The following is a 288,358-nucleotide window of genomic DNA, read 5'->3' as shown; positions in this document are numbered from 1 at the left end:
CCAGCCGCAGAACAGTTCGTTGAAGAAATGGAAGCGATCCATCGCCAGCTCCAACTTAATTTAAACAGGGCGAAGGAGGAATATAAGAGGCAGGCAGACAAAACCAGAAGGGAAGGAGAAAGCATTAGGGTGGGGGATCAGGTGTGGTTGTCCACCCAAGGGTTACCATTTAAAGGAGGTTGTAAGAAGTTAAGACCCAAAAGACTGGGCCCATTTGAAGTCACGCAACAGGTCAACCCAGTGGCTTTCAGACTCCGGTTACCTAACCACATGAAGTTGCACCCAGTGTTCCACAGATCATTGCTGTCACCGTATATAGGGGACAGAGAGGGGAGGGTCAATAGGGGACCAGCTATGGAGGAAAAAGAACACAGCTACCATGTAGCGGAGATTCTCGATTCCAGGTGGAGGGGAGAGCAAGTAGAGTATTTGGTAATGTGGGAAGGGGAGCCGGAGTCGGAAAACACCTGGGTCAGGGCAGAGGATGTAGATGACGAGGTTTTGATTGAAACTTTTCATCAGAGATTCCCTCGGAAACCCCAGCCAGTGGCGAGGTTCCGGAGGGAATACTTCGCCACCACCGACGAAGAAGAAGAGTTGGAGGGGTTCGCTGATTCCGAGGTGGAGGAGGATTCAGCGAGTCGGAACGAAGACCGATGGAGGGAAATGTTCGAGACGTCGGAAGATGAGGAGGATTCTTTTAGGGGTTTCAGCTCCTCACCGCCCAGAGGAGAGAGAAGGGGCGGGGGAGAGGGGGGCCCTGGAGGGGAGGTGGATGTCAGGGAACTGACATCGGAGGAAAGGGAAGTGGTAGGGCTCCCAGAGACTGGGAGAGAGTCAACAGCTAAAGCAGGGACCAGTAGGGGGAGCGCGGGGTCTCTGGAGGAGGATCTCAGTAATGCTGAGAGAAACGCAGCAGCCCAGGCAGGAAGCAGAAGGGGAGAGAAAGGGGTGAGAGACACTTCGAGCGAAAATAGCGGGGAGGTGTCAGAAGCAACTGCAGGGAGACCTATGCTTCGCCGGAAGCTGTCACGTCGTGAGTCCAGGAGACGCGTTTCCGTTAAGGAACTTCTTTGCTGGAAGCGCTTCCGCAGACAGCCACTGTCGGACTCTACAAGTGACTAGAGCAGACATGTCTGAGGAGCTCTGTCACACACAGAGGTTTGTGGGGTCGCACAAACTCTGAAGGGGCACTATTTTAAGCACAAGCAGCTAATCATCCCCTGACACCTTTGTACAAGCATCTCAGGTTGCAGCCATCGGTACATCTTGCAGCAGTGAATTCAGTGGTGCCTCGCAAGACGAAACTAATTCGTTCCGCGAATTTTTTCGTCTAGCGAATTTTTCGTCTTGCGAAGCACGGTTTCCCATAGGAATGCATTGAAAATCAATTAATGTGTTCTTATGGTCAAAAAAAGTCCAAACAAAGTCAAATTTGGTACAACAAGAGTTTATTAAGTGCTCTTTAAAGTCACACATACTGTAAAGAGCATTTCAAAATTCAAACCCAGAATTTTTTTAAAAAAACAGCAGAGTGGCCCAATGGTCACAGAAAATCATAAAAATGCAGGAAAAAACCCACAAGCTTCCAGATTCTTGCAAACCCCTCCCCAACTGTTCCCCCAGCCACCCAGCACACAGAAATTCAAATCCAGATTTTTTTAAAAAAACAACAGAGTAGCCCAATGGTCACAGAAAATCATAAAAATGCAGAAAAAAACACAAGCTTCCAGCTTCTTGCAAACCCGTCCCCAACTGTTCCCCCAGCCACCCAGCACATAGAAATTCAAATCCAGAATTTTTTTAAAAAAACAGCAGAGTGTCCCAATGGTCACAGAAAATCAGAAAAATGCAGAAAAAAACACACAAGCTTCCAGATTCTTGCAAACCCCTTCCCAACACCAAGTCCTTTAATTCCAAGCACCCCAACCCAAAATCCAACCCCCCCCCAAAAAAGCTTAACTTACCGAATGGCTGCAAAAGAAGTTTTGGAAAAGCTTCAAAAATCACCAAAGTCTTTGAAAACCTCAAAAAAGGCTACTATGTACACTGCGTTCTATGAGTTGCTCCTCGAAGTCAAGTCGCAACTGTATTAACGGTGTTAAGAAAAAAGAAACAAACTTGCAAGATGTTTTCGTCTTGCGAAGCAAGCCCATAGGGAAATTCGTCTTGCGAAGCAGCTCAAAAACGGAAAACCCTTTCATCTAGCGAGTTTTCCGTCTTGCGAGGCATTCGTCTTGCGGGGCACCACTGTATTTCCTCTGACAAAATGGAATCATCCCAGTGTCAATCTCTAGGCAGAGCAGCCTACAATTTTTGTATTATGATGGAGGGAGGAAACTTTCTCCCACCCATTTCCCCCCACCATTACATTAAAAAAAACCTTCAGCACAACTGTCTCCACTTCCTCTTACTTTGTACTCCATACTTTGAAGTCATTGGCAACATGTATTTAGCTACAGATGTTACTGGATTTTCCATGAATGACTTTTGGCTTTGTATATTACTTTTGCAATGCAAGCAATTGTATATGTCTCCTTTTGGACGCGGGTGGCGGTGTGGTGTAAACCACTGAGCCTTGGGCTTGCCAATCAGAAGGTCCCTGCTCCTGCCAACCTAGCAGTTTGAAAGCACGTCAAAGTGCAAGTAGATAAATAGGTACCGCTCCGGCAGGAAGGTAAATGGTGTTTCCGTGCGCTGCTCTGGTTTTGCCACAAGCGTCTTAGTCATGCTGGCCACATGAGCTAGGAAACCCTGTCCCTCGGCCAGTAAAGCGAGATGAGCGCCGCAACCCCAGAGTCGTTCGTGACTGGACTTAACTCTCAGGGGTCCTTTACCTTTTACCTTTTTGGGATTAGCGTGTGTGTGAATTGGACAGATCTTCTGTGCTAGAGCTTCAGTGCTGTTTGCCTTCCTTTTCTTGTAGTACATTTTACTGGATGTGATGGAACCTGTCTCAAAGCCCCAACTACTGTGCCAGCCTATTTCCATTCAGCTTTCCCAATTATACTAGGAAAGCCACTTTATGGAAAAACCATAAAAACTCCAGCGGGATAATAAAACAATATTTTTATCATAATCATAAAGGAGTGTGCAAGCTTTCAAATTCAGAAGTATGCCGCATCTGAAAACTGGAGCTCCATCTAGCGATTCTCCATGAATTTGGCTACCCCCTTTTTAAGAAAAGCATCAAACCCCAGTCGCCATCACCACATCCTGTTTCAATGAACTGCAGAAGTAATTATGTGCTGTAAAGTTGGGTTGAATATCCCTCGCCCCACTTTTGTGGGATCATTCATTCTGCATAGGAGAGTGTGGGTTCTATCTAACACAGCGTGAGCAATATTCTGCTCACTCAATGGGGCTTTCCCTTCCACTCCTCTTGACATCCCTCCCCCAAAAGCTGCTACAGAAGCTCCCCAAACTCTCTTGATCAGATTTTGAGGGTGTCTAAGGGGAAAAGTAGGAACGTGGGTGGCGATGTGGGTTAAATCACAGAGCCTAGGACTTGCCGATCAGAAGGTCGGCGGTTCGAATCCCCGCGACGGGATGAGCTCCCATTGCTCGGTCCCTGCTCCTACCCACCTAGCAGTTCGAAAGCACGTCAAAGTGCAAGTAGATAAATAGGTACCACTCTGGCAGGAAGGTAAACGGCGTTTCCATGCACTGCTCTGGTTCGCCAGAAGCGGCTTAGTTATGCCAGCCACATGACCCGGAAGCTGTACGCCGGCTCCCTCAGCCAATAAAGCGAGATGTGAGAGTGCTGCATCCCCAGAGTCGGCCACGACTGGACCTAATGGTCAGGGGTCCCTTTACCTAAGGGGGAAAGTGGGGAAAGTTATGTTGCACGAGTGGAATTGCAGTGTTGGATGTGCAAGAATTTTCAGTAATTGTTAGTGGTGGGGTGAATTCTAAGATTTTGGTGTGTGAGAGTAAAGGTCTTATCTTTATATGGGGCTGAGGTTTGGTTTGGCTTTACAACAACAACAACAACAAAATAAACCTTGCCAGTGGCTTGGCTACCCCCAGAAGCCTGTCTGCACTGAGAACCAGAGGGTGTCGTGATGTGACTGTCCCAAGAAAAAAGGTACTTGGAGCTGCAGCAAAGTAGAAAAGCAAAGAAGCCCATCAGCCAGTTCTCATTTACAGATAAGACTCCTTCCACCAAAGTTTCTGTACAATTCACCCCTCTCCCATAATAATAATAATAATAATAATAATAAAAAAAAAAAAAAATGTTAGGGATGTTCTATCCTAAAACTTACAAAATCTGCTGTGCTAAGTGCTTTGGCCAAACACTAATGCAATATATGAAGTGCTCTATTTGTCCCAAATATATAGACCTTTTCATCATGTGGCCTTGTTTTCAATGGTTCCAAGAGAGGAAGAATTCTCTCTATCCCGTCTCCGACTGCATACGCAGTCTGCAGTCAAAGCTCATTTGTACCACAGAGTTACAATTCCCAACATTCCCTAAAGAATTCTGGTCTTGGTAGTTTGTTGAGGGAGAAAACGTGCTACTAATATGCTTTAAAGATATCATATGCATACACCCATAATCTCCAATAACATGCATAGTTTTACAAAATTCTGTTGTTTCCCCCTCTTCCAATACTATCACTTTCCTAAAGTTGCTAATTTTTTCTTGTAGGGATGATATAACCATTTGATCACCTGGGTAGCTCTTTCCTGCATGTACAAAGACACCAAACCAGGCAAAAATGGGTTACAAGACCATTTCTAGGCATGTCTACTTGGGATCAAGTCCCTCCCATTCAGTGGGACTTACTTTCTGGTAGATATTTTTCGAATTGCATTGTTAGTGTTTATTCTCCCAGTGAGCAGTGGGAGACCAACAGAAGACTGCATTGTGTATACCAGAGGTCAGCAAACTTTTTCAGCAGGGGGCCAGTCCATTGTCCTTCAGACCTTGTGGAGGGCCAGACTATATTTTTTTGGGGGTGGGGAAATTGAACGAATTCCTATGCCCACAAATAACCCAGAAATGCATTCTAAATAAAAGCACACATTCTACTCATGTAAAAACACACTAATTCCCGGACCGCCCGCGGGCCGGATTGAGAGGGCGATTGGGCCGCATCCGGCCCCCGGCCTTAGGTTGCCTACCCATGGTGTATACAATCCAGATGATACTAGTAGTATGATAAATATTTCTAAAAAGATGGACCACCACACTATTTGTCCTCAGTCCAAGCTGTAGATCAAGAAAGAGTAGAAAATAATAAATCATTCGGAAATAAAGAATGATCAGTTAATCCATTGCTATACCCTATGTCACCATCAACTCTCAGTTTACTAAAATATTGCAGAAGCCTTTACTTCTGAGGTCCAGGAAAGAATTGATTCTTTTTATGCTGTCTCCCAGAGACTGATTTATTCTTGAAGCTTGTGTATGGAAACTTCTGCATGAATAGGCTTTTTGTTCCTGTTATGATCATTTATGGCTTGTGTGTGTGTATTGACCTTTCATATGAGTTCCACTTTTTTCTTGTTCAACTTTAATGGTAACAGAAGCCATCATCACAACCTCTAGCACAAAATATCTCATTCATGTTTATATTACAAAAGTGATGACTCCTCAGCTAAATGTGTACATTAAAATGTGTACATTGGTCAAAAGTGCGTATCAAAAGGTGTTTATTAGGATAAATTCATACTGAAACATTCACAGTTTTCTATGAGGATTTTAAAGGAAAAAACCACAAATTTCTGACGAAATGTTGAGAACTGAATTTAAGATGGGAGAGGGATAAGAAAATGAGAGGATGGAAATAGACAAATTTGTGCATCTCCATGCATGATACGTTCCCCCAGACTGAGACCTGAAAAGGACCGAATAGAAATAGATCACAAATAAGGAATTATAGCCTAGTGCTACTAGAGGAATTTAGGCAATCTCATAATAATATATGTCGTAAAAAGGGGGGAAGGGTGAGACTATATTGTTGAATATGTCTAATGATCACGCACGAGAAGGAAGGCTGCTCCAAAAAGCTTTTATAATGTTAAGGAAATATGCAGTAATCCAATTCTTAGTAGCTTATATTCTGTTTATTGTGTATCCTAATTATAATGCCATATTTCTGATGAAACTGGATATTTCAAAGAGAACAGTTTAAATGCATCAGCACAACCCACCCTGCCTTGTGTTTGTACTGCTGGACCACACAGGCAGCAAATCCTTAATTTTAGAATTAGCCTGACAAGCTGATTCCTGCATTGCCAAAACCCATGCCTGTAGTCTGAAGAACAGAGGTGCTGTGGGTGTTTTCAGGACCATCTTCACACAACAACCCTCATGCGAACTGAGAAAGCCTACTGACCCCTACAAGAGAATTGGTAAAGCGAATACACATTGAGGCCGTCTGGTCATGCTCCTGCCTGCATCTCACAGCTACAGATAAAACCTAAATGGCAAATATGTGCATACATTGCAACGTGCCTAGGCTTCATGATATTAAAGTCCTCACTACTCAAAATGGGGGGAGGGAGAGAAGTAAAGATCTATCACACTGATGCTCCATTTAGATCACATGACAACCTTCTGACTGGAAACCTGGCAAGCCTCAAAAAAACACCAAGGATTGAAAACCCACAATAGATGTGAAATCAAGGTGTAGGAAGCTACCTTATATACCTTATACAGATTCGGACTATTAGCCCATCCAGTTCATTACTGACTACACTGACTGCTAGTTGCATTTTCAGACCCAGAGACCTCCCTCCTAAATAAATTCACTTTTGACTATTGATTACAGAAGGTGAGTGGTTGCATAGGCTCTGGTTTGACTAGCTCCCTGCACCCTTGCAGGCAGCGCTGACCCTGGGCACTAGCATAGGTCAGCTAAAGGTGAACACCTGGGTAGGCGAAAAGCCGGGAACAGACTATGTTCACCACCCAGATGGCCCCCTGGACTCAGGCACAGGCACAACCCCCTCTCGGGGGTTGACCAAACCATTGAGTCCCTGGGTTCCTTTTACGGAATGCCCTTCACATAGGGATGGCAAGACCGTTCTCCCATCCCTATCACCTTGAACCAGTGCCTATCTGTAACCTTCCAAGTTGTGACGAATTGCTATGTGGCAGGTGAGACCCAAATGGCAACAGCCAATCAGCCAAGTGGGGAAAATTCCTGCCGTGCCCCTGTCCCAACGACACACGACAGCATAGCAAGGTCAAGCGCAAAGCCCTAAAAGTAGGGAGAGGTGGGTGGGTGTTCCAATGCACACGCCAAAAGAGGAAGCTCTGGGTCATGTGCATGGGTTTATATAGGTCCCTTGATCTGTTTAGACTGTGCCCCATTGGCCAGATTGAACCCAACATCGAGGGACCTACCAATCGGGTGTGGTGGCTAACCAATCCAACCCACCCACAACACAGGAGGTCAGTTTCCAGGTCTCACCGTGACACGTGCCCTCTTTTAGGGAGGACACAATCTGCTCTCTGAAGTTTCAGAAAGGAAACAATGTAAGAAATGGAAAATTAAAACTGGGAGCATGGTGATCACCTTATTTCATTAAAGGTCACCCATTTCTGCATAAATGCTTGCAATGGTCCAGAGTCAGTTTGCTAACAGCAGATCTGGGCTCTAACCCTAAACTCATTTACTCAGGGATAAATCCCATTGAGCTAAGTGGGACTTAGGCCCGACTATTTAAGATTGTGCTGTTAGTCCTTCCCCTTACAAGCTATGCCTCATCCCATGAATGACATTCACAGAGGCATGACAAAGACAAGCACATATGCCCCTTTTGAAGAAATATAAGAAGGGAACTAATTCCTGCAAGCAATTCAGAGGCATTCCTTCGGGGGGAAAGGAACGGTGCCATCTATTCAAACCACAAAATCATTAGCCTTCCCTGTTTGTCATGAGTTTCTGAATTATGTTTTCAATAGGCCTCTCACTGTCTCCCCTACACATTCATTAAGTCAACTAAGCACTCGCCTTTCTTTTCAGAATGAGAGGAATCACCAAACGGCTGAATTGAAGAAGTTATACATGCCTGACAGCACAGCTTTTTATGCTTACAAAGAATGTACATATCGCATGGAATGAAAATAAACATTGTTTTTCTAAGCATTGGAAAAACAAGCCCAGAACTCGAGCCTTTGAGAATAAATTAGCAGGCTTTTAGTCTCAGAACTGGTTTCCAGCATGGGAGACACAATTTTGGTCTGTTCCTATTCACTTTGCAAGGGACTCTGTGCATGTAGGTCTTGTATCTCCCCCTCCTCCTTTTAAATAAAAAACAGCTAGCTCTATGAATCCGGTACCCACATCCTCAAACAGTTCCCCTAAACCACAGATCAACACGTAGGTATGTGTGGGAAATCCTCCCTTCTGCTGGAGAAATTTCAGTAGTTTCATTTATTTTCTCTCTCCATCTGTTTTAATATGATCACTTATATTCCACCTTTTGGCCTTCAGTGGGATCCTTAAGGGAGCCAACATCCACACGCAATACAATTATGGCATAAAACTGGGGGGGGGGGAGAGAACACCCAAGCAACGTTTTAGCTAAATCAAACACATTTTGCTTTTTCATTGTTAAAAAAGGGCTTAACCATTTGCCTTATAGACATAAGAGAGGGGCCCATCAAAACCCTTTCCGTTTCCCTCTATCTCGACTAGAGGAGATGTCAAGTGACTGGGAAATGGTAATTCTGATGAGAAGTAGGCAGTTTCATTTATGGAGGGACGGGACACTATTTTGCCCAATGAACCCCTCAAACCTCAATCTCAACACTTTATTCTAAACCCCAAAGATCAGAGATTTAGTAATCTTTAAGTCCTTGATGCAGAGACACATTTCACTTGAGCTGAGAATCATGGACACATAAATCTTCATTTAGCCTGACACTTTTTATAGTGAGATTCTCAGAAGTGTTTACTGGGAGTGAATGAGAGGAGAAGAACATAGCCACATTCTTTGACCATTATCATTACACTTTTCCAAACCTTTATAAACTGAGGGGATGGTATAGAGATGATCAAAATGGAATGAAGGGAATGAAATAGAATTGTTCTCTAAATAGAAATGACTCTCGTTTTCCCCGTATTCCCATTCCAGTTTTCTTCCTTCCTTTGTAAATATATCATTTGTCTCACTATTAATTCTTAGCGATGAAATGAGATTTCTCATGAAGACATTCATTGGGCATAGTAAAAAATTTATGGGGTGTACATGCTTAGGAACAATGCCTTTTGTAGTAGTACAACAGCTACTCAGAGAGGTTCAAAGAACTAATACCCAGGGAGAAGGAATGGCTTTTGAGCTCACCTGCCTTTAAGCATTTGCTTCCAAAATTTAGAAAAGATGCCTGTTTCCCCTTAAAAAAAATTTAATTTTTGCCTCATGAAGATGTTTAACATTCAAAAAATAGATGTTACGGAGAAGATGAAGGAATACTCCCCTCATTCCCTCCCTCTGTTGAGAAGACATAGAGGCTGAAATGAGGATCATTAAAGAAAAGCAGTTTAGGTGGGCAGGATGAATTTGAGAAAAAACTGGGATGCAAAAGGAATGGGCAGCTTCACCTCCCACCATTTTCACTGTTCAAAGGGCAGCCTTCAGTGACTGATCTTAAGGTGTTGTTTTTTAAGATAATACAGTGGTGCCTCGCAAGACGAAAAGAATTCGTTCTGCGAGTCTTTTCGTCTTGCGATGTTTTTCGTCTTGCGAAGCACGGTCCGTGGCAACTGCGCCTCTTCAAGCGGCTTTAAAAAAAAAAGCGCAAGACATTTTCGTCTTGCGAAGCAAGCCCATAGGAAAATTTGTCTAGCGAAGCAACGCAAAAACGCAAAACCCTTTCGTCTAGCGAGTTTTTCGCCTTGCGAGGCATTCGTCTTGCGGGGCACCACTGTAATAATAATAAAGCCCCAATAAATTAGTAAACCCCTTTTGTTCATCCTGTATAAAGACTAGCTTGGCCTGAAGGCTTGCTAATTGTGCATCACATTGCATATTATTTTAATCACTCCTTTAGCATTGCTGTTACAACTGATTTCCAATATTTTGCTGTGAGTTCTTTTCCCCTGGTCTGGGTATTTGGCTCTCAGTTAACTCTTAATCTTGTTCCATTGCATATAACCTCTCCGAAGCGTACACAATGTCAAAACATTGCTGGGCAGCCAATATTCTGAGCTCTAATTAAAAAGAACTTTGTGGAAGAAAAAGTAAAAAATGAGTTTCTGGATGCCCAAGTGCATTCCCCTTGATGCTTCATGTCAGGTCTTTTCAAATTATTGCGGTGTGCTTTTTGGAAAAGGAACCAGTGCTAATTGTGTTTATAGCTCTCATTTTGGTCCTAACCATGGGAAATTAACGTGCTCAAATACACTATAAAAAGTTATACTAATATTATGGTGCAATTGACAGCCAGCTCTGTATTTCAGTACCATCAAAATGGTACTTCAAAAGAAAACTTGTGCATTGTAACAAAAACACCAATTATAATTTATTTAGCTCATTAAGAGTTCAAAGGGCTTCACATACTTTATCTTGTTGGCATCTTTGCCAGAGTCTTTTTGTCTCTGAAAGACTGGCTTGCCTAAGTTGACAGCAAATAGAACTATAATACAGTGGTACCTCAGGTTACATACGCTTCAGGTTACAGACTCCGCTAACCCAGAAATAGTGCTTCAGGATGAGAACAGAAATTGTGCTCCGGCAGCGCGGCAGCAGCAGGAGGCCCCATTAGCTAAAGTGGTACTTCAGGTTAAGAACAGTTTCAGGTTAAGAACAGACCTCCAGAACGAATTAAGTACTTAACCCGAGGTACCACTGTATAAATGGCCCATCTAATACTGTACTTGAAAGGCACACAGCCTAACCACCAAAGCTCACCTCAACGGCACCCTCCACTTACCTGAGACATTGTCTGTGGCTTTTTTGGACATATCTCCAACTCTCTCATAGGTCTGTACCATGTTGAAATGCATGGGTTCAGTCTTTGTCATCTTCAGTGAAAATGGGTTTCAGATAGCACAGCTAAGAACTAGCTGAGCTGCAAACCAGTCAAGGCAGACAATATGGTGCTAGCGTGATAATGATCTGACTTGGTGCAAGAAAATTCATTAGAGCCTTCGCCATCAAGTCATCAATGGTCTTGAATTGGTAAGGACAGGAGCAAACCCAGCAAATTTTGCTACGCAGTTCACCAACTGCCGTGTGCATACAAATGAACGCAACGCACAAAAATACATTACATTACTGAAAATTATTTCCAAAAATGTGTACATAAGTCAAAAGTGCGTGTAAAAATGTGTTTATTAGGAGAAATTTGCTACAAAGCACTGATGAATTTCCATGAGGATTTTTTTAAAAAAGTAACAATAATCACAAATTGCTGCAAAATTTGTAGAACTGAATTTAAGATAGGAAGAATCAGAACCCAGGAGAGCCAAAATGGACAGCTCCTCCCATACCTACCACGTGAGAATCTGTCACCAGAATAAGGGGGTTGTCTAATAGTAATATATTAAATATATATCGGATCAGTCTCATGACCCCTCTCCTCCAAACAAGAACCTGCTCAAGTGGAGAAGGCCTTGAGCGCCATTCCCCAAGCTGGTGCCCTCAGGATATTCTTGGACTCCCAGCTCAAGGTCAGGGGTGGTGGAATTCGGAATCCAAAAATATTTGGAGGACACCAGGTTGAGGAAGGCTTGCTTAGAAGAACACGAAAAATTAATGGATAATAATAATAATAATTTATTATTTATACCCCACCCATCCGGCTGGGCCTCCCCAGCCACTCTGGGCGGCTTCCATGGAAACCAAAAATACAGTAAAATATCACACGTTAAAAACTTCCCTGAACAGGGCTGCCTTCAGATGTCTTCTGAATGTCAGGTAGTTGTTTATCGCCTTGACATCTGCTGGAAGGGTGTTCCACAGGGCGGGCGCCACTACCGAGAAGGCCCTCTGCCTGGTTCCCTGTAGCTTTGCTTCTCGCAATGAGGGAACCGCCAGAAGGCCCTCGGCGCTGGACCTCAGCGTCCGGGCAGAATGATGGGGGTGGAGACGCTCCTTCAGGTATACTGGACCGAGGCCGTTTAGGGCTTTAAAGGTCAGCACCAACACTTTGAATTGTGCTTGGAAACGTACTGGGAGCCAATGTAGGTCTTTCAAGACCGGTGTAATGTGGTCTCAGCGGCCGCTCCCAGTCACCAGTCTAGCTGCCGCATTCTGGATTAGTTGTAGTTTCTGAGTCACCTTCAAAGGTAGCCCCACGTAGAGTGCATTGCAGTAGTCCAAGCGGGAGATAACCAGAGTGGGGTCCATTTGTTGCTCCATTTAGAACATCCCATTGAAATATTCCCACAGTCCTTACTCCTCCTAATGAATAGCGTTAGAAGGTTTGCTTATATGTCCACAAAAGGGAGATCTTTCATTAGATCTCATTATTGTTGCTACGTATACTTTAGTGTATACAGTGACGCAGATGGGAATAGTGGAGGGAGGCAATAATATCCAGCCCTGTAAAAGGCCTTTTCAAGTTGTAGAATGTAAAGCCCCTGCCAAAATCCATAAACCATGGCTGTTTCTTCTGGACTAAAACAGCCCTGTTTATACAAGGTGCGATTAGAGAGTGGTACCATACACCGCAGTATAAACAGCTTCATAAATACCGGCTGTATTATTAGGATTAAACAAAGTAGACCATATGCAAATCAGTGCATACTTTGATTCTGGGGAAGCGCACATCTGAGATAAAGGACCAAAATTGGTTGAAGAAAGAAAGAAAGAAAGAAAGAAAGAAAGAAAGAAAGAAAGAAAGAAAGAAAGAATCAGTTCTGGGGAAAGGTGCAGAAGGGAAGTGGATGATATTTTTCTGAGGGCCAGAAAGAAGACAGCTGTTCATCGCTGCCCAGTGTGCATTTGGGGTGAGGGGTAAAGATTTAAGCACACCATGTTTTTCTCCCTGGATAGGTTAATATAAAAATCCCTCTCATCAGTGCCATGTTTCAATTAATATTACAGCAACTAACTAAACATAACCTAAGTGCTTTATGGTGTTTGTAGAAGACTGAAAAATGACTTCTTCGCTGGCACTGTAGTACTTTATAGCCCTTTGTTTATTGCCTCTGGAGATGACTGAACACTGCACAATCCAGTTGATGGCTACTTTCCCACATAAACAGGATTCAGCGAGGGCTAGCAATAGATATTGCGAAACCCAGTATGTTGCCGAAATCACTTAGATCTTAAAGGGAAGATTAATGGCTCTAACTTAGTCATGTTCATCAATTTCAGTGGATCTACTCTGAGCAAAATTTCATTAAAAGCAAAGATTTCTATGGAGTCTGTGCCAAATCCAGATGGAAAGCACAACAACATGGCTGAATCCAAATTGTGTGCAAATCTCTGACTGGATTTCTATGTAAGGAACATGTCTCCTTCCTTTTGCAGCCCCTGCTCTGGAGGATGAGGGTACCCTCTAATACATTGGTGGAATACAAGAGGAAGGGGAATACACAAAAATCCCCTTATCCCCTCTTCTGCCAGTGGAATCCCCACTAGAGCCAATCCAAATCCAAAGTGTAGGACCAACACATTATGTATATAGTTCTATCCTAAGTGTTTTGCTTGCATTATCTCAGGAATATTTGCAACACAAGTCAAGCATTGGCCCAATACACCTGAGAACTAATTTCTCCATGTTTGCGACTGGTATGCTTGAAAACACACACACACACACGCACACACACACACACCCCTTGCATGTAGAAAAATAGTAGACGGATTCTTTTATAGGAAGATTGTCATTTCATTTTCAATCCAGAATGTGAGTCAAGAACAGAACTCAAAATCTCTGTTTCCTTTAATCACATGCCAGGTAGATTCAGAATCCCTTTAGATGTGGCAGACCAGGGACCATGAGGGAGCCACGCTTGTTTGCTTCCTAATTGTGCAGCAAAATGAGTAAGACAAAGATTCACACATCTTCCCACCCCTGGGGGAAATGGCGAGCCTTTCCTAGAAAGACTAAAGGTAAAGGTAAAGGGACCCCTGACCATTAGGTCCAGTCGCGGACGACTCTGGGGTTGCGGCGCTCATCTCGCTTTATTGGCCAAGGGAGCCGGTGTACAGCTTCTGGGTCACATGACCAACATGACTATGCTGCTTCTGGCGAACCAGAGCAGTGCACGGAAATGCCGTTTACCTTCCCGCCGGAGCGGTACCTATTTATCTACTTGCACTTGACGTGCTTGCGAACTGCTAGGTTGGCAGGAGCTGGGACTGTGCAATGGGAGCTCAACCCGTCGCGGGGATTCAAACCCCCAACCTTCTGATCAGCAAGCCCTAGGCTCTGTGGTTTAAACCACAGCACCACCCACGTCCCAAGGTTAGAAAGATTAGCTAAGTGATATTAGTTGGGGAGGGGTGTACTCTGCTTGCCTTGATTCAGATTAGGACTGAATCAAGTAGAGAAGAAACAGAATAAGCACAACATATTGTTGTTTTTGTCTTATTGCTACCCCCTGGGTCACCAACACCCTTGCCTGGTGCTCATCCAGGATGCTTCCAAGCTGTCACTACTTTTAGGCAGCATTCAGTCACATACCAGCAAGTTCAGATTGAACAATTACAGGTGATTGGAAGGACTTGAGCAGCAAAGCCATTTCCTCAGAAGATCCGACTTTTTGAGACAAGGCAAGTGGCAGGAAAATGTGCTGCAAAGTGGGAGGGTGCCTGCTTTGATGCAATGTCATCTAACTTCCCCACAAGCAAATAAGAAGAAATGCACAATAAACAGTAAGCATGGTCTAATCTCCCTCCAAATAAGTCTGAATGAATGCTCAGTAAGCAAGCAAGTGTTCCCCTTTCCCTGTATTCCAGGTTTCAGGGAGGGTGAGGAAGGATAAACAGAGGAGGAAGAATAAAAAATTCCTTCCAGTAGCACCTTAAAGACCAACTAAGTTAGTTCTTGGTATGAGCTTTCGTGTGCATGCACACTTCTTCAGATACACTGAAACAGAAGTTGCCAGATCCTTCTATATAGTGAGAAGGTGGGGAGGGGTATTACTCAGAAGGGTGGTGGGAATGGGTGATTGGCAGATATCCGAGTAATACCCCTCCCCACCTTCTCACTATATAGAAGGATCTGGCAACTTCTGTTTCAGTGTATCTGAAGAAGTGTGCATGCACACGAAAGCTCATACCAAGAACTAACTTAGTTGGTCTTTAAGGTGCTACTGGAAGGAATTTTTTTTATTTTGACTATGGCAGACCAACACGGCTACCTATCTGTAAGAGGAGGAAGAGTGAGAAATAGAAATAGGAAAGAAGGAGCCCAGCCTCTGGCTTGGCCTTCCTGTTCCTCTCCTGCCATCAATGAAGCAGCATCAGCAGCCAATGGTGGGGTACCAGCCAGCCAAGAAGAGAAAACTTCTCCAGCTTGGATTTAAATCTGAGCCGGAGAAGAACTGGGAATTATGTGATGCTCATTTCACTTGTAAGGCAAACATAATAAATTTCTGCAGATTGTAATCCAAGGCAAGGAATTATGAAGCTCAGCCATATCCCTAGAGTTCATCTCCTGCCGTTAAAACCTTGGCCAGTTGATTTCTCTGGATCAAGGATAACATCAGGCCAGGAGAAGCTGGCTTTCTTGTTTTACTGTTTTGATCAGATGACAGCCCTTGGTAGTTGTTGAAAACACCCCAATGGCTGCCTTTTGCTTACGTTACTCTATAAATCACCACATATACTGATGAGAACAGCATCAATTTAAACAGGAAATTCACAAATTAAGTTTTGCTTAGGGTGGGTTGTCTTTTTAAAAAATAAATGAATGGGTGGGGCAGAGACGACTCTCACATGGATCCAAGAGACTTGTCTGCAACCCGTATTGTTGAAGAGCATGCAGCAGAAGGCTTTGCATTTCTCATGCAAGCAATAAATCTTTCCCTTTCTTGAAATCTATGTTTTCTCTAATGTTGAAAGGTGTAGTCAAGAAAAAAAAACCTGTATTCTGCAACCTTCCCTTGCTTAGCCGGAGGAATTATATCCTGATCTCTTTCCTGATGCAAAATGTTAACCTTTGCCAAGTACATTATATAGTAATTAAAGGCAGGCCTAGATCCTTTATCAATCAAGATTTCAAAAGATATTATAGAGGACAGATGCTATTTCAAGCTAAGATGAAAGCTTTGCATTATCGTGGTCACAATTTATGCGCTCTAAGGTTCTATAAGCACAGTTAAACACAAGGAGGCTTTTTTAAAAAAGAAAAAGAAAAAGTGGAGTTGTTTGAAAAAGGAGAACTTGTTCCCTGCTTGCAATTAGTAGGTGAAAAGCCAGCAAAAGAATTTCACCAGTGCATGCCTCTTTGAAAAGGGACCTTACATGTGCACTTGATAGGTCCAGAAGTGAATTGAAGCGTCCCTCAGAGAGGATGAAGAGTAGCTGCCATTGAAAAATGATCATTATTTCTCTAGGGACTGAATTGCTCTTAAAACTTACTTAAAAACTGAATGACAAATAGGAAGCAGCAGTCAGAAATCCAGATTTAAAAGAAGAAAAACAAGCAACTCAGACTGCATGACCTTTTAATTTAAACCAAAAATAAACGAAGGACAAAAGAATACTCTTCAGCTACAAAACAAACTTTGGTTTTTTTGGGGAAAAAATAGAAACCAGTTGGTTACAATGTTCTGAAAGAAAGTGGTAATCCTTGCATTTCTAGCTATTTAATTAATAAAATACCATGGAAAGTGACTCTAGAAAAGGAACTTTCATTTAATTACTGGCTTTTCAGAAGAGTTGACAATGTTATGTAGCCCAGTTTTTATAACTGCTTCTTAAACATGGCATTTGCCTTCATCCTAATGACCTCCAGACCGGGGGGCAATTTCTGCAGGGAGGCCATAGTGATGTTTTTAAAATCCCTTATATAATTGAAAGTTTCATTGGCTCGTTTGTTGTAAAATAATGGTCATGGACACAACAAAAGAACTTTATTTCTTACTGTGCAGCCCTATGCATGTCTACTAAGGTGTAAACTCCATTGAGTTTAATGGGACTTACTCCCAGGTAAGGGAGCACACAATGACTGTTATCTGCTAAGGCAATCAAAGCCACTACAGTTACAAGATCTGAAAGAGTGTTGTGTAAGAAGAGAAGTTTGTTTGATTTCTGGTTTAGAGAAAATGAGCTACAGAACACGTGAGAGCTATGAAGCACTTTGGGTTTTCTCTATGCTCTGGAAACTTCCAGACGGGATTGATTGTTGCAACATGTTCCACAAAGGGCTGCCCACGAAGAGGATCCAGACCTTACAATTCCCATCATCCCTGACCATTGGTCCTGCTAGCTAGGGATGATGGGAGTTGTAGTTCAGCAACAACTAAAGGCCCAAGTTTGGAAAACTCTGCTCTATAGCATCGTCCCTGAACTCTCACTGCTCAGTGTAGCGGGAACATTGAGAGCAGGGAAAACCAGTGTGACCTTGCTCTGCCCCCGAATGTGTTTTCAGCCAAAATTATTTCCAACCATTTGAAAATGGTTTGAATCAGTTGTGGCACACATATCTCATGCCTGGAAAGATGCCTTTCGTTATACAGCCAGCATAGTGGATAGATGTGACTGAAAGGATGTTTTGTTTTTGTTTTTTTTTAAAAAACCAATTTTTAAATTTATTTTTATCATTGTATGAAAACACTTGTGTAATGTTACATGGTAACATTACAATTATTCCTAGTGGATTTTAGCAGCGCCAGAATAAGTGCTACCATGGACTCGGGCAATGTGCTAGCAAGTGAAACGTCTCATGTCTGCAGCGAAAGCAGATGCTCATACACACTGTGATGCTCATCTGGGAAAAGGGACGGAGGTGGCGCTGTGGTCTAAACCACTGAGCCGCTTGAAGGTTGACGGTTCGAATCCCTGCGACGGGGTGAGCTCCCGTTGTTCTGTCCCGGCTCCTGCCAACCTAGCAGTCTGAAAGCCCACCCAAAGTGCAAGTAGATAAATAGGTACCACTCCGGTGGGAAGGTAAACGGCATTTCCATGTGCTCTGGTTTCCATCAAGGGTGTTCTGTTGCGCCAGAAGCAGTTTAGTCCTGCTGGCCACATGACCTGGAAAGATATCTGTGGACAAACGCCAGCTCTCTCGGCCTGAAAGCAAGATGAGCGCCGCAACCCCAGAGTCACCTTTGACTGGACTTAAGTGTCCAGGGGTCCTTTACCTTTTTTTAAAAAAACCCTACTTTATCTGGGTCTCATATGTATCTGCTGATGTGGCTGCGAAAACACTCTTTGCATGAAACACATAGCATATATTGGTCAATATATTTGACACCACCCTCACTTTTCCCGTTGTTGTAATTTTGTTTCCCACTTCTGTTTTATATTTAAACAAGGGTGTTATGACACCTTGATGTATTTACCATGGCATAATGCCACAATAAGGGACGCGGGTGGCGCTGTGGGTAAAAGCCTCAGCGCCTAGGGCTTGCCGATCGAAAGGTCGGCGGTTCGAATCCCCGCGGCGGGGTGCGCTCCCGTTGCTCGGTCCCAGCGCCTGCCAACCTAGCAGTTCGAAAGCACCCCCGGGTGCAAGTAGATAAATAGGTACCGCTTACCAGCGGGAAGGTAAACGGCGTTCCGTTTGCTGCGCTGGCTCGCCAGATGCAGCTTTGTCACGCTGGCCACGTGACCCGGAAGTGTCTCCGGACAGCACTGGCCCCCGGCCTATAGATGTGAGATGGGCGCACAAACCCCAGAGTCTGTCAAGACTGGCCCGCTCGGGCAGGGGTACCTTTACCTTTACCTTTAATGCCACAATAGGCATCTTAGTTTTTAATGAATCACATTACTCTTTGGTCTTTTGTTATTAACAGACTGACACAGCTACACCTCTGTAATTTGTTCTGTTCTTAATGGTTGATGTTCATATTCCTCTGTCCTTTGTAAAAAAAAACAAAAAACAACTTATTGATATCATGACTTTGCCAGGAATATCTCTCCAGGAATGTGTTCAGCTACACCAGTGCTTGAAATGGTGGCAAGGCTTTTTTTGCTGAGGGAAACAAAGAAGAAAACCGTTCTCCCAACTCATCCAACAATCATTTTTTAAATTCACCTGCAGTCTTGGGGAGACATTTTCCCCTGGGACACCCATAAGCTTATGAAATTTGCCTGAACTGGAACAGTGCTAGCTCTGCTGCACACCAGAATGATTAAAAGCTATACCTAAAATGTAGTAGCTTTATATCAATACTCTATATTTCACACCATGTTTGTAAACCACACAGAGACAATTATTGTCTTATGTGCTCTGGGGAATATCTGTTTCATGGCTATAGTCAAGGCTGGCCTTATTTATGGTTTTGTACCACTGCTGTTGCTGCTTCTTGTTGCTGTTGCCAGTGGTGTAGCGTGGGTTGTCAGCACCCGGGGCAAGGCAAGTAATTTGCGCCCCCTAACCCGTGGATTTGCGCCCCCTAACCCTAACCCGCAGATGTTGTGCCCGGTGCGGCCGGCCCCCCCTGCACCTCCCACGCTACGCCACTGGCTGTTGCTAAAATCATTTTTATCCAACTTCGTTTGTAGATCTTTCCTGACCATGTTCCTGTTGCCTACATTAGCAGAACAGCTTTCTGCAGGATCCACACAGGAACAGCCACAGTGAAGCTCAAGTAACATAACAATTGGCCCACATTGAATTGCTATCGAAAGGCAAAGAACAGCTCTTTCAGGCTGTGGCTTTCCATGAATAGAAGCCCTGTCCAATGTCTGTCTTCTGGATCATGGTCTTAGGCTCTGTTCCAACCATTTACTCATCAAGCCACACTCTTTCAAATGGGACCATGTGCTATCAGTGACAACTCCTGCCCTGTTTGTCATCCATGCAGCTTTCAAATGTTTAAAAACATTTCAGATGTTTAAAGCCCACATGTTCTCATTCGTAGAGCAAAGCTGTCTAAACGCCTGGTGCCATAAGCCTTAGATTACAAGACCTTTCAAGGAGCTATTCTATCCATCTAGCATCTTCCCTCGCAGATCAGCGCAGACAGCCCAGACCGCAGTGGGCCACATACTTTCAAAAGATGCTTGCGGAGCAAATAGCTCCAGACGACTCACTGTGGTACCCATTAACATAATGTTCAAGGTCCACATCAGTCAGCGGGTCTTGCTTGACAGCTCCCCCTTGTGAGGTTCAGAAGTGCCATTATCCTCATTTTCCACCAAGGCGAGTCATAAGTGGTTTCGCTAAAGGTCATACAAGAAGATTGCTAGCAAAGAAGGTAATTGGAAATTTGTTCTCCATACCCCCAGGCTGAAAATGTAGCTATTAGTCTCTTCCTCCACCTGTCAGTTTGTTCTACCAAAGGTATGGGTGAAACCGATGCCTTTGTTTCCATAGATATTTATGCCTTTCCATGTACTGGCAACGAATATTTGGGACATCTACAAAGCAATATCATACATTGTCTATATGGGTGTAAGGCCCAGTGAGCTCAATTTATTCCCAAGTAAATTCAGGTGGTGCTGTGGGTTAAAACACAGAGCCTAGGACTTGCTAATCAGAAGGTCGGCGGTTTGAATCCCTGCGACGGGGTGAGCTCCCCGTTGCTCGGTCCCTGCTCCTGCCAACCTAGCAGTTCAAAAGCACATCAAAAATGCAAGTAGATAAATAGGTACCGCTCCGTCGGGAAGGTAAATGGCATTTCCGTGCACTGCTCTGGTTCGCCAGAAGTGGCTTAGTCATGCTGGCCACATGACCCAGAAGCTGTACGCCGGCTCCCTCGGCCAATAAAGCGAGATGAGCGCCACAACCCCAGAATCAGCCACAACTGGATCTAATGGTCAGGGGTCCCCTTACCTTTTCAAATGTGTGTGAGACTTCCACTTTAGTTGCAAAAATGGAGCTGAATTGCTTTTGAACATCGCTGCATACCACCCAGAGCTGGCTTAGTTGTGATTCAGGCCTGCCATTTAAACATACAAGTCTCTACACAGTATAATACAGAGCTAGCAGTGAAAATCTAGGCATGAGTTCAGTGAGACTAATTTCTTGTAATGGTATATAGGGTTGCAGCCTTAGCATTGTATCCAAATAAGTTCTACCCAGTGTAGACCCATTGAAATGAATGGACCTAAGGATGTCGTGTCCAGGGAATCTAGCCTGAGTATGGCTAACATGGACTACAACCCATAGTCTTTGCTTAAAATCACATTTACATAATAGTAATAAGACCTGTAATAATTCATTTGCTTTTTGCTTTCTTTGTACTCTTCATTGTTGTAATTTTGGAAATGGCCTCGAAATTGACGACAAACAGTGTAGTGTATAGAGGAGTACAATAAATAAAATGAACTGTTACAATAGTTTCAGGGATGAACAGCTGCTAAAGCAAGCTGTGCATCATCTTACAAGTTCAGTAACTGCAGATCCAATGTGAATTTTCTTAAGGCTGCTGCCTGTTTGTGCCACATCTGCCACACTGACTATGGCATTTTCACATCAGGGATGGAAAATTAGGGATATTTGCGGCATCCTTAATGTAGCGTTCTTTAAACATCTCATTACTGCACTTAAGAATTAGTACCTTCAGTACTTTCACATTACATTCAATGTACACTGTGCCAAATGCTATGCAAGTTTTGCTATATGCTAAATATTATGGCTTCTGGTTCATTAACATGTTTTCTGTGAATTTAAAAGCTAGAGAAGGAAATTACGGCCTCCATCTCTAGAGACAATGGAGCCAACAAAGAACTACAAAGATTAATTCTAGCCAGAAGTCTTTCACCTTCACAAGAATATGCATCAAGTTCAGTGAGTTGAGTGACAACATGCTTAATGTATTGTAACGAGAGGCTAATTTTTCAAAAATTATATTTGGAGCATGAGGTCAAAGCAGCAGAGCTATGTCAATGAAAATGCCACAATGGTGACATCACATCCAGAATACTAAAGATCACCACCTACTGACATCCCTAAGGCAGAGACTGAAGAGTAAACTTCACAGATTTAGTACCAAGTTCATGTTACAGAATGCAACCATATGTCGGAAATTCAGAATATTGTCAATGGAGAACCAATATATACAGAGCACTAGAGCTTCATCTGACAGACAAGATGCAAATAATTATACACACTTTGCTAACAAATAACCTCTTGGAAGGCAAAATAGATTCCCCTCTGAATCTATAAAGAACACTTAAACAGGCATATTTCCCCCCTCTTAAGTCTTACAAGAATGTATTTCTTAGAAACAGAGTGAGAAAGAAAAATGTAATTGACTTTAATTGCTCTAAGCTTAGCATGAAGCTTATTGTTTACCTGAAAAAGCAAAGATAATTATTTGTGGCCAAAAAACTGCTGACAGTAAATTAAATGCATGCATATTCCAAGTACCTAAGGGGACAAAGAATTACTCTATTCTCTCTCTCTCTCTCACGCACACACACAAATACTTGACCTAGGGATTACATTCAAAAATTGGGGTCAAATGTGCACCAGCTGAGTTAATTTATAAAGGCCTTGTTTGTCAGAAGGTAGAGTAAGAAATCCAAGAAACCAATAAAAAGGAAAGAAACTCATCTTGGAAAAATCCCAGAGTGGTTACAATAGCTTCAGGTGTAAACAACAGCTGCTAAAGCAAGATAGAACACCACTTCTTTGACCTACGAACGCAACTTAAATGGGAAATGGAATAAACACATTTTAGATCATTTCGGGCTCACTTAAAAACTCTAGTGTGAAATTTCTTAATGAAACCGAAATGTAATGGGTTTTACATGCCATTACTGCAGTTGCCAAAGATGTTCTCTGACAGCTGTTTTTGCTGCTGCTTGTGAACAGTCAATCAAGACACATGTACAAGGGGCGGGGGGGGAGAGATGATGAGAATTTCCAAATGGACATGTTACTGCGGAAATAAATTTCTGTTACAGCATCAACAAGTAACCCAATGTGCTATCCTCAAAACGCCTATATTTTGCAGTGCAAGCCTGAAACTTAGAACTCTTCATGGGCAGTTGCTACAGTCATCCTATGTGAGCTTTGAGCTCAAATTGGCCCTTTGTGTAAATACGCTTTGCATTCATCTTGTGATGAGGCTGCTCAACACCTCAATGCAAACTGTAGGAGGCCCCATGCCTCAATGCAGAGGAGAACTGAGATGTTGACCTTTCTTCCCACATGACACACGGAAACAGCTACTGATCATTTGAGTTCAGCAAAGAGTGCTTAGGGTGAGTTGCAAGGACACATGTATATAGAAACATTTGCTGTGACTGGAGAGAACCACTTCATTGATTCACAAGACCCAGGAGGCTTATCTGACCTAAATAGCCCTTTAAATCAGGCTTCCTCAAACTCAGCCCTCCAGGTGTTTTTGGCCTACAACTCTTGTGATCCCTAGCTAGCAGGACCAGTGGTCAGGGATGATGGGAGCTGTAGTCTCAAAACATCTGGAGGGCCAAGGTTGAGGAAGCCTGCTTTAAATGTTCAGGGTGATGAAGATGAAAATTGAGGACAGCACAGAATAGGGCAACACCTGCAATGGGCAGAGAGGCAGCTAAAAGTTCACTGGAAAAATGCACTCGTGGGTGTTCTATGTTTATGATAATATTTTATTTTCTTGCTAATTGTGCTGTTTTGAATGTGCATATTATATTTGGCTTCCTTCAGTAATTAATTTTTTTAAAAAAAACTTTGCAATGTTAAATGTGCGTTCTGCAGTTGACCTCATTTACTTTGTTTTTAATTTGAGTTTATTAAAAGATTTTCTTGGTTAACAAAGGTACATAAGTTTATCTCCTTTGTAATGTTTTATTTTGAAATCTTTAATCTTTTAGTTCCCTGATATTTATGCTGCTTTGAATGTATAATTTATATTTGACTTTTGTCTGCCATGTCTTATTCTGGATTGTTTTATCTGATGGTTTAATGTGGGTTGCAAACTGCTTTCAGATCCCCCCCTTAATAATATAAATCAGTATCAAAATGAATCATAATGAATTCATTTCCCACCTTTCTTCCTGCGCAGAACTCAATGTGGTGTGCAAATGGATCCATGATGCATAAGTATTGAAGTACTGACCAAGCCCAATTGACAAAGAGGAGGTAAAATATCTAGATATTGTAACTGATTTTACTACAGAGTAATTAGTCATGGAACTGTTCTGGACTTAGACCAAACTGGTGCCCAACAACTGCATAGTTGAAGAAGAATTGCTAAACCAAATGGTCAACTGTCTCCACGGTGCCATAACATTCAACCACCTGGGCTGTGAGACCTGGAAGTCCTGCTCCCTGCCTTGCAGGCCTTTTCCCACCTGACCTTGACTGTCTCCAGCTACAAAAACTGAGGCCGCTGAAGAGGCCAGAGGCCAGAGGCCAAGCTTGTATCCCACCCCCAGGAGGGGTCTCCTTGAGTTCACTGCTGTGTGGGTTTTTTACTACCACGTTGCAAACAACAGGAAGTCTTGGGCCTCAGTTCCATCTCTACTTCCTCCAATCTTCAGCCCACCTCAGTTTAATTTGAACCACACAACCCCTGGTGATCTGAGACATTTGGTGAACCGTTTCATTTGGAAGACTTTGAATCCTGCCATCTCATCAGCAAAATAAGTTATATTTCTTATGCACTCATCATCATTAGCCATATGGATAATTATTGTAAGCCTTTACAATTTGGGGGATATTCTGAGAAAATGGGAGATGAAGGCCAATGAGGTTTGGTGAGGCTTTGTGGGAGGCAGATGTGACCGACAGAGTCTAGCAATGAAGCCGAGCTCTCCTCCTTATTAAACGGCACTATGGTATGTCCTCAATCACGATGCAACAAATTGATTTCCAAATGCCGTTACAATGATTCTTTGGAAATGCATGCTCCAAACTGCGGTGTTCCACGCTTGCCAGTTAATCAGAACGAGACCCTTTGATCCCGATGTTCCTTCTCTTAAACGCAGCAAATAACGAACCTGTCATATGAGCCCGTAGCCTGATCGGTAAAGCCGCAAGACCATTCCATATGTTTCTGGCATACCCCAGAGATAGTTATGATGAATGGCTTTTTTACAGCATTATTGAAGCCAGACTTCATTTTGTCAAATCCACAGCAGACATCGTAGATTTTCTTTTGTGTGAGCAGTATCAATTAAACTCCTTATGTTCCTCATCAGCTATAATTTTATCAAAACTCATTGTATTTTTCCAAGTTACTCTGCAGTTGGTGCCCACAAATCCTACTGCAGACGGTAAGTGAGAGAAGAGACTGCCTCATTCCAAGACTTTCCAAGGTCCTTGTGTACTTCTTAATTTGAACCACCAAGTTAAATGTATAAAAAAATGACTGTGAAGCTCTTTGACACTCAAGCTGTAGCTTGAAACAGAGGAGAGTTAGTTTGTACTTAAACAGTTTCAGTTGTCTGTTTTCAATGTTGGAACTAGGCAACACCATGGAGTTAGGAGGCTTATCTCATACTGCCAGACACATGGTGCAACATCATCATGTATAACATCTCTTTGTAAGAACCAAATTGCAAGTTGCGTTGACTGCACAACAGGTAAATAGGCTCCCTCGCCCGTTAATTAATTTCTGGCATTGCAGAGCCTTATCTGGAAGGGAGGGGGACTTATTTACATCAGTGGGAATCTCCCCCCTGTAAGGTTCCTAACCAAGTAAGAGATGGTGATTTATGGTCCAATCACAGCAGGGGGAGTGAAAGGCAATATTCTGCTCTGTGCAGCCTTCACAGGAAGAACCGCCACCCTCTGTGCTGGCAATTAATTAAAGAAAAGGAGAATGCACAGTTGCATGCTATATACTAAGCAAGCGTCTAGTGTGACCCCTTCATTTCCTTGCCTATCACAGCGAGTAAGCAGGGAAGTGGAGCGGCACTGGGAAAATTCTGAGCATGGTGACACTGAGTCGTAGTCAACCAAGTCAGAGCAGCAGGCCCAATGAAATCAATGGACTTGGCTACCTGGGATCTACTCTGAGTATGACTTGGCTGGATACAACCCAATGGTAGGGCTCAACTCAGCCATCTCTTGAAATCAACCATTAGCACTTGGCTTGGACCTGGAGGCAAAGCACACTGGGTAGTGGATGGGGCACCCAGGAGATCCATGTACAGATGTGGAAGCTATGGTCAATCCCAGCTTCTGGGCCGTATGATTGTAGAGGTTGAAATACACATTTGTTGCATGTGCAACGTTATTCTTAGAATTATTCCCCATTGTTGCCAGGGGCCAGAATTAGAATTATTCCCCATCGTTGCCAGGGGCCAGAAAGTTGCTTGGGTGAAGCCAGCTTCAGCCAGCAGGCCACCAGCTCACAATTAGCAGACAATTAAGGAAGGACTCAGGTAGAAGGTGGAGTTTTTCTACAACCAGCTTTGCACAGCAGTGGCGTAGCGTGGGGGTGCAGGGGGGGGCGGCCGCACCGGGCGCAACATCTGGGGGTTAGGGTTAGGGTGCGCTAATCCACGGGTTAGGGGGCGCAAATCCACAGGTTAGGGGGCACAAATTACTTGCCTTGCCCCAGGTGCTGACAACCCACGCTACGCCACTGTTGCACAGTTCACGACGACTGAGGTGTGCAGCTTTACACCTTCTGTTGCTCTGGTGTGATGCAGATTGATTAAAAATTGTGGAGACAAAACTCAAATTCTAACAATTGTGCTATATAATGAGGGGCACATTTTCTGGCCTTAAAACCTGTTTTAAAAAAGGTAAAGTACCCCTGACAGTTATGTCCAGTCGCGAATGACTCTGGGGTTGCAGCACTCATCTCGCTTTACTGGCTGATGGAGCTGATGTTTGTCTGCAGACAGTTTTTCCGGGTCATGTGGCCAGCATGACTAAGCCGCTTCTGGCAAACCAGAGCAGTGCATGGAAACGCGGTTGACCTTCCTGCTGGAGCGGTACCTATTTATCTACTTGCACTTAGAAGTGCTTTCGAACTGCTAGCTTGGCAGGAGCAGGGACCAAGCAATGGGAGCTCACCCCGTCGTGGGGATTCGAACCGCCGACCTTCCGATTGGCAATCCCTGGGCTCTGTGGTTTACAAACCCCGTCTAAATAAGTTGTGTCATTGGGTGGAGGTGGAGAGATCTTGTTGACTGCCTAATCCTCAATGTATCACACCAGACTAGTGCACAGCCGTTCGGAAAAGCTACTGAAGATTGAAGATCGTACCCTAAGTGACTGTAGCATAACCTCAAAAAGTTACGAGGGTTTGGGGAGTGGAAATTGGTCATAACTTTGCAAAGCTCTCTCCCAGACCTTCTCCGGATTCGTATCTGCGAGGTTCTACTGTAATTCCCATTGTTCTCCCCGCTATGAAAACTGAGAAAAGGCAAATAAAACCCTCACACCTGCATTGTTGAATTGAGCTGTCTTTTGTGAGAAACCAGGGGGAGGACAGACGGCAGCTGTAAAGCTGGAAGCCTCCCCTTCAATTACACAATAAATTAAAGGAAACGCCAGAAAGGGGAGGCAGACAGCACTATTCAAGAGGCACACTTGAGACAAGACAATTCACGAATAAAGATGTTCGGTTCACATCTAAAGCAGGGGGGAACTTAACACCTAGGGAAAAGGAAGGAAGTCTTCAGATTCATTCCACCCACTATTACTTATTCCTTCAAAATTGCAGGTTTTGTGTTAAAAGGATTTTCTTTAAAACACACACACACAGAGAGAGAGAAAGAGAGCAGTCTTAGCTGATCTCAGACAGGGTGGGGCAAGAATTGCAGCAGCTGAATACGTGATTACAGAAGCACCAGGCAAACTATCCCACAAGCCATTGTAATCTCCCAGACAGTTATTTGATCCTGGAAATATAACTACTATCCAAGACACCCTAAATTAATTCTGCCCACATTCTCATAGCATTCCTTAGGTATTCTTAATATCTAGGATCATTTGGCTAAAACAAGATGTAGATTTGTGTGTGTGTGTGTGTGTGTGTGTGAACGGATGTTTGAAATTCAAGAAAGCAGATTAAGTCTGTCTTGATTCAAAGCTGTCAAGAAGGGCAAAAAGCAAGAATGGCGGTGGCTAGGAAGGTGCGGTTCAATGAGGAAAGATCAGAATGCATCCTGAAGCCCCTGGCGGATGGAAAGAAGAGTGGGCATACACACATTTCCTTTGGCCTCCTCATTAATTTTCAGTTCAAACCTCAAAACTGCCATTCTTCCTCTATTCCAGCCTTTCTCAATTCCCAGCTGTTTTGCCACCATCCCTGAGGGTCATCTAGTCCAATCCCCTGCAATGCAGGTATAATAATAATATTATAATAATTTATTATTTATCGCCCGCCCATCTGGCTGGGTTTCCCCAACCACTCTGGACAGCTCCATCCCTTTCGGTGTGAGACAAGGTCTAAGAGCTACCTTTGAGACAGGACACTGAGAGAGGACACTGCCTTTTCTTTTCTGTTCCTTTTTCAGTTTCTGTTTTTATTTGGATTAGTTTCTTTTGTCTTATTGTATCAAGAAGAAGCTTTCATAAAATCATATCTATCTATCATCTATCTATCTATCTATCTATCTATCATCTATATCTATCTATCTATCTATCTATCTATCTATCTATCTATCTATCTATCTATCTATCTATCATCTATCAATCATCTATCTATCTATCATCTATCTATCATCTATCTATCATCTATCATCTATCTATCTATCTATCTATCTATCTATCATCTATCAATCATCTATCTATCATCTATCTATCATCTATCATCTATCTATCTATCTATCATCTATCTATCTATATCATGTATCTATCATTATCTATCTATCTATCATCTATCTATCCCAGAGTAGGTTTAAGAAGGATGGTTATGTTGGCTATCTACCGACACTGGAATTTCAGCTGTAAGACCAAGCAACACTCATTCACTCTGGTGAGTATTTATACATTTTTGAACTTACTGTGCCTTGTTGCATGACTAAGGTTTCGGCGTACACAGACCCTAAATTCACAACATATTCTCACTCTACCTAACCCCCCTCTTTTGTCAGATTCCTTGCCCCCAGCCAACGCACAGAGTATCTGTTTCCTATTTCTTGACACCAGAGTCCTTCTCACCATCTGACACACATCATAAGGTTTATGCATGCGCATTAGACGGAGTCACACTTCTCACATCACAGGTCTGATGATCACACTGTGTGGCATGTCATCCCGAACATGCAGCTGAATCAGCAACGCTTCCGCTAAAGGAAGCTTATCAAAGGATTTCATTCTTCAAACACAGGATGATGATGCCGTGCATCACGAAAACTAATCTTTACAATGTTATGAGGAGTAATTTTCCTTATAATCCTTGTCAAGACAGAAGAATACAATGAGGTGTTAAGGGATATAAACAGGGCGATTTGGAGCATTTAGAGCAATACACAATATGATTTGAAGTTCTGCCTTGTTTTAGAGGTGAAAAACCTTGGAGTCAATTCTTTGGGAAGGTTTTGAGGACACAGCAAATCATCACCAAACACTGTATCTTCTCTAACTGTGAGTTTCTGATCAACCCATTGACCCCTTTCTTTACTTGACTAGAGAGTGGTCGAAGGGAGGAATATGTTTCACAGTGTTTCTGTGCCTTGAAGTAAAGCGATGTAATATAATGTGAAAATAACATTGGGGGAAAGTTTCATACACCATAAAAACTGCTCACAAAGACCCAATTCAAATGCTAACAAAATAAGGATTTTATTTGTAAGAAGCAACCCAGTGTGCTTTGGCCTGCTGTTATTAAAGACCTCCTTCAAGGGTAAAAATGAAAGAAAGAAAAAATCAGCCTGCAGAGACCCCTGTTAACTGCATCTCACATTAACGGCAAATGGAGCTGATCTGCTTCTTCCAGGCTAACAGGTATAGCAGAGCATATTTATCATTTGGGCTCTTCGCTGCTCCAAATTTTGCAATATAGTTTCTTGGCACAGAAAAAAAAGTAACATTATAAAATAAGGTGGTTCTTTGCTGTGGAACAACAGCTTCTTCTTAAACTGGCAAGATGGTGTGTTAAAGGAAACTGAAAGCAGAGAATATAAAAAGAACTGTATTATATAACATACATGAAGCTACTAACAGCTACAGTTCTGAGCAGTAAGTTGTTGCAATACTTATTTCTTAGCACATCAGGAAAGAGGTAGCCAAAAGGTTGATCTGAGATGTGATACTGGGTGGAATTAAATTGCTTGGAGTTACCTAGGCTCACCATGCCATTCGAACTGGGCTCTCAAGCACATTTGCAGCAGCAACATGGCAACACAGTACCCATCACAACCATAACACAGCAAAGCTCTATGCCTGGCAGAGGGATGGGCAATGGGGTGCTCACAGGTGTTGCTGAATGGCAATTGCCACAATCCTCCTGACCATTAGCCAGACTGGCTGGCACTGATGGGAGCTGGAGTTAAATAATCCCTTATTGGCCACCCCTGGTTTAGCAGATGAGAACACCATCAGTGAGAACATGAAGGTGTGATGATGTACAGGTAAAGAATTGCAGCCTGCTCAGCATCATGCTCAAATGGGGCCCATGGTAGGAACCAAGCGGGAAAATGAATAGTTCAGTAAGTTGCCACTTTGGACCACTGGCTGCAATATTCTCATGTGTTGCAAAGAGGTTTCTGTTTTGAAAAATCGAACACAAGGAATGTTACATACAGTAATTTATGGGCAGTTGCCACAACGAAGCAGAACAAGTGAAAAAGAATTGAAAACCCCATCTATATCCAACAGTGTTGTTAAGCCTTACTTTTCCCCCCAACATGAGTGCAACACAATGAAGCATGACCAATTCATGTTGTTTACAAAAAAATAAAATAAAAAATACAGTACTGTATTAGGAAAATAGGAAAGAAAGAAATAAATATCCCCAATGGGAAGCTTTGTAATCCCCAGTCATAGCCCAGCGCATCCCATTTATTCAATTCAGAAGCCAAAATAAATAAATCAAGAGTCAGATTGTCAATTGTTATAAATCTGCAACAGCTTTATCCCAAGTTGTGTCACTATTTTTAAAGCTATTCTTTATATTTAATGTTGTTCTAGTTATTCATGGTTCTACTATAATTGCTGCAAAACATTTTATGCTTTTCTGTTGCTGGCATATGTTTCAGTTTTCAGTAAAAGTCCCCCATTGAAAATATCAAGTTCTGGCTTAAATGAGAATAGTTTCTTTTATACAGTGGAAGCAGCAGGCGACCCTTGTGCTCTTTGTTAAACCAAACAAGTTACTTCTTATCAAAGTCTCCATGCAAATTGCTGACCAGCTTGCTCCGTCTTGTCTTCTCAGACTAGGCTATTGCAAAAGGCTGTCAAGGGACATGGAAGTGGATATTCCCAGGTGCTTAACACCTAAATCATGGGTCAGCAACCTTTTTCAGCAGGGGGCTGGTCCACCAACCCTCAGACCATGTGGTTGGCCAGACTATATTGGGGGGGGGGAGGATGAACGAATTCCTATGCCCCACAAATAACCCAGAGATGCATTTTAAATACCCTATTTTTTGCACCATAACACTCACTTTTTTCCTCCTAGAAAGTAAGGGGAAATGTCTGTGCGTGTTATGGAGCGAATGCCTATGGGTGGCGGGGAGGATCTGTTGCAGTCGTGAGCAGAGGATCCATGGTTCCCCTTCCTTCCTTCCTCCGTGGTTACAAAGCATGGATCCACATGGATCCTCAGGATTTTTGCATTGGGCTACTCCAAACTCACTGTCAGATCACATGTCTGTGGCCACAGCATGAACCACAAAAATCATATATCCACTATTTCGTTTAGAATATTTTTTTCTTGTTTTCCTCCTCTAAAAACTACGTGCGTGTTATGGTCGGGTGCGTGTTATAGAGCAAAAAATATGGTAAAAGCACACATCCTACTCATGTAAAAACACCAGGCAGGCCCCACAAATAACCCAGAGGTGCATTTTAAATAAAAGGACACATTCTACTTATGTAAAAATACGCTGATTCCTGGACTGTCCGCAGGCCCGATTGAGAAGGCGAATGGGCTGCATCCGGCCCCCAGGCCTTAGGTTGCCTACCCCTGACCTAACTGCTGCTTCATTGCTGGCAGAATGCATGGGAAATACAGCTCAATTCCATTTCCCAGTGGCAAAGAGAGCCCTCATCTTTCCAGTTTGGGAAAGTGGTGGCTGGTGGCACGGCTAAGTGGCTAGAGAGTGGGCAGCTGTCAGGTATAGGGCTAATGCAGCAATTAGCCATTCTAAACTGGGCACAAACTTGGTTGCATGTGTTTCTGGGCCCAGGCAGGGGAGGGGGTTGGATGGGAACAACCACCAAAAACAAAACAAAAAAAATCTAGAGGTGTGTGACACTATTCCAGGGCATACCCCGAAGGCACTGTTACGATATAGAAGCAATGCGGCTGCGAGCTGCAGCTAGCTGGAAAGCAAAACATGATGGGAATGTTGGGACTCTTCCGTGGGAAACAGAGGGACAGTCTATTCACAGTGCGAAGCACCGGAATTAGCTCAGAGTGTAATATGAGCTGTACAGGAAGTACAGGAGGAGTTTCTCTCTCGGCTGCTGGAGTTTGAAGAGAGCAGACGTGTTTTCTGTAATGCTGCAAAGACAGAAATAAAGGCATGTAAATACATTTCTGTCTATCTCTTTCCCCTGCCTGGAGGGGGGACAGGAAAGAGTGGCGTGTCCTTCTCACGCTGAGAAGGATCGCCGATCGCGACCTAGCCTGTATCCTGCCGGGAAATGCAGACAGGGAGGTCAACCGGAGATCAAGCCGGGTGCCTGGAGAGTGGCCAGTTTCTCCTGATAAAGGCTTGATTCCCAACAGGCACAGGCTGTAGCAATCCTAACTATATTCGATTCCTTCCTGTTAGTAGGCTCTAAAGATTTTTCCAGCTTTTTTCGAATTTTACAATTCCGAAAATATTGAGGGTTCCCCCCCCCCGGCCTTGTATTTGATCTCAGTCTGTTCTGTTGCATATTAGTGAGTAGGTTTTTGCAGCTACAAATGTCTTTTACAGAAGACATACCTTTGATATTTAAAAAGGGTTATAAGCATGAGTAACCCATTCTACCACAACAGTCAATGGCTGAATTATAGGTTTGACTAAGTAAAACTTCATGAAGTTCAGAAGAGGTTGGGTGGACAGTTGTTTTGTGATGGTTGGTTCTTGCCATCTTAAAATGCTAAAGAAAAATTGCTAACAGCTTTGAAACATGTTGAATTGTCTTTTTCAATGATAAGCCTACCATCAGGACATAAACAGAAAGTGAAGTTGCTATTCTACTATTCATAAGCTACATGTGTGGCTCTTAATGCTATGAAGAATGAAGGAGACAACATTCTGCTACTCTGTCTACTAACATATTTTACGTCACAACATATTTTATCTTACAAAAGTAGTAGACCTTTGTCTACTTCTTTGGTTTTATAGGTTGGGGGGAACCCCTAAACCCTAGAAATTAATAAATGGTAGGGTTTTCATTATTTAGGATATGAAGGGAATATACCGTATTTTTCGCCCCATAGGACGCACCGGCCCATAGGACGCACCAAGTTTTTTTGGGGGGAAATAAGGGGGGGGATTATTTTTCCCCCAGGCGCTTGCGGGGCGGCAGCAGGGAGAAGTGCTCTTTTCCCCACCGCCAGCCTTCAGACCAGGTCCTGAGCTTGCGGGGCTGGCGGCGGGGAGAAGCACGTGTCTCCCCGCCGTCAGCCTCCAAACCACATCGGGAGACAGCGGGATGGCAGCGTTCCACCTCCCCGCTGTCCCCCGACCTTGTGGGGCTGGCGCTGGGGCTCTCCTGAAGCCTGGAGAGTGAGAGGGGTCGGTGCGCACCGACCCCTCTCACTCTCCAGGCTTCAGCGAAAGCCTGCATTCGCCCCATAGGACGCACACACATTTCCCCTTCATTTTTGGAGGGGAAAAAGTGCATCCTCTAGGGCGAAAAATACGGTCCAAAGTTTTGCAATTGTTTTGCAGCATTTTGCAGTGAAAACCCCACATTTTGAAGTCCCCATCAAACCAAGGAATTGCTCAATAATTGCAGGAGCATAATGTGTGATGAGTGAATGTTTTCAACAATCTGGGGAATGTGTGAGCTTTAAAAGCTTTAAGATTAAAACACCATTTATAAATTGTAATATGTGGTAAAACAGAATCTTTGGCTAAGGCTGGCCATCCTTCGTCAAATGTCTCAAATAGACCGTTTGATGACATCCATTAAGGAGTGGTTTAAATTTTAAAGGCAGCAAAATTTAAATATTGTCATCTTTACAGAGCTAAGAGGAACTCAATCTATGTATTTCCTGAATGCCTTCAGGAGATGTTTTAGTGACAGTGTGGAAACTGGGATCAAGAAAGTTCTTCATGGAAGGTCACCTGTAGGATTTGAATTATGTCAAGAGAAATGGAGAAGGGGATACTACCAAGAATGTGAATTTATCAAATAGATTTTCGTCTTGCTTAGCGGTTATGCAACCAGTGTGATATATGCATTGAAAAACAAAGTTGAGGAAGAGTAAGTCTCGTGTGGCCCCACCCAACATCGAATAAGGCATTTACCCACTTTGGAGTACGTGACAAAATGTGGAAGTATCGATACAAAAACTTTGCACAGCAACAGAAAACTCTGGCATTAACTTGGAACCACAGCTTTAAGTATTCCTTAATGTGCTTCCTACAAAACGATTGCCAGACTTTGAGTTGCAATTACTCAGTTTGTGGCGCACGGCAAAACAAGAGCTTTCACTGCAAAATACTGCAAAACTGTTGCCAGACTTTGGCACTGGCTTGGAGGAGATTCCAAATTTTGGGGTCCAAAGTTAACGTTAAGTACGGACCCATGTTTGATGTCCACACCTCTCTTTCTGCCTCCAACTGACCACAGAGGGGCTTATGAAGAATTATGTTGCCCTGAGGGGAGGGCAACCCTTTCAGAAAAAAGGATTTCCACTCCAGGTGTCTTTTTGTTTCTGTTTTATTGTTACTGATGTGCATTGCTACAAAAACAACTTTGTGAGGTTTACCTGAAAAGAAGCACACCTTTGGTGGCATAGGGAGGGGGGTGTGGTTCGTCCCAAGTGTCATCTCTGAGGGGGGTGAACGCAGGGCCTGGCTGGCAGTGCGCCAGAGCCACACATCTCTCCTGGGGAGCAACGTGGGGTTTGTGGACTCCGTGGAGGTTCTGCGCAGTTGCTCTGCCCCGGCTTGCCCCACCCCTGGGTGCAGGGCATTTGTGCCGCCCCGGGCACCCGAGCAGATAGCTACGCCACTGCATACCTTTACATGAATACAGATAGAAGCAGCCAAAACAGTGGAATAAATGCATGAGTCACTCTATCCAATCATCGATTCAGTGGAACAAATTGGCTCCACACAGCTGTTCGCTCATTCATACACCTCCAAATGCATCATCAAGAAGCATCTCCCAGGCCCCATTATGCCAACTTCTAGCTGCTTGTATTACACAGAGCTGCCGAAAGCGCAAAGGAACTCTGCATGGATTGCCTTACTGCAGGCTGCTGCAAGGCTTCAGAGCAGCATGTGAGAAGTCAATGTGTGCCAATATCAGCACACGTTTTCTGTGTGAATTTTGGCATGCATTGTGAGCAAAATCTGTGGCACCAGAGACCCTTGTGAGAATCAGCTCCCTCTCTAATTGGTATTAGCTTCTCAAGTGCCCAGTCGTTGTAGGTCAAAGTGCACTAGGCATGCTAGTTACGATGATAAAAGGAAGCTACAAGAAATGCAGGCTGTCACGTGGGATGCTGGGAAATGTAGTCCTCACAAAGGCATGTAATAATATAGTCACTTTGACAGTTTTAGCACAATACAGTGGTGCCTCGCAAGACGAAAAGAATCCGTTCTGTGATTCTCTTCATCTAGCGGTTTTTTCGTCCTGCGAAGCAAGCCCATTGACAGATTAGCGGATTGGGCTATTAGCACTATTAGCGGCTTTTAGCGGCTTATCTGCTGATCGGATCAGCTGATAAGCGGCTTAGCGGCTTAGAAAAAGGGGGGGAGGGGAAAAACCAGCAGGAACTCGCAAGACATTTTCGTCTTGCGAAGCAAGCCCATAGGAAATTCGTTTTGCGAAGCACCTCCAAAACGGAAAACTCTTTCGTCTAGCGAGTTTTCCGTCTTGCGAGGCATTCGTCTTGCGGGGCACCACTGTACGCAGAAATTTGCAGCCGATTCCTTGGATGTAGTCAGAGTTTGTTGACACTAAGAAGAGGGAATCAGGCTTTCATCAAAATGCTGATAGAAACATTAATGGTGTTTCTGGTCCTGTTCCAAATAATTCAAAATTTGGTTTGGATGCCCCAGATGTTGGCAGTACGTTTTTACATCTACAATATCCTCTTTTCAAAATAAAAAAATAAAAAATCCCCTTTCAAAATATCCATGCCTGCAGCAACATGCTAAATAGCCATTTACAAGAGAGCTTACAAATTCAAACGATATATTGGAGGCACTTTGTTCAATTCTGTAAATATCTCCTTGATGGCTGGTTTAGGGTTCTTTACTCAGGTGACAGAAGCACCAAGATTCCTTTCTCCAATCTAAGAATCCCCTAAATGAAACCCCATTTGCCCAGCCTTCCGACTTCAAGACTGCAGAAGCTGGCAGACCAGTATTTTTATTCCCATTTGAACTGACCTTCATACAGATGGATATTTCATGTCCGGTTAGGTACAGACCTTATTGCAATACGTAGAGCATAACTTGCGATCCTCTGCTGCCCTTGCATAAAGGTAAACGTAAAGGGACCCCTGACCCAGCCGTGGCTGACTCTGGGGTTGCAGTGCTCATCTCGCTTTATTGGCCGAGGGAGCTGGTGTACAGCTTCCGGGTCATGCGGCCAGCATGACTAAGCTGCTTCTGGCGAACCAGAGCAGTGCATGGAAATAGCGTTTACCTTCCCGCCAGAGCGGTACCTATTTATCTACTTGAACTTTGATGTCCTTTCGAACTGCTAGGTTGGCAGGAGCAGGGACCGAGCAACGGGAGCTCACCCTGTCGCGGGGATTCGAACCGCGACCTTCTGATCGGCAAGTCCTAGGATCTGTGGTTTAACCCACAGTGCCACCCGCGTCCATAATACAATGCCTTAAAAGGGCTAGCATATTATAGGACTACAGCAGTGCAGGGGTGATACTTCCAGAAAACTCCTATGAAGGCAATCCTATGATTCTTTTGGCATATATTGGGTTTATCCACAATTGAGACTCAGCATGCTGTTCCTCCCCCTGCCCTGTTCATGGACGTTTGGTTGCCAGGAATGATGTCATGCTCTTCATCTCATATCTCACAATAACACTTTCCGAGAGTAAACCTTAATCTCTTAAATCCAGCATACAGTGGCTGTCCAAACAGAATAGGTCTCTCTCTCCTTCTCTCCTTTAATAAAAACCAGGTGATAAATTAGGTGTTTCTGATAAATGAGGGGCCCTGTAGTTCTGAAGACCCAAGCCAATGAGGGAGAAAGATATATTTAAACCAGACATAATCGGTTTCGAATGAAATAAACTCTCTGTCAGAAGGACACCCCTAACTCTGACTGCGCGCTGCCAATATTTTATCTATAGAGCAGGCATAGGCAAACTCGGCCCTCCAGATGTTTTGGAACTACAACTCCCATCATCCCTCGCTAACAGGACCAGTGGTCAGGGATGATGGGAATTGTAGTCTCAAAACATCTGGAGGACCGAGTTTGCCTATGGCTGCTATAGAGCTTAGGAGGTGGGGGATTGATAACTTTACTGCCATATGAAAAGGAATCCTGGGTAATATATTTTCCCTTCTCTATCTTGACAGCTATGGGGGGGGGGGTTGCTGGCATTTTTGCCACCATTGAAGGTAGCTGTATATTGTAGCAAAGGAAAGTTGCTGTCCCTGCTTAGCCCTTGCTCCTTGCTGGTCCTTGTCCTTTCTCTCTCAAGAAGCCAGGAAGCGCATGTCAATAAATGGTGCCAGAAGTAAGCGGTACAGATCCAGGACTTCGAGAAGACATTCACGTAAGAGTGTGGGAAGAGCCAGAGGTGGCCAAGGCCTGGTAGAAAGCAGGTCATTGGGGTTACCTTGGTCCAGTCACTGCCTCTCAGCCTAACCCACCTCAGAAGGTTGCAGTTGTGATGTTGAAATGAGGAGGAGAACCATATTATAGGCCACCTTGAGCTCCTTGGGGGGTGGGAATGGGATATGAAAGAGGGAAAGAAAGAAAGAAAGAAAGAAAGAAAGAAAGAAAGAAAGAAAGAACCCCCAAAGCATCTCCAAAAACTAAAATAAAAACTGCCTCAAAATAGGAACTAAACAATTTAACCCCTGTTTTGCAAACAATAGTCATTAATATCTAAGGCAACACAATGACCAAATACAATGACCCACTGCTTCTTTCAGAGACATGCATAGTCTTCAAAGACTTTCAGAGACTTATAAGACTTATGTTTATTTGGTTTTATGTTTTCAAGAGAATCCATTAAGAGTGCATTTTTAGTGACTTTCAGAGATTCATAAGTTTTCTGTTTATGTGATTTCATATATTCCATATTATATAAAGGGTGTATATTGATATCGTATTGCCTTGGATATTACTTACTCAAAATAGGAAATGTCACTGCTAAACAGAGATAGTTGTACTATTTGGAGATATTTGTTTCTAATATTATTTGGTGTTAAAATGCTTAGTGTTATAAGTGTTTCCTTCCAATATAAGCAGTGACTGCACTGGGATTTATTTATTTTTGTCAGGATCAGAGTTAGGGGCAAATAATTAAACTCTTCCCTTATTTGAAAGGCAATTGTAATCAACAGATTACGCTCGTAGGACTGCAAGAAGTTTTGTAAGGAGGACTGTGTGAAATATTGCAGAGAAAAGCATGAAGAGAATTATTAGTGAAGGACTATTAAAAGTAACGCGGGTGGCACTGTGGGTAAAACCACAGTGCCTAGGACTTGCTGATCGCATGGTCGGCGGTTCGAATCCCCGCGGCGGGGTGAGCTCCCGTCTTTCAGTCACAGCTACTGCCCACCTAGCAGTTCGAAAGCACCCTTAAGTGCAAGTAGATAAATAGGTACCGCTTTATAGCGGGAAGGTAAACGGCATTCTGTGAGCTGCTCTGCTATGTCACACTGGCCACGTGACCCGGAAGTGTCTGCGGACGGCACCGGCTCCCGGCCTCTAGAGTGAGATGAGCGCACAACCCTAGAGTCTGACAAGACTGGCCCGTACGGGCAGGGGTACCTTTACCTTTATTTTATTAAAAGTAATAGTGAAAATAATGAAGTGCAGATTAAGTGATAAAGACTGAAAAATCTTCAGATGTGGTTGATGGAAGTCCAAAACATTGTATAAGATAAGAAAATATATTGTATGTTTTTTGGAAACTTTATGTAAAAATTAATAATAATAATATATTTTTTAAAATAATAATAATTAAACTCTTCCCTGCCTGCTGCAATCCCCAACCCCCTCGGGACCCACCGCTGCTTCTATTGACATAAAAAAGAAGCATATTAATGCAAAAACACATGTACTGCTAAGTTAAATCTGGCCCACAGGAAGCTATATCATACCTATTTAGGCCACTGGACTATTTAGTTCAATGTACTTTACATTATAGGCTCTACGCTGGAGGTGACCCTCTCCATCTAGCCCTCACTGGGCCTGCTCTGGGCTGTGGTCAAAGTGTTTTTGCCTGGCTACAGGTTAGGCTGAGAGGCAGTGACTGGAGCAAGGTGGACAATCTTGGTCTACTGGACCAAGTGACTGGACAATCTTGGTCCCCTATTGAAAGTTCCAGCACCAAGAGGAGAAGAGGAAAAAACACAACAAGAAAACAATATTCACACATTTAACATCAATAGCATTACATTCTATGAATAGACTTTGAATTTAAATAATGTTTGCTATTATAACCCAAGCTGCCAATATCCAGAAATAGGAAAAGGAAATAAGAAAAGGAAAAGGAAATAATGTACTTGATATGTGGAATATAGTTAATAGGAGGAAGGTATTTAATGAACTGCTTTGTTAATTTATAGGTTTATAATCTGTGGTTCAAGAATATCATGTTCATTTGTTCTCTTGAAAGTGCAAAAGGATTATAACTAACCCTCTTCTGTCTAAACAAAAAAATTCCTTCCAGTAGCACCTTAAAGACCAACTAAGTTAGTTCTTGGTGTGAGCTTTCGTGTGCAAGCACACTTCTTCAGTGTGCTTGCACACGAAAGCTCATACCAAGGAATTTTTTTGTTTTGACTATGGCAGACCAACACGGCTACCTATCTGTAACCTCTTCTGTCTGTTGTTCCAAAGTTCTTTAAACATTGCCCAATGTTTGGAAGTGCCTTTTAAAACCTCACACATCTGCATGGGAGTCCTGTCTGCCATTCGTCCTACAGCTCTCTATCCAGACAATGTCTGCTGCCAAATGAGTTTGAGCTGCAACTATCATGTCATATTGCTTTCTCCTTATTCATCTTTCCCTTACCAACCCAACTAGTTTCCAAAGGCAGGTTACAAAAGTAACGGAAAGCCAAGTACCATTTAAAACCAATAACCACATTTCCATCACCTCGAAACCCCACTCAAAAACCTCCCAGCGAGACAGAAATGACACATGCCAGATCTATGGCCAGATTGAACCTTCCAGTCAACTTCTGAAAATCCTCCTGGAAAAGAAGAGTTCGGATGCACAACTCAGTCCCAGCAAGCAACTGCAGAGTAAATGGGTCCAGAAGGCAGCAGGTGGAGAAGAGCCATTGGAAATGTGCACAAGCTGAAGAGAAAGCAGATTTGTGGGAGAGATTCTTGGTGGATGGGTTAGTACAAAGTGCATCTGAGTGTTCCTATTGTCACCTAGGAGATGTTGGACAATATGTATTCCTTTTTAGATCTCCACATTTCCACAACTGTGTTTTGGTTTGTTTCCAAAGTCCTCATGAAAAATTATCATTATATCAGTACGTTTAGCTCACACATTTTGCCTAATATACCCAATTCCATTAAGAAAAAATGAGAACATTGTTAGGATCTAGCTAATGTGCAAAATATCTGTGCAGATAAACCCATCTTCGCAAAAGAAATCTGTTATTGTGGGCAATGTTCCTAAATATGTGATGTCACTTTTACTAAGATGGAAATATCTGCAGAATAGGAATGTCTGGAACGTTCCTTATTAATCAAAGCTATTATGACTTTGGAAGATAGCATAAGATGTGATCTAGTATCTTTACTATAGCCAGGAAGAACTTTACAGGCTGATCTTCCCAAGAACTGGAAAACAGCTCTAGGGCTTTTATTTCCATCAAATTAAGTTTTCCATACTTTCATGTTCCTTTCTTCACAAATGTGAAAGAGATTGAAAAGTGTTTCTTACTCACAGGGCCCAAGTTAGGGTTGGAATTGGAAAGGGTTCCATTTCAATCAGGTACAAGATCATGGAAACAGCACCATAGACCAGCATTTGAAAACAGCATATTTGAAGATGATGTAATCAAGTTCAGTGTGATGTCTATATTCAGTGATCTTAGGCGATTTATGTTAGGAATTCAGGAGCACGATAGACTGATTATATTCAGATGGTTTGCTTTAAGTTCTGTAAAAGCTGTTCCAAAATTAAGTATCCCAAGTCAAGATTGGTTTATGATGAGCGTAGGCTCTTACATATTTCAAAAGCTATGATTTTCTCACTTTTTGACTTTATGATATTTTTACAGTCCTGTTTGCAGAAGACTCCATGGATAATATATCTAGTTTGTAGAACTCTAACCCCACATCTTGACTGCAACATCCAGCAATGGTTTGCATGTGCTATCAGGCCATCACAGATTTTAACATAACTTCAAAATGCAAAGCTTTTTACTGAATTCAGTTCATACATTCAGCTGCTTATAATCAAGTGTACAATGATGAAGTAATGAAAAACCACGTAATGTGTATGCATTGGTGAATGAATGTGAATCTTGCCAGTAATGCAAATGCTAACTAAAAAAATATTGCCCCAAACAGTCCCTTATGAACTTCCTACTCAAAAATAAAAAAAGTATTAAATTAATATAAAAGACATAACACATTATCCATATCTCAGAGGTGTGTGTTTTTTTATTACAGTGGTACCTCGGGTTACATACACTTCAGGTTACATACGCTTCAGGTTACACACTCCACTAAGCCAGAAATAGTGCTTCAGGTTAAGAACTTTGCTTCAGGATAAGAATAGAAATCGAGCTCCGGCGGTGCATTGGCCCCATTAGCTAAAGTGGTGCTTCAGCTTAAGAACAGTTTCAGGTTAAGTACGGACCTCCGGAACGAATTAAGTATTTAACCCGAGGTACCACTGTATTAGCCTCATAATTTCAATTGGCAATAGAAACTGCTAAATCATACAATTCAAGGCAATGTGTGGTGTGTGTGTGTTTTTCACATAGGGAGATGTGGGAGATAATTGTTTTGCTTTGAATTTTAATGCAACCCTATCTATTTGCAATTCCCAAAACAATATGCAGGACAAAATGCAGCTGTCCTTCAAATTGTGCAGCTTTCAGACTCTTGTGGCGCAACTCTCCAACACAAAAAATATACAAAGATGCGTCCATTAGTGGAGTGTCTACAAAATGTGCATATAATACTGAAGAAAACATATGGAATGTAGGTGTATATTAGGAGATGTGTGCACTAAAATATTGACAATTTTTAATTTGTCCTTTTTTTAAAGTGCTAGTTGATACAGAAATATGGTAAGCTGAATGTAAGGTTAGAAAAAAGAAAACTGAGAGAAACCGGAATTGATATCTACCCCTAGTTTCACATATTCATCCCTGCTTTAGTTTTCAGAATAAAAAAATTCCTTCCAGATACCTGAAGAAGTGTGCATGCACACGAAAGCTCATACCAAGAACTAACTTAGTTGGTCTTTAAGGTGCTACTGGAAGGAATTTTTTTATTTTGACTATGGCAGACCAACACGGCTACCTATCTGTAACTTAGTTTTCAGAGAATAAGTCAATCTATAGGCCAGTGGCGTAGCGTGGGGGGTGCCAGGGGTGCCGGCCGCACCGGGCGCAACATCTGGGGGGGCGCGCTCGCTGCCTCCGGAGTCGCCAAAGAGCCTCCGGCGCAGGCTGTAGCAGAGCCCCATGTCTCGTGGAACTGGTGAGCTGTGCGTGCGCCCGGGCTGAAGGCGTCCGGCAGGCAGCGGCTCTCAGCCCCGCGCGTCAGGGCTGCGGAGGACGCACCAGGCAGCCCCTCCTCACAGCCCCGCCTCCGTTGCTGCTGCTGCAGCTGCTGGGCCGTTGCATTTTCCTCGCCTCTCTGCCCCCCTCCTCCTCCGGGCAAGCGGCGTGGTTTGGGCGGCAGTGCCAGCGGCAACTCACCTCAGATCGGCAGGTTAGGGGTTGGGGGGGGCGCAAATTACTTGCCTTGCCCCAGGTGCTGACAACTCACGCTACGCCGCTGCTATAGGCGGTAGCTATATGGTGCTTTGTTGGGTCTAAATAAATGCATAAAGATCCCCCAGGCCAGATGCCTGCTGGAATAGCTTGCCATTCCCTCTTCAAAGCAGTGGCCTCAGATTTACCTGGCGAACAGGTAAATGGGGCCTGGACTGTCAGAGTCCCGGCTTGAGCTGCAGCACCAGGCGTCTGAGTGACTCTCTGTCCAGAATTGGCTGTTTATGTGAAATAATTGAGAAGCGTACTTATGACCTCTATTTCACAGTGTAAATCTGTTGTTCATTTGTACTAAGTAAGTACTCTTTTTTATCATCATAAATTTCTCTTTGCATTAAGCATCCTTCTTTTCACGTCTTTTGGAGAGGAGCCCAGAAGGTATGTTCCATATTTGGTTTTGGCACTTTGGTCATCTTCCCCAGTGACTCAAAAAGAATAACACTAACAGACCAAGGGTCTGGCAGATGGTTATACTTTCTGGACAAATTATTTATTTGAACTTTAAAACACTCAGTTCTTATTGCTTTTTTTAAAAAAACCACCACCACCCAACCCTATATTTTAAGACTTCATTAATCAACAAGAAGCAACCAGTCTACAACTAGAATAATTAATTGATTAATATGCTCATTTCAAGCAAGACTGTTCATGGTGGGAATGGCAAGAAGATGCAACTATAGCCAAATGTCTGCCATATGTATTAGGGTTTGTATGCCTTCCCTGAAAGTAGGACTGGCCATTGGAGATGGGAGATAAAGCTCTCAAAGCAAAATGGGCATGAGCTCCTTGTATGGGTTTTCCCTCCCCCTTTTCAAAGACTCATGGGACAGCTTTTCCCCATCAGCCTATCACACTGACAAGATACTGGGCAAAAACCTGCCCAGTATTTTGCTATGGGCCCTAGCGCTGCTGGGTAAAGGCACCCCACACTTATTGGGCAAGGAATGAGGCTTACGAGGGCAAAATTCCACTAATTTTTGGGTGGATTGAAGCAGTCATTAGGAGATCTCCTCTTGCAACTTAAATGATGGAAGTTTATCAGATTTACCAGTTTACAAATAAAAAGCAGCAAGTGTCTTTATGCAAAGAGGTATGATTGATGAAACTTCAAGCCACAGTCTAAATAAGCTTGAACTGGGCATCTCATATATGCCCAACATTTCCTTTATGCCTTAGAGAGTCTGAACAAGTTGAAGGAAGTGATATAAAGGTGGTACATGACCCCAGTCAAGCTTGCAAAAATATACCATTTGCATGATAATAAATGTTGGAAATGTAAGGAGACTGAAGGAACATTCTTTCATCTCTGGTGGACTTGTCCAAGAGTGAAGGCCTTCTGGGAAATTATCTATAATGGGTTAAAAAAGGTATTTAAGTATACCTTCCCCAAGAAACCAGAGGCCTTCCTTCTGGGCATTGTTGGCCAGAAGGTGTTAAAGAAGGACAGAACCTTTTTTATGTACGCAACAACAGCAGCAAGAATACTCATTGCAAAACATTGGAAGACACAAGATTTGCCCACACTGGAAGAATGGCAGACGCAACTGATAGACTACATGGAGCTGGCCGAAATGACTGGCAGAATCCGAGACTTGGGAGAAGAGACAATGGAAGAGGACTGGAAAAAGTTTAAGGACTATTTACAAAAACAGTATAAGTTGTATGAATGCTAAGAAATTGCACGATATAAAATAACATGGCATCAGCAATTTAGTTGAAAGATATATGAGAGTAAGTGACGTTTAAGAAAAAGATGAAATTTGAAGTAATATTATGTTTAAATTAAGTAGTTAAGTATTTGACAAAAATATCTAAAGTTTGAAACATAATATTGGAGAAGTACAAAATAAGAACTGAAACAAGGTAATAAATTGTTGTTTATAATTTTATTACTGAGAACGCAGGAAAGGGAGATGTGAGGAAGTCCAGGTAGTTATGGGGGGGGAAAATGTGGTAGGAATGGTTTTGATCTTTCTTTATTCTATGTTTACTTATGTTTTTTCTTGTTTGTTACTTTTTGGTGAAGGTACTGTATATGTTTGGTGATTTTCTTTTGTTTAAAACTTGCAACAAAAATATTATTACATGAACAAGTTGAAGGAAAGCCTTGAATGGCCAGAGTGTCTAAAGTTCAAATCCTGATAGCCTTAGTTACACAAATGGGCCTCAGCTACTCTAGATTACAGATGCAAAACATTCTAAACAAGATGAATGATTGCAAAACACATCAGGTGGTCTTCATTTGAAGGCATTTAGTGGAAGTCTTGAGGAATTGGAGTCAACAATGGAACGAACTGAGGAATATCATCAAAAAGAACACCTGTGCTTTATCTCAATGAGCCACAGAGGGCAAAGTGGGTTGTCAAAGGCCAGGTAAGTTTGACAGAAACATACTGCATCTGGTTATTGCCTTGCAATGTTCCAGCTTATAAACACGTTCCTGTTTTTAAAGACAAGTACTGTTTAAAGTTCTTGTCTCTTAATGAAGTAGACGTTGTTTTTCTTGGTATCTGCCGAGATACAATTCCACATTTCCTAAGCGCTGCTCCCACTTCTACGGCTTCAATATTTTAATGTGACTTTATTATTTTCATAAGCATGAGCCTCGCTGTGTGTCTGGCTATATTTTATAAGCCATTAGCGTGCCAGCTGGCTGAGGGAACCAGATAAACGATACTTGCCTTAAACCGCATAAATGTGTGTCTTCCATCTTTTTGCCCCAATCCTTCTCCTTTCCCATTTAGTGTGGGGTGAAGTTTCAAAAGGGTTAAACTGAGCTTTCAGTCCAGCAATTTCCAGCTAGGCTTCTTGCCTCTTCTTTGGAAGAATTACAACCCTTTTGCCACATCTAATGGCCATTCTATGGGAAAGTCATGAAAACCTCATTGTAAATAAATAAAATGGCTTAAGTATGCTAGAGAGAGGTTTCTTATAAGCAAACAGTTCCAGTCTTCTGGTTCTCTCTAAGAAACCTCTTCCTGCCCTTTTTAGCTGCCAGCATGCGGCGTTCCTAAAGAGAAAATGATGACCAATAAACACTTTCTTGCCAGGAATCACTGGAGGGCACAATTGTCTTCCCTTGTTCCAAGGAAAGCTCACAAAGCGAGGGATCTACCACACACACTGTGCCAAAGTAACGCCCTTCGTCATTTGGGAAGGATATCCCTCAGACAGAAAATATAAAAGCAGTTGAAACGAGATTTCATGGACCTCAATTCCCACAGCCTATTCTGGGCAACAAGCTTGATTACCCTTATAAAACATTCTGCACTAAATAGCTAAGACACTTTTTGTTTTGTTTTAAAACCCAACACTTTTTACTTCTATGTGATTTAGAAAGAAGAAATAAGTTTTTTCAAGAGATGTTTGGATGAAGCTGGACAGCTTTTCAATCAATTTTCCACCATAGCAAGGAAGGCCATTGTTGCCTTCTCCTTTGTTGCTGTCCATAGTTCTCTCATTGATGCACTTACTGCGTCAATTTTCTGAGATGAAAAGAAAGAGAAACGTTTGAATTGAAACCGATGTAGCAGAACAAGGGGCACGATAAAAATTACAAATTAATTTATGAGAGACAGCTACATAAAAACCGTTAAAGTCACATTAGATTGTATTCTTAATTCAAATACAGATATTCCTTTCCTGATCAAAAATGACACCACCTGAAAGCAACATTGATTGATGGGGAAGTGAAAGCTTTCAAAGATCTCTCATCTCTCCTATCTATCTATCTATCTATCTATCTATCTATCTATCTATCTCTATCTATCACTAAGAACACAGCACAAGAACCTGAGCAGATCCCTCCTGGGTCAGGCCAATGGCCCATTTTAGGCAGCATCCTGCTTTCACAGTGGCCAGAACAAACACAAACCCCTGTGTTGCAAAATGTGACAATCTACAAAAATGCAAACGCAACATGCTGGCTAATAACTGTTAGTAAATATATAATCAGTATGGTGTCATTCAAAATATACAAATAAGCCACTTCAAAATAATATATATATCATACAACACATCTCACAAAATATACAAGTACCTGCAATTTGTTATATGTATCAGAGTCAAACAAAGGTTGAAACAACCAATGAATAGCGAGGAACGCCAAACAGTTTCTCAAAGGAAGACATCTCTCCGAAGTCTCAAAGGAAGACGTTTCAAAAGGACAGTGTATCCGGAATAGTTCAACTGTTTCAGAATAAAGTCTTCATCAGCAAATAATTATCTTCTTTTTTAATATATTTTTATTAAGTTTTCCATATTTTATTACATTTCAGTATCAAAAAATAACTTAAGACATTGCTTAAATAAAGCATCAACCTCCTTCCTTCCCTCTAACAGACTTCCATATCTCATTACCAATTTCTCCATATTCCTAAATTCACTTTTTTACCTTAAATCAATCTTTTAACAATCACCTACAGTACTTATAAGTAAATCAGCTCCTTAATTTCCCATTACCAAACATTTCAACTTAAACCTACAAACGGATTCAACTGTTTGCAATTTTCTTTCATACAGAGTATAAATTTGCCCCAGTCCTTTTGGAACAAATCATCACAGCGATTCTGAATCTTCCCCGTCAGCTTCGCCAGCTCCACGTATTCGGCCATCTTTACTTTACTTCATCAGCAAATAATTATCAATGAAATATACATACTAGTGAAGATCATAGTAGTGGATCAGTGCACTTCAATAGGAGTATGCATCAATAGGAGTATAGCATCTAGATCAAGGGAAGTAATAGTGCCACTGTATTCTGCTCTGGTCAGACCTCACCTGGAGTACTGTGTCCAGTTCTGGGCACCACAATTCAAAAAGGACACTGACAAACTGGAACGTGTCCAGAGGAGGGCAACCAAAATGGTCAAAGGCCTGGAAACGATGCCTTATGAGGAATGGCTAAGGGAGCTGGGCATGTTTAGCCTGGAGAAGAGGAGGTTAAGGGGTGATATGATAGCCATGTTCAAATATATAAAAGGATGTCACATAGAGGAGGGAGAAAGGTTGTTTTCTGCTGCTCCAGATAAGCGGACACGGAGCAATGGATCCAAACTACAAGAAAGAAGATTCCACCTAAACATTAGGAAGAACTTCCTGACAGTAGGAGCTGTTCGACAGTGGAATTTGCTGCCAAGGAGTGTGGTGGAGTCTCCTACTTTGGAGGTCTTTAAGCAGAGGCTTGACAACCATATGTCAGGAGTGCTCTGATGGTGTTTCCTGCTTGGCAGGGGGTTGGACTCGATGGCCCTTGTGGTCTCTTCCAACTCTATGATTCTATGATTCTATGATTCTATGATTCTATGATTCTATGATTCACTTCTTTTGAGACTTGTGTGAGACGTGGTATATATATTATTTTGAAGTGGCTTACTCATATATTTTGAATGACATCATACCGATTATATATTTACTAACAGTTATTAGCCAGCGTGTTGTGTTCACATTGGCCAAGCAGTTACCTGAGGGAAGCTCCTGAACAGGACCCTGGCACAAGAAGCTTCTGGCCACCTGCTATTCCCAACATCCAACTGTGGAGGGAGAATATGCCAGGCAGTCAGGGGCAGCCTTATCCCCCATGATCTCGTCTAATCCTCTTTGCTTCCACAAGGCTGGTGGTCCACAATACATGTTAGGTTTGCTCACCTCCCAAGAGGGTGGGGGGGGGGACGGGCACAAGGGACCTGCAAGTGTAGCGGCTTTGCTAAAAAGATACTTGGTTTATTGAAAGAATAACATCCTCAATAGAGAGGGATTTGCAAGAGTTGCAGAACTCCAGAACTATGAAACTTACAGCAGGCAGTGAGGAATTAGCTGACTAGAATTCTGCACGCAGGGAAGCAGGATACTTCACCAGCAAGTTTCACATGGTTATTAGTAGGGTTGCCATATTTCAAACAATGAAAATCTGGACAGAAAAGGGACAAATTTGCTGGGGGTTTTGAGCTATGTTTATGGAAATATGGGCTGCTATACATCTGGATTTTCCCAGACATTTAATACTGATTTCCGCCCAGACACTGCTGCTAAATGAAGTTTTCCAGATATGTCCGGGAAATTCCAGACATATGGCAACCCTATTAGATGCCCTTCAATTACATAATAGTTCCCAGTTAGTGACCCTCAGGAGGCAACAGAATTAAAACCCCTTTGCTTTTGCAACACTTGGCAACCATTTCTTGACTATGTGGAAACAGAAGGCCATGAAAAATCACCACCTCACTCTCATTTGAGCTTATGGGGTGATTTATTCAACTGAGCCAAGATAGACATTTGGGACACTCATAACTTTTATTCTCGTAGGCAGTTGTATCGACCAACGTCTTGTGATATTCTTTGTTGCTTGTTTTGTTCAGTGGACCTGAAGATGAATAAAAATATTTATACTTTTAAAAAATCAAAACTTGGTTCCTACTACTATTACTTCACTTTAAAACTTGAATGAATTAGTAGCTAGCACCTAACTTATTAAATGAAAAGTAGGAAACAAAGCTGAGTTTCAAAAAGGGTGTTATAGAAATATAGTGAGCATCACAGGAAAATACACTGGAAAAAAGTAAAGAAGAAGCTATTATACTTTCATCACAATCCTCATAATTGCAGCATAAACCCATTCTCCACCCTCTTCCAATAAATCTGCTCCACTGAGCAACAGGCTATAATTGTAATAGTTTAACAAAGACACTATCAGATGTTGCTTCCTGAACTATATTTGCTTTGAACCAATGTCTTCAGGCAGAGGTGAGCCACCCACCTTCCACCCAGTGAAAGTTTACCTGGATGAAAGAGAGAGAGAGAGAGGAAGAGAAGGATATTTCCAAGGCTATTTATCTGAGCAGGCATCTATATTTATCAGACACCTATACTTAAGGCAAACAGAGAGGTCTTCAAAATCACATGAAGTAATCAAACAGTGACAGATCTTATTTGCACTGCTGAACTTGCTGACAACTTAATTGTTCTTCTCCCTATGATATTTCAGTCACGGGTCTCAAGAAAACCCTGTAAAAGCAAGCAAGTCAGACAGGTGCGTGTCTGTTCATATGTGTGTTCTCCTGCATTTAGAAAGCAGTGTGTGCCTGTTTGATGATTTCTCTGGTTTGGATCAAGACAAATCCTTTACATATCTCTGGTGTGGGGTATAAGGTAAACGGAGCCAATTGCAGAATACTTACGGGGTTTCTGCGCCTTTGACAGTTATATGCATATGGGTCAGTTTGGATTCTGTCTGGCCAATCTTTTCATATAATGGAGTGAGCACATGCCCCTTAAAGTAATCCCAGACTTATAAGGGTCCAGTTAATACTGTTCCTTCCTCTCAAGCAACTCTGATGTGCAGGTAAGCAGCTTAAAGGCTGACAAAGGTCCGTACAGTTAAAGCTATGGTTTTCCCAGTAGTGATGTATGGAACTGAGAGCTGGACCATAAAGAAGGCTGATCACCGAAGAATTTATGCTTTTGAATTATGGTGCTGGAGGAGACTCTTGAGAGTCCCATGGACTGCAAGAAGATCCAACCTCTCCATTCTGAAGGAAATCAGCCCTGAGTGCTCACTGGAAGGACAGATCCTGAAGCTGAGGCTCCATTACTTTGGCCACCTCATGAGAAGAGAAGACTCTCTGGAAAAGACCCTGATGTTGGGAAAGATGGAGAAGGGCATGACAGAGGACGAAATGGCTGGACAGTGTTCTCGAAGCTACTAACATGAGTTTGACCAAACTGCGGGAGGCAGTGGAAGACAGGAGTCTGGCGTGCTCTGGTCCATGGGGTCACAAAGAGTTGGACACGACTAAACAGCTAAACAACAATGTTAGAATAATTACAAAGGACTAAAATACCAATTATTTTAACCGCCTTCCTCAGTCCAAATTGGAGAGTCATATTTAAGTATTCTGGACAGAAAGCCTTGAAGCCGTGAAGAAAGAAATTAACAGAGGATGCAAAGCTGCGCATACAATCCGGATTTAACATAACCTGTTCTAAGTTGCTTCCAAAGCTACCCACTTTCCTTATCATAGGAAGAGACAACACATTCAGTAAATTCAAAATGGTTTACTAACAAACTCTTCAAAGGTCAGATTACTGTGCTTTTCAATACAGCAGCAAGAAAAGACAGACAGTACAACTTAGTTTCAAAATTGGTAAGAGTTTCTAAATTATTTGTATAGAAACACAAAGATGGTTTGCTAAAGCCACATGGTCTAAGCCTGGAGCAGCCAGCTTAGGTTCCCTTATTAGTAGGTGCTAATGCTGTCAACCCCTCCATCAGCAATTCAGGTTGTATATATGTATAACTAAACCATATACTATAAAGACACCACAGTCTCTGCTGAACCTTATCCCTAAGAAAACTCAAACAGCTGTGTATTGTTGCATACCACCCCAATCTCTGAGCGGGGCAGCACAGGCAGGGCTGCCTTACTGATTGGGATTGCCAGTGGTGCTGCCAGGTACCAGGGGGAGGAGAGGCAAGGGAGCAGGGAATTCAGCATGGTGAAAACGATGGCAGGAGCAGTGGGTTGGCTTTGCTGCTGTGCTTGCACTGCGCTGGCTTCCCTGCTGCCTTGCACCTCTCCCTCTCAATAACCAGCAGTAGCAGGCAGTCTCAAGCAGCCAGCTCAGCAACACAGCTGGAGCGGAACCTCTGCTAGCTGCCTCTCTCTCTCTCTCTCTCTCTCTCTCTCTCTCTCTCTCTCTCCATGTGTGTGTTTCTACATTTGTTTTCCTAGTGAAAGGAACTAATTCAGGAACTAGAGCTAATAAAGGAACTAGAGCTAATTCCACTTCACAGCGTAGCTCTGACTCCCTCCCAACCCCACTTTGCTTGTCAGTTTGTGAATTCAATCTTCAGTAAATCGGAGGAGCACAGAAGGTGACAGGCACAGAGGCCGGGACAGATAACAAGTCGGGAGGATCTGAGGATTAACCAATTGCTCCCTGATGTCAGGATGGGAATCCGTGGAAATAATCATTTTGGCATCCGCCAGGAAAGGCCAAAGGTCAGGGTTTAGTGCCGTCACAGTTTCTTGACATCATCTAAACAGGTGCCTAATGAGGCGTGGTAGGTCTTTTTTAGACTGCTTTTAGGGGTTGGGAAGAAGCTATGTCCTGAAGATGCTATGGGAGACAGTAAGGCTGTTTGGGAAGTAGTGATATATTATAAATGGAAGGTCTGCCTAAAGGCACCAGGATTTGCTCTGTTGTTGTTGCTTTATGGGAAATCTATCTGCAGGTTATGCATGGGAAATGGGGGAAAAACCAAAACCCTTGAAACCATGCACCTTGGTATCGTTGGCCAATTGACATACCCTGTGGTTTAAATGTGATCCTTCTGACTGCAGCCAGAATACGGAAGCTCAATCCAGATAAGACAGAGGAACTTTTAATTGATAGTTCCCAGGACCAGAGAGGTTGCCTGCTCTTGAGGGTTTACACTGCCTCTTAAGGAGCAGGTACAGACCTTACGTAGACCAGTACAGTAGAGACATCTTTTATTGCAGCTGGGGCAGATGAAGGCATCAGGTTGTGCTCCTATGGATGTGCACCATGGCTTACCTTGCCTTGGCTGATTCACTGCTGTGGAGCCCCCTCTGTGGGCCAGATCATGGGATCATGTGCAATTTCTGGTGTCTGCGTCTGTGCATACACGATTTCCAGCATCTGCATCTGTGCAGACACGATTTCTGGTACCACGAAAGCGAGTCCTCGTGCTGTGCTGCACTGGTTTCGCGCAGCGCCTGGGGACTCGCTGAGCAGGTGACTCGATTCAGGGGCAGTTCATGGGTCGGTAAAATTACCCTCATGGGCAGCTTGTGGCCCATGGGCCTTAGGTTGCCGACCCCTGCACCATGGTGTTTTTATTTCTGTGTTCCTCCCCGTGGTCATTCCTCCTCTGGTCACTGCTATGGATTCACAAACTGCATGTCTCCAGGCACTGCGGTCGCCTGCAAGTGATTCCCACATAGCACGGTTGTTGTTGCCAGCCTTCATGTCATGCTTGCAGACATCTTTACAATGCCGAGTTGGCCTCCCCGTAGAGCATGCCCTTGGGGGCCCTGCCATCTTCCATTCTGTGGGCACGGCCAAGCCAGTGTAGATGTCTTTGAGACAGGAGTGCACACTCAATAATCCTACCCAATTTGGAGAAAATTGCAGCTCTGTGGTATTTTGCAAGGCCACATGTTTCACTAGAGCAGCGGTTCTCAACCTGCAGGTCCCCAAATGTTGTTGGACTACAACTCCCATCTTCCCTGAGCTCTGGCCTTGCTAGCTAGGGGTGATGGGAGTTGTAGTTCAACAACATCTGGAGACCCACAGGTTGAGAAAGGCTGCACTAGAGGGACAGAGCTGTGACAGTCCATGATAAACTAAAGATGGGGGGGGAGAGAGGAGCAGGCTCACCCACTTCCTTGGAAGTAACTAACACATAGATCAATATGCCTTACTGCTGATAAATAGGTGTCAGGGAACTGACATCAGAGGCACGGGAGAAGGAGAGGGTCTCTGATTCTGCAGGAGAAGGTCCCAGCGCTAGGGGGAGACTCAGCTGGGAAGAAGGGGAAGGGAATAAGTGTAACACCAGGGATCCAGGAGAGCAACGGGACGAGGAGGTGCAGGGGCTCCAGGACTCTTCGCTGGAAGTTAGTGAGGAGAGCCCAGGCACCTCGCTACCCACGCCCACCCTGCGCAGGAGACTCCCGCGCAGTGAGAGGCGGAGACGCTTGGGCATCAAACAGCTCTTATGCTGGCAGCGCTTTAAGAAACGCCCACAGACAGATTCTACGAGTGACTAAGGGCAGCCACGCTGAGATGGGCTGTGCAGTCCAAAGGGTTTAACCAGGCAATCTAATGCCCAAACGGGGCAGGATTATGCACGAGTAACTCCCAACCACTACAATAGGCATTGTCTATTGTCCTATTCCATGTGCAGAGAAGAAAAGCAGGTTTTGCGGTTTCCAGTAGATACTTGGGTTGGTATTTTCTTATGTCTAATATTTTCTGATAGTTCCAACAACCCCTGACCTTTGGCTATATAATCACCTGGGTGACAGGAGCCCCCGTCCTGTCAATTTCAAGCAGAAACCCTGAGCTACAGATCTGTGCATCGAAGAACATAATTCATGCCCAGACACACCATATGCTCAGATGGAGGCTGTGATCTAACACAGTGACAGTTGGATCTAATCTTTATTAGTTTTACCTTTGCAAAGGTTAAATGCATGAATGAAACCCGCATGAACAGACTTAACTCTGATGCTACAGGATGATCGGAACAGGGTGGCAAGGAGAATTTTAAAGCAGCGCAGAGCGGTGCCTCCCGTGACCTGGGTTTTGATGTGATTCAACACAGAAGCACATGTGGCCTTTCAAGGTCTCTGTGGTGTTTTCATAAGGGGCTCCTGTTGAAGATACTCACAAATTACTGTAATACGGAGCAGTTGGCAAAAGGGCCCAGCAATGATATCTAATAAAGAGGGAATGTAATGTAGGCCAGGATGCTCCTCAACTAGTACAAACCATCTGTTTCTACAAGATATCTGCATTGCAGAGTTGGAAAACAGTGGGGGGGGGGAGAAGGAGTTTGATGAGACAAATATTTTCAGATCTAATAAATCTACAATCATTAACAAATCTGTTAATACTGACACCTTGGAAAGTCACAGAAAGTTTATGACATGGGTTTGGACCACTTTTTCCCATCAGTTTCTAATTGTCTTATTCTGATGTTCAAACCAGATGAAAGTCAGAACGAGTTTGTCTAAAGTGGGGCTCCCAAAGAGAAACACATGGGGAAAATATTTCAAGCTAAGTTTCCCTTTGATTGGCAGAGTTAAGTGTTTGGCCATTCCATTCCGCAAAGTTAAAAAAAAGGCACCAGTCGGGATTGGTTGAAGCTGGAAGAGCAGCAAGATATTTGCTTCCTGAAGAACAAAACACCCCAAACCAGGGTGCCTGACCCCCAAAGGGAGCGTGGGAAACCCAGAGAAGGAATCCAAGACATGGGGACCAGGGGGAGAAAAACTACAGCTGTAGGGTGCCTTTGCAATTCTGCACGCTTTGCTAGAGGGACATGGGTGTGATAGCCAGCGGTGACCTAATTATGGAAGATAGGGAGATGAGTAGATGCTGGTTGAATGTGCAGGAGGATGTGGTGTTGATCAGTGGCAGATTTATGGGCTGTGGAGCCTTGCCTGCACCAATTTTGAGGTGCTCTATTCATTAACCTTGGGACACGGGTGGCACTGTGGTCTAAACCACAGAGCCTAGGACTTGCCGATCAGAAGGTCGGCGGTTTGAATCCCCGCGACGGGGTGAGCTCCCGTTGCTCAATCCCTGCTCCTGCCAACCTAGCAGTTCAAAAGCACGAAGTGCAAGTAGATAAATAGGTACCATTCCAGCGGAAAGGTAAACGCTGTTTCCGTGCGCTGCTCTGGTTCGCCAGAAGTGGCTTAGCCATGCTGGCCACATAACCCGGAAGCTGTACGCAGGCTCCCTCGGCCAGTAAAGCGAGATGAGCGCCGCAACCCCAGAGTTGGCTACAACTGGACCTAATGGTCAGGGCTCCCTTTACCTTTTAAGGCATGAAAATAAGCAGGAGATGTTATTGCATAACAAACCAGAAAAGGAAGTTGAGTGAAGTCTCCCGGGGGGGGGGGCTGGGGAACTGTATTTCTTTTTCTGTTTCAGACAATGTTTTTGTGATGAACACAAAACTGCAAAACTTAATGAAAATTATTTTTAAAAAGAAAATAAAGACATTTGCACCCACTGTATTAATGCCGCAGGGGACTTTTTTATGTGTTCTTATGACCAACAAGTGGTGGAAGGAGCGAGCCGCATTCCGCTGAGTGAGCCTGTCCCTAGCTATAGTACTGGCTTTAGCCCTCTCACTGGTCAGAGCTGAATGGGCATAAGGATTAGGGAAGGGAGGCTGGGGAAGATGAAACAGGTTTGAAAAGGCAACAAACCAGCTTAGTTAAGATCACTTTTCAAAACTATTGGGATTTTTTTAATAGAGTAAATGAAGGGATTTCCCTCTGCTGAAATTCATCATTTACAACTTTAAAAAGGGACACAGGTAATTTTCACCTGCGATCTCTGCTGTGGTTGATTTCAAATACTGCACACATATATCTTAATCAGGTATTTGTCCCAAAAAGCATTAGCAGAGGCACTAAATTTTAAACTGAAAGGAAACCAAAGGAAAATAGAAGATCGATGAAGACTGAATCCTAATAAAACAGGGACAGTAAATTGTAGAAAGATGGCGGACCTTGAGAAAGTCCCCACCCCAAAACGAGTTTAGCTAAGCAAAATTTAAACTGAATACTCAGAAAAATATCAAGATGGAGATGTTAAAGAGAATCAAGAAAATTAACCAGAAAAGCCAAGAGAAAATGAAGGTGAATGAAGGGATGTGAAGCGGGCGGAATCAAGTTTTATTTACCTTTCAAACTAATTAGTCTTTGGATGAAAAGAAGGAGCACATGGATATGAAGCCTGCTTAAAGCAGAGAGAAAATGAGTAGGGAAAATAGAAGGCATTGCTTTTAAAAGGCATCTAGAGAAGTCATTTTATGAAGAGAAAGTTGGGGGTTTTGTTGCTGAAGCTAGAAATGTGCATGTGGGGGGGGGAGCAAAGAAGACAGGGAGAGGACAACACTGCTCCTTCTAATTTGATGTCGGCTCAGGTTGCCTTGGAAGGAGAGAAAGACAGGTAAGTTAAAAACTTGCTGAAAAGGCGAAGAAAGCATTTTGAGGATGAACCTGCTGGTGATGATTGGAGTGACTGTTCAGGGACATGGCAAGTCCAGGATCTCATGGGAAAGTGCTTTCTCTGAAGGAAGTTCCTGAGAGAGTGGAGTGGCTAAAGTGGTATATTAGGAACTGGGAGATTTGAGTTCGAATCCTCACTAAGCCATGAAACTCTCCACCTCTCAGCCTAACCTACCTCCCAGGGTTGATGTGAGGATCAAATGAGGAAGCAGACTAGAACATCAGCTCCACTAAGCCTTTCCAGCAGAACCTGCAAGATTACGAAAAGATATGGGAAATGGAGCTCAAAAGGTTAACTATGGAACAGGCCAGGCAAAATGATCCCTGATGCATAACATGGCGCTCTGGTGATAATAAACAAGGTTTTGCGAATTTATTTTATTTTTGCTAAGCATCTTCTTGGAACAGCTATTTAGCACGTAGCTCAGACAACACAAAGCGTTGACTTTATATAAACAAAAATATGCAAACTTTTCACTTTGAAGTGACCATCACAGTGAAAGGAAGTTACTATCAAGTACTCTTGTATTTTCAAAGGCGATGTCAGGCTCAGGTACCTCACAAGTAAACCCTAAACGCTACATAGAATCATAGAGTTGGAAGAGACCACAAGGGCCATCGAGTCCAACCCCCTGCCAAGCAGGAAACACCATCAGAGCACTCCTGACATATGGTTGTCAAGCCTCTGCTTAAAGACCTCCAAAGATGGAGACTCCACAATGACATCACAATGACAGCAGCAATATACTTGTATACATTATGCCTGAAGGACATCTAAGTGAGCATCCCTTGCTTGGCTTAGAAGAAAATTTATGTTGTGTTCCTTCTGCAACTCTTTGTGCTAAGACTCTTTCAGGTTGCGGTGACGGAGTTGTCAGAAGAGGCCATATTCTGTGTCGCCACAATGAGGCTCACCTGTAGGTAGAAGAACACTTCTTTTCTTCCAGCTCTTCTTTCCTACAGGCTTCCCACAGTTCACTGTACCTGAGGGGAGAGTCGCCTGCATTTGGACTGTGCTGCTTTAGGTGAGTTCACATTCCACCACTCAGTGGTCTTTTTTTCAAGACAATTTTTTTGTACTGGTGTCTCCTTTTTCTCATTTTCTTTTCTGCTGGTCTTTTCACAGGTCTCCCCAAAGAGCTCTCAACCCGCAAATGAGGCCAGCGCTTCCAGCAGAGTCCCAGAAGTCATGGTGGTAAGAAAAGCAATTTTTTTATAAATAAATAAAAACTCGTTTTCTGTAGGATTGGTGGAAGGTGACTGGGGGCAAACTAGTGACCCTAGATGGCAGACCAAAGAAGGGGGACCCGCAAGACACAAAGTCACCCTCAGATAGACAAGTGAAAGGGTGAACAATCTTCCTTCTTTCCACACTAAATCTGAATCTCATCTCTCTGTTGTGCCCCTGTAGATCAATGGCTCACCCAGCTTCAAACAATAATGGCGGTCAAAATGGTATTGTATGATTGAAGGACATCTAAGTGAGTATTCCTTGCTTGGCTAGGGAGAAAATCTCTATTGTGTTCCGTCTGCAACTCTTTGTGCTAAGACTCTTTCAGGTTGCGGTGACGGAGTTGTCAGAAGAGGCCATATTCTGTGTCACCACAATGAGGCTCACCTGCAGGTAGAAGAACACTTCTTCTTTTCTTCCAGCTCTTCTTTCCTACAGGCTTCCCACAGTTCACTGTACCTGAGGGGAGAGTCACCTGCATTTGGACTGTGCTGCTTTAGGTAAGTTCACATCCCACCACTCTGTGGTCTTTTTTCAAGATAATATTTTTTGTATTGGTCTCTACTTTTTCTCATTTTCTTTTCTGCTGGTCTTTTCACAGGTTACTCCAAAGAGCTCTTCTGAACATCTTATGGGTTGTTGTTTTTCCTGAGAGAACATTTGCAGAATGTTCTCTCAGGTTTTGCATTTTACCTTGTTGCATTGCTCAAAAAAAAAAAAAAAGCAAAAGACACTGGTGGTCAGCGCTCCTGGTTCCCAGGACGGGGTTCAAGTCCCTGTGGTGTCCATGCTAACTTCCAATGCAACAATCATGCCCCTCTTTCCCCCCCTATAGCCCTCACTTCCCAATGTATTAGCATGGGAGGGTTTTTGGATAGTAATTTCAGTGAATAAGCTTGGTTCTGAACTCCGCCAAGGCATCTAAGGACCAATTCAAGCAACATTTGCACTGTGCCTGCTGCTCTAATGATGCTTCCCTGATTCATCACCGGCTAGATCATGTGGGTGCTTCCTATCCGAGCATCCCAGGTATGTATGCATGTATGTATGTATGTACCGTATTCTTCGCCCCATTAGATGCACCGCCCCATAGGACGCACCTAGTTTTATGGGGGGGAAATAAAGAAAAAAAATTAAATTTCCCCCCCAGGCGCAGGGGAAGCCTGAGCTTCCCCCGACCCCAGCCCCCAGAACAGCCTGCTATCCGCAAGTCTAGGGAGACGCGCCCCAGGCTTCCGAATGCAGGCAGCTCTGCGCGACCCTATGGAGCCCAGCACTTGCTGCTGCTGTCATGCACGCATGCCATCAATCAGTCAGATTGTTTGTAGCCAATGACGTTAGGATACAAAACACCAACTGGGTTGGGCATAGGGGCAATCCTTTGTCGTGGATGGAGAGGAGGTTGTAGTCTCTCCCTGCCCCTCCAAATGCTGGGGTATCCCATTAGAGGGATCCGGGGGGGGTGGTCATGTCTGAGCGCCCAGGTGGGGCAAGGGCCAAAGGCACTCCCCCACATGGTGGTCCCTGCGGGGGTCACCCTATTGGATGCAAGTCTTCAGAACCTCCGCCTGGATTGACCTACGCATCACTTTCGGTGGGTGGGCTGGAAGTATTTAGATTGCCCCATGACCAAGCCAAACCTCTTTCATCTGTATTCAATGAAGTTGTGGTCTGTTTTGATCCAAACCCGTCTTAGTGGTCTTTTATTTATCTTTAATTTATCTTTATTTAATTCTTTATCTTTATTATTTAATTCTTTATCTTTATTTAATTGGTGAGCTATGAGGTGAAGGGGAGGGTCAGATGCCTTGTCAATCAAAGAATGCCTTGTCAACCAATCAGAGGCAGCTTTGTCAATCCCAGCATAAGGTATAAAACTGCCAGGCCATTGGCCTGCGCTCAGGCCGCCCAATTTCTCTCTCTCTTTTCCCTCTTGAGTTGGCTTTTCTTCTTCTCTCTCCCCCCCACCTATTCTCATGTTTTTTTGTTTTCTTTAGTTCCTTTACCACTCTTTTCTTCTTTCACTCTCTTCCAGATTGTGCAAAGTTTCCTCTTTCCTTCCAGCTCCTTTTGTCTCATGCTTTTACACTTGTCAGCCCAAAAGGAGGAGGAGGGTTTCTATATGGTAAATGCTTCAAAGTAGGGACTTCATCTGTGGTATGTCACAAATGGGACCTGCAACCAAACGTTGCAGTGCGTTCTGCTGCTTCTGTTTAGAGTTCCAGCCAGCTCTTCCCTCCAAGTGCATTAAACACAAACACACACACACAGAGGGACGCCCCATTCCATAATGATAATTTTATTCTTTATACCCCACACAACGGTCTGGATTGCCCCAGCCACTCTGGGCGTCATCCAACATGTATAAAAACAGAATAAAACACTAGACGTTTTAAACAAAACCCTTCACTGTACAGGATTGCCTTCAGACGGCTCGGGAGTCAGGTTGGGGACTGGGGAGCATGGCACCTGGACCTGCAAGTGAGTTAAACCATATCTATCGTACGGTGTACGCTCAGGTTGCGAATGTGATCCATGCGGGAAGCACGTTCAAAACCTGCAGCGCCCGCAACCCACAGCGCCATGTCTGCGAACATGCGGGTTGCAATTCGGCACTTCTGCGCATGCGCAAAGTGCGATTTAGTGCTTCTGTAACTCGTTCCAGTACTTCCGGGTTCGGCATGGTGCTCAACCCGAAATTGTGCAACCTGAAGCGTCTGTAACCCGAGGTATGACTGTATCTATTTTCACTGTGAATTATCAAAACTTCCTCAAATCATGTAAATTAACAAATCCCCTTGGCCGTTGACACTGGGGTCGAAAATATAGCCTGTGAGTTTTTCACTGTGGGCAGGAGAGAGAGAAAGAGAGAGAGAGAGGTGCTGCTGCTGCTACAGCAGCAACAACAACGAAGTCCTGTGTATCCATGTGAGTACAGTGGTGCCTCGCAAGACGAAAAGAATCCGTTCTGTGATTCTCTTCGTCTAGCAGTTTTTTCGTCTTGCGAAGCAAGCCCATTGATGGATTAACGGATTAACGGATTAGCGCTATTAGCGGCTTTTAGCAGGTTTTAGCGGCTTTTAGCGGCTTTTAGCGGCTTATCTGCTGATCGGATTAGCTGATAAGCGGCTTAGCGGCTTAGAAAAGGGGGGAGGAAAAAAAACCAGCAGGCACTCGCAAGTCATTGTCGTCTTGCAAAGCAAGCCCATAGGAAATTCATTTTGCGAAGCACCTCCAAAACGGAAAACTCTTTCGTCTAGTGAGTTTTCCGTCTTGCGAGGCATTCGTCTTGCGGGGCACCACTGTACATGAAGGCAAGAGGCCAGCAGGAACACATTGAGTAGCCGTGGAGAAATCCCAAGCCCTGGGTTCCTGGGAGAGAGGCCATGACAAGTCTCAGGATGCTGGCTTAGTGAAGTGGCAATTTCTCCTCCTCATTTTCAGGGCTATAGAAAGAGAAAGTATTAACAAGATCCAGCAGCAGGGAAGGTGTTGATCCTTTCTCTAAGCAGGTGGAGTCAGGTTTCCCCTCTTTCCTGTGACCCTTGGAGATACTGCTATATCACTCCCTCAAACGAAAAGTTCTTGAAGTAGGCATTAGCCATACCCAAGCTTCACGCACACTTGTATAAATTGGAAGGAGCATTACTGAAGTCAGTGTGGAATGTTAACTCTAATCTTGCTGATAAACCTGAGCGAAACCGGTTTGGAGATCAACTCTTTCAGTCAGTTTTGCAAGAGCAGCCAAAACGGTTTCAACAAGGTTACTTACATAGCAGAATAGTGCTCCTCCTAATGTACCCTGTAGTGTTACAATACCAATTTTTACTTCATGTGCTTGACACCACATATTTTAGCTGGGTCCAGGCAATTCTAACTCCAGCTGACATGCTTTCAGAGCACACCGTCAACCTTTTCCTTGCTTTAAAGGTGTGGTCAGCATGTGCAGTCGCTCTGGTGCTTGAGAGCCAATATATCGCTCCCCTGAAACTGCAGCAAAACTCCAGTTTGAAATGTGTCAGTTGTTAGACCTAAGTTCTTTGGGAATCACTGTGAGCTTAGGCCTAATGTGAAATAGGGTGAAAGGCCAATCCTAAAAGTACTCCACAAAATGGTAAAATCAACTGAGTCTTAATGTTATTGATTTATTTAAAAGGGAGTGTGTGTCAGCCCTGCAGGGACAGGGAGAAATTCAGTTCAGTTGGCTTAATTCCTACTTACCCAAACAATGTTCAAACCATGTGAGTCACACTGAATTTTTTGATGTAGTTGTCTGTCCCACCCTAAATATGTACAATGATGCATATTTTAAGGGAAAGTATGCATAAAGAGAAATATATTGGTGAAAACAAGCAGAAAAATTCATTGCGTTTTGGAAAATCGCTTGCAAAAACGTGTCTGTCACTAGAGAAATGCTGATGGTTTTTTGTGAGGACTTCAAAATATTTTTGACTGAGGTAACCAAGTGCCATACATAGATTTGTAGAGTCGGAAGAGACCCAAGGGTCATCTAGTCTAACCCCATGCAATGCAGGACTCTCAACTAAAGCATCCATGACAGATGGCCATCCAGTGTCCACCACCTCTCATGGGAGTCCGTTCCGCTGTCAAACAGCTCTTACTGTCAGAAAGTTCTTCCTGATATTTAGTTCAAATCTCCTTTCTTGTAACGTGAAGCTATTGGTTCGAGTCCTACCCTCCAGAGCAGGAGAAAACATGTTTGTTCCCTCTTCCATGTGACTGCTCTTGAGATATTTGAAATTGGCTATCCTATCTCCTCTCAGTCTCCTCTTTTCTCGGCTAAACAGATCCAGCTCCCTCAACCATTCCTCATAAGGCTTGGTTTCCAGACCCTTTATAATTTGGGTCGCCTTCCTCTACGCACATTTGAGCTTTGTGACCTTGGGCATGATTTTAATGACTCAAATTGCACACTCAAAATTTGTTCAGCCGCGTGAAATTAATCATGCCAGCTGAACCCCAAAAGTGAAAGATCTAAGCATGCCTAATAACCAGATAAGCTTTAGGAGGTGAAACAGGCTTCTGTAGGGAAGACAGCTTCTGTTGCCAGGATACATTCACTAATTGTGCATGCATGAAATCTGAAAACTGATGATCTTGGGTTTCATTTGAAAGACACTCCACTAGTTCGCATGGAGGCCCTGTTAAAAACAGGTGAGTAGAATCTGAGGAAATCCCAGAAGCCATAGGAAACATTTCGGAATAACAGTTGTGGGACAGCTCTCTTCTCTCAGTCAACACCACTTCTGTGGTTCATGGTGATTGCTTATATAGCAGCATCTGCTTTACAGCATGCAATGCACAAAATAGACAATTGTTTGCCACATTGAGCTTCCAGTCTCAACAACTGCTCACATATACCCACTACAAATGCCTCCCTCTCCCTTCTTGCATTCTGGCACCTCCATTCTCCATTTTGGGGTTTTATTTTTCTTAAAAAAAATTACTTGAAATTTGAACCCCCCCCCAAAAAAAAGTACACAAAATATTTTTGGTTTGTAGAGTTTATTTTCAACTCGGAACAGGGTTTCCTTGGCAAACAACTGATTTCTCTTTGGTGGTAACTTCCTTCTGAAGTGAATGTCTTGTTCAAGTATTCGGCTGCAGGCATACACCTCTATGACAGCAAATCCGAAGGAAAATTTCTTCCCATTTGTAGGCAGCTGGTTACCATATTCCACTGAAAACAATCCTTCAAGCAACATGAATGGTGTAGTTTGCCTGAAAACCTTATACAGTCTTTCTTTCTTTCTTTCTTTCTTTCTTTCTTTCTTTCTTTCTTTCTGCAATAAAAATACTCTCCATGTAGTTTAATGTCTGTGGCCTGTAAAATAATCTTTCCGAAACTTCTTTGAAAGCAGAACCTGCTGATCCAAAACATGCTTTTATTGAGAGGATGGAATTCCTTCAACAATCCGCAGAATGCTCAGCCTTCAGGCAAATATGCTGTGGGTGAGTGTTTCGTTTCACATTTCTGACAAAAAGAGACAGCGCTTTCTACCAATAATCTGAACCAGAGAGGAGGGAGAGACGCTTGCGTTTCCAAAGTGCTCCTGATTTGGGAATGGGGTGGGGGGTTGATTTTCCTTTTCCCTGTATCCTAGGATTCTCACTAAGATTGAAACTGGCTTGGGGACTCAAGTATTGATGGCTCTTCCAGGATGTGAGGTGCAGGTGGAAGTGAGGGAAACAGAGACTTGGCAAAAGAGTTGCATTCCCAATGGACTTCCATGTAGGATTTCATGCAGGTTGGCATTAAATGCTGTTGACCTTCTGCCTTTTGCTGTTCTCCAGATGAAATTAGCTGTGAGGACTGCACCAGGCATTTGGGTTGACGTATTTCCACTTCTTCTTTTTACAGGGGTGGCTAACCGGGCAAATATTTGTGTTGCAGCACAAGGCTAATGGTCATGATGCCGGGCTGAAGAGAGATCAGGGGAGGGGAGACTGGGACATTTCTTTTTATATATATAAATGCAACAACAGCAGCAACAACAACAACAGTAATGTGAGGTATCAATTCTCATGGATCCCGGAAGCAATGGATGGATTGGAGCCTAAAGGACAAAGCCTTCCGAGCCTGGCAGTCGGGAAAGAGCCAGTTGGGGATGACGTCTTTAGGATCTGGATGCAAATGTTAATGGAATCGCTGGCCCAGTAATCATGGACTCTGTGAAAGGATCCTTGCATTCAGAACTGCATGGCAGCGAGTACACCATCCAGTTGCATTTGAGTAACAATGGATGGCAAGGTGCAATGCTGAAACGTCCCACCCCCATCTCATGCCTGCCTTTCTTCTGTCACTGCTTGCTTGGGGAAGGGTTTCTTTTCCCCGTTAGGTTAATAATAATAATAATAATAATAATAATAATAATAATAATAATTTATTTATACCCCTCCGATCTGGCTGAGTTTCCCCAACCACTCTGGGCGTCTTCCAATCAAGTGTTAAAAACAATACAGCATTAAATATTAAAAACTTCCCTAAACAGGGCTGCCTTCAGATGTCTTTTAAAGAGAAGATAGCTGCTTATTTCCTTCACATCTGAAGGGAGGGTATTCCACAGGGTGGGCGCCACTACCGAGAAGGCCCTCTGCCTGGTTCCCTGTAACCTCACTTCTCGTAATTAGGGAACTGCCAGAAGGCCCTCGGTGCTGGATCTCAGTGTCCGGGCTGAATGATGGAGGTGGAGACGCTCCTTCAGGTATACAGGACCAAGGCTGTTTAGGGCTTTAAAGGTCAGCCCCAACACTTTGAATTGTGTTTGGAAACGTACTGGGAGCCAATGCAGATCTCTCAGAACTGGTGTTATGTGGTCCCGGTGGCCACTCCCAGTCACCAGTCTAGAGGCCGCATTCTGGATTAATTGCAGTTTCCGGGTCACCTTCAAAGGTAGCCCCACGTAGAGCGCGTTGCAGTAGTCCAACTCATCTTTTCAGTGTAACTTCTCATAAGAAGTTTCTCCTGTTCCAGAATCAAGTCCAAAACACACTGGTTTTACAGGATTTTCTCTGTTTGTATGAGTTCATCTAGTTCTGCAGAAAGGCTCATCATTAAGGAAGGCCCGGAACAACAGATATTTCACTAATTGTCTTTAATGCTTGACCCCTTTAAACCTTTTCTGACAGAATGAAATATTTCAGCTTAATTGGCTTCCCTGGTGCCAGATCGCAATTTGAGTCCTGCCCCCGCCATATTTATTAGAAGCGTTTCTCTCCCCCCTCCCCCTCCCTGATTCTCTGTTTGCCACACTTTGTAGTGATCTGCATTTATTAGCAGCCTGGCATTCATCTGTCAAAACTTTGCTTGACATGGATGTAATAGAAAGGGGAAAGCTTCACCAGTTGGATTTCTGCCTGTCAAGGCACAAGAGCAGAGCTGGTTTTAAAAAAGCACTTCTCTCCCCAGTGTTTGATTTCATTCATCTGGAGTTTCCCTCCACTTGTGCTCAAGATGTCTCCCAGCTCAATTCATTGCGCTGAGGTCTGGTGTGTACCCAGGGATGGCCTGAGGTGTTTTGGAACCTGAGATGAAACATTCCCTCTGCCCCCCCCCCATGGAGGTGCAAACTCTGCAAGGTATCCTCTCTGAATCCCCCCTCCTGCCTGAAAGCAGGATTTTTCATTGGCTCTCCCACACAAATTGGATATTACATGATGTCCTTGAGCAATACATGCAATATCCATTTGTGCACATGGTTCCAAACCCAGTAAGAGATGTATACTATTGAAGCCTCCCGTGTGCACATCATTCTAAATGGATCAGGGTTTTATAAGCCCCCGTGCAACTTGAAATCCCCGTAGGTGACCTTGAGCAAGTGTCTCCATCTCTTAATCTCACCTAGCCAGCCTATTAGGTGCATAAACTGAAAATGAATTGAAAAGCACCACGGTCACAAAATATGGATTCAGAAATATCCAGGGCTAAATGGATCACCGCATGGAAATGGATGACAAATGTCCAATAAACAAGATTTGGTACCACACAAATCCTGTTGTGGATGTTAAATATGCACCAGGATTTAAGCAGAAGCTTGTTATGAAGGTGAACAACATCTGGCTCCGTGGGCAAAATTGCAGCTGACAGAGGAATGGTCGAGAGGAGATTGAAATTAAACTTTGACCTATTGACAGAGTCACGTCCCTTAGTTTTGCTGCTGTAGGAATAATTTGCATTTTGAACACCTCTATGAAGCTGTCTGTCCTGATGGCAAAATATTTACACATAAAGTGAAGAGTCCTTCGGAATTTACTGTTTGCTAGAGTACAATCAATATGTACGTTTCAGAGTTCACTGCCATCTTGGATGCAAGACTAGAATCCATATTAACACTAAAGTAAAAAACAAACAAACACACCACTCATTAACCACTTAGCAGTGTGCTAATTATTACTTTTCACAGGTAGCAGTTTATTTTTATTTATTTTTTGCAAGCAGACCTTTTGGTACTATCTTAAAGGGGGAGATGATTATGAGGTTGAAAAACACTGCAACAGAATAAAATAATATGGGCCCCTGTTTTTAAAACATCTAACTGTACCCTCTAATCTGAATATCCTTGACTAATCCTCTCAAATCTACACTGAATTTGTTCTGTGGTATTGAACTGTTTGCAGCAACCTGATCATTCCTACACATGACTATCTATATCTATCTATCTATCTATCTATCTATCTATCTATCTATCTATATTATTCAGGACTTTCTGTTACAAAATTATACATACATAAATCATAAAACATGACACGGCTGACAAAAATAGGCCACTATGGGGTAATATTATTCCATTTTAAATAATTTTAAATGATTTCATTTTAAATCCATAATTACATTATTTTTATAGATCCAGACATTGAGAGAAAATGTCCAAATGGCTTTTTAAACTGACCTTGAAACGTCAATTTCTTTAACAGTTTCTAGAATAACCATACAAAATAGCCAAAAAAGAGAGAGAGGTCTGTCTTAGGGGTGGGGGTGGTGTAACTGGCCAAATTTATACATTTTATTTCTAAGTGGGTTTTAAATAAAAGTAGTATGAAGGATTGAGGAATCTCTTCCAACTGTGTGGGTCAGATTCATAGGAATATAGTTGCGGACCATTTTATGAGACATAAAACTGGGACTTAATTCAGAGTAAAGTTGGGAGGTGACTGGCGAGGGAATCAGAGCTACTCTCCCGTCACCATTAATCCCGTTTCAACATTCTGATTCATTTTAAGATACCATAAAAACTGAGGTGAGTCCATTTGAGTCCAACCTAAAAATCATTTCATGGTGTGTGAAAGTAAAGTTATAGGCCATAATCTTAAGGGGTACGAACTCCATATGTGCGGAATAGAGATTTGGGGAGAAATGTAATTCGTTTCTCATATAAAGGCAAACCTACCTAAGTATTACTTTCTGAAATGGTACACTAATCAAAACAGAGCTGTCCCTTGAAACCTACGCTCCCCTGAATTATTATGCAATGCAGTTTACCAGGCAAATAATGGATACCCAAATGTACGTATTATTGAAAACAGCATTAGAAAAAAGCTTTATAGTAGGGGAAATTACTCTGCAAAAATGTGTGTGTTGGGAAAAATTGCACACAAATATGTATATTTTAGGGGAAATCTGCAGTAAAATGCTGATGAATTTTCGTAAGGATTTATATATATATATAATTACAAACTGAAGAATTGAGGACTGGAAAACTGAGAAACTGGGACAAACCAAAATTAAACCATTTGCCCATCCCTGGTGTGAAGTTCAGCTTCTGAGGCCTCCCTCTCTGAAATGTGTCACCTAACATTGCCTGGAAAGCAGTTCCTAAAACATGGGAGAAACTTCAGAAGCTGGTGTATAGTGTAAAGAGTTACAAGAAGGAGGAACATCCCTGTATGTATCTGAGGACCTCGCAGGATTACAACTCTGGTAACGGACAGACTCTGGTAGCATCTAGATCAAGGGAAGTAATAGTGCCACTGTATTCTGCTCTGGTCAGACCTCACCTGGAGTACTGTGTCCAGTTCTGGGCACCACAGTTCAAGAAGGACACTGACAAACTGGAACGTGTCCAGAGGAGGGCAACCAAAATGGTCAAAGGCCTGGAAACAATGCCTTATGAGGAACGGCTAAGGGAGCTGGGCATGTTTAGCCTGGAGAAGAGGAGGTTAAGGGGTGATATGATAGCCATGTTCAAATATATAAAAGGATGTCACATAGAGGAGGGAGAAAGGTTGTTTTCTGCTGCTCCAGAGAAGCAGACACAGAGCAATGGATCCAAACTACAAGAAAGAAGATTCCACCTAAACATTAGGAAGAACTTCCTGACAGTAAGAGCTGTTCGACAGTGGAATTTGCTGCCAAGGAGTGTGGTGGAGTCTCCTACTTTGGAGGTCTTTAAGCAGAGACTTGACAACCATATGTCAGGAGTGCTCTGATGGTGTTTCCTGCTTGGCAGGGGGTTGGACTCGATGGCCCTTGTGGTCTATTCCAACTCTATGATTCTATGATTTGTAGCATCCAGTTCCCTGTGTTTGCTGAGTGTTCACAAGTCCCATTAGGGATCCAATTCCCGTTAAGGTTTGTGCACTGCAGACATGATACTACCAATATCAAAATATAGGATGGGGGACACCTGGCTTACTAGCAGGACATATGAAAAGGACCTATGGGTCTTGGGGGACAACAAGCTTAATATGAGTCAACAGTGTGATGCAGCAGCAAAAAAGGCTAATGCTAGTCTAGGCTGTATCAACAGAAGTATAGTGTCCACATCAAGGGAAGTAATAGTCCCACTCTGTTCTGCCTTGGTCAGACCACACCTGGAATACTGTGTCCAATTCTGGGCACCACAATTTAAGAAGGATGTTGAAGGCATCTCCTTCTACCGGTCAACAATAGAAAGTGTCCTTTCATACTGCATCATGGTGTGGTACGCTGGTTTGACATCAACTGATAGGAAGTGCCTACAGAGGGTGGTGAATACAGCACAAGATATTATGGGCTGTCCCGTGAATCCGCTGGATGAAATAGCGGAAGAACATTGCCTTAGAAGAGTGAGGAAAATTCTCAGGGATGATTCACACCCTGGATGGCACTTTCTTGATCTCCTGCCCTCAGGCAGAAGATATAGAAGCATGATTAGTCGCACCAACAGGGCAAAGAACAGCTTCTGTCTGTGGGCTGATAGGCTGCTGAATGAAAAGATAACAAGAGGGCAACTGACTTTTGGGTTTGGTGGGTGTGCATCAGTAAACAAGGGGAATTAAGACTAAGAGAGCTGAGTGGGGGGTACTTGTGTAATCTCACAAGTTGTACAAGTGACAATAAAGTATTTCAATTTCCAAACAAGCTGGAATGTGTGCGGAGGAGGGCAGCGAAGATGATCAAGGTTATGGAAACCAAGCCTTGTGAGGAATGGTTGAAGGAGCTGAGTATGTTTAGCCTGAAAAAGAGGAGACTGAGGGAAGAGATGAGAGCCATCATGAAATATCTCAAGGGCTATCACATGGAAGATGGAGCAAGCTTGTTTTCTCCTCTGGAGGGTGGGACTCAGACCAATGGCTTCAAGGAGATTTCAACTAAACATCAAGAAAAACTTTCTGATGGTAAGAGTTGTTTGACAGTGGAAGGGTTTCCCTCCTTCATTGGAGATGGTTGGAAGGCCATCTGTCATGGATGCTTTAGAGGAGATTCCTGTATTGTGGGGGTTTGGACTAGATGACCCTTGCGTACCCTTTCAACTCTATGATTCTATGAATATCCAGATCAAAATCTGTCTGTTTGGTATTTTAATTTTTTTAAGAACCAACACAAAATGTTTCTAGTTGGATACAGTCCACACAGCAGCAGCATAGCAAGAAAAGTGGTTAGTACTAGCAGAGGCCAAGGTGTGTGGATATGAAATACCACCCAATTGAAGACTTGTCTGGACCTTTTTCCAATATTATGACTTGTCTATGATTTTCTTGGCTTGCCTAGGCAAAACTATTAACCAGCAACCCACAGCAGTAATAAAAGGCACCAGGAGCACTTTTTCTGCTTCTTACATCACTCCGGCAGCTAAAGAAACAAACATTCTCTACCCTTGTAAAGGCCTGCATACATTAGAATGCAACTTTCTTTAAAATCTCCAAATGCTTATTTTATTTGAACTTTTGTCTGAGGGAGAACCTGAGTGAAAATTATTTATCTAGTTACTCAAGGCAACGTTATCTAATGCGCCACCAAGCTGCAAGAGAACTTGGCTTCAACTTGAAAGCAGCCTCACAAATGAGTTCATGAAAGTTATTGCCTTCCAAAACTTTTTACTAGCCCTCCTCAACTCTTGGCCTATGATGCTCCTTTGCCTTTCCATAGGGCCCGAAATAAGAAAAGTGCCAGGTTGTATAAATTTAGCTACTCTAGCCGCTTGGAGATTTAAATCAGGCCACCGAGCGAAGAAGTGATCTGCTTTAAATGAGAAAAAAATGTGAGCTTTTGAGGGGAAAGAAAGAGCAGGATAATAAAGAGAAAGTCTCCACCAATCTTGGGTTAATGTATAAAAATATAAAATATATTATATTTTTCACTGCACAATATAGTTTTAAACACTCTGCATGTTATATAAAGACATTAAAACTATAGTATTGCACTAGATCCTTCCTTCCCCTTAAGGTCTCTATGGGCAATGTTCTATATTAACATTGAGAGCATAAGGGTTTGCTATTTAAAAAATGAAATAGGGTAAAGCCTAGCCAATGGATGAAGAACGCTCCCAAACAATTCACAATAAGGAGGTAAAGGAACCAGCCTTATTACACATGAAAGGAAAAGACCAGCTTCATTGCAACACCTTGGAAATCTTTCCTAAGCTGCGCAACTTTTGTTTTTTAACTACTTTCAAATAAACCCAGAAATGAACAGATTTCACACCTTGGCTAAACTATACCAGCTTATTGCAGAGGAATATTAGCCACACAAGGTAAAAATTAATAATAAAAGTGTAATAGAAAAAATTAAAAAGCCATATGGTATCGATTTTCTTCTACAAGTGTGATTCCTTTGTCCTCAAATGATTTACACCTGTATTTACACTTGCAATATCATTCACCAGGTGATGTTTTTGGAATAATTTGCTTTTTAAAAAGGTCTCTTGATTCCAGTTAAATCGTCGATGGCAAGGTGAGATGAAGTGGCCAATGAAATATTTTCAAATCTGCTATGTATATATTTACATTAAATACATGCTATAACTTTGCCTTGCCAGAGAACTGGAATAACATATACAAGGCTCAACAGACCATTCACACTTCTCATGCGTAATGCTGTAACAGGGAAGGTTATGTCATTCCTAAACATTCTTTTTTCTGATCTTGTGCTCTAAACAACAAAAGAAAAGGAAACAATTTCTGGATCTGGTAACACTAAACTTACCTATATATTATCTTAAAAATTTCCTATTGATGGATCCAGGTCAACGACCACATTGTTGCTCATTTTCTTCTTGAAATGAGATTCAGAAACAGCATTCTAGACGATTGCTTGCATGTGTGAATGAGTTACACCAGAGGAAACACCAGAGAGAGAAACTTCCTTTTGCCTCAAAAATGTTTTGTGTGTGTGCAATGGAGACACTGAAGCTGTGAATTACAAAATGTTGAATAAGCGAGATGTATGTGCGTGTATTGGGCTGTGATATCCAATGTGGGTCCCTTTGGATGAAGCTGGGACTACAACTCCCCTCAGCCTTGACCAATGGGCCATGCTAGCGAGGTGGGATGGGACTGATGGGACTGATGGGCACTGGAGTCTGGAGTCTGAAACATTTGGAGGTCACTGATTGGTTCAAAATTGGGAAAGGCGTATGACAAAATTGGGAAAGGCGTGTCTTCCTGCTTATTTAACTTATATGCAGAATTCATCATGCGAAAGGCTGGACTGGATGAATCCCAAACCAGAATGAGATTGCCGGAAGAAATATCAACAACCTCAGATATGCAGATGACACAACCATGATGACAGAAAGTGAAGAGGAATTAAAGAACCTTTTAATGAAGGTGAAAGAGGAGTGCACAAAATATGGTCTGAAGCTCAATATCAAAAGAAGAAGAAGATCATGGCCACTGGGCCCATCACCTCCTGGCAAATAGAAGGGGAAGAAATGGAGGCTGTTAAGTTGTGGGTTGACATAGCAGCCGGCACAGCGATTTCTTCAAGTAGCTCTTTTATTCTGGTAAGCTGGAAATAAACTGACTCCGAACAGCTCAGCCGGCCTGTATTTATAGTCAGCCGGCTGTCAACATTGTAACCATAACAGCTCAGAGTTCCCGCCTAAAATAACGGACGCGGACCTGAGTGAAAACTATCTACAGACCTGAGTGAAAACTATATACAGTATCCCCCTGTTGGCCCAGGGTGAAACTACACTACATAACAGAGGCAGTGAGAGATTTTACTTTCTTGGGTTCCATGATCACTGCAGATGGTGACAGCAGTCACAAAATTAAAAGACGCCTGCTTCTTGGGAGAAAAGCAAGGGCAAACCTAGACAGCATCTTAAAAAGCAGAGACATCACCTTGCCAACAAAGGTCCATATAGTTAAAGCTATGGTTTTCCCAGTCGTGATGTATGGAAGTGAGAGCTGGACCATAAAGAAGGCTGATAGCCGAAGAATTGATGCTTTTGAATTATGGTGCTGGAGGAGACTCTTGAGAGTCCCGTGGACTGCAAGAAAATCCAACCTATCCATTCTTAGGGAAATCAACCCTGAGTACTCACTGGAAGGACAGATCCTGAAGCTGAAGCTCCAATACTTTGGCCACCTCATGAGAAGAGAAGACTCCCTGGTAAAGACCCTGATGCTGGGAAAGATGGAGGGCAGAAGGAGAAGGGGACAGCAGAGGACGAGATGGTTGGTCAGTGTGCTCGAAGCTACCTGCATGCGTTTGACCAACTGGAGGAGGCAGTGGAAGACAGGAGTGCCTGGCGTGCTCTGGTCCATGGGGTCACGAAGAGTCGGACATGCCTAAATGACTAAACAACAACAACATGTTGTATCCCCCTGGAACTTCTAGATTTTTTGATAACAGTTTGAGGCAGATCACAGCTCAAACTAACAGTAATTCCACATTCCACCACTACCTTTGAAATCAAAGGAGGAGAATCATATATAACAAAAGAAGCCATTTATTACTCACAGGATCTGCTATGTTTTAAAGGGCGTTACTAGAGGAAGAATTTAAAAGAAGTGTTCAATATATGTGGAAACATATACGGTAATTTGTATATTTCAAGAGATGTGGATTTCTCCACCACACTCCCCAAACAAAATTGATTTGTTTGTTTTGTAAAAAACAACAACCCATTATTATTTTTTTCACAAAATTCCTGCAAATATTTTGTTTGTACATGATCCCCTTGTGCCCACATATCAAATTTTGATTTAGGAAGATTTCTATGTGAATAACCTTTGCAAGTGATATTAAAAACCTTCATGATTTTCCCCAGAGTTATTTGTTGTGTGTTGTCATTGCCAGGATGGCCAATATTGTTTTTGCTTTGGTTTAACATAATTAAAGAAACTTGCAGAACACTTTTGTGGTTGCGACGTACGGTAGAAATTATTGTATGACATAATTAGCATGTTTGGGGCATTTATTATAGCCATTTATTTTTTCAGTTGCATTGAAATTGTTCAAATTCCTGTGTTCATTCTGTTTCCCTTGAGGTCCTTTCCCAAGATCTACAGTCCTTAGGCCTGACCTTCATTGCCGACCGAATAACAAGCAAATGGCTTTTTAAAAGACCTTCTTCCTCAATATCCTTTGCTTTGTCTAACTCCTTCAGTGGCCTCCAGTGCCCCTTGAAATGTTTGATCCTGTTAAAACCAGCTGTCTCTCTCTCTCTCTCTCTCTATATATATATATATATATATATAATTTCATGCACATTTTGATTGTGTGTTGTTCTTTTTTAAAAAATCCTATTTTGTAAAAAATAAATAAATTACTAAATTGATATGAGAATCAAAGTCCTGCTAATATCTAAAATGCTGAACATTTGTACTAAAAATATTGATTTGCTGCGGAGCCAAAAGCATATAGCGAAGGTATAAAGAATTTGTAATAGCCCCATTATCACAGGTTCCTTCCATCTTTCTCAGAGATTCCACCCACCCTCCATTCAACTGAATCTTGCACAGAATACCAAACGCAACACTTGCCTTGCCCCGGGCACTGGCAACCCACACTAGGCCACTGCTATAAAGCAGCGGCTATATTGCTAAATTAGAGTGTCCATCATGTTGGGGTCATTAATTAACTTGATTATGCACCACCATGTTAATAGGGGGTCTAAATGACCCAATGCTCATTTAATGAAATCTTTTTTTAAAAGAAAACCACCCTGGCGAAAAACCCCAACACCCCATATTGCAATCATGGTTTAAAATGCCCCTGTACAACCAAACCTTTAAGGAGCCTATATGAGCTATAGTGCAGCACAACTTAGGGGGAACAGGTGCAAACCCCTTTAAGATCAGTTAGGAGCAGGAGCCCACATGGTTTAATTTTCTAATGGGAATTATGACGATGCAAATCATTAACATCCATATTTTCCATACGCGTATCCCTTTATCCAAAAAAACAAATGCAAAACACAAAGCATCTGTACAATTATTAACCAGAAGGAATGTAGGTACATATACAGAGCAACAGACGATAACTACTGCTAATTTTTTCCAGAGCTGGGAGTCAATGCTTTAATGAATTTGCTTTAATGAATGGCATGCCAATTACATGGCTTTCCCATAGACTTTGCTCCCAAGATGAGTAGAATGCATGAGAAACAAGGAAAGTCTGTCGTTTTTTGGTATCCATGAAAGCTTTCTTCCATGTGAGGAAGTAGCTAATTTGTCATTTCACACCCAAAAAGGCGTGAAAAGTGAAAAGGGTGGGGGGGCAGCAGAAAGGAGGAAAACTGGTAAGAAGGCACTTCAGTGTAGGGGCAAGCCTTGAGATGATGAGATGCGACTCTTGTTTGATCTCAATTTGGGCGTTATAAACCAGCTCCACTGATGCCAAACGACTACATGGCCACAGAGCTCTCCTGGAGGAAAAACTGAATTCTGTCAGGAAAACGGAATCTACCAAACAACAGAAAAGTTAAAAACAAACTAGGAATATTTTACAAAATTACAAAGCTGCCCAACTCTAACTTGTGCGTTATTTACACATGGACGTTGTTTTCATTTCATTTCAATAAAAAATATAAAGCATTAATTTCCCCAATGCACCCCTGTCTCTAAAATGCACAGGACCTTTACAAAAAGAATACACAGCTAAGGACAAAGGCTGCTTCTGCCAGGTTGGGCTGGCAAATGGCATTTTCCTTGGTGGATATATTTGGGCTGCCATTTGCATCAAAGAAGCAAATGCAAACCAACAAAGGAGTCTAAAGTAGCAGAGGTGATGTGATGGGTAAAAACGTCTTAAGAGACAGACAGGAGAGATGCTGGCAAAAATCCCATTACCAACTAATAGGATTTGTGTGCATAGCTCCCATTCGCTTCTTAAGGAATTTTACTCTCGAGCATGTTCGCTGGCAGGTCCAATTTGAGTCAACAGGTCACCTCAGCAGATGGCCTTCAAACTGGTTGCTCCTTACACTCTAGGGAATGAAGCTCTACATGTCTTCTGAAAAAGCGAGGATTACATTTGTTTGCATGTGCTATGACCCGTCCTGTCCACCCAGACAAAAAATACCAAAGTGGACCTATGTGCCCTCAGACCCCGTGTGGTAAAGGTCCTGGGAGGGACATTCCTTGAGGGATGACCAAGAAGCTGCAACTTACCAGGCTACAATTTTAGGCCTAGGAAGGAACAGAAAGGGCCCAATTTTGTCAGCTGTGTGGATGAACCCCTCATATGCTGCTGCCAATGGAGTCTGGTGTCCATTTCTATGTGTCAATGCCTCCACGGACAGGGTCAATGTGCCGGATCCTGCCCTGGGAAGGGTTGGTGTGCTCAGCCCAAGAGGTCTGATCTAAGCCAAAGGAGTTATGGTGAAGGGTGAGGCCTATCTGGGATGGATCTTTTCAACAGACCCTGACACTTTAACCAGCCTGCTGTGAAATGGCGTGGTGAAACCTAGCAGCTGTTCAATCAGCCCATTGTCCATGTTTTTAAACAGAAAACAACAGAGCAGCCATTCGGTACGTCACATAAATTAACTCTCCGGAGCCTGAGATGCAAAGGAAGTCATCTCAGTTGAAACCAGGGGACATCGGAACAGCACACAAGTCCTGAAGAAGTCTCTCCCGCATTGCTAGTGTATTCTTCTATGGGAGGGGGGGTCTCATATACATTAACGACTAGGCATGGACTGGTCTCTCTGAGAGAAGCAACAACGAAAGGGAGGGCCCAGAAAACTAACAAAATTGTTCTCATTTGCAAAAAAAGTCATTTCTTTAAATAAAATATGCAGACTATGTGGACGCGGGCGCAGTGTGTGGGGTGGCCGGCTGGTGATGCCTGCGGTTCCTTTTCTTCTTGATCTCCTGGATATGTTTCCACTTGGGTCCTCCTTTGTTCCGCTGGCGCTTCTTTTCCCGGTGCCACATCTGCTCACAGTACTCATCCAGGCTGAAACTGGGGCTGCTGAGAAGCTGGATGTAATCCTTGTACCGCAGCCGGGACTCCGCTAGCAGATCCCTCCCTCGCCCTTCTTCATCCTCCGTCTTCTGGGAGCTTTCCATCTGCCCATTCTCGATGACATTTAAGCTCAACTTCACAACGGTTCGCACGAAGGTGTGCTCCTGAGCATTGCAGTAGTAAGCCCCCGTGTCCTTTTTCTGCAAGCTGCGAATCAACAGCCCATATTCCGTCTTGATGATCCTTTCATCCGGTTTCAGCTGTGGGTGGAAAGAGACAAATACTGTTGTCAGGCTTACGAAAACAAAAAGGAAGTTTTCTGTAAGTTGAAGTGAATGCCAAAGGTGGAGAAGGAACAGCTGACAAAGAGATCTGGTCACAGAACAGGGAGCCAATGAGGTCTAAGTTCAGTTTTCCTCGCTCATCTTCAGTTTTAACCACCACACACCTTATCTAAACTAGTTCACCTTGTGGTTGGCATCTTGTTTAAAGCAGGTTGCTGTGCCTAAAAGTTCAGCTTTCGTACCCTAGAGATTTTTGGCCCAGGTGGACACTGTGCTGGCATTCTTGAACACCCTTCTAAAGCCTACCCCATACAGAAAACATTTTCTTCATTTGGCTGCTAAGGTACCAAATACACCTTGGACAATATAACTGTCTTCTTTTGCACCAAAAGGGGGGGAAAGATAAATTTGACTACTGCCTATACCAGGGGTCTGCAACCTGCGGCTCCGGAGCCGCATGTGGCTCTTTTACATCTTTGCTGCGGCTCCGGGTCGGATACTAGCGAGGGGAGGAGGCGCATTGTGCGCCCCAACACTCCTCACTGTGGCGGGCGCTGTACTGGCTGTGACGTCGCATGGGGGCGGTGCGTGCGTTAGTCATGCACTGTCCCGACGTCACCTTCCCGCCCGCTGTCAGATCGTGGCTCCGGAGATATATTTGTTTTAAATGTCGCAATGGTTTTGCGGCTCCCAGTTGTTGTTTTTTCTTCGGAAACGGGTCCAAGTGGCTCTTTTTGTCTTAAAGGTTGCAGACCCCTGGCCTATACAGAGGTGAGAAAATGGAGGAACAGAAAGCAATGGACACTGCAAGGAAACGGGAAGTGTAATATCTCAAATAGTCCACTGTGCCTGCATCTGGGACAAGAATGTGTGTTTTGTTGGTGTTTGTGCTGCAAACAGGATTCATAGGGGTTAATAGAGACCAGGTTCATGAACAGATTAAAGGTAAAGGGTAAAGGGATCCCTGACCATTAGGTCCAGTCATGGCCGACTGGGGTTGTGGTGCTCATCTCGCTTTATTAGCCGAGGGAGCCAGTGTACAGCTTCCGGGTCATGACTAAGCTGCTTCTGGCGAACCAGAGCAGTGCACAGAAATGCCGTTTACCTTCCCGCCGGAGCGGTACCTATTTATCTACTTGCACTTTGACGTGCTTTCAAACTGCTAGGTTGGCAGAAGCAGGGACCGAGCAACGGGAGCTCACCCCGTTGTGGGGATTCGAACCGTCGACCTTCTGATCGGCAAGTCCTAGACTCTGTGGTTTACTTTGGTTTACTTTGCTTCAAACTGCTTGGTGGCATTCAGAAGCGATGGCTGTGTTTTTGGTTTTGGTTTTGGTTTTTTTTAAAATGTAGTTTTCCAAAATCATGCTATGAATTCATATTGAACCCTTGTCCTTTCAAATTCCAATTGGTGTCCGGGTGTGTGTGTGTGGTATTTTTCGTATTAACAATTTCATATGTTTCAGTCACTGAGGTATTAAACAGTTGTCTTCAAGTCTGCTAATAACGCAGAATACACAGTATTAAAAATAACGGGAAAACCACAACCATCTTGTAATCGACATAAGTGCAGTAAACATTTCCTGATGTGAAAGCCAGCATTTGATTTCCTGACATTTTAACATTTAAGTAATAATTATAGTGGTTACACGACAAAAATGTCAGAATTTGTTACTGAAAAGGTAGGCAATTGTCAGTGAATGAAGACAAGGATGAAACAATATAATCTTGCCAAATCGGAAATGCTTAACTTGAGCAGGTCGATTCAAGCTGGTGGTCCTGATCCGGAGCAGGAAGATTGGAACAGTTTTTTGCATCTGGGAAGCAGCTTCAACCCACTGCAATGTAAACTGCTTGAGATGAGATCCTATAAAAAGCAATAGGATGTATGCAATTCCTACAATGGTTTTCACAAATCATACACAGGCAGAGCAAACCAAACCCTTGATGTGCTCTGCCAGAAGAAGTTTGGATCAACTGGAACTGCCTCTCCCCAAATGGACAGAAGCTACTGCTGGGACTATCGCTGCTGGTGGTAGCCTCAGAAACAGTGTGCTTCATGTGCAGAGAGGGGCAGATCCTGTGAAGGCCCATTGTCCTGTGACACCACAGCAGCCACAACCTCGGCTCCTTTGCTGTGCTAGCCTGGCAGCTGACAGAGAAGAGGAATTTTCCTTGCCCTCCCCACACTTCTACCCTGGTCAGTGAGAGTAGCAGGGCGGTTGCTGCAGCCAAGGCGGACCACTCAGTTCAACCCTGCCAGCACTCTCAGCCACAGAGGGTTGAATGGCAACTTACTCACACACTCCAGAGCAACTACCCTATTCCAAATTTAATAATGGAAAGCATAATGCTGGTAGTCAACAAAAGAGGTTTAAAGACTGTCTCAAGGCAAATCTAAAAAAATGTAGTATAAACACTGACAACTGGTAAACACTGACCTGGGAGTGCTCCAGTTGGAGAACAGCCTTTACCAAAGGTGTCATGGACTTTGAAGACACTCAAACTCAGGATGAAAGGGAGAAACGCGCTAAGAGGAAGGCACGCTTGGCAAATCCACACCATGATCAACTCCCGCCCGGAAACCAATGTCCCCAATGTGGAAGGACGTGTGGATCCAGAATTGGCCTCCACAGTCACTTACGGATTCATTGTTGAAACCGTGTTTATGGAAGACAATCTTACTCAGCTACAAGTGATCACCAAAGAAAAAGTAGACGACTCACACTTTATATAGTGCTTTTCTTAAATGCTCAAAAAGATTCCCCATGGATGATCTCTGTAAGGTTGCTCAGCACAGTCCCTCCCAAATTGCAAACAGAGGGCTAAGGAAGATTGGCTTGGTGACCAAGGGAACGTCTGAACCGGGGATTTCTGTCCTGGCTCACGGCTCACAAAGATGCTCCTTTGGAAGTCTCAGTGTGTCAAGGGGAAAAAGTGGCCTGCAGAAGGCAGTGCAGCGTTCTTCTACTGCCACACTGAGGCCCACGGGGCGAAAAGCAGGGAGGGAAGAAAGTTCAGCCTGATTCTGTAGCATGCAGCAGCAGGGACCCTTCAGAAATCTCAGCACCATGCTTGTTGTACAAGGGGACTATTCAGAGACACAGGGCTGTTGTGAAAGCTTTACTCTTTTGAAAAAAATTGAGGGCGCATGGGGAAAAGAGAGAGAGAAAGAGAAGGGAAGCTGGAAAACTGCCCGAAGCGCACATGTGCCTTTCTAGCAAACTTCAGAAGGAATACAGTCGGGAGGCATGAAGATGGCTAAATTAAATTTATTCACACTGGGCAGACTGTACACTGTTTCTTTATGTGAAAAATATGTGGACAATTCCCCCTCTCCCTCCACAATATGCATACCTACACAGCCTGGCTTGCTACCATGCAAACTGAATCATGGCTTGAGAGAGATCTGTGCAGCTGTCTGGATGCCACCCTCCCAAACCATTGACTGCATCACAGACCACTAGACAGCTGCTGGAAAAGGATGTGTGCATGATCCAGTAACCAAGCATGGAGCTGGCGGCCAGGGAGGGCTTCCGGCTTCAGTTTTGTCCTGCCCCTCACTTGCAATGTGGCTTTGGGCAATGAGATCCAGACAGGGTCGGATCCAGACCTTTAGAGGCTCTAAGCACTTAAATGATTTTGGTGCCCCCATAAATATCTACTTCAAAATAGAAACAATAATAAACTGTAAAATAAAATTGGCTTTTTGGAAACAAAACCTACAGTAAGATGGAAATGAATGTTTATTTTCGTATACAAGATGAAGGTGATGGACTATATGGAATTGGCAGAAATGACTGGCAGAATCCGAGACCAGGGAGAAGAAATGGTGGAAGAAGACTGGAAGAAATTTAAAGACTATCTACAGAAATACTGTAAAATTAATAAATGTTAAAATGATGTTGGACTGAAAATAAGTGGTTTTGGTAGTAAGGTAGTAAGAATATGTAAATATAGATAGTTATTTGGATTAAAAGATACAGTTATAATAGGTTAAGATTATAGTGTAAAGATAAATGAAAGAGGGTAAGGATTTGCTGCAAGGACTTTGTAAACGGGAATACAAATGGGAGGTGTGAGGAGGTCAAGGAAATAAGCAAATGAACTTAAAGATATTGAAAAATGGATTATTTCTTTTTAAGATATTGTTCTTTCTTTTTTCTCTTTTTCTTTTTCTTTTTTCAACTATCGGCTTCTTAGGTTTCTTTCTTCGTGTTAGTTGTCGTTCTCTTTTCTTTTTTTTCTTTTTTGTATGTGTAATGGTTGGTTTATTTATGTTTTGTATGTTTTGTGTAAAATCTCAATAAATATTTTATAAAAAAATGAATGTTTATTTTCGTATACTTCCACTTTATTTATATATTTTTTAAAAATCTCCCACTTTTTCTAATTGCAGAATCTTTGATCAGATCCTCAAAACTAATCTTGCGCCACACATCTGCTTGCTCCTATACATAGCAGAGATAAGACGCCCAGACTGCCTTGCTGCCAAGTTGTTCTGTTGGGATTTTTAATATTCTTCACCTGAGAAAATGGAAGCTCAGCTGAGCAATTTGAGTCCATTAATGTTAAAAATATACAAAAGAAAATGTCTTCATTTGGAAAGGCACTCAATATTGTCTTCTACAATTATTTTGTAAAGTTCAGCATCACTGAATCCTATTTTTCACATTTTTTGTGGCACTGAACGTATGATGCACATATGAGTGGAAGTGCTGAAGCTTAGCTGAGAAATCAGTGTTCAAGTCTTCTGGGGAAGCATCAATCAGTGTCAGCAGGACTCGAACCCATATCGCAGCTTGTGGATACAGACTGTGAGGCCCCCTTGTGTCGTGATGAAATGAACTTAGTCACTGCCCACCACCACATGAGAAAACAACAACTCTGTCCTAATAAACGTAACAGAATCACACTATTATATACATGGCAATCAACTGTCATTCACTTTTTACATGATGCCTTAGAATTGGTAATAAACAAAATGAAACTCTAGGGTGATTCCTTTATCAGTTATCCCAAACAACATAGCATGTGGCATCCGAATAAATGATGTGTAAGTTCGTGCTTAATTTCATTGTAAATTGACATCAGTTGCCTCCAAAATCTTTGCTGTTAATATTTTGCTCCCCGCCAGAAAACAAAGAAACGTTATCTCCAAAATTCTTGCCAAGGCCTTTAAAAAACCTCCACATTTGTAGAAATGTCCTCCCAAAATCTGTCAACTGAGCGCTGCTACATTCACTCTCAGTGGACGCCTGAATGATCCCATGAGCCTCAGGTGGACCATGGGGAAATTTACCAGTTACCAAATTCTAATTTTGTTAACCCTTTATCTCTATAACTACATCATCATCATCATTATTATTATTATTGAGGCGCAGCGCGTCTTCCCGCTGTCCCCGGACCTGGTCTGAAGGCGGGCGGCGGGGAGAAGAGCGCTTCTCCGCACTGCCTGCACCGCAAGCTCCGGGGACAGTGGGGAGGTGCAGCGCATCTTCCCACTGTCCCCGGACCTGGTCTGAAGGCGGGCTGCGGGGAGAAGAGCGCTTCTCCCCGCTGCTGGCCCCACAAGCGCCTGGGGGGAAAATAATTCCCCCCCCTTTATTTCCCCCCCAAAAAACTTGGTGCGTCCTATGGGCCGGTGCGTCCTATGGGGCAAAAAATACGGTAAATTTTCTGTGGTCCCCCCCCAATCCTTTGATGCCCTAAGCCAGGGGTCAGCACCCTTTTCCAGCCAAGGGCTGGTCCACTGTCCCTCAGACCACGTGGTGGGCTCTACTATATATATATATATATTTGGGGGGGGGATGAACGAATTCCTATGCTCCACAAATAACCCAGAGATGCATTTTAGATAAAAGCACATATTCTCCTCATGTCCCAGACTGTCCGTGGGCTGGATTGAGAAGGCGATTGGGCCGCATCCAGCCCACAGGCCTTAGGTTGCCTGCCCATGCCCTAAGCACTTAAAATTTAAGTGCTTATTTTACTTAATGGTTAAGCCAGCCCTGTATCCAGAGCCCCCAGATTATTAGCCAGTGGCCACACAAGAGAGTTGGGGGAGAGTTATGTAGCTGCATAGTTCTCTCCAGCTGAAGTCCATGGGTCTTGAGAATGCTTGGCTTTGCCTGGATTGTACCCAAACTGTGTGGAAAGGGAAGTTTTTGAAGAGGACGTACCTCTTCAAATAAAGTAGAGAGCATTATTGATCTGTCAAATATTGTGGCTCCTATCTGTATCTTCTTCCACTAAGCTTAAGCCAAGTAATGCAATTCAATGTTAAGAAGGAAACATCTTAAGGGATATTTTTGTGCGCAATTTCTTCTTGTGGGATAGCTCATCTAATTTAGTGATCTGTTGCTTATTATCCTTTCTTCTCTTTCCTTGGTTAAATTCCTCTCCCTGGTTTCTCATTTATCCATTTTGTAGGATTGTAAATCAGTAGCGTTCTGGGCTGAACATGACCAGGGAGCAATTGAATTTGTATATGCATCCCAGAAATGAAATTAAGACATTATAGCTAAGGAACCCTTAGTCTGGAAAAGGAGGCTTACAAAACTCTGCAGTAGCACTGGTAAAGTGAATGCTACCTTTTGTGTGTGCTTTTCCCCTAAGGAAGAATCATGACACATTGATGCATCATCTAATAACAAAGGAAGAATGTTAACTCCATCCAAATAGACATTTATGCTGCTCTATCTGATTAAAACTCATACAGGTAAGTGGCCAAGATTTATTTAATTGAGTGACAGCCCTAAAGGAAACTAATGAATCAATAATGATTGCACTGTTGCCTCAGCTAATATTTACAAGCATTTCAGTGAAAAGAGGAATAGAAAGAGATTAGCATTTGATCTAGTGGGTTGGAAGAATCCAAGGGACAGCCTGAGTGAGATAAACACAGGACCAAGAAATCTGGACTTGACAATCATTTGATGTATGAAGGTAGCATGGATGATAACATTAAGGCAAGTGGGAAATAATTAACAGAAGAGGGTCCTGCTGGATGAGACCAAGGCCACTGAGTCTAGCACCCTTCTTCCAATCAGCCAGAAGTTTTTGGGAAGTCATCAAGGAATGAACATGATAGAGCATTCTTGGGCGTTAAGAGATCTGGTGAACATGGAATGTCTATTAAGCTCCTATTGTTATTGGCTGTTGATAGGCCGACCCTGCATGAACTTGTTTCATCTTACAAAGCCAGCTTTTGGCAATGAATTCCACAGGTCAAATATATGTTACTAGGGGCTGTGACCCTATTCACTCTGCTTCTCAACCGCCCTATCATTCCTCACACATTAACCCCCTACAGCACCCCCCCTACTATTCAACTACTATATTTATATGCGATAACTCCCCATCTCATTTTTTGCTTACGATGGATAAAACAGTCTTGGTTACACCCTGTTTTGGAGGCCTTTTCACAGACTGCAGAGGCAAATCCAGGTTTATCTACAAGCATAGACTTAAGAGAGAACTGCAACTGATGAAACACATGTGATGCAGTCCCATTTTAGAATAAAAAGAAGACTACTGTGTTAAATGGTCCTGAATTGTGGTTGCCCTATCATCTATCTCTATCTATCTATCTATCTATCTATCTATCTATCATCTATCTATCTATCTATCTATCATCTATCTATCTATCTATCATCATCATCTATCTATCTACCATCTATCTATCTATCTATCTATCTATCTATCTATCTATCTATCATCTATCTATCTATCTATCTATCTATCTATCTATCTCTATCTATCTATCTATCTATCTATCTATCTATCTATCTATCTATCATCTATCTTCTGACAGAATGAAATGATGACTGATTTGGGCAACGCTTCACTGCTATCTTCCTCTCCCGCCTTTATTTCTTTCGTATCCTGCTTGCCCAGAGGTTCAGCCCTCATTCTGCCTTTCCTCTTTATTTTACACCCTCTCAGGACTCTGGAGTTTCATAAACACCTGACATTTCATTACTTGCTACTAGATCTTTAACCTTTCACACAGATGCTTAATTTGTACCAGTTTCTGGGAGGCAGATAAAAAATGGTCCCTTAAATTCAGAGAACGGACAAAAAAGGTAGATACAAAGACAATTGCATCACATTATTGGTTTTGTTTTGCTTGGATGGCTTTCATTCCCTTTGTATATCAGTTCCAGTGTTACTGATATAATTGAGCTGTTTAAAGACTATATAGGGCACTCTTCATTTTATAGAGATTTAGTTTTCAGTCTTATATGCACTTACCTGGGAGTAAGCACCGTTGAATTCAGTGAGGCATATGACTAGGCATGTATAGGATTTCACTGCTTGCCATATTGAACTAACTGGATCCAAAGCTGGTGGAACTTACAGCCATGTTTGGTGGAACGTGGCTGAAAAAGCCCACTTCATGTATATACATAGTTTCATATACATATTGGGTGCAATCAAGTCATGAAGAAGGGCCAATCCAAACAATCATTTTTACCTAAAGATGCTTCCCAGGCAGCCCCAGGGACAAATTCCCGCAGAGAACCTTTTCCCTGAAATGAGGGCTCCAAGATACAGGTGCGACTTTTGGGTGGAGATTCCTGAAACGGCCCCTTTCCAGCTCCCATGATCATGAGCCCCACACCAAGAAATGAGAGCTCAAACAGTATTGCTGGAACAAGACATTCTCTGAACTGAGACATCCTTGGGGACCATCGCAGAGAGAGCAGGAAACCATAGGGGCCCAGCCACTGCACTGTTGGAACTGTCTTAGGCCAGTTTTCTGTCTCCAATAATGGAAATAATAGAGAATCATAGAACTATATAATTGTAGAGTTGGAAGGGACCCCAAGGGTCATCTAGTCCAAAATAATAATAATATATACAGGGCAGTAAGCCAACAATGCTGCTCTGTTACATGTTTCTAGTCCCTAGTATTTAGTTGTAAACTGCACCTACGCTTGCATGCTCTCTTTAATAATTGCAGCTGCAGACTGTAGACCTACAATCGATGCACCTTTTTTTGGGGGGGGGATCTTATTTACTGGCCACCACTATTCCTTGAGGGAATATGTTTTCTAATTCCTAATTTGTCTTCCCTGAACCTTGCAACTGCCAATCATTTTTTGAGATTGGAATGCATAAATTAAGTATGCCTTATGTCCAGCTCTCACTTCCATACATCACTACTGGTTTTCCCAGTAGTGATGTATGGAAGTGAGAGCTGGACCATAAAGAAGGCTGATCGCCGGAGAATTGATGCTTTTGAATTATGGTGCTGGAGGAGACTCTTGAGAGTCCCGTGGACTGCAAGAAGATCAAACCTCTCCATTCTGAAGGAAATCAGCCCTGAGTGCTCACTGGAAGGACAGATCCTGAAGCTGAGGCTCCAAGACTTTGGCCACCTCATGAGAAGAGAAGACTCCCTGGAAAAGACCCTGATGTTGGGAAAGATGGAGGGCACAAGGAGAAGGGGACGACAGAGGACGAGATGGTTGGATAGTGTCTTCGAAGCTACAAACATGAGTCTGACCAAACTGCGGGAGGCAGTGGAAGACAGAAGTGCCTGGCGTGCTCTGGTCCATGGGGTCACGAAGAGTCGGACACGACTAAACGACTAAACAACAATGTTAGAATAATTACAAAGGACTAAAATACCATTTATTTTAACTGCCTTCCTCAGTCCAAATTGGAGAGTCATATTTAAGTGTTCTGGACAGAAAGCCTTGAAGCAGTGAAGAAAGAAATTAACAGAGGATGCAAAACTGTGCATACAATCCGGCTAGGTCAATGCCACTTGCCCTTTGTGGATGGCGTGCTTTGAAAGCTCCCATCATTACAAACCGCAGCAGCTCTTCCACTGTTAAAATATTGCACCTGTCTGTGAGGAGAGAGTGGCTTCAAAGGCTGCTTTCCTTCATTAATCAACAAAAGCGCTGGAGGTAAAATAAAGGCTACAAGCAGGTTAAATGCAATGTGGAAACAAAAAGCAAGCATGCATTTTTGCTGGGGCAAACGGAGAATTCTTTTTGGAAAACATTTTTGCTTTCATCTCTAAGGCCATTCTGAAACTCACCCTATCTTTTGAGGTCAAAAGTAGGTAGTTGCGTGCTAATAACATTAATATGCATCATTTCGAAATCACTCAGACTTTTTCAAGCCCCTCATCCAACAATCTCAGGAATGCTTGTCATTATCACCAGCACTTCTTAATATAACCAATCAAATTTAACAATGCAGTGTGAAAGTTTTTCAAGTTACGCCGAACAGTTTTTGAGTTACACAAGGGGGGGGGGAATGAAAAGGGAGAAAAATAATATTTATGTCATTTGGTTCTCTTGTTTCTGTACCAAACACATTTCTAAAATTAATCTCTAACCTTCCTGATAGACAAACACATTTTTTATTTTCTTCTACTGTCTGCCGCAAAACGGACCTGTGAGTTCAATTAGCTTGCTGGTGGAGATGGAATAGAATAACTGTTGAGTTTTTGGGGTTTTTTTGTATGTTCAAAGGGAAATACAATGCCTTCTAATTAAGGGAGACTTTTCCATAAAAGCTCTGGGGTTGCCCTTGAAGACTGTCTGGAGGCTGCAGCTAGTGCACAATGTGGCTGCTAGGCTGGCAGGTTGGGCAACCCGATCGGATCATGTGCCATTGGTCCGAAAGAACGGCATTGGCTGCCAGGGAGCTGCTGAGCCTAATTCAAGGTAAAACATGCAAAACTCTAAAAGTACCTAAAAGAATGCCTTTCCCAGCATCAACCATCTTGGACTCTATGATCAACAGGTGAGGCCTTGGTGACCACCACCAGTTGGCACTGATTCATGACAAGGCCTTTTCAGTGGTAGTTGCCCATTTGAAAACAGTCCTGTTTATCGGGGCATTTGGTGGCTGGAGGACACTGTTCCTGGCGACCGTGAAATTATGGTATGAAAGAATGTTTATGACTGTAACTCTTTCTAGAATATTTTAACTGATTTTATAATACTTTAATAAAAAAAGTGGATGTGTTTGACAGTTTGGGCTCCTTCGAGGGGAAGGGCAGGATATAAACTCAATTAATTAGGCCAACAAGGACTATCCATTACTACCCTGAAATAATCTGTTGATAGGCCTCAACACTGTGTCCTTGCTCATAGAAATTCTTGCACACATTGAGGTGTTTTCCCAAAGGACCCGTGGCACCAGTTGTAGACTACCATGATTTCATGTGACTACGATTCTTGCTGCTCCAATTCCCGTGTTTCCACATGGAGGTTGCACTGGCAGAGTAACTCCCAATGTATTGGAAATGTTCTCTAGTTAGCTTGCTATTGTGAACAACGCTGTCACCAGATGCGTACAGGCCGCTCATAACTCTTGTAGTGCAAATTCCAGATGCTGTTTCAATCCTTGGAAACTAGGAATGTTGGCCACACCATTCACTGCAACTAGGAAACAGCCAAGAAGGCAGAATACTGGCCTAGAGGAATTGCCAGTCACATCTAATGCAACCATTTTGTTCATGTTACAGATAGGTAGCCATGTTGGTCTGCCATAGTCAAAATAAAAAAATTCCTTCCAGTAGCACCTTTAAGACCAACTAAGTTAGTTCTAGGTATGAGCTTTCGTATCTGAAGAAGTGTGCATGCACACAAAAGCTCATACCTAGAACTAACTTAGTTGGTCTTAAAGGTGCTACTGGAAGGAATTTTTTTATTTTGTTCATGTGATCCATGACTATTTCCACAAAATGTTCTAATTGAGTTTCCTGCTCAAGGCAGAAACGGTAACTAACAAAATCCAGGAGGCCATTACCAAGTGAAAAATAGCAGATTACTGATGGAGCAGGTGAGAATAAAACTTGTTCTGACCCAGTTCCATCTGGCCAACTGTAAACGTAGAGGAATGGAAGGAGTAACAGGAACTCGCAGTTGTCATTTCAAGAATACGGCTTGTCGCATATCCTGGAAATGCACACGGCTATTTGGCAAAGCAAGAATCCCATGGGATTCTGCGTTGGGGCCAATCAAATGCAAGGGGAGCTCAGATTTTATATATTCACAAGAGGCCCTTTTGAAGAAACGAATAAAAAAAATCAGAGCTTCTTTTTTTTGGCCTGCCACTCATCATGTGTGCAGAATAACTTAATGAGGAATAAATAAACAGAAGAGCATAAGATGCATTATAGCATTATAGCTTCATCATCATCATCATCATCATCATTTTATTTGTATGCTGCCTTTCCATAGTTAAAACAATGCTCAAGGTGGCTCACAACATGACAAGATTTACATAATTACCAACATAACAAAAGTCATAAACAATAAATAAGGTAAAGGTAAAGGGACCTTTGGGTAAAAATTGAAATTGTGTAAAATGTATAAAGTCTGTAATAAATGTTGGAAGTGTCAGGAGAGAGAAGGAACATTTTACCATATGTGGTGGGAATGTAAGAAGGTGAAAAGTTTCTGGGAGATGATTTATAATGAGTTAAAGAAAATGTTGAAATATACATTTGTTAAAAAACCAGAAGCTTTTCTATTGGGAATATTGGGTAATGAAATTAGTAAAAAAGATGTGAAATTAGTTTTGTATGCAGTGACAGCAGCCAGAATTTTGCTGGCACAGAAATGGAAACAGGAAGAAATGCCCACGAGAGAAGAATGGAGAATGAAATTGATGGAATACGCAGAAATGGATAGACTGACGGGGAGAATTAGGAATCAAAGAGACCAGAGATTCACCAAGGACTGGAAGAAATTTACAGAGTATATCAAAAATGTTTGTGATGAACAATTAACATTTGTTGGTTTTCAAGAAGCTTTGTAAAATATATTGATAGAAATATTGCTTAAAAAACATGATATGATTAAGATTGTTAGAGTGCAATATAAAATTGAGAAATGTGAGATGAAGAGATAATACGGACAATTGTCAGACATGCTGATGGAAGTCTAAAAGAATGATTAAGTGAGAATTGGATGTTTAATCTTGTACAAATTTATGTTGGAAAATTAATAAAAAATAATTAAAAAAAAGGTAAAGGGAATCCTGACCATTAGGTCCAGTCGTGGCTGACTCTGGGGTTGCGGCACTCATCTCGCTTTACTGGCCGAGGGAGCCGGCGTACAGCTTCCTGGTCATGTGGCCAGTATGACTAAGCCACTTCTGGCGAATAAGAGCAGTGTACGGAAACGCCATTTACCTTCCCGCCGGAGCGGTACCTATTTATCTACTTGCACTTTGACGTGCTTTCGAACTGCTGGGTTGGCAGGAACAGGGACCGAGCAACGGGAGCTCACCCCATTGTGGGGATTTGAACTGCCAACCTTCTGATCGGCAAGTCCTAGGCTCTGTGGTTTAACCCACAGCTCCACCCACGTCCCATAAACAATAAATAAAACACATTAAAAAGTACACAACAAAAGGAAAAAAAAACCAATCTCCACATAAATCATAATATCTAAAACTAAGAATACAGCACTCTCTCACCTCTCCCACAACCTACATAGTTCCTGTGATAAGTCAGTGACTAACTTTCAAACCACAGGAACAAACACGCCCTTCATTTAACAACACTAGAATGAGAGTGCCAAGCAACTGACTCGTGACCCTTTTAAAAAAATCTTCAGACTGCAGGGAGCTGGACTCCCACTGGCGACAGAATGACCTGGTGACAGCTCCGGGACCAGCGGAGATCCTGTTCGCTCCCCACACCCTGTTCTGACTGGAAGTGGGATTCCAAAGCATGACCTCAAAGGTGAAGACCAGGGAGGCATCCTGCTGGGCCAAATGCCTGCTAACCAAATCTGGAGTTTGCCCTCTCCTTCCCCTCAGGAAACAGTATTGCATGTCACTGTGAACAACACATAACCCTTCTGTTTCTGGAGTGACATTTACAAGATCCGCTGAAACATCACAGCAGCTATTACAGCACTTCACTTGGTAGTATCCCGGGCACAATGTGCAAAATAGGTGGCATCATCATCCGGAAATATGGTAGCTTTTAAGATGATATATTTTAAAAAAAGAAGCATGGTTACAAAAGGAGAGGGAAGTGTGTGAGAGGGAGAAAGGGATGAAGAAAGACTGAAAGCAAGAAAAGTTGTTCAAATAAATGGGAAGAAACTGTGACTTTACGAAGAGTAAGGCTGAGTTCACACCATACATTTAAAGCACATTTACAGCACATGAGTTCCCTAAAGAATCTCAGGGCTTATCCACATCTATGTTTGCCCCTCCGTTGGCTCCCAGGAAACCTGTGCTCAGTCGGAACAAATGGCAATTGGGTTTTCCACAGACTGAGCTCTAAAGGGCAGGTTTTCTAGGGGGAAACCTTTTTTCTGGTTTTGCAGAAAGGCAAAACCCCTCAGACCTGTGCCTAGGAAGCATGGAAGAAGCAGAAAACTGTTTGGATCCCTGCTTTCTAGGCATGAGACAAGCGGAAGTGTGGAAAAGTCCTAATTGTGGGTGCTCTTCAGCATTTCCCCAGCACTTAAAATTGCAGTACAGTGGTACCTTGGTTTGCATACGTCTTGGTTTGCATACATTTTGGATTACAAACACGTCAAACCTGGAAGTGTGTGTCCTGGTTTGCAAACTTTTTTTGAATTACAACCCATTTTTTATTTTTTTATTTTTTTGGATTACAAACAAATTTTTTGGGGAGGCCCCATTGGCGAAAGCGCACCTTGGATTACAACCTGTTTTGGTTTACAAATGGACCTCCGTAACAGATTATGGTTGTAAACCAAGGTACTACTGTACTTTTAACCTTGGGGTAATGTATTTCTGGGGACGCGGGTGGCGTGGTGCTATAAACCACTGAGCCTTGGGCTTGCCGATTGGAAAGTCGGCGGTTCCAGTCCCCGTGATAGGGTGAGCTCCCATTGCTCGGTCCCTGCTCCTGCCATCCTAGCAGTTTGAAAGCATGCCAAAAAGTGCAAGTAGATAAATAGGTACCACTGCTGCAGGAAGGTAAATTGTGTTTCTGTGCACCGCTCTGGTTTCGGTGTTCCGTTGCACCAGAAGCGGCTTAGTCATGCTGGCCACATGACCCGGAAATGCCAGCTCCCGTGGCCTGTAAAGCGAGATGAGCGCCGCAACCCCAGAGTCGTTCGCGACTGGACTTAACTGTCAGGGGTCCTTTACCTTTTTAATGCATTTCTACAACTATAGGGATTAAGAGTGCTCAGCCAAACATTGTGAAAATGCCACAGTCTCCTGCTGGACAGCCCATTGCATCACAATTTACCAGCAATATGCTTTTATTTTATTTTTAAATTCTGATTTCAGGCATTGTTGTGTCCCCTATGACACACTGTAGTGCAGAAACTACCCATCAGTGCTTATTAAGTTCTAAAGACGGCTAGGCTCTTAGGAAGCAAAGTCCAGACCCAACTTTACTCCTTTTAAATTCCTTGATGGTTGTGCCATAACTCCACAGCAGAACACAGGTGGCAGGGGCTAAATCCCAGTTTGGATCACAGGCATCAGCATTTAAAAAGATCTCAGAAAGCAGCATTAGGAAGTACTCCTACTTGAGAATTTGGAGAGGTGTGGGTAGCCAGGACAGTGGGCCAGATGTATAATTAGTCTGGCTGGTAATGATTGTAATAAAGATTTGGTTGATTGATTGTTTGAATTAGTCGAGCTCAGTCTAAGACAGCTCCAGATGTGCAAACGATGCCTACTTCTCTACCCATTTGCTGTACAATACCAATTATTAGAGTGCTTAGTAAAGGTAAAGGTACCCCTGCCCGAACGGGCCAGTCTTGACAGACTCTGGGGTTTGTGCGCCCATCTCACATCTATTGGCCGGGGGCCAGCGCTGTCCGAAGACACTTCCGGGTCACGTGGCCAGCGTGACAACGCTGCTCTGGCGAGCCAGAGCCGCACACGGAACGCCGTTTACCTTCCCGCTGGTAAGCGGTACCTATTTATCTACTTGCCCCCGGGGGTGCTTTCGAACTGCTAGGTGGGCAGGCGCTGGGACCGAGCAGCGGGAGCGCACCCCGCCGCGGGGATTCGAACCGCCAACCTTTCGATCGGCAAGCCCTAGGCGCTGAGGCTTTAGCCCACAGCGCCACCCGCGTCCCTATTAGAGTGCTTAGCCAACAGAATTAAAAAACGGGGAGGAGCAAAGGATCCGTCTCTGCTGTACTTTCCATCCCATTCCATACATGGCAATAGAGTTTATTTTATGGAATTATGTTTATAAATTATTAAATGCATACAGACACACACACACACACACACACCTAGGAGCACACAAATGCACACTGGTAATTCAGGATCTAAAGGTCTGAATACAGGTTCCATCATGATCCATCATAACTTCTAAGATCACCCAAGAACATCATCTGCACATTATGATTTTTTTGCAATGTACCACAGAGGAACACAGTAAAATACTCTTGATGGTTTCCCCTCAACTGTAAAACAAAACAAAACAAAACCCTCTGCTGAACGCTTTGCCCTGAAGATCCCCCAAAGTCTGCCTCTGCATGTTTTCCAAAAGCACCATGAGAATTTTTGATCTTTTGATAGGTTTACAGTAGGCAAGGACATGATTGTATGAATACTGAATACATGCTTTATGTTATGAGATGGGCTTAGCGATGTTAAATTCTTGAGAATAATCTTTTGGAGAATATTCTCGAGACTATTCTCCAAAAGATTATTCTCGAGAATTTAACATCACTAAATGTTATGCTCATCGCGTAAAAAGTAAGCCAGGTTCCAGCTGCTCAGAGTTTCAGAGGCTCCCCAGAGACCAGCAGTGAAAGCCGCAGGGGATCAAAAGCCTTTCTTTCAGCTTCTGTTGTTTATCTATGCTCATCTCTTGAGAGGTTAATTGTCTGTGCTTCTCCCCCTCCCAACCCCTGGGGAAAAGGAGTTTCCAGAGGAGATGTATGCACAGATAAACAATGAATGGAGAAAGGTGGCCAGCATCTCTGTGACTGTTTTCAGTCATCTCTGCATGATTTGTTTGAACATGACTTATACGTGGTTCCTGTGATGAGCCCAGCATTTAGCCTGGATGGAAGAATTGCAGTGCGTGCGAACATTACAGTGAATATCCAAAACTCCATGCGTAATGTTAAAAGGAAGGCTGCTAATTGCACAGGGATTGTCTTCTTGGTCTTGATATTCCATTGTGGTATTATTGGAGCATTCCCAAGTATGTGAGCTGTGGCAAGGGAGACCATATTTGTTCGTTCTATTAACCCCTGCCTTTGACCATGGAATTAGAAGTTCTCCAGAGGGAAAATACGTTCTTAATGATGATAACTTACCTCTTCCTCGTGATCTTCTCCAGAGCGTTGAATGAACCACCTGATGGAAGCTTGCTGGGACTTTGGAATACATTCTAGGAACGTCGAATTAAATTCGATGCCAAAAATCACCTTTTCATCAGTGGTTTCATGACTAATGCCTGGAACGCAAACATGGTACAGAAGATTAACCCTGCCCTGATTTCTTAAAGTGAAGGGAAAACATAGCTGATGCAGAACAGATGGTAGAGCAGCGCATGGACTGTGAAGGGAAAGAAAAGGCACCTCAGGTTTAGCACAACACACGATGGTTCAACCTGGTGCATAACAGTGTATAACAGTGCTATTTAAGACTGAATTGGTCACTTCCTTTCAATTAAACCACTGATGGAATCAGACTCTGATCTATAGCCTTTCTTAGAGGAATTCTTCTCTATTTAATGAGACTGGGAACGGTGAGGAGGATACAGTGACCTTGCTGGCAGGCAGCTAGCTCCAGGAAGAGGGTTGACAGAAGGACTGCTACAGACTTCCTTAGAGGCAAAGTTGCCAGGGACATCATCTGGAACCTGAACTCTAAATTTGCCCCACCACTGAAAAGTAAGCATTTGGGGCACCCATCCCAGAACTAAGTTCCTTCCCTGGGAGAAATCTTAGACTTTCTGAAGCAGCTCACAAATAATAAATGTACTTCTTAACAAACATAACTAGAAAGATAACTAATAAATAAATGCAAACTTTTTTCAGCTTAAGTCATTCAAGGTTACCTGGAGGAGGAACAGTGGTACCTCAGGTTACAGATGCTTTAGGTTACAGACGCTTCAGGTTACAGACTCTGCTATCCCCGAAATAGCACCCTGGGTTAAGAACTTTGCTTCAGGATGAGAACAGAAATTGTGCGATGGTGGCGCAGCAGCAATGAGAGGCCCCATTAGCTAAAGTGGTACCTCAGGTTAAGAACAGTTTCAGGTTAAGAATGGACCTCCAGAACGAATTAAGTTCTTAACCCAAGGTACCACTGTAAATCTATAAACACAGACCAGGAGTGTCTGGCAGAACTCTCCGAAGTGATGTATGATTCAACAACAAGCCTTAGACGGAAGAGGGACTCAGGGCCAGAATCTGTGGGGGGGTTTCTGCTCCGGGTGTGAATGCACACAGTCAGGACACTGGAGAGTGATTGGAACCAGCCTTGAGTGCCACCTGATCCGAATCACAGGATATAGCAATGGATACGCTAAACTTTTGGGATATCTCCCTGCTACCATTGTGGTGGAAGAAGCCCACCCTGGGCACAAGGCTTGACATGCCTTGTCTTCACCTTCCACCCTGTTCTTCCTTCAAGAACTCCCCATGGTCACATGGTGTTGCAAGATTTTGAGTTTGTACAGGAGGATGTTAACAGAGCCAGATGTTCTGCTGCAGACTTCTATTAACAGTCAGGGGCAAAGTTGCCAGAAGCATTTCTCTGTTAGGGATATTTCAGGCTGAGTAAGGCTAGGGAACAGTTGCCTTCTTCATCCTGATTCCATCCCTCCAACCACAGGGAGCAGGCAAACTAAGCGAGGGTGGGAGAAAATGACATGTCTTTCTAGCCCTCCATCAATGCTCTGCTTGCATAAATTCGTAAATAAACACAAATACTGCAAATTGCCATCAGCTTCCTGCGGCATCCTTCCAAATGAAACCAAGCTTGCTTAAATACTTTTTGCCTGGAACTTCTCCCCATTTGGGAAGATGGGGAGGGAGTAAAAACCTGCTTCCTAAATGTCTCCCACTGAGGCAACTTAAAGAGCCATACCTGCAGCTTCCATCTAAGCCAAGTCTCTGGGCAAAGGCCAAGATGAAAAGAACAGGCCCACATACAACCATGAACAAAACCTGTACCATGCAGGTCAGAAGACGTTAAATGTGGCTCTTATATGAGGAATTCCATTCCCACAGTCCATAACTGCACGGTGCTTTATTTTGTGTCAACTCCTATCAGTCTACAGGACAAAGTCAATTGGCTCATTCCAGAAAGAGAACTTATTGTTTCCTTGGGTCACTGCTTACACTCTCAAAGTAGCAGCACAGAAAGCTGCAGCCCTCATTCACCCTGTCTGTACTCGGGTCCATTTGATGGCCCTTAATTTTAGTTTACAACAGAGCTCTGACTGAAATAACTGAGGAGCAATTGAAAACAGTTGCGCTTCCTGGATCAAATAATAAACCAAATGTGTGTTCGGGCAGGGGACCCTATTGTTTTGTTTAAGAAAGGAAAACAAAATACCCTGTTGAACATTTAAAACGTTACGTTACGTTGTCACAGAAATTTCATCTTAACCACAAGACAGCAGTACCAGTTGCCAGGGGAGTAAGCCAGACCACTTGGCAAGCCCATCAGTGTCCATAGTGGTGGGAGACAGTAGGCTATTGTTAAGAAGAGGATTGTTTAATTAGCAAGGAAGAATTAGAAGAAGGCCTGGATAGCTTGATGGCTGGAACTAAGATGCTAGATCTTTGCTCTGTGGAAATAAGCCAAGGGAATGGGAAAAAGTGTGGTTCCTCAGTTTTCCTTGTGGGATTTCTGCTTATTTGGCTCACTTGCCTAAGCCGACCTCCTGCGTTGCTCTTGGAAAGCTGTAGCGTTCCTCTCACGTTCAGTTATAGAACTTACATAGACACCAATTAACTCTTCCATGGTCGTCATCTCCAGAACTATTCCTTTCTTTGTGTTTCTTGAAGGGTTGCAGAGAGTCCAACTAGCTCATTGTTAGTTCAGGTATACAGCAAGAACCAGCCAATCAGACCTGCTATTCTTTTTTTTTGGGGGGGGGGTTAGCATATTTGCCCCAAGTTGCTTCCCAGACTTCCACAGACTTCCCTGTTAACTATTTCTACTCCTGGTGAAGGCATAAGAAAGGAATACAGGTGACTCTCAACCTACACAGCATAGAGCCAAAATCGTCTCTAGTCAGAACGAATTGGCTTCAATGGCAGGTGGGATTGCAAAAGTCTTTCTTTCCCAGAACACCTGCCCTCTCAATTTTTGTGTGTGCACAAATTAAAAGTGTGCATAGTGCAAGTTACTTGTAATGAGTTCTCTGCCTGCAAGGGTTTTCTCTGCTTTTTCTGTATTTCCGTTTTGCCTCCAGGTTGCATCACTTCACATGATGCAGCACATCTATGGACCCCGGTTTTGCCAACAGCAAGCTCACTATAGTCCTAGACTAACTCTCAAGAGGCTTGCTCGGTCTATTAGCACGGAGGGCACTGCTTACAGATCTGCTTGTGCATGCCATCGATCAAGGAATGTAAGCCAGATGTTGTTTCCAATGCTCTAATTCAGCCCTTGAATTTAAGAAGTAAATGCCTTTTGGTCTACACAGAGTCACCACAGCCTGGCTACACTTCTGGTATCTGAGCATCATCTGCTCAGTAACCAGGCCTTGCTAGAGCTGAGCACATCATTTCATTAGGCCCCTCACCTATCTTTGTGGAGACAAAGATGCAGATACTTACTATCTTCCGTATCACCGCACTGGGTAGCTGGGTCTCCATATTTGACGTCTTGCCTCCTTGCACGCCTGGAAAAATAAAGGTTGCCATGACTTTGTGAAATTATGCCTGCTGTTCTTCGGATGTGGGATGGAGCTTAAGGGAAGTTGCTCACTTGCAGAAAGTAACATCAGATTACATATATGAATAAGGCATCACTGATATTATAGTCACAGTCAACTTTCCTTTTCTTTCTGGTGTTCAGGCTGCGAGTGCTGCTTCTTCCATAGCCAAATAAGCACCATGCACCCATAAGAATCAGGCAGGAAGCAACAGGCCTTGGGGTACTCCGAGCTTGGCAGAAATGCAAAAGTGGCTGGATGGGGGGAAGCCTATGGAAGAAGGAAACCTGGAAAACATTCCAGTGAGAACTGGGTGTGCTCCTGAATCCTGACCCACTTTTGTGGGGTGGGGTGAGGAATACCCAGAAATCTGGGGCAGAGGAAAGAGAAAATGGAATGGAATGGAGCTCCTGGAATCCCAAAGAGCAGCATCCCACACAGCAAAAGCTTATTTCAGGTCCCAGATGTGTTGCCCGATGCCAGGTTGAACACAATACCTTTTAATGGCTGTGCACTGAGCAGCCCAGGACCTCCGGACACACGTCCCAGGCTTGCACCCCAGGGAAGTCACTTTGGTGCTGCTAACACAGCAATGAACAAGGCAGGAGGCAGCAGTTAAGCATTTCTAGTCTCTGCAGCCACATCAGGCGCTGTGATTCTCCAGATGCTTGACTTCACCCCTGGAGGCACACTCCACTGTATCTTGAGACAGGTGCCAACAACCCTGGGACCTTAATTCCAAGGAAGTCAAGCCCAATATATGTACTGCTGTCCCTGAAATGTTTCCACAGTTCAGAGGTTAGGTAACACGTAACAGTATTCAAAGATTCCTCCTGCTGACATCATGGAAAAATCTGTGTGTGTGTGTGTGTGGGGGGGGTATTTAACTAAGTTTTACCCAGAGTGCAGCTGTTGAAATCAATGAACGTGACTAAAGGTAAAGGGACCCCTGACCATTAGGTCCAACCGTGATTGACTCTGGGGTTGAGGCGCTCATCTCGCTTTATTGGCTGAGGGAGCCGGCGTACAGCTTCTGGGTCATGTGGCCAGCATGACTAAGCCACTTCTGGCGAACCAGAGCAGTGCACAGAAACGCCGTTTACCTTCCTGCTGGAGCGGTACCTATTTATCTACTTACACTTTGACGTACTTTCGAACTGCTAGGTTGGCAGGAGCAGGGACCAAGCAATGGGAGCTCACCCCGTTGCGGGGATTCGAACCACCGACCTTCTGATCGGCAAGTCCTAGGCTCTGTGGTTTAACCCACAGTGCCACGTGACTGAGGTCTATTAATTGCAATTGGTCTACTCTGAGTGAAGCTTAGTTAACCCTACCCAGATTACCTGTCATGAACTAGCAGAACAGATGGTACCAGAGGATCCATGGGGAAGCTCTGGTGTCCTCTATCGCTAATGCCAGCCTTGAACTCATCCCATAGATTCCAGGGCTTCCCAGCAGTATGGGAAGGAGTAGCTCTACATTAAATCATGGGGATCACGTAAGAAGCTGCTCTTAGATGCTCAGTCAAAGCAGGAACGATATCACTCACCTTTTAGATGTTGGTGTGTATCTGGAGCATGAATTTCCATCCCAAGCACAATAGGGGTCTCTGGCAAGGCAACAGTCTGCACAAGCCTTGCCATATGTGTGACATCTGTGTAGCGAGAGCTGAGCCAATCCATCTCTGGAACCAATGTACAATTGTTGCTGAAAATCAGGCGAGGCAAATGAATTAGAAGCGTTCTTCAAGAAACCTCTTTTTCTTTTGGCCTTGATTTCCTCCTTAGCAATTTTTCATTTAAAAAATTCTATTTTTATACAATCCTTACAAATTTATACAGCAAATGCAATTTATGTTCTGGTAATCAGTGAACAAACTCTGTTTGTCCAAGTAATCTCTCTGCGCAGTTAATCTCCAAGTTTTTAGAGCAGGGTCTATTTAGTTGGCTTTCCTCAGCCAGTCTGATATAGACGGCAATCATTGCTTCTCCAAGTAAGTTGCAAGAACAATCTGAGCTGAAATCAACCCAAGTAGACATAACATTGCCAGTCTTTTTACACTGGCTCTCAAGTCCACATCAAAGATCCAGTGCAGGTAGCATACTGAAAATGGTATAAAAGTTCTAAAACACATACTAGTATTGAATTCCATAATTCCATTCACAGAGAGATGTGAGCTATGAAGCTGACTACAATACTAGCTTAAAACCAGAGCTGTGTCAAAAAATCCCTTCCTTAAAAACAAAACAAAACCCTTTCAATTAATAAGTGAAATTGCATCTGAAAATTATCAGACTGGAGCAAAAAAATTTCATGGGTGGAATGCGGGGTTTTGTTGCGGTTACTTTACTTTTGAGATAGCTAAGGGGCATTTGTGAGTACTGTTTCATTCATGCTCCAAATCATTTCTCTGGTGGTCTTCATTCTGCCGCCTTCCTGGGTCTGCAAGCTTTGTGAAAACCCATGACGTCCTTCGCTACGCTCAGAGATGCCTAACACCTGCCTGACAGCTGTTTGTTGTCATTTTTTAAAAAAGGGAAGGCCTTTTACTTTGAAAGGAATCACTGCATGAAAGCTACATGTGTGGAAAGTTTTTTTGTTTTAATAATAATAATAATAATAATAACAATAATAATAATAATAATAATAATATATTATTTATACCCCGCCCATCTGGCTGGGTTTCCCCAGCCACTGTGGGCGGCTCCCAACAGATTAAAAACAGAATAAAACATCACACATTAAAAACTTCACTAAACAGGGCTGCCGTCAGATGTCTTCTAAAAGTCAGATAGTTGTTTATTTCCTTGACATCTAACAGAAGGGCGTTCCACAGGGTGGGCACCACCACCGAGAAGACCCTCTGCCTGGTTCCCTGTAACCTCGCTTCTCGCAGGGAGGGAACCACCAGAAGGCCCTCAGAGCTGGACCTCAGTTTCCGGGCTGAACGATGGGGGTGGAGATGCTCCTTCAGGTATACAGGGCCGAGGGTGTTTAGGGAACATTAAGGGAAGGAACAAGGACTCTTTTTAAAAGCAAAACCCGTGAGCTCACACCAGTCTCTGGCAATTGGTGGCTAGTCTCCTCCTCAGCTTCTCTCCCTTCAATTTAAGCCCAGGGGAAGATGGCATGTGGCAACTCGTCGCATGGGACCTTTTTCAGATCAGGAAGTGTGGGCATCAGCCTTATTTACTTTGCGGCAATAGAATAAGATCAACTCTACACCCACCCAAATTCTGAATGTGCCCTGCAAATGAGGCAGAAAATTTGAAAGTTATTTACTGGGGAAGAAAACACTTGGGAAATTGGAACACAGGTTTGGTACAATCTAATTAAAATACATCTTTGCCTGAGAAACCTATAGAAATGGGATTTTTTTTTCATGAGCTCTATCAATATGGACTGGAGTAAGTTACCTAAATCAGAGGAAGGTCATTGTAGTTCCATTGAGGCTGTAATCCTGACCGCTCACTTATTAAGGAGAAAGCCTCAATGAACACAATGAGACTTACTTCCAAGTAGAGTTGCACAGGATTGTAAAATCACTGACTAATTTCAGTGGTACTTCAGTGCAACTCATGCGTTTGGGAAATAAAAGAACAGAACAAACATTACTTCACCCCTCCCCCCTTTTATATTTTTTTCTTTTTCATAGATACAGGAATGTATTTCAGAACTAATTATAAATTACCTGCTTTGGAGACATCTCCATAGTCAAGATGGGTGAGGGATGCTGGAAAAGAAATGGGGGAAAACCAATGAAAATCCTTCTTCTGCTTAGATTGAAGACTATCAAACATTTGTCGCTCCACCAGCAGGAGGCCAGTAGCCAAAACCCTTTGCAATTTTACTTAAGTGTTTGAAATAGTACTTCCCTAGAAACCAAAATATTCTGAGACTTCCAGCCTAGGATGAATTCACCTGTGACAGGAATGGAAACTCATTTGTCTTCCCCGAGAAGAAAACAGGGAGTATTTCTGGAAGTGTGCCCATTTTCCAGGTGTGTTAGTCACCCACTAGACTTTGGGACTCAGCGGGGATTTGGAGGTGTGTTTCCGTGTCTTAAGTCCAACACTCCAAGCATCACACCTTCCGAGCTCTAACATGTTGTTTAGTCGTTTAGTCGTGTCCAACTCTCTGTGACCCCATGGACCAGAGCACGCCAGGCACTCCTGTCTTCCACTGCCTCCCGCAGTTTGGTCAGACTCATGTTTGTAGCTTCGAGAACACCATCCAACCATCTCGTCCTCGGTCGTCCCCTTCTCCTTGTGCCCTCCATCTTTCCCAACATCAGGGGCTTTTCCAGGGAGTCTTCTCTTCTCATGAGGTGGCCAAAGTATTGGAGTCTCAGCTTCAGGATCTGTCCTTCCAGTGAGCACTCAGGGCTGATTTCCTTCAGAATGGAGAGGTTTGATCTTCTTGCAGTCCATGGGACTCTCAAGAGTCTCCTCCAGCACCACAATTCAAAAGCATCAATTCTTCGGTGATCAGCCTTCTTTATGGTCCAGCTCTCACTTCCGTACATCACTACTGGGGAAACCATAGCTTTAACTCTAACATAGCCATTGCAATGGATCAACTGCAGCTGTGAAGGCCAACCCTCCTGGAAAATGTGCTCAAAGAGAAGTATCTGAGCAAGGCTCCCTTGAACACTACGCGATTCATACTATACACAGCCCTCAGGTTCCTTCTGATCCGCTGAGGGAAAGCAGACAGGAATATAGTGCTGGAAAGACAGGAAAGAATGCACACATTCCACAGCCTCTTCTTCTCCTGTCCGGGAGTGCCAAAAATGTCAAACGCCCCTGTGGCACCCATCTCACAGATTTTCCACACATAAAGAGGGTGGGCATCCATACAGGGTGTTTCGGAACGTACGGATTCACTTGGCTCCTCTGTAAGTCACAGAGGTCATGGGCTGATTCGGGCCTCACACAGTCACTACAAGCGTGGGCCCCTAATGTATTTGCCGTTTTTATGGTTTTCATTTGTCATATTTTATGGTATTTGTAAACTGCTTAGATTTTTCCTCTTAAAATGTTAAGCAGTATATAAGTTAAATAAACAAATACATGGGAAAAAATGATGTAAAACACTAGAATATTCTGCCCATTATGCTGGATCTGCAACCATCCCCTGATGCAGCCACTCTTCAGGGCTTGTGAGTGCTGCCTTGTGTTGAATGGGGCCAGGGAAGGGAGTAACTATTCCCTCAGGGCAAACCATATAGATGACTGCAGATGAGGCTGAAGGCAAGAAAGCATCCACCACCTGCAAAGTTGTCACAAGGGCTGGCTCTTGGAAACCCCAACATCCAATGACATCATTCTGGTGTGGCTTCTTAAACATGTAAATAAACTACAGTCCCTTCTCTCTTTCTATTTTTTTTCCCCGCATGAAAAAAAGAAGAAGTGCATTTATAACATGGAGGAACATCTGCTGAGCTAATAGCCCTGTTTGGTATTAAATCTGATATGGCGCCTTTCCCTTTGACGTGATCTCGCAAGTATGCAGCAAATTGGTACATGCTCAGAAATTCCTGATTACTTGGCAGCCTGTTGAGCACTCTTGGCCTCCATGGCAGCAAAAAGATGACATTTAAAACAAGAAGTATTCCACCTCTGTAATCAAGGTACCAAATGCACAGGGAGAGATTTACCTGGAGAAAATATTGTATTCCACAGACATGTAAGGCAAGGGCATCAAGGATGATTTCAAAGGCACCAGACCATTGCAGGAAAGCCAAAGGTTGGACCTAAAGCCGACTCCCTAAGAATCATGGCAAATGAAGAACATCTAATTCCATCATAGTTATGGGCCAAGAGCAAAAACTGCTATTTGAGGTGTGTGCCTTTTCCTTCCTCACCTAGCCTACCCCAGGCTGCAAAAAAACAAGAAATTTTGCTAATCTGATGTTGAAATCAATGCAGATGTTTTGCCCAAGCAGGAACCTCCAAATTCACCTCATATTTCACTTCACTTTCTGTGGCAATTCTGCTCTAAGCATTTAAGTTTCTTTTCACCATAATTCCTTAGTTTAAAAAAGCACACAGAATTCTTAATTAAACTTCAGCAGATCCTAGAATTTTCTCCAGGTGACTGGAGATGTGAGTGACTTATTCTTGAGGAACAAAAAATGAAGATTTTATGCCGTCCCAAAATGATTCTTTTTGAAGAATGAAATCCATTGAGCTTTATTTTCCTTCAGTTGCCCTTCTGAAAGAGCTCAGTTGGCGGAGCATGAGATTCTTAATCTCAGGGTTGTGGGTCCAAGCCCCACCTTAGGCAAAAGATTCCTGCATTGCAGGGGGCTGGACTAAATGACCTTTGTGGTCTCTTCCAACCCTGCAATTCTGTGATTTTGTGAATTGTGTTCCAATGGATGAGGCTTGTAATCTTACCTTGAATATCTGCAGCTCTTCCAGAACCACTTCCTCCATGTCTCGCTTCTCCTTGGTTATACTCAGAACTTTCAGTACTGTTCCGACATCTGCAAGAAAGGGACACAGTCGAAAATCAGTGGCCATTTTTGGATTTTACATTAAGATTTTCCATCTTCTTTAGATATGGCACCTAACTGAGCGCAGACCTCCTCATTGGATTCTCTCTCTCATTTTTTTAAGCAGACACACATTATGTATCTGAAGAAGTGTGCATGCACACGAAAGCTCATACCAAGAACTAACTTAGTTGGTCTTTAAGGTACTACTGGAAGGAATTTTTTTATTTTGACTATGGCAGACCAACACGGCTACCTATCTGTAACACATAATGGTGCCTTTGCTCCATGAATCTCCCCAGTGCTTTTTTTCTAAAAAAAAAAAAAATGTTTAGGGTTACTCTCATTTTCCTACTCATATTGAAATACTGTCCCTCAATGAGGCCAGACTTAGATTCACAAAATGTTTAGGGGTATGCGTCCCCCTGTGTCCCCCCCCCCCGAGAAAAACACCGAAACTCCCTTTCTTTTCACTATACGACTCTCTGCCACTGGCTAGGAAACAAGGAAAGTACATCTTCCTAAATGCCAAGGATGGAGACAAAGAACTTGATAAGGGATTGCCATTTCCTGCAGGAGCCCCATGCCAATGGTCATGTTGAATTGACCACCCTTAAATAGTCACAAGCTCTTGTAGCACATTCAATGTGGAAAAAACTGTTTCTGGAATCCATGATAATTTCACCACGCAGCATCTATATAAGGTCCATGTTCGAATAAATTTATCCAAGTCAAATTCATGGCATCATGAAGTCATTGGTTTAGCATTTGGAAACTAATTCTACAATGGCTTTGTTTTCCCAAATTTGAAATGAGGACCGTGAACTATGACCTTAAACTACAAGAGTGTTGTAGCGTTGAGCACAAACAGAAAAGCAGTTGATTTAGTTCAGGTGTCACCAGATCTCATGTCTTGGAACTATTTAGTAGCTCTGAGCATGCACAAAGTATCTTTCCTGAGCACTGAGTAACCACAGCCTCGCGCTCTGCATTGTGAAGCATTAAGCAAACAAACAGCAAAACCAATGCCATTGCAATCAATTGTCCTGCGTTATTTCCAAAAGAAAAGGAAAAAATCCCTTCTCATTTTGTTCTACTCCAAGGCTACACATGGGACATGCATATGGCAGTGATTAAACAAACAAAAGATCCTGGAATTGAGTGACTGGAAAACAAGGCTGGAAAAAGTCTTAGTGAGCTGAATCATTTATTGCAACATGTTTAAAATACTGCAGAATTTTCTCTATTGACTAAACTAACTTTCCCCACAATCTTACTTATGGTAGGTAAACAGAAAAAGAGACTAACTATGCAATCCAATACACAGAAATAAGCAAGCAGTGAAGTCTGTCTTTAGCATGACTTTGTAAAAGGCAGGTTTTAAATTTGTAAAATAAAATAAAAATGTCATGCTTCCCTTAGGAAGCTCAATTTTCAACAATTTAGATACTGCAGGCAGTACTCTTCTGTCTGCTGAAATTCTGGACTGCCATCTACTGACTACATTTTGTGCTATAACCTACAAGAAAACTGTTTCAATGAAGAGCAACACTGAATAATGATAGTTTTTTCACACGTTGGCCTGGTGCAGACATAATGCTTTCAACCATCATTAGCACTAACCATGGTTGGTTGCCTTAACCCTGATTAAGGCCCCAAAGGTACTATGGTACATTGGTTTAACTTCCTGAGCAAAGTCCTGCCCCTGAAAAATATATATCAGGATATAGCAACATGACCTGTTTTATCATTTTGCAAGCAGAGAGACCAGGAAAGGGGGGAAACTGACTTAACCACAATTTGCATAATGCAGATATAAAAATTAACCATGCGTAATGCAAACAATGGTTTGCAAACCCACTTTCAGGCCTTGATGTCACATCCTGGTTGGTGGCCAGGCCTTAACCATGGCTAAAGAAAACAAAAGCATGGTTCATATTTTGACCACAGAGAGTTGCTGCTATGCAGTGAGGAAACAAGCAGAAATGTGGAAGTACAGTGATACCTCGGATTAAGAACTTAATTCATTCCGGAGGTCTGTTCTTAACCTGAAGCACCACTTTAGCTAATGGGGCCTCCTGCTGCCGCAGTGCCGCCACTGCACGATTTCTGTTCTCACCCTGAAGCAAAGTTCTTAACCTGAAGCACTATTTCTGGGTTAGCGGAGGCTGTAACCTGAAGCGGATGTAACCCGAGGTACCACTGTACTCAGCAGGCTTCAAATGGAGGGAGCAGCCTTGCACTTATCTGCAGATAGGCACCTGTTCCAAATGCCTTGGCATTTCTGCAGGGGCAGAGGAAGGGGGGGTGCGGTGGGTGCAGGCCGCCCTGGGTGCCACCACTGAGAGGGTGACAACATGCCAGGCAGCACTCACTGCAGGGCCTGCAGCGCGCCCGAACCATGCATCTCTCCTGGGCGTGTGCAGGCTCTGCGCTGACCAAACGGTCTGCTCGCTGCCTCCCCCCCCAGCTGTAGGGCGGCTAAGCGGGAGGAGGCAGGAAGACTCCAGAGGCCCTGCAGTGCGCCCTGCCCCTATGGGCACCTGAGCGGCTTCCTCCGCCACTCCACGGTTAAGGGAGCTGGGCATGTGTAGCCTGGAGAAGAGGAGGTTAAGGGGTGATATGATAGCCATGTTCAAATATATAAAAGCTAGTAGCTACATGCAGAGTGTGTCTCTTGTGGTACCCTACATTACACAAATGTTGGGCAGTACATGTGCAGGCCCATGGCCACGTGTCCAGACACAGGCTGTGTCAACCAGTCTGCAAAAGCAGAACAAAAACAAAACAAAAGCCTGAAATAAAAGCTATCAAATTTGTAAATATCAGTCCGTGTCTGAAGTCCTGTTCAAATATATAAAAGGATGTCACATAGAGGAGGGAGAAAGGTTGTTTTCTGCTGCTCCAGAGAAGCGGACACGGAGCAATGGATCCAAACTACAAGAAAGAAGATTCCACCTAAACATTAGGAAGAACTTCCTGACAGTAAGAGCTGTTCGACAGTGGAATTTGCTGCCAAGGAGTGTGGTGGAGTCTCCTACTTTGGAGGTCTTTAAGCAGAGGCTTGACAACCATATGTCAGGAGTGCTCTGATGGTGTTTCCTGCTTGGCAGGGGGTTGGACTCAATGGCCCTTGTGGTCACTTCCAACCCTATGATTCTATGATTCTATGATTCCATTTCTGCCTGTCACCAGAAGGAGCTGATTTAGCCTCAGTGTAAACACTCTAGAATATTTCCAGGGAGACAACTGGATCTGCAGTGAGGGTTTATGCATGACAACCATATCTCCTACTCCAAACCTGCTTCGGGTATTTTTCAGTTGCAGCCATCTTCATTATAAGACCAGTGCCGGATTTACGTATGAGCTAAACAAGCTATAGCTTAGGGCCCCGCTCTCTTGGGGGGGGGCCCAAAAAAAATTAAAGCAAAAAACCACTGGATGTATATTTCCAAAATATAAGATAAAAAACAAATAAAATAAAACCTACATACAGCAACAGTGCTTTGTGTTGTGTAAAGGTAAAGGTAAAGGGACCCCTGACCGTTAGGTCCAGTTGTGGATGACTCTGGGGTTGAAGTTCATCTCGCTGTGCTGGCTGAAGGAGCCGGTGTACAGCTTTCTGGTCATGTGGTCAGCATGACTAAGCCACTTCTGACGAACCAGAGCAGCGCACGGAAATGCCATTTACCTTCTCGCCAGAGAGGTACCTGCTTATCTACTTGCACTTTGACGTGCTTTCAAACTGCTAGGTTGGCAGGAGCTGGGACCCAGCAATGTTGCAGGGATTCGAACCACCGACCTTCTGATCGGCAAGCCCTAGGCTCTGTGGTTTAGACCACTGGGCCACCCGTATCCCTTGTGTTGTGTAGGTCCATAAATTACCATATAGCATATATTCAACACTAAAAACAGTGACAATTTGTTGTTGATCCAGGACAGCTGGACATATAAAGGGCCCCATTACTTTCAGTAGCTTAGGGCCTCATCAAACCCGAATCTGGCCCTGTGTGAGACAGTGTACAGCCAATGGACTGGGTCCACAATCTGATGAAGGCACATACTCTGCCCCGAAGAGCAAATGTTCTTGCTCCAGGGTTAAGAAAGGAGGGCAAAGTCTTTCGCAATGCCAAGGCAATCCCCAGACAATGATCCATATACGCAACATTGTTCCATGTGTGTGGAATAAATGCAAAGGGCATTTTGTAGGAAGAAGGAAGTCTCTATGGGAAACAGAGGAGCCACCTCACCTGTCCCTAAGAACATGACATCATACTGGCCATCTTCAGCCATGACACGATCCACCACAATCTGCGTCAATCTGTAGTCCACATTGATTTGAGAAAACACCGGTGCTCCGGTTACTGGGTAGACTGATTTGTACATCACCGGGTGGCGCTTTATGAAGCTAATGACATCGTCAGGAAAATCTCTGGTGGACTTGATGGATGGGTCATATGTTTTGCTGGGGCACTGCACAATGAAGACACAAGAGAAAAGCTATGAGGTTCTTCTTCTTTGCCTGCCTGTAGACTTTGAAATTTCTCTTTGCCTGGTCGCCCATTGTGTGTAAAAAAATCACCTTTAGGCAAGCAGGGAGGGGAGGAAAAACGGAAAAAGATGGACAGAGTAGAAAAGAAAGGATTAGGAAAAAAAGACAGAGAGTTGGAACAATGCGAATGATCCACTAAGATCCCACCCACCCCCTTGAATTTTTGCTAGCATTTCAAGAATGTTACTTTGGTACTGAAGGTAGAAATTTTTAAGACTTGAGTGTTAAAACACAACCCATGTAAAAAAGGCAATCCCATGACTATCTATTTAGACGTAAGTCCCACTGAGTTCAGCAGGGATTGCTCAAAGCTGAACGTATATAGGTTGCATTTGGTCAAGACAGATGTTCAACATACTTATGAACTGTATTTTCCCCCCAATAGTTAATAGACACTGCCCCCTTGAGGCTACTCAGGAAAAGTAGTAATGTTCTGAGGAAGTGGAAACCAGTCTGCGAAAGCTTCTGCTGCAATAAATCTGTTAGTCTTTAAGGTGCCAGAAGACAGTTGCCTTTGCAGCAACAAAAGAGCAACATATTAAAACAATATTAAAACATATGCAGACACGTTGCAATAAGTCTTGTTTGTTATCCAGGCTCCCAAGTGACATAAAATTGGTTTACAGTAGAAGAAGTCTAGCAGAAATTGTGACAATATGTACAATAAAATATAATACTAAAGTGGGCGGGGGGGGGGGCTGTAGCCAGCATGTGAAAAAAACGATGAATTAATTTACTTATATTTCTTTTGGCCACAGACCATCCTAATAATAATAATGTAGCACTGTTGCAAATTATATTAAAAAGCAGTTGCTTAGAGAAAACAGCAGAGAGAAAACGAGCGCAACACAGCTATAATCAAATTTACAGTCGAACACATGAAAATTGGAAAAGGCATTGAAGGGACGGGCAGCGGCTATGAGCTACTTTTCCATGACGCTTCCTGGTCTCCATTACCAAGAAGATTGCTATTTTTTGCAGGCATTACACAGGTTTATCTTACCAATAACCAGCACTGGTTATACCTGCAAAGGTGGACTATCTACTCACTTTTAAATGGTGTTATATATGTGCAGGGTGTGTGTGTGTTAAGTTGTGGGTGAACATATCAGATGACACAGTGATTCTTCAAACAGCTCTTGTTTATTCAGAGGTTCAGTCAGCCTGCTTATACAGAGCTCCAGTACAACGTTACTGTAGCAACTTTCTAAAACTATCCAATCACTGAACGTCACTTCATTTGCATAACTATCTACAGTATCCCCCTGCTTGCCCAGGGTGAGAACTTCAGTACATAACAGGGGGCATTCAACTTTTCCGTTTAGATTAAAAATAAAATTAAAATCTAGAGGTTGAACACTGTGAGAACAGGATGGATGCTGGACTAGATGGCTTGTGGGCCTGATCCACCAGGTGCTCTTTTTGCGTTATTATGTGATTTTATACAGAGACTATCAAGGGGAGGGAAGAATGCATTCTAGGATTGCCAGATAAAGCACTGACAGTCCTGCAACACAAGAAGTCCATATTGGGTAGAGGGCTTGACAACAGTCACTTGCGCTCCAGAAAAAATAAATTAAAACTGGATGATGTCACCTATGTTCATGGTCCCATTTCAAAGATGTTCAAGTAAGGTTGAAAGACTGTCTCATGCCCCGTGTGCTAGTGGGATAAAGGGGCAGCAGGGATTTTGTCTGGGGTTTCCTGAGTAAATATATTTTTATTTTTAATATTGTTCACAATCCAAAAGTGTAGCAGCAGGGGAATGGAGGAAACGAAGAATATTACTGTACGGAATTCCCTGATGATTGGCTCCCCAAAGAGAAGGAGTAGAAAATGCGAAAGAACCCAACAGGGAATAAGGATGTATGCAACCATAAGCAGAAACAAGAAAACGCACAGAGGGGGCTTGGAAGTGACTTGAGAGCTTTAGACATTAGAACACCTGACTGATGAGGTTTTAATGACATAAGGACTGACATCACCCGGAACCAGGAAAAAGGACGTTGGATAAACTTAGAATGAGAAATGTTCTCTGTAAGTAAACTATATTCATGGAATTAGTGTAATACTAAGGAAATATTAAGAGATGTTGGAAAGGAAGTAATTGGCTTTTGCAGAAAGGTTAAATATGGTTAAAATTTTAGAATTTTTAGAGATCTGAGGATAAGATAAAATCAATGAAATTAATGCAAAAAAGGAGTGGCTGAGGTGAAATAAGAATTTGCAAGAACGGTTTGATTATAAATGAAAATATGAAGTAATATTATATGAGGATATATAAATAAGGGTAAGATAAGAGGGTACGAATTTGCTGAATAAATTTTTAAATGGAATACAAAGAGGGAGGTGAGAGGAAGTCATGAAAATAAGTAAGAGAATGGTAGAAATTGAAAGGAGGGATTTTTATCTGTATTTTTTTTCTTCTTTTTTTTTTTGGTTCCTGCTTTTATGTGAAATTTTTGACTTTGGGGTTTTTCTGGTGTTTATTTCTTTACCGTTTGTTGTTATGTTTTCTTTTTTGTTGATGTTTTTTGTAACCTTTTTTCTCGCAAAAACTTAATAAAATATTATTCTAAAAAAAAATAATGTAGCAGCAGAGCATTACCTCATATCACAAAGAAAGCGAATAAGCAATAAATAATAAGAAAAGGAAATGGCAGGGTTCCCCTGAATATAAGTACATTTTATGCTATAGAATGCTTGGGCTGACATGATACCACGAAAGGAGGGCTTGATTTACGGTATGAAATTAGCTGAGTGTTTTGCTATGCAGCTTTGGGGAACAGAGGAGAGAGCTCTCCAACATCCCACAATATGCATACCACAACCAGAGCTTCTCCTCCATCCGGCTGATGAGTACTATCTCTTTAAATAATCACTACAGCAAAACGATGGGCCATAATGCTGAAAGTATTTCTCTGTGGTCTCAGTGGAGCTGCGTGTTTCCAGAATCTGAGCTGTAATCTTTTCATACTAACAAGATAATTCCCAAATTTCCTGCCAGGTGGAGCTACAACATAAACTGTGAAAGAGGAGCTGGTCCTATCTAGCAAACAGACCATTTTATAATGTGTTTAAGATGCTTCTTTTAAGTTTGCAGGCTCGCTCTGTGACACAGACCTTTTAAACAGAGAGAAAGAGGTAATTGTCTCTCAGCACATTCTTCCAATACCAAATATGCCATTTGGCAGATTGCTCCAACTTAAATTTTGTTAGGGCTTTGGACGAACTTCAGCACTTAAGATCTGGCGCTGCTCAGAGAGCGTTATGCATGCTGGATACGAAGCCAGGAACTGGACCGAATCTTCCCAGTTATTTGTGTTCGTTTTTAATACCCAGATGACAGCGAGAGTTGCCTGGAGGCACTTAGGTAATTCGATGGCACGATGCCACTTCTCTAAGTACAAGCAGGGATTCAGTGCTTGATGGGTCAGAAAACGATCTCCGATAGGATCGGGAAATGGAATAAATTTCATCAGCGGCAGCTAGTATCTGTCAGATAACATTTACAGTCACCTCATCTTTGAATTCCAACAACTATCCATTTCATTGGGGGAGAAATGGGATCATCTTAATAGATGGTCCTGGTTGCGGGCAGACCCTCAAACTGCCCCCCCCCCAGCGTGGGTGGAGCTGTCGCCCTCACGCCGGGGTGGCACCACAATCACCCAGGGCTGTTGCCCAATTATGTCAAAGGGTGATAGTGGGGGAAAGTATAAAAGCAGCCGCGTGACGTGTGCCAGGCTCCTGCTTCGCGCTGCTGAACACCCGCCCACCCTCCCTTTAATTTAGATCCTTTGGCCTTGCTTTGGACTTTGACTGGTTTCCCGGCTTGAGTCAGGGGCTGCATAGGAATTTTTTCCATTTGGCAAATTGGCACGGCCACTTGGTTTTTGCCTACCTCTTAGCAATCGTCACAACTTTGTAAGGTTTGGCGGTTAGGCATTGGCTTATTGTGAATGGGGGAGGGGTTCCCCCGAAGCAATTTCCCTTTGGGTGGTTTACCCTTACAGACTTCCTGCAAAGGGGGCAGGAGTCAGATATAGTCTTGCCAATGCCTAAGCCAATACTGCTCTCATTCCTGTAATCAATAAAGTTGTGGCCAAAGTTTTGCCCAAAAACTTTAAACAAAGTATCCGTGTCTGTGCATTTATTTATCCTAATGGGGGGTCGGCTTGAGGGTCTTGCCACACAACAAAGATGAACTAGGAGCCTGGGCTGGCTTGGACAATGTTCTCATCAGGTATTTGGGATGGGCACAAGCATGTGACTTCTCCCTCTGCCCACTGGGCACATTTCCTCCACATGTGAGATGTCCAGCTATGGGTGAAAAGTTTGCACAGAGCAGATGGGCATCAATTGAAATTCACAACGGTCCAAATTGCACAACTGAATCTATTTGCGCTTTCGGTCTACATGGGTTGAGCTTTTTAATATATAAGCTTATATACATGTTACACCCATACATTGAGAGGAGAACAGTCCTGCCCAATATGTAGGGTAAGAAGGTGCACTTTCGTGGGGCACAACTTTTCTCCAACAGGAAAAACACCCAAAGTAGTCCATAATGAAAGGTCTTTGGAGAGCCAGGATTTGAACCCAAACTCTAATTCTAAACAACAACAACAATTTTATTGTTTATACCTTGGCCCTCTGGCTGGGTTGCCCCAGCCACAGTGGGCAGCTTCCAACACATATAAAAACATAATAAAACATTAAAAGCTTCCCAATACAGGGCTGCCTTCAGATGTCTTCTAAAAGTTGTGTAGTTCTTTACCTCTCTGACTTCTGAAGGGAGGGCGTTCCACAGGGCAGGTGCCACTACCAAGAAGGCCCTCTGCCTGGTTCCCTGTAACTTGGCTTCTCTCAGCGAGGGAACCACCAGAAGGCCCTCGGCGCTGGATCTCAGTGTCCAGGCTGAATGATGGGGGTGGAGACACTCCTTCAGATATACAAGTATACAGCTATACTTCAAAATAAGCCTCACTTGCAGAAATGAAATGGATTTTCAAATTAGTTTTAGAACAGAAATGTGAGACTCCCAAGCTGAAACCCAACATTCAGTTATCTTATAGGGCAGGCATCCCCAAACTCGGCCTGCCAGCTGTTTTTGGGACCACAACTCCCATCATCCCTAGCTAACAGGACCAGTGGTCAGGGATGATGGGAAATGTAGTCCCAAAACAGCTGGAGGGCCGAGTTTGGCCATCACTGGCTTAGGCAATGCCTCCAAAGAGACCGTCAGCACAATCGACAAAAATACAGACTGATGAGTATAGTGCACACCACTACAAACTGGTTTTGAACTTCCTAGTTGAAAGCATAATTACACATGGGTTCCACCCATAGCCCACCCTGATCATATTTTTGTTTCATGGCGCTTTCCATGGAGAAAGACCATTTTATTTTTATTTTCCAGAGTACTAGCTTCAGCTGAGGTTACTAGCGAAACAGCATGCCTGTTCCCCTCCCTTTGAACTTGGTAAAGTTTTGGAATTGACCCTGCAATGTAAACACACTCAAGTATGAAAAGTGGAGCTATTAAGTCAAAATAGAATCGTTTGTAAACAGACTCATGCTTCTCCCTTCTCGATTCAGAGAAGCGAAAACGGGACAGATTTGAATATTTTTAACACTTAACTAACCCCTAAACAAGGGACACAGGTGGCGCTGTGGGTTAAACCACAGAGCCTAGGACTTGCCGATCAGAAGGTTGGCGGTTTGAATCCCCGCGGCGGGGTGAGCTCCCGTTGCTCGGTCCCTACTCCTGCCCACCTAGCAGTTCGAAAGCACGTCAAAGTGCAAGTAGATAAATAGGTACCGCTCTGGCAGGAAGGTAAACGGCGTTTCCGTGCGCTGCTCTGGTTTGCCAGAAGCGGCTTAGTCATGCTGTACACCGGCTCCCTCGGCCAATAAAGCGAGATGAGCGCTGCAACCCCAGAGTCGGCCATGACTGGACCTAATGGTCAGGGGTCCCTTTACCTTTTTAACCCCAAAACAAAACTCACTACCTGAAATGTCCCTTCCCACCATTGCATATTACTGCCCAAAAACTCTTCAGTCTCCTTAAAGTAAATCAAAACAAAAAAACTTTTAGAACATTTAATACAGTAATTAATATTACAATGGATATAATTGCAATATTAATTGATATAATTGAGATTTCTGCATTGCAGGGGGTTGGACTAGATGACCCAGGGGGCCCCTTCCCACTCTAAATTATATTATTCTATGAACATAAGTGTGGGATATTTACAATGCAGTCAAACCCACAACTGATGCTTTGCTAAAAAGGCACATGATGAGAGCTGAAGCTGCCAGAGTTTTTCAGTGAGAGACACTCCCGCTGTGCCCTGACAGGTGAAGGGCATAACTATAGATACTCTCTTGCCTGCTTGGGCACATCCTCTCCCTTTCTTCTCTTCCTCTTCATCTCATCACCAAGACAGAAATGTGAAGGACATCTGCATGTCTGAGCTCCAATGCTCAGACACCATTTTATGCTAGTCTTAAGTATGTCTTTGTAACTGAATTACCATTTTAAGTCTGCCTGAACAAAGCTACTGTATCTCTTCAACAAGTTTTCTGGGTGAGTAAATGCTATTTTTACCCTTTACAGGACTGTTTGTGTGATCATTGTCTTAAGGGGGGGGGGGAGGGAATACCAGGAAAATCCAGTCTACCTGAAACTATCATAGAATCATAGAATCATAGAGTTGGAATAGACCACAAGGGCCATCGAGTCCAACCCCCTGCCAAGCAGGAATGAAAAGGGATGCACTCTGCTGAAGTTGCAAACATGAGGAAGGAAGGAAGGATAATATCTAATACAGTGGTACCTCGGGTTAAGAACTTAATTCGTTCTGGCAGAAATGACTGGCAGAATCCGAGACCAGGGAAAAGAGACAGCGGAAGAAGACTGGAAGAAATTTAAGAATTATCTTAAGAAACATTGTAAAATCAATGTGTGTTAGAATGAGGTGGCTTTAAAAATTAAATGGAGTACAGTTGTAAAGATTAAGTTAAAAGAAAAGAGAGGTTGACAATTAGACAAAATTAAGGATAAGGATTTGCTGAACTAAATATTTGAAATGAGAATGCAGAAAGGGGAGGTATGAGGAGGTCGGTGAAATAAGTTTTAAGAAAATAAGGTTTTGAAATTATACTTGTTTTTTTGTTTCTGTTTGTGTGTATTGTTTTGTCTGATATAATTTGTAAAATTTCAATAAATATATATATTTTTTTAAAAAAAGAACTTAATTCGTTCTGGAGGTTCGTTCTTAACCTGAAACTGTTCTTAACCTGAGGTACCACTTTAGCTGATGGGGCCTCCCTCTGCCACCGCGCCGCCGCCACCCCCCGATTTCTGTTCTCTTTCCTGAAGCAAAGTTCTTAACCCAAGGTACTATTTCTGGGTTAGCGGAGTCTGTAATCTGAAGTGTCTGTAACCTGAAGCATCAGTAACCCTAGGTACCACTGCAAATATGTCCTCTCCTAGCATCTATCCACATCCCTACAGTAAGAAGGGTCTCCTGGATCAAGCCAATGGCCTGTCTCATCCATCATCCCTGGGATAGTTTTATTGTTGCATATTGTTTCTAAATTTATTGCTGTACATTGTTTTAATTGTCTGTTTTAAACATATTTGCACATCAGTTTCTAATGCTGTGAGTGTCATCTATTTCAGAGGCTTCTACTCTGCAGCCTCTTGTAGTTGTTTTAACTGCGAGTCTTTTAGTTCTTACGTTCTTACAGTTGTTTTAACTGCATGTTTTCATTTGTTTTTAGTTCTTATCTGTTTTAATTATCAGTTTTTATCCATCCATTATCCGTGCTTAATCTTGTATTTTAGTCAGATGTTTTATCCTATGCTTGTTTCTTTGTCCTTATTTGCTCCAATATTTATCAGTTTAAAATAAATAAATCCTAACTGCTATTTTATTTATATGTTGTTGTTGTTTTATCCTGGTCTGTGACCGTAATAAAGTTCATTCATTCATCCATCATCCTATTCTCATAATGGCCAACCAGGTGACCCATTGGGAAAATGGCAAGCAGGACTCGAGCTAGCCAGACCCAAACCACTAGGGATTTCAAGAAACAGGTATTCAGAGACAGGTTGTCTGGTATAGCATATAACAAAATGGATGCAAACCTAGCATCTTCAGCAACATTCATTACCTGTAGGGGCAACTGGGTGAAAGTATGGAAGGGAAAAGTTTACTGGCATTGTGTGTCTTGGGTTGGGCAACCCCTTTAGATGTTACTGGGCTCCCACTGCCAGCAGCCCCAGGCAGTATTGCCAGGGATTAGGGGCAACCACTTCTTGAACTACACATTTAACTTCTGGAGACTTGTGAGACAGAGATGAAACTTGAAGACCTGCCGCATGCATGTGTGGACCCCCTCAACATTTCTCCAAAGCAGATACCAGAAAATAGAGGCTGCCACTGGTAAATATGGACTGTATGAGAGGTCTTTGGACCAGGATCAGGAAAATGTAACTGCTGGGAACAATTGTGCTGTTATAGTTGGCAAGGCTGTTCCTTTCAACAGCCATCTCTTGACAGTCACACAGTTTATCCAGAGCAAAGGAATGAAATGTGGAGTATCTTTCTTCTCCACCCAAGGAACTGCTGACTTTCCAGTCGCTAAGTACCAGCTGTTGAAACCAATTCTGTCCACCCAGAGTGACTGAATGGCCCTTACTGATGTCTTTGGGTGGTGCAGAAGTAGGTGGCCAGAACGCAAGTGAACAAGGCTGCCTTTCAGCAGACTCTGAGTTCATGTCCTGCCAAATGTCAGGGGCAAATGCAGGAGTCTCCTCCCAGTCCCTCGTGGGCTTTAGTGTGCATCCCAAATGCCAAATGTTGACCTCAGAAGAGAACAGGGAAGCTTGCCCAGTACTATGAACATCAACTATGATGAACCGCAGGAAGGAGAAGGGGCAGAGGAACACAAGAAGAGCCCTGCTGATAAACGCAAGATATATCTAGTCCAGTATTTAGCTTCCAACAGAGGCCAGTCAGATGCCACCTCGAAGTCCTCAAGCAGGATGTGAAAGCAAATCCCTTCCCTTCCTGTCTGCTTCCCATCAGCAGATATTCAGAGGAATAAGGTCTCTGAAGCTGGTAGTTTCATTTTAGTGCATACCCACAGACAGACATATCTTCCAAAAAGCCATATAACCTCTTTACAAGCTGCATTCTCTTGGGAGAGCAAAATTCTTAACTATGGTTCTAGATTCAGGTAGGTAGCTGTGTTGGTCTGACACAGTCAAAATATATTTTTTAAAAATTAAAAAATTGTCCGGTAGCACCTTAAAGGTAAAGGTGAAGGGGGCCCTGACCATTAGGTCCAGTCGTGACCGACTCTGGGGTTGCGGTGCTCATCTTGCTTTATTGGCCGAGGGAGCCGGTGTACAGCTTCCGGGTCATGTGGCCAGCATGACTAAGCCGCTTCTGGCGAACCAGAGCGGCGCATGGAAACACCGTTTACCTTCCCGCCGGAGCGGTACCTATTTATCTACTTGCACTTTGACATGCTTTCGAACTGCTAGGTTGGCAGGAGCAGGGACCGAGCAATGGGAGCTCACCCTGTCGTGGGGATTTGAACTGCCGACCTTCTGATTGGCAAGTCCTAGGCTCTGTGGTTTAACCCACAGCACCACCCGCATCCCAGTAGCAGCTTAGAGACCAACTAAGTTTGATCTGGGTAGAAGCTTTCGTGTGCATGCACACTTCTTCAGATACGCTGAAATGTAGGACCATGGAAGGCACCACATTGAGCCGCATGACTAGAATCCTTAACTATGGGTTTGTGAAGAAGTCTTTTCTCTCACCTGTCCATCCATTTGGTTGGATCAGGGCTGGCATGATGCTTGAGAGAGGGCAACAGCAGCTGCGCTGTGGCAACAAACAACATGGCTGTCTGTCACTAGAAAGAGCAGAGGCTGCAGAGAGGCCTTCTGGGAAGTTGAGATGATGGGAAGTTGAGATGATGGCAGCTGAAGCCACATCAGCTGATACTTCTCTCGAGAGAGCTGGGATGTAGGTGATCTGGCACTGAAATATGTGTGGGATGTAAACACAGGAGCAGTCAATGTCAACATTCCTAGAGTGTAGATGTTAGAACATGGGGAGGGATGTCTGTCCAGCAAGCAGGTAAACTTCCTGGGGATGGACTTCCTCCGCATGTGACCAGAGGTAGGTGTGGCCTCACCTGTGCAGGTAATGACAAAAGCACAGGGCAGGCAGCCATCTCTCTCTCTCTGCCATTTTTCTTTCGATGAGGAAACATCTAAAGATGCTCTCTTTGCTCTCAGCCAAGAGAGGAGATAAGGACTATCTTGCTACAAGATAGATTCTAAATGTATGTAACCTTTTTAAGCTGTCTACCTTCTGGGATCATATTGTGAACAGAACGTGAGTAAACTCTTTTATACTTTTATAAAGACTGTGTCGTGTCTTGTATTTTAAGAGGGAACAAAAGGGGAAATTACCAGAGTAATTATTATAGAGGTTCTAGCGAACCTGTGCACACGTTACCGTTGTGAACTTAAAGGGGAATGTTTATAAACTCTGCTGATATTTTGGGGACTTGTTAGCACAAGTTGGATAAGGATATAATTAGTTAATATATCCTCTCCTGCACCCCAGAACATTCCCACAATATGCACAATATTGAAATGCTTTTTTAAAACGTGTGTGTGTGTGTAATGACAAAATTTGGCTTATTCTGCCTCTGAGCAGCTTCTGCCCTTCACAAACCACTGGCTGGTTGGGCTTGACAAATGGCATCAGGAGTTGTTGCCTTGATGGAAGTCTCTGAGGTCACACCTGGTGCTATTGTGGTATCCCACACCACAGGCAAATATTTTACCATCCTGGCATTCCAAACTCCACCCACAGTTTCACCACTGCTGAAAAGACATTAGGGATGTGGGTTGGTCACCACTAATTGCTTCGAATCAACCTCTAATTATGCATTGGCATAAAACCAGATGTGCTCTGAACACAAGCCATTTCCAACCACCAGAGATCACCAGCTGGACATCTGAAATATGTCCCTTGACGATCTTAAGCTAGTTGGGGTTTGGACTTGCCCATAGATTGAACTGAAGAAGCTTCCACCTGAAACCATTTTGTCTTGACAGAGAATGAAGCTTTTCTGTGATTTGAACCTAGAAAAATACATGCAAGCTCTCAAAATGTGACCTTCACAGGTGCTCCTTCTCAAATTCTTTTTTGTTTTTCATAAAGGCACAAATGCTATTAGTTACAAGCTGAAAGTGAATCCTGGCAAAGCAGGAATCGATAGATATGGAAGTTTCAAGGAACAGTATATAGTCCAGATATTACAAGTCAGGTGAAGACTTACGCAGGTATCTAAGGGACAAGTCCATTCAGTTGTTATAGTCCTCACATGGAGATGGTCCAAAGTCATTATCATGGGATGGCAACTCCATGTGAAGGCCCTAAAGTTTGACCATTATTTACCATGTGGTTCAATAAAATTTTGAGGCAAGGGTCAGAAGGCATGAAACTGTTCTTTAAAATGAGTGTACCAGACAGATTTCTGTTTCCTGTATTACATTTATTTCCCACCACTTTTCCAAGGCAGGCTTCTTCCAAGCCTAGATTCCTCAGCATCCAAGCATTGACCAGAGCTTCATAGCTCCAGCAAAGCATTTGCCTTGTGTGTCTACAGACACACAACCAATCATCCCCAGAATCTGTGGCAACGTGAACAACAATTGTTGTCATTTAAGGAACCCTCAAAGGGTTTTGCAGGAGAAAAACCAATCTCTATAAGACTGAAAACTGACAGAGAGAAGCTTCTCCACTGATCACTGCACTTAAACCCATCTCTTATCTCAATGTCTTTCCTTGCAATTACCCATAAATTCATTTGCTAAGGAAGAGAGACACCAAATTTACTTGTTCGTTCTAGGTAAAATTTCAGTGGGAACTTGAATGTCATGTTGTTGTTGTTGTTGTTGTTGTTGTTGTTGTTGTTGTTGTTGTTGTTTTAAAAAAATCTGATTTTTAATTCTGAGTGCCTCACCTTTCATCTTGAAGTGTTGCCTACTCTTTTGGAGAGCATGATGGCATTCCCTGATCATCTTGGCTTCTAAGTTGTATTTTGTGTTGTGTATTATGTAGTTTGTGTTTTTTATTGTATTTTGCGTTTTTATATTCTAATTTTATGTTGTGAACCATCCTGAGAGCTACGGATAATGGGCAGTATAGAAGAAGAAGAAGAAGAAGAAGAAGAAGAAGAAGAAGAAGAAGAAGAAGACGAGGAGGAGGAGGAGGAGGAGGAGGAGGAGGAGGAGGAGGAGGAGGAGCAGGAAAAAGAAGAAGAAGGAACCAATGATGAAAAAGCCAACATCAGGGATGCAGATAAGGGTGAGGGGCCCATGGTTCCATTTGCACTGTCAGGTGAGTCTGGGGTGTCTGAGGAGGGATAACATTAACCTGTAAAAGCTATCTGTGGCCTGTTGCACTTCAGATTTTCATGGGGAGAGGTCCATGTTTGACTGCATGCTCACCAAAACCAAACTTCCCTGCACAAAGAAAAATAGTGCGTTGTCAATAAGGCCCAGGTGAAGTGCTCCCCCGGATACCCTTGCTTTTTTAGTGCAAGCTTCTACTACAGTGATGCAGTCCAGGGAAGGTTCTTGATTCTGCTGAATGTATATATTTGCTGTGTCGAAAAAACAGGGCGGGTGCAACCGAGAGAATCAGAGGAATGTAAGAAAATCAAACTTGCACTAACTCTGCTGATTTTTAGTCACAAGAGGGATGGTAATACTCATATGGAAAACAGTCAGGAAGCAAACTGGTCAAGGACCAAACTCGCCCCCCCCCATCGCTGCCCCCGACAAAAAGAAATATTTTCATAAAAGAGGGTTGGCCTCTCCTGGCTGATGCCTGATCCTGAGCTGAGCCAAACTGTTAGTTCAGGTGGCAAGTGGAATCAGCTAGAACTCTGTTTGACGTTTGCTCTGCACCCTCTGCTACGGTTTGCCGTATCATTTTCCCTCCAACGCATTTGGGCTGTTGACAGTAAGAAAAACTAGGAAAGAGAATTTGGAGAATTACAGGGACGGAGAGAAGAAAAGAAGGTTGTTAAATGACCTCCCGTTGGCATCACTTGTTAAATAACTAGCAAGCATGAAATGCTACAAGATTTACAATGTTCGGAAAACCTGCTATGTAATCAGCAATGATTCATATTGTAGAAAAATAGAAACAGAGAATGAATTTGGGCTGGGCAAAGAGGAGGCTTGTTTAAGAAAAACACACAAACAGGGAAACATTTTTCTCAACTGAGACAAGCCGATTACACTGAGAAGATCAGGGGAACATCTAAGTGGAGACACAGACAAGATATTAACTGAGACCGGATCAAGAGCAACAACAAAATTAGTCAAAAAGGAGAAACCAACAACTTACAGAGAACTGGAAGTGCAAATGGTCTAAAAAAATTATAGCAGCCGCAAAAGCAGCTGGAATGGAGAAAAGTGGGAGGTCTCTTTCTCCTCTATCTCACCTTCTGACACATCAAAGGGTATAAAAAGAAAGCTGAGTCAGAGAGACAGAGACGGTGCTAAATTATCCGTCAGGGAGACATGCAAAAAATGAATCAGAAGCCTTGTGCAGATGGTCATGTTTATGGAGTGTAGAGATGGATATTGGCAGGGAGGGAGTGGGGGACATATCAGGGCTGGACCTCCTGGGTTCTCCCCTCCACATGTTCTAGGGCTCATGTGCAAATTGGCTGATACAGAATCGATGCACATTTTGCATAGAATAGGAAGCTGTGCACATGGGGTATTAAGCATGTGGTGCTAGGTGGCATGATCCACAGGCGGCAGGTCCATGCATGCTCAGGTGCAAGGAACACTGTAGAGACTACAGTCAGAAGTCACTATAGGCTGGGCAGAGAAAATTCCCCAGTCTTTTGATTGATTCTTTTACCCTACACATATCTGTATGCAATTTTTGCGTAATGTACACATAGAGAGTGATTTTTTGCATGTTCTTTTCACCTGTATATAAATGCTAATGCCCACTTTACATTTTATGTGCATTTTTGTGCACGCTACTTGGCTGAGAATGGCACCACACCATTTGGAGAAGGGCGAATCCTGAAGGATGCTTGTGTTTCGATTTGTGTGCTCTTTCGGAAAGTGTGACTGTGATAGGTTTGCCTTTAAATGTGAACTGAACTGGCTTCTCCTCCATCCGTAATTGTAACTTGGAAATCCAGAGTGAGGGGACTGAGAGTCAGTTGGTGGGAAGGGAAGTGGCTCCTAAATTCCGCACCCTGATCTGCATTAACGAAACATTTTTATTTTTATTTTTTGGATTCAGGCAGAACACAGCATCCCTTGGTTATTTGCGAGACTAAATTTTGGATGTGAATATTGTTGTCCACTGATGTAAACAATGATCATGAACCATTCTTATGGCTGGTTTGATCAGCTTCACTAACTCTTGAATGTACGTAAGCAAAGAGAAGAGAAAAAGACATGAGCATCATGTTCCCCTGTTAACCATGCAACATTTGCATCCAGGAGACTCTCTCCCAATCAGTGAATTTAGAATGGATTTGGGGTGTCTGTGTGTGTAGTGGTTAGAGTATTGGACTCGGACTTGGGAGACAAGGGTTCAAATATCCCCCCAGCCATAAAGCTCAGTGGGCAGAACTTTGACCAGGCACTGCCTCCTCTCAGAGTGACCGACCTCACAGGGTTGCTGTGGGGATTAAATGAAGGGGGGGAACCATGTGACCATGTTGAGCATCCTGGAGAAGAAGGTGGAATAGAAATGGAACAAGGTAAAGGTACCCCTGACCGTTAAGTCCAGTCACGGACGACTCTGGGGTTGTGGCGCTCATCTCACCTTACTGGCTGAGGGAGCCGACGTTTGTCCACAGACAGCGTCTGGGTCATGTGGCCAGCATGACTAAGCTGCTTCTGGCGAACCAGAGCAGCGCATGGAAACACCGTTTACCTTCCCATCAGAGCGGTACCTATTTATCTACTTGCACTTTGATGTACTTTTGAGCTGCTAGGTTGGCAGGAGCTGGGACCAAACAACGGGAGCTCACCCCGACGCGGGGATTCGAACCATTGACCTTCCCATCGGCAAGCCCTAGGCTCTGTGGTTTAGACCACAGCGCCACCCGCGTCCCAATGCAACAAATGAATGACAATGTCTACATCCTTACTAGATATGTCACACACACACACACACACACACACACACACACAAATAAATCAAAAGGAGGCCATCATAAAAGCAGGAACTTCTGACTGATTGCACCTGAGTAGTCAGACACCTTGGCGGCCTGCCATCTTCTTCCCCTGCCTGATGAGAAGCCTGAACTGACCCAAGACAGGGACTCCACATTCCCCCAAAGGAGGACAAAATGTCCCAGCACACCTGTGACATTAATCATGTCCACTCCTGCCAAGGTGAAAGGGTTGTGAGTCACACCATCTTCCCACCCGGCAGGCTGGGACACGCATTCCCTTGGGTGTCCTAGATAGGTGTGTGATGCTCCACCAAGGAAGTGGGGCAATCCTTTGCTCCCATCAGCTCCCTCTTCTCCTGCTCCAGAGAAGTCTAGGGACCTTGCAGCCGGCTGGTGGGGAGAAGCAGTGATGAGAAGTGCATTGGGTTTTGTTTTGTTTGTGCACAAAGCACTGATCCTTTATACATACAGGCATCCACGCATCCCTTTCAAGGGTGAACAAAATGATGTGTTTTGTTTTGTTTTTTCATTTCCAAGGTAAGCTTTGGAACTAAGTCACAATGTGTTTAATGAGCCTTTGTCCAAAGTAACGGTGAACGGCCTGAGCCTTTGAAATAGCTGTCAACTGTACACAAATGCAGAGCTTTTAACAACTCAATATCTAGAGGTTTTCCTTGCACTAAGCATAACTCTTTTCTTCCCATTACTGACATATTCATTACCATATCTTTAAAAAAGCCAGCCACTATTTACTTACGATGTTCTGAAACAATTTATACCAAAAGGGGTCAAATTTGATGGCAACATCTAAAGAAAATATCATAAATAGAGACAGTAAAAACAAAACAGAACCGCAAGATTTAAGACACATACGCTCATAATTTAATGTTTGACAAAGCAAAGCATTATTCCAGGGCATGAGGTGCTGATGGTTCAGAGACAATCCCCGCCGACTCACGGAAATGCAGCCAAAGATTAGAAAAGCAGAGTTTGAGAGACAATCAGGAAATAAGCAGTTTGGCAACAGCTGTCTCAGAAAAACGGAAGGCGGGCATATTCAAAAGAAAAAGAGGAAAAAAAGATAGCAACAGAAACTGTCAACATGAGGAAAGGGATGAATGGAGAATTGAAAGCATCCTGGAAGGAAAATATATCTGTTGGAAGCCACCCAGAGTGGCATGGTATAATAATAATAATAATAATAATAATAATAATAATAATAATAATACGTTATTTGTCCAGGCATATAAAATAAGCCAAATTGGAAAACACGACACCTACCGTCCCAGGCCTGGGATATGGAATCCTCCCATCGTATTGCACCCAGCGGTGGTCCACACTCTCTTTGTGGGCATAATGTCCATTGAAAACAGCTCGGATATCGGCCATGCTGTACACACAAACAGCAGAGCCCTTGAATACAGAGCTGCAAAAACAGAAGCAAGTTGTGAGTGCAGCGTATTCAGCTCAGAACCTGAAAACGACCGGTGATTTCAAGATCAATTTACGTATCAAACTTTCAAAGTGAATAATTGCTTCTTCTTTTTTGCTTGATAACAATAAATCCCCCCATAAGTATACCAGGCACTTTTTGGTGGGTGAAAATTACATGCTCCGTCATTTGCATATAATAGGAAATGAACCAGTTCAAACTGGTCAAATTCAATATACTCAACGATATTTACAAGGTTTCGAAAAATCACCACTGCTTTCAAAGACAACCTAGATACACATGTGAAAGACTTTCCTGTTTGCTTTTACTGAAAAGGGAGGCAGAATCTTGAAGAACAAACTAAGTTTTCTTCCATCCTCCCCAAACCTCTGCAACATGCAGTACATTTGTGGCAGGAAGAACATAAGGTTCCTTGATAGATAAATTGACATGGCAAGGCTTCCCAGAGGGTAGGAAACTACAAATCATTAACTGAAAAGTATTACAGTGGTGCCTCGCAAGACGAAAAGAATCCGTTCTGTGATTCTCTTCGTCTAGTGGTTTTTTCGTTTTGCGAAGCAAGCCCATTAACGGATTAGCAGATTAGCGATATTAGCGCTGTTAGTGGCTTTTAGTGGCTTTTAGCGGCTTATCTGCTGATCAGATCAGCTGATAAGCGGCTTAGTGGCTTAGAAAAGGGGGGGAAGGGGGGAAAAACAGCAGGAACTCGCAAGACATTGTCGTCTTGCGAAGCAAGCCCATAGGAGATTTGTTTTGCGAAGCACCTCCAAAACGGAAAACCCTTTCGTTTAGTGGGTTTTCCGTCTTGCGAGGCATTCGTCTTGCGGGGCACCACTGTATAGTGCAGAATCCACTGACTGTCTCTAGATTATCATGTATAGTGGACTTCATAATTAGAATTATAAAATTGAAACAAGGCTCAGGAACTAGCAGGTCCTGGGCTAAATCTACCTGTTTCCATTCCCTATTGCCACTTCTAAAGAGAAAAGAGGGGCAGGGATGAAATGCCTGTGGAAAACCTCCATTTCGCACCAAGTCTTTTGTCAAAGTCCCTCACAAATAGTTGCTGATCAGCGGTTTGAAATAATAATCTACCAAACACAGTTCCCATTGAAGTTGGAATCCATCTTATACGAGTTTATGAGAGGGTGGGCTCTGATGAAGGCCTGACATACTGGCTTGTAACCCTTGCAGAGTTTTGTTTAAACCTTGAAGAACAGAAGGGATTCCATGCTAAATGGAACGCTGGGCTTGGATGTCGGCCATATGTTATGTTTGTATCTTGCCTTCCCCGCAAGAGCTCAAAAGTGCATTTTCGCCTCAAAGCATGACGGTGAGATCTGTCAGGCAAAGAGAACGTGCTTTGGCCAAGCCTAATAGCTGGATCTTAGACTTGAACCTTGATCTCCCACATCTGAGCCCAGCGCTTCATCTGCCACACCAACTGGATCTCACTGGGGGGCACTGAGAAAACCACAATTTCCCTGCCTGCGCTTACCTCCTAAGGTGGTTGTAAAAAGGCAAAATAATATTTACTGTAATCCAATCTGAGGCCTAGTATTGCATTATAAACCAGCCGTAGACGCTCCATTTTAGTTTGTGCACAGGTTTGGTCTCCAGAAGTAAAGCATACCTGGTGGTAGTGAAGACACCATAAACCATAGGATTTCTTTCATCTCTCGTAGAAAGTAAGAACACGTCTTCTGCAATGGAGAATATGTTGCTTTTAAAGTTAAGTATGTAGGTATTTTCTTACTTATATGCATTTTTCAAATTTTCAAACTTTTGTCTAACCCCTGAAAATAAAGCAATGGCTCTCACTTTTTAGTTTCTTTTGCTGTTTAGGCATATAATTTACTATTTCCCAGACCCTAATTATTAGTATGCCTCACTAATACACTCCAAACCCATAACTGCAAATACTGTACATGTGGTAAGCCTCTGTGCCTGCCCCTCACTGCATACAGAATATAACATGTGGCAAGATGTTGCACATGGATGCGCAATTCTGCAATCTCCTCTTGTCAAAAAGGACAGTATGGGAGCAAGTAGCTACATGCAGAGTGTGTCTCTTGTGGTACCCTACATTACACAAATGTTGGGCAGTACATGTGCGGGCCCATGGCCACGTGTCCAGACACAGACTGTGTCAACAAGTCTGCAAAAGCAGAACAAAAACAAAACAAAAGCCTGAAATAAAAGCTATCAAATTTGTAAATATCAGTCCGTGTCTGAAGTCCTGTTCAAATATATAAAAGGATGTCACACAGAGGAGGGAGAAAGGTTGTTTTCTGCTGCTCCAGAGAAGCGGACACGGAGCAATGGATCCAAACTACAAGAAAGAAGATTCCACCTAAACATTAGGAAGAACTTCCTGACAGTAAAAGCTGTTTGACAGTGGAATTTGCTGCCAAGGAGTGTGGTGGAGTCTCCTTCTTTGGAGGTCTTTAAGCAGAGGCTTGACAACCATATGTCAGGAGTGCTCTGATGGTGTTTCCTGCTTGGCAGGGGGTTGGACTCGATGGCCCTTGTGGTCTATTCCAACTCTATGATTGTATGATTGTATGATTCTATGATTCTATGATTCCTGAAAGGGCTCCATGCTTATGCTTGTACTGGCACAGCCACCCAGCTTAAGCCGTTTAAGCCACTGTTACTCTGTGTGATGGAATGTTGTGATTCAGAGTTATTTTAAACTCCAGCTCATTCTCTCCACTTTGGGACTGAAAAGCTTGTAGACACAGAGTGGCCAGGTAGACATGAGGACCTGATGCAGGAACATCTATAGTGGTACCTCAGTTTAAGAGCAGCCCTGTTTAAGAACGATTTGGTTTACAAATTCCACAAAACCAGAAGTAGTGTCCCGGTTTGCGAACTTTACTTTGGTCTAAGAAAGGAATGGGACGCGGGTGGCGCTGTGGGTTAAACCACAGAGCCTAGGACTTGCCAATCAGAAGGTTCGAATCCTCGCAACGGGGTGAGCTCCCGTTGCTCAGTCTCTGCTCCTGCCAACCTAGCAGTTTGAAAGCATGTCAAAGGGCAAGTAGATAAATAGGTACCACTCTGGCGGGAAGGTAAACAGCGTTTCCATGCACTGCTCTGGTTCGCCAGAAGCGGCTTAGTCCTGCTGGCCACATGACCCGGAAACTGTACGCCGGCTCCCTCGGCCAATAAAGCAAGATGAGTGCCGCAACTCCTAATGGTCAGGGGTCCCTTTACCTTTTAAGAAAGGAATCCGAACGGTGGAAGGGCACTGGCAGGGGCGAACAAAGGCATTGTGACATCTGGGGCGGGGTCCCGTTACGTAGCGTGCATGTGCGGCGCTGCTACATCCGACGCATGCGCCATACGTAGCAACGCCACACATGCGCTGTACACAGTCGTTTGCCAGTGGTGGCGCTCCAGTGCCGTTCAGTGCTGGCACCCTCTGCTCACAGCTGCAGCTGCGAACAGAGGATCCTCTACATACTGCTGTAGCGGCGATGGAGGGATCCCACTGCCGTCCGTATGGCGCTCAAGCAACACTGGCAGCAAACCGCTATGTACAGTGCATGTGCAGTGTCGTTATGTACAACACATGCGCTGTACATAGTGGTTTGCCGCCGGCACCGGGATCCTTTGGTCGTGGCTGCAGCTGCGAACGGAGGATCCTGCCGTGGCGGGGCGAGCTCCCGCGGGGTGCCTTCTTGTCACCCCCCCCCCCAGACATGGCACCCGGGGCGCAATCCCCCCCTGTTGCGACGCCACTGGGCACTGGTGGCCATTTAAGAATGGTTTCGGTTTAAGAACGGACTTCCAGAATGGATTAAGTTCGCAAACCGAGGTACCACTGTATTTTCCTTCCTTCTTTTGCTCTGAGCCATACCCGTGAGACGCATAAACATGATACATCCTCCATTGAAGGCCCAGCTGTGCTTCACTAAAGTGGTTTCCAAAGTTTACACTTTCAGGCATGGGGTAGATGTTGGAATGCTCCCCTGCAGCACTCCCCTCCCTTCAGATAGAAAGCTAGCATATAAGGGGAAAGAGTTCTAGCCTAGCCTTTCCCTTTGCATCCTATTATTCTGTGTGCAAGGTTTTCGTTTATTAAAATGCAAATGTATTAACCCATGTGAGCCCCCACCTGCCATCTAGATTGCCACAGAACACGAGGTGACCAGCTCGGTTTCTAAGCACAAGTCATAAACAAATATATTCTCTGGGTTTGTCGTGTGCTGCTTGCTTTTCCTGTACAAAGCAATACAGACGCCAAGGCTCCGTTTACCTGTCCAGGCATGGTTGCCACCACTGGGCTATTACTCACATGCTGTTGCAATTAGTAGGAGTAAAAGTGTTTGCTCACCCACAGGATTCTTGTTTGCAGAGCTTTGTATAACATGTTATGCAGGTATCCCAAAGGACTGCTCTTACTTGGCTGTCATGAGGAACCACATGGGTGGAAATCTTTGCATTTAGTAAGATTGGTGTGCAAAGAGCAGCAGAAGAGGCAGCCACTACAGGACCTGGAGGCATGTCTAAAGGGAGGCCAGAACTTTGGCTTGGTACTCTCTAGAGATATTGGGTCCTCCCTTAAAGAGGGCACGTATTGTGGTGAGACCTGGACAACCAACAGCCTGTGTTGTGGGTGGGTACGACTGGTCAGCCACAACACCCGATTGGTAGGTCCCTCGAAGCTGGGTGCAATCTGGCCAATGGGACGCAGTCCAAACGGTTTGAGGAACCTATTTATGCCCATGCATGTGACCCAGAGCTTCCTCTTTCAGTTCGTGCATTCGGAACACCCGCCCACCTCTCCCTACTTTTAGGGCTTGTGCATGACCTTGCTATGCCGTTGTGTGTCATCTATTATTGGGACAGGGGCACGGCAGGAATTTCCCCCACTTGGCTGATTGGCTGTTGCTGTTTGGGTTTCGCCTGCCGCATAGCAAATCGTCACAACTTGTAAGGTTGCAGATAGGCTCTGGTTCAGGTGATAGGGATGGGAGAACGCTCTCGCCATCCCTATGTGAAGGGTATTCCGTTAAAGGAATCCAGGGACTCGATGGTTTAGTCAACCCCTGAGAGGGTGCATGAGTCCAGGGGGACATTTGGGTGGCAGAGACAGCCTGTTCCCGGCTTTCCACTTATCCAGGGGTTCACCCTTGACTGACCTATGCTGGAACCCTGGGTCAGTGCTACTTGCATGGCAGAGAGCTAGTCGAACCAGAGCCTATGCAACCAGTCACTTTCTGTAATCAATAAAGTTGTGGCCTAAATTCTGCCCCAAACCAAAATTTGAGTCGTGTGTGAATTTATTTAGGGGGGAGGTTTCTGGGTCTGAACATGCAAATTTTATGACAACAAAACCTGCTTACAGGGATCGCCTTGAATACTGTGCCACAAAAGTCCCCTAAACATCAGGGGGCTGTTAGTTGACCTCTACAGAGAAAGATTACACTGTACACATTTTTGTTCCATATTGTGTGTCTACCTCACAGCTGAGCCCATTTGGGGGGCAATTTGGGAAGTGAGGGTTTAAAGAAATTTCCCATGCCCCCAGTAGCAGCTACTTTCAAATGAAGAAAATGGGTTTATAGAGTCTTTATCTTCTGTGATTAAAGAAGGGATGGGGGAGAGAGACAACCACTAAAGCTGAAATTCACTTACGTAGCTCGTCAAAATGTGTAGCTGCTCCCTCTGGACCTGGGATCGAGCAAACGAACCTGGCTTTCAGGAACGTGGTCCACTTGTTTATCAGACTGCGTTGGCCCCCCATGTCGTTCTGATGGAAAAGAAACAATGTAATTTAATTTCTGCTGGAAAGAAAGGAAGACTTTTACCTAAACAGCTTTAAAAAGTGTAACATGCCTGTTTTTCAGAAAGAAAACTTTTTCAGGGGAGGGGGGAATTATGAAAATGAAGAGATAATATAGCATTTTCTACACTTGATGGGAGCAGAATACTTAGCCAGTGGCGTAGCGTGGGGGGTGCAGGGGGGGCCGGCCGCACCGGGCGCAACATCTGGGGGTTAGGGTTCGGGGGCGCAAATCCACGGGTTAGAGGGCACAAATTACTTGCCTTGCCCCGGGTGCTGACAACCCACACTACGCCACTGTACTTAGCTGCAGGAGATTTTAACAAGCTGAGCAGCCATTTGTGGACGAGTGGGATCACTGTCATCCAGCACAAGCACCTCACCTTTCTCTGGGCCTGACATAGACAGGTGAACTTCTTTTTCCATATGTAGGCTCCAGTCTAACACAGGCAGACTCAACTCCTACAACTAACATGTCTCATGAAATCCTGGTAGCACCTATGCAATGAATCCTTGGATGGTTTTTGAGTAGAGCCTGGGTGGCCATCTGTCATGGATGCTTGAGCCGAGATTCCTGCACTGCAGGGGGTTGGACTAGATGACCCCCAGGGTTGCTTCCAACTCTATGAGTCTATGAATAGCAGCACCAGAAAAGAATATCTGAGGGGCAGGGGGCGAGAAGGGGCAAACAATATATCTGATTGAAGGAGAGCTTTGTATCAACAGGATCAACTGGATCTCAGGCATTCCTGGTGATAGTACCTCTCTTTGGAATGACCTTCTCAGAGAAGGGAACCTGGCTGATAGCCTTGAAACTTTTTATATATCGGAGTCCAACAATTTATTGGAGTCCAACAATACCTGGAGGACCACAGGTAAGCACACCAGCTCCAGACAATTGCTAAACAACTGCACGTTGTACGAACAAGAGTTGTCTGGGATATGATTTTCATAGCTTCATTTTTCATCTCAGTTCCGTTCTTTAATTCTTCCCCTTTCCAATCAATGGTGTCTATGCCCTGGACACAGCTGATGGAAAACAGAAGGTTCTCAATCAAGTGACATCAAACTGGGAGGGGTGGCTAACACCCCAAAGGACAGGCTCACACTTCAAAACGACCTTGACAGATTAGAGAACTGGGCCAAAACAAACAAGATGAATTTTAACAGGGAGAAATGTAAAGTATTGCACTTGGGCAAAAAAAATGAGAGGCACAAATACAAGATGGGTGACACCTGGCTTGAGAGCAGTACACGTGAAAAGGATCTAGGAGTCTTGGTTGACCACAAACTTGACATGAGCCAACAGTGTGACGCGGCAGCTAAAAAAGCCAATGCAATTCTGGGCTGCATCAATAGGAGTATAGCATCTAGATCAAGGGAAGTAATAATGCCACTGTATTCTGCTCTGGTCAGACCTCACCTGGAGTACTGTGTCCAGTTCTGGGCACCACAGTTCAAGAAGGACATTGACAAACTGGAACGTGTACAGAGGAGGGCAACCAAAATGGTCAAAGGCCTGGAAACGATACCTTATGAGGAACGGCTAAGGGAGCTGGGCATGTTTAGCCTGGAGAAGAGGAGGTTAAGGGGTGATATGACAGCCATGTTCAAATATATAAAAGGATGTCATATAGAGGAGGGAGAAAGGTTGTTTTCTGCTGCTCCAGAGAAGCGGACACGGAGCAATGGATCCAAACTACAAGAAAGAAGTTTTCACCTAAACATTAGGAAGAACTTCCTGACAGTAAGAGCTGTTCGACAGTGGAATTTGCTGCCAAGGAGTGTGGTGGAGTCTCCTACTTTGGAGGTCTTTAAGCAGAGGCTTGACAACCATATGTCAGGAGTGCTCTGATGGTGTTTCCTGCCTGGCAGGGGGTTGGACTTGATGGCCCTTGTGGTCTATTCCAATTCTATGATTCTATGATTCTATGAATGCAGGGAACAGCATTGGGCTAATGAATTGATAATCTGCCTTTGTGCACCTTCTACAAAAAGTACATTTGGGCACAATGAATTCAGACTATAGGGTGCCACAGGGCTCTTAGCTGTCTTTACAATAAACCTCATTATATTGCTAGATAAAGCTCTTAAGGGTTTTCATTTCACTATGAATAACAACTTAATTATCGCCTTTGCTTAGTAGTCTCTTAAACTGTAAGGAGATCCCAGCGCTCCGTCTGCAAGTGACTCCTTCCAAGGAACAAGAAAGTACCTATCAAAAGTCTGCTATTCACTTGTGCCTGGGTGTCAGAAGCACGTACAGGAAGGCTGCCAAATGTGAGGGAGATATTTAACCCTGGTCAATTACAGTAAAACTATAGTCACATGGAAAATCTGAACTGACTTTTTCGGGAGGGGAAGGAAAAGGTACTAAGAAATTCAGGGCAATTATATGCTAGGGAGACAATGTAACTATCTTGTAGACCATCATGAACAGTTCACCACTTCTCTGATCACGATCATATTTGGCAAGAAGAACTGGAATAATGGCACAGAGCTGCCTAAGAAAAGCACACCGCTTTCAGAAACATCTTATTTTAACGTTTTAACAGTCAGACACAAGCTGAAGCAAGTATTGCATCCATCAGCACCTTCATTGAAATTCAGAATCACATGGTTGGAAAGAGAAGCACATGTGGCTGGAATTCCTTGTTTCTTTATATCTGGTTATCATAAATTGGGGTGAGGGCTTTTTCCAGCCTTTGGCCACATTCGATTCCCCCCATGGGCAAAACGTGTGGCACTGGTGGGCCAGAGGGGGAAAGGGGGGAGGAGACAAAAGGGGGCAGAACAATGGATGGCATGACTCTGACTTTCATAGAGAAGGCTAGATACCAGCCATGTGAAAGCAAGATACAGGTTAAGAACAAGGTTCAGGCTTGGCAAAAGCACTTGAGGAGGCCCCAATAGGGGTTGTGGCCTGTGAATCCAAAGAGAGGACTGGACAGAGAAATCTTTATGCATTTTCTTTTTTCATGAAACCAGCAAAACTTCCTCAAACAGGAGTTTTCTGTATGTGGGAATATGGGGGAATATGTGCACTATACATTTAAAGCAGCGTCACACCACTTTAAACAGTCATGGCTTCCCCCAAAGAGTCCTGGGAACTGAGAGCTGTGAGGAGACCCCTATTCCCCCTTCACAGAGTTCCCTAGGAAAAGGGAAGGGCTGTTAAACCATTAGTTCATCTGCCCTCTGGACAAGAGAATGTCTCCCTTGGCGAAAGAGGAGCAATAGACATTTCCTCTCCTCCTGTGTGCCCCACAGCAATATGTGCATTGTACAGGGATACATCACACACCTGCCAGTGGGAGATATGTGTCTCTCTCCCACTTGAGTATGAGCTACAAACGTAGGTAGAGGAAAAGCCAACGTATTTTGCTTCATCTTCATTGAGGCTCATGCAGTCCACACCAGCCAGGTACCATAAGTAAGCTGTACTGCACAGAACACAGCGTGCAGACTTTGCAAATCACAACCACGGAAGAGAACAGATGCCAAGGGGGAAATTAAGAGAACATCTGCAGCTTGCCATTCCCAAATCTTACTGTAAGTCAAAATGACACACATCAAGAAAGAACAGCTGAATGCATAGGAAGTTTTCTGGACATCAATCAAGCTGGAGGACATTGAGAAATGCAAATGCATTGCAGTTTAAAAGTAATAATTACAGAAAGCAGCTGTGTAAGTCAAACCAGACAACATGTGGAATTTGAAGAAGTTGCTTATTAATTAGTGCCTGCAGCAAGTTATGCAAAAGCATCTATCAAAGGAAATTCCTGGCAAGAACAGCAGGAAATAAACGAAAATCAAAAAGAAAGAAGCTCTTGAGTTCTCCTTGCATACGTAAGGAGAGAGTTGATCTTACTGGCAAAAAGAAATACACACACACACACACACACATATATACACACACACACAGCTACAGTAGGTTGCATTAGAGAAAATTCTCTGGTCACATTTAATAAATTCCCTGAGCTATTCTATCCTGAAATGGACGAAGATGTTCTAATTTTCTTAGCTCCATAAGCTTATTTACTTTAAATGCACCATTACACTTGTGGTTTCCCAGTAACAGTACTTTGCCTCAGTAAATCCATCATTGCTCACAATGCTTGCTTGTAGAAAACCAAGTCCCTGCCACAAGGTTCAAGTGTGAATTGTGCATTGTGAACAGGATGAGCTGTTTAAATAGTTGCTGTTATTACAGTATTGACCAGCAGCAAGAGACCATTTTGTGCAGATATAAACACAATATTTAAAGAGAGTCACTGACCACAATAAGCTGTGACATGGGAATCTATTTACCCAGAGTTCATTATGGGATTGACTACTCCACCAGGACAAATTGCAGATTCTTTTGGACATTTCCTAAAAACTTAGCAGCCTAGGATAAGATGAACCTGGCCAACATCCAGAGACATAAAAATTGAGAGAACTGCTGTGCTCTTCCTAATTATTGTTAGACTGCCATCCTTTCGTTGAACCAGAAGAGTGTGCAATTCTAACCGTATTACCAACACGGGAAAAAGCATCATTACTCTAATGTTACTGTAAACATGTACTTTAATGCGGAGTGGTATTAATATGTTTCTGTATGGACACGTGACAGGGAATACCAGGATACTGCCTCAATTTTGACAATTTTGCGGTCATGGGGGGCGGGCAGGGCCAGCCCACCCATAAAGTGGACTGAAGCAACCACCTCAGGCAGCAGAATCCCACAGGGGATGCACAGAGAGATCTTGTGAAAGTTCAGTGAGATCTTATGCAATCTTGTTAGAAGCTGCTGCCATGTGACCGTGGTAAGCGAGGCTTTGACAGCAGGGCTGGCCCCTTCCCAACTTTGCCTCAGGTGGTGAAACAAGACAGGCCACCCCTAGAGGGAGGTAATTTTTGGGTGGAGCAACTGAAGTCTAGGTACTTGGTCTCCATCCTCCTTCTTGACCCCTCCACTCCTCAGAAGTCCCTGCTTCCTTATTTGCTGGGCTCCCAGTTCAACAGTGCTGTTGCACAGCTCCAGGTCGATCCAAAATTAGACCATGCTCATCCATTTCTTTATTATGGGTGAGGGGCAGGTACCACTGACACCTGGGTGGGTGATCTAGGTGAGACTGACCTAACTCTGGAATGCCTGACTGGATCCTCAGTGCAGAACAAGGCAAGACTGGAGGGTCAGGCAGGGTGTGTCACCATGGACCTCAGGACTTCCACCTCCTTCAAAAGAAAACCTGTTGACCCCAGGGTGGGCTTAGAAGGTCTGCATTCGGTGTTGGGTGTGAGAGAGAACTAGAAATGCTGTTGGAGTACTCACCACCACATGGGAGCCAATGAGAGCCAACAATTCTCGACCCAGGAGCAATGTCCATGGGGCTGCCTCAATGGGAGACCCAGTCTAACACATTGAGTGGGGCATACTCTTGATGTAGCCTTTGCCATGAATGATGTGAGGGGTGGCCTGAAGACAAGAGGGTACAGTGCCCCCCTTCATCATGGTCTGGACTGGTGGGAGTCATTCCCATTTGGTGGGTGTTAAGACCATTTGTAGGCTTCTTTTTGCTCTTCATTTCATTGGACTTCATCAAGGAGCCTGGTGGATTCAGTCTTATATTCTGGTAAAATGCCTCCCTTCTCTTACTTTCTCCATTTTACTATCACTCACAGAAATTGTACTAGAGACAATTCTAAATTGCGTGCTTGGACCTCCTAATTTGAAATCACTCCAAAAATAATTCAGGGGAGGAAAACTTCCGGATATGATGTGAAAATATTTTCGAACTCAGGAGTCAGGTTTTCCGCAGCTAACCCCATAATTCGGCACATCTGATGTGAGAAAATTACAGCTCTAAAAAAGTAATGGGAAGTCGGCAAGGCTGGCCAGCAATGGGAGCTAAAATAATCTCTCACACATAGTTCAAACAAAAGCTGTTTCCAGAGCTGATGTGGTTCACTCATTCAACATTCCTTTCCCTCCACTTGCTGTTTCCACTGCTGTAAAAGGATGATGATTGCAAGCAAAAATTATGTGATATGTATTTGTTTTTATACAATTTTATTTCAATTTATATTTTTTTAATGTGCAGATGGTACAATTCCTTGAAGTTTGAACCAGTTTTGCCTTCTGGTTTAACCATCAACACCTTGCTCTAACAGGTCTCTAGTATGAGGATTTAAGAAGGCAGTAAATTACAGAACTGGTTCAATAAACGTGTGTCCTTATTTCTCTGGAATCACCCTTCTCCCTTATGACCCATCATGGCCCACCCATATGTCAACAAAGAGGATAAATTAGGTTCCAAATTGCATAACATTTGCATAGAGGAATACTGAAAGTATAGATGTGAATTTAAGGGGGGGGGGTAATTTCTATGAGTTCTATCCAACCCTTTCCTGCCCCACATCACCCCACAGATCTACTCCAGCAGATTCGTGGGGAGGAGAGCTTCTGGCATCCCTGAGCAGGCTCAGGCAGGCTCAGAATACATCTGAAGGACTCAGTAATTGAGATCCGTTGCTGAAGCCCAGTAACTGCAGATTTTGGCACCATCCCTCTGTGCCATCAACGGAGTCCTCAGAAACATTACTGCATATAATCCATACAGGTAAATTCATCTGCTGCAGTTGCTTGTGTTTAATCCTCCTTGAATGTGTACCTCCAGCAACGTGGCTGCTGCTGGATCCACAGTTGCTCTCAAGCTGGTCCAGATAAGTGCAATAGGGTCTGCCAACATGCCACACCCAACCCCTCGCAACTATGGGATGGCAGCAACTGCCAAGACAGCAACAGCCATGCAGGTAAAAGGACCAAACCAAGTATTTTAAAGGTGTCTTAGGCAAGGATAGGCCCATCCATCAGTTCTGGTTTCTTTCTGTTTCTCATTTTTCCAATCTTCAGTTCCCCTCATTTCTACATCGATAGTTTATTGTTTCTTTTTAAAAGTCCTCATCAAAATTCGGCAGCAGCTTAGGGCAATTTTCTCCTAATTGCCACATTTCCCCCCCATGCAATTTTGCCTAAAATACACAATTTTGCTAAGTAGCCCCCCACCCAACATAATACATTCTGTATGTTAGTTCCAATAATATATGCTCCCGTCCCTAACTTTAGGCTTCGTCTACCCATATGGCAGTATATGCTGGTGGCAGGATGGCCCTCCTAGAAGGCAAGGGGAGGCAACCACCTCAGATGGCAGGGTCTACAAAGGCAGTAGACCCCAAGGTAGATCTTTATCCCTTGTTCCTGATGTTGATCTTTGCTCTTCCTTCCCTCCCCACCCAGGAAGAAAGCGAAATTTTGTGGTTCACCTAGGGTGCCAAAATTTCTTGGGCTGCCCCTGACTGCCGGAACTGTATGTGGAGTGTCGCTTTTTTAGACTATATGTGGCGGTATGACTTTTGAAAGCTGCCTCACATCTGTGCAGGTAAAAACCAAGCATACTGTGAAGGAAAGTTCTAGCCGAGCCAACTGCCTCTTGTGCCAGATTCCTGTTTTCAGTGGAGCACTTTAAAAAATGTCATTTGTCTCCTGCATTCTGAAGAGGAACAGTTCATTCAGTACCTCTGAAGTCTACCGCCATCTCTTTTATTTTATCATTTCTTTGTATATTATCATTTCTTTATATATACCGACTTCTTCTCCAAGGATCTCAAAGCATACATGGTTGTCTCCGTCCTCATTTAACCCCCCACAACAGCCCTGTGAGGTTGGGCTGTGCTGAGAGACTGTGACTGGCCCAAGGTCACGCAAGGAGCATCATGGCTGTGTGAGGATTTGAACCCTGGTCTCCCAGGCCATGGACGTGGGTGGCACTGTGGGTTAAACCACAGAGCCCAGTACTTGCCGATCAGAAGGTCAGTGGTTCGAATCCCCATGATGGGGTGAGCTCCCGTTGCTCGGTACCAGCTCCTGCCAACCTAGCAGTTCGAAAGCACGTCCAAGTGCAAGTAGATAAATAGGTACCATTGCAGCGGGAAGGTAAATGGTGTTTCCGTGTGCTGCTCTGGTTCGCCAGAAGCAGCTTAGTCATGCTGGCCACATGACCCGGAAGCTGTCTGCGGACAAATGTCAGCTCCCTCAGCCAGTAAAGCGAGATGAGCGCCGCAACCCCAGAGTCGGTCACGACTGGACCTAATGGTCAGGGGTCCCTTTACCTTTACCTTATTCCCAGGCCACAGTTCAACATTCTAACCACTATGCCATACTAATGTTTCTGGGGCATATATAGAACAGGTATTAGGATTACAAGCATGCTGGTGAACGGAAATGACTGGCAGAATCCGAGACCAGGGAGAAGAGTCAGTGGAAGAAGATTGGGGGAAATTTAAAATCTATTTGCAGAAATATTGTAAAATTTCTGAATGCTGATGACATTGAAATGCATTGCTGGGGTTCTAGCAACAAGGTAAAATGTAAGATTAGACCAATAATAGATAAATTAATGGGATATGAACTTGCTGAACCAATTCTTAAAAGGGATACAAGAACGGGAGATGTGAGGAAGTCAGGAAAATATGTGAATTTAAGATGTAAAATTAAGAAAGATGGAATTTTTGTGTTTTTCTTATATGTGCTTTTTCTTTTTTTATTTTAAGCATTTAACGTATGTGTCAGGGCTGCTACCCAGTCCCAGCTCACATAGGACCACGCTAGCCAGCGTTCGCGTTATAAGAGTCTTTATTGGGTTACAGGTTCCATTTCCAAACTGCAATGTGCAGCCCTACGTCTTCTACGTTAGACCGGCGAAGACCCGTCTGAGTCTCCGCCTCTAGCACACCAGCTTAATACCCTAGCCTTGCTCCACCTCTTGCGCCTTTCCTTCCGTCTCTGGGTCCTTCTGCCCCCCGGGGTCTCCTCCTTCCTACTCTCTTCTGACGCTGACCCCCCGGACCCTTCCGCCTCCTTGCGGCGGGCTTTGGGACCTGGCTCACTCTCCGGGCTGCTTACTGCGCCAGCTTCCGCTGCATTTGAACTTGGCGCGCCCGCCCAACCCTCTACCTTCCTCTTAACCGTTTCCTCGCTCCCTGATGTGGGCGTGACTACTCCTGACTCATGCCCTCCCTCCTGCTGAAAGCCTCCGGAACCTGATGCCTGGTCCCCTTTCTCCCCGCTGCTCCCAGCTGGGCACGTTGGTCCCGATTTCCAGCTGCTGCTCTCTGATTCCTCTCTGGCCCCTTCTTCCTGGGGTGTCCCCCTTCTTTCCCCCCTTGCTCTGACCGCTGGCGCTCCCTTCTGGGAATCCTCGGACTCACTGGACAGGCTCGGGGATCTCGGGTCGTCATCCCCACTCATCCTTCCTTCATATTCCTCCCCCTCGCTCTCTGTTTCCTCCCTTTTCTGCGTCTCTGCTCCTGAACCCCTGACAGTATGTATTTTTGTATTTTGTAACTTGTATTTTTGTGTTTAATGTTTGTACTTTTGTATTTTGTAGTATGTAACCTGTGACTTTGTATCCTTTTTGTCTTTGTACTTTTTCTACACTTTTCATTGTTAAAACCTAATAAAAAAAATTATAAAAATAAAATAAAATACAAGCATGCTGGTGAAAATAGCCCACTTTCAGCAAGGCTCCTGTTCCCGACTGACATTTCCCCCCGTGAGTGCATTTATGGCCTGGAGATTTAAGCCTGCAAGTCCATTTCCCCTTTTAGGACCCATGGGACTCGACAGCGCTTCCCTACGCCTGGATTGCATCCAGAGGGATAGGAACTGACTCCTCATCCATGAGCGTTAGAAACAAGCCTGCCACAAGATTTACCAGATATTGCTGTGCACAGATTCTGCCCAGAGACTCTGCCCTCCAGAAATCCATGATGGGAAAAGCAGAGCAAAGCATCCAAGCCAAGCTCTTAACATCTGGCAAATCAGCGCAAAATGTTTCCTGCTTTGGCTGTTTATGGGACAGTCGACACGGAAATGAGATCACTCCAATGTCCACCTGCTTTTTTACATTATTTTTTAAAAATGCCATCTTTTGAAGTTCTAAAATGATAGAAAGCACTAATTTACAAGTCTGAAAGTCCTTGTGACAATGTCTGCAAAAGACTGTGGGAAAGTCCAGTTTGAGAAAGGTGCTTATTTGGCAAACCCACACAAACGTTCTCTCGCACGGGGCATTCCGGTTCTGGATCACCGAGCAGAGAGCAAAAATAACTAAAAATTATGCTCCCGTCTGCATATTCAGCAACATGTCTGGGCAAAAAGTCCAGGAAGCAGAATGGCTTAAATGCTGGGAGGAATGACCAGATGCGTAAGGGGATTAAGGTTTCTAGAACCTGGAAATTACTGTGGGGGCAACGTGTGTAAATCAGCAATTACTACTGCCTGCCTAGAATTGAGAACTTGTGATTTTACAAATACCTAGTTGGAGCCTGATGGGATTCTGGCACATTGAGAAAGAGACTGCTGGGTATGGGATCAAAGGGGTGGGGGGAAATGTGTGTGTCCATAGTGTGTTGGTATTTTTAATAGTGCAATCATAAATAAAATTGTATATATTTTTTCCTCTTTGTATCCTCCCCCCATTCCCAGCACCTACAAAAGAATAGAAAAGAAGATTTTGGAGCAGTGGTGTTGAAAATTAATAGATTGCTACCATTATGTTATCCCAGTAGTGATGTATGGAAGTGAGAGCTGGACCATAAAGAAGGTTGATCGCCGAAGAATTGATGCTTTTGAATTATGGTGCTGGAGGAGACTCTTGAGAGTCCCATGGACTGCAAGAAGATCAAACCTATCCATTCTGAAGGAAATCAGCCCTGAGTGCTCACTGGAAGGACAGATCGTGAAGCTGAGGCTTCAATACTTTGGCCACCTCGTGAGAAGAGAAAACTCTGTTTGATGTTGGGAAAGATGGAGGGCACAAGGAGAAGGGGACGACAGAGGACGAGATGGTTGGACAGTGTTCTCGAAGCTACCAGCATGAGTTTGACCAAACTGCGGGCAGGAGTGGAAGACAGGAGTGCCTGGCGTGCTCTGGTCCAGGGGGTCACGAAGAGCCGGACATGACTAAACGACTAAACAACAACAGCAACCATTATGTTTAATGATATTGAAGGGAAAATGTGGCTAGCAAAGTGGGCCAGGTTAAATCACAAACAGACCCCCAGCTAGAAGGTACCAGTATAATAGCCTAAGGAAGGCAAAGCAAAATGTTCTCATGTGTGTGTTCTAATCATCAAGGCCAGGACTGTTAGAAATGCAGTGATGGGCTGCAATGTTACGATCATGGTCTGTGAAGTGCACCCCAGTGGAGAGGGGATTAGGTTTGGGTCTTTGTGTTTTTAACTAAGCTCCAATTAAGGGGGGAAATGGGGTGCACCTACTTGCTTAGCTACCTGCTCCCAAACAGTACTAAAGTCTAACCGAGAATGCATGTGATCCTTTTCCTTGCAAAGCCTCACAGCGAAGTTCTGAGAACCAATCACCAAGCAGCACTTTAAATCCTGCTATTCTGAAATGATGCTTTATTTGAATAATTGCATGGTGCACGACAATACTGGAATGTCTTTGATTGACACCAACAAGGGTATCAATATACCCTTAGCAATATCAATATCTCGTAGGATGTGACTTTGCCACGAATGCTATGGGATCATGTTTTATGTCAGGATTATCTGAGAAGACAGTTGATGTGAAGTATAATTGTTCAATTGACACATAAATGGAAAATGCCTAAATATGTATTACTTGGGTTACAGATGCTTCAGGTAACAAACTCTGCTAACCAGGAAGTGGTTGCTTCAGATTAAGAACTTTGCCCCAGGATAAGAACGGAAATCATGCACCAGCGGCGCAGTGGCAGCAGGAGGCCCCATTAGCGAAAGCCCGCCTCAGGTTAAGAACTGTTTCAGGTTAAGAACGGACCTCTGGAATGAATTAAGTTCTTAACCCGAGGTACCACTGTACTGCTAACTCTGGAGAAATTCCACTGCAGTATTCTAAGGGTTTCTGAGCTCTAGCTGCGGTGATAATTAACTGCCGTTGTTTTCTGCTAGCTAACACATGAATGTTTAACCTTAGATCACAAGAGAGGTATTGAATTGCAAATTCGCCATTTTGAAGGGAATTGCCTTGTTTTCTTTGTTCCCAGGCTCTGTAAAATTAAGGATGTGTAAATAGCTGTCCAGATAAACAGCCCCAGGCAGGGTGCAAGCTGGAATGCAAGGCTGCGGGGAGAGACAGACCTCTGCTTCCAGGTCTGTTGAAATTATTTCATATTTTGTAAGATGCTGAGTCTATGCCTTGGACTGGCACGTGTCTTATGGAATTGTTTGGATGTATCAATTGATGTTTTCATTTTGTTTTGAAGACAGTTCTGCAAGTAAAGTTTTAATTAAACGCATGGGCCTTAATAATGTTTCATTTCCAAAAAGGAGTAAGTTTTCATGCATCCAACTGTACTTCAAACTTCACAATATTAATACAATGGTACCTCTGGTTACGTACTTAATTCGTTCTGGAGGTCCGTTCTTTTTTTTTTAAAAAAAAAGATATTTATTAAAATTTTCAAGAGATTACAAAATGAAAAAATAAAAAATAAAAATAAAAAATAAAAACAGTTAAAAACAACTCAATCTTTCCATTACTTATTTTTCATTAGCTTGTTTCCCGGACCTCCTCACGCCTCCCTTTTTGGTATTCCAGTTCAGTTTGTTAGTTCAGCAAATCCTTCCCCTCTTTATTTATCCTAATCTTTAATCTTAAAATATTGTGACATTAATTTTTTTACCTATTAGTAATCCATTTTTCAAATTCCCTTATAGTATTACAGCTAAAAACCACTTAATTTCTATCCAACATCATTCTAGCATTCATTAATTTTGCAATATTTCTGTAAATAGTCTTTAAACTTTATTGGAGGTCCGTTCTTAACCTGAAACTGTTCTTAACCTGAAGCACCACTTTAGCTAATGGGGCCTACTGCTACTGCCACGCCGCCACCACACGATTTCTGTTCTGATCCTGAAGCAAAGTTCTTAAACTGAGGTATTATTTCTGGGTTAGCGGAATCTGTAACCTGAAGCGTATGTAACCTGAGGTACCACTGTATCTGCAATAGTCATTTCTGCAGGCAAAGCGATAGACCCAATCTATTTGGAATTTAGTAAAGCCCTGCTTGGCAACTGGTTTTAAATAGGGTCCCTCATGTGTAGAATGACTAAAAGAGTGAACAGAGCTGGCTCTCCACTGACATTTCCATGTGATCCAAGAAGAGCAACAGAGAAGTAGGCTGAGCTCTTCCCCTATGAATCAAAGTTGGTCCCTCCCATTGGCCTGTGCCTCGGATTAAACATGAGTGTGAGTAGATAAGAGAGAGGTTTTACCAGACCCTTGGTCACTGTTCCTGACTGGTAAAATCAGTCTCTCCATTTGCCTCAGCGTGAGTGAAGTGAACAGGGACAGGGTGAGAACAGAGAAGAACATGGAAGCACCTGCCAGGATCAGAGCTTGGCTGAGAGCCAGGAAGGGGTGGAGTCTCCACCTCCTTGATAAGCAGCTGTCAGTCTGAAGCAACAGCTCCTCTTCCAAACTCCATCCTTCCTGGCCTGGGGAAATGGGCAGAAAGTGGCAAGAAACAGGGGAAGCTTGGACTTAGATGACCCTCAGGGTCCCCGTCAACTCTACGGTTCTGTGATTCTACGATTCCATGAGTCACCTACCCTTATTTAAATGTGCAAACACCGTTCACAGGTTATGGCACCAGCTCTCTATTTGCCAGTTAAACTTGTTTTGTATTTTCTACGCCTAATCCTACCGGGAGGGGGAAACACAAAACAAAGCCAAGGCTTTGGCTGCACTTCATTTGATATTAGTGGGAACATTCTAGTTTCCCCCCAAGCAGACGAAGAAATGCCAGCTACTGCAGATAAGCAGCTGATAACGTCTTTAAGAAAAGAAAAGCAAAATATCAGAAATGCCACTTGTCATGACAAATTATGCATTTCAGTCCGACCGTGGACGTTGAAAGAACTTCCTCGCAATTTATAACACTATCCCCTAGGTGATATGCAGAATGAAAAATGATGCAACCAAAATCAGGGGGGCGGGAGCGGTTTGATGGCTCTTTTTTTAAAAGCAAAGAAAGAAGCATGAGTCAAAATAATACAAATTAAAAAACAATTTTCTCAAAATTGGAAATGGTGAAAGAAACCCACGCAATACTACAGGACATCTGAATCCTCTAATCACCGGGTAAGATGAAAACGTTGACAGATGTTTGACCCAGAGAGACAGCATCCGTAAAGCCCTGATGTCAACTTGGTTACGCCGTTTAACCCTTTCCCCTCAATGGTTGTGCTCAGCTCTGTCCATTCTCAGACCAGGGAGCTGCCTCCCACCCACACAACTGCAAATGATCCCCCAATCTGTTCATCTAGAGGAGCCAGTGTGGTGTAGTGGTTAAGAGCGGTAGACTCGTAATCTGGTGAACCGGGTTCGATTCCCCGCTCCTCCACATGCAGCTGCTGGGTGACCTTGGGCTAGTCACACTTCTCTGAAGTCTCTCAGCCTCACTCACCTCACAGAGTGTTTGTTGTGGGGGAGGAAGGGAAAGGAGAATGTTAGCCACTTTGAGACTCCTTCGGGTAGTGATAAAGCGGGATATCAAATCCAAACTCTTCTTCTTCTTCTAGAGAGATTCGAGGCAGGCAGGCCTCACTCTCAAGCTAAGAGTGACAGGGTCTAAAGGAGCAGAGCGATTGCAACTGTACAGTGTGTGACACACACCAGAAATAAATTCATTCCAACCATCCCTAGGTATGGTTTTTAAAAATCCAGAAAACATCCAGAAAGGTCCCCTTCTTAATTTTTTGAGGGGGGGGGGGCAACAAAGAGTCTTGTAATAAAGCTGCCTTATGCAGAGTCAAACCCAGTGTTTTTTTTTCTGGGGGGGGACCCCTAAACATTTTGTGAATCTAAGTTTGGCCTCATTGAGGGGCAATATTTCAATATGAGTAGGAAAATGAGAGCACCTCTAAACATTTCTTTAAGAAAAAAAGCACTGGTCAAACCTATCCTGGTCTGCCTATCCTAGTATTATCTACTCTGACTGGCAATAGTTTTCTAGACGTCCATGCAGAGATCTCTCCCATCCTCTGCTACTTGGTCCTTTAAGGTTGCCTGGGAGGGAACCTTGGCCCATCGGCAATACTCAGCCCTGGAGATCTGGCTCTTTCCACAGCACTTTAAAAGCAAACAGGCTGCTCAGCAACACACACTCCTTAGCCAACACTCTGTCCTTTGCCCTGGTTCTCACAAAGGTTGCAGACCTGGGTCTCAGCTGCGCCACTTCAGAAAGCAGGCAAAGGACCACGCAACTGAATGCTCAGCCACGCAGACCATATCGCTCCACATAAGAAACTGGATGTCAGAGAGAAGGGGTCCAGTTGTGGCTTCTTATGGGCAGGGATTTTTTTTCATTTTTATTTGATAGAGAAGCAGTTCATTGTGTGACCCCCCATCCTTTTCTCTCTACTCTTTTGCAGGCCTTTTCAGGACTCACACTGTATGTAATTGTATCCAGAACCCCTTTCAGGTGTTCATTCTAGGGCAGATACGTTGGGGGAGGGGGTGTCTTAGTGATGTTGGTGGTGATGGAGGTTCTGCGGCCATCCAGGACCACAACTGTCCCTTGGGAGAGTTGGACAGAAATCATGCACTATAAAGACCCCAGGGCCTGCCGTTCCTTGAGTCAGATCAGAAGCCTAACCAGACCAGTGCTGGACTGTGCCTCAGGGGTAGATGAAAATCCTTTGGCCTTTCTCTCTGGCTCTTGGGATGCTCCCCAGGCTACACCTTCTTCTTCTTGGTTCTGATCAACACCCACCTCAAGTGCCCTTGCCTGACTAGATTGTATCCTTAAACAACGGCAATGCCTCCTGGTGGCTTGAATGGAGAGACCATGTGTTTGTCAGAGGGCAGAAACTCCTAACCTTTCCATGGCAGGAATGTAGCCTCCTAACTGTACAAACTGTAAGAATCACATCCATTGCCAAACTCTGATTTCCTATAGCATGCCCACCACTTGCAGGTGCCCCCTCCCAAGGTTTTCCACAGACGGATGTTTCCCCCTGGGATGAAAAATGTTTCCCACTCTGGAGAGTCTATAGTCAATCTCTTCCCCATATCTTGAGCTTCTTTAGCTGAACTAGATGTCCTACAAATGCAAAGCATACACTTTGTAGCTGAGCTATAGTCTCAGCAGTCAGATCCTGGCACGGATTTGAATATGTTATTAAAATCCGTGTGACAAATTCTGCACAATCCTTATCTTGCTTTATCTTCATAAAACTACCACTAAGGTACCCACCCCCTTTTTTTCTGGCAGAGATCCTGTATCTTTAAAAGGTCACAAAGACAGACATGGAATTGGCGAAGCGTTTCCCATCACTGCTCTTTCATAGAAGGAAGGAGGTGCCAGTTAAACTTTCACCTGCCGCAGGGAGAAAAATTCCATCCGATGAAAGTGCTGACCTTAAGTTGAGCTGTTCGGACAGTATCTGGGCTGGTTTGGACACAAAGAAAACCCCTCATTTTGGATTATGAGACTGAGCCTTTGCCAGCCTTGTGCCAGTACAATTTCCCTCCCTCTCTAACACCCCCACGAGGAGGCTGGGTGCTTTTGTTTTGACTTCAGGTGAACCACAACTTATTGTGTTGTTCAAAACTTGACAAATGGTGGTTAACGATGGTTAATTGAACCTCACCACAGTTTATGAACAGTGGCCTTATGTTTTGGATGACATAATAAACTATGGTTAATTATCAGTGGGAGTTTCTGGTGTCCTCTTGGTCACCCTGGGGCACTAGAGGAGGGAGTGCAGGAGCTCAAGGCTTGCTGTGAGTGGACTTGGCTGGTAACAATCCTGGAAGCTCTTTCCAGAGAAGAGCAAAGGAAGTTATAGGACTGTTATGCTGTCACCTTTCTCCTTGCTTTATTTATCTATGTTTGGCCTGTGTTTCCTTTAGCAACATGTTTATTCCAAGGAGTTGAGAGGGGAAGGAGCAAGACAATGATGAAAGAACAACTCTTTATTTGCCACGGCAACCAGTGTGGAACACTGCTCTGGCAAGGTACTGTGAAACACATTCACAAAGGACATCCAACTGATGACTTCCTTGGTCTGCAAGCAAGCTGTCTCCTTTTTAAAAAATGTTTTAATTAGTGGTCAAAAGGGTATTTCATTGATGACTGCTGAGATTTCTACCTGGGACGCTTATTGATTGACTACTGTTGTCATTGACTGTTGACTATAAACTGATTTTACAGTGCTTGGTCATATTTGCGTTTTGCAGTTCTTTTGTTCCGGGATACCTGTTGTGCATGAAAGCTCATACCTTGGCTTGGGTCCCTTTGGGCAGAGCATGCAATGTATAAATATTGGCTGGGATTCAAAGCGCTATTTTAGGCACACCCAAAAGCTTGAACATACCCAGGTTTTTAAACAGCTGACCCTCCCCGCAATGCTATCTCCTTCGGAAATTCCCTCCAGTTTCAAAACTGGTTTCTCATGTGATGGTGGCAGTGGTTTGCTGCTTGAGAAACACAAGCCCAGAGCCCTGTTCTTGGGATTCTAGCCATAATAAATAACATGGATGGAACCAGAAAGTGTGAGAGTACCACAAACCTGCAGGCCAGGTTGTTTCAGGCAAGGAAAATATAAGAGCAGCCCCGCACAGCCCTTTGAATTCTGGGAAATAATATACTGGAGCAGAAGGTGATGAATGGGTGAAAGAACACAGACCAAATGCTATGGGGGGAGAGCAATAGCGAATACATACTGGAAAACTAAAAAAAACAGGAGTGGATTAGTTTGTTTGGGTTAGCGGTGATTTGTGAATGTAGAATGAGAGTCTCACTATTCAGAGGCAGGTAATTAAACTGGCTACTATTTAACTTCATTATCAACTGTGAAAATATAAGAATTCCAAACTCACAGCTGGCTTATCAAACCAACAGTGCAGGACCAGTTGAGAGAATGTGAGACTCCATTAGTAATCCATATTATTGTAGGTAGCCTAGACAGTACTTTGAGGAAAGTTATTTCCTCCCTTGGGCAATTAATATTTATCGAGGAAACAAAACTAGAGAGTGAGTTTTGCATATATTCTCATTGCTCACCTTACAGACTCGGCCAACTCGGGAAAGGATGGTTTTGTCAGAGGTGCTGCTATCCTGAGAAACTTCTCGGAAAAAGAAATAGATTTTGTCATCGTCTGGATTATATGTGTCCGGGATAGGGAAGAGTCCAATAAACTTTGCTCCTAAAAGACACCCAAAATACCAAACATTGTAACTGCATTGATCTGTGTTTTCTAACTCCTATGAGATGACACAAGACACTGAGGCGGGTGCAGAAGGAAGACTTCCTACCCTGAACCACAATGGGGCCTCCAGATCTTGATGGACCATCAGCCAGCATCAGCTGGCACTGATGGAGCAGTTGGAATCCATCCAACGTCTGGAAGGCCACAGTTTTCTCCATCCCTGGGAGGTGGGATTGTGTGCTCTTCACCTCTTCTTTCTCTGAAGTCAAGTGTGGTGAACCTCTGGCCCTTTGGACATTGCTGAATTAAAAGTCTCATCACCCCTGGCCATTGGCCAAGACTGCTGGAGCTGACGGAATCTGTAGTTCAGCAACAGCAGCAGAACCTAAAGTTTCCCCACACTTGTCCTAGGTGAATTGCTCATTGAACAATCAGAATTCGTCTTACACTTCTGATTCTAATGCAATGTCAGCCATGACACAAAAGAATGGAAGTCAAAGGTAACATTGTCATACTGTTAACCACCAGGACCATTCAGTCATCCTGGCTTGCTACCATAGGAAACCACTCATTCATCTACAAGCATTTTGTCATTTAGGCCAGATTCACTCCTGTTTGCATGAACTGGACCAGCATGCATGCATACTATGTCAATATTATTTGTCATCCAGAGCATGGTGTGGACATGACTTTTGGTGTGCATTTAAACTCACTGCCAATGTGTCTGTGTGAATGGGGCCCTCACACATTCTTGGCTTCTTTTCCATGGCATCAAGCTCCCTCCTTTTAAAAGCTTTTGAGCAAGAGTCCTAAGACCACGCTTAAATACAGTTTTTTAAATGAATCAGTGTTGGCAATGGACATCACTTTTAAAGAAAGTGCTAATGTAAGCTCCACTACATCTCTGTACAAATCAGGAGGAGGAGGCAAAGCCAAGGCAGAGACTGACTCATGCAGAGGCACAACAGGCAGCCAGCCACCTGTAACATCAATTCTGCTGCAATCTGCAATAGGAGAAACACATTACTCAGTATCACTCCCAGCAGAAAGTGGTCTGGAGGAGTAAGATTAGAGCAGGGAGCCTGCAATGTTATACACACTTACATGGGAGTAAGTAAGTTTCATGGAACTCAGTAGGACTTGAGTCTAAGTATACAGGCTTGCATAGGTAAAAGGTAAAGGTACCCCTGCCTGTACGGGCCAGTCGTATCCGACTCTAGGGTTGTGCGCCCATCTTACTTAAGGGGCCAGCGCTGTCCGGAGACACTTCCGGGTCACGTGGCCAGCATGTTACGAAGCTGCTCTGGTGAGCCAAGACCAGCGCAGCACACGGAAACGCCGTTTACCTTCCCGCTATAAAGCGGTACCTATTTATCTACTTGCACTTAGGGGTGCTTTCGAACTGCTAGGTGGGCAGGAGCTGGGACCAAACGACGGGAGCTCACCCCGCCGCGGGGATTCGAACCGCTGACCATGCGATCGGCAAGCCCTAGGCGCTGAGGTTTTACCCACAGCACCACCTGCGTCCTGTGCATAGACCAATAAGGCAGGTTGCTCTGAGAGTGGAGACTCTGAGCTCTCAGAATTTCTTGGTGTTTTCATTATCCTGCACAGGGACACTTTATAGGTCGCAAGCATCAATTACTGTGAAGAAGCTTGCATAGTCTTCCATTTTAGTTCCACCGCAGCCCCATAGCAGAGTTTTGGAACACAAAAATTATGTCTTGTACCAGACATGACTCTTAATCTCAGGGTTGTGAGTTTGAGCACACTTCGCTCCCACACAGCCATCTGTCTGATGACTATGACATCTTTTCAAGTCCCAGGAGGATATGAGGCAGAGCTCAGGCAAGGGAGGTAGGCCTGGCTGTTCTCTCTCCCTCCCCCCAACCCAGAAATGCAATAATACAATAATATAAATACAGCAGGTGAAGCATCCACCATTGCATTTTTATTGCTTTGTCTTCCTGGAATTCCAACTTTTCTTTGTTTGTATGCGCTTTTATACAACTGTTTTACTGGGTTTGTGCGGCATTTTTGTTTTACTGATGAAGTTTATTGCTTTTATGTTGTTCAGAGATTTTAAAATAGTAAGCCGCTTATAAACACCTTTAAATAAATAAAATAACAGGGCCTCAGCATCTTTTAAAAGCCTGGGAAAGGACTGGTCCTTCTGAGACCTGCCACTATAAGCAAGAAGTTCTTGCCCTAAGAAATTCCCCTCTGCTGATTCAGATCATTGCTCAGCAAGGTCCGCTCTGGGAGAAGTCTCTGACCTATTGCCTGTTACTTAGGATCCTTTTAATTGGAAATGCTGGTTAACTGAACTTAGGAGTTTTTGTTCTCTACCACTAAGCTGTGGACTTTTCCTTGCAGTGAAGTGAACTATTCAGCAGAGAGAACAAAATATAGTTGAAAAAGGGGGAAATCTGTCTCATTCCTATATAAGCAATTTAATACTAATTGCACAATTACTTAAGCGTGCACCATTTTTCATGGAAGGCCAAAACAAGAATGGGTGGTTTAATCTGTAGTGTGTGTGTATATTTATGTGTCTGTGTTTTCTTTAATTGTAATACTATCATCAGCCAATTTCTTGACACCAGAACACCCAGAAAATACAAACTTTACGTCAATTTTAATAGTGGTCTTTTTGTTGGAGTGAAACATGATTACATTGAGAAAGCAATTTTGGGAATCTCTTGAACTTTAGCAGAATAACACAAATTCTAAAAGCATTCGACTTAAGACATTATGTCAGATTTCAGACACACTAACAGACACAGAACAGAAGAGAACAGAACAGGCCAGTGTGCTTAGAGACTGAGACCTGGGTTCAAATTTAAAATCCTTTAAAAAAGAAAAAGTAATTCGACTCAGCTGTGAAGTTCAATGGGTAAGATCCTTGGATGAGATCCTATTCCTTTGTCTAACCTACCTCACTGGGTTGTTATGAGGGATAAAATACGATTCCCACTGCCACCACATACACGTGAAACTCGGAAAATTAGAATATCATGGGAAAATTCATTTATTTCAGTAATTCAACTTAAGTAGACCATCCTCAATCATCTCTTTGAAGAAAGGAAGCCTGAACTACAATATACTAATGAAACACTCATTTTTTTCTGTGAAAAGTCTTCATGGCACCATACGAATGTTTTGGCATTCAGGCCAGGAGTGGTGCCCTCTGCCCGATGTTGGACTCCAACTCCAATCAGCCCCATCCAGTAGGGACAATGGTCAGGCATAAAGGAGCTCTAACAATGTCCAGCAGGTTCTCTAAGCTGATGTGTTCCTTTCAAATGCAATTGGAGCCAATTAATATGGTTCCCTTTGCAGTGTGTTTCCCCAAAGGCTGGCTCCTACATCTGTGCAATACATGGATGTCTGCCTCAGCTCAATGGGGTGACCCAGAGGGATGTGGCCCATAAGAATCCCACAACCAGGAAGTCCAACAAGATCGAGAATTCTATCAGAGCCAAGGCCAGGCTTCTCATGCAGCTTTCCTGTGCCAAAACCACAAGCAACAAGCTGCAAAGGAACACTGGATGAAAGCACCTGCTCTGGCCCTAAATGTCCGTGTTCAAAAATACTAAATGGTGAAGCCAGGGAACATCTCCGCATTCCCAACGGCCAACGAGAAATACGTATCGCACGATGTAACAGTTCCCCTGCTAGTGCTTCCCCTCCGAAGGGACTTCTGAAGTGACGTCCCCCTCTCCATGGTCTTGGTGTGACCCAAGAGGCAGTGAAGGGGAGCAGCTTTGCAATCGCATCTGTGTCACAACTATATCTGCTTTAGACTGTGCGCCTGCCGCATTAAAGGTAAAAAGGTAAAGGACCAGGTAAAGGTAAAGGTTAAGTCCAGTCAAAGGTGACTATGGGGTTACAGCACTCAACTCGCTGGCATTTGTCCACAGACAAATGCTTTCCGGGTCATGTGGCCAGCATGGCTAAACCGTTTCTGGTGCAACGGGACATTGTGACAAAAACCAGAGTGCACAGAAACACCATTTACCTTCCTGCCTCAGTGGTATCTACTTATCTACTTGCACTGGCATGCTTTCGAAGTGCTAGATTGGCAAGAGCTAGGACAGAGCGATGGGAGCTCATTCCGTTACAGGGATTCGAACCGCTGACCTTTTGATCAGCAAGCCCAAGAGGGTCACTCCAGCACCACCGTGAAAGAGAGGGAGGCTGGGGAGGGGACATTGTTTCAGCTGCTCCATCTAGTTGTTGCTATGATGCTTCCCTGTGTCCTCAAAGGTTGTCCTTAACCTCTTCCCTGATTCTTTCTTCATTCCAGGGCAGACATGCAGATAGTCTCGCCTTCAGTTCTCTTTTCTGCTACCTTTCTCCAAAAGCTCCAAAGCTGCTTCCAATTCCCATTTCTCTTCACTTGCTTTCATAGAGCCATTTCTCAGGCAAGTACCGTATTTTTCGCCCCATAGGACGCATTGGCCCATAGGACGCATCAAGTTTTTTGGGGGGGAAATAAAGGGGGAAATTTTTATTTCCCCCCCAGGCGCTTGTGGGGCCGGCAGCGGGGAGAAGCGCTCTTCTCCCCACCGCCCGCCCTCAGATCAGGTCCAGGGACAGCGGTGAGACGCGCTGTGCCTCCCAGCTGTCCCCGGAGCTTGCGGTGCTGGCGGCGGGGTCTCCCCGCCGTCAGCCTCCAAACCACATCGGGAGACAGCGGGATGGCGGCGTTCTGCCTCCCTCTGTCCCCCGACCTTGTGGGGCTGGCGCTGGGGCTCTCCTGAAGCCTGGAGAGTGAGAGGGGTCGGTGCGCACCGACCCCTCTCGCTCTCCAGGCTTCAGCGAAAGCCTGCATTCGCCCCATAAGACGCACCCACATTTCCCCTTCATTTTTGGAGGGGGAAAAGTGCGTCCTCTAGGGCGAAAAATACGGTATTACTGTGACCTTTCAGGGAGGCCATTCCTACCATCCCCTTCTGACTACTTAGGCCAGCAGCACAGCCACCATGGGTCTGCTACGGCAGGGGGCTTCTGCACTCAGAGCCACTTCCATTGATTTCTATCAGATTTGTGCAAGAAAAGAGCTCAGTGACAAAAAGATGGGACACCTCCAGGGGTGGCTTCATATCTTGCCATTAAGGAGGGTATAGGATACAGGATCAGTGCACAGAAATACAATGAAGGTTGCCAGGGAGTGAGAATTCAAAAAGCAGAGCATTGTCTTGCTGAAGGCTGCAAGGCATACAATGGCACTTCTGTGCATTGCTGGGAAGTCACCATGTTCTTTTGGTCAGGAGATCTTTGCTTTGCAAGTCATCCATCACAACCGCACAGTAACCCTGAATTATGGGAAGCCAGGTCCTCCATGGAAGAGACAATTAATGGCCAAAAGAAACACATTTAAATATCCGGTTGACGGACTGTGTATAAAATGTGTCTTTAAATCTGTGTCTGTGGTTTGGGGTATTGCTCGAGAGTGTGTGTATATGTGTGTGTGTGCATGTGGTGATTTTTAAAAGCGTTCACTAGTGTTTAAAAATTATCTTATTAGGAAAGGAAAAGCAGTACTTCCATTTAGGAAGCTCTCTTAATGTTCCCCTTAGTGGTATTTAAACTGCTTTTTGCAGGCATGAAATGTACCTTTATGGTCCAAAAGAGAGATGCTCCTATCTAAGGAGATTGGATTTCAACCTCAGTGTTTCAGAGAGATACAGATAACTGGTTTTGATCTAAAATTAACTGTTTAAAAGACATACATGAAGGCTGCATTCCTAAATTGGGTGGGTGGTGCCAGTAAAAAGTGAAGCCAGATCAACCACTTTACCCAAAGCCCTGCTGGGAAGGGAGAAGGGAGCAATATTCTTGCTCTCCTCCATTGCATACAGTAATGAAAAAAATGCTACTGCTGCTACTACTTCACAGATCTTGCGAAGAACCTCATTGTCATTTTTGCAGAAGCCTTATACACGCAAGGCAAATAAATATCACTCTTGCTGAAGACTTCAGGATTAACATTTTTTTAAAAAAAAAATGCAAATTGAAATTGCAAGACCCCACCCCAAACAACAACACAAGCTTCCATTTCGCTCATTGTGAGGCATGATAATTGAGGCCGGTAGTGTTTGCTCTTGCACAGTTTCTGTTTTCGTTTGCTTGTTTTCATCTCAATTAGATGTGCGTGTATAAAACATCTGCATGCATACCCAGAATGGAAAATTGAGGAGGAATGGTTGGGTGTAAGAACAGAGAAGTACAGCCGCACTGCTGGTGTGGAGCTCGCATCTGGAAGCCTGTGTGATTGTACCTGCAGCCAGGTTTATTTGGAAAACTCCAGATTAGGACACACATGTCTAACTTTGATGCACATTCTGTTTTCCTCGGGTGCCTGCCTGCCTAGGCAAAACTGGAACACAGGAAATGGCCTTATTTGGGGGCAGATCATCGCTCCATATTGCTCAGCAATTGTGTAACCAGTGACTAACAACAGTTCTCCAGGGTTGCAGGAAGGGAATATTCCCAGCCCTAACTGGAGATGCCAGGGCTACTCTGCCAATGAGCATTAAATCTGCCTTAGATCAAGGATCCCTAATGAAGTGCGGGCTCTGCATTCCAAGCTGCTCTCCTAGGCCCGGGTTTCATGGCTTCTTGATATTTCTGCAGAGCTAGAGCTGTGGGTTAAACCACAGAGCCTAGGACTTGCCGATCGGAAAGTCGGCGGTTCGAATCCCCACAATGACGGGGTGAGCTCCCGTTGCTCGGTCCCTGCTCCTGCCAACCTAGCAGTTTAAAAGTACATCAAAGTGCAAGTAGATAAATAGGTACCACTTCGGCGGGAAGGTAAACGGTGTTTCTGTGTGCTGCTCTGGTTTGCCGGAAGCGGCTTAGTCATGCTGGCCACATGACCCAGAAGCTGTACGCTGGCTCCCTCGGCCAATAAAGCGAGATGAGTGTCGCAACCCCAGAGTCATCTGCGACTGGACCTAATGGTCAGGGGTCCCTTTACCTTTACCTTTAGAGATGTAAATTTCAATGGTAATTTGTTGGCTGCAGTGGCACAAACAGTTACGCATATAAACATATCTTTTCCATACATGGAACTGCCCTGTACAGAAGTTCCAGGTGTTCATCAGAGCACCTGCAGAGGGTTGGGTTGAGGCCTTGAACCCAACAGAAGGAAATACGTCAGGATGTCTGCGTCTGCAGTTGTACTATAGATGACAACTAGGCTGTGCAGTAAAACAGGTTTCTGGGCTCAAAAACAGAGACTGTGCGTTCCCTAGTGACACATGCTTAGTTCTCTTACCACTGAGCCAGTAATGTTCTGAAATATCAGTCCGGATGTAATGGTGGTCTTGTGACGAACCCAGAGAACGTGTTAAAGCAGTGTCTTTGCCAAGGAAATCAGAGGCCGTTCCAGAATACAGATATTCATCTACAAATGGAAAACAAACAGAAACACATTATTTAGGATTAAGGTATGCAGACAGTGGTTGCTCTTATTTTGTAGACAATCTCAAAAGAGGCATGTAGGCCTGTGATCTCAGAACCACTGCAAATGTTGTTGTTTTTTCTCCTCCCCGGAGCCAAAAACTTTACTTTCATTTTTAAGAAACCAACCTGCCCAAATTGCTCAGTTACTCCAGCATTCCAGTGGGCAGCCAAATGCTCACAGTTGGGAGAGTAGAGGGAATGGCCTCCCACTGTAGGTCCCTTTGAATCTGAAATTCAGAGGAGCAAGTGGGAGCTGCAACAAAATGTAGCAGTGTGCCATTCCGTCAGCCATGCCCCTTCTCCATTCCAGTCTGCTTTGCGCCCCACAGCTCCCCAAAACCCAGCCACATTCTGCACTCTGTGGCAGCTAGGCACACTCGGATCACACTATTGGGATGTTTCGGGAGTTTCTCCCACTTAATAGACTTTTTTAAAAAAAGATTTACATGCTTCTGCGAATCTCAGGGCTCCACTTAACCTGTGGGTGCTTTGTTCACGTGTGTGGTGCTGTTTTGTTCCAGCCTTTCTAAACCTGTGGGTCCCCAGATGTTGTTGAGCTACAACTGACATCACCCATAGCTAGCAAGGCCAGAGCTCAGGGAAGATGGGAGTTGTAGTCCAACAACATCTGGGGGAAATCAAGGGCAAATCAGACATTGAGGGAACGATGCCATTTCCGTATCCAGAGGTTCTGTTCAGACAGCATTCCGAATCCATCTACAAATTCACTTGCATCAGCTGATACTGAAAACCGGAGCAGCACTTTAAAGCTGAAGACTTGTAAGCTGTTTAATTATTGCATGAAATGACAGGAAGACCGACAGCCCTCCATCTAAGAGCTGTGAGCTTGTTACACTATCCAAAACATGATTTGCATGCAATAATCCTACCAAGCAAATCCCCTGTCTCTGCTTATTTTTCTATAACCATTTGACCCCATTGTTTTCAAATTATTCCAACACCGTTTGTCATCTGTGGACACCTGAGCTTACCAACATCCGTACGCACCGTCTATAATGGCTGAACAAACAACTTCAAAACACTTTAAAAAAGAAATCTTGTGTGAAAATGTCCAAATCCTTGATTTAGGGCCAAACCAGATGTGACTGTAAACATGTGGCTGACATACAAAGCACTAGCTGTGCATTTTATCTCCCCGCCCCCATGCAACATTTAGCAAAACTTATCCGGTCCTGTACTCTTCTCTGCAACTGGCAGCTAATGATATGGAGAGGGGAGGAAGAATGCAGAATGTCAGAGCCCAAGGCAAACTCTTCCAGATAGTATAGAAAGAAGAGGGGGGAAGATCCCCAGAGGCTGTTTTCAGCATCAGTCATGGTTTTAGTATTACATCTAATGGTGTCTATAGAAATTTGATAAAACAAAGTATGCTTTATGTGTATACAGTCTGCTTATTATTATTATTATAAACAAACAGAAGAGTGTGTGTTTTTAATTTCCCCATTTTCAGATGACACAAGTCCTTTGTGCAGTGATCACAACACATTCTGAAAGGTAGGAGTCGTAATGAAGAATGAATGGTGTAATTAATGTCTGCTAACTGACAGACATGCTCAGTGACTGATAAAAGGGTTAAAAGAAACAGCGCATCTTGCTTTAACCTCTGGTGACAAGGACCTTTCAGCACTTGGCTTGTTCTTTGATCTCCTGCATGCCTGTTAGCTCCTATGAAGAGCATGGAGATCGTGGATTGTTAGAAGACAGGGAACACGGAACAGTGAAATAACAGTGGCACACGTAAGAAGCGATGTGCTTGCGTGCATCAGTTAAGTTGTTTGGGTGCACTTTGTCAAGCGGGTTTCCAAAAAAAGGATAATGTTCATTTAAGTCATTTCCAGATTTATTTCCATTTTGCATCATTACAGTGTCCCCTTTCAAACGTTGGCTCACACATCAGCTTTTCTCCGTGTGATTCTTCCAAAGGATTCCCAGGTGCCATTGCTGCCAAACTTCCCCTAAAGGGCATCTGAAGTGAATGCAGGAGTTCGGTCTCAGATAAAACAGCTCAGAGCACTCCAAGGAAAGCCCAAAGAGATTCATTAAAAGAGAAAAGTTTCTTTCTTTCTTTCTTTCTTTCTTTCTTTCTTTCTTTCTTTCTTTCTTTCTTTCTTTCTCTCTCTCTCTCTCTCTGTGTGTGTGTGTGTATGTGTGTGTAGGGAGCAGGAAGCAGGAAGAAGACCCTCTCTAGCTTCAGATTTCACAGAGAAACATATACAATCAACAACAGTTGGAAGCCATTTCTACAGTCCAGCTGTCACATCCACCACGTTCATCGGGGAAAAACTGAAGGTACCATTAATAGCTGTATAGAAGATGGAATTTGAGGAGGTGCAGTTTGTCATAGACTTGTAGAGCTGGGACTCCAATCCCGTGCAATGCTGGAATCTCAGCTAAAGCATCCCTGACAGATGGCCTTCCAACCTCTGCTTATAAACCTCCAAGGAAGAAGAGTCCACAAGCTCCCAAGGGAGTCTGTTCCACTGTCAAACAACTCTTACTGTCAGAAAGTTCTTCCTGATGTTTGCTGGAATCTCCTTTCTTGTAACTTGAAGCCATTGGTCTGAGTCCTACCCTCCATAGCAACAAGCTTGCTCCCTCTTCCACGTGACAGCCCTTGAGATATTTGAAGATGCCTATCATATCTCCTCTCAGTCTCCTCCAGGGCTGTCTTCAGCAGATGCAGTGCTGGGGTGCAAATATCCACCCAGCGCCCCCAAATTACCACAGTTAGTGGGGGTGGGGTGGGCAAGCTGTGCACTGCCAGCCATATAGTTGGCAGAGCGCAGCTTCCATCCTAAGCCTCTGCAGGGATCGCTCTCCTCCCATTGGAGGCTTGGGAAGTAAGCTGCATGCCCGCCAGTCATATGGTTGGTGGGGCACAGCTGGTGGGCATGCAGGGAAAGGGGAGGCCACCGGCAAAAATGCGCAGCTCCCCCACTCGCTGAGGCACCCCTGAAGGGCTGACACCCTGGCGCAATGCACCACTAAGTCCTATGGGAAAGACGGCTCTGGTCTCCTCTCATCCAGGCTAAACACTCCCAATCATTCCCAATCATAAGGCTTGGTTTCCAGACCCTTGGTCATCTTGGTTGCCCTCCTTTGCACATGTTCCAGCTTGTCAACATTCTTGTGGTGCCCAGAACAGGTGTGGTCTGACCAAGGCAGAATATTACTTCCCTTGATTGGGACACTACATTTCTGTTGATACAGCCACTGTTCCTTGGGATTCCATCTTCTTTCATGAAGTCTCTAAGAAGGGGACACATTGCTGACTGTCTCCCTGTGTTCTCCATCCTTCAAATCTTCAGAAAGGGGAGGGATCCACCCCCTTCCCCTTTGCATCTGGCCCCTGCAAGCTGTGCCCATGCGTGTGCCTCAGAAGAACGGGCATGATGAATGAAGACAGCAAACACAGGAACCAGCTCATTCACCCTGGGCCCTGCCTCCAAACAATGTATTTGCCAAGGAGCCTGTCTTGTTCTTGCCACTCCTGCGGTAAGCTTTCCCACATAGAAAGAGCTGGAGATTAAAGGATGCCTTTGCTCTTTGGCACTGCCACATTGGAGTCTGCTTTAAGTTGCTCCAAGTCTAAGTGGTGGCAGAAAGCTGCTGTACCAATTCCATCTAATGTACGAGAGTCTGCCTTTCCAAATGTTTGTGGCGATGTGGAGAAAGCAGAGCAAACCACACCATGAGCCACTGCACAATAATAAAACAGTTGCCATGCAGGGAGCTTTTGATTTCAGCTGGCCTGGCCTAGGATATGATGATTCTGTACCCAAATCCTGGCACAAAATGAGCACTGTTTTCCACCCTTTGCTGGTGGTACAGAAGCAGTGGATTTTCAATGACTCCTGAGCTTGAACTGAAAGCTGTCAGTTTCCCTGGCCAACCCCAAAGTGCTCAGACCACCTGCCAATCAAGGGAGAAGGAGCAGATGTTACACCACAATTCTCATCTGACCTGAAGGGGGCTAAAGCCTTACCATGGCTGTGCTCAGAAGGTGGACAGAAGATCATACAGGATTTCTGGATCTCAATTATCCAGTAACAAAAAAAGACCACAGTACCAGGAATTCCAATGAGGAAGAATGCTGTTGCTCTCAAGTTCTGCCTGCGGTCTTCCCATAGGCATCTGGTAGGGTCCTATGCGAACCGGATGCTAGGGATGATGCGCCGTTGACCTGATTCAACAGGGCTCTTATGTTCTCATGCCTATTTTTAATTGACTGATCAATGGACAAGTTGCATATCTCTGAGCCTTGATGCTCCCCTGCTCTAAAATGAAACTTTATGTTTAAGAGTGCTGGCGCAACTTGTTCATTAAGACTGTTTATCATTATTGTAATTATTATTATCTCTTGGCTGCCTTTGGGAAAATGGTTTCTCTCTCAACTGCAGTGATTCTCACCTGTAAAATATCTGCATTAATGGTTGCCTTTGACCAGGTTGTTGTGCATTCCTCCTGCCTATTTTTCACATTTTGTTTGAATCCCTTCCCTGCTGTAACTCAGATGTAGATTTGTACTGATATAGGAAGGGGATCCCAGGGTATGGCTCATGGGGTGCCTGACATAGTTGGTTCAGTTCCCTAAACTGCCAGTTTCCATCTGGCTCCACCTCCCTTCTCTTAAATCTTGCCTTGGTTGGTAAGGTAAAGGTAAAGGTACCCCTGCCCGTATGGGCCAGTCGTGTCCGACTCTAGGGTTGCGTGCTCATCTCGCTCTAGAGGCCGTGAGCCGGCGCTGTCTGAAGACACTTCCGGGTCACGTGGCCAGCGTAACGAAGCTGCTGCTAGTGAGCCAGCACCAGTGCAGCACACGGAAACGCCTTTTACCTTCCCGCTATAAAGCGGTACCTATTTATCTACTTGCACTTAGGGGTGCTTTCGAACTGCTAGGTGGGTAGGAGCTGGGACCGAACGACGGGAGCTCACCCCGCCGTGGGGATTCGAACCGCCGACCATACGATCAGCAAGTCCTAGGCACTGAGGTTTTACCCACAGCGCCACCCGCATCCCTTTTAAGGTGTCCTTAGAAACCCACCTCCCTGGAGTCTCTGGCTGCAGGGTTTGCAATTTGAGCCCTGGACACTTGGACACATCCTAAAAGTGGACTCTGTTCGTAGAACAGATTCATTGTTAGATATATTATGCTTCCACCAACTTAGCTATTGATGCATCCTCTCCTTATGACATTTCAAAGGTGCAGCAATGTTTCTTAGAACATTGCTTAATTCTGTCATAAATCATTGCCTTTGTATCAAAGAAAAGGGAGACTAGGGGAATTTTCCAAGCTGTCTTTAAAGAATGCTTTAGGGTCATTTAAAAGAGGTAAAACACTCCAAGACAGACAAGTCCTATTGTTGCTGTTTTTTAATAATGGAAGTCTGGGACCTCAGCAGGGTCAGGCAATAGGAATCATCAATCTCGTTATCCAAGAATAAAGGGTGAACATTAGTCATATTCTTTTTATAAATACACTGTGACCAATCCTTCAAAGAAACTTCTCTTTTGGCACAAGTAAGAATGCCAGGGTGGATCTCTCTTATCTTCTGTAAGGCATACAACTTGATGGACAAGTAATGAAAATGTGGAGGTGCTCAGAAACAATAACTGTGACAAAGATAGCCAAAGTACATGCAGAAACAGAGGAATTAGTCTTACAATGCATGACAGCGAGTATCTGACTCTACTCAAAGCTACGATTCAAAGGCCGGAAGAAGACTGGGCGGTATTGTACATTCATGTCAGGTCTTACAGTGCAAGTTTAATAACATCTACTCAGAAGTAGGTCCTATTCATTTCAGTGACTTCATTACTTCCAGGTAAGTGGGGCTAGGTGAGCAGCTATTTTTGGAAACAGGGTTGTGTTGAAATTTCTCAGAAAAACGATTTTCTGACCAAATCCTTCATTTCACAATATGAGCTAACAAGGCTTTCTTTCTACATTGAGGGAGCCAAAATACCTCAGAGGAAGAAAATATCAGGCCCCCCCCCAATCTATTTGACAAATTCCCACCCACCCTAATTGTGCCACCTACAAATAGAGTAGAGAATTTGGGGGAGTTGTTTTCACTCAGCTCTAGTAAGAAACAGGTCTTTCTGCAAGTGAATGTGTGTCCCTTAGGGCTTGTCCACACTTTACTTTTGCTCGCTTCCAGGCACAGGTCCATGCTTTGAAGTTCCGAGTAATTTTTATTTTCTTTCTTTCTTTTTTGGAGCTTTTCTCATGAAAACCCTCTCTTTAAAGCTGGAGTGCGACAAATGGCAACTCTGGTTTTCCTTGGATTGCTGGTTGCTCCAGTTCAGCTTTGAAGAGCGGGTTTTCATGGAGACTGCTCTGGAGGGGGAAATGAGCACTCAGAAATGGAGTTTTACAGCATGGAGAAGCCCAGAGAGAAATGCATACACAAATACGACATAAATGAAGGAGCTTGGAAAACCTGGCTGTGTTGATTATGATAGGCATGTACTTAAACTACATTCAGATACACGGGACAGGGGGTGGCACTATGGTCTACACCACTGAGCCTCTTGGGCTTGCCAGTTGGAAGGTCAGCGGTTCGAATCCCCAAGATGGGGTGAGCTCATATTGCTCTGTCTCAGCTTCTGCCAACCTAGCAGTTCGAAAGCACACTAGTCTGCAAACAATAACATCCTCAAGGTCCCAGGCCTCAGAGAGGTTAGGCTGGCCTCAACTAGAGCCAGGGCCTTCTCGGCTGCGGCTCCAACCTGGTGGAATGCTCTGTCACAAGAGACTAGGGCCCTGCGGGACCTGACATCTTTCCGCAGGGCCTGCAAGACAGAGTTGTTCCGCCAGGCCTTTGGTCAGGGCGCAGCCTGACTCCCTCCTCTGGCAACCTGCACAGAATTTTGCTTAATTGGTTGCCATATTTGATTTAATTAATTTTTATAATGAAATATTTTTAGATTTTGTGATCATTTGACTGATTATTTGATTGTTGTTAGCCGCCCTGAGCCCGGCTTCGGCTGGGGAGGGCGGGATATAAATAAAATTTATTATTATTATTATTATTATTATTAGTGCAAGTAGATAAATAGGTACCACTATGGCAGGAAGGTAAACAGCATTTCCATGCACTCTGGCTTCTGTAACAGTGTCCTGTTGCACCAGAAGCGTTTTAGTCATACTGGCCACATGACCCAGAAAAACTGTGTGAAGACAAAAACCAGCTCCCTCAGCCTGAAGCAAGATAAGCACCACACCCCATTGACTGGACTTAACCGTCCAGGGGTCCTTTACCTGTTACCTTTTACCTTTACCTTTTTTTTTTTACTTCAAATAAATTGGATAAGTATTCCATATGAAGCTGCATAGTATTGCTCTAGCTCAGAGATGACTGGAAGCAGCTCATAATAACCATAGAAGAGTGTGGGACATCCAGGCTAATACAGTGGTGCCTCACAAGACGAAAAGAATCCGTTCTGTGATTCTCTTCGTCTAGCGTTTTTTTCGTCTTGCGAAGCAAGCCCATTGACGGATTAGCGGATTAGCGCTATTAGCGGCTTTTAGTGGCTTATCGGCTTATCAGATCAGCTGATAAGCGGCTTAGCAGCTTAGAAAAAGGGGGGGAAGAAAAAAAAACCGCAGGAACTCGCAAGACATTTTCGTCTTGCGAAGCAAGCCCATAGGAGATTCGTTTTGCAAAGCACCTCCAAAACGGAAAACTCTTTCGTCTAGCGAGTTTTTAGTCTTGAGAGGCATTCGTCTTGCAGGGCACCACTGTATAACCAACATGCTTAACTCTAATTAATGTGTAAGGGGTTAAGACCATAGAGTAAGCTGTCCTGCCAGGCTAGGTCACCCTCCTTACCCTGGGAGGAAGGGCTACCAAGCTCTTGGTTCTCCCAGTCCACCATGTGAACCCTACTAGCAAGGAGGTCTAAACTGGAGTGCATGGCTTAAGTAAGCCATTTTTATATTTCTATACAAATAATTTAAAAACTCTCGCTACTTTGGAACGTACGTTTTACTGCCCGTCTTTTCTGAATGCTGTGTGAAAAAGCACATGTATCTGAGCTTTGAAGAGTTTGTAAGAGGTTTTAACTTACCAAACATGTGGCCCCTTTCTATACTAAGGGAAGCAGGAAGCAACTTATATTTCAAAGCTCTAACAGTCTATATTCCTGCATTGTATTTTGCTGCATATTTTGTGATTTCAAATCTCGTGCCAGTGGCTTATCTAGTCCATGACTCCCGTCCCTCCTGCAGTTTCTAGCAACTGGTATTCAGAGGTATACTTCTTCATGTAGGTATTTTGGCATTTATTTATAGACAGCTTTCAAGTGTTTGTCTCATATGTGGCTTTCAAGTGCATGCATCGTAATCCTTACGACAACCTTGCAAAGGAACGTTGCCATTATTAGCCTAATGCTGGAGACAGGAGAGGGAGAAAGTGGACTGGGCCTTAGTTTGCCATATAGCAGGTTCATTACAGGAAAGGGATCTGCATCAGGGACTTCCTGGTTCATAAGAGCCACTCAGCCAATATGCAACACCAGCTTTTAAGCTGAATGTTCTTCTTATAATATGATAAGCGGGAAATTATTGCTTCTGCTAAACTCTTACCTGCCATGACAGATGCAAACGGCTGCTGAGGATCAAAAGGACATTTCAGTCTGCCAGACTCCAAGTTGTGAGCATCAAATCTGAATGCCACATCCTGCGTATAAAGGATATGTTCATTAGTCCAGGAGCGGTCTGATTTCTAACGTAAAAGCCCATATAGGAAAAGGCAGCAAACTGAATTATACGGCTCAGATTTTCTTTGCCACTTTCTATAGCTGCCTAATATTGCCCTTCCATGTGCTGATTTATGTTCTTGTCTCTGAAAAGCAAAGCATTAAACTGATGATGCCGTATATCTTACAAGTCAGCCTAGTTTGGGCAAGGGGAGAGCTGTGTCAAGCTACGTAGCACTGGGATGCTCAGCGATAGCTCTGCTCGTTCACAGTACAAGGTTTACACCCTGCTCAATGGAGCCACAGCCCGGTCACAACATCTATGTGTACTGACATGTTTATCTTCCTAAAGGCAAAGGCAGGCATAGCGTAACAGGACAACTCACAAAAAAGTTTCCCCACAACTTTGTAGCTGAACTGACAGGCTGGTCTTGTACTTTCCACTCCCTTCAACTCAACTGCCTGACTACTACTCTTGCCTCTGCAGTGAGGGAAAGTGAAGGAGGCATCCCACCAGTCACAGAAGTGAAAGGACCGCCCATTCCTCCATTTGCATCCTCTCACTTTGTGCTGGGATCCAAGGAAGGGAAGGATGGAAGGTCACCACCTCTTCCTGGGCCCATGCAAAAAACCCAGGACATTCTCTACAGCTGTCTCTGGCTGGAGAAGGTGGTAGCTGCTGCAGGAGAAGGAAAGGCAGAGTCTCTGGAGAATGGAGGTGTTGGTGCTTAGGGAGAAGACTTGACACCTGAACTCAGAGTTCATATCTGCCGGTTCAGTTGTGAATTGAGGCTGCTCCTTTTCTTCACGACTCTCTTCACCTGAACGGTGCCAAGAGGCTGCTTTGAAAGACTAACATGCTATAATGAAAGACTAACAGGATAATGAACTCTTCAAACCTTTTACATGCAAGAAAGCCTGATTAAAAATGTGTGGGATGACTGGTGAATGATAACATAACCTTGCAAGGCCGAAACCTGAAGGGTTTTGGGTGTCCTGGAGGGCAAGGCAGTTGGTGGCAATAGCAACATGAAACTGCCATGTTCCAAAGAAGTATACCCGTTAAGATCAGCTGCAGGGAAGGAACAGCCAGGGATAGCTGCACTCTTCCTACCCACTTTGTAAGCTCCCCGGGGGCCTCTGGCTAAAAATCTAGTCTGATTCAGCAGGGTAGGTCTCACATCTGTAAGTTTTACAATAGCCAAAGGCACGGCCATCTTGCTTCCATGAAATGAGACTTGGCATCGACTGCAATGGCAGAAGGCCTAGATTTTTTTAATCTCTTTGTGCTGCACTCTGTGACCCTTCTGGAGAGAGCCTTGCATAGTTTAAAACCAGGTTGTAAGCCACCTGATCACCAGCCAGACATTTATCTTTCTACAGAATGGCCCAGGACGGCAGGTAGCTGGCAGGTCTCAAAGGCTGACCAGCAGGCATGAAAAGCTCATTAGAAGAAGGAAGAACATCTTGAGATTTTTGCTTCCACAACAGGAGATTAGAGTCTCCATTCGCAACAAATCGCAAGTGTGTTGTTTGATAATTACAAAGATTAGTATAATGGTCATCTGGCCCTTTGAAGCTACAGAATTAGATAGAAAGAACTTGGCACCACAGCACAGCTTGGCTTTTGTATAGAGGAAGCCTACACTCAGCTTTGAGGCTCTTGCAAGATAAATTCCTTCTCTCCCACTTTCCCCCCTTTTGTTTTTGTCTCGATGGGGTGCTGACTATGTGTCTCAGAGTCATTCCCACCATCAGAGGCAGCCTTCATTTATCTATCTATCTATTTATTTACACATTAAAAGCTTTCAGAATCTGCCCTTCAGCTAAAGGTCCCGAGGCGGAGGACCGTAAACATTCAAAATTAAGCATTAGCAACATGATGCGAAAGCAGAAACAAAATACAACACCGTTTCATTAAATGTGCAATCAATCTCTAAACAAAAACCACACAGTGGCGGAGAACTCTCAGTCCCCATGGAGGCATGATACGCCTTGCCATTCCTTTACTTAATATTATTATTGCTCAATTTCTGTAGCATCCGTGTATAACGTACTTTGGAATGCTCATTCTATGTATCCTCTAAGCTCTGGGCCACATTCAGCTAAAGAGTTGTGCCAGTGGTGGCTAGTGCAATGAGCCCCCAAAGTGCAGCAAGACTCTCTCTCCCCAATGGAACAATCGACACAAGACTGGCTTCCACTCTAAGGATGGAGAGAGGTCCAGAGAGAAACATGTTTTAGCAGGGACTTGGACTGGAGTTGCCAACATCCAAATCCAGCTCTCTAGCCTGCCCATTTAAATGGGCCTAGTGTGCTTCCTTTCTCTGGCTACCATTCCCTGCTGGGGAAGGTCACACAAGCCATCTGGGTTCAATGGGCCCGTTGTACCATTAATCACCCAGAAAAGCCAGCCTGTGCAGAATGATATTAATCACCTTGTTTGAGCGCAGAGGTTTGCTAACGTGCAATATGCACACATCAAAAATGTGAGAACATGAGTTCTTACACGACTGGCAAAAACTTAACATTGCCCTATTGTTTGTATAAAGGGCTGTCAGATCATTTTTTATATGGCCATAGACTGTATTTTCAAGGGAATGATGGATGCGAGGGAAAGTTAGAGCCATTCCTTGTCATGCACCATTTGGGAGTGGATTAAATTACCTCTTTGTGTGTTCCAAGCTCTATGTAGCCACAGACCGGGTGGAAAGCTCCCGTACCGCAGACATAAACATGGGTCCTGTTGTAAGGCTGTAGGACTCTGATGAAGTTGGCACATTCTGTCTATTGTGGAAAGAAGGGCAGAAATTATTCATCATCATTAGCTATGCAATATTCCATTCCATTCCATTGCCAGGCCACTATACTGCATGATGCTGAGGAAGGTTTGAAACAACTTGGAGAAATGTCTGGCAGAAAGCCGGCAAACAGGGTTTATTGTTTTAAAACTAAACATTGCATAACACCCAGCTTTCACACCAAACCATAGTTAAGGAAGCTGAACTGTGGCTTGGCGTCTGAATTGACAAACCATGATTTGTGATTGGGGAGTATACCAGAATCACAAATCATCGTCTGAAGTGGGTTTGCAAACCGTAGTTTGAGCTAAATATAGTCTGGTGGGACATGCAAACCAATAAATCACTGCACTACTTGATGGAAGCAATGGATTTGCAGAGATGGAGCAGGAAGAGAAAGCCAACGAACAGCTCAGAACAATTGTTTGAGCACTGCACATCTAAAGGCTCAAATCATGGAACCATGGATTGGGTTCTAAATTTGTAGTGCCCATGCTGGCTCCAGGTTTCAGGGAAAATAGATGATGCCTTGTTCCAAGTCAGACCATTAGCTCAGCATTGTCTATGCCAGGCTTAGGCAAACTCAGCCCTCCAGATGTTTTGGGACTACAATTTCCATCATCCCTGACCACTGGTCCTGTTAGCTAGGGATGATGGGAGTTGTAGTCCCAAAACATCTGGAGGGCCGAGTTTGCTTATGCCTGGTCTATACTGACAGCATTTCAGACAAAGGATATTCCCAGCCCTACCTAGAAATAATGGGGATGGAGGTTGAGACCTCTTCCCCTGGGGCAGCAGCCCTTCCCTTGGGCAATGCGTGGTTTATTTATAACCTGGTCCATCTCCTTTGATCTCAGGACAGGGAACATAATTCCCATAAAGCATACTTAATGATCTATAATGTCATCATTATATACAAGAAATGTCCTCAGTGGGTCCCCCTCCCTGAGTGGTTCCATCTCCTCCTCGCTGAGGTCTCCACTGGCCATTTAGGGGTCCTCTCTCTCTCTCTCTTCCCAGTCCTCAAAACCACCCAGAAGCAAGTGGAAACTGCTGGTCTGGAGCCTTGCTCTTGTCACAGTTTGCAAGTAAGCAGGCAGAGATGTCAAGGAGGCTCTGGGGATCAACGGTGTGCCCCCCAAAAGAAGGGGTCCTCAGCAGCTGCCCAACAAAGCCTCCCATTGCCCAATGGTTTGGTATGATGTCCAAACTAAGCTACTGGAGAAGAAAATGGTCTGGTTTGGACAGGTGGGGAGAAATGGAGAAATTAAGAACAGTTGTGCCCAGAGGATTGTGGGGCTTTAGCTCAGCACAGTGTGTGTTTGGCATTCAGGAGATCCATTGTTCAATTCTCATCTTCTTTATTGAAGCAACTCAGGCAAGAGCACGTTTATCTGTCTGTGACTTCTGACTGTTAGAGACCACAGCACTGGGCTTGAGGGACCAATGGTCTTCTCTTGCATAGGCCAGCAGCATGGGTTGGTTAAAAAATAATAATATTCTGCCATCAACTAATTACTGTAATATTAATGCACAAGTCTGCTTCTGTTAATATGCTGTGCTCAAGCTGTTCTCTGCACGTTCCTAGCAGAAACTGGCTTTTTCAACAGGCGTAAATGAAAATGGAGTAAATCCACATAATTTACAACTCTCACGGACTTCAAAGGGCTTATGCTGAATGATGGAAACCTACAAGCTCTATTCTGTAATGAATACTCCCCCTTCAATAAGGAGCATTGCCACAGTTCCACTTCAGTCAACGTTGTCCTTGAAGCGCCTTTATTATGCGTTGTTGTGATGGATCAGAGCATCTATTATGAAATACGCATTCAAAAAAGAGAATGGAAGGAAACCCTGCCTTACCAAGGCTTGACTCTTGTGCATCAATCACTCTATATCAGTTGGCCTCACTTTCTTAACATCCCATCACACTTGAACATGACTAAGGAACTAGAGCTGAGCTGAGGTTTGGGGTCCCGTCCCCCCTGCCTTTATCAAAAAATAATAATTGAAGGAGGCACTGGGGTAAAAGGGAGGATGAAAAAAAGAAACCATTTTGGAGTGAGGTATATATATCTATATAGATCCCAGAGGGTGATAAACAATTGGTGACCTTTTACTTGATTCCTTTTTTAGAATTATCATCTATGCCAGGCATAGGCAAACTCCAGCCCTCCAGATGTTCGGGACTACAATTCCCATCATCCCTGACCACTGGTCCTGTTAGCTAGGGATGATGGGAACTGTAGTCCCAAACATCTGGAGAGCCAGAGTTTGCCTATGCCTGATCTATGCTGCCACTTTCACCAACGGAAATACAACTGGTGACCCACTGGGTCACTCATCTTCTCAATGTGTCTCTGTTTGAAGGTCATGGCGTCAGAATGTAGGATTGTCCCACAGAGAGTGTTGGCATTAAAGAAGGTGACTCCACCACCTTTCTCTTCCAAACAATGCCTCACATTGCATTCAGTGGGGTTTACTCCAAGGTAACTGGGGATAAGACTGCAGCAGAAACCAACAAACAGATTTTAAACAGTGCCCACACAACTGAAGGCAGTTTCGATCTGCATGTACTGTACTTACCTGTGCATCTTTCCCAGCTAGTTTGCATAAATCCACCTTGTCCTTTGTTGCTGGCCAATATATCTGAAATCAATTTAGAACAGGTCTTTTAGTATCAGAAGATTTCACAATTTATATAGGTAAGGGTTTTGGTGTTGTTGTTGTTTTGCATATCTGCATTCCTGTTCTTCCTTCAAGGAACTCAAAGAAAGGTTGGGGCAAAAAAATCATTTCCAGAACTCCCTCCTTGCAGGCACAGATCTCCATGCAGAAAGGCACTCACATTAAGCTGAGCAGATACTCTTTCCCCCACTTTGCAACTGGCCTTGTAACTCATGCAAAGCAGCATGCAGGATGTGACCCATTATTCTTGTTCTTCTCAGGGTTGTGTCCCACAAGGTGCTCACAACTGCAGCTGACTTCAGGACCCTCTTTTTACTTGACTATCAGGATTTATCGTGCTTCAAGCTGTATATGTTTCAGGAACCCTCAGTGAACATGAACAGGGTTCTTCATTTTTATCCTCACAATCCCCACCCCACCCCCAACGCAGGTGAAACAAAATCTCTTGTTCGAGGCAGCACAGTGAATCTGTTCTTGAAATCTAATTCCAGTAATTTTCCATAAGCCATATTTGGAGGAGAATACAGATTACACTGACCTCACCTCTCTAGCTCACTACTGGGGTGATGTTAATGATGTAAAAGCTCTTATTAAGATTTTTTTTACAATGCTCAGATCAGAAATGAGCCTTTCCAAATGTCAAAACATACAAGACCATTCTTTAGCTTGATTCTTTAAAAGGATTTAATAGCAATGCAGTGATAACTGATTATTCAGTAGGATAATGTCCATTGGTATTAGCTAATGTCCAGTATCATGGGAATCATCCATTAGCATTCTCCCAGGATGACCATTTGGAAGAACATCTAAACTGACTACTTAGAGAAACCCAATCCATGTCAAATAGACAATTAATCTACATTTTTTACAGCAATCTCACATATTGGAATCTTCTAACTGCTTTAAACCATCAACTGAAACTAGAAGCACATTAACAGTGTAATCAGAAATGGGATTCAGAGGAGGAGAAAGGCATCAAATCTACAATCACATACCGTATTTTTCGCTCTATAAGATGCACCTTTTTCCTCCTAAAAAGTGAGGGGAAATGTGTGTGTGTGTTATGGAGCGAATGCAAGCTGCACGGCTATTGCTGAAGCCAGCAGAGCAAGAGGGAGAGCTGCGCAGCACCTCTTGTTGTGATGCCTTCACAGTGATGCACGATGAGGGACGGAAGGGAGCTCTTACGGAGCCCCTTCCGTCCCTCATCCTGTTTCGCTGGGAAGCCAGCAGACCAAGAGGCGCTGCACAGCTCTCCCTCTTGCTCTGCTGGGTTCAGCAGAGCAGTGCAGCGCCTCTTCAGTGAAGCAGGAGGAGGAAAGGAAGGGGCTCTGTAAGGGCTCCCTTCCTTTCCTCCTCTCGCTTCGCTGAAGAGTGTCGCTTCGTCTCACCTGCCTCCTCCGATCCCCCCAGCAGGGACAACGCTGCTAAGCGGCCAGCAGATCCAGCTTCCCCAAAGAGCCGGATGGACCAGAGACTCCTTAGCCTGATCCTCCCTCCTTCCTCTTCAACAATATTAGATTCCTCCTCTAAAAACTAGGTGTGTCTTATGGTCGGGTGCATCTTATACAGCGAAAAATACAGTATATTTGAAAGAGGTCTCCATGTGTGTTCGGAGTGGGGAAGTCTCATAACTTCTTATTGCTCTAGCTTCAGGGTTCTGTTGTAAAGCGGCCAAGAATCATGCCTCTTAGGAGAGCTGCAGGGTTTGGATCCCAAAGATCCTAAACTGCTCCCACCCTGCCCCCAAATGCCCCATTTCAGGATTTTCTGCTTGCTACCAGTGATGGAAAAACCAGCAGCAGTAGCTTTCTGGTCTGCCTTGGGCAAAGCTGGACAGAACCCCCATAACTGTTGGTGCTTTTTTCTGCCAGCAGAGATCACTGGAGAGACAAGTATATGCAATGCCAATCTCCTCCACCCATCACCATTGGGTTTTAAGATTGCACTATGTTGTATAAGGCCAAATCCTGCAGTCACTTAGATGCAAATCCAATTAAAGTCAAAGGGCCCTATAGCTGAGTAGACATTTATAGGCTTCCGGTGTTAATGAGTGAGATTTGATTATTCTTTTAAATTCTGTGTAGGGAGCCAGGGAAAGTACCTCACGAGCATTTGACACCGTAACATTGTTTTGTACTTTTCTAAACTACTAGGTGGGACGTGGGTGGTGCTGTGGTCTAAACCACAGAGCCTAGGACTTGCCGATCAGAAGGTTCGAATCCCCGTGATGGGGTGAGCTCCCGTTGCTCGGTCCCTGCTCCTGCCAACCTAGCAGTTTGAAAGAACGTCAAAGTGCAAGGAGATAAATAGGTACCGCTCCGGCGGGAAGGTAAACGGCATTTCTGTGCGCTGCTCTGGTTTTGCCAGAAGTGGCTTAGTCATGCTGGCCACATGACCCGGAAAAACTGTCTGCGGACAAAGGTCGGCTCCCTCGGCCAGTAAAGCGAGATGAGTACCGCAACACCAGAGTCATCCACAACTGGACTTAATGGTCAGGGGTCCCTTTACCTTTACCTTTTTGAACTACTAGGACTTTATATAATCCCTAGTAAATTGTTTGCATGAAGAAAATTTTAGAGATTGTTCTGAAAAACGCTTCCTTGCCAGCAGCACAGCTCCGAAGAAGTTACACAATATTCTTGTTTAAAGCACAATTTCCTGTCCCCAAACAAACGTTTCTGACCCACAATGCTCCAAAGAGCAATACTTTGTGATATATCCTCTCTCTGTTTCAGGTGGGAGGCCAAAGCAGTTGATGCACGAGAGAGTTCTGGGGAAATGTCTTCTCCATTTATCTCTGTGGCCAGATGTGGCTGAGGCTGCCGGAACACACAGAGCCTGAGCATTGGCAGCTGGTCAAAAGTTTGTTGCTCCTTGATAGCACACTCATTACAGCAGACGTCATGGGCGGATCCCGCAAACAGTTCCACAGCAATAATCAGAACGCCTCCTATCCTTGCTTAGCCTCCTGAGCAGTGCGGTGTCTCATGCAACTATCTCAAGATAAATATTTCAAATGCTCTTAGATTATTATTATTATTATTTTCACATGATACTTAGGAAATATCCTAACCATGCTCCACCATGTCATTGTGGTAATGTCATTAACTTTGGGGAGCAATTTTGTGGGTAAGCTAGAAGTTACACAACCCACGATACGGATAGGGGGAAACCACCTCAGGCACGGACGATATTTGTCCTTTTTAAATTGCTCTTAAAAGCACAACATTTCAATATTGTACAATAAATGATGTTGGTTTAGACACCGGGTTGGTCAACACTTTTCCGGGCAAACCCTCTAATTGCCTCTATGTGCATGCCTCTTTCCAATAGAAACAGAAGACTCTGTATAATTCAGATTTATTTGCAGGGACTTAAACAATAAAAATACGTTTATTTGTTCAGCAGACCTAATTCCCACTTCAGATCATGGGATCCATCTTAAATATCATATGGCAGCGTTTCCAAGTCATTTAACACTCGTATCATTTGCAGGAAGGCATTTAATATTCCAATTTACTGCTTTGGTCCCCAGAGGCTACCTGTAACGGAACGTATTTGTCAGATGACTCTGAATTCCGAGGCACACAAAGGACACGCTTGAAGCCCACACAGCTCCCCGTGTGTGCGGAGGAAAGCCTGGAGCAAAGCCGGGTGGCACCCAGCCAAGGCAAACCGCGGTCAGTCTAAACACAGCGCAGCACAAACACCACATTCTGACACTTATTTGCTACTGGGGAGTACCTTTCAAGCGCTGAAGTCTTTCAAGTGAGTTTGATATACACCAAGCCCAGCAGGAATGGTACATGTATCGTGACCAGGGGTGCGACTACAAAGAGCAATTAAAGAGGAAGGCGGACAGGCAGAGATTCCTTCGAGACCGTCATTCCAAAAGCCAGACCTATAAATCTGCCCTGGGGGACTTAAATAGGTAGGGTGGCTGCCAAAAGACCGGGGCACCCACAGATCCCACGGGGATCGCTAGGGAGGCAAAGGAGCTCAGAATAGCAGTTTACCTTTTATAGTAATTAAAATATGCTGCTCCGTAGCGATAGCCCATAATGATAAGCCTGGGAGAGAAGCTTATCAGAAACAGGCAGACTCTTCTGCAAAACCGTAAACAGAACCTGCAATTTATCCCTGCGCGTCACTAACCACAGCCCAAGGAGGACCAGGGCTTGCCAAAGCTGATCGGAGGATATGCTCCTATGTTTGTTTACTTGCTCGAAAAAGCGGCAAGCGTTTGTGCAGAAGGAGAAGCCGCAGGAATGAAATTAGTGTTCCTCTTCGGCAGCTTTGACATGTAATGCGGAGCATCGTTCTTACAGCATTTACTGTGTGCCAAATGTTTTGCTATAGGGGCTGTGGTTCAAATCTCACCTCTGCCATGAGCTAGAGGTTCAGCGGGTGCAGGGCTGCTTCTGAGAACATCGGCTACGCACCTCCTTTTGTGATCCAAAATATTATGCCATGCCACCAATTCCCAGCCCTACAAACACTGCACTTTGTGAAGTGGATTGAGGATTGAGGAACTATGAGCAGGATGACCTCCTGTACTGCTAGATGCTATCAGGCAGTGATGGTCAAACTTGGCCCTCCAGCTGTTTTGGGACTACAATTCCCATCATCCCTGACCACTAGTCCTGTTAGCTAGGTATGATGGGAGTTGTAGTCCCAAAACAGCTGGAGGGCCAAGTTTGGCCATCACTGCTATAGGGCAAGAGAGGCCCTCAGATATTGTAGGATTCCATCTCCCATCACCCCTGGCAAGATCTGGAGGGCCACAAAGGATGGGATAAGCTTCAGAACTGCTACTTAGGACCAGTAGCCATGATGGGTGGACCCACACCATACCCAAATGTAGAGCACATGGCTTTACCCAAAGAATCCTGGGCATTGTAGTTTGCTAAGGGTGCTGGGGATTGTGGCCCTGCTACACTTCCCAGGATTTTTTCAGGGAAGTCATATGTGCAATGAATATGTGGTGTGGATCTGCCCAATAACTGCTATGTTATTTAGTTCCAGCCTTAACTAGAGATGCTGACTTCTCTGTCTCTGCTGAGGCACAATATAGAGAAAATAATGCTGATTTACCTTACAGGATCATTGTGAAAATACGGAGAAAGTTTGTACTCTCACTTCACTCACTCTAAAAGTGCAATGCTAAGGAAGAACAAAGAGGCACATAAGCAAACTGCACTGGCTTGGATGGTCAACAGCTTCAGCCATGGGAAAACTAGGCTGCCTGTAGATTAATTTATTGGAAGTCCAGCCTTAGTGGGTGATTTAAATGTTCTTTCCCACCTCCCATCAAATAACTTAACATCCATTGTCTGGGATAGCCATCAATACATGAACCAATATGCTTTTGAATTATTATGCTTGTGGAAGGAGTAGAAATCGATGATAGAGGGACAAAAAAATATATATTTTAATTACATCAAAATATAATTATAGTCTCAGTTACTGCAATGTAATATATTCAAATCAAAAGTTTTCTCACGCAAGCATCTGGTTCCCATATTGCACGGTTTCAGGCTGTTGACAGCTAAGTAAGGAGATTGCCATCACGACAGATACCCATGAGTTCAGTTTTCTGTTAGGCATTGTTGAGAAGGTTGCATCTCATCAGAGCGTTACGGCTTTTGTACGTACGGAACATTATTCAAGCTTCTAAGATTAAGGCTGCAATGATATGCATGGGAGAAAATCCTACCGCTCTCAATGGGACCTACCTCTGAGTTGACATGCATACGATTGTGCTGCAAGGCTGTGATCCTCTCCACACGTAAGCCCCATTAAACGGAATGGGATGTATCTATGAGTCAACCTGCACAGGCCGGGAGTGTGGGGTGTGGCAATCATTTGGGGCTGAGCTCCTCGGGGTTTAGAACAGGACCTGATGCTTCTATTATGACAAATGGTATTCAGTGGACATCTAATGGTGGAGGGGAAAATCTACATGAACATTAGAGCCAGAGATGAAAAGCATCCACTGTTCACTTATTTTGAGGGAAGGGATCACCTTGAAAGGGACCAAAAAAGTACTTAATCCTCAAAGTATGGCTCTCAATAAGATTTATTTGCCTTCTGTGACTTCATCAATTGCTGATTGGCTCGGATACTCTATGTGGTCAATCTAAGAAGCGTTGCCTTCACTCTAAATGCCTTCAGTGGTGTCTGCATGTAGATAAATATGAATGTTCCTTATGTGATTAATTGTGTCCTCCTCACAGAGGGCACATGTTGTGGTGAGATCAACGTGTTGCGAGGTCGTTTGGATAGCCACAATGCCCAACTGGTGTTCCCTTGTTGCGGGGTTCAATTTGGCCAATGGGAAAGAAGGCAAACAGTTTGAAGGACCTATGCGTGTGTCGTAGAGCTTCCTCTTTTCGCTCGTGCATCAGAACACACACACACCTCCCCCTATAGTTAGGGTTTTTTCAGCAATTGACCTTGCTATGCCGTTGTGTGTCGCCTGTCGTTGGGACAGGGGCACGGTAGGAATTTCCCCACTTGGCTGTTGCCATTTGGGTTTCGCCTGCTGCATAGCAAATCATCACAACTTGTAAGGTTGCGGATAGGCACTGGTTCAGGTGATAGGGATGGGAGAACAGTCTTGCCATCCCTACGTGAAAGGTATTCCGTTACAGGAATCCAAGGACTCAACTTGGTTTGGTCAACCCCCCAAAAGGGGTTGTGCCCATGCCTGAGTCCAGGGGAGCATCTGGGGAGTGAACAGAGTCTGTTCCCAGGCTTTTCACCTGCCTCAGGTGTTCACCCTTGGCTGACCTATGATGGAGCTCTGGGTCAGTGCTGCCTGCAAGGGTGCAGGGAGCTAGTCGAACCAGAGCCTATGCAACCACTCATTTATCTGTAATCAAAAAAGTTGTGGCCTAAATTCTGCCAAAAACCAAAGCTAAAATTTGAGTTGAATGTGTCTTTATTGGGGAGGTATCGGGATCTGAACACGCAACTGATTTGATCACTCTATGAAGGAGGGGGGGGGGGAAACTCTAATCAATTAGGAGTATTACACTGGGGATATTTGCAAATTCTGTGTGTGTGCCTGTGTGCTTGTGTATGAATTTTATCACAAAGTGAAAAAAACATATATTATATCACAAAATGTGTATTTAAATAGTATTTAAGCTCAACGCACACATTTCTAACTATATCTTATTTGAAAATGTGTCTTGTGGAGGACTGCGTGCAAGATACAACATCTGCACATGTATTCATCTTGCAAGACAACACTTCATGTTTGCTAATTTTTTAAAATTTCTCAATAAATTTTTGTTTTTTAAAAAAGTACCTTGTAAATGTACCTTTCGCTTTGTTTTTTTAAATGAGAACTGTGTGAAATCTAAAGGATAATTATGTCCCCATCTACTCATGAATCTGGGAGGTGAGAGTGAGGCCACCCTGCCTTGGAACTCACAGAAATATTATTCCACAAACACCCTTATACAGTAAGGTACTTGTGCAAACCAGGGCTTTCAATTTGGGCCAAAGGGAAGCAATGGCGCTAAGAGTATCTTTTAAATATATTCCAGCTTCTGCTATATGAAAGGTTATGCTTCAGGAGCCTTAGTTTTGATTATTGCCTGTGGGAGGTTCATCATTAAAAACTTTGAGAAGACGGAGCTCTGGGAATAGACGATGCGGGAAACACTCCCAGGGTGTGAGCATGAACGCACACATGTTGGCAATGTTTCTAAATTGTTTCTGTAAAACTCTGAGAGCCTACTGTAGAGGGTCAAACTTTTTGGCTGAAAAAACCTGCACACAGGTCAACAGGTATAATTGAGATGAGAACTTGGGCTAAGGGAAGAGTGCCTTTGCTTGGACGTGGTTGTCATAACACAAGATGGAAGAAGAGATGTTGCCATTTGCTTACATTCCAGCTAGATGGGGGGCAGAAGTCCAATCGATATTTGTCATGTTATATTACTGTAGAAGAGGCCATGCGTGCTGACAAATCCAGTTTATTAAAAGCAAGCCACGTTAACAGTGGGAGGGGAAGCTATTAAATCCTTGTGATGGTGCATGACAAACAATGTTCGCTCTTTGTCCAACGAAAGCAGGAACAGAGTGGCTAAAAATGAATTTATCAGCTGAAACGAACACACATATATCCTCTTATAAACTGACCTTCTTTACATTTTTGTTTAAATCAACCAGGCTGAGCAGAAAAATGTGGTCCTTAGCGCCGAGAAGCAGCCGGCCCCTTTCCTCGTCCAGCAGCACAGTTCGCAAGTCCAGCCCCTCCGCCGAGCCCAGGAATGGAACACAGCTGTTAGAAAGCAGCAAGTCTGTGAGAGAACGGAGAAAACCTTTATCACCAAAAATGTATACACACGGCTCATTGGTGTCTTCTGTAAATACCGTATATGCACCCAACACGCTCTTCACTGGTTAAGATAACAGGAGCATGCAACATTTCTTGCTATAGGACAGTGGGGTGGAGGGTAGCACACCAGAACTGTGTGTGTCTCTTCCTCTATCTGGGGCTCCTGAACTAAGTTCAAGGTGATGAACAGCCTGGTACCAGTGGGCTTGTGGAATTATCCTACCCCAATGTGAGCACACTTGACTGCTCTGATGGGTGCAATTGGCACTGGTGTATCTGCCACATGATATTCGTTCCACATCTGTAAGAAATTAATATCAAGATATCATCAAGATATCATCAATATATCAATATTGAAATGAGGCAGGGACTTTTGTTCTACTCTCTCTAGCTCCCTCCTGCTAAGAATATTTTTGTTTAAACAAGCCTATCCAGACACGTGGAAATTACATGCTTTTAGAATTTGTTTTTTAGCTTGCAGTTGATATGAATTAGTTTTTGAATGCTTCTCAAATACCTGCTTTAACAATATTTTATTGATAATTTTAATGTTTTCTTTTATTGCAAACCCCTTTTAGGTTTCATTACCATCAAGATATATATAGATATATAGTTTGTTAAATAAAAGAAAGTAAATGAATAATGTAGATTAGGATGGAGACTGTGGATTTGAGCAACCTGAGAGGGAACTCAGTGCTGCAACTACCCAGCCAACTGCATAGTTTTGGATTAATTTCCTTTCCTGAAGGTTACATTGCTTGCATGAGCCATCAAATGTCCATGAGTTTAGCAAATGATGCAACTGTTTGATTCATGAAGGCAACAATTTTTAAAAACATATTGAGCAATGGTCACGTTTCCGTAAACTATACACCCGAACACCATGTACACATGTAAATCTTTTATACCTTTCCAATACAGAGATCGCCCTGGCCTTGCTCCTTATCCCAGCATTGTGTTAATCAACACAAGAACTAAGGGTTTTTTTTGGTGGTAGCACCCTAGAGGGTTGTGAGAGGCCAATGAGAACTCTTTTATTCCAGTGGGCATTGCATTTCTGTAGTTCTACTTGAGATTTTTCTGGGAGCAACCTTGTTAGTTCCTTGTTTTGAGAGTTACTTGCTTTTTCTCCTTGCAACTGTATCTTATCTATTATTGTTAGTGACTGTAATGGGTTTTTATGAATGTTTGCAGCCACATCCTAAATTCATGGCAGAGTGACAGGCTGTTATTTACTTTTTACAGGGTCAAACACAATCCAAACATTAACTCTTGTGCTCTGCAATAAATCTTTTGATTAATTTGTTAATTAGAATTATTTTTTAAATGGACATTTACCATTTATATTTTTGAATCTATAACTGTGTATGATAATGCTGATATTGTTTGGAATGTTCTATGTGTGACTTTATATACGAGATGTCAAAATTAAACAAAAGTAAACATCTCCTTTAAATGAAGTTGTGCTTAATGTAAGCCAACTTGAACAGTTTATAGAGTCATGCTTCTGGGACGTGTTTTTGTTTTAATAAACAAATATACAAGCAAATTCATAAATAAGACAAACTGGGAACAAAAGGCAAATGCTTTGGACAAAATGTACGTGTGCGTTAGTGTCCTCACAAGTCTTTCTCAGCCAATTTTGCCCACAACAGCAGAGAACCCCAGTACAACTGAGGACCTGTAAGAACCTGCCATAATCCAGTGTAGTCAAAGGGCCTCCTCTCATGTGTAACAAAATAAAAAAAAATCCTTCCAGTAGCACCTTAGAGACCCACTAGGTTTGTTATTGGTATGAGCTTTTGTGTGCATGCACACTTCTTTTCTCATGTGTAGTTTACCTGTCCTCTCCACAAATCGTTCTGTCTCTGTCTCACACTCTGCCCTGATCCCCCTACTTTGCCTCCAGAGCAAAGGCAGCCACAGAGCTGGGGGGGAAATCCAGGGCTGACATTGGAGTGCACACTTTGCTGCCAAAAATCTCCGTCGCAAACAGCGCCCCAGCAGAAGACCAGAAGCTGGCACTGTGGATACAAATCTCTCAAGTCTATGGTTTCCTGCTGGGCATAGCTGTCAACTTTGGATTTGAAAATAAGGGATCAGCAGCTTCACCTGTCCCAGAGACAGTCTACGGGATATCTAACAATCTGGGATAGCAGCGGGAAGCAGCGGGAAACGGCGCTGAAATAAGGGGATTTCCCACACACAAAAAAGGGAAGGTTGACAGCTATTGCTACTGGGCTAACAGTTTTCTACAGAGCTCCACCGAGTCAGATCCAACACTAGGGCCATCTATTATTATTATTATTATTATTATTATTATTATTTCAAAAACAAATAACAATACCATTTACAAAGAAATAAAAGCCGACAACAAATTAAAAAGAATAAATCCAATTATAAAAAACAGACCTACCTGTAATACACAGCAATACAGAGTGAAACAATTACATGAAAACATCCATATTTTAAATATATAGTAAATAAGTCCATTGGAACACCATAACAATTGAGAAAGAGTGGGAAACTCAAGTCAAGACATCGGGAAATGCTTGTCTAAGCCGTGTTACTTCCAAGAGCTGGTTGAATGCTAATAGTGATGGCACTTTTCATATTTGAGCAGGAGGATCAACTCCCCTATGAGTGCCCCCCATGGAAAAGCTTGCTTCCATCTTACTACAAGTTGATAACCATCAGGCCAGGACAAAGTCAAACAAGTTAGCTAACATGGTTCCAGTTACAGATAGGTAGCCATGTTGGTCTGTCATAGTCAAAATAAAAAAAATTCCTTCCAGTAGCACCTTAAAGACCAACCAGGTCTCTCCATGGTTTTAAGTTTGGTAATGAGTTGCAATTCAGCAGCTTCTCTTTCCAGTCTATTTCTGAAATTCCTTTGTAGTAAAACAGCTACTTTGAGATCTTGTATAGAATGTCCAGGGAGATTGAAGTGTTCTCCTACTGGTTTCTCTGTTTTGTGATTCTTGATGTCAGAAAACAGAGACTCATTACCAAACTTAAAACCATGGAGAGACCTGGTCTGAACAAAGACATTGGATTCTTATCTCATTATACATGACTAAGCCATTTCTCACCTTCTCACCCCTTGCCTTTTCCTGTAAGACCTATTGCAGTCGTTAAGAGTCGTCAACAGGCTCATCTCAGCTATCTGCCAATCTCCCATTCCCACCACCCTTCTGAGTAATACCCCTCCCCACCTTCTCACTATATAGAAGGATCTGGCAACTTCTGTTTCAGTGTATCTGAAGAAGTGTGCATGCACACGAAAGCTCATACCAAGAACTAACTTAGTTGGTCTTTAAGGTGCTACTGGAAGGAATTTTTTTATTTTAAGTTAGCTAACGTTCAGTTGTCAGCCCTAAAGTGGTTGGGACCAATGACGGTAATTTACAGAGCTGGCCAGTGTGAAGGCCAGCTCAGAGTCCTGACGTTTAAAACAAATCTGGTTTTTTTGTTTTGTTTTAAGCAATGCGAAACTAATGTCGAGTTGGCAGACAGTGCAGTAGAGAGGGGAGGGACACTGTTAACAGCGCTAGGATTTCAATGCTGTTATCAGGTATAATTTGCAGTGGTTTGGTTTGAGCACAGGAAAAGATTAATGAACCTCTACAGGGTAGTGTATTTCAACAGACCCATTGCTGTTTTAGCCTCCAGTCATTCTCCTGGGCACAGACGCTGATTCGTATCAAATCATGTCAGGCTCTGTGATGTAGACAAATGAGGATGGGAAAGAAACCAACTCATTTTCACTTACAAACTAAAACGTAATAGTTGAATCTTGGCATGGGGTGGATCGTCTGTGGGTCCAGCTTTCATACTTCTCGAAATGACCCAAAGCCTACTATTTCCTTCTCATCCACAATATTTGGAATGAATGAGCAGTATACACATTATTGGAATACAGCTATTTCAGGCTTACAAGAAATGGAAGGAAATGCCTTTCAGACACGCATTCCAGAAGACTCTTGCATTGCTTTGTCTTTGGACAGACAATGCAAATGCCAAGGAATAGTGCACAGTTGAAATGAAAGAGCTGAATGATGAAGGAATAATGTGCAGATCCATGTTTCCTTCTGCTCAGTACAATCATCCCGAAGACCTTTGAGCAGCACATAGCAGTTCTGCTTGGTTGTGACCTGAAGTCCACAGTCATGGCGATCATGAAAAGACAAATCAGAAAGGTGGCATGCAATATTTTGTAACCAGCCAAGTGAAGAGCGATGCCTTTGGTTTAACTTGCCATTTTGGGATATCCTTTCTTTGTATGTTGGATAGTTTAGCCTAGTTCCCTCAAAAACCCAAATATTGGGATATGGTTGTGTCTCTTTTTAGAACATAGCACTACAACCAGGATCCAAAGGATCTATAGATATGCACCAGGGCTTACCCATGTTCCTTTGAATGAATGCATCCCCCACCCATTTGAACAGCAAAGCTCCATGTCACATCACAAACTGCTGTGGAAACTCCTTTCAGATTCCAAAGTGGTTTGTTATATGGCACCCGGTGGGGCAGAACAGCTGTTAGCACAAGCTAATATTCACTTTGGGCACACACAGCTAGTTGTGTGCTTTGTTGTAACCCAGACAATGTTCGATGTTTCCAGACAAAACTGCAGCTCACTGAAACTTGGGTATATGTATAGATTTATGACCCAATCATCCATTTCAAGTTTGAAGGACACATTCTCTCTCCCTCTCTCCCACACACACACACACAATTTTAAGGAAAGATGCCAAATACACCTTCACAAGATATCTGAAGCATCATCTATTGAACACAATGATTTAGTCATTTAATTTTTAGGAGACACCTGTGCTTGAAACAGCTTGAAAATTTAGACAGCCCAGTACTGATTGGATTTAAAAAAAAAAAACTGGGTCAGCACAACACATTACATTTTGGGGAAATATCATGGATAGTTTTTGCCCCCTGTTACTCTGACTAATCATTCTTACTAAAAAGAAGGCAGCTTCGTGGAATCATGTTTCCTCTTAAAGTCCATTTTTTCAGAGAATTTAGAATGAGCTCATAATGACCCAAGTTATCAGGAGATGATTAAGGTCCACTGACATCCAAGGGAAATTGTTGCCTCTTTGGGAAAGCTTGGGCCATTTGCAAAGCATGAGCACCGTCATGTAAGAAATAGAGGGGAGAGCAGAGACCCCCTCGCCTGCTCTAAACAGTCCTTGTTCTGCTGGTTTCAAACAAATAAATGTGAGCAGAACACAACTTCATCTTGTTTGCTTCACTGGTTGTTTCATCAGCAACCTTCAACCTCTGTAACTCCTCAAGTCAACCCCCAACATGGAGCCCAGTTGCTGTTCCTTCTCTTGCAGGGAAACTGGAATCACAGTCACAGAGGGAGGTAAAGATCTCTAGCTATGACACATCACAGCTTTGCTTTGTTTTTAAGTATGTAACTTATAGCTATTTATTTGTTATTGGACTTAAAACCCACCTTTCCCCTCACAACAACAAGGTACGTAGCTTAGGCTGAAAGTTGGTGACAAGTTACCTCATTGAGCTTCATCACCAAGTGGGATTTTGAAGCTGTGTCTCTCCAGTCTTAACCCAACACCTCAACTGCTGTGCACCCACTCACACCCTGCATTCAGCAGACTTTATTTTAATACAACAGCAAGATTTAATCATAGGAAAACATGGCTCAAAGATTCCTCCCTCCTTCAACTAGTTAAATATCCCACTCTAATTTTCCTGCTTGTTTGAACAAGCCTAATTGCCATGATTTAAAGAGCTTCATCTCCATGAACATGTTCATGGAGATAAAGCTCTTTAAATTGACAGATCCTGAAGCTGAGGCTCCAATATTTGGCCACCTCATGAGAAGAGAAGACTCCCTAGAAAAGACCCTGATGCTGGCAAAGATGGAGGGCACAAGGAGAAGGGGACGACAGAGGACGAGATGGTTGGATAGTGTTCTCGTAGCTACCAGCATGAGTTTGACCAACTGCAGGAGGCCGTGGAAGACAGGAGTGCCTGGCATGCTCTGGTCCATGGGGTCACAACTAAACAACAACAGCTGCTAAACGACTAAACAACAACTGCCATGATGAAAAAGTGATGTCATTCAAGAAAGGCATTGGGACCACTATCCAAACCCTTCTCTGTGACTGTGGGATCCATGGTCAGCTTCCCTGTGGTAGGGAAAGTGGTGGTGTTGACAGACAGGGGGCTGCCATTGCTGATGAAAGCTTGTCAGTAACAGCAATGTTGCATTTTGGGCAAGGCCCTCTGTAAATAATACAAAGGTTTGATGTAGCAGAGTATACACAAGAAACAGACTCACAGGATGGTTACAAAGGGCCTATAAATTCATCTACATCCCAACATGCCCTGCTGTAATGCACACCTGTAATTATATTGCTGAAGGCCCTGGTAACTAAAATCAAAATGAGCATTTTGACCCACGAGGCTGGCAGGACCCACCTGCCCTCCACATCAGGTAAGTAAAGTAAGTAAGTTAAAGTTTTATTTATACCCCGCCCTCCCCGGTCAAGACCACGCTCAGGGCGGCTAACATCAAATATCAAATACATTAAAACACAATCAAACAATTGATTAAAATACAGCTTAAAAATTAGAATCAGGATAGAATTAAATGAATGCCCACGAATTACAACCATAGGGGTCGAGAACCTCAATTATTCATCAGGGCCAGCTATTTATGTTGGTCCCACATGAGCAGATAAAAGAGCCAAAGAGGGAACTTACAGGGTCCCATAGAAGGGGGTCAAACTGGGCCCGGACCGAAGGCCAGGCGGAACAACTCCGTCTTGCAGGTGCTACAAAAAGATGTCAAGTCCTGCAGGGCCCTGGTCTCCTGCGACAGAGTGTTCCACCAGGCTGGGGCAAAGCCAAAAATGTAGCTGGGTCTGTGAGGCTTGGCTTTTATTTCCCACAATGCCCTGGATGGAAACTATGCTGGGAAATTAAAATGGCACTGCTGCCAGTGTGCTGCTGCCACGCCAAACTGTCCAGTAAGCCTGCAAGGGGTCCATAAATGTAAGAAGAGGGCGCCAGGCCAATTTGCCAAGACCCCTGCCCACCTGGCTCCCCATCAAATCTGGGACGGACAAACAATTACTCACTGGCTAACAGAAAAAGTAATTGTTCCTGGAAGACAAAAACGAAAGAGTACAGTGGTACCTCGGGTTACATACGCTTCAGGTTACATGTGCTTCAGGTTACAGACTCCGCTAACCCAAAAATAGTGCTTCAGGTTAAGAACTTTGCTTCAGGATGAGAACAGAAATTGTGCTCCGGCGGTGCGGTGGCAACAGGAGGCCCCATTAGCTAAAGTGGTGCTTCAGGTTAAGAACAGTTTCAGGTTAAGTACGGACCTCCGGAACGAATTAAGTACTTAACCCGAGGTATCACTGTAGTGCCAGTAACAGAGCGATTGTTTTACCTCATCCATCAGAGATTCTCCACGCAAGAGGATCACAACCCTTTCACCTCCCAGCCTCTGCTGGGCCCACAATAATTAACTCTTTTGATCAGAGCTGAGCAGAACAGAGTCTGATGACCTTCCACAAAAGTGAACTTTAGACCTCTCAGAAAGGAGAGGTTTCATTAAAAATAAAAGCAGTTCTCTATACAGTCATAAAGTCCACTCTCCTGAAAGCTCTGCGGGTTGTCTCAAGTTCAAAACAGTTCCTCCTGACCATTTATGGCCAGCTCTTTAATGTTGGATATTTTTCAACAAACTCTGAGCAAAGACACAGCTGCACAAAGAAGAGGGAGCTCTTTTTCAAGAATTGTTGTTTTTGTTGTTACAGAGATGATGAAATGCTCTTCTGTGACTTCGCATTATTGGTGAAAAAGTCACAGGCCCAGTTCAGAAAACATCACACAGCCAAGTTAAATAATTAATCCTGAAACATCGTAAATGGAAATGTATCCAGCTTGAAGCATTTGTTATTACAAAGAGGACCTCGGGCCGTGGACACGCACAGGTTGCCTTGTTCCTAAGCAGCTTATCTTTCTTGTGTGACTGCCAAATAAAGCAAAGCCATCCTTATTACTGAAGCAATTAAAAATGGAAGAGAATTTTTTTTTTTTAAGGAAAAGGAAACTGTCCACATGAAAGGTTACAAGTTGAGCTCCTGATCCCATGCAAACTCTTCCCAATATTTCAAAATATGAGAGATGATCTGGTTCAACATTACATCAACCTTTACCTAAGAAGGGTCAAAGTCAACATAGAAGACGAACCCCATGTGTCACAGAACCTTGGAGTACAAAGAACTGAACCAGCTATGGATCCCTCTCTATGAAATTTTATTTATTTATTTATTTATTCATTCATTCATTCATACATACATACATACATGCAGGTTTCTTGGCCACAACCTAGATACACCTGGTGGGATTGCCATGCACAAGGTGACGCTACATGGCTTATGGGCTGCACTGGGGTTAGCGAATTATAAACTGAGCAGACCTTCAGCAATCAAAATGGAAATGTTGTTCCCCTAGATTTTTAATTAGTTTACCTTGTAACAGATATGCTGGCTGTGCAATCTTGCAATCAGAAGATTATTTCCTCCCTTATCAAGAAAGTAACCTGTTGAGTGAGATGCTAAGCAGGGCTGGGAAAATGTCTTAAATTCCTAGGCACCAACATCACATTGAGAAGAAAGAATCCAGAGGCAGCATCAAACTCAACAACATCCTCCGTATGTACAGCTGACAGTGAGATTCTCAGTTCCTAGCCACCTGCATGAAATATTTAGGCATTCAGTCAACCTGGTGCCTGGTTTCTTTTCCCCTTCTCAGCCTTGATTATAACAAACACAGCAGCATACCTTCCCACATATCACAGGTGAAATGAGGGGCAATCTTGTACCCTTGAGTTGTAACACTCCCATTGTCACATAATGCATTGCTACTCTGGGCACATTTAGTCATTGGCTCTGCAGTTAAATAGACTGTCCACCTCTCAGGCAAGATGCCTAGAACTGCTTACAAGAGTGCAAAATGTTTAACCCCACAATAGATATCCTTCTAATAGGGGATTTCTACCAATCAGTACCTGCTTCTTGGGAGAAAAGCAATGACAAACCTAGACAGCATCTTAAAAAGCAGAGACATCACCTTGCCAACAAAGGTCTGTATAGTTAAAGCTATGGTTTTCCCAGTAGTGATGTATGGAAGTGAGAGCTGGACCATAAAGAAGGCTGATCGCCGGAGAATTGATGCTTTTGAATTATGGTGCTGGAGGAGACTCTTGAGAGTCCCATGGACTGCAAGAAGATCAGACCTATCCATTCTGAAGGAAATCAGCCCTGAGTGCTCACTGGAAGGACAGATCCTGAAGCTGAGGCTCCAATACTTTGGCCACCTCATGAGAAGAGAAGACGCCCTGGAAAAGACCCTGATGTTGGAAAAGATGGAGGGCACAAGGAGAAGGGGGCGACAGAGGATGAGATGGTTGGACAGTGTTCTCGAAGCTACAAACATGAGTTTGACCAAACTGCGGGAGGCAGTGGAAGACAGGAGGACCTGGCATGCTCTGGTCCATGGGGTCACAAAGAGTCGGACATGACTAAACGACTAAACAACAACCAATCAGTATGTGGAAAATGATTTTGCTGCAATAGGAAGACATTTAGCTGATGGCTGAGGATTTGTGTTCTCTCCTAAGACATTGGGTTTTAAAAATTTACCACCGATGTTTAAATGTGTGTGTGTTTGTGTGTGTGTGTGTCATTTCCAAAGCAATCAGCACTTTGGGGAGTTCTAGGAAAACATGCCGGACATTTCGCTGAAAAGTTATTTAGAAGGGAAGCTGTACTGTTTGCAAGCCAGAAAAAGGAAATCCTTTCTGCCAAAGGCAAATCAGTTTAATGATGCCAAGTGGGAATATTCCAGAGTTCTTTCTGGTTACCCACAGGGCAAGCAGCCATACTATTCTGCCTGATGGGAAGTGGCACCTTGCGTAAACAAAAGATTCTGTCCACCTTCCTAAAGGAGGCAACATTTTTTTTTTACCAGCCTGGAATCAGATGCATGCATGCCATAAAGTAGTCATTTTCCTGCATGATTCAGCAACTGTGCACTCAAGAATCTTGCAAGTTAGCTGTAACAAGCTAACTTAAAGTTGGGGTAATGGGAAGATCAGTCCTAGGCAGGTGTTGGTAATTGCCTGCAGCACAGCAAATAAGGAGTATTTTAATCGTAATAAGCAACCAGCAGAAAGCAACCAGGTTGGGAATGGTGCAGCCAGTCAATGACAGAGCTGGGTTCAAAATGCAGGACAAAAGCATGGAGGAAGGAGACAGCAGAGGTCAAATGGTAGAATTCTGGAGCAGAGCTGGCCCACACATTACACAGAAGGAGGTGGTATTGCTGGTGCCCTTCCTGCCTCATTGCTGGGGTCTTCCACAGGTTTGCTTCCAGCGTCAATTCCTGCAATTTTCTTAAGGATTTGGCCCACACTTCAAATGATTCAGATGTGTCTTTAGGTAATCCATCAGAGCAGACCTTCTAAACCTCTCTCCCCTATCTGACCCGAATGCCCAAACAGGACCACAGCAATTGCCCAAGAGCTGCTTATTATCCCATGTCTTTTTTTAAAAAAAGATATTTATTAAATTTTCACAAATTATAAAATCAAACACAATACAAACAAACACACACAAAAACAAACAAATATAATTTCAAATCCTTATTCTCTTAAAACTTACTTCACCGACCTCCTCATACCTCCCCTTTCTGCATTCCAATTTCAAATATTTAGTTCAGCAAATCCTCACCCTTAATTTAATCTAATTGTAATCCTTTCTTTTCTTTTAACCTAATCTTTACAGCTGTAATCCACTTACTTCTATAGCCACAACATTTTAACATTCATTAATTTTACAATGTCTCTTAAAATAGATCTTAAATTTCTTCCAATCTTCTTCCGCCGTCTCTTTTCCCTGATCTCGGATTCTGCCAGTCATTTCAGCCAGTCCCATGTAGTCTATCACCTTCATCTGCCTTACTATCCCATGTCAAAATGTTGCCTCAGTTGCGCTGCTATTCTCCATTTACAGCACAACTATACATCACTGGCGATGTGAGGCTGCCACTGGCCCTGATCTTTCGGTAACATCTTGTGTTTAGCATTGCTGCTTCAGTTCTTCGGCTCTAAAAGGCAGGGAAATGCTGAATCTCATGGTATCGTGTCAGAAGTTTCATTTTATAGACATTACTGGGGAGGTACAGGTCAGCGGCAGCTGAGAGTCTCCGGTTAGGCCTTTGGAAAGGAGCAAGCCCCACAGGGGTGACCACACCCACAGTTGTTCACAGCCTCATCCTTTTTCAACTGCCTGCCTCCATCCCCCCCCCCACACCATGTCCTATCTCTGCTTCTGGGATTAAGCCAGGTCAGCTTGAAGAATTACTGGATAGTACCGGTATCTTGTGTAGAAAAAAATGTCCCCCCTTCTTTCCTCCCAAAGACCCTTTTCAAATACACAAGTTCATAACTGTTTACAAAGTGGATATGGGTCTGTTCTCCAAGGTTATTCTTAGTTTGGCTGCTGTGTAAACAACTGATGTCTATGTGGAGGCTGCCCTACAGGAGACAATGGGCTGGATAATTACAAGAAAAAGAGTGCAACAGGCACTAAAAACGCATCTTCCATATTTAGTGTCTAAAAGTGGGATAAAAGAAAACACAACATGATGAAAACTATTTATTATCCAGCTATGCTCAGCTTCTCCCCTTCCCCTCCTGCCTTGCAGCTGTTTCCTGGTGTTTGGGAACCTACATTGGCAGAGACAACCTCAATCAAACCATTTTGGGGCTTCCTTCAGAATACCTCAGATGTTTGTCCCTGAGTGGAAACCCTCAAATTTGTTTCTGTTTTGGTTTTAGGCAAAATATCAGGGCCAACACTGCTCCACAGAGATTTCCCCAGGACATTTTGCTGCCTGAGACAAAACGTTAACCTGGTACAGCTGCCTCCGGCACCCTTCCCATTCTACATGCAGAAGGTGACTAGACCATCAGGTGAATCCTGATATAATGCTCAAGACAACACCGTATCCTTCCCTACACCTGAGGTCAGGGCACAATTTTGCCCTTCAACATCTCACTGCAGCTTTCCAGGATCAGCTGAAGGAAGCAGAAGGCTCACTCTGCCTAAGGATAGGGCCGAGGCTGCATCTCACTGTATTGCCGTGTACACATTCAAACAAATTGCATGTCCATTTCTAGGTGCAATTAAAATGTGCAATTAGGTAAAGGTAAAGGGACCCCTGACCTTTAGGTCCAGTCGTGACTGACTCTGGGGTTGTGGCGCTCATCTGACTTTATTGGCCAAGGGAGCCGGTGTACAGCTTCCGGGTCATGTGGCCAGCATGACTAAGCCGCTTCTGGCGAACCAGAGCAGCACACGGAAACGCCATTTACCTTCCCGCTGGAGCGGGACCTATTTATCTACTTGCACTTGACATGCTTTCGAACTGCTAGGTTGGCAGGAGCAGGGACCGAACAAAGGGAGCTCACTCCGTCATGGGGATTCGAACCGCCGACCTTCTGATCGGCAAGTTCTAGGCTCTACGGCTTTCCATTTCTTGCACAGAGGTTCCTTCTTAGCATTTCTGGCAAATTATGGCAATGAGGGCAACCAGGGCCAACAATTGCCAAGTTCGTGTAGTCGTTGTGATGCCTCATTGCATCAAGCCCAAAGGATTGAGATTAAGACTTCTCTATTTTGATTCCTTTCTCCACCATCCAACACTAACAGTTATGACACCGGTGAGTTTAGTAATTTTAGAGAAGTGTCATTATGATAAAATAGTTCACAGGTTAAAACTTATGTCCTTAAAAAATCATCTGCAAAAGTTGTGGGAGGGTTGTTGTTTTCTGAGGTCTGCCTCAAAAATTGAATTTCAAAAGGAAAAAGGTTAAATGTTCAAAATTCCAAAGTCAGATTTGAATTCTGAAATTTCCCAATTTTAAAACTGGTACAATAATTTGTTTTCGAATTATTTAATTCTGGAAATAATATTAGGAAAACATCCCAGACCAGGCACAACCAGAAGAGCAAGAATTCCAGGGTATGGTATACATGCACATGGAGATGTCTACCTTCTTGGTTAAAACAGGTCTAGGTCTGATCAGCACTTTGGATGGGAAACTACTTGGGAACCACAAGTTTGCTGCCATGGGTGTCATCATGGAAGAAAGTCAGGATGCAAATGTCAGGGAATAAAAGCAAAAACAAAAAGCAGGATGAAGTTTTGAAATATATTTTCCAGCCAGACTTTTCCTTCTTAGAAATAGTGGCAAAAAGAAGCTAAACTAAACAATTGGGTTATACCAGTGCCAGAGGATTCTCAATATATTACCAAATTTTAAATTTATTCAGTGAAGAAATTGGGACCTTTTCTTACCAATCAGAAGAGACTGACTTATTCTCTTCCTCCCATCCATTTTTCTTGCCATGTTTTTCGCATTAAAGAATGCAACACACTCTTATTTACCACGTAAACAACTTATTGTTTTTAATCATTTTTTATCAGCTAGAGAGTCATAAAACTAATCTGAATGTCTTCCTTTCTTTGCCAGACTTTTCCACTCAACCACCACCCTCACAAACATACAAACATTATTACTCAAAGTTTTGTTTTGGTCTAGATTGTTTAAAATATCTTATGTTGCTATTTACCATTTTCCAAAAGAATGACAACAACTGAGTTACTTTTCGGGGGGGGGGGACCTGAATAACTGAAAATATTTGTTGGCAATGCTACAACAAAGCAGGAATAATAACACTGAAAAGTCACTTAAAATGTTTACCTTTATAGGAGAGTTTAAGTCTTGGGACATTTTGTTTAGATGTTACGGACAATGGCAAGAGTATCATTCCCAAGCAGAACATCATACGAAGATGTTGGGTTTTGAGAGATATTGTTCCAATCATTTCTCCGGAATTTTTTCTTGCACTTCTCATTTCTTTCAACAATCCAAAAGAAATCTGTAAAGAAAAATAAAATGTCATTGTCTTTGGTAAAGTAAGATTTGTTTTCTTTCGTTTTTAAATGAAGGGTGGCTAAAAGCATTCTTCTCAACGGAAAATATTTTATGATATACTAAAAAAAAATTCAGATGGACACAAAGGAGCCAGACATGCTTGCTCATGGGTAGGCATACTAAGACCCAGGGGCTGGATCCTGCCCAATCGCCTTCTAAATCCTGCCCACAGACAGTCTGGTAATCAGCACGTTTTTAGTGTGTTTTTACATGAGTAGAATGTGTCCTTTTATTTAAAATGAATCTCTGGGTTATTTGTGGGGCATAGGAATTCATTTATTATTTTTTCCAAAATATAGTCTGCCCCCCCCAAGGTGTGAGGGACAGTGGTGAAAAAGTTTGCTGACCCCTGGGCTTGCTGAAGCAGATTGTTCATTGGAGTCCCTGGGATATTCCCCCCTGCTCTAAACAGCAGGCTGGGGTTGGGGTCTGAGCTCCCCGCTCCCCACAATCCCAGTCTGAATTCTGCCCATCAGCGTCCCCATGTCTGTGATGTATTTTAGACAGCCCATTCAGGCAAATGCTGGCTGCATCACTGATGCCATCTCTAGCTTAGTCCTAAGGTTGCCGTCCCAGGCTTACCCTCAGATGGGGGCTGGGAAGGAAATAAACCTCACTGAACACTATTATTAGTATTATTATTTATTAAATTTGTGTCCCACCCTTCATCCAAAGATTACAAGGCAGTTCACAACATAAAACCACAAAGTGGGAACACAAAATACATAATACAGTGGTACCTTGGTACAGCTTGGCTCCCGAACAAATTGGCTCCCAAATGCTGCAAACCCGGAAGTAAATGTTCTGGTTTGTGAACATTTTTTGGAAGCCAAACATCCAACGTTTGGCTGCTCCTGCAGCCAACTGGAAGCCGTGCCTTGGTTTTTGAATGGTTTCGGGAGTCGAATGGACTCCCAGAATGGATTATATTAGATAACCAAGGTACCAATGTAAAAAATAAACAAAGCAAGCCAATTCCATCACCCCTAATACATTTAGAAGGACATAGTCAGTAGTCAAAGGTCTGGTTAAAGAGGAATGTTTTCGCCTGCTGCCTAAAGATGTATAATGAAGGTGCTAGGAAAACCTTCTTTGGGAGAGCATTCCACAAAGGGGAACCACCAGAGAAAAGGCTTGTTCTCATAGAATCATAGAGTTGGAAGAGACCACAAGGGCCATCGAGTCCAACCCCCTGCCAAGCAGGAAACACCATCAGAGCACTCCTGACATATGGTTGTCAAGCCTCTGCTTAAAGACCTCCAAAGTAGGAGACTCCACCACACTCCTTGGCAGCAAATTCCACTGTCGAACAGCTCTTCCTGTCAGGAAGTTCTTCCTAATGTTTAGGTGGAATCTTCTTTCTTGTAGTTTGGATCCATTGCTCCGTGTCCGCTTCTCTGGAGCAGCAGAAAACAACCTTCTCGTGGAGTAAGCACATGAAGAATGATGGTCGCAGGGTCCGCGTTGGTTCATATGGGGAGTGACGTACATAGTTCCTTACCTCAATGCCTATGGCCAAACCTTCACATAAAGTCATGGCCTTATTTGATCCCAAACCAATATGTTGCGTGCTGTCTAGTTATTTGCTCCTTAGGGAACAGGGTGGTTACACGGCCTCAACACACAAGTGGAAAAAGGTCAGCATGCAATCCTTTCCTAACCCATCTTTTTATTTCAATTCTTTTAAGATGATGCTTCTGAAACGGGATAGAAGGTCTCCCCTCCCAGAATGAGGGCAGGGGTGGGCCACCTAGAAACAGGGGGAAGTTTCAGGGGGAGAGATGCAGCCTCCAAAACTGCTGGCAGAAGCTGCAGAGCAGCAGGAATCTCTCTGATAATTCTGAGTAGAGCAAGTTCTCCTCTACCTGTGCCTCTTTCTCAAGCTGGAGAATTCCAACCAGGGATTCCAAGAGGTTTGTGTTCTTTCAGTTCCCTTTGAGCGCCAGCAAAAAAAATAGCGTCCACAAATCCTTACATTAGTTGCACGTCTGCAGCTGCAGGTGCCAGGAGGGGTTGCCAAAGAGATGCCTGCAAAGGGCTGGAGAACTTGTGAATGGAGTGGGGGGGCAGTGTTTAAGCTTAAAAGTTCAGCAAGGCCTTCCATCAGGAACTGCACATGTTCCAGTACATAACTGATAGTATGTGCATTTTTGTCATTTGAATACTCATCGATTAATGGCTCATCCCTTGGTAACTTTCAGCCAGACATGCAAGTTGCTTAGGCATTTTCAGAAGTCCCCCCCCCCAACGCATGTTCTCTGTTGTGCACACAACCAGCCCCCACAAGTTCGGCAAATGTTTGGCATGCACCCGTGCAAGAGGTGAACACGGTATTTCTCCTTCTATGTGTTCAGCAAACATCAAGCGGGCACACTTCTGAAGCAGACTGTTTTCTCCATGGAAAAACCATTGCCCTTGAGCTGACCCTGAGCAATAGGAACGTTTCATGGATAGCAATTAGCCAGTGATGGGTATTTGCACATGCAAGCTACCATATGACGCTGCAGCCCAACCAATGATGGCATTGCTTTTGTATCCAGCCCACCTACTTTACGGGTCCTAAGATGTGATGTTCCAGCTGGCTGCTGGCCATCTGCACAAAATCCCTTAGACAGAACCACTCAGTCAAGAAATCTCCCCACCCCCTGGCAATGGACGACTGTGAAGATATGCAGGACAGGAAGGAAAGGGGGAAATGAGCTTGAGATGAGCACATCTTGGCAGGCTCAGCTGAGCAAGAGCCTTTGAACGGGAGGAAGAGGAAGTACCTTCAAGTACATGAGGAAAATGTGAACCAGCAAATAAATAAATAAATAAATCCAAAGATGCACTTGCCTGCTTTCGGCAAATGCTGAAAATAGCTACAGAATGAACATTTCTTCCTCTGTTGAGCAATTTTTGTTTACTGAAGACATTTGTCCTTTGTGTGCATCTCCCTTTTGTCTATTTATTTAAAAATACAATCTCCTTAGAACACAACACACTAGGCTTCCTTTATACACAAGGCAGCTGCTCAGCAACATCGGGGCCAACTGAGTCTCCCTCTTTATTCATTGAGGACTTGGCTGCTGCTGGAGTTGGATCCCCATCAGATTCCAATTTGTTGTTCCATCTCCTAAAAGCAGAAGGGAGACCTCGAGGGCTTCTCTTAAGAGACTGGTGGTTGTTTTGTCAATGGTGCCCATGGGACATCGAGCCATAGGAAATTCCTGCTCCCTCCATTGTCAAGGGTTAGTGAGATCCATGCTCTGAGATGGAGCAAAAAAGAGCCACTGTTTTCTGCATGGACCAACTCATTCATTATCGCTAGTCTTGGCATTGCCATTGTAGAAGGGAAGAAGATGGGGGGGGGGAGAGACTAGAATCAGTCAGTTAACTCTATGTGCTATTGGCTCTGGCTCCACCGACTCTTGGACTTCCTGCTTTCTGCCCCACCAATCCCAGGGAGCACCAGTCTCCACTGGAGCAGCAGCAGCAGGAAGGAGCAGGTCTTGGGAAAGTCCGGAGCAGCCTTTGACTAAGTCAGGTTCCCCACCTGACTTAGAAGGCAAGGTTTGGTCAGACCCATTAAATCAGACATTTCAAACATATTCAAGCTGCTCATGACTCCTATCACAGCCGAATCCCCTTCAAGGCTAGGGTGTTCCCCATAACAGGCAAAGGGGCTAACTCTGCCATGCATTCTCACATGCCACAGCAAAGTACTTACAGGTTTATAGTGGTGCCTCACAAGACGAAAAGAATCCGTGATTCTCTTTGTCTAGCGGTTTTTTCGTCTTGCGAAGCAAGCCCATTGACGGATTAGCAGATTAGCGTTATTAGCGGCTTTTAGCGGCTTATCTGCTGATCGGACCAGCTGATAAGCGGCTTAGCGGCTTAGAAAAGGGGGGGAAGGAAAAAAAACCCCGCAGGAACTCGCAAGACATTTTCGTCTTGCGAAGCAAGCCCATAGGAGATTCGTTTTGCGAAGCACCTCCAAAACGGAAAACTCTTTCGTCTAGCGAGTTTTCCGTCTTGCGAGGCATTCGTCTTGCAGGGCACCACTGTATTCTGATCACACAATATTCTTTGTTGCCGTATGGAAATGAGGAAAAATTCCAGTTTTAGTGTCAAAGAGTGCAATCCTATGCATGCCTATCTGGAAATAAGGCACTTGTGCTTACTTCCGAGAAGACATTTATTTCAATGGCTTTACACCGAGTGTGACTATCGCTGGATATCACCCATAGGATTGGGGCTGTCTTTGATGTGGAATGGTCACTTCCATTCAACTCCTCTCCACAGCCATGTTAATGGAGACATCACCCTTGCTACTATGTTGCAGAAACAACACACACCCCAATCTCTGATAAAGAGCCACACTACATAGTTTCACATTTGCCCTGCTTCATGTCTTGACAGATATCTGAAAAAGAAACTGTTCATTTCCCCAACAGCAGTCAGATTTACAGGGTGATCATCGGCATGTTGCGAAGCCCGCCGCGTTCAGTGGGACCTATTCCCTAGTAAACACAGTGCACAACCATATCAAGTCCCACTGAAGTCAATGTCTTTGGCATCAGTGAGTAAGTTTAGGACTACAGCTTTCAAAGACCAACTTAGTTAACATCAATAACTCCAATGATACGACAAAACTGTGGAGCTGGAGCCAATTGATGGATAGTTAATTTATTCCAGGCTCTCACAGCAGCCAATAGGAGTCAGTGTAACTATATGAGACTTCATAGGCCACTCTGTTCAATCTGATATCCAAATGCAACTTATAGCACTTGGGGACGGTTTTGCGGTTTAGCCGCAGAGTCTTAACGCAAAAGGGTTGTGACTCACCCATAAATTCAGCCTGTCAGCCTTGACTGACATAATACCCATGTTATTATTCTTAAACTACATTAACTGAATCCAGAGAGAGTTTTAAAGGAGCCATTAATGAGACGGTTCCAGGAACAACGTTGAGTATGCGTGTATAGAAAGACGTATCAGGTGCAGTGCACTACAGTGGGATTTGTTTAAGGATAAAAAAGTTGAACATGATGTGCTAACAATGGAATGTCAACCTGCCTTTTCATTGCAAGGCTTAAGTTGATGATTGTGAAATAACCTTTAGAGTTATCACATTGCTTATTGTAATACTGTGTGCCTGAGGGCTGGGAGTTCAATATCAGGTAAAATTGAGGTCATACCCTTTGGTCTCTACCAAGCACTGTGATGAATAAAATCACGGCAATCACTGCTATCCTCAGTTATTGTTACCAACAGCAGTTATTTTCTGTCTTGGGACTGTAGCATAATGGTAGAGTGAACTCTGGCATCTCCAGGTTTAGCAAATGATGATGGGAAAGAGCTGTAAAACCCTGGACTTTCTGTGATGTCTACTTTAGGCTTTTGTCAAGGTGGGCTTTGTGCTGCATTTTGGATCCTTTATTATTAATGGAATTGGCTGTGCCTTCTCCCTGCTTCCATTGATTTAAAAATGGGACACTATCAGGAGAACTTCTCCAGTGGATTGTGTCCAATATAAAAAGCTATTCACTGTGGCTTATGCCCAAAGGCAGGTGTTAACAGGAGCTTGGAAGAGAGATGGATACGTCATTCTCAAGGGCCAGGCAGGATTCCATAGGGGAGGGGGGGAGAATATCAGTTGAACAAAGCACTTAAAAAGCACTTATCAAGAGTCAAGCTAACCTCAAAGATATTTGGTAGAAAAGTCACTGATCCCAAAGGTGAGATCTAAGGAAAAGAAATGCATACCATGATGGCTTTTACTGGACCACCATCAACAAGAACCTGCAAGTTGCCTCCAGAAAGAAAGAAAAATTCAGTCCAACGCCAACTTGTTCTTGTGGCACCTCTACTCTGCAGCTTTCGATACCATCCTCCTGGATTGGGAACTGAGGAGGTGTGTCACAGTAGTTCTGGTTCTACCTAGAATCATAGAATCATAGAGTTGGAAGAGACCACAAGGGCCATCGAGTCCAACCCCCTGCCAAGCAGGAAACACCATCAGAGCACTCCTGACATATGGTTGTCAAGCCTCTGCTTAAAGACCTCCAAAGTAGGAGACTCCACCACACTCCTTGGCAGCAAATTCCACTGTCGAACAGCTCTTACTGTCAGGAAGTTCTTCCTAGTGTTTAGGTGGAATCTTCTTTCTTGTAGTTTGGATCCATTGCTCCGTGTCCGCTTCTCTGGAGCAGCAGAAAACAACCTTTCTCCCTCCTCTATGTGACATCCTTTTATATATTTGAACATGGCTATCATATCACCCCTTAACCTCCTCTTCTCCAGGCTAAACATGCCCAGCTCCCTTAGCCGTTCCTCATAAGGCATCGTTTCCAGGCCTTTGACCATTGGTACCTATGGGACCAAATTGAGAGAGGGTGCTTTATTGGTGCCGGGCAGTTATGCTATGGACTGAAACTGGGCACTTTTATCTTGAGTGTTATTTAATGCCTATATGAAGTTGCTGCAACTGCTCCTTATGAGTTTGGGGCAAGTCACCACCAATATACCAGTGACGCTCAGCTCTGTTTCACCATAACATCAGGAGCCTTGGACTGGTGTCTGGATGCAGTGGTGGGTTGGAGGAAGGAAAATGAGCTGAGCTTGGATCTTTACAAGACAGGTGCTGTGGACGAGTGGTTCCTGTGTTCAAAAAATCAAGTAATTGCTTGCTCTGGGCAGGGTTGCCCTCTCCCTGAAGAAGCAGGTTCATTATATGGGGTGTTCCTGGGTCAAGTTTTGTCCCTGGGGGGCTAGAAGCGCCTTTTGCCACCCACCCTTGGGGTGGCAGCTGCTACCATTTCTGAACTGGGAGACCTCAATTGTTCAGGCACTGGTGACTTCAAGACTGAATTACTGCATTGCACCTTGTGAGGAGCTTCCCTTGAGCTTGACCCAGAAACTGTTGTTAGTGTAACATAGTGCTGCAACATGGCTCCTGGCAGGAGTGACATCTGTCAGCATGCAGCATGCTCAGAGATGTGGAGTGGCTGTCAATTCGTTACTGTGCCAAGTTCAAGGAAGTAAAAAAGGTAAAGGTAAAGGACCCCTGACAGTTAAGTCCAGTCACGGATGACTCTGGAGTTGTGGTGCTCATCTCGCTTTACGGGCCAAGGGAGCCGGTATTTGTCTGCAGACAGTTTTTCTGGGTCATGCGGCCAGCATGAGTTAGCCACTTCTGGCGCAACGGAACACTGAAAGCAGAACAGCACATGGAAACACTTTTTACCTTCCCGCCGGAGCGGTACCTATTTATCTACTTGCACTTTGGGGGGGGGAGGCGTGCTTTTGAACTGCTAGGTTGGCAGGAGCTGGGACCGGGCAACAAAAGCTTACCCTGTCACGAGGATTCAAACCGCGACCTTCTGATCAGCAAGCCCAGAGGCTCAGACCACAGCGCCACCCGCATCCCCCAAGGTACTACTATTAGTATATAAAGTCCTTAGTGGCTTAGATATCTACATGTTTTAATCCTTTTTTTTGCTGTTAATTTTAATTATCTTGAAATGTTTTTAATTGTTTTTAAATGATATCGTTGATAATTGTAATACTTCTTCTAAACCACTTAGAGGTTTCACTACCATCAAATGGTAAATAAATTTTATTAGATATACACTTTTAAATTCATCCGCCAGTAAGATGTGCATTTTATATGCATCTCTTATGTTAAGCACGTATTTTTGTGCAAACATTTCGTGCACTGAAATTTCAGAGCAAAATTCATAAAAGTGAACATTCCAACTGGGACCTGTGTTCTGATCCACGAGCAAGTTTGGGAGTACCAGACTGGGCCAGTCTGCTGTGAGAGGCAAACCAAATGAATTCCTCCCCCGAGCCTAGTCCAAAGCTCACAGTTCCCAGCAGACAGGTCTTCTGAAGCTTGCACCAGCTTTTCCAACTCATCTCTTGGACCATAAGCCAAGTTAACACACACTGATCAGAGCCTTGCTTTGGTATGCTTCTCCAGTTCCTAAGAGATCATCTTGGACTTGGTTGATAAGAGCTGCGCTTGAAATGCTTAGGGCCCAGAATGTCTGCTTCTATCCACAAGAACCCCTTCGCTCTTCTGTATCAGGATAGCACTCCTTGAGTTGCTTGTGTGCAATTCTACTGTGACAAAGTAGACCACAGAAGGGACAACTCTTTTATCTCTCTAGCAGGGAGGAAGGGTGGTGGAGCTTGATCATAGCCAGCGAAAGAGAAAGAAATGTGGTTTGGCTAGCAAAAAGGAAGAGGAATATGGGAGGGGAGACAACTGCATAACTGCTCTTGCTTTAGTAAGCTGGTGCTACATTGAATATTAGCACTTGCTGCCTGGACCTCTGCCTGCGGTACATAAACGATTCTTGCAGGAACACCCAGTTCTCCAGTATTCTCTCCTCGCAAGGGAACTAACCTTGTAAAAAGAACAAAAAACACCTTCCCTTGAAACTTATTCCCCACTTGGGAAGGTGGGGTGAGCGAAACATCCCTGTTCTTACCATGTCATCACCACTGTATACGTCTCTTAGCTCCTAATACTAGGAGGTGCTATTGAGAAAGAAGTGCGTTCAGCTAATAGGAATGCTTTCAGAAACGTTCTGCTTTCTCCAACTAGGTTTTGGATTCGCATTTTTATAGTCAGTTGACGCAATCCAGAAAAAGCTCTCAGGCCTCAGCCCCGTCAGTTCCAGTGGAATGTGTTACACACACATAACGGACTTTTGCTGGATTTTGCCCAGAGGGTAAGAGGAGAATACATGCAGGAAAAGTGCAGAGCACGGTACCCATTTCTATGTGCACTCAAGCATATTCCCAACTGGGATTAATTCCACACACACACACCTACAAAATGTGCCTGGATTTTACAGAAATAGAATTTGTGAGTCAAAATGCTTATGCAGCACTTAGAATTGATTATCTTATGCAGAGCAAGTACCGTATTTTTTGCACCATAACACTCACTTTTTTCCTCCTAAAAAGTAAGGGGAAATGTCTGTGCGTGTTATGGAGGGAATGCCTACGGGTGGCATGCCTACGGATTTTCCTCCTCTAAAAACTACGTGCGTGTTATGGTCGGGTGTGTGTTATAGAGCAAAAAATATGGTAATTCAATTTCATCATAGCCTAAAGATATGGATTTCAATGGGCTTTTGCTGTCGTCATTTTACCAACGCATCACACTCAGTTCTCATTTGTCTAGGCTGATATTGGGGGGGAAGTAGCTTAAGATAACCCAGAGTTGGCTACATGCAAAGAAAAAGAAGGAAGATTGAGCTTTTAGGACCAGTTGCCTCTCCCTTTCCCCGTGAATACAGCACTACATTTGCCCTTCTGCATTGATCCAGGCCATACCTGACCCAGAGCAGAACTGAGTTACAAATTGGCTAAAGAAGAACAAAACGCTTAATGGAATACAACCCATGAGGTACTGCAGGATGACTGTGAAGACCTAGTCCAGGAATACTCATGTTTACGTGTAACTGTAGATGCTCCAGAAAAGAACTGTACATTGAAAGGTAGGCTGTGCGTCTGCTTTCTGGTTGTGCTTATAGTTTTTGGTCCAGATCTGTGCATTTATCACCTTCCCTGGATTGGGGGCGGGGACCACAGAAGCAGAATCCTAGGGGCTGAGTTCCCTTCACACACCCCTAAAATATTTGAGGGGTGCGCCATCCCCAAACTTGATGGGTATTGCCATTCAAATGGGGGGTGCATGCCACATCATGTGATCCATTAGGCAGGGTGGGGCCTACTCCCCCCCCCCCAAATAATAATAATATTATATTCAAGTTGGCAGTCCTGGGTGGAACTGTTCATTGATCAAGCACTGGAGGAAAAACCTGTGTTGATTGCATTAGGAGTTGTGTTAGCATCTCAGTTTGCAATGATTTTAGTATGTGGCGAAGAACCCTGAGGGCCACGTAGTGTAAGAATAATTATCCTAGGCATTTTATCTGTAGCAGGAACCCCCCACCCCAATCATTCGGTTTGTACAAACTTCACACACTCACACTCACACACTGCATATGCCACACTTCTGTTATAAATTCATAGAAAAATCAACCATACATCGGATTTGCACTGTTCCATTTTTGTTTTACTCCATATGACAAGGACTATCAAAGGGGGGTGGCTTGGTTTTGGTCAGCCATAATCCCTTCACCATCCCAGCACATCCACAGGAGCCCTGCCCAGTTGCTATGCCAACCCTGATGGTCCTAGACAGAAGACCATCAAGATCACAAAGAACTTGCATATGGGAGTGGATTCAGCATGGACTGAAACAAAGGACAATGATCAGATCTTCCCTCTGGGGGCAGGAAACTGCAAACTCCCCTTTGTCTCCTGGAAGTGACTCATGGGCAGGGGGAAAGGAGGAACCAGCCAGGTGACAGGACACTCAGGTTACCACCGCAACTCCTCCCTCAACCCCTCCTTTCTGTAATGTATGCATGATGTTTCTGGGGGTGGGCTGGACCTAGAGGATGGGAATTTCAAAAGTTTTTATAAGGTCTTGCACACCATCTTTCTGGGCCTTTCCTCTCTCTTGCAAGTGAGGGGAACACCCTGTTGCAACAGTTCAATAAAGGCCAAGCCTACAGGCTGCTGTTTTGCTCCAAGTTATCCTGGTTGGTGTCTTTGTTTTCGTCCAAGGGAGCCCTCGGATTTTTCCGGTAACATATCAAACATGCATGCAATTGAGAAGGGTTTGCACTTAAACATGCAATTAAGATGCCTGCCTTGCAGTATCAGTGCCAATATAAAGTGTTAGAAATGAGCTAACAGCAACTCAACATGGCTCCTGAACTTCAGGTGACAGCTGGCAGGACCAACTGCCCCTTGTCTGCCAGTCGTGAATGAATGCACCCTGGCTCTGACTACCAAGGATCAGTCTGCATTGGTTCTTGGGAACGGATCACTACTGTTCAAGGGTAGCCTCTCCATGAGGGATGGGCAAATATGTCAACTTCAGGGTCTCTCTGTTCCTCAATTTCCCCATCTTAGGTGGAATTCTCCACATTTCTACACCAGTTTGTGATTAAACAAACATATCAGTATTTTATTTCTCCATACACATTTTTGCAAGCGATTTTCCTTAATAATATTCTCTCCTTTTTGGTATGTTACTACCATCAATGTATGCATTCTTCTTCATCCACCCAAGGTGTTCTGGTCTTCACTCTCCCTGCCTGCCCAATCTATAGCTACCAGCTGTACCAAGAAGAACATAGCCAATTGGCCAAAATTAACAGTCTTTAAATTATTTCACCTGATCTCAAGAATTAATTTCAGATTTCACTCCTCAGAATGTGTAGAGTGTTATATTTCTTTCCTTTTATGGGTCTGAGCTTGAAAATATATTACAGTTGCTATTTACAAAATATTTTTGAAAGACAATGCATGGTTATTGCAGCTGCTTTGTGCAGGTTGCTCAAAACACTTTCAGAGGCTGAGTGCTTTGCAATGTTGTTTCTGCTCACCTGAAAGTTCGCTAAATTACACCACCCATTCCAGGTGGCCACCAAGGCAAAAAAAGGACAAGTAAGCAAATTTCAAATGTTGCAGCTTCACTGTCTTATTGAATTTGGTGATTATAACATTTCAGCCAGTCTTAAATAACAGTTTTTTTAAAAAAAAATAACAAAAAAATAATGCGTAGTAAAAACAACAACAATTCTCTCAAATTGCTCGTCTCTCCTGCCCCCGAAATCAAATCATCCTGATTTTGCAATCAGTTCCACAACCTCTAATTAAAACTTTTAAACCTTGATCATGAAAAAGAGTTCATAAGAAGACGAATCACAAAACACTATATGGAGCTCAAATGTCTCATATTAAAAATCCAACTATCTTTCAAATGGATGAACGTTATTAATATTGATCAAATATTAATCATTTAATAATAATAATAATAATAATAATAATAATAATAATAATAATAATAATAATAATTTATTATATATACCCCACCCATCTGGCTGGGTTTCCCCAGCCACTCTGGGTGCCTTCCAACAAAATATTAAAATACATTAGTTGTTAAACATTAAAAGCTTCCCTAAACATGGCTGCCTTCATATGTCTTCTAAAAGTCATATAGTTGTCTGTTTCCTTGACATCTGATGGGAGGGCATTCCACTGGGTGAGCGCCACTACTGAGAAGGCCCTCTGCCTGGTTCCCTGTAACCTCACTTCTCGCAGTGAGGGAACTGCCAGAAGGCCCTCAGCGCTGGACCTCAGTGTCCGGGCAGAAAGATGGGGGTGAAGACACTCCTTCAGGACGGAACCACCATAAAATACACCACAGCAGAACACATAACCATTGCTCCCATCCAAGCAAAACCTTTGACTGAATCTAGAGGCAAAAAAAAAAGCCTCAGAAACTTCAAAGCTTATCCAAGCTAAACATGGTGAAGAAGGTGTGACCTATAGAATGCGTTTTATTCAGAAGTTATGCTTCTATAAGCCAGCAATGCACTTTGATTTCCAAATAGCCACCTGAGATGATGGATAAAAAAACAAGCCGAACTGGCTTGGAAGGGTGTATACCTTATTCACGAATGCCAAATGGAGGGCTGTTCATCCCAAAGCTTGCAAACTTTGACATGCCGTGTAAACTGGCATACAGAATGTTTACAAAAAACCCATTATGACATGTTTTGAAAAACTCCAAACTTCAAGAAACCCCTTCCACATCAATTTACGGCCCCACATCTGGTGGAGCTCACCCAATAACACATCCAAACATGGCATCTAGAACGGCTTCCCACACATCTGGAATCATCTTCCCTGCAACTGCACCCCTCCCCTCTTGTTTTTGGTTTGTGTACGGGGGTGGGGGGAACTATGTTGGGAGATGGAGCCTCCATAAGGCTGTATTTCAAGTGGAGCTGTGTAACTTTACAAATTGTGCCCAGAAAATCCAAATAAAGAACATCTTGCCTTTGTGTCATACTTGTATTTCAGCTCATTAAATTTATCTTCAAATGTCCTGTGGCTCTTCTGCAGCTTTCTTGGGTTCTGTTTATTATAGTCTGAGGTAAATATGGATGGTTATATATTAAAATTCCTTACTACTTTGTTGGATTGTCTGTGGCTGTTAATTAATTCAATAGCAGAACACAAATGTTTGATTTCATCTGGCGGGTTTTACAAGCTCCCGTCATTATTAACTCCGGTCTATTTCTGGTTGCTACATGTTGCAGAAAAGCAATTACAATGGTTAAGAGAAGGCCATGGCAGCAAAAGGTTCAAGAGGTTGTAGCTCTAAATATAGGCGGGAAATATTAATTGGGGACACAGCAGAGGTTCATGAAATCAAAAACAGTGGGTCAGATACACTGTCCCTGTCCCCCCACTACACGAACTAAAGGTTCCTCAGTGAGGTTGGCTGGCAGAAAATTCATCGCTGACAAATGAAAGCATGTTGGATCAGAGGAGCCAACTCCTAGGGGCCAAGATACCTTTGCGCCCCCATAAAATATTTGAGGGGGCTGCCCCCCACCCAAAGTTGATGGGCATTGCCATTCAAATAGTGTGTGTGTGCCACAACATATGATCAATTATGCCAGGCGGGGCTTACCTGTTTCCCTCCCCCTCCATATTTTATTCAAGTTGGTACCCCTGTTTTGGATAAAGTGTTTTTTGAAAAGCCAGTAACTTTCATTAATATCTGGGTAAGAATTTGAATCCATGTTATTGTTTAAGGATGCCTCAGTCACAATTGGGACGGGGGTGGTGCTGTGGGTTAAACCACAGAGCCTAGGACTTGCCGATCAGAAGGTCAGCGGTTCGAATCCCCGCAACAGGGTGAGCTCCCGTTGCTCGGTCCCTGCTCCTGCCCACCTAGCAGTTCGAAAGCATGTCAAAGTGCAAGTAGATAAATAGGTACCACTCCAGTGGGAAGGTAAACGGTGTTTCCGTGTGCTGCTCTGGTTCGCCCGAAGCGGCTTAGTCATGTTGGCCACATGACCCGGAAGCTGTACGCTGGCTCCCTCGGCCAATAAAGCGAGATGAGCGCCGCAACCCCCGAGTCGGTCATGACTGGACCTAACGGTCAGGAGTCCCTTTACCTTTTTACAGTCACAATTATTTGACACCAGCCTACAAAATGTTCACTGGAACTGAGGAGCCCATTTAAGGTGTAATCCAAACCGCCTTGGGATAGGGCTAAGGTGTCCCTCTGCCCAGCCTTGAATGCCTGCATTGGCCACCATGTGGGGCTCCCCCTTCCAGCTCCTGATTGGGTTGCTCAAAGTACCACGGGCAGGATCCTTTCTGATGGCAACCAGCAAACTTGAGAGCAGTACATGTGAAAAGGATCTAGGAGTCTTGGTTGACCACAAGCTTGACATGAGCCAACAGTGTGATGCGGCAGCTAAAAAAGCCAATGCAATTCTGGGCTGCATCAATAGGAGTATAGCATCTAGATCAAGGGAAGTAATAGTGCCACTGTATTCTGCTCTGGTCAGACCTCACCTGGAGTACTGTGTCCTGTTCTGGGCACCACAGTTCAAGAAGGACACTGACAAACTGGAACATGTCCAGAGGAGGGCAACCAAAATGGTCAAAGGCCTGGAAACGATGCCTTATGAGGAACGGCTAAGGGAGCCGGGCATGTTTAGCCTGGAGAAGAGGAGGTTAAGGGGTGATATGATAGCCATGTTCAAATATATAAAAGGATGTCACATAGAGGAGGGAGAAAGGTTGTTTTCTGCTGCTCCAGAGAAGCGGACACGGAGCAATGGATCCAAACTACAAGAAAGAAGATTCCACCTAAACATTAGGAAGAACCTCCTGACAGTAAGAGCTGTTTGACAGTGGAATTTGCTGCCAAGGAGTGTGGTGGAGTCTCCTCCTTTGGAGGTCTTTAAGCAGAGGCTTGACAGCCATATGTCAGGAGTGCTCTGATGGTGTTTCCTGCTTGGCAGGGGGTTGGACTCGATGGCCCTTGTGGTCTCTTCCAACTCTATGATTCTATGATTCTATAAACCCCCTGAAATGAAGCGTCCCAGTGTCAGAGAGGGGCTGAGCCTGCCCAGAATACATGGGACACTGAGCTGGTGATGAGGTTGGGCCAGATCTGTATCCAAATGCTATGCTAGTACCAGGCTTGCACAGCAATTTTCCTGTCCCCTGCCCCACCTCTGAGGATATGGCATTGGCTCTACTCTTCTACTAAGCCCTGCCAGCCAGCAGCCAAGTTTAGGAGAGTAGCCATCGTCATTTAAATGCTGCAGTCACAATTGTGTGGAGTGGGACCACCCCTGCCACCCCTCCACCTCCTGTTGCGCCCCCTTCAGTCTTGCCACCTGCTGTCCATGAATGGAGGAGGTCTGAAGAGCAGAGCTCGGCCACCTTCAGACCTTTTCTCCAAGGTCTGAACAGCAGTGGATGGACCCAGGGATGGAGGGGCCAAGCAAGGGACTGCGCTATAGTATTTGTTTACTTGAATATCAGCCCTATATTAGGTAGCAATATATTAGGTAGGTGGTAAATAGCTTTGAATTTGTGGAGGGATAAAAAGATTATCGGTCCAATGTAGCCTTCCAAACCACAAGCAACCATCTTTGTTTCAGAACACTTTGCTCTTCACTGCTCCAAGAAATACGGAGCAAAACAATCCAGGGCCACCTCTCCACTCTTGTCTTCATCCATTAGTAATAATAAGAAAGCCAGAAAAAACAAAACTGAATGGATCTATTAGAGGTTCAGGAACTCCTCAATGAGTACTAACTCCCAATTATCTGTATTTTTGTTGGCAAAATGGTGCTTTTCTCACAAAAGGCCTTCTGATGTCAAAGCACAGCAGCTACAATATCAAAATTCCTCCAAAAACACAAAACAAAAAAACTTCTTATCTCCACTGCCACAGTGGCTTCTGAACAGATGATACCCTTGGTAGATGTTACATTCCCACAGGAGCACAAATCTCCCCGTAGGTCAAACAAAAAATGCATCGTCTCAGGCCAATAGAAATAACGTTTCTTGCATTATTGGATTGATTTGGCACAGTAGTTTTTGCAAACTTTGCCTGTTGAGATATGGTCCATTATGCTAGTTGCATGTTTTTACATCCTCTCATGCTCTTAATCAGTGGAAAGTGAACCGTATAAAAACCAGTTTGAAGGACTTTCGACCTGGAAATGAATGTTACTGTCCCTTGAGCACAGCCAATTAATTTCTCGTCTCTCTCATGAACATCAAGGAAAATGTTAACGAGGCAAGGCAACTAAAAATCAATGTGTTATCAAGAGAAAAGGAGATAAAAGGAACAGGAAGCTGGCAGCTGGGGGGACTGCAGTTGTGCATGATAGTTTTTCATTTAAAACAAAAGAAGCTAGCCTTTTTCAGACCAAAAGGCACAAGAAAGAGACTGGCCACAATGGTCAAGGCACACACATAGAGGCCACTCCCTACACATTCAGGCAGACACACATTGCTCTTCTCCTAAGTCAGTGCCGCAAGGGACTATTATTTGCAACTTTCACAAACATAGGCACACAGATCTGTGTCTATTTCAAGAGAGCAACAGATATGTACCGTATTTTTCGCCCCATAGGACACACTTTTTCCCCTCCAAAAATGAAGGGGAAATCTGGGTGCGTCCTATGGGGCGAATGCAGGCTTTTGCTGAAGCTTGGAGAGCGCCCCTCGCGCCAGGCAGACATCCGCAGCGTGGGGAGCCCTGCAGGAGTTCCCCGCAGGGCTCCCCATGCTGCGGATAGCAGATTGCCGCCCGGCGCGAGGGGTGTCCTGAAGCAGAGCGCCCCTCGCGCCAGGCAGACATCTGCAGCGTGGGGAGCCCTGCAGGAGTTCCCCGCAGGCCTCCCCATGCTGTGGATAGTAGCCTGCTGCCCGGCGGGCGAGGCACGCTGAAGCAGAGCACCCCGCAGACATCAGCCAGCCCCACAAGCTCGGGGGACAGCAGGGAGGCGCAGCGCCGCCATCCTGCTGTTCCTTGACCTGGTTCGGTTTCCCCGACCTGGTTTTGGGGGGGAAATAAAGGGGGGAAATTTCCTTTATTTCCCCCCCAAAAAACTAGGTGTGTCCTATGGGATGGAGCGTCCTATGGGACGAAAAATACGGTAGCTTGCAGAATATTTCAGAACGGACTTCTCAAGAAGGAAACCAAATCTATGAGCTATGCATGTCCGGAGATGCCTTTGCTATTAAAACAGAAGGTGACTGTTAACTCCGCACGGGGGAAGAGATGGGTCTGCAGGAGACCAACTAAGTCCTGAGGAAAGCAGGGAAACATAAATCTGTTCATACAACCTTTTGAGGGCCACAGTTAACCAGCTCAGGCTACTACATTACAGGCTCCCTCAACCTGCCCCTTACATCAATGGGTCTCAGCTCCATTTTCAGGATGCATCAGTACCAATGTCAACTGCAGCTGATACCAAACTTTTAAACTTGAAGCCTAGGGATGGATGCGTAAGCATATTTCCATTCCATGCCAGTTTTCCTTTCACTCAAGCAGAGGTTCATTCCATCCTGGGCTTTGGTAGATCTCCACACCACCCAGGCACAAACAATCCATGTTTAATTTATATACCGTACTTTTCAGTGTATAAGATGACCTTTTTAAATTAAAAAATTATGCTAAGAATTGGGGGTCGTCTTATACATGGATAGTGCATAGGAGGGACATGTGATTGGGTGATCATGGGACATGTGGGCGATCGGCAGCTTCTGCCGGTGGGTGGACAGACGATAGTTGGCTCTTGCGTCGCGTGCGTTTTTCAACAATTCCCCCTAAAAAGACCCCAACAACTGTGGGCCGCCACCCCCAAAAGCTCAACAATTCAGGGCAATCTCCCCCCATGTTCTTAATTTTCCACCCCCCAAAATAGGGGGTGTCTTATATACAGGGGCGTGTTATACACGGGAAAATACGGTACATTTTATGAGCATTTTACATGGAAAAAAATGCAAGCTGCCTCTGCTACCTTGCTGGGTGTTGGAGTGGGAACAATTTAGCCCCTTTCCAAGTGCCCATGAAGATTCACTGAGCTAAACACAAGCTGCACTGGCCATGTTCGGTGGTGTATCAGGGGCTCCATAAATAAACACATGTTTCTGCTGGTTGCCTGCAAACAACAACAAGCAAAACTTGAAATGGCTCACCAAGCAGAGAACACCCCCACTTGAGTTGTTCAGACCTGATTTAGTGGAATTGCACCCAAATTAGACAGGGATATAATTCCTGGTATTTACTCTATGGAATGAGGGGATGAAAATGAAATAACTTCTCATCTACTAAGTTCATTCCATTTATTTATAAACACCCAAGTTATAAAAGAGCAATATTTTAATATGCCGCACACCCTAATTTATAGGTACATCTGTGTTTCCTTTGATTGTGGTCCAAATTCCTCAAATTATAACTTTTATTGTTTCCCTTCTAGCTTGGCAGCAATTTAGGGAAATTTGCTCATTTCTTCCACACCTCTGAGGTGAACATGGATCCAAACATGCCCTTATCTCTTTAGCAGAGGTTCCAGTTATCTGGTTTCTGTGAAATCTGGCTCTCAGTTAACACAGTGATGATGGCGATGAATGCCTGACAGAGTCACAAGAGGGAATTTTCAGAAACACATTATCAGAATTTTTAAAAATAATATGCTGGAACTTTTAAAAAAGTTAAATAAGCACAGGAAAAAAAGGTTGAGCCACAAGACCCAGCGTCAGTGCTAAGGTGTAACTGAACTGTTGGCACACAGCCCTTGAATTACTTTACTGAACCTTTCTCCCTGCCTCTACCTTATTGAGTACACTAAGATGACATTGCTGGGAGTTACTCTGTGTATCTGTGTAGGGTTGATGGTGATACTTCAAGCATTAACCATTTTAAATCCTCTTTTATGATGGTCTGGCAAGGGTTTACAGTTTCTGCATCCTCCTTCTGCTGAAGTTTTTGCCTGCTACAGTGGTGCCCCGCAAGACGAATGCCTCGCAAAATGGAAAACTCGCTAGCCGAAAGAGTTTTCCGTTTTGGAGGTGCTTCGCAAAACGAATTTCCTATGGGCTTGCTTCGCAAGACGACAATGTCTTGCGAGTTCCTGCTGATTTTTTTTCCTTTCCCCCCATTTTTCTAAGCCACTAAGCCGCTTATCAGCTGATCCGATCAGCAGATAAGCCGCTAAAAGCCGCTAATAGCGCTAATAGCACTAATCCACTAATCCGTCAATGGGCTTGCTTCGCAAGACGAAAAAACCACTAGACGAAGAGAATCACAGAAAGGATTCTTTTCATCTTGCGAGGCACCACTGTATTTCTTTTTTTCTGTTTTATTTCTCCTCAAATGGCCTAGACAATCAGGGATCAGGCACTAGGCAGGATGATGCCTGCGCCTATAAGGTTTAACTATGTTCTGACATCAAGAGGGGCAAATGTAGCCCATTGGAGTGATGGCAGCGATTCTTGATTGGTCCACATGGGTGATGCTAGCCAGTTAAGGACAACTATCAGGATTAAACAGTTTCTCGGTCCTTAGCAATAACTCCACAAATTGCTAATGTGATGGCCCTCCTGGGAAAGCGGTTAAGAAAACAAGTCCCAATTTCATTTTAGCGCTACTCCAGACTGTGGGATGTAATCCATTGGAGCAGTCAAATACAACATTCCTTGTTTCCCTAGAGTGGACACAGGCAGGGGGATGTTACTCCAGCCACTATAACTTCCTGCGCCACTGGTCTGAAGTGTCCTCCCCCTACATGTGACCAGGCAGATGGGCATGACCCTGGCTGACTCTAGAAAAGAGCCGAGTCACGCAGCCATCTCTCTCTTGATGCCATTTTCTTCTCTTGATGCTGTTCTCTTAATGTATTTTGCTGTCTGCTGGTTCTCAGCAAGGCAGGGGCGCGGGTGGCGCTGTGGTCTAAACCAAGGAGCCTAGGGCTTGCCGATCAGAAGGTCGGCAGTTCAAATCCCCGCGACGGGGTGAGCTCCCATTGCTCAGTCCCAGCTCCTGCCAACCTAGCAGTTCGAAAGCACGTCAAAGTGCGAGTAGATAAATAGGTACCACTCCAGCAGGAAGGTAAATGGTGTTTCCATGCACTGCTCTGGTTCGCCAGAAGTGGCTTAGTCTTGCTGGCCACATGACCCGGAAGCTGTACGCCGGCTCCCTCGGCCAATAAAGTGAGATGAGCGCCGCAACCCCAGAGTCGGCCACGACTGGACCTAATGGTCAGGGGTCCCTTTACCTTTAGCTCTCAGCCAGCAGCACATGGGCTCAATCCCCATATGGGATGAATTCACACTTCGTTTTGCAACTACTAGCTAAAGCCTGCCTTCAGGGATCATACTGTGAACTGAATATGAGTAAACTTCTTGTTACTTTTAAGGAAAGTCTGTTGTGTCTTTATTCTTTTAAGAGGGATCAAAGGGGGCTTACTAGGAATAATTCAATCTGGGCAAGCCAGACTGAGTTGCTTAACTAAAGAGATTCAAATGAAGCAAACTAGCTTCCTGCTGTACTGAGGGGAATTTGCTCTGCTACATGACTTACTAGCGGGAGTGAAAGAAGAAGAATATTGAATCAATATATCCTCTCCTACTATCCTTAACATTCCCTCACAGACTCTAGGCAAGGGGCACTCCAAACTATGGGAAACATCAGGAAAATTGTCTGGGAAGACCCACATCAGAGTTCTGCAACTGCCTGCTTAGAAGGGAGGAGTGGCTCTAACGACAACCAGGTCCAGATTTTGGCATGAAATGCAAGATTTTGCTCAAACAATACCAGCTTGATTGGCTATGCGGGGATTTTACATTTACATCCTTAAGCAATGCTATACATTGAACAGCACTGCCTTTCTTAGAACATTTGAAATAATGTTCAGCCATGATCACCATTGATGGATGCAACATTTCTTTCCCCCAAAAAATGCAGGATAGCCTTTCCAGGAGTGCAAAGCAACAGTCTTGCAACAGGAAAGTACGGCAGAGTTTGAATGGGATTGGGCCAAATGTTGGAGAAAGAAAAGCTAGCATCTGTCAGATTGTATTCACTATGTTCCCTTCTTAATTAAAAAAGAAACACTACAATCTTCTTTGTTCCACAAATGTGCCATTTGTTGTCAAATCAACACTTCATTGTGCTTCTCTTAAAACTGAGAATCTACCCAAATGGAGAATCATGGGCAAAACGCGAATGTCAACACAGATTAAGGATAAAAACAAGCCAACATTGGCAATATTATTGAGTAATGTCTCCAGAGGAATGCACAATATTGAACTCTTGCCCAAATGTTGGCTGGCCTGCTTTTACTTTGGCCCAGCGTTCAAGGGACAATTATTACTGGCGATGGGTAAGAAACATTTATTTAGCAGACCTTTTCATCTTCCAATAAGAGCAATCTTTCACTTCAGATTAGCGAGTACCAACATTCCTCCCCACTGAGAGTGAGCGCTTCAAGGCCCCTGGTGTCATTCTCTCAACAGTTCATCATTTAGTAGGGGTTGAGTATCACTCTCAAACATACACACTTTGTCTCGATTCAGCCTCTTTGATAAAGGCTCATCAACATTCAGAGATGTGCCTGGCGAGACAGAGAGGTTACTGGTTATTGCTTCTCATTGTTACAAAGCCCTATTCACCACCAGTCCAAATTATTGACTCAGGAACTGTTTAAAATTTGCTCAAGGAGAAAGCAAAGATGAAGACAAATAAGTGAACACTAAAACTTGAGAGAAGATTTAGCAAACAGCTTCCAAACCACATAATGGCTTTTTCAGAGCAAATTTCCACACACACCACTCCACTGCCCATTTTAGATGGACATCTCTGAGAGGCAAAAATTACCTTTATCAAGTCAGAAAAAAATGCCCAACCCAAGAGACTGATCCCCATCAGACTGAACTATCTTGCATGAGATCTTTTTCCTAGCCTTAGACTGAATTCCAGTACACACATACCTAGGAACAAGTCCCATTGAACTCACTGGGGCTTCCTTCACAATATGATAAATCAATATGAATAGGAAGACTTCTGTTTAAATGAATATACATGTTGATAAATAAGGCTTTTTAACTCATTTACAAATATGGGGGATTCATTTATGTATGTTTCTCTGGAGGTATTGGCTTCAGTGGGACATACACCCAGGTAAGTGTATACAGTGGTACCTCAGTTTACGAACTTAATCTGTTCTGGAAGTCCATTCTTAAACTGAAAATGTTCTTAAACTGAGGCACACTTTCCCTAGTGAGGCCTCCCACTGCTGGTGCCCTTCCACCATTTGGATTCCATTCTTAGACTGAGGTAAAGTTCTCAAACCAAGACACTGTTTCCGGTTTTGTGGAGTTTGTAAACCAAATCGTTCTTAAACCACTCTGTTCTTAAAGTGAGGTACCACTGTATAGGATTTCATTTATTATTACATTTATATCTGACTTTTCCTCAAAGAAGTTTAAGTTGATGCACAATGCAGCTGATTGCCCCCCTCCATAGTAACATCTCTAGGTAGGATAGGCTGAGAGACATTGACCAGCCAATGAGATTCCTGGCTGAGTGCAGGCCTGAGATTTGGTCTCCCAGGTCCTAGTTCAACAATGTAGCTCAGGGGTAGGCAACCTAAGGGCGGGGGCCAGATGCAACCCAATCGCCTTCTCAATCCGGCCTGTGAATGGTACGGGAATCAGCATGTTTTTACACAAGTAGAATGTGTCATTTTATTTAAAATGCATCTCTGGGTTATTTGTGGGGCATAGGAATTCATCCCCCCCAAAAAATAATAATAATCTGCCCCCCCCACATAGACTGAGGGACAGTGGACTGGCCCACGGCTCAAAAAGGTTGCTAAAGAATCATGGCAAGAAAAATTGACGGACTATGCAGAACTGGCAAAACTGACATATAAGCTACGGGACAAGGATGTGACTTTAAGGATGAATGGGACTTTAAGAATGTGACTTTAAGGATGAATGGGAACCCTTTACAAAGTATCTGAAGGCGTAACAAAGCGAACTGGACTCCTTGGCAGGTTTTGAATAAACATTCACAAACTTTTTATTGATAATAATCAGCTAAATAGTTTGAGGATCTATACAACTTGGTAACATGCAGAAAACAGTAGTCTCAGAGAAACCAAAGACTGGTACTGAGGGAAGTCGTGGGGTGGGGGTGGGTGGGTTTTGTGTGGGAGGGGGGAGGGAGGAAAAATGGGGGGGAATAAGGATGATATGTTTTTGGATAATATGTCTTGTTTTAATTTTGAATAAAAAAAACTTTTTTTAAAAAAAAAGTTTGCTGACCCCTGCTCTATACCACTCTGGCTTCTACACCACACTTCATATCACTAATGATGCACTCTTACACTTGTTTACTCAGAGCTGAGGGCCATAGCTCAGTGGAAGAGAACGCCAAAGATCCCAGGTTCAGGTCAGACTGGGGAAATTCCTGCCTGAAAGCCTAGAGGGCCACTGCCAGCCAGTGTAGACAGGATGGAGTTAGATGGAACAATACATTTACTTGGTCCAAGGCAGCTTCCCTTGTTCCCATTGAGTCTAGTAAGGTTGCACAGGGTTTTTCTGATTATTATTTTTAATAGCATTCTCCCACTCTGTGTGTCACACACTGGGTCCAGATTGTATGCAAAGGACGGCAGACTGCAGGTGTGGAAATTATGTTAAATTCATACACTTAAAAAAACAAACTGATTCTGCAAGTCAGAAAGCAGACGGGAGAGGGCAAAGCCAGTTTTCTAGTCAAAGGGAGGCTTGGGTTGCGATTTGTTTCCTTTTTTTAGGTGGGGAACATTCAGAGATGTAGTCCCCCACCTGTCCCCTGAATAAGGATGATTTGGTTTCTGGCTTTTTCTGCTCCATGTATAAATCAAGCTTCAGATGTGACACATTGGAGAATAAAAGGTCTCTTTGGGGCATTTCTGAAAACATCCTCAATGAAAACAAGGGGGGGGCACAGGTGAGCAGTAAAAGATCTTTAGAAACAAAGCATGATATATGCCTTTGTCCCTCACTTCCAGTCAGTTAAACAAATTAGCACTGTGCCAGAACATGTCTCCCCATCTCTCAGAAGTTTTCCTCCCCTGTGAAAGATGCTTCCATTTTTCTGCCTGAGTCTCAGGGTGCTTTAGAATTTCTTTTTTATTTTTTGGTGGGTGATGGGTTTTGAGCTTCCCTTATTGGTACAGTGGTACCTCGGGTTAAGAACTTAATTCATTCCGGAGGTCTGTACTTAACCTAAAACTGTTCTTAACCTGAAGCACCACTTTAGCTAATGGGGTCTCCTGCTGCCGCCGTGCTGCCGAAGCACAATTTCTGTTCTCATCCTGAAGCAAAGTTCTTAACCTGAAGCACTATTTCTGGGTTAGTGGAGTCTGTAACCTGAAGCTTATGTAACCTGAGGTACCACTGTCTTTTTTTCTGTATATGTGTGCACACATCTCCAGCATCCTGCAGCCTCCCTGGCTGTTCCTACTGTCTGACCAGCAAAGACCCCATGGGAGGGGTTCCCTCATGTCATCATCCCTTCAGTTGAAGCGCAGGCAACCCAGGGAGGCTGCAGAGTGCAGGTCACTGGATGAGATGATTTGTGGGATGAACAAAATGACTCTCACAAACCCTCCTCGGCCACCTCAAAATGAAGGCAAGCAGAATGAAGACCCTCTGCCCCACTCATGAGAATGTCACCATTTTTATATTTTATAACGTTCAAATGCAGTTAGGTGTGTGTGTTTTTCATCAGCTGACGGACAGCGGTCAAAAAACAAAGGAGAATTTTACAAAACTGCACCGAAACAAACCCATCTCTGACTCCTGTCAATCAGTTTCCGGAGTTAAACCTGGGTTTAGTGTAAAGAAAGAAGGAGAAAAACTTCCCTCTATCAGCTTTCTCCACAACATGCATAGCTTTGTAAATTTGTCATGCTCTCCTTTGACTTGCCTGTTTTCTACATTAAATATTTGCCATCCATTACTCAAGTCAACACCCCATCTGACCCGATCCTTCCAATACCTCAAAGCTAAACAAAACTATGATAAAACCCAGTGATAACTATTAAGACAAACTGGTTAGAAAGGAAACAACAGAGAACCTTGGGTGTGAGAGCCAACAGAAATCTTCAGTGGATCCTCTGGAGTTTGAAGTTTTGTTTTGTTTTCTAAGAAGGTCGACCCTGGGCTAAAACTCTGTCACTGACTCTGGCTGCCCTTCAAAGGAAGGAGTTCCCGGGAAGTGCTGACAGATTTTGAAACACAGCCCAAGAGACAGGTGAGACAGTGAAAACAAATAGCCCTTAATCACTAGGTGTGTCCACAATTGCCAGGGCAGGGAATGATCTGATGAGTTCAAGGTGGATCCCATCTTAAGATGTTATTGGACTGAAGACAGCAACAAGATCGTGTTTTGCATTTGGTCCAGCAAAGCTTGCCTTGACTTTAGTGGCAGCAGCAGGTCAGGGCGCTAGAGTGATCCCTCTCCCGACCGAGATGCGATGGACTGATTATTTGTTTAACCTTTCTCTGAAAGGTTTCCGTTTGTCAGTCCTGTATAGTAAAAGGCTTCAAGGAGCTTGGGATGGTGTCGGCTTGTCACCATCCACCTATTTAATTATCACACTGTCAGAATGGTGGAGTTTTCTGTGTTCTACCTTTTCTATTCTCAGTGAAAATCATTGCCTGTTCCAGGAACATCTCCACATGTAACGAGGGTGGCATGATTCTTCTCTTCCCTCCCTTTACCTCTTCACTTCTTTAGCTATCCCCATATCAGAAACTCTATAGTACAGTGGTACCTCAGGTTACAGATGCTTCAGGTTACAGACTCTGCTAACCCAGAAATAGTACCTCGGGTTAAGAACTTTGCTTCAGGATGAGAACAGAAATTGTGCTCCGGCAGTGTGGTAGCAGCAGGAGGCCCCATTAGCTAAAGTGGTGCTTCAGGTTGAGAACAGTTTCAGGTTAAGAACAGACCTCCAGAACGAATTAAGTTCTTAACCCGAGGTACCACTGCATCAGTAAGCATCAAGCAGAAGGTTGTTGTTGTTGTTTAGTCGTTTAGTCGTGTCCGACTCTCCGTGACCCCATGGACCAGAGCACGCCAGGCACTCCTGTCTTCCACTGCCTCCTGCAGTTTGGTCAAACTCATGTTGGTAGCTTCGAGAACACTGTCCCACCATCTCATCCTCTGTCGTCCCCTTCTCCTTGTGCCCTCCATCTTTCCCAACATCAGGGTCTTTTCCAGGGAGTCTTCTCTTCTCATGATGTGGCCAAAGTATTAAGCAGGAGGTTAAGTTTACTTAAATGCTTGATATGATTAAGTAGAACTGAACCAAAAATTACCAGTCCAGCTTTAAGGATGGGAAAAATGGGAGGTAACAGAGGATACGGCACCTTGAAGAATATTTTGGAAATGGAAGAGAATCTTCTCTTTGGAATGCTGTGTCGTGCCCTCCTGAGAAATATGCCTCCGGGGCCACTTATCAAAAGTGAGGGTCTGCCTGCTCAGGAGGTGAGCTGAGGCAGCCAACTTGCCCACCCTGCTGCCTCCATCCTTGGCTTCTGAGATTTATGCTTCACTACGACCACTCGTTTTAAGTTTCTCTCTGCAGTCACAAGGACTAGAAACTTACCTCAAACTTCTCAAGATGCCGATTTGCTCGCATCCCCTTTGAAGCCATAAAGACTAAAAACTTAACTCTGTTTTTAAAAGGTGCCCTTGGGATGTTGAATTCATCAGACACCGCAACCGTATGTTAACCTTGTAGGCGCACTGAATTTGCACAGGCTAGCCAGTAGTCTAAATAACTGAGCTAACCACAGTTAATTTCCCTTTTCATAATGGCGAAGAAGATAAAATGAATCATGATAAAGTTACTTAGCTGGATGGGGTTCCTGGCAAGGACACTGATGAATATTCAGCCAGTTAAAGAAAGACACTTGTGTTTGCTGGCTTGAAGTGCTTGCAGAGAAATGCATTGCAGATTACTCACTGCAGGAAGTCAAAGATACCTTTCAGAACATTCTGTACACCTGCCTCAAAATCTGCTGCACGAATTGCTTTGGGTTAGCAAATGTAGGCAGGAAAATGATATTTAAAACTGCCAAGAGAAATCTATTCAGAATTGCAGCCCTACAAATTTCCAAGGGCTAAGTTTCATAATATTTAGCTGCTGCAAAAATATGTCCAGGGCTCTATGAGCAGCAGCAATAACAAAAATGGAAGGTTTGGCCGATTTTTTCCTTGCTATAGTGGCCACACCTGTATAACCAAAAAGGGAGATGCAAATTTGCATAACATTTGTGCATGCTAACCTATATGTACAGATGCAGGTTTAGAAATAATTTCTAACCATAGTGGGAAGACTGTGACCAGCTGCCTGAGTGGTCTGTGGTCCAAGTATTAACTGTGGGTGTTGAGGGCCTCTTTCTTCTTATCTAGAATTCTTGAATGCAGCTGATTTTCTAGATCCAATTCATTTTGGGGTTAGGCCTGGTTTTGGCAGAGAAATGGACTTGCTCACCCTGTAAGATACGGCGAGTGTGTCCCTGTCAATTCTCCTTGTTCTTTCAATGACTTTCAGTGCCATTGACCATAGTCCATGTTTTCTTTCTGGGGATACTTAAAGGTACGCGGTACCGGCACATTTTTTTCTAGAAGAAAAGCACGGACCACAGTATTTTTCCAAAGAGGCTATCTGAACTGGTGGCAGGTGGCACTGCTCTGCAGTGGTCCTGATCCAACTTGGATGGTCATTTTCAGAGGGTGGTGCTGGAGGAATATTGTTCAGCCTCATGGGGCCTTTAGTGTGGGGTTTTTTTGCAAGGTTCGGTTTTTATACCCCTGGTGTTTGACATCTACATGAAACAAATGAGTGGGGTTACCCAGCATTTTGGAATGTGCTCTTGGCAATATATTGATGACACAGAGTCGTGCTTCTCCTTTACATCTGCTGGTGCAGCATCAGAAATGCTAGACTGGTGTCTTGCCTCAGTAATGGCCTGGAGGGTTTGGGACAACTGCACAAGAACTACACTATTCAATTGATTCTGTCTGATTCCAACTCTGCTGGCCAGTGAAAAAATTCTCATGTTGCTTGGCGATGGAGATGTATTGCCAATAATACAGAGGACATTAATAATCCCATCTTGTTTCTTGTTAGAACACATTGTGAGATGCATCCATAAGTCAGCAGCCTAACAGTGCAATCTTATATCAACACACTCAGAAATAAGCCCCACTGCATTCAATGGGACTTACTTCTAGGTTCTAGCTTATTCTGGTCTTCTTACCTGAAGAAAGCTGCATGAAAAAGAAGAAGCAGCCAATGCAAAACTCACTATAACAATTTGAGAGTTATGGGAAAACACTTTCATAGAATCAGAGTTGGAAGGGACCCCAAGGGTCATCTAGTCCAACCCCCTGCAATGCAGGGATCTCAGCTCTAAGGCATCCCAGGCAGATGGCCTTCCAACCTCCACTTAAAAACCTCCAAGGAGGGAGAGTCCACCACCTCCCGAGGGAGATGGTTCCTCTGTCGAACAGATCTTACTGTCAGAAGTTATTCCTGATGTTTGCTGTTGTTAAGCATCAATCCTGGACAGCTTCCAAAACAAACCTGATAAGATTAGAGTCATCACATTACAAGAGAGGTATTCACTCTCATATTATAAATCATCTCTGGAGTACTTCCTCCATCTGTGCGCACAGAGATTCCTTTCACTGCCTTCACTTGGTCCAAAATATGCTAAGAATGATATCTGCCCCAAATTTCCAGCTTCCAGAACGCCTGGCCTGGCAAGGATATATGACTCTCGGAAAGCATTTGGGAGTCTCTCTGTTCAAACAGAATGCAGAGCTGCAGTAGAGTGGAAGAGCACAGCACTGAATGTACAGGCTTAAAAAGGAAAGAAAGAAAAGCTTGTCTACCTGCACAGACAGCCAAACAAGGGTTCATAAAATACAAAGAATCAGGTGCCAAATAAATTACTATTTCCCATTTATGTTAAATGTGGGGGCTCGGTCTTAGTTTGAAACACACGTCAGTGCTCTGTTATTGAAGCAGAACTGATCTCTTATGGCAGAGACGGTGGACATGCTTGCATTTTGGAAAAGACTAAAGTAGGTCCAATGATTTATTATTATTTTTCATTTGAAGTAAATGAGCATTGTTGATTGATCATACATGTACCTACCCCAAGTTAAGTAGAAAGACTCTCTAATGCAAGACTAGTTAAAACTCTTGCCTGTGTAACCAGTTCTTGTGTAGAAGTCACAGCATCCTACATGGCATTCAATGTTATTTGAAGAAAACTTTCTTTAAGTGTTCAAAGCACTAGTGCAGTGGACACTCGGATTGCGAATGTGATCCATGTGGGAGGCACGTTCGCAAACCGCAGCTCCGCGTCTGCACATACATGGGTTGCAATTCAGTGCTTCTGCACATGCGCAAAGCGCAATTTAGTGTTTCTGCGCATGCGCGAGCGCCGAAACCCAGAAGTAACCCATTTCGGTACTTCCTGGTTTGAGCACATCCGTAAACCAAAAACACACAACCCGAAGCGTCTGTAACCCGAGGTATGACTATATTGTTATTTATGCTTTCCCTTTTCTATGCCATACATCTGTCTCTCTTATGTGAAGCTGCAATGCAATACACACTAACTTGGGAGTAAGTCTTGTTGGACTCAGTGAGACTGCTAAGGAGACAAGCACAAGATTGCACTCCCCATCATTCAAGTACCCTTCCATGAAAACTTACTTCCTAATTAACATGCATGTTTGACATTATTATTTTTGCATGTGGCACACGGCAAGGTTGATCAACAGGAAGGAAGGGGAAAATCTGACTTCAGGAGCAAGGCCTTTGCTTCTGAGGCTGCCTAATGTTGTAAACCGCCCTGTGAACAACAAATGAAGGACAGTATATAGATTTAATCAGTGCTTTTTCTGGGGGTACTTTTGTCAATTTACTGTATTTTTTCTGATTTGAACTATAAAATGGTGATTTTTCTTGAGTCAAAATGAGAGTACCCCTAAACATTTTTTTTAGAAAAAAGCACTGGATTTAATAAATAAGAATAGTAATAAATATATATATACAGTATACCAGCCAGGCTCAAGTCAATAAAGTTCATTTCAGTTAAAATGCTTACAATATGCTTCTTGTATAAATGAGTTTCATTTATACCATCTAGTTGAGATTTAAAGGGGGGGGGGGAGTCAACATGTTTGTTGATTGTTGCTATGCTTTGAGAACAAGCTAATATTCCTTTCCAGAAAGCTTTTCATTAAAAAAAGGGGGAAGAACTGTAATGTAGGAAGTGAGTTTCATTCGGTTCAGGCCTTAGAGTCACGTCTTTGCGTGAGATCCCAAACAAACCACACGGGTAATATTCATACATCTGGATCATGTGAGAGGGACGTTTCATGCACCCAGACCCGACTCAGTGAGGTTTACTTACAATTTGGCTGATAGCCTTTAATTTGAAACAAATCTCGCCCTGTGAAGTATTAACTTTCATGAATATCTGTGGCGTAAAACCATTTCTTCTTTCAGCTGCTTTGCTGTCACGCTAAACAGATTCTGCATATTTGAACAAGAGATGCAGCAAGCTGCCGCCACCTCGAGAAGATTCCTCGGCAGTGCTAGCAGGCTTCGGCGGCCACGACTGAGGTAGGTTTGTGCAAATGAAGGGACCCCCAGAACAGATTTCTGGGGCACATGGAAGGAGAAAGAGAGGGAAAGGAAGTTCCATTGCTTGAGTGGATTTCATTGGATACAACCCAACATGTATTGTGCTGCTTGAGGATGATGGGAGCTGTAGTCCACAACATCTGGACTAGAGGACAATACATTGGCTGCCTCTACATTAGTATCTTTATTCCCAAGTCCTCTCACTGCACAGCACTTTTCATCGCATCTCTCTTTTTAAAAACCCATTTCAAGAATCACGTCCCTTTCATAAAATTCTGTGTTGAAAGTTCTTTGCAGGGGACGTTGCAATCAGTGGCGTAGCGTGGGTTGTCAGTACCCGGGGCAAGGCAAGTAATTTGCGCCCCCTAACCCGTGGATTTGTGCCCCCTAACCCTAACCCCCAGATGCTGCGCCCGGTGCGGCCGGCCCCCCCTGCATCCCCCATGCTACGCCACTGGTTGCAATCACTATCCTTTGGGGAAGGGGCTTCAGTAGTCTTTTGGTTCTGCTTGGTCCTCTGGTTGCGGACAAGTGTGGAGACTTCTATTGCTATGAGAACACAACATTTATCTCGATAGCGCTCTCCCCAACAGTCAACATTTTGAAATCACTTCCTCACATTTGATTCCAATGCAACGCAGAATGTCTTGGCGTGCATTTTATCTCCAACAGCTGGTAAATAAGAACAATTCTCTGCAATTAGATTGATGGCATTGCACAGTTATGACATTAGCAACATAGTAAAGTTTGATATATTTTCCATAACACGAACACCACCTTACTTCCAAGTATGCTGACTAGAACCAAGTGGCGCCGGGCGTTTATGTTCCACATGTGAGATCTGTACATGCAAAACTGAATACTCTATTTATGCTACGTGGGAAACTGGGACTCACACAACCATGAGTATGTTGGGTATACATGTGGAGTGGATTTTGAGTGGCTCTCACTGGGTGATTTGAAGAGACACAGGACTCCTCAGATTGCATTTTTAATATATGCCTATTTTGTGGGGGGGCAGGGGAGTCCAAGACTCAGCAAAAATGGCTTCCAAAAAAATCTCCATGGTATTTATGATGGGCAAAAGGGGGGAGTCAGTTCACCGAAGTGGCTGACCGGGTGGGGGGCAAGCTGCTGTGCCTGTTAGATTACAGCAGGGCAGCTGCTGACCAGAAGGGAGAGGGCCAATGGGGCAGGGAGAAGGTCGGGGCAGTCCAAATGTCCTGGTGGAGGTCATTCTGCCCTCCAGCTGGGGCATCCACAATGTGCTGGCTCACGTGTTCCCTCGCCCCTCACCTTTCCCTCCCAGTGTTAATCTTCAGCTTACAAAATGGAAAGTGTAAACCATTTGCAGAAGGAGGTTTGAAGCTTCAGGAGAAGCCTGTGCGGTTTGGAGAACAGCAGCTTTGCTTGGCAAGTGTTCCAGATACCTCGGGAGCCGCTTGGGTTCCATATTTTGAGCTCTGTCTGAAGTGGATGCGCAAGACTTTGCGTGTTCTTCCATGGCCCACACACTTCTTTGAAGACTCATAGCACCTTAGCATTATTTTCCCACATGGTTTAAACAGTGTGTAGATGTCGTGGTTATGGCTGCAGTGAGCAGCTGATCTCATGAGCAGAATTCTCATTGCAAAGCATTGGAAGACACAAGATTTACCCACCCTGGAAGAATGGCAGATGAAGGTGATGGACTATATGGAAATGGCGGAAATGACTGGCAGAATCCGAGACCAGGGAGAAGAGTCGGTGGAAGAAGATTGGAGGAAATTTAAAACTTATTTACAGAAATATTGTAAAATTTTTGAATGCTGATGACATTGAAATGAATTGAAGGGGTTCTAGCAACAAGGTAAAATGTAAGATGGGATTGATAATAGATAAACTAAATAGGATATGAATTTGCTGAACCAATTCTTAAAAGGGATACAAAAAAGGGAGGCGTGAGGAAGTCAGGAAAATAAGTTAACTAAAGACGAGAAATCAAGAAAGAGGGAGTTTTGTTTTCTTTTATATGTGTTTCTTCTTCTTCTTCTTCTTTGTGTTTAATGTTTGTATTTTTGTATTTTGTAATTTTGTATTTTTCTGTTTTTGTATTTTTCTGAACTTTTCTATTGATAAAACTTAATAAAATATTAATAAAAAATAAACAGTGTGTAGATGTCATGGTTATGGCTGCAGTGAGCAGCTGATCTCATAAGCAGAGCTAGGGTAAAATAATTGTGATAGGTGGATCACCAGCACAAACATCTGCTCATGATCTTGCTAAGGGCATAAGAAGCTATCCAACATAGGAGTCCAATCCAGTCTAGCACTGTCTGTTTCTACTGGCAGAAGACCTCAGGCTGGCAGATTTCCCAACTTTGCCTCAGAGATGGTTTAACTCATGAGTGGGAGACCTGTAGTCCTCCAGATGTTATTAGACACCAACTTCCACCAGCCCTATTCTTCATACATGTCCATTTGAGGATCCTAAGAATTCACATACTCTCATCAAACTTGGTCCTCAAACTACTACGACATTCTCCATGCTGTAAAGATGACTTGTTATTTGACTCTGTTTTCCTACCTCTTTGCTATAAAAAGTGTCAGTACTTGGCAGAAAAAAACTGCAATTAAAAAAAGAAGTCATTTCTGTACACATGGCAACTTTACAGAAGGTTAGAATAAACAAATGAGGAAGTGGGAAGGCAGCTTGTGGAAATTAGAAAGTTAAGGAGGTGGGTTTGGGGAATCTCATTGTAACTGAGACAGCATGTTGCCCATAAAAATAGTTTGCAGGACACAAATACTAAAAATAATGAGAGAGTATTCTTCAGCTGTCCAATAACTCATATGAGAAATCAAGCGACTGACTCATATGTTTTTAGCAGGTTGGACCAATTAGTCCCAGTTTTCTTTGAAGAGAAAATGAACGCTCCTACTGAGGTCTTTAAGAGGGAATTTCCTGGGTTGTCCATTGTCCCCTGTATTGTTATTTGGAAGCCTTTCTTCATTACTCTTATTTTCAAAAGAGCCCACTCTGTGAAGCTGTTCTGCAGATGGACCCCCCAGCCACTGAGAGGAGCTGGTTATTGCAGTTGGTCAATTTCCATCTGTTTTTCCTTATTCATTAGAATGGAGTGCCCATAATTGAATTCAGCATTGCAGATCAGCATTACGCACCATTGACCCGTCAATGGCAGCCAACAAGGTAAGGCCCACAAACAAGGAAGCCCATCATTTCCCAGGTAAGTTTCATAAGCCTTGCCAAAGCTTGAGCCATTGGAAAGAGATGTTCACTCACAGTCAGAACAGCATTTTTCGGAGAATGCACTTCCGATATTTGCATTTTGCCCCAGATTTAGCAGAACACTTAAGGAGAGGAAGAAAATATGCTCCATGCTTTCTCTCACTACTCTACTCAGAGATGGGAGCAGCAGCAAGCTCCAAACACTGACATCACCAAATCCCAAATTTCATGGCGAAGCACAGCCATAGTGAATGGATCTGGCTGGCTGGCCAGCCACAAAGGAGGCTGTCCAATGCATCTCCACATGATTCATGGTTCGAGCCTTTCCTCCTCATAATCAGCCTCTGTTGAGGAATAATAATAATCTTTTTATTATTTATTATTTATTATCTTGGCAACAGGGTGAGCTCCCATTGCTCAGTCCCAATTCCTGCCAACCTAGCAGTTTGAAAGCAAGTAGATAAATAGGTACCACTGCAGCAGGAAGGTAAACGATGTTTCCGTGCGCTCTGGTTTCCGTTATGGTGTCCTGTTGCACCAGAAGCAGTTTAGTCATGCAGGCCACATGATCCGGAAAGCTATCTGTGGACAAACGCCGGCTCCCTTGGCCTGAAAGCTAGATGAGCGCTGCAACCTCATAGTCGCCTTTGACTGAACTTAACCGTCTAGGGGTCCTTTAACTTTTACATATAAAGCTACTTCTTTCAATAACCCTCAACAACAGAATTGTACCACACATGCTAGAACCCTGACGTTTACCAACTGGAGCATACAAAGTTTTATAAAGATATGCAACAGGCATACCTAAAAAAAATAAAAAAAATGGAACCCAGAAATTTATTTTGAGTACCGGAACTGAACACAGCTCACAGTCTATCCATACAAAAACCCCTGACAGCCACCTCATTACTTGCGTTCTTCATTTCAGAATTATAGTTTTTTTGGGGGGAGGGAAGTTTATTTTGTTATTCAAGCACCAGGAAATCCTTGTTGATCTGCTGGAAATCACCGATAAATCTACCAGTAGCTCCCCATCTATGTTCTTCCCACCCCTGAACTACACGGGTTCAGAACTCAAATATTAAATTCGCTGGGCTCCTGAAAACAGGATTCCAGACAACTGTGAACTGGGTTATTAATCTTCTCTTTTATCCACCTCATCCTCCTATTATTCTGACCTTGTACCTTGATTTACTGCCCTGGCATCTCACATTCCTTCACAATATTTATACTCTATAAATATATAACTATGGATGTCTGTTGCCTCCCCCACCTTTTGGCTAAGTGGAAACCATGAAAGTTCTAGTTTATTTGAGCCCATCAACATAAATCAGTCCAGAAATCAACCCATCCCTAGTTCTGTTATTCTTTTTATTTATAAGCTCTCTGGAAATAAAAATGCTAGTCCAACAGGCCTCTGACTTTTGGCTAAATATAAAAAGCCCCAATGCAAAACGAAAACAAAAAAACACCCGCATGGGGAGATTCCTGGCAGACATGTCTGATAATGTGACTAGGTAATAAAACCTGATAGCTTGGGCCCACTTTGATTTTAGAGCCAGGATGTCCAGAAGCAGAAATCTTCTGCATGCAATGGGTCTCGTTGCTGCATCTTTGCAGTAATCCTTGGAATCAATGGATGGTCCAGTTCCTTCCAGCTATCACTGGTCTTTTTACTGAGATCACCAGAAACAGAATCTGGATATAAAGATGCATGCGCACAAAATTAACTCAATAAAATAAAAATGTTGTTTTTCATATGTTGAGCTCCACTCGTCCCCTTTCCCATGTCTATTGTCTCCACTCCAGCCTCTTTGCATTAAATCCAGCCTTGAAGTGGCGAAAATATTTGGAAGGAAAACCCAAAAGAGCTGTTGCCCTTGAGAAACATTTACCTCCTAGGTGGACCAAAGAGCTCAGATTTGCTGAAGGGCTCGTCCTATATATCTAGCCTTGTAATCGCTATGACCCAACTTCATATCTCTTGCGCTGAGACATACGCAAGTCTTGGCTTCCCTGCTGGCCTTGATCATCAGGAACCCCAAAACAAGGGAATATTTTCCCCAGAAAGCAAATGCAAAACCTGTACCAGATATAATTGTCAAGAAACCACAGCAATGCTTTTTCAATAAGGAGGGGGGAAATAGTATGCTCGCTAATAAAGAGAATATCATCATATGTGAAAACGTAATAGAAAGCATGTGTCTTGGAAAAGCCAACATGCAAGATCAGATGCTTCCATGAGGACCCTTCCAACGTTAAAGACCAGCTGCTACGATTTACTACCTACCAATAGCAGACAGAAAGACACCAGTGAGCTATATTACATTGTTATTTTCGACTGCAATCACAATTTTCAGCGTACAGCAGTTGCAACAAATTGTTCTTCCTGTTCAAAATAATGTCTTTTTTTTGGGGGGGGGGTGTTTGCTGTACACCTTGTGTATCCACAAAATCTAGCCCCTGTTTTGGCAATGTTTCAACTTCTGCTGCTGCCCCCTCACTGGTCCTCCCCAGTCATGGCAGCAAGATTAATGTGAGTTGCCCATGGCCAAAGTTATAGTGTGAGCTCTGAAAGACACCTGCTATTCCCAAGATTGTACACCACCATGATATTTTTAATCAGCTGGTAGCTTATAAATGGGATGCAGGTGGCGCTGTGAGCCTAGGCTTGCCAATCAGAAGGTTGGCGGTTTGAATCCAAGTGACAGGGTGAGCTCCCGTTGCTTGGTCCCTGCTCCTGCCAACCTAGCAGTTCAAAAGCACGTCAAAGTGCAAATAGATAAATAGGTACCGCTCTGGCGGGAAGGTAAACGGCGTTTCTGTGCGCTGCTCTGGTTTCACCAGAAGCAACTTAGTCATGCTGGCCACATGACCCAGAAAAACTGTCTGCGGACAAACACCGGCTCCCTCAGCCAGTAAAGCGAGATAAGCGCCACAACCCCAGAGTCGTTCGCGGCTGGACTTAACTGTCAGGGGTCCTTTACCTTTTTTTAGCTTATAAATACTTTCAAATAAAAAGCATACCATATAATTTCCCTATATTACACGAGCTGCAAGGGATGCAGTTGGCACTATGGGTTAAACCACAGAGCCTAGGACTTGCCGATCAGAAGGTCGGGGGTTCGAATCCCCGCGACAGAGTGAGCTCCCATTGCTTGGTCCCTGCTACTGTCAACCTAGCGGTTCGAAAGCACGTCAAAGTGCAAGTAGACAAATAGGTACTGCTCTGGCAGGAAGGTAAAGGGCATTTCCATGCGCTGCTCTGGTTTGCCAGAAGCGGCTTAGTCATTCTGGCCACATGACCCGGAAGCTGTACGCCGGCTCCCTCGGCCAATAAAGTGAGATGAGCGCCACAACCCCAGAGTCGGTCACGACTGGACCTAATGGTCAGGGGTCCCTTTACCTTTACCTACACGGGCTGCAGGAAATAGAGGGGATGTAAACAGATTTGTTGGGATTTGTGCAATTGTTCAAAACTGCAGAGATGTTCCCTTCGGTGTCATCATTCACTGCAGTATATCTGAGGGTTTAAACAAGATATTAAGTGTACAATTTATTGAGTGCACATTATTCGGGGGGGGGATAGCCAGTGTGGGTGCTGCAATCCAGTTTGGTGGGGGAGAGGGGGGCTTTAGCCCTTTCCAGGTTTGATCCCCAACTCTTCACGCTTGCAATTTGCATTACGGAGGGCAGTAGCAGCCCATGTGGTAACTCCCAGTCCAAGTCAACAATGACCATTAATCAAGGTTGATGGAAGTTGTAGTCTGGCAAGATCTGGATGGCAGCACTTTGGCTACTCCTACATAAGGGTGATTGAGAGATCATACCCCCCTCCAAAAAATATTCCAGATCCAAAACTGTAGCATGCAGGGAGCACCTCATTCAAGAGTAAACAACTTGATTTACATTGCATGCTGCTTGGCACCGAAAAGAAGGTAAACCAAATGTGTGTCTGTTTTCAGGTATATTCACAAGATGCACCTGAGGTTGTTGGCATTCACACCAAACAGATGTGTGGGTGTGCACGCATGCATGTGCATGATGCCGGAGGTCATGGTGGCTGGGCAGCAATGAGGGTGGACTTTAGACCTCTAGAGTCAGCTGACAATGAGGATGGAGTTTTCAGAATGAGAGTTTCTAGCTTCTTCAGTTTGGGTGCCATATCTGCAGTTGAAAACAGCAGAGCAGAAACCTCCCCTTTTATTTCTGGGCACACAGAAAAACTTGACAAACTCCAGTCTCTCTTTCAATCCAAGGAAAAGGCATGTATCAAAGACAAAATTCAAACATTTCCTTTGAATTTCTTAGGTGTAGCCAGTTATCTCTCCTTAGATCAAAGTAATGGGAAAAACAAAAGCTTCCATGCATGTACTTTATAGAGTGCTCCTAAAAGCCATAATAAATGGCAAGAATTGAAACATCTTGAAGAAAAAAGATCTATCAGAACAATAAAAGTATTTTTCCATTTTATGATAAGATCTTAACATGCCTTTAATAACTTGCTATCATAAACATAACTAGAGAGAGAATACGCAGCATTTTTGCTGCAAGAGGTCCAGTATCATTCCATAAAGTTTTGCCAAATGTTTGCTTATCAAAATTAAATATCCATGGGAAAGAATAGGAGTTGTATATGACTGGCCGGCTGCTCCCATCAACAACCTGGTCACCACATTCTCCATTAGTGGCAACTTTGTATTTTTATGCTGCAAACTGCCCTGAGATCTTTGGGTGAAGGTGGTATGCAAATTTAATAAATAAAATAAGTTATTTAAAAATTCCAGGTTGTCTTCCTGGGTAAAAGGTAAAGGTAAAGGGAGCCCTGACCATTAGGTCCAGTCTTGACCGACTCTGGGGTTGCGGCGCTCATCTCGCTTTATTGGCCAGGGGAGCCGGCGTACAGCTTCCGGGTCATGTGGCCAGCAGGACTAAGCCGCTTCTGGCAAACCAGAGAAGCGCGCGGAAACGCTGTTTACCTTCCTGCTGAAGCGATACCTATTTATCTACTTGCACTTTGACGTGCTTTCGAACTGCTAGGTTGGCAGGAGCTGGGACCAAGCAACAGGAGCTCACCCCGTCGCGGGGATTCGAACCGCCGGCCTTCTGATCGGCAAGTCCTAGGCTCTGTGGTTTAACCCACAGCACCACCCACGTCCCATCTTCCTGGGTAGCCCCACATAAATTGACGACCTAATGCAGGGTGGGAAGTTTGTGGTCCTCCCCAATGTTTTTGGACTCCCATCAGCCTCAGCAACCGTGACCAATGGTAAAAGATGATGGAGTTGTAATCTGACAACATCTGGAAGCTGACAGGTTCTCCATCCCTGCCTAAAAGGAATACAACCCAGACAATGCAATGCATTTTCAAAGGAACCTGCTAGCTTAGAAATTACACAGAAATAATCACCAAGACAATTGTTGTTGATGGCATCTGCCTATCTTGAGAGACAATGGAGTCTGCATCTCTGGAAAGCGGCAGGAGCTCAGCCACACAGCCTCAATGAGGGAGCCTGTCGTGGGGGCCCCTCTCAGAATTTTGCGTCCTGGGTCACCACCACCCCATGCTACGCCACTGGCAGAGTGTGAATCAGGGTGGTTCACTTAGAAATGCTGACCCAAACGAAATCCATGAGCATCCCTGGTATGGACACATCTCTCTGTGCACATGACAGCTTTGAAATGAACTGGGAAGACACATTCAGGTATCATTCCGGCACCAGGTGTGCATATGTCCTGGAAGCCCTACAAAGAAGCTTTGGACTAGGGCAATTGGCCCAGTTACTAACAGCAATAAAGAGGGTGGTCAGCAGCAAGAGGGCCAACTCCACAGGCCAATTCTTGCATCATATTGATCGTATGGGAAATCATATGGAAGCCATTTGTGCGAAAGCCATTCTGTCTCCCCCACCCCACCCCACCCCTCGCATGCACATGTCACACAGTTTGTGTGATCTTAAACATACAGCCAAACAAGAAGGATTTTGCTGGTATGGTTAAGATCACACAGACCAAGCAGGAAGCTGTTTGGGCAAAGAGGCTTCTTTGTGTGTTGTTTGGTAAGCAATTCCAGGAACAACCACACAGCTACTTTCTGCAAGGTAGGCTAACCTATAGCTGTCAACCTTCCCTTTTGTTGTGGGAAATTCCCGTATTCCAGCACCGTTTCCCGCTGCTTCCCACTGCTATCCTGGATTGTTAGATATCCCATAGACTGTCCCCAGGACAGGTGAGGCTGCTGATCCCTTATTTTCAAATCTGAAAGTTGACACAGCTATGGGTTAACCCACAAATCAACTGTTATGTACTGAGTTGAATAGGATCCAAACTGCAGCAGTCTGATTGGTCCTAGAACAATAGGATTCAGAATGCAGCAGTCTGATTGGTCCTAGAACAATGCAGCAGTATGATTGGTTGGCAGGAACCACCCAACCCTGCTCCAGATAGAAGTGAATCCACAACCTGATTGGCTTACAGTAGAATTCCGGAATTAGCCAATCATGTGCAGTCCATTGTGTAAATAATGTATATAAAGCAGATATTGTGAGGGGACTTCCATTCATTCCTCCTCACCACTATGAGCTGAATAAAGAGCATGAAATCACTTTGCGACTCTGAGTATATTTCATCAACCAAGGCTGGTAGGGTGAATTAGTTCCAAATTACTCATCCAAACGGGCCCAGAGTTAGTTTGCCACCTGAATTATAGAAATGTGGGTTACAATGAGGGACCTTTTTGCATCCTGTCATTATAACATCTGAAAATTCTACTTACCATTTTAATAAATAAATAAAGAGAACTTATCCTATTAATAATAGTAAGTTTCAGGTTGGAAATCTACCTTGTGAGAGCAGATTATAACCTTATAATGTTTAAGGAAATTCTTGTGAAGAACGGTTGAGTTATTATTTATGTAAAGCATTTTTACCACACTCCTCACCCCTGGCCTCTCCAGACCTTCAGATGCCAGGGGTTGATGTGAGACCTTCTGCCTGCAAAGTTGTTGGGCTCCAACCCATTCCGACTGGCAACTGTACAGTTGCAGAGGGGTCCCTTCCCACTCTACAGTCATATGATTCTACGTGTAACCAGCTTCCACATAGTTTCCCAGTTGTTCCTCCTCCAGGTGAGGAAGAAAGCAGAGCCACGTTCCCCAGCAAAGCAGATCGGGAGCAAGAGGAGACCCACCTCCCCCCTTGCTCAGTGCATCACAAGGCTGAGAGTCGGTCACAAAGGTGTAGGCTTGGCCTTGGGACTTCAGTTCTTGTTGTGTGTGCCCCTCCCCACCCCCACCCCCAAAAGTGGGTGCAGATACAGGGCAGGCTGGAGTTGCCTGCTTTCCCTGTTAACAAAGGCCCTTCCACCTTCCAAAATTGCTGGCTAGGCAGAAATAGGTTTTCCAGTCACTCCTTTCCCAGGAAAAGCTTCACTTGGTAGATTAAGGCATGGGTAGGCCTGATCTGGCCCAATTGCCTTCTCAATCTGGCCTGCGGATGGTCCGGGAATCAGTGAGTAGAATCTGTCCTTTTATTTAAAATGTATCTCTGGGTTATTTGTGGGGCATAGGAATTTGTTCATTTTTTCCCCTTCAAAATATTGTCCAGCCCCCTGCAAGGTCTGAGGGACAGTGGACCGGCCCCCTGCTGAAAAAGTTTGCTGGCCCCTGGATTAAGGCTTCATCCAGCAGCTTTTAAAGGCACAAGGAAAAAAGTTGGCAGGATTATCTCAAGCAAAAGGTGTGCACTATTTCAACCAGTTAAAAGACCATGAATTGGGGTATATCTCCGGTAGTTTTTAAAGACACAAGATCTTTGCTGGGGGGGGGGGAGGAGGTTGGCCATCCTATTGCAGACAGAAGGTGTGTAAAGTTAGGTATACATGCATGTCCTGCCCCACATAAGTGATCATGTTCATGTGTGTCAGCTCCCACCCCAACTCCATTCACACATTTGCTGCTAGTCATGAAACGAGGAGATGCACACACGTGTCAACTAACGAGCAACTTCAGCTACTAAAAACAGAAAGTGGCCTCTTCTCGATGCAGTCATATACATTTATCAGCTCAACGCTGTTGTCACAACTCAGGAATGCTATTTCAGGGACAGAGGAAAACCATATTGCTTTAAATGCTGAAGCGCCTCTAGCTACGGTTCCATAGGATGGATGTGGCCTTTGCAAAATACTGGCCACTCTTGGAATGATCGATACATGGTTTGCACAATCTAAAACAAAGGCAAAACAAAACTGTAAACTTGAATATTCCAGGAAATTCAACCATTTCCCCTCTTTGGTATAAATCACAGTCCATCCCCCTCCACCCCCACCAGTGAATCATAAATAAATATTCTAAAGGCCTGGCTATTTTGGCAAAACATCTGCTTCCTGAAGTAATCCTCAGGCATTTACCAAGTAGGTTGGAAGCAATCAAACTGCTTGCTGTTTTAAAGATTGGAGACACACACATATGTATTCAGAGGGAATAGACGCATATTTACGGAAAAGATGAGAACAGTTGGTTTCCTCGCCAATGCTCTGTAGAACCCTGTGGTGCTTCAATTAGAGGTCAGGCTAAGAGAACCAAGAAAAGTTTGCCCACCAAACAAGTGCGCCTATGTGACTGGGACCAGGCTGGGAAGTCCTTTCCACCCTGTTTCGGTCTCCCTGGTAATCCAGCATAGGTGCAAGCCACTTCCCTGTGTGCTGGCCCACCCTCCTTGTGTACGTTTTGTACATGCTTTTATGGGGAAATTCAGTCATTTTACACAAAGCACCCACCTTTCAATGTTTGTGTTTTTCTCACCAGGCAAATACACATTCGGAATGCACCTTTTTGGGTAAAAGATGCATTTCTGTGCACATTTTTTGTCCATCAAAAATCTGTTCCAATCCGTAAAGAAGTTGGGATGTTTCAGATTGGGTCCATGGAAGAAACGAGAACCAAATGAATTTCTCCTCCACGCTTAGCAGAGAAGGAGCGTTGGGTTCATTCTAGGTCACACCCACAGTTTGCAAGGGGTGACAAGAAGGTAGGGATGGATGAAATTGTCAATTTCAGTCTCTCTCTCTCTCTCTCTCTCTCTCTCTCTCTCTCTGCCAGACTGCTCCCTGCCTTGCTGGCCTTTCCCCACCTGGCCTTGTGAGACTGTGTGTGTGTGTGTGTGTGTGCGTGCGCAAACTGACTCCAGCTACAAAAGCTGAGGCTGCTGAACAGACTCCTGAGCTGGGGTGCTGTTTGGAGGGTTTTGTTTTGTGGGATGTAAACCCAGGAGCAGTCAATGACAACATTCCTAGAGTGTACATGTTAGAACATGGGGAAGGATGTCTGTCCAGCAAGCAGGTAAACTTCCTGGGGACGGACTTCCTCCGCATGTGACCAGAGGTGGGTGTGGCCTCACCTGTGCAGGTAATGACAAAAGCACAGGGCAGGCAGCCATCTCTCTCTCTCTGCCATTTTCTTTCGATGAGGAAGCATCTAAAGATGCCCTCTTGGCTCTCAGCCAAGAGAGGAGATAAGGTCTATCTTGCAACAAGATAGATTCTAAATATATGTAACCTTTTTAAGCCTGTCTACCTTCTGGGATCATATTGTGAACAGAACGTGAGTAAACTCTTTTATACTTTTATAAAGACTGTGTTGTGTCTTGTATTTTAAGAGGGAACAAAGGGGAAATTACCAGAGTAATTATTATAGAGGTTCTAGCGAACCTGTGCACACGTTACCGTTGCAAACTTAAAGGGGAATGTCTATAAACTCTGCTGATATTTTGGGAACTTGTTAGCACAAGTTGGATAAGGATATAATTAGTCAATATATCCTCTCCTGCACCCCAGAACATTCCCACATGTTTGGCGGGTGAGTTTGGGTGGGTGGGTGTGATGCTGCTGTTGCTGTTAATTTTTTGCATATTTATTTTGGACCTTATGATTTATGTGGAAATGGTGCCATTTGGTTGTGTACTTTCTGGTGCTTCGCTTATTGTTTACGCTTTTCTTACGTTTGCAGCTATGCAACATTTTATATGTTGTAAGCCGCCTTGAGGTTGGTTTTAACTTTGGAAAGGTGGCATAGGAATCAAGTGAGTGATTGAAAAGCAGGTGAGTTACAGCTCTTAATCTTGGATTTCAAAGTTCGTGGAGAGTAAATATATACAGAAAGGATGTATTTAGCTGAAACACCGATGGACGTGGAAAGAGAGAAGACGAGTGAGCAGAAGAGGAAACGAAAAGGGTGTATTCCAGGGCTATTTTAAGCCCTGGCATTGTTAGGTTTACAGTATGACATCCAGACAAAGATGTCAGCTTTTGCTGAAGTACGTCTGAGGTGCAGCACTATTAAAAAGGTAAAAATAGCTCAGCGGAGGAGTTAAAGGCTGCTTCACATGAATTAAATGGAGCCCTTGCTCTTCACGGTTTCAAATGCCTTGCAGGCATCTCTCTTCCAAAGCTTGGGGTTTTTATGTGGCTCATCCCCAGCCCAGGCAAATTCCACGAAAACAAGGAAGCAAATGAGTAACACATTGACAGTACTTGTGTGTTTCCATTCAACACCACCTACTGCTGCCACTGGATTCTGCCTGTTTGGCAGAGATCCAGAAGAGAAAGGAGCTTCCTTCATCTCTGAAAGACCAAGGCTGGGCAGGGTGAGGGGAGGGGGCTGCTTTGCTTTGGAGCAGCGCAGCACCTTGTTACCTGAGAGGCATTGTCCCCAGGTAGAGTACTGCCAGGTGGGATCACACTAATGCAGAGATTTCTCATAATATAAAGCAGGAAAGCAGGAAAGATGGGGGGGAGTATTCCCACTGCCTATGCCTTTCCCTTCTTTTTTAAAGATATTTATTAAAATTTTCAAAATATTACACAATGAAAAAAGAAGAAAGAAAAATACAAAGTAAAAAAAACCAACAACAGTTAAAAACAACTCGATCTTTCCATTACTTATTTTTCATTAGCTTGTTTCTCGGACCTCCTCACGCCTCCCTTTTTTGTATTCCAGTTCAATTTGTTAGTTCAGCAAATCCTTCCCCTCTTTATTTATCCTAATCTTTAATCTTAAAATATTGTAACATTAAATTTTAAAGCCTATGCCTTTCCTATCCCAATAATCCCTTAGAGTTATACAGGGCTGTCTTTAGCATATGCGCCACCGGGGTGCAAAGATCCGCCCAGCGCCCCCAAATTTAGTTAATTTTGCATGCACAACACCGTTCAGAATGACAAGCGCCGTCATTGAGTCTGACAAGCGCTGCCGCTGGCGTGGCATGGCTTTGGTAAATGAGCGCACAAAGTCGAAAGTCCTTTAGTGAAACAGTAGGTATACCATTCAGTAATACCTAGGTATATATGTATTTTGTTTTTCTAGCTTGATCAAAATTATTTATTATTTCATAACAGAGAAATAGTTAAGAGCTTAGGCAGCTTCAGCGGCGGGCGCCTGGCACCCCCCAGAATTCGGCACCCGAGTGCCCCACACCCCTTGCACCCCCAGGTAAAGACGGCCCTGGAGTTATTCATCAGAGCTCATCAGACTTCAGAATTACTGGATCTTTCAGTGTTTTCTACTGAAAACCAGAGGAGCATGCAATAAGGAGGAGATTGAGAGAAGGTGTGATAGCCATTTTCAAATATCGTAAGGGCTGTCACACAGAAGATGGGAAATGCTTCTTTTCTCCTATTCCAAAGGGAAGGACCCAAACCCAATGGCTTCAGAATCAAGTTACAAGAAAGGAGATTCCAACTCAACATCAGGAAGAACTTTCTGACAGTGAGAGCTGTTCAACAGTGGAACAGATTCCCTTGGTGATTGTGGACTCTCCTTCCTAGGAAGTTTTAAAGCAGAGGTTGTATGGCCATCTGTCATGGATGCTTCAGTTGAGATATCTGCATTGCAGGGGTTGGACAAGATGACCTTCACAGTCTAGACCTTGGAGTCCCTTCTGACTCTACAATTCTATGATTCCAATTCCCATCAGCCCAAGCAGCACAGCCAAGAGTGTCTCCACCTCCATCGTTCAGCCCGGACACTGAGATCCAGCTCCAAGGGCCTTTTGGAGTTTATCTCATTGCAAGATGTGAAGTTATAGGGAATCAGGCCTACTGAGGCCTTCTCAGTAGTGGCGCCCGCCCTGTGGAATGCCCTACCAGAAGATGTCAAACAGATAAACAGCTATTTTATTTCTAGAAGACCTCTGAAGGGAAGTTTGTAATGGTTGACGTATTACTGTGTTTTTAATATTTTGTGGGGAGCCACCCAGATTGGCTGGGGTATAATTATTAATAACAATTAAATAAATTATTATTATTAATGATCAAGGATGATGGAGCCAGAACCCAGCAACTTCTGCAAGGCCACTGTTTCCCCATTCCGTTCTAAAAAAAATAATAATTAAAAAATGGGTCAGGGCTTTAAGCTGCAATCCTATACACATTTAATATGGAATAAATTTCACTGAAAAACAGTCTGAGAAGATATGTACACACTGTAAGGAATTAATTCCATGGAAGCTCTGTGAGCTACAGGCACATTTTAACAAAAAAATGCTTCAGAGCAGAAGCATAAAACTCAAAAATATATCCATACAACTTAAGAACACTATAAATGCAAAACAACAGGGATGTATTTTTTCAGAAAAGAGCAAGCAAACCTAAAATACAGGGGAAATAATTCAGAGTTATTGTAAAATTTCACCTACATTGCAACCAAAAGTTCACAATATGGTATATTAGCTCTCAACCTACACAGAACTCTTACCGAGCCTGAGGAATCCTGTGTAATACAAAAACTTGCACATCAAGTTTTTAAATTAAGGTTGTTTATATTAATGGACCAACACTGCATATTTTTCAAATGTAAATGCATCATGCCTTTTCATAAAACACACACACTCACACACACAAAGAGCAAAAGCAGAAACCTGGAAGTATAAAAATGCAAAAGGTAGAAGGAATAATACTGGCTGCTTCATAAAGGCTAACGGTAGTGCAAAATGCTGGAGCAAGAATGCTGAGAGACAAAGCATCCCTGTTTTTAAACAGCTACACTGGCTGTTTTCCAAGCCCAGTTCAAGGTGCTCATTTAGATAGTTAAACCCCATGCTCTAAAATGAGCAGATGAACCCCTCCAGGCACTTCCTACATGGGATGAGGTACACGGTGTGAGGGTTTGGAAAAGGGCCTTTTCCGTTGTGGCTCCTTACATACAGAATTCTCTCCCTACGGAGGTGCTTGGTCTCCTCTTATAGCTTCCGATGGCGCATCAAGATGCATCTTTTGTGGGGGGTGGGCAGGTGGAGGAGAGACCTCATTGCTGCTGTTACTGCTGACGGTCTAACTGTCATTTGTTGTTGTGTGATTTTAATAGATAGTGGGTTGGCTTTTTTAAAGGGTGGTATATGTATTTCTGCTTTTTTAAAAAACAAAACAAAACAGAGACATCACCTTGCCAACAAAGGTCCGTATAGTTAAAGCCATGGGTTTCCCAGAAGTGATGTATGGAAGTGAGAGCTGAACCATAAAGAAGGCTGATCGCCAGAGAACTGATGCTTTTGAATTGTGGTGCTGGAGGAGACTCTGGAGAGTCCCATGGACTGCAATATCAAACCTATCCATTCTGAAGGAAATCAGCCCTGAGTGCTCACTGGAAGGACAGATCCTGAAGCTGAGGCTCCAATACTTTGGCCACCTCATGAGAAGAGAAGACTCCCTGGAAAAGACCCTGATGTTGGGAAAGATGGAGGGCATAAGGAGAAGGGGACGACAGAGGACGAGATGGTTGGACAGTGTTCTCGAAGATACAAACATGAGTTTGACCAAACTGCAGGAGGCAGTGGAAGACAGGAGGGCCTGGCGTGCTCTGGTCCATGGGGTCACGAAGAGTCGGACACGACTAAACAACAAAAATATACATCATCTAAATAAAATATTTTTAAAAATCTCTTTGATGATTTTGCTGCAAGAGCTGTGTTCCCTTGCCCATTTACTGAGCACTGACTACAGTTCCAGTTCCGGTTCTTTTGTTAATTGATTTGACATGAAGATTTGTACGAACTAACACATAAACATGTAAACAATAACAGACCCATGCATGGAGCATATTCAGTATAAAAACAAAACAAATTGCAGGTACATATAGCAAAGTTTTAAAAACCTAGCTACTGGGTTTTTAACGTTATCCAGACAATGTTTTCCAAAATGCACATGTATCCTGCACTTTGTTATAAAATACTACTGCATGATACATTGTTTCTCAAACCAGATTCACACTGATTGAAGTCCTTAAGTCATTCCGAGAAAGTCTCTAACCAAGGTGTGAACACCTTTGCATAGGCTGAAGACATCCCCGTCATCAAGGCCCCCTGGTGGGAACACAAACAGAAATTAATCTGACACTGAACAAGTCGTGCTGATGTGAACATTTTCAGGGTTGGGGGGAGGCTGGAGCTGAGGCATGCCAGGAAGGGGAATAACACTAAGGCATTAGTGTGGCAACAGCCTACTGTTGCCACCCCTTTGCAAATAGTTTGTGCTGGTCCTGGGGGTTAACCGAGAGGCGAGGTCCGAGTCCAGTCCGAGGTCAATGGTGTGGTATGGAGGCTGTCCGTCAAAGCTATAGCTGGGTCCAAGGCAGTGAGTTGGGTGGGGTCAGGAACTCCGGCAGAAGAGCAGGACAAGGTGCAGGCAAGAACAGGCTAGCAACAACATTGCTCCCGCAACCTGGGACTGAGGCTGGCTGGCTTTTATCTGCCCCAAGGCATAGTGCGGCCCTAGTCCACAGGTGACTCGCCTCTCCTGGCCTGGAGGCGAGCACTCCTCCTGCGGGAACTTAGTTCCCTCCGCCTCTCTGCCCTGAGCCTCTGCAGCTCAGGAGAGGCTGGAGGGTTACCGGACCCAGAGGCAACCTCAACTTCTTCAGACGGGGCTGAGGGTGGAGCACCTGCAGGCAATGGGTCCTCCATCACCTCAGGAGGCAGAGCGGACTCAGCTGGTGCCTGCACCTGAGGATCCAGCACAGGTGAGGACCCTTCAGGCTGATGCCCCAGCTCCAGCTCAGCTGGTTCTGGAGGCGGGGACTCCTGTGCAGGCTGGGATTCCTCAGGTTCAGCCTCTGAGTCTGAATCCCAGGCCATCACATAGTTGTTGAAAATAGTCATTCTTCAGCAATGATCTGAATTGTACACAAGGGATTTTATTAGCTTTAGTAAGTTCGTAGCTTACTAAATACGCCAAAGGTAATAGATGGCCTAGAAAAAAACCTAGCAAGCTAAATACAGATTTAAAGGGGTTTGGGGTTTTTTTTTTTTTTTTTAGATCTTTAATGCAGTGTTCCACCACAAGCCCAAACCCACTTAATTTCAAGTCTATCTCACTTATTGCAGTGAAACAGATCCCATGGGAAATGTCTCTCACTGCTGGCACTTGCCAGAAAGAGATTTGTTGACCACTGGTTTTGGAAGCAGGGAAGGAATTTTGCAGACTCTCAAATCCATCCCCTGATCCCTTAATGATAGCCAAAGACTTCCTACAAAGACGACACCAGCATTTAGCCCTTTAGTCAAGAGGGATCGCAACAGGCAGTCAAGTGGGTGGAATCAATGCTCAGCTCAAATTCTCTCACCATCACCACATGAGAAATGATTCGCCCATGATTCTTACCCTTAGTCTATTATTATTAAAAAAATATTATTAATAATAATACCCACCCTTAGGTCCCAGGGTGAGTTGCAACATTAAAGCACAATATCAAATATATAGCATTTTTTAAAAAAAAAGAAGTTCGCCATGTGGAGGAAAAGATTGACTGTAATCAACCTCAGCTGGTCCAAATTATGAAAACTTTACGAAATCAAACTACTGGCATAGAAGAAACAACTTTAAATTCGTTCCTTAATTTTAATTTGATAGTTAGTTCTAACGGCACAGTCCTAATCATGTCTACTCAGAAGGAGTATCATTGAGTTCAGTGGGGCTCCTCCCCAGTAAATCTCAGAGCATCTTACAGGAATTCCACATTTACATTAAGGAAGCATGGCTGAGGTGCAGAAGATGAAAATTTATGATAGCAAAATATTGGGCTTTTGAATCCTATGGATTCAGTGAATGGTAAAGGGCAGAGAGAACACAAGAAAGAACCTGCAGGGTCAGGCCAGTGGCCCAAGTAGCCCAGCATCCTGTTCTCACAGTGACCAGCCTGAAGCCTCTTTAGGGAAAGCCGCAAAGAGGGCCAGAGGCCTCTCCCATCTCCTGCGCTTTCCAGAGAATGGTGCTCGGATGAGATTACTGTATTTTTCGCTCCATAACACGCACCCGACCATAACACGAACGTAGTTTTTAGAGGAGGAAAACAAGGGGAAAAAATATTCTGAACGAAACAGTGGATGTATGATTTTTGTGGTTCATGCTGTGGCCACAGACATGTGATCTGACGGTGAGTTTGGAGTAGCCCAATGCAAAAATCCTGAGGATCCATGTGGATCCATGCTTTGTAACCACGTTTTTGCACCACTGCAGCCCCAGGCAACAGTGGGTGCGTGACTTCTTTGGTGCAAGCTGTAGCCATGGACATGCTATGTGATCTGATGGTGAATTTGGGGTGACCCAGTGCAAAAATCCTGAGGATCCATGTGGATCCGTGCTTTGTAATCATGTTTTAAGTGGGGAGGGAAGGAAAAGCACTCAAGGGACAAGGAACACACGTGGGGTGGGTGGAGAAGGATGCTGCTAATAATGAAGAAGAGGGGTTTAAGGGGAGAAGGCTCCTCTCCTCTCCCGCTTTGCTCCTTTAAAGCAAGCAGGCTCTCTGTCCCTCTCTCCTCCCCACTCAGCAGCTCTTCTCCCGCTTTACTGTTTTAAAGCGAGCCACAGAGGAGGGAAGGAAGGGGAACCATGGATCCTCTGCTCACAACTGCAGCAGATCCCCCCCCCCGCCACCCGCAGGCATTCGCTCCATAACACGCACAGACATTTCCCCTTACTTTCTAGGAGGAAAAAAGTGAGTGTTATGGTGCAAAAAATACCGTAAGTGCCTCTGACCATTTCCATCTTCTCTCCAATGGAAAGCAATCTCCTCACAGGTCTTGAACAAGGGAAGGGGGAAATGGAGGGATGCTTCTCATTTTCTCTTGGTAGGTAACCCCATTGAAGGTGAATTCCTGACTAAGTGCAGCTCACCTGCAGAGAAGGTGAGGAAGAGGAAACTGTGGAAGGGCCAGTCCATTTTGACAGGCGAAACAAAACGCTCTGGGACCTTTTATAAAGCAGCAAGTGCTGGCTTGCCTCTTTGTTTCTAACATTTGCCTGACTACTTTTCAGCACAGAACTGCTGAATAACTTTAATAAGTTGCATGTTGCTCGTAACTCTGTGTGTCAGGAAAGGATTAAGGCAGAAACTTCTAAAGAAACCTGCCGTTTCCATCACCAGAATCAGAAGAGAAATGGAGTTATGATTCGTCTGTTCACAAGGACGACTAGAAACTCACACGGGAGGCAGAGAAACAAGCTAACAGATCTGTGAGCTTAGAAGGATGAGCTATTGGAATTGGGGAGTGTCCTTAGCGGTTACTGAGCCCAACTCTTCTCAGTGCAGGGATCCTGAAGCTGGAGCATCCCTGAAAGAGGGCAGTTCTTGCCATTTGAAAGTTTTGTGCAATTTGCCATTGGTTGCCAGCTCATTTCCAGACCCAGTTCAAGATGCTCACATTGGTGCTGGAAGCCCTAAATGTTTTGGGCCCTGAATCACTGGCAAGACCATCTCCTTCCCTACAAACCTTCTGAGATTGGGGTGGTGGCAGCTGTGAGCTGTGAAACTGCATCCCCACATAGATGCATCCGGCCAGTGGCGTAGCGTGGGGGGTGCAGGGGGGGCCAGCCGCACCGGGCGCAACATCTGGGGGGGAGCGCGCTCGCACTCGCAGCTCTCTGCCCCTACCTGGCTCACTCACTCTCTCACACTGCAGTGCTGGCTGTGCGAATCCGATCCGAGCCACCGGGTCACCGCCCACTGTGGAGGGGGTGGGTGCCAGGCGTGCGGTGCGGAGAGAGAGCAAGGGACTATCAGGGGGAGGGACAGTGCAGTGGCCGCCCAGCGCAGCGCTGAGCGCGGGAGAGAACCACACCAGACCAGACCAGGCAGCAGCAAGAAGAAGCTGGCAGCGGCGGCAGGTTAGGAGTTAGGGGTGCAAATTACTTGCCTTGCCCTGGGTGCTGACAACCCACGCTACGCCACTGCATTATGCAGCTTCCGGAGGATGCTGAAGATTGAATTAAGTATGTAAGTGAGTAAGTAGTAAATAGTTCTCATTCACACATTGGAAATCACAGCCTCTTTACTCTGACTTTTGAGATGTATATTTTTAGAATGCACCTCAATTTTTATTATTCTAAGTTGTATTAAACTGTCTTCAAATTTGCATTCTAATGTTGTAACCACCTTAGGACCTTAGAGGGAAGGGCTGGTAATGAATAAATAAAAACGTAATATTCAAATAATCTTCCTTCTCTCTTGGATCAGGTTCCCCCCTAGTTTAGGGTCTCCTGTCTTCTCCGCTTGCCATAAAGAGGAAGTGTCCTGCTCGGCCTCCTATCAGGGCACGGAGGGCAGGGGAACCAATATGGTGGCTGGACTGTACCTCCTCCCATCGCTGGTCATTGGCCAAGCTGGCTGAGGCTGATGGAACTGAAGGCCACTAAAGACGCCCGCTTCTTGGGAGAAAAGCGATGGCAAACGTAGACAGCATATTAAAAAACAGAGACATCACCTTGCCGACAAAGGTCCGTATAGTTAGAGCCATGGTTATCCCAGTCATGATGTATGGAAGTGAGAGCTGGACCATAAAGCAGGCTGATCGCCGAAGAATTGATGCTTTTGAATTATGGTACTGGAGGAGACTCTTGAGAGTCCCATGGACTGCAAGAAGATCAAATCTGTCCATTCTTAAGAAAATCAGCCCTGAGTGCTCACTGGAAGGACAGATCGTGAAGCTGAGGCTCCAGTACTTTGGTCACCTCATGAGAAGAGAAGACTCCCTGGAAAAGACCCTGATGTTAGGAAAGATGGAGGGCACAAGGAGAAGGGGACGACAGAGGACGAGATGGTTGGATAGTGTTTTCGAGGTTACCAGCATGAGTTTGACCAAACTGCGGGAGGCAGTGGAGGACAGAGGTGCCTGGCGTTCTCTGGTCCATGGGGTCACGAAGAGTCGGACACAACTAAATGACTAAACAACAACAACAATCATTTGGGGGGCAGGAGGCACCCGTGCTCCTCCAGAACTTCACAGCGCATGATACTGAATGCTACCACTGCCCAAAAGGCTGGGCACTAATCAAAACATTTTTTTTTTTATTTCAAATTCCTGCTGCTCCGAATGAAGTTTGCAATGGGAATGCTAGAAAAGAGGCCAGTCAGGGATCCTTGTTTGAGCACAGCGGCCAGAGGCAATTACATTACACTCCCTGAATGACAATACTTATTCCTACATCTCACAGCCAATACTTGCAAAAGAAGCAGTTGTTTTAAAACAGGCCCCGACCTGTTGTCATCCAGATGTTTTGAGCTACCATCTCCCCCACTCCCCGCCAGAACAGCAGCGCTTGGCAGGAGCTGATCACAGCTGGAATCTCAAACATCTGGAGGGCACTGGGTTGGGGAAGGCTGTTTTAAAGCCTTAACTGCATCCCCCTTGATAGACTGGTCTCTGGTTTCTGGCACCATCCTAAGCAACTCTCAGGTGCTGGGGGAGCCACTGAAAAGTGAACTTACACAGTTACATAGTACAGAGTTGTTACAGATGTGTTTACCCAAATATAAATGCAACTGATAAGGCCAATCAGCCCAAACACAACTCTAAGTGTTTACTACGTGATTCGGAGGGACTTACCGGTACCTCTGGACCTTAGAACTTATTTAAGTGCACCCACCAGAAAGGTTAGACACAGTGGCGTAGCGTGGGTTGTCAGCACCCGGGGCAAGGCAAGTAATTTGCGCCCCCTAACCTGTGGATTTGTGCCCCCTAACCCGTGAATTTGTGCACCCTAACCCTAACCCCCAGATGTTGCGCCCGGTGTGGCCGGCCCCCCCTGCACCCCCACGCTACGCCACTGGTTAGACAGTTAACATCTGAGTGCCATGAAATTAACAGGAGGACGAGGGAGAATTGCCTTGTTGGAGAAGTTATACTCCACCATCCACAAGTCCTCCATTCCAGTGTTAATCATCATTGGCCCTGATCTGTCCGGGATGGGGGTCAAAAGACTTGTGTCTGCAATGTTGCTACCCAACTAAGACACCTGCGCTCTTGGAAGAGAAAACACCACTTGCAGTTCAACCTGTCAAAAGCTCCCAAGGAGAGGATTGCAAGGGAAAGATTATGAGAAAAGATCTGTGAGTGGGGAATCCTTTCTCCCTTTACACTTTTGGGTGTGTGTGTGGGGGGGTGAATTTGGGTTTGACATTATGCTGCTCCAGCTCCTTCCAAAGCTCTTGCTTGGATTTATTAGACACCCTCAACTAGAAAGCACCCACTGAGCAGCCGGACACGCTTTTCAGGCAAACATGTTCAGAAGTCACAGTAAGAACGCACCAAGTTTAATCTCCGAATAAAACTGCAATCAGCTGCAATCCTAGACACATGTGGTTAACCCTCTTGGGTTAAATGAGGCTTACTCCCAGCAGCTGAGAGGTGCATAAGATTTCAGCCTTAGGATCATGCTGCAAAGAAGCAGCGGCAGGTGGGATATGCAGGCGACAGGCATCCTTGGAAAATAGCGAGCGGCCAAGAGCCCAGACCCCGTTTGGCCAAAACCGAATCGCAGTGGAAAATATAAGTGATTTATTGTTCTCATTATTCTTATTGCTTTCCTATTGCAGAGAGCTGTGCTCGGGGAAGCATTTTTTTTAATAAAACAAAATAAAGGATTTCCCTACTTTTTAAAAAATAATAATTGAAAGCTGACACGTCCCAGTTTGTTTGCAGCAGCCACTCCGCTTGTAAGCACATTAGCGCAACGGCACAATTGCTCAGCCAATTTGTCAGCCGCAAGAAGCAATACTTGCCCTGGAATAAGACGGCTGGGGTAGCTCGGTTTGTAGAGCCAGTGGCAGACCTACATTTCGGGGGTCCTGAACTGTCATGGGGCCCCACTTTCAACCAGCAACAAGGTCTGGGTAACAACCCCTGTTCTCTTCTTCAATGGGGCTGTTCCAGGACAGATCATCACACCTTGACAACATCTGTGCTACATAATCAATTTAAGTCGTGGCACTCAAATGGGGACCCAAAATAAGCAATGCGGACGGGGGTTGGAGCCCCAGTGTTGAGTGAAGGATTTCTGCCTGGCAGCGGGTTGGATCCTGCCGATCCTTTCCAACTTACACTTCTGTAATAATACTGTAAGTAAGCAAGCAAGCAAGCAAACGAACGAACAGGCAAAGGGGCAACGGAGAAGAGGACCCGCGCGCGCCCCCAGGTTGCCCAGCTGGTCCTTACCTGTTCCAGGCTTAAACTCGCTCTCTGGGCTGCGCGAAAAGACGAGCGCTGTGCGCGCTGCGGAGCCTCGCCTGGCCGGGATGCTGCCCAAGCGACTCCTGCTCAAAGCCGGCTGTGCGTGGCTCTGGGCGCCGGAGAGCAGAGGGCGCGGCTGCTGCTGCTGCTGCTGCCGGGCGCCGCCTCCTGCCTCGCAGCGCGCTCCTCTCGCTCGGGGAAACTTGGGGCAGCCAAGACTTCGCCGCCGCCTCCTCCTCTTGCGCTGCTGGCGGCTCTGCGCTTCTCCTCTCCGGCTCCCGAGCTGCCCGTTTCCCCCTCCCGGCAGCCGGCGGCTCAGCGCAGCCACGTGCGGCGGCAGGAGGGAGGCGGTCGGTGCTCTACGCCAGGCGGCTGCCCCGGGGCCGGATCCAGCCAGGCGAGCGTCGGCAGCGTCGGGGGTTTCCGGCTCAAGGTCGCCCCACAGGCCGGGCGCTTTCGGCAGCGGCGGCGCGGAGTTGGCCGGTTGCTGCGCCAAGAAGGAGCCTTGCGCTCCTCCGACTCGGCAGCGCGGGATCCGTCGGGGGCTGAGCGGCGGAGAGAGGGGCGCTCGGCTCGGCTGCGGGGATTTTGTGTGTTTATTTATTTTGTAAGAGTCTCTTTATGCGCAGGTGGGGCTCCGAACTGTGCCCGGGGAAGACCCTCCCCACCCCCACCCTGAGCTCCGAAGTGAAGCCTGTCAAAGTCCGGAGCAAAGACTTGCGCGTTTGTTTCTGCTCTGTTTCAGGAAATCTCCAACTGATCTTCCGTGCAGCCTTTGATTTACTTGGAATATTTTGCTCAGGCTCTCTCTCTCTCTCTCTCTCTCTCTCTCTCTCTCTCACACACACACACACACACACACACACACACGGTTTTCAATTTGTAGAATCTGCCTGTTTTCCGATGTCTATGATAACTAGCCTCCCTCCCCACAGAGGGCCAGTATTTTGCAGAAGGGATTTAGGTTTGCACCATAGGAGTCAACTCCTGGCGCCAAGGACCTTTCACCCCCACTCCCACCCGCAAGAAAATATTTGAGCCCCCACCCCATAGAAAGGCATTGCCATTCCAATGAATTGCTTGTGCAACATAGTGATTATGCAGAGCGCGGCTTACCTTCCCGTCCCCCAGGGTTTTATTCAGGTTGGTACTGCTGGTTTGCACAGCTTAAGAGTGAATTAAAGCGGTCTGTCACTCAGGTGTTTTTTGTCACTCTTCGTTGCTGTTGGTGCAACTGGCTCTCCTTCCGAAAGAAAGGCAGGATACACAGGGAGTTAATAATAATACCCTTTTGGAAATAATACTAATACTAATACTAATACTAATACTAATACTAATACTAATACTAATACTAATACTAATAATAATAATTTATTATTTGTACCCCGCCCATCTGGCTGGGTTTCCCCAGCCACTCTGGGCGGCTTCCATAGAAACCAAAAAACACTAAAATATCATACATTAAAAACTTCCCTGAACAGGGCTGCCTTAAGGTGTCTTCTGAATGTCAGGTAGTTGTTTATCGTTTTGACATCTGATGGGAGGGCGTTCCACAGGGCGGGCGCCACTACCAAAAAGGCCCTCCTACCGAAAAGGCCCTGGACTGGTGTTGTTGGTCTGGGGCCCTGGCTCGTGGCCTCCCCCTCAGAAGGAGAGGGAAAGAGATCCGTGAGAAAGATGCTAATAGCTGAGAGCGGAAGACAGGTGTGGAGACTCTGTGGCCCTCCAGATGTTGCTGGACTACAACTCCCATCATCCCTGGCCATTGGCCCTGTTGGTCTGAAGCACGGAGAGCCCAGGGAGGTCATAGCCTTCCAACATAAAGGAAGAATGCAGGCTTCCCCAGCCAGATTCTTCCAGATGTATTGCACTACAACTCCCAGCAGTCCCAGTCCCTGTGGATGTGCTGGCTGAAGGTAGTTGTAGCCCAAAAGTTCTGAAGATACCACATTGTGGTAGTCTGAGATAAGAATATAGTCCTGGGGGTTTAAACCTTAGCAGGAGAGAAAGTGCTGCTCACTCCAGTTCTCCAGTTTCCGGCTCTTTGGCTTGAAATTCACTTATGTCTGAACCATGAAATCCAGCAAAACAAAAAACAACCCCCCCCCATTTATCCACACTTTTCATGACAATTTCTTGTGCAAATTTGGACCACACCAGCCCTACCTCTTCCCACCTGGTTGCACATAGATTGTGGGGACACTGCATATTCCCAGCATTCAGTGTTTTGCATGTGGGAACACACAATCCTTGCCCTTTTGTAGCCCTGTTTACCTGTATATTGCTATGTGGTTGGGCATATGTGGTGCATGGACGGCTAGCAGGGGTTGTCAGGAAGCTGACACTATGGGTGCAACAGATGCTCCGTCTCAGTCCTGTTCATGCTTCACAGTTTCAGAGTTGCCTGGATTGCAAAGCTGTCAAAGCTTCCGTTTAGCTCTTTGTTTGCGCTAAGTCCTCAAAGGATGGAGTGTTATGTGCTGAACGTGAATGTGTGACTCATTCCATATTGTAAAAGTCCCCTCTGGAGCTGGGGTTGCACGAACACAATGACCACTCAGTACTGCGATGATAGTAAATCAACAGCAACAGGAACTTCCAAACATAAGATGTACAAGTAGGAAGTATGAGAAGGAATGAGGGAGGAAGCCTCACAAAGTGATCATCAGCCGCAGGGAGATTAAACTCAGAAAGAGTTTCCTTTCTATCTGAGCCTGTTGTTCCCCCTCCTGCAACTACTCCAGGGACAGAGAGAGACATTCTTCCTTCATCACAGACACCGACAAGAGGATAAGAGCATGAAAAGAGGCTTGCCCAAGGCCTCTGCATCCTTCCTCCCACAGAAGTTCACCATCTGTCTCTCTGAAATCCCCACAAGTGAGCCAGGAGGGATTCTCAGGGTACACCTTCTGTGGCTGCTTCCCAGCAATGGCTGCCCCAGATCCTGGAGGCACCATGACTCCCAAAGTCTGGGAGCACCCACCGAGAAGGCCCTCTCCCAACAGCCCATAAAAAATGGGCAGCCAGACTGAAAGAAGGGCCTCACCAAAATATCTTGGAGCCTGGGCAGGTTCATGCAGGAGAACACAGTCCTTCAGATATCCTGGGCCTAAGCCCAAAGAGTTTTACATGGAGTAAACTCATCAAATAATCATGCACATTATTGTCAATGAGTTTGTTCTCACTACTGTTGGACACTATCCATAGTTTTAGTATGTATATTATCCAAATCACAATTCACAGTTTGAAATGCAAACAGCTGCTCAGCCTATTTGCAAAGGAGGGTAAGGAAAATGCAGACTATATTATAATGCAATCTATGCCTTGGAGTTTGAGATATCAGAATGGAAGTTGCTGTGCATAGTCAAAATACCATCCAGTGTTTCATTTTCAAAACCCACTTAAATCTCCACACACATTTTATGTTAAGGCAGGAAAGATGCAACGCAGAAGTTCCATTGGAAAGATCAAAATGAAACTTGGTATGCAATATTATTAGGCCATAGGGACGTTCTCTCACTGACATTTCATTTGAGCACAGCCTTTTATGGAGGGAATTAAAGGCAAAATGTAAAATATATTGCCTTGAAATATGTGAAGTGAGATCTCTCACACATGGAGCTTCACTTGTGCTACTGATTTAATTTAACCAGATAAAAAAAATATTTATTATACAGCGTTTACCACACTTATGTTGTAGACAATATGGTTATGATATTTACTTCTTTGATACATTTTTTCTTAATTTGACACCCACATAAAGAACATGCTTCTCAGTCAGAAGATGCTGACCATCTTTTGGCCAGTTGCCGTTTATAATGCAATTTCATATTCCCAAGTGGCATGTGAGAGAAATTGATAAACAGCAGTGAATCTTACATTGGAATTGGATGAAGGGCAGATCTGGACAGATGTGGCCTGAGGCAAGGGATGAAATCTCTCTTCGAAGTTCTAAATATGCAGAACGGTGGAGTCATTTCACCTTTGCCTCAGGCAACAAGCATCTCAGACCCACCTTGTCCAAATATGTCCTCTCGTGCCAATGTAATTAACTAGACTAATGGAGGGCCTGCCCTTTCTGCACTTAATCTATGTGTTTCACGTCAGCAAGATAAATGCATTATTTCAAGTTTAAAGGTAAAGGATAAGGACCCCTGACAGTAAATCCAGTTGTGAACGACTCTGGGGTCATCTCGCTTTACTGGCTGAGGGAGCCGACATTTGTCCACAGGCAGGTTTTCTGGGTCATGCAGCAAGCATGACTAAGTTGCTACTGACACAATGTAACACTGAAACCAGAGCAGCGCATGGAAACACCGTTTACCTTCCCGCCAGAGTGGTACCTATTTATCTACTTGCGCTTTGACATGCTTTTGAACTGCTAGGTTGGCAGGAGCAGGGTCCGAGCAACGGGAGTTCACCCCATCATGGGGATTCGAACCGCCGACCTTTTGATCAGCAAGCCCAAGGCTCAGTGGTTCACACCACAGCACCACCCACGTCCCCCTTTCAAGTTTAAGAAAGTGCAATAGACCCTTTTAGAAAGGCTAAATGAAACCAGTCAGTCCTTTCCAAAGTGACCAACAATCTACCAAACAAAACAAAACTAAACCCCAAGAAACAAAAATAAATGGAGAAGGACTATGGGTGGGATGTTAAAATTAGCATAGTTCAAATAACAATATTATTATTTAAACTTTGACTCATGCTGCATGCATTGTTTGTACAAATGCTAGGCATACCACAGTAATCCACCAGGTTTGATTTCTGATGCAGATTTATTCTGCTGACAGAGACAAGTATCCCAGACCTTCCATATATCCAATTTTATCTATTTTTTGAAGTGGAAAAAAATGCATCAGCAGCTGGAGCCGTAGACTCTTCTGCTTGCGACTTAGGTGGGGGAATGGGTTGGATATGTAACATCTTGCACAAGCTTGGAGGATTGTGTATAAAAGCTGTAAAAAGAAGCCGTGAAACTGATAAGCTTTCCCTGCCCACCCGCCCTCTAGCAGCATGCCAGAGAAGTCATTTTCCTGTAAACTGACAATGTGTTTGAAACCATGTGCCAAGTCCATCTTAGCAGAAATTTATGGCCCAGTGAGAAAGTGGGTTGGTTTTTTTAATTTTTTTCAGAATTTCTCTGTTTCTCATTTTTCCAGTTCCCCACATTTCCACATAAGTTTGTGGAAGGACCCCAGTCTCACAAAGGGCTGTCGTGATTCAGCAGTTTCTGTTCACCCTCCGCACCCCACCATGGAAACATTCCTTGCAAAGCCACTAAGGAAGGGCACATGAGAAGGATGCAACAGGGATCGAAACCCGGGCACACAGCTGTTGCAGCCATCTCATTCTGCCCTCCCAAGCGACTGGTGTTTCATTTCAGTCCAAGGAGGCAGCTAGTGGATGCCGCTTTGTGTGAAAGGGTACCCAGTTGGCTCACAGGAGAAGGCAGCCTGGCCAATAAAGCAATTTTTGAGTCAAGTCCAGCTCCCACTCTGGGTTCTGTAGAAATTTTCTAATGTAGTTTCAAAAACGAAGGTGGAAGAAGTGGAATCCCTTTGGGATAACACTGGATTTTGCTTTCTTTAAGGCTCCTAACTAATCTGAAGGAAACAATAAACACTAAAGTGGTTCCTTAGTTCTCAAACGACTTGGAACCAAAACACTGCAAACCCAGAAGTAAGTGTTCCAGTTTGCTAACTTTTTTCGGAAGCTGAACGTGCTCCGTTTTGAGTGTTACATTCCCAATTTGAGTGCCACACTTCTGTTTTGAGTGTTATGCTGACGTCTGTCTGTTTTTGCTGCTTATTTGTGGTTTTTGTTTTTGCAGCTCTTTTTTGTTTGTTTTCGTGACTGTGTGGAACCCAGTTCAGCTACTGATTGATTGTGTGACTGCAGTACATTGTTTATTGTTTTCATTTTATGGATCAGTGATCTCATAAAATCCATGTTAAATGACTGTTTTAGGGGTTGTTTTTAGAAGCCTGGAATGTATTAATCCATTTTGCATTACTTTCTATGGGAAAGCGCGCCTTGGTTTTGGAACACTTTGCTTTTGGAACGGACTTCTGGAACAGATTAAGTTTGAGAATCAAGATACCACTGTACTGAGAAACAAGGAGAAGAAGACAGAGAGGCAAGGGTCAGGAACTTCATGGGGCTGACGAAAAAGCCTTGCTGCCACAGAGATTCTCAGGGTCAGAGCAGGCTGGAAGAAGAGATGTGCGAGAGGCGAGTCCGGTGAGATAAGCATCCCAGAACAGAACCAAGTGGGACTGAGGGCTGTCCGGTAGACCTAGGGCAAAGGCATTAGCTCCAAGACCAATAATGAACAGAAGGGGCATTAAAGGGCAAAAGGTAATGGTGACTTAATTGTCGGCGGGCCTTACAGTACAATTTCCTGCTAAAATTGCTGGAATGCCACAAAGGATCTCTGGCCAATCAGAAACCACGGGCAGCCAACACAGGTGTCCCCACAAGTGTGGGGGAAGTTAAAAGGGACCCCTGACCATTAGGTCCAGTTGCAGATGACTCTGGGGTTGCAGCGTTCATCTTGCTTTACTGGCTGAGGGAGCCGGCGTACAGCTTCCGGGTCATGTGGCCAGCATGACTAAGCCGCTTCTGGGAAAACCAGAGCAGCACACAGAAACGCCGTTTACCTTCCCGCTGGAGTGGTACCTATTTATCTACTTGCACTTTGACGTGCTTTTGAACTGCTAGGTTGGTAGAAGCAGGGACTGAGCAACGGGAGCTCACCCCATCGTGGGGATTCGAACCGCCGACCTTCTGATCAGCAAGCCCTAGGCTCTGCGCCACCCGCATCCCTGTGGGGGTAGTTAGGTAGGGGCATTTCTCAGAAAATGTAACTTTAAAGCTAATCCAATACGAGCAGAAGATGCTCGCTGGAGGATGGCTTTGATTACTTTCCGGGAGGTAATTAATAGCTAAAGAAAGATGCCCACTTGCATTAGATATGGCAAAGGTTCTGGGCACTGATTAGGTTTGCACTGCTGTTATAGTTTATCCCACACTTAACAGCCGCTGTGGCATGAAATTTGGCAGGAACCACTCTGGCTTTCTTCGATTCCTTGGCAATGGCACTATGCTCATTGCCCAGTGCAAAGCAAGTGTGGGCACATGGTTCCAGGGCATGTGCAGAGTTCCAGATGAACTGAGCTTCTCAATAAGAACACCCTTAAAACTAGAATGTCATGACTATGAGAGAAATGCGAGTGAGGTGAGAGAGAAATGTGAGGTGAGAGAGAAATACATTGTGCCTGTTGAACTGATCGTATCAAACCAAGGGACACTTGGCTAGAACCTGCTGCAATATAAATTTGCAGCCAGTCTTTTCTGGTGTCTGTTAAAACCTGTAGGTGGCATTGAGGAAACAAAATGCAACTCTTCCAGTGGCCTTCATCTATCCATTTCTGCTGCTGTTTTTCCTCCTGGTGGCAATAGTTTCTGGAAGTCTGAAGGAAGAATTCCCTCGAGATATATATATATATATATATATATATATATATATATATATATATGCTTTCGTAGATTTTCACGGGTACAGGAATGCAGGTTTTGGTGTCTTCGGGTGTCTTCCCGTGTATGCAGAATATTTTCTGCTATGAATTTTTTTTTATTCACATTTCTGATACCAAATGATACAATATCACTAAAACCCGGACAACAGCTTTTCCTTGGTAGTTCAGTAACTAAAATTCATTAAAACAAAATAAACTAATAGGTTTTTAAAGTGTTCTTATAACTAGCCATTTGTTGCAGGAAGGAATCCAAGAAAAAAGATGCCCTCTGGTGGCTACTTGTCAGATATTTCCAGTGATGCATAGGAGCTTATAAGAGCTAATAATACCCTTGGTAAATTGTGAAGAATGAGCTACGTGCCTCCTCCCTAAAAAATTAGAAATGCCATTGGGAAGTTACTGAGGATCAGGCGCTAGTGCCAAGCTGAAAAGGCAAATTTGTTGTGTTTGCAGTTTCTGCTTTTCTATTCAGCCTGGACAAAATGTTCTGCCCGGTTTAATGTGGTATTTTAAATCATCGCTGATCATGACATTCCACTGCAGTTGCACATGGGTGCATATAATGTGCTGATGGTTCCTCCCAGTTGGAGGAAATATAACCAGAAGTAAGAACCAGGGCCGTCTTAAGCATATCCGGTGCCCTGGTGCAAAGAGCCAACACCTCCAGCACCCCAGCAACTCCAAAACAAGGGAGGGGACGGTGGAAAATGTCCTCTGCCTCCCCCACCACCCTGATCCCGGTGTGGTGGCAGTGATCAAGCAGGAAAACATGCTGGTGGACATGCTCTCCAGCGTTGGGGCACCAGCCTTTCACCAGGAAACAGGAGGAGGACAACGACCGGGAGCAGGGTTGTCTTTAGCAGATACAGAGGCTTGGGAGGGAAGCTGCGTGCCTCTGCAGGGATTGCTCTCCTCCTGCGGAGGCTTGGGAAGGAAGCTGCATGCCTGCCACCATATATCGTATTTTTCGCTCTATAACACGCACCCGACCATAACATGCACATAGTTTTTAGAGGAGGAAAACAAGAAAAAAAAAATCTAAACGAAACAGTGGATGTATGATTTCTGTGGTTCATGCTGTGGCCACAGACATGTGATCTGACGGTGAGTTTGGGGTAGCCCAATGCAAAAATCCTGAAGATCCATGTGGATCCATGCTTTGTAACCACGTTTTAAGTGGGGAGGGAAGGAAAAGCACTCAAGGGACAAGGAACACGCGTGGGGTGGGTGGAGAAGGATGCTGTTAATAATGCAGAGAGGAGAAGGCTCCTCTCCTCTCCCGCTTTGCTCCTTTAAAGCAAGCAGGTTCTGCTTCTCTCCCTCCTCCCCAGCTCGCTGAAAAACTATGCTGCTATTTAGCCAGCTGAGTGGGGAGGAGAGAGGGACAGAGACCCTGCTTGCTTTAAAGGAGCCAACAGGACAGGAGCCACTTACACTCGTGTAAGCGGCTCCTCTCCTCTCCCGCTTTGCTCCTTTAAAGCAAGCAGGGTCTCTGTCCCTCTCTCCTCTCCACTCAGCGGCTCTTCTCCCGCTTTGCTGTTTCAAAGAGAGCCATGGAGGAGGGAAGGAAAGGGAACCATGGATCCTCTGCTCACGACTGCAGCAGATCCCCCCGCCACCCGTAAGCATTCCCTCTATAACACGCACAGACATTTCCCCTTACTTTCTAAGAGGAAAAAAAGTGAGTGTTATGGTGCAAAAAATACGGTAGTTGGTGGGGCGCAGCTGGCGGGTGTGCAGGGAAAGGGGAGGCTGCCGGCAAAGCCGTGTAGCTCCCCCACTCACTAGGGCACCCCTGAGAGGCTGGCGCCCTGGCGTAATGAACCACTAAGACCAATGGGAAAGACGGCTCTGGTAAGAAGTTGCCACTGGGCATCCTGTGGCATCTGATGCTCAGCTGTAGTAGGTGGTGATACATGCAATATTCTTGACAGTAATTTCTTCTGATCCAGTGCAGAAACTTCAGGTCTGTTTTCTTTTGCCATGAATGTCCTTTGTAATCCTGGATGTAACATTTTTAATAATAAAAAGATGTGGCTGAGGCGAGGCCAAATAAACAACTAAGCAACAGGGAAAGATGGTGAAAAGCTCTTTGTGGCTTTCAAATGACTAGTTCACCTCTTATTATTTATTTCTCTGTTACTATTATTATTATTTGTTTAGTGTGCATAACCTCCTACCCTGATTAAGGTCCTTATAACTTGGTCCCTTTTCAAGGGAAATATCTGCTATAGTAAGCCACGTGCCCTAACAGTTTAGACCAGTGCTCTTGATGTTCTTTGCAACTTTTCATATTCTCCACATCTTTTTTATATATATAAAAAATGAACACTAATTTGCAAGAATAGGTAACATAGAAGTTTCCCCCGGGAACGGTTCATTTCAGGCTAGAACCAAACCACAATCCTGTGTATATGAACATTAAATAAATGTGTGGTTTTGTTTATAAAAGTATGCTGTACCACATTTAAGAATAATTTTAGCATTTGTATGTAATCATTTTAACAATTGCAAAAAATAAGGAGTGCCTTGTGAACTCTTTAGGTGTGAAAATGAATTTTTCAAATAAATAAAATAAATAATGTTGTGTTGTTTAGTGATCATATGAATTTATAGCCATTTTTATACTTCACTGTTTAATCTGCATTCCTATATTCAACAATTTTACCGCTTTGCCTACAATTCTTTCCCCATTATGCTTTGAGAGCACACTGGGCATTCAAAAATGTTAGTTTAAAAATAGAAACTGACAGGGATGGTTTATTGGTCTAAGGATGAGGTTCAGAATAACGAACTTCCTTAAAATAGCAGAGTCAGCTAATCTTTGCTGGTGATTTTTTTTTAAAGTGCCTTGCAGCATTGTGTGTCCAAAACAAAGCTCCCTTTTTATATATATAAATAGAATTTCATCTTTTCTGTGTGAGTATAACCCAGAGCCATACAAAAGATTCACTGGCAAGTTACCAAGACGAAGTGGGTTACTCAGTCCGTCCTGGCATTCCTTGACACCTTCACCTGGTATTCTCCATTCCCCTAGGATTGGTTTAATTTGCACAGGTCTTTCTTTTGATTTGTCTTCTGCCAATATATATATATTTATGCTTTTTAAACTGAAGTGCACAATAGGCACACATATCTCAGCCATCCACAGGTACTGTATTTACAAATCAGTTACCACCCCTGTGTGTTCCCTTTCATAAAATCATAGAATTTTAGGGTTGGAAGGGACTCCAAGGTCTCTAGACCAATGCCCTGAAATGCAGGAATCTCAGCTGAAACATCCATGACAGATGGCCATCCATCCTCTCCTTAAACACCTCCAAGGAAGGAGAGTCCACAACCTCCCAAGGGAGATAGTTCTACTGTTGAACAGCTTTTCCTGGAAAGAAATCTGTTTCCAGTGGATTCTCTGCTATCTGTAGTGCTACTATTGCAGGTGTGAGGAATCCTTCACCTTTCAGATGTTGCTGAACTACAGCTTCTATCTACCCTGGCAAGCAGATGATGGTAGTTGTAGCTGGCAACATTTGGAAGGTCAAATGTTCCTGACCCCTTTGATATTGGAACATCCCATGTGATTCCTCCAGCCTCTGTGTTTACCCAAACTAGATCTGAGATTCAGCCACAAAGGAGTGGCCACTATGTCTCAGACTAAGTAGAGAGTAGGATGTCTGGTTTAGTCATCTCTTAGGTACAAATCTGGAATTTCTTTCATAGGCAGAATCCAGCAAAGCAATGGAAATCAGCATCAGATTGCAAGAAAGGTGCGGTCTGTGTAGCCAACGATGTGATGTCATGAGGCTTCATGATTCCCTGCCCTCATTCCATATGGTCATCATGGCTTTCAGTCAAGTTAACTTAGACAATTTCCTCCTTGGCCACAGCAATTCATACGGGCTTAATTCCTGGCATTGTTCTTACACATTTTTTTTTTCATTTTTACTAGCACTGTTTTATTTGAAAGTTGTATGGATCTTTTTACTTCTGTATACTGCTTGGGGGGACTTGACAAAAGGTTTTAAAAGGCAAATCAATCCGTATTGCACACAACCGACTGCCTTGTTAAAAACACATAATGTGACAACACTTACAGTACAATTGTGTACCCCAAAGAAAGCCCCATTGAGTTCAATGGAGCTTACGCCCATTAGGTTCAGGACTGCAGTATTAGTTGGGACTTCCACTGGACTGGATTTTTAAATTCTTAGGTTTCACCCGTATTTTGTCTTCGGAAAGAATTTTGCAATGCAAGTTGCTACAGAAACTTGAGTTTCTATACACAAAACAAGCCTCACCACAATGCACTCATTTTGACTATTGGTCAGATGTTTTAATATTAATGAAAGTTTATACCCTCATCCGAAAGCAAACATTCTCAATTCAAGATACACAAACTACAGTTCTAATTCATGTTGTTTATTGCTTTTTCCAGTACAAGCAGTTTTTTGCTGGGCACTCGCTTTAATACAGTTTCCTTCGACAACATGTCTAGAATGTGGCTAATGCTTGGCTGCCTTTCAGACTTTTGGGATAAAGTTTTAAAATGCATAATTTATTACGCTTAGTTTCATTGGAACCATCTGCATTTATGTTAAACTGCCCACCTGCATTCAGTGTCAGTCAATTGCAAGTGTGGCCAAAACTCAGTATTTTTCTTTTCAGATAACTGTTCTGAATCATTATGAAATAGTGGCAAAGCACCTTTCATTGTTGATCAGGTTCTTTCTGGTGGGAGGGTTAGTAGATTGCAATACCACTTACAGCAGGGATGTTGGTTTTGTTGGACCCCAATTCCTATCACCCCTGGACAACATGACCAATGGTCACAAATGATGGAAGTCCAACCACACATAGAAAGCACCACACTGCCTATTTAGGCTGAGTGGGCAGATTTTGCCACCATTGACTTATATGTCTCCAAATGCCATGCTTTCTTTTCTTCTATATGGCTGTGAGTTTGGGAATTGGGGGTGGGGGGGTGAAGATATGGAACATTACAGGGAGGAAACTGGCCAAGGAAAGTCCTCCTGGCCTTGTCTTTCCAAACATTTTGGAGTGCACTTGGTACAATCTCAATGTTTTCTGAAAGTTCTCCAGTAAAGCTTGGAACATTCACATTAATTGCGAGACTAGTTTAGTGGAATAAACATTTTGGTGTGCACTTGGTACAATCTCAATGTTTTCTGAAAGTTCTCCAGTAAAGCTTGGAACATTCACATTAATTGCGAGACTAGTTTAGTGGAATTTACTCACTATGGTGAGTAGGAAAATAAGAGTACCCCTAAACATTTTTTTTTTTTTTTAGAAAAAAAGCACTGGATCAAACTCTCACTGAGAAGGTAAACTTTTGTCAAAATTTTATAGCTTCAGGTTGCAGTTGATGACACTGGGGGTTCACCTCATTGAATATTACTCTGTAAAAAAATACTCTGCAGGTAGAAAGCTGACAAGTCAGGAAAGATTTCTAGCATAGTTTTTGACTTGCTTGCTTTCTATTACAGGGTTTTTTTCTGTATGAAAGAGCATTCTAATAAGGTAAACTCCTACTGGTACAGCCCAGACACAGGAAGGGCACCTCAGTAAGAACTAGGCCTGGAACACCGTTGAGGTGAAAAAGTCTAACCTACCCTCTTGGCTCTTAGCTTGTGCTCCAGAAGAGAGCTGATTTTGCCCCATAAGAGACAGGGGCGGGTGATGAATGCCATTTGCTGTATCAAGACATTTTCAGCTCCTTTCCAAATCCCCAGATGTTTGCTTAACCCCAGCACAAACCACTCCATTCAGTTTGATGTCAGCTCTAGGTACCAAACGAAAAGGATGTTGTGGTCAGGATGCCATCTTGGGTTTCATTCGTAGGCATGGGCAAGATTCTCAGTGAGGGTTTACAGGCCTGCTTTTGAATCTCTTCAAGATGAAATTCAAGAGGGGGAGGGGGGAAAGAACGGCATTTTTGGTTGCGGTTGCTTTTATGACTTATAATATCTTCAACAATGTTTTCAAGAATGGCCAAAGAGTTTCCACGCTCCTCTTTACATTTTTTAACACTTAATGGATATGTGCATTTGGCATACATACTTAGTAAATAGGACCATACAATTCTAACAATATAGGCACTCCCTGTCTAGAAATAATTGGTTGGCCATCTGTGTAGGTGCTGCTGATCTTTGCTTACATGTGGTCTGTATATGTACTCCCACCCAAGCCTATTAAATGATGTCACTTTTCACAAATTTCATATTTTGTGTTTCTTTTTGGGGGGGCATTCCAGTGGCAAAATAATGGTCTCAGCTGAGAAATATGTCTGAACACAACACTGTGTATTTCTTTCTTTCTTAGTGAACACATAGCTCTGTTAACTGGAGCTGGGTGCCAGATTCTCTTTGATTTCGCATCAGAAACAGCATAATGTCACTTATTTAAGTGGAGGCATATTGATTTCCCTGAGTTTTGGCAACCCTCAGACAATAAAAGAACTTCTCCTTGCCAAAGATGGTTGACAGAATTGTGGATTTACAGCTCAGCTGTTTAGAAGGTTATGAGGGATAGCCTCACTTGAAAATGGTGGCTTGTTTGATTTAAAACAAAGGATATTGTGCTTGAGGGTGATGAGATTGATTCAGATATAACCGTGTGTGTGTGAGCAGCCACATTTAGACCTATTTTTAAAAGCTGAAATCCAGCCAACTGGCTGTTTAGTGTAAATAGAAATGTGTGTGTGTGTGTTCATAAATCTAGCTCTTGGCTTATCCTCCTGAACAGCTGACTGATGGCATTTCAATTTTTACAAAAAGTCTGTGCATGTTGGAATGGTAATCTGGGTGTTGGCTTGGAAGGAGAAGCATATATAAAGCCCTGGGTTACATACGGTTGCCCATTTAGCTACAAATGTTGTATAAGGCTTCTAATTCATTCAGGGCATGAGTGTTCACTGCCCACGACTCATCCCTTCCCCTGCCCTTTTGTCTTCATATCATGTACATCATTTGGTCCACAAAGCCCTTTCTGGTGGTCCTGTCTTATATACTTGGACCAATTTTGCTATTCATCAGCATGTTTTGTTTTGTTTTGAAAAGTCGCTGGCTGTTTAAAACACTAGAATCTGTTTCTTCTGGCAATCTGACTTTGGAGCCTCCGTCCAATGTAAATGAATCTTGAGGGTTCTCCCCACTTGGGCACATATAACTAAGCATTTCAGGTTTGGAAAAATCCAGCAAATTTATGTTGCAGGTGCAAGCTATCAAAACTTGTGGTTCTCTCATTTCAAGCCACAGAGGCAAGACTATCTCTGTAGTTTGTGAAACCAGTTTTACATTCTGATTGTAAATTACATGGTCCCTGCTTCCTTGACGGCTTTTTAAATTCTAGCTCTCGGGGCAAGCAAACCCCCCCAAACACCCTACGAAGTGGGAGGAAGCTTGGCGTGCATTTAGATGGTTTCTGGAGAAATCGAAGTCAACATATTTCTAGAATTTGCGGTGGACACAGGCAATAAAAGGTTCAGTCTAAGGCTAATCCTCTAGCATGAGAAGACTTTCCTTCTCCCTGGCCCTCCAATTTTTGGAGATCTTATATTATTTTACCTGCTGTTTGTTTTAAGGCGTTGTGCTGTACTTTGCACACACACAAAGAGAGAGAGAGTAATTACACGCGGAGGCAGTGTGCCTCTTGTTAATAACAAGTAGGGAGAGTTTTGCTGCATTCAAGTCCACATCCATGTGCTCAGCCACTATGGTAAGAGCAGCAGAACCCAGCAGAACTCTTCTTATGTACAACAACAACAAAAACAACTGAGTAAAGTAAAACTTAAAGGTAAAGGTAAAGGGGACCCCTGACCATTAGGTCCAGTTGTGACCGACTCTGGGGTTGCGGCGCTCATCTCAATTTATTGACCGAGGGAGCCAGCGTACAGCTTCCGGGTCATGTGGCCAATATGACTAAGCCGTTTCTGGTGAACCAGAGCAGCACACGGAAACGCTGTTTACTGTACCTTACTGCCAGAGCAGTACCTATTTATCTACTTGCACTTTTGACGTGCTTTTGAACTGCTAGGTTGGCAGGAGCAGGGACTGAACAACAGGAGCTCACCCCGTCACGGGGATTCGAACCGCCGACCTTCTGATCGGCTAGTCCTAGGCTCTGTGGTTTAACCCACAGCGCCACCCACGTCCCTAAAGTAAGACTTACTTCTCAATAAACAGCATGCATTGAATTGAATGACATACGTACGAAGAGATTCCTCCCTATCCCCTGGGTCAATCCAATACATTTTGCTTCCTGAGGCAAAGGACAAGACATACAGAATTTCATGTAGAGAATCTCACCAGCCTGGCAGCTGAATTGAGGGAGAAGCCGCTGCATTCAGGTGGACGTCTTTCTTTCCTTTTCAAAGCTGGCATGATTGTTTGGTTTACTGTAGAGTTTCAAATCTAAGGCTAGTTTACCATTTATATTCTGGAAGAAATAGAGGAGGGGAGGAGAGAGAGGGCTATAAATGATTTCTTGCAACAGTGTATAAATGACTGAGGCTGCAGTCCTAATTTCCTAGTGCTCTCTGGCATAAATAGGTTTTACAGCCAATTCTGGAAGCCATCAATGAGCCTTCTTCTGGAAAGGGCCACCACTGAGAAAGTATTGCTCAAATGTGCCCCAAAGGTAACTGGTAGTCTGCAGAAACACTGTAAGATTTTGTTTCTGTTCTCCACATACAGTGGTACCTCGGGTTAAGTACTTAATTCGTTCCCGAGGTCTGTTCTTAACCTGAAACTGTTCTTAACCTGAAGCACCACTTTAGCTAATGGGGCCTCCCGCTGCCGCCACCACGCGATTTCTGTTCTTATCCCAAAGCAAAGTTCTTAACCTGAAGCACTATTTCTGGGTTAATGGAGTCTGTAACCTGAAGTGTATGTAACCTGAAGCGTATGTAACCCAAGGTACCACTGTACTCCAGAAGACAAGGAGCATAGTTTAGCATCAGCTAAAGCTTGTGAGTTTTCTTCAGGGTAGTCACACTTAGAAAGCAGTGCACAGGTCAATCCAGTGATATGGATGAGGATGGTAAGATTCTTCATCTTTAAGAGTGCACACAGCCTACATAAGAAAGTCACTCATAGATGCTGTTAGTCATAATCACTAATTGTTCTTCTAGACAAAGTACTGGCCCCCAGATCACCTCCATGAACCGGTTCTGGTAAATCAATACCCTGATAAGCCCAGGTGAATCGTCTCTCAGAGAGCATTTCATCTGCCATGAACATAAAAACTCCTTATCTGAATTCAACACCAGTCTGTTCAGCTTCATGCCTCACCACCAGCTACAAAAACTGGTTTAGTACTAAAACAGCAGCTACTTACTTAACAAAATAAAAAATATAAGGAGACCCCTGACTGTTAAGTCCGGTCGTGGATGACTCTGGGGTTGTGGTGCTCATCTTGCTTTACTGGCCAAGGGAGCTGGAGTTTGACCGCAGACAGCTTCCAGGTCATGTGGCCAGATTGACTAAGCTGCTTCTGGCGAACCAGAGCAGTGCACGGAAACGCCGTTTACCTTCCCGCCGGAGCGGTACCTCTTTATCTACTTGCACTTTGATGTGCTTTCGAACTGCTAGGTTGGCAGGAGCAGGGACTGAGCAACGGGAGCTCACCGCATCACAGGGATTCGAACCGCTGACCTTCTGATCGGCAAACCCTAGGCTCTGTGGTTTAGATCACAGCGCCACCCGCGTCCCTTACTTAAGAAAATAGAGAGCACTTATTTCTCTAGTTTGAGGCTATCACTCTGCATTTCTAAGTATGGGCTGGTTTTCACTGAGATGGTTTCCTGTATCTGGGTTACATCATTTCAGGTGAGGGTTTGCTCAGTTGAATGCTCCTCGGTACAAAAGGATTCCCTCTACAAAGGGAGAGAGGGCGGAAGGGAGATCAGAGGAAGAGGCAAGGCTAGAATCCTTCTTCTTCTTCCTGTATAGAGAGGCAGGTTTCCCCCCCAGTGTTTTTGATATACAGAAATATTCCACCATGTGAGACACTGCCACTGGAAGCGAGGCAGTGCCTATCAGGAAGTCCCTTTCAATTGACCTTGCAGAAGCCTCCAAGGGTTTCATACAAGAAGCAAGACAGGATTGAAAAAAGTCACACAAAGCCAACTCAGCTGCTGACTTCACAGCTATATATTTGAAGACGATGGCTAAATAAACTTCATTTTTAATTTTCTCACATTGGTACAACGCAGTTTATTGCCTAGTAACATCCTATGAAAAATAAATAGATGGTTTAAAGAAATATGAATCGCTCTGCTTTATAACACTCCAGAGTCGCAGCTCAGCTCAAAGCATCAGCTGGCAGAACTTGGTCCCTCTCCAGACATTTCATAAGGACTCAGCCAAACACACCAGCTGAAAAGTTGGCCTCTGATATCCCCATCTGGGCCATATTCTTTCCCCAGTCCTTTTATACAAATGCAAATTGTCTTAAGCATACAAAATCTTTGTTCTATCTTAAGCAATATCCCACAGCTAAGCCAAGCGATGTACCATGTTTGCTCAAGTGATAACTGATATATATTCTACATATGCACATAATTTTCTAATGTGAATGGTTATTATTGCCCCTGAAAGATTCCATTATTTGGAATTCATGATGCACTCATTTTAAGAAGAACAATAAGAATGATGCAAAAAAAAGGAGGGAAGTCATCTGTTTTGGAATACTTTGAATTAATGTGTGCATGCTCATTATTCAACAGTGAGGCAACATTTTGGACTAAGTTCTAGGAGAGGCTGAAGAAGAGTGAAGCTCCTCCTTCTCCACTCCTGCTGTAGACTAAGGTCACTCCTGTTCTGAAACACAGGAAGCTCCTTATACCTAGCTAGACCACTGAATCACCTAGCTCAGCAGAAGCATCTCACCAGGTGGGGAGGAGACGCTGCACTCGGGTACCAACAGGAGAGTCACTGTTGCTTATTGGGAGGGGTGAGGTGGTGGGGAGGTTGGCATGATGCAAACACATTGGCAGGAACCTCGGACTGGCTCCAGAGGTGCGGCTACACCACACCCAACTCCCTAGTTGCAGCAGATCAGCTGTGCTCTTGGCCTATTTAGCAAAGCCTTTGGCAAATGAAGGTGTTTGACTGTTGGGGACGCTCCGCTAGATCTTTTAAATAGGGTTTCATACCAAGAAACAAAGGAAATAAAACAGACCCAGGACTTTCTGCAGAATGTGCCCTGTCACTAAGACCCCTCAGCTGTTCACTGCGGTTTTTGATTCCTGATCAGCATGGGGGCCAGGATGAGTGCACCTGCTACTGTCTATGCCTGCACTCGACTGTACATTATAAAATGAATATATCTGTGATGTGCTATTTGCTAACAGACTTGGCAATGTACTTTATTTCTTTAAAAGTAAGAGATTTACCAAAAATGAGTTGAATTATTGTTGAGGAGTCTGCTATTTTAAATGGTGTGGATTACTTTGCATTTACACCAAGAGATAGTCTTCGAAAACTGTCACCCATTATCTTTAATGCAATTTATCAAAAACTTGTGAACAGACTTAACGATTCTCAGATTATTTTACCCTTTGGGTGACCCTGATCCAGACTTCAACTCAGCCAACTAATTCCTTGCCTCGTTCATTAAGATTAGGGTTGAAAACGGGAAAAAAATCATTAAGTGTCTGTGCAACGAGAGCAGGACAATTTCTTGGCTTGCTAACAGTAAGAGATCCAAATTAACTCCATACAGAAAGAAAGAAAGAAAGAAAGAAAGAAAGAAAGAAAGAAAGAAAGAAAGAATTCAAAGCTGTGTGTTCCATAAGAAAATGTGGCAATGGCAACTACTTTTCAAAAGACAGATTAGTGGAGCATAGGTCTAGCAATGGTTATAAGCAATAATGACTAAATGGAACTTCATGAACAGTAGCAGTATACCCATATACATTGGGAGCTAGCAGGCAATGGGCTGCTTATGAACTTCCAGAAGCATCTTCCTCACCCCTTCTGGAAGCAGGGAGAAGAATGTTCAATGGTAAGGGTTTTAATCTGATACAGTAAGGCAATTTCACTGTCCTGGTTATGGAATTACATGTTGTTTTTGTTGGAGAGACGGGTTTCAAAACAAGATCCTCTTACTCTCTCATAGCAGAGATTGCTATGGTGATTGCCACAATGGTGATTGCTACCAAGCAGATTAAAACTTGTTTAGATTTACATCTGCCCTCACCCACCTTTAAACAAGTGTTCTCCCTGAAAATACTCAGGCTAGAATAAATCACAGAAACTTAGCTTGCAAATAAGTGAATGTTTTACTCGCAGTGTTTCCAGAAGTTATAGAAAACAATTTTCATCTGCAGGTGGTTAAAGATTACAAGATGAAAAAACAACTTTCAAAGGAAAATAACTTTTTCTTTTAAAAGAAAAAAAATATTGTATTACTGATATGGTATAAAGAATAGAAGCAGCAAATGGGAAAAGAATATTGATTGATATATCTGTCTATCAGTTGAAATATATGCCTATCCCAGATAAGTAGGTGTTTTTCTAATGTGCGTTTTCAATTGAGCAAGGGCTGAAGAGTGAGCCTCACTGGTCCTGCCCACTCACTCCCACATGTGCCAAAGAATGGACAAGAATCTTGTATCCCATGTGGCCCTAATGTGGACCATAACAGGGGCTCTCTTAGAGTTCTTGCCAGGTGCAACAGTCACAATGCTAGCTTCCCACCAGGTGGGTTGCTGTTGCCTTCTGGGAAAGGGAGCAGGGAAGGGAAGAGAGGACAGTGTGGTGCAAGCACACCAGCACACCAGCAAGCACAGTGTGGTGCAAGCACACCAGAACTGGTCTCCTCTACATTTGCCCTGTAGCTCCATCTCCACACAACAAGCCCCTTTGGACCTTATGCATTTCAGCTCCTAATTCTTGTATGCATGCCAGTACAGACAAAAGCCCCTGTTTACACATCTGGTAGCAGCACTGTGCAACACTGTTTTCTCCCGCATTTTGCCACTTTAGGCTGCAGGGAATGAGTATACACTTGGGAGAGGACCCCTGCGCAGAGAAGGAGAGTGAAGGAGGCAGGCAAATGTAACTTCAGAGCCTCTTCCAGCTAAGCTACTGCCCTTCTCCAAGACGGTCAATGGACACGAACTCCACCGTGGGTGATATCAGCTCCATAGTAGGAAAGATCCTGGTGATCCTTTTTTTATATTGTTTTACTGTGATTTTATTATGCATATTGGTTTTACTTAAACTGTGGTGGATGGCTTTGGTTCCTAGTCATGATGTAATAAATTACTATTACTAGCTATTTCTTTCAATGCTACTGGTGGTGGTGCCTCTCCTCCTCTGCTTCGCATAATTTCTCATTATTTCAGCCATCAGTTCAATTCGCCAAATTGAGGTATTATTATTTTTAATCCTCAATAAAATCCGCATGAATTTTATTGCAAAATTTTCCCATCAAAGTTATTTTATTTGTAATTTTGACCATCTCTCTCTCTCTCTCTCTCTCTCTCTCTCTCTCTCTCTTTCTTTTTAAGAAAAAGTGCTAGTACTCACGACGAAGTTGTTACAATAAGTGCCACACTTTTAACATTTGGGAAAAAAGATCCTGGTACTGTGTGCCCTTGAGTACCCCCAGAAAAAGGGGCTGGTTTTTATTAATGTACACATTGTTGTAGGGACGCAGGTGGCGCTGTGGTTGAAACCACAGAGCCGAGGGCTTGCTGATCAGAAGCTCGGCGGTTCGAATCCCCACGACGGGGTGAGCTTCCATTGCTCGGTCCCTGCTTCTGCCAACCTAGCAGTTTGAAAGCACGTCAAAGTGCAAGTAGGTAAATAGGTACCACTCTGGCGGGAAGGTAAATGGCATTTCCGTGTGCTGCTCTGGTTCGCCAGAAGCGGCTTAGTCCTGCTGGCCACATGACCCGGAAGCTGTACGCTGGTTCCCTTGGCCAGTAAAGCGAGATGAGCACCGCAACCCTAGAGTTGTCCGCGACTGGACCTAACAGTCAGGGGTCCCCTTTACCCCCTTTACACATTGTTGCAAAGCAATGTTCCTTAATGCAACACACTTTTGTACACATTGGAGTAATGCATTGCAAATTTAGAAAACTGTTAACTTCAAATGATAGTTGTCTTTCCGTGTATATTACTCTGAGATGTGTGAATTAGGTAAAGGTAAAGGTAAAGGTAAAGGTACCCCTGCCCGTACGGGCCAGTCTTGACAGATTCTAGGGTTGTGCGCTCATCTCACTCTAGAAGCCGGGAGCCAGCGCTGTCTGCAGACACTTCCGGGTCACGTGGCCAGCGTAACGAAGCTGCTCCGGCGAACCAGCACCAGAGCAGCACACGGAAACGCCGTTTACCTTCCTGCTATAAAGCGGTACCTATTTATCTACTTGCACTTAAGGGTGCTTTCGAGCTGCTAGGTGGGCAGGAGCTGGGACCGAAAGACAGGAGCTCACGCCACCGCAGGGATTCGAACCGCCGACCAGGCAATCGGCAAGCCCTAGGCGCTGAGGTTTTACCCACAGCGCCACCCGCGTCCCTTGTGAATTAGGTAGTTTTACATTAAAGTGCAAAATACAAAAACCAAAACTTACTACTGTGTCAGAGAGAAGGGCCTGACAGGCATGCTTCTCTCCCCCCCCCCAGTAAAAAGAGATTGTGTGGCTTTTTTCTTCTTTTAGTTGGTATTTGTACTGTATTTGCTAGGAATTGTATTTTACAAAAAATAAACTGTTTAAGGGGGAAAGAAAAAATATGCAGTGTAGCAGCGGCAAAGCAGGTTGGCTGGTTCCCAGCTCCCCCCGGTGGAAATAATGACACATGATGCAAGTATTTAGGTTAATGGGTTAAAAATGGCCACAACTTTATTGGTTACAGGTGGTGAGCGGTATTGGCTTAGGCATTGGTCCTAACCGACTATCCGGTTTCAGCCTGTTTGTTTGAAGTCTGGGAAGGGTTAACCCCCAGTAGGGGGAGACCCGCTGATGCACATCAGCTAGGAACTCCCCCGGGGTCACCGGTCGGGGGAGTGCCTTTGGCCCTCACTTCCATAGGCTTTGGACAGGGCCACGCCCCCCGGAATCCTTTACCGGACTACCCTTCAAAATCCGGGGGAGATCGCCTTTGAGTGGACTTAACCATCCAGGAGTCCTTTACCCTTACCTTATAAGGGATAGAAGATAGGGTGCAGCAAAAGGGAAAAAATAAAGAAAACACCATGGAAAACAGGATGGGAAGTTGATAAAACAAAAGACTTTAACACTAATGTTTGAGTCATCACTCTGAACGACTCAAAAAATAGATAACACGTTTTCATTGGGCTGCACTATAGGGGATTATAATAAGCAAAGTACAGTAGTACCTCCGGTTACATACGCTTTAAGTTACATACGCTTCAGGTTACACACTCTGCTAACCCAGAAATAGTGCTTCAGGTTAAGAACTTTGCTTCAAGATGAGAATAGAAATCGTGCTCCGGTGGCATGGCGACAGCAGGATGCCCCATTAGCTAAAGTGGTGCATCAGGTTAAGAACAGTTTCAGGTTAAGTACGGACCTCCGGAACGAAATAAGTACTTAACTTGGGGTACCACTGTAGCAGCATTTGAAGTCTTCAAAAGTAGTCACTTAATTTTTCATTCTCTTCAATTCCATTTTCAGCCTGTTGAACTATGTTGCCTTCTGGGGAAGGGAAACAAAAGCTCCTCGTGTTTCTCTTTCCAAAACATTTTGCTTCCCAAGTGTTTTCTTATCTCCAGTGTTTACCAGTAAACACGACATTCTTCAGTTCAATTTCTGAGTTGGCCTCAGGGGCCGCAGAATTATAGTTTTGCTCATGACCAAACAGGAGTCAAATCAGTCTTCTGACATCTGGTAATTATAGTACTGTAAGGAGAACTACCGAGTCCTATCAGATAAGGAAAACAGATTTTTGATTTGACATGTGAATAATTATCCAGTAGAAGGATACAACATTTTAGCAAGGCATCTACACCAACCATGTTCAGGGTAATGCTGGGATGACTTTGACCCAGGCAAATTTCATAGGTTGGGATGGCAGTGGCAAAAACACCCCCAGAAGATTGCTTTAATCTTGCAGGGAGATCTCAATGTTTCTCAATAGTGGCTGCAGGTTTTTCTCCGCCAAGCTTCGAGTGGGAGATCAGCTGCTCCTGCTTCACATTCCTGGGAAGGGTGCGGGGATGAAATCCTCAGCCACCTGACCCAGAAAAGTAGATTAAAAAACAAAAATGGCCAAATATGTCTACATGTTCACATACGATCAATGGTCCTGAGAAAGGGGAGGTGGAAGGAGATATTTGGCTCAATCTAAGTTTAATTCACATACCTGAACAATAATCATCCTTCATGGCTGTGTCTGTTATCCTGCAATGTTATCAGGTAAGAGAAACATTATCTTCCCTGTTCAGCTAGAAGACCTGACAGGTAGCGCCAAAGCCATTAAATGTGCAGTAATGGAACAACAATTTACTGCCAAATAATTAATAAGTTGCAACTGTTGAGCCCAAATTGCTCTCAGAGCATTCACCCCCCCACCAGAGACTCCCTTCTGGTTGAATATGAGGAGGATTCATGTAGTCATCACAGTTAGTCTTCCAAGACATGATCTTGGGGGGGGGGGTGTTATCCCCTTCCCTAGTGGCCCCACACCCCTCACCCCACATTGTCCGGGAGCCTGCCCCATGCCTTACATAGAGGCTTGTGTTGGACAGGAATATTTCATCCTTAAGTGCATTTATCTTAGGATCCAAGCCAATGACTTAAACTGGGGTCTATTTGACCCCAATACCTGGGTGGCACTGTGGTCTAAACCACAGAGACTAGGACTTGCCGATCAGAAGGTCGGCGGTTCGAATCCCCGTGACGGGGTGAGCTCCCGTTGCTCGGTCCCTGCTCCTGCCAACCTAACAGTTCGAAAGCATGTCAAAGTGCAAGTAGGTACCTCTCTGGCAGGAAGGTAAACGGCGTTTCCATGCGCTGCTCTGGTTTGCCAGAAGCGGTTTAGTTATGCTGGCCACATGACCCAGAAGCTGTCTGCGGACAAACTCCAGCTCCCTCAGCTTGAAAGCGAGATGAACATGCAACCCCAGAGTCGTCCGTGATTGGAATTAACAGTCAGGGGTCCCTTTACCTTTACCTGATCAATACAGTGGTTTTGTTCAAGTGTGTATGTGTGTTGGGGTGGTGGTGATTAGATAGGTGGTTAAAGCTACTACAACATAAATTATTTTTTTCTCAGCTTAGGCTGCTGATCCCTGGAATACCATTAATAAATGCAGGAGACTTTCTCTAACGTTGCATTCACTCCGAGACATAAGCAAAAGTTTTCCACTGCCAAGCTGGCATAGCTTTCCTCCTACACAATGCTGCATTCTCTGACATTAAAAGAGGGCGCCGCAGGGGAGGGATTGGCGAGAGCCGGTAGTTTGGATGTGGGTGGTGTTCTTGGATCCAAGTAGTGGAGGATGACTGACAAACAGGCATTTGTTCTTACGATCTGTCAGATATTTTTCTAAAATCTGACAGGGCCTCCGTATGTTGCTGCCAGGGCTTGGGGTTGGCATTAGACAAGGTAAGCAGTTGGTCAAAATAAAGTTCAGGAACCTTAGAACCATAGAGTTGTAGAGTTGGAAGGGACCGTGAGAGTCATCTAGTCCAACCCACTGCAATGCACGAAGCATTTGCCCAACATGGGGATTGAGATCAAGAATCTCATGCTCAACTGGCAGAGCTACATAATGGGAGTCCTGAGGTCTGAATTTGGCCCCTCGGTCAGAGGTTCCTCAAGTGAATAGAAATTCCTCAAGTGAATAGAAATACAGTGGTACCTTGGGTTACATACGCTTCAGGTTACATATGCTTCAGGTTACAGACTCTGCTAACCCAGAAATAGTACCTCGGGTTAAGAACTTTGCTTCAGGATGAGAACAGAAATTGTGCTCCGGTAGTGCGGCGGCAGCAGGAGGCCCCATTAGCTAAAGTGGTGCTTCAGGTTAAGAACAGTTTCAGGTTAAGAACGGACCTCTGGAACGAATTAAGTACATAACCCGAGGTACCACTGTATTGGGGATTTAGGCTCCCCTCATTCACAGAGGAGTAAGCCCCACTGAATTCAATTGGTCTTATTTCTGAGTAGACACGGTCAGGATTCTGCTGTTAGATTGGTAGATATGAGATTCCCACCCCCCTTCTCTCATAATACAAGGCTATGGTGATATCCATGATGCTGAATGCTGGGAGATTAGTTCAGATGCAGCTTCTCAAGGCACTAAGTTTACTTATGGAATCCTGAATTAGTGATGGCTACCGGTCAGGGGTCCCTTCACTTTTACTTTACCATCTTAAATGGCTTCAAAAAGGGATTCGAGAAATCTGTGGGAGATATGGCTAAGATGCCTACTTGATGGTTATATGACGTTCATTGCCAGAGGAGGAGGAGCTGCTGGAGAACAAAAACAGCTGAGGGCCATGGCATCCCTGTCTTCCTTGTGGGCTTCCCATAGTCAACATCTGGTTGGCTGCCATGGAAGATGGGATGTGGGGCAGCATCGGCCTTTGCCTTCAGGGTTCTTCTTCTCTTCTTCTTATTGCCGCCCCCCAGGGAGCTGCAGGGAAGAGAAAATCATTCTAGGTATGCAGGAAATATTTCTCCTCAGAAACTGTACATAACTGAAATCCCAATGTAGTTTGGGGTATCTGGGTGTGTACAGTCTAATGTCATTTTTGGCTCCATACCCAGGAAGTACACACTAAGTATGTCTGCTTTAGAAAGTTCGCACTGACTGAACCTTTAGTGAACTCAGCCATTGTGAAACTTGAAACATAAGCCATGCATGCCGACCAAATTTCTACTAGAAGTGTAATCAGCATTATTCCCATGTTGAAGAACGATTTAGTTCAATGTGTGTTTGGATTTTCCTTATCTGTAATCTCCTCCTTCCTTGCAACCCACTCCAATGGCAACTGACCTAAATGTTTTCCTCCTGGAGAAACTCCTTCAGTGGGCTTTCCTTGATGTCTCCGCGTTTACCTGAAGGCTGATGGAGTTTATGTGAGGTGGCGTCATGACTCAGCTGTGAAACAGGATGTCCCTTGTTCAAATGTTGCTCTGGCGACAAACAGACCAGCTACCAGCTTTAGGTCAGTCACTCGGGCTCAGCTTTCCAATATGGCAATAACTCTGCTCTACTCTCTGACAGGCTGGTTGTTGTGAGGATTCCTGAGGTAACTTATAGCAGGGGGAGCCCATCAGATGTCATTGGGCTCCAATTCCCCTCAGTGCCAGCCAGTGTGGCCAGCAGTCAGGGATGATGGGGGCAACATCTGGAAAGCTCCACACAGACCTAGCCCTGACTCATGAAATGTGTTTTGGAGATTGAAAAGCATTTATGACTCTACATATTCAGGCCAGGGGTTTGAGGGTTTCACCACAAGGCTAGGAAAAACATTTTCTCCATGTCAGATTATCGAAAAATCCAGATTTAGAGGCAGGTTTTGTTTTGCTGTCTCACAGCTTGCATGGACCACCTGTCTTGTAAAAGCATTGCTTCCCTGCAGACAGCTCTGGCATGGTGCAGCCTGTTGATTTCTGCTTTCTGACTGTGGCACACAGATAATCTAAAGGGCGTGGACTGATGTGTAAAAACTTTAATAAGAGTTTGCCTCACTGAGTGCCTCAGGGCAGGTTGTTGTCTGAGATAAAGCATTGTTCACATCACACTCAGCCCTGTGAGGAGTCAAAGCAGAGTCCCAGGACCCCTGCTTAGTTCTTTTCTCCTTACCATCTCATGGCAATGAGCTGGAATCATCCCACCCTACCTGAGACTGCAAGCTAGTTATGAGGGGCTGGACAATCTGTGTGGCACAAACACAACTCTCTCCTCCAAAGGAAAGGTGTGTCAGGAAACTCAGGACTAGGAGGCTGATGCCATTGCCCACGCCTTCTGCCACCCGAGGCAGTTGCCTCACTCTGCCCAGTGGTAGGGCCAGTCTTGAGCACATTCAAGGTAACCCCAACAGACAAATATTTTATTGTGAGGACAAAGGGACCCCGGTCCCTAGGAGTTAGCCCCTATGCTTCACAGCTAAGCAGGGCTTTTTGATGTTAACACACCAGCTTTCCAATAAAGGAAGTAAACAACATGAAGACAGGAAGGCCAAACCCTTCCAGCCACTGATCATTTGATCTGTTTTTATGCCAAGCTGGTGGAAAGCTAGCATGTCAGGAGAAAGGTATATAACCTAGTTCCCTCTTTGACATGTTTATTTTATTGGTGCATGATTTTTCTTTTCTTATCACGGGAGGACATTCAAACGTGAGATCCTTCACCTGCATATGTAAGTGATACAGAAGGACGAAGCACCCTGCCTTTTTCCAAAAGTGCAAACTGGACCTTACTATTGGACATGAGGGAATCTGGCTCTCTTGTGTTAAAAAGCTCCAAGGAAAAGCAAGCGCCTGCCACAGCCTTCACCTCCAAGGATGTCTCAGCGAACTGTCAGATGCCTCAGGGAATTTTCTGTCTTGCCAGGAGACTGGGAGAACTCGACTAAATCACATATTTGTTATTTGGCCCTTTGGGAGGAGGCGCAGGCCAATGCTAACTAACTCAAGTGAGGAATATTCTCCACACCAGGAAGCTTGACACATATTTCTGCCACCTTGGCTGTTGCTTGTAAGCTCTGGAAAAGATTACCCAGTATTCTTCATTCATTACTGAATGGTCCTACTTAACAAATGGCCGAATCCTATCTATCTATATCTATCTATCTATCTATATCTATCTATCTATCTATCATCTATCTATCTATCTATCATCTATCTATCTTTCTATCTATCTATCTATCTATCTATCTATCTATCTATCTATCATCTATCTATCTATCATCTATCTATCTATCTATCTCTATCTATCTATCTATCTATCTATCTATCTATCTATCTATCTAGGTAGTTTTCCAACTAACCAATGTTAACAAAAATTCATATATTAGGGGAATGGGTGCATGAAAATGAATATATTTGTGAAACTTAACATGTACAAATACATTATAGTAGAGGGCATGGCTTGCACAAATGTGTACGTTTGTCAAAACTACATGTAAAATTAGGAGAAGTTTGCACTAAAAGGCTAAAGCATTTTCATGAATATTTTTTAAAATGCAAATTGCTGCAGAAATTTGGATAAATGAATTTATGATTGGAAAAATTAGAAACTGAGGACTGAAATGGACTGATCCTTCCATCCCTTGTCCTCCTTCCCAAACATACAGTCTCTGTGGAACTTCCCTGACTTCTTTCTAAACATTTGGTTGGTTAGGCTTGCCACTTAGAGTCATGTAACTCTAGTTACCTCCATCTTACTTTTCCCAGAATGCCTCTGAGCTGGGCTCTCAGGCATTTGGGGGAAATGAAGGTGACAGTTACAGCTGCAGTCACAGTGGTTCACTCGCTCAACTAAATGCTTTAAGAATGGAGATTCCGGCAACTGGCATCAGCCCTCGTATATGGCTGTCCGAACTGAGTGCTATCCCTGTCTCCTCAGATGGTCCAATGGGGATCCTTTAGGATTCAGGGCGCTAACCCATGCCCCAAAGTCCAGCTCTAACAGAACCACTGTGCTCTCTTATCCAGTATTAAGAGCTATGAGCAATGCCACCTTACCAGTAATAAAAAGGTAAAGGTAAAGGTCCCCTGACAGTTAAGTCCAGTTGCAGACGACTCTGGGGTTGTGGCGCTCATCTCGCTTTACAGGCCAAGGGAGCCAGCGTTTGTCCGCAGACAGTTTTTTCCAGGTCATGTGGCCAGCATGACTAAGCCGCTTCTGGCAAACCAGAGCAGCACACGGAAACGTCGTTTACCTTCCCGCCGGAGTGGTACCTATTTATCTACTTGCACTTTTTGGTGTGCTTTCAAACTGCTAGGTTGGCAGGAGATGGGACCGAGCAATGGAAGCTCACTCCGTCGCAGTGGGTTCAAACTGCTGACCTTCCGATCGGCAAGCCCAAGAGGCTCAGTGGTTTAGACCACAACGCCACCCGCATCCCTTTACCAGTAATAATCTTACTAAATAGCCCCAACCCCTGTGTTCTTGAAATAATGAAAGGGAATAAGTGTGATTTTAAAACACAGCTCAAACCTTTCACAGACATTGCCGTATCGGACTTAACGCTCTGTGCAATTTTTGACAGTTTTCTTACTCTCCTGAGCCAACTGGGAAGGACCTCCAGAATTCCTCATTACTTATATAGTGAAAGTAGAAATTGTTGTGTCCTGATATCATGGAACTTAATTTTAGAGCTTAGTCAGCATATGATAGTTATGTAAATCTAATGTAAACAACAACAAAGAAGAGAGGCCGGGGTATTAGGAAATGCATACGGACATCTGATTCAAAGTGTGGGAATCAACAAAGAAATGATCTTAAGTCTAACTTTATTGCACGACCTGGAACTTGAGGGGGGGGGGGATTCAGCTCTTCCTTGGTGGTCCACAAAGAGTATTTTTGTTTCCTAGGATTTCATGTGCAAAATGTCACTTAAAACCACCAGCATCATGGTATGCAAAAAAATCTCAGAACCAACAACAAATGAAGGGAAGAAGTCAGTGTTACCCCAGAACAGGAGGGAGCCACTAAAACTGGCATCCTGCCCTAATTTTGAAGGGGGCATAATATTTGTGCATAGAAAAGTAACAGCAAAGCCTTGTAGGATGCTTTGGGTAGACTATGTCTCTATTTAAAGTAACTCTCCATGCAGCGTTTTTGCAACTCATGTGCTTCAGTGAACCAGAGGGGACAACCCTTGGTTCAAAGTCAGAATAAACCCACACTAAGCAAGCGACCCATTTCAGAATCGCAACGAGATTATAAGGCCTGCTCTTGGTTACACGAATAAACTTTGGGGGCGAGAGATGACCTTGGGTTTCGAAGAGCATTTGTTTGCAGGACACCCAAAAAGAAGACTTGTGCCACATAATTATGGAGAAAAAAGGTTACATTTATAAAAAAAATACAACACAGAGGATCTGGAAATAAGACCAATGGACCAGAATGAGCCGAATCAAATTAGTTTTGGGAGATGTTCTCTAGTGAAGGAAGGATCTATGTCTTCCCATCTCCTGGACATGTTTAGGTGTCACCAAGGAGCCCACAACAAAGGATTAGAAGAAAATTCTACAAACTCTTAAAAACAATAAAACAATTTATGCAGACACAGTTTTGGTGATTTTGCACATCACAGAGATATTGGTACTTCCAAGAAATAATCACATATAACTCCCCACCTCCCAAAATGGCGCTATCATTCCTTTTTAAACTTTTGAACAAAGAGTAAAGGTAAAGGTAAAGGTACCCCTGCCCGAACGGGCCAGTCTTGACAGACTGTGGGGTTTGTGCGCCCATCTCACATTTATTGGCCGGGGGCCAGCGCTGTCCGGAGACACTTCCGGGTCACGTGGCCAGCGTGACATCGCTGCTCTGGCGAGCCAGAGCCGCACACGGAACGCCGTTTACCTTCCCGCTGGTAAGCGGTACCTATTTATCTACTTGCACCCGGAGGTGCTTTCGAACTGCTAGGTGGGCAGGCGCTGGGACCGAACGACGGGAGCGCACCCCGCCGCGGGGATTCGAACCGCCGACCTTTCGATCGGCAAGCCCTAGGCGCTGAGGCTTTAGCCCACAGCGCCACCCGCGTCCCTTTTGAACAAAGAGTACCAGGATTCAAATGAGAAAATGCAGGCATGACACCACTGTTAAGGACTGGTCTGTGCACATTTGAATGTCAGTTTCCCTCTTCATTCACCATCGGACTTCCTCTCAGGCAAACATACATAGGATTGCAGCCTTACATTTTTAGGCCAGAAAATTAAAAACCTCATAGAATCATAGAATTGTAGAGTTGGAAGGGACACCCAAAAGCCAACCCCCTACAATGTAGGCATCTCAACTGAAGCATCTATGACATTCATTGGGCACACTGGGGGGGAAACAGTAAGTGCAGACCGGTCACTAAAACACGAATATTATAGACAAGGGTGAGTTAACTGAGTCACAGTATGAATCTCTCTCTCCTCAATGATTCATACCAAATGCTACCGATAAGGATCAGTACATAATTAGATCAGTGTTGGGTTCATTTCTACAGCATGTTTTGGTTGTCATCAAATGGTTAGCCTATAGGTAAGCAACACATTTGTTCTGTTTATTTATCTATCATTGTAGTTTACCCTGTCCCAAGGGCTCAGAGCTGATCCAACAGAGAAAACACAAATCCGGTCCTGCCCTCCCCTCCACAAAGCATTTGCTAACTATGAACAAGCTTTCCCATTTGCGAAAAACCTACAAACACATGCGTGCATATGATAATGCGTTAGGCGACAAAGTCCATTTGGTGAAACATCCCAGTTCTCCATTTTTGCCGGTTGCTTCTTCTCCAAAAGAGAGAGTAACCATCTTGTTTGATTCTCTTGTGTATTATGCTAACATAAGGTAAAGGTAAAGGGACCCCTGACCATTAGGTCTAGGCGTGGCCAACTCTGGGGTTGTGGCGCTCATCTCGCTTTACTGGCCAAGGGAGCCGGCGTACAGCTTCCGGGTCATGTGGCCAGCATGACTAAGCCGCTTCTGGCGAACCAGAGCAGCGCACGGAAACGCCATTTACCTTCCTGCCGGAGCGGTACCTACTTATCTACTTGCACTTTGACGTGCTTTCAAACTGCTAGGTTGGCAGGAGCAGGGACCGAGCAACGGGAGCTCACCCTGTCGCGGGGATTCGAACTGCCAGTCTTCTGATTGGCAAGTACTAGGCTCTGTGGTTTAACCCACAGCGCCACCCGCATCCCTATGCTAAAGTAGAGCCCATCAAAACAAGAAGATTGAAAAGGGGCAAAGAATAGTCTCCATTTTCTTTCCCTCCAGGTCACATTGTTTGACCCTCATGACTCTCTGCAGGCTCTACACCCTCACAGGGAGAAAACCTTCCTTGATTTCTTTTTGAGGATGGAGAGATGAGTTGTGTGAGAGGATAGAAATCTCTGAGTTTTGCATGGCTGGAATGTGGACCTTGGCCTGAAAAAAATGTTTCTCGGCTCCACCTGAAAGTCACTGCCAGGCAAAGTAGACAATACTGACCCATGACGTCACCCTGACTCTGCAAAGCTGGCTTCATCTGGAGAGGAGAGTGTTGGCATAGGTCAAGCAACCAAATTATCCAGACTTCCAGACATTAAAGCGGCTTCCGTGGGCAGCCAATCAACAGGGAAGTTGGTTTTGGTGGCTGTGTGACAGATGGCCCATTGCCTTGCAAAAGAAAACAAATACTGGCTGGCAGTGCTTCTTCCACTCCCTGGGTGGACAATACTGTATGTAGCACTGGGCTGAATTTTCATAAGGTTCTGTTTATGCTGGAAAACTGCTGTTTCAAGGGGTGTGAAAATGTTTGCAGGAAAACGTCTACCCGCAATCATTATTCTCATGCTTGTTTATAACTATGGTTTTCCCTTTTGTCTCAGCAGCCAGCCTGTCCTTTGGCATCCTCTTCTCCTTGACAAGTAGGACAACCAATTCTACTTGTACCAGCAGCTGCCATGCAAGGCACATGGAAGAAAAATAGATAACAAGGTACCAACATGTTATCCTGCTGATGAAAAAATTACACCGGCTGCCAACTAGTTGCTGGGCTAGATTCATGGTGCTGGTTTTGGTGTACCTGAAAGATAATCTCACGTTTTGTGTACCTGGTGTCTGGAGTTGAGGGCCTCCTGCAGATCCCATCGGATCATGAGATCCCATTCCACACAATGTAGTCATCAGACCTTTTCTGGGATCCCCCCCCCCCCACTTAGACAGGTGTCTACTGAAGACTTTCCTATTCCAACAAGCCTTTTAAGTTGAGATCTATCCTGGTCTGAAATTGCTTTTAAATATGTTTTTATTATCACCTGATGTTTGATGCCCTGGGCTCCTGTGGGAGGCATGGTGGGATATAAATTTATCCATGATTTCCTAATGTGGGTCACCGGGCACTACTTTTTGTTGTGAAATGTTGTGTTCCAAGTGTAAACCCAAGAGTGTGAGCATATAAGACTTGGATGTTTGAATATTTGAAGTGAAGGTTAAGGACAATTAAATGAAGGCATTTGGTTTTTTTAACCAAACTGGGAAACTATATTTCTTGCAACAAAATCATTTTTTCCCTGTGAAAAAAATAGATTTGCTTCTGTCTATGAAAAGACTCATGGAAGGAAATGCAAATCAATGCATTATCTTAGCTGAAATCTAACTGTTTATGTTTTGCAGCTGGATTGAATGAGGGACAGGGCACTTAATATGCTGTATTTTCAACCAGGAAATAATATCTTCTTTGCTGTGCATTGTTTGCTGTGCATTGTTTGCTGTGCATTGTTTGCCAGACAAAAGAAAAGCATAGCATATAATACATTCCTAGCAATGTGAAAAGGACTTTCATGCATAGCTTGGCTGTATTATTGGAATTACTATTCAGCTGCAGGAATGATGACAGAGTTATTAAACTCAAATATAAACAGGTAAAGGACCCCTGACAGTTAAGTCCAGTCGTGAATGACTATGGGGTTGCGGCGCTCATCTCACTTTACTGGTCAAGGGAGCCAACGTTTGTCCGCAGACAGTTTTTCCTGGTCATGTGGCCAGCATGACTAAGCCGCTTCTGGTGAAACCAGAGCAGCACACAGAAATGCCATTTACCTTCCCGCTGGAGCAGTACCTATTTATCTACTTGCACTTTGATGTGCTTTCAAACCGCTAGGTTGGCAGGAGCTGGGACTGAGCAATGGGAGCTCACCCTGTTGCGGGGATTCGAACCACTGATCTTTTGATCGGCGAGCCCAAGGCTCAGTGGTTTAGACCACAGCGCCACCTGTGTCCCAGTAACTCAAATATGAGAACCCTCAAATTAGCTTCTTCTATGTGCTCAATCACACTGGCCTTGTCTTTAAAGAACTGCATCTTATGAGGACCTCTATCCTCCCCCCAGGCCACTCCACTGCACCCATAGCAAAATTATTGACACTCCAAGCAGCCATTAACTATGGTTTGCAAACTGTGTCCATGGGCTTTCCTGGAAGCTAATTGGGAGTTTCTTGATGAAAGGGAGGATGAGCTTTATTGAATTATAGCTTCTCAATTGTACCAAACTAACTCTACCATGTGCGGCCAGTTCTGGAGAGCACCTGGTATATTCTAGTGTACATTCTCAGTGCATGTGGAATGGAAGTGAAGCTCAACAAGGCTAGTGAGCCTTCTGAGTGAACTAAATTTATTTCCTAACATGGGGAAATAAATGTGCTGCCCTTCTGATGTTACTAGGCTGCAGCTCCCTTATCCTCTGTACACTGGCCATGATGTGGATGACACCACAAAGGCTATCCTTGCCCTAGAACTTACTCTAGAATCCTTTGCAAAGGGCAGAGATGCTGTAGATATGGGAAAGGGACACATGAAGGTAGAAAAATCTAAAAATGACGGTGGTAAGTAAGCCACTTCCCAGGTGGTTCACATTTTTGTGGGGGGAAAACAAGTTGGCCCAATGTTTTCGCTGGTTGTGAAAGACAAGAGTAACACAAAGTAGGAAGACACGGTCTTTGTCCCCCACCCCTGATGTTCCCAGCACTTAAATATTGCATTAGCAAATGGGTAGAGAACTTTTGGCCCTCCAGATGTTGTCGGACTATACTGTCATCTGGGAGCATCATCCCCAGACCATGCTCACTGGGAGGTGAAAGGAGTTGGAATCAAACAACATCTGGAAGGTCACACATGCCTGTGTTAGCAAATCAACATTAATTAATAATTATTAATAATTATTGATAACATTGATAAGATAACATTCTCTTCCACAGACATGGGCAAACTCTGGCCCTCCAGATGTTTTGGAACTACAATTCCCATTATCCCTAGCTAACAGGACCAGTGATCAGGGATTATGGGAATTGTAGTCTCAAAACATCTGGAGGGCCAGAGTTTGCCTATGCCTGCTCTTCCATCTAGGTCCTGGTAAGGGCCACATCCACTTATTTTTCAACAATGCAACATCATCAGGTGCTTCCAGGAAATTTCCTGGGCTCCTGCCAGCTGAATTGAAACCAACTAACAGCTGGGCAGCTGCCCAAACTGTGGTTGATTTATTCTGGCTACATTTTAAAAGGGGGAGAAAGAAATATTAGTTATTTTACTCAAACCATCTCAAAGTAACATCAGAGAGCTTCCCATGTAATTAATGTGAGCATTAACAACATTTATAAAACATTAATTTATTGTCCTATTTATTAAATCTGTAAGCTATGCTGAAACTTAGTAACAAAGGGAACATGGTACAGAGACATGTTAAGCTTTCTTTGCTATCCTTTACTCTTTCCAGTTAAATTAAGGCTCTGCCTTTTCATGAACATGGGTAAGGCTTCATCCACAAGGCTTCAGCAAGCCTTAACAGTGCAATGCTTTTGGGGCCTGAGAAATAAAGACGGTTCCAATCTCCATAAATCCAATAATGATATATGTTAGAGGCAACAGCTAAGGCATTCCAGGAAGTGGAAGAAGCCAGTGCCATGTGCTAATTGGATATTGCTGCCCGTTGTATCACTGCTGCCTCAAGGGACTCGTGTAAAGAACATGCAAACATAAGGTTGGTTCGCAAAAATAATCATCTACCTCATGAGGCTGAAAATAAAGCCCTGGCTTTTGGACTTCCAAGAGTTTAGTGGTCTCCTTTGCCTACTTCTAAATTGCCCGCAACACACCTTTGCACACACTGTATGGTTGTGTTCCTCCAGCTTTTGGAAAGCTGAAATGAAGTGGCCGGCATTTGTGCAATGGGTGCCTGAGGAACCCCACAGCAGGCTCGCTTTATTTCTGCCCTGCTTAAGCGAATGCGTCTCTGCGGGGTAACATTGAGGAAAGCTAGAGGAGCTCCAGGAGGTATTTACACAACTGGAACGATTCCAACTTCACTCGAGCGCAGCACATGGCTGCCAAAAAAAGAAAAAAAGAAAAGAAAAAATGCTCAAGTCTAGCTATCCAAAATCAACAAGATGGAGTGGACGTCTTGAGAATTCTCTCTCTCTCTCTCTCTCTCTCTCTCACACACACACACACACACACACACACACACAGCCTGGTGCCCTTAAGATATTATACTCCATCAGCCACAGCCAGATCAGGGATGATGGGTTTTGTGATCCAAAACACCTGGAGAATCCCAGCGATCCACCTGCACCATACAATTAAACAGTGGGATACCACTTTGAATAACTCCAAAGACTATGGGGAACTGTAGTTTGTTAAAGGTGCTGAAAGTTCTTGGTTGCCCTAAGGAGGGTGACCAAGTTGATTAAGGGTCTGGAAGCCAAGCCTTTGAGGGACAGTTGAGGGAGTTGGGGCTTTTAAGTCTGGAAAAGATGAAACTGAGAGGAGATATACAGTGGTACCTCGGGTTACATACGCTTCAGGTTACATACGCTTCAGGTTACAGACTCTGCTAACCCAGAAATAGTACCTGGGGTTAAGAACTTTGCTTCCGGATGAGAACAGAAATCGCGCAGCAGTGGCGCGGCAGCAGCGGGAGGCCCCATTAGCTAAAGTGGTGCTTCAGGTTAAGAACAGTTTCAGGTTAAGAACGGACCTCCGGAACGAATTAAGTACTTAACCCGAGGTACCACTGTAATAGCCATCTTCAAATATGTAAAGAGCTGTTGCATGGGAAATGGAGCAAGCTTGTTTTCTCCTGCTCAAACCAACGAAGTCAAGTTAGAAGAAAGGAGATTACGACTAAATATCAGAAAGAACTTTCCAACAGTAAGAGCTGTTTGACAGTGGCATGGACGTCCTTAGGATGTGGTGGACTCTCCTTCCTTGGAAGTTTTTAAGCAGATGTTGTCATGTATGATTCAGTTGAGATTCCTGCATTTCAGGGGGTTGGATTAGATGAACCTTGGGGTTCCTTCCCACTCTACAATTCTATGATTTCTATTCCATTCACAGTGTTACAGTTCTCAGATTGTTTTAACATGTCAGTCCCTCTTCCCAGGGGACTGTGGGGACTGTACCTGTGTGGTGGCAATAGGCGTCCCTGAAAAACTCTCAACAAACACCAGTCTAATGATATCCATCTCAGATCCTTCATAGATAGAAAGTCTTCTCTTGGGATGTTGCTTGTTCCTCTTACACTGGGCTTTCAAAGTGTTCCAGTTTCCAGTTGCACACTTGAAAAACCTCATTTCTTTCTCGGAAAACGTCAAAAACCAAATTTAGCTGCTGCTCCCCCCCCCCCCAAGAGACAGGTACAACAGATAGCAGGGAGCTCAGGTTCTGAGATTACTGTTTCTAAGGATAATTCTCCAGCCCATTTAGAATGAAAGTTATGAAGGAAAATAACACAATTTGAAGGAATTGCTTTATGATATATGACCCAGCCTGCTCCTATCTTTCAGTGAGTAAATTCAGAGTTGTGCTTGATGAGAAACATATAGTTACACATGTTCCAAAGGAGACGGACAGTGTAAAATAAACTGCCTGATTCATTTTGAAACCGTGTTTTGCTCTTCCTTGGGGTTTGTGTCATTCCCCCCCCCTTTAGACTTGGACAATGGAGAATGGACTGCTTGATTTGATTCAAAAGGACTTCCTGGCTCATTTTAGCCATTTAGCATTACACTTATTTCCCACCTCTCCTGCAAGGAGCATAAGGTGATGGATGTACTTCTCTCCATCCCCA

At 44.1% G+C, this 288,358-nt stretch overlaps 1 protein-coding gene and 1 long non-coding RNA gene across 2 annotated transcripts; both read right to left on the bottom strand.

Moving 5' to 3' along the window:
- Positions 1–59,053: 59,053 nt before the first annotated feature.
- LOC309532751 lies at positions 59,054–60,168 on the bottom strand. The gene is made up of 2 exons (XR_014220006.1): positions 59,120–60,168; positions 59,054–59,089 (listed from the first exon to the last, which is right to left on the bottom strand). It is a non-coding gene; the product is annotated as an uncharacterized lncRNA (long non-coding RNA).
- Positions 60,169–75,563: 15,395 nt separating this feature from the next.
- Positions 75,564–250,393, bottom strand: SEMA3D (semaphorin 3D). The gene is made up of 18 exons (XM_082223091.1): positions 250,034–250,393; positions 194,447–194,624; positions 180,411–180,571; positions 172,152–172,214; positions 169,432–169,551; positions 166,652–166,745; positions 157,853–157,981; positions 150,422–150,564; positions 132,152–132,266; positions 128,139–128,208; positions 126,334–126,478; positions 109,481–109,703; positions 105,133–105,221; positions 102,423–102,464; positions 100,281–100,438; positions 98,634–98,698; positions 95,151–95,290; positions 75,564–77,862 (listed from the first exon to the last, which is right to left on the bottom strand). Exons 2-18 carry the CDS (start codon positions 194,598–194,600, stop codon positions 77,437–77,439), a joined length of 2,337 nt encoding a protein of 778 aa, XP_082079217.1. The 5' UTR covers positions 194,601–194,624; positions 250,034–250,393; the 3' UTR covers positions 75,564–77,436.
- Between the last annotated feature and the right edge of the window lie 37,965 nt (positions 250,394–288,358).

Source organism: Podarcis vaucheri (assembly GCF_965113315.1).
Source record: "Podarcis vaucheri genome assembly, chromosome: 5".
Classification (NCBI taxonomy): Eukaryota; Metazoa; Chordata; class Lepidosauria; order Squamata; family Lacertidae; genus Podarcis; species Podarcis vaucheri.
This window is presented reverse-complemented; position numbering and strand designations above follow the sequence as displayed.

What these genes read in the sequence shown, in the direction of transcription:
- SEMA3D (XM_082223091.1), bottom strand. Translation starts at nt 194,600, where the DNA reads ATGAGAAGTGCAAGAAAAAATTCCGGAGAAATGATTGGAACAATATCT. An exon ending in GAGTTGGCCGAGTCTGTAAG is followed by an intron (nt 132,267 to 150,421) that starts GTGAGCAATGAG and finishes CTTTTCCATCAG; the next exon opens with AACGACATGGGGGGCCAACG. An exon ending in GGTGTCTTCACTACCACCAG is followed by an intron (nt 126,479 to 128,138) that starts GTATGCTTTACT and finishes CTGTTTTTGCAG; the next exon opens with CTCTGTATTCAAGGGCTCTG.